This window comes from Pinus tabuliformis, chromosome 3_1 (assembly GCF_031772625.1).
Source record: "Pinus tabuliformis cultivar Carrire ecotype Pingquan chromosome 3_1, CPIR1, whole genome shotgun sequence".
Classification (NCBI taxonomy): Eukaryota; Viridiplantae; Streptophyta; class Pinopsida; order Pinales; family Pinaceae; genus Pinus; species Pinus tabuliformis.
Window position 1 is genome coordinate 920,276,697 of NC_142301.1, and position 288,358 is coordinate 920,565,054.

At 38.3% G+C, this 288,358-nt stretch overlaps 1 protein-coding gene across 2 annotated transcripts; it reads left to right on the top strand.

The window, feature by feature from the left end:
• The first annotated feature begins 70,978 nt into the window (after positions 1-70,978).
• Positions 70,979-228,683, top strand: LOC149190750 (rhomboid-like protein 19). Of its 2 annotated transcripts, XR_016256018.1 has the most exons (9): positions 70,979-71,202; positions 76,800-76,924; positions 98,865-98,925; positions 137,777-137,943; positions 148,696-148,810; positions 148,967-149,169; positions 149,569-149,709; positions 152,071-152,178; positions 228,465-228,683. XR_016256018.1 is itself a non-coding variant. In XM_089412250.1 (8 exons), exons 1-8 carry the CDS (start codon positions 71,194-71,196, stop codon positions 228,568-228,570), a joined length of 927 nt encoding a protein of 308 aa, XP_089268376.1. In that variant the 5' UTR covers positions 70,980-71,193; the 3' UTR covers positions 228,571-228,683. The 2 variants fall into 2 exon arrangements, 1 of the variants encoding a protein (XP_089268376.1); XM_089412250.1 differs by lacking the exon at positions 152,071-152,178 and having other exon boundaries at positions 70,980-71,202.
• Positions 228,684-288,358: the final 59,675 nt, after the last annotated feature.

Sequence of the window (288,358 nt, forward strand, 5' to 3'; positions counted from 1 at the left end):
ATTTAACCATTTTTCAAGTTGTCTTATTCCTCTTCTTGTTTTTAGTCCTATGATGTTTGTTTTTTAAAGGTTTTCCAAACATGTGTTTTTTGTTTTTCTTTGTAATGTTTTTTTATAGCGAAGTTTTTTAAAAAAATTTTGCAAAGTTTAAAAATAATAATAACATTAATATTTTGAGGTTAGGATTTTTTTATATATTTATATATCATTAATTAATATTTCAATACACATAAATTATTTGTTAAAAAAAATAAAAAATAAAAAAATTAACACTTTACAAAAATTACACATTTTGCACAGATATATTTAAAAAAATACAAGACATTTTCGCTAAAAATGACATGTTAAATAAAATATTTTTATGAAAAATTTAATTTTTTTTTTTTTTAAATAACAAATTTTATGAATTTTTTATGAATTTGAATTGTGGTTTATTAGTAAGTCTTTGAATTTGTAAAAGAGAGGTCATGGGTTCAAATCTAATGAAGGCCAAAATTCATTAACTATTTATACAACTTGAGTGGACCTAATGGTTAAGAGCATATGTTTCCTTTTAAGAGGTCATAGGTTCAAGACCAGAGGGGGTTAGGGTATGTATGCCTTCATAGACTTAGCAGTCAAATCGTTGCACAGAGGTGAGAACATTGTCCCACAAACAAGGGGTTCTCATACACCAATTTGGTGTCTAGCTTGGGCGTGACCTTAAAATCGAATAATAATAATAATATTCAAAGATGATGACATTTAAGTTTTTTTTTTCCAAAAAAAATAATTCATATCAAATTTTAAGTAAAAATAACAAAAATAAAAAAATAAAACAAACAAAATCCAAGGGGTTTCAGTTTATCTATATATATATATATATATCACTAATGGGGGTGCCTTAATTGCTGGACAAGTGGTGGAGGAGGCAACGACGAAGCCTGTCCAGCTGCCACACATGCCCCACCCCCATGTTTAATAGACGTGATAGCAAGGGCCAGTGTGCGAGGCTATCACCCACGACAATGGCTATTAAATCCCGTCCTTGGAGCTGGTTACACATTGCTTGGTTGTGGTGGGAGATGGTAGTGTTGTGCAGTGCGGTAAGGGTTGTGGAGCTCCTGCATGCCTCGTCGAGGTCTAGGCCTTGGGGGAGAGGCAAAGAAGCCAACAACTGGTGTGCAGTGCGGGGTGTGTTGGTAGCGTTGGATGATCCTTGGGACCCTAGAACATCCAGGGAGAATGAACTGATTGGCATTCTCGTCGGCCCAGTTCGTTTGCGTGACGCGATGCAGGGGAGAGGAGAAGAGTCAGGGTTGATAGACCTTGGCCAAGCATTGGTGAATTATTCTCTTTCGGTTCGTGAGTTGTGGGGAACTTGTTCGGGAGACTGGTGGTTTGGGATTGATTGGCACCTGCGGTAAGACTTTGGTTTCTCAGGGCCCTCGCGAAGAATTACAGTTGGGAAGGGCTCTGCTAGTTGGAGGAAATATGCAGAGGCAAGTGTAGAAGAGGTGGCAAGACATCGTGTTCAACTTTCGAAGCCCTGTGTTAAGGAATCCTCGTCCCACTTTGCTTGGGTATGGAGAGTTGGTTACATTGATGACCGGTGTAGGATAGCCCCTCAATTCTCTTTGGGGGAAGTGATAGAAGTTAAATTGTTTTCTGTTGTTGTGTGGGGTTGGGAGGGTGTTTGCATCTATCACCATTTCAGGTGTTTTGGGTATGACGAGATGCCTCGCCACCAAGGGAGACCACACCATGGGGGTGGCAATCTGGAGCAAGCAAATCAGCCGAAGCAGGATAATGACGCCTTATCAGGTTCGTCGGACAGCCATGAGACAGAGGAGAGAGATAATGGCTCCTTGAGGCATGTGGTTGCTCCAACGACGTTGGAGTCTATCGCTGCTCAAATCCAGAACATTCAAGTGAACATGGACAACCTCAGGAACCAAAGGTATGATGACCATAACGAGTTGGTAGCTTTCGTCAATGACATTCAATTTGGCCAAAGTGAAATCATGGAATAATTGGATAATCTATGACGCCAACAAAGGCACACCAACGAACGCCTTGACAGTTTGGAACCGAGGGTGGAACATATTGATTTTCATAAGGACGAATATGTTGCCTATTTCGCAACTCCCCCTGTAATCCCCCCCAACCCCCCTCCTTAATATGTTGCTTTCTGTTATGTTTACAGTTTGTATGTCATGACTGCTAAGCCATTCGAAAATAATGCATGAAGTCAGTAACTCATGTTATACTCCAGGTCCCAATCTCAACAAATCTAGTCGAATTGAGAGAAAGGGGCCTGTTGAGATGCATTTTGTACTCTGCACTTTGATGTTAATATAATGATTGAACTTTGACTCACTAATATATATATATATATATATATATATATATATATATATTGATCCCGCTGACTTCGCCTCGTCTCATCCTGTTAGCGCTTGTGCAGAACATGAAGCTTTACCCGGTGGGCAACCGCTTCTTAACAAGAATGATTCCGCTGGCATCGCCTCGTCTCTTGCTGTTAGCGTGTGTGCAGAGCGTGAAGCTGTACCCGGTGGGAAACCGCTATTTGACAGTACCCTGACTGTGGGCAATTCTGGCTCTGATCGGAATGATGGTTTTCCAGGTTTACGTTCCCGTCCAGCGGTAACCGGCTCTCCATTAAAGCTCCCTTGGATATCGACCAAAGAGAACTCCTCGTCCGCATGGCGTGACCGCAGCTTAAAGATGCCCATTCACCTTCGGAGCCCGTCCATGAGTTTTCAATCGTATGTTAATTTGCCTCATAGGAATGCTAGCGTTAATAATGGTGTTAATAAGGTTTTTAATAATAAAAATAATAAGTTATTTAAACATAATAATAATATCTGTAATAATTTATTTAATAATAATAAAAATGATTTTAATAACAATAATAATAATTTATTCAACCATGATAATAATATTAATAATGTTTTGTTTAATAATAATAATTTATCTAATACTTATAATAGTATTATTAATAATAAAAGTAATATTAATCATAGTATTAATATTAATTATGATAATACTCCTTACAATAATGACATTAATATTGGTAATAATTTATTTAACAATCATAACAAGAATAATAATTTATTTAAAGACTTTAATGATAATTTATTTAGTGGCTATAGTATCAATAATGATATTCCTAGTAGTAATATTAATAGTGATAATAGTAATAGTAGTATAATCGGAATTAGTAAGAAGGATAATGATATTATTAAGGGTACTTCAGCAGATAACTCTAATTTGGTAGATAATAAAATATTAAATATTAATAACTATTGTTTAAATCCTTGTTCTAGTAAAATTCCCCCTCCTTCTCTTGGTAATAATAAGGTTATTAACCTTTCTAGTTTCTCTTTCCCCCCTTCAGTTTTTAAAGTGTTGGGTAAAGGATTAAATTTTGCCTTGGCCCCTAAGAAGATTCCTGTTGATGATATCATCTGTGATGTTGAGTTTGGGATCCGAGATTTACCTGATAAGATAAAGGACACTATTAGGCAAGATTGTGCGGTTATCCTGAGAAAGGCTAAACCCCCTCGGAAGAACATCAGCAATGAGGAATTCATTGCCCTTAAATCCTTAAACCAGAACAATGATATCGTCGTTTTGAGAGCTGACAAAGGTGGGGCTACGGTCATCCTTAACAAGGATGATTACCGCAAGAAGATGTTAGATCATCTTCACAATAGTGGCAGTTATAAAAAATTGCCCAAGAACCCTCTTAAGAAGATTTCTAGGACGGTGGCTCTCGCCATCAAGTCCAGCAGCTCTGCGGGTCCCCTTTGCCATAAGCTCATTGAGAGCAGTCCTATTACTCCTAGGATTTATGGGCTGCCTAAGATTCACAAAGAAGGAGCCCCCCTGAGGCCTATCGTCAACACCATTGGTAGTCCGACCTACCTTCTTGCCAAGTTCCTTGCCCTTAAGCTCAAACCCCTAGTTGGCCATACAGGGTCCTTCGTAAAAGACTCTGCTTCCTTCGTTAAGGAGCTTAAGGACATAAAGCTTGACCCTGAGGACATTCTCGTGAGCTTTGATGTGGTCTCCCTTTATACTTGTATCCCTATTAAAGAAGCCATGGAAGTGATCTATCGCCTAACAGATCCTGATACCGCGCATCTGGTTGAGATCTGTCTCACTTCCACTTTCTTCTGTTTCGAGGGTGAGTTCTTTGAACAGACCTGTGGTGTTGCCATGGGCTCACCCCTATCCCCTATTGTTGCGAATCTTTTTATGGAAGATTTCGAAACCAGAGCTTTAGCCTCGGCTCGTCTCCTTCCCAAGCTGTGGAAAAGGTATGTAGATGACACTAATGTCATCTGGGCCCATGGCCTAGAAGAGTTGGATTTTTTCTTCAACCACCTCAACTGTCAGTCCTCTGCCATTAAGTTCACCATGGAAAAAGAGGTCAATGGTTGCCTCCCTTTCTTGGATATTCTTATATCGAAGAATAAGGACGGTTCTCTCTCCCACTCAGTATTCCGAAAGAATACGCATACTGAGCAGTATCTTCATGCCGATTCCCATCATTTCCCTGCTCAAAAGGTGGGTGTGCTTAACACCCTCGCTACTCATGCCTTGAGGATTTCTGATATGGAGAGCTTCGATAAGGAGAAATCCCATCTCCTTAATGTCTTTGTGGAGAATGGCTATAGTAGGCGCCTAGGTCAGAAGGCTTTCCTTAAAGCCTCTAAAAACTCGTTAATCAATAAAGAACCTAAAGAGCGTCGGCCAGGCGTCCATCTTCCCTATGTCCAGGGAACCACAGATAAGATTGCTCGAATTCTCAAGAGGTATGATATTCCCTCAACCTTCAGGCCCCTCAACACTATTCGCAAATCCCTCTGATCGGTGAAAGATCCCATTGATCCTAAAGATATGAAAGGTGTCTACTTGATCCCTTGTTCCTGTGGGACCCCCTATATCGGGGAAACAAGACGCTCCATCCAGCAAAGGATCAGTGAACATGCAGCTGACCTAAGACATGGGAGAACCAAGTCTTCAGCGTTAGCAGAGCATGCGGAAAAGACCAAGCATCAAGTATGTATTGAGGAGGCCAAAGTTATTGCAAAGGTTGCGCAGTACCATCACCGTAAATTCAGGGAAGCCATTGAAATTGAAAGAAGGTCGGGCAATCTCAATAGAGATGACGGCTGGAAGATCAGTAGCTGCTGGATCCCTGCCCTTTCTTCCTAGTCTTGCTTTTTCATTCTTTCGTTGTTTCCCTTATTTTTGAGGATTTCTTCTCTTGGAGCCTTATCTCTTCCTTCCTCCCAGGGCTTCTCCCTTTAGTCGCTCGCTTGATTTTTTTTTTAGTTAACTTGATAGTATGTCCTCGTTATGTATTTATTCATTTTATCATTACTTTTTACTTTTACTTTTATTTTTATTCATTTATTTATTTATTTTTATTTTTATTTTTTTATTTTATTTTTAATTTTTAATTTTAATTTTAATTTTTTATTATTATTAATATTAATATTATTTTTATTTTTATTTTTATTTTTTTATTTTTATTTTATTTTATTTTATTATTATTATTATTATTATTTTTAATTATTATTATTATCATTTTTATTTTTATTTTATATATATATATATATATATATATATATATATATATATATTTTTAACTTTACTTTCCGTTCCAATATTCTTATTAATTCTAACTTACTTCTATGTATATTACTTTTTATTTATATATATATACATTTATTCCCCTTTTAAATACTAATTAACCTATAATTTTTAATACATTTTTAACTAACCATTAACACCTTTAAATTATTTTATATATTTATATATTTTTAATGGTCACCTAATATAACTAATTGCCATTAAATTATAATAATTTTTTACTCTGGTCCTAAGGTCAAAAGTAGCCGTTAATCCAGATAGCCGTTGGAGACTCTGCTCATACTATTTAACATGCTAAGCTAGATCTGTCTCTTCAACTTGTCCTGACGATGAACCACACTAGCTGGTTCGAAACGCGTCGACAAATGATTTATCTTGTGATTTTCGCCGAAGATCTTCTCTTAAACTTGATATGGATCACAGAAGCCTCAATTCAACAATATAGAATTTCTTTTAAATTTTTTATAATGCTTTTTTTAATTGTTTTTATTGTGTTTTTTTTAATATATATATATATATATGAAATTGTTTTAATGTTTTTATTTTTATTATTTTAGTTCTTTTTTAATGTTTAATGTTTTATATTTTTTATATATTTTTTGTATTTTTTTATATATTTTTTATATTTGATTTTTTTGCCATGTTTAAAAAAAATATATGTTTTAATATATATTTGTATTTACTTGTTATTGTTATTGTTATTATTATTATTTTAGTTTTAGTTTTTAGTTTTTTAAATGTTTTAATTTTTGTTTTCCTCTGTATTTGTCATTTTATTTATTTATTATTTTGATTTAGTTTATTTTTCTGGAGGGTCTATCTCAATCATCGATTAGCAACTCGATCTCATTATGTGTCAATTTGATAGTTAATTTTAAAGTTTTCATTATAATGGATCAAGTTTGCCCCCACAATTTGTCAATTTCATGGTTGGTCTTTAAGTTTTCATTACAAGGGGTCAAGTTCGCCTACATTGCGTGTCAATTTGATGGTTGATTTTTAAAGTTTTGTTGTAATGTGTCAAGTTGTCTTAGCTTAAGATTTTAAAATCGCTATACTTTTAGCATTTAAAAAAATAAATTACTCTTGGTATAATGACTCTTTCATTCAGGTGTTCATTTTTAATTATTTTTTTGTCATAAAAATTTTCCATAATGCCATGGTTGAAATATGTTGAAAACTTAAAGTTTTTTGTAGTCATGATCTTTGGTTTTAATTCCATGGTTGTGTTATCACTCCTTCGGATCTCCAAGGCTGAGGAAGAGTCCAGCTGAGGTAACCACAGACCAACCTTTTGACTTGGTATCTAGCCCTACCAAGCCGGAGAGGGCTCTCTCCAAAAAATCATAGCCAAGAGGGTTGGATGGATTAGGGTTTTAGGCTAGGTATAAAGTGCAGAGGGTTTTGTTTGTTTGATTGGGTTGTTGGATGAGGATTAGGTCAAGAACTAGGTCAAGGCAAATGAGATATGATTGCAAACATTCAAAGGGGCAGGGTAGGCAGAAAACCTAACACTTAAGGGTATTTGTGTGGGATGAATTAGACTGATGAGGAGCTAGGAAAAGCATGAAAACACATGAATTTTTCCTAAACTAAAGAAATGATTACAGACTATGAAAGTTTCCCCAAAACAGAGCATGAAAACTCATGAATTTTGTTCATCAACTTGAAAACTATCACAAAATAGACATGAAATGATTGCTGGAATAAACAACACATTCAAACATATGAGACAATAGAAGAAACAATGCTAAATGTTCATACCACAAGTATCCCAAGGAAATAGCTGCAACTCATCTATTAAAACTGGCCAAATTCTGATACAATAGTGTCTCTGATCAATATGCCAACATCCAACTGATTCCCAACCTGTGAAATGACTGAAAAATTACGTGATATAGGCCTCAAACAAACTCCTCCCACCCTCAAGGGTGGAATCCATGATACGAGGATCAGTTCCACCAAAGACTGAGCTAAAAGCTGAAGTGTAGGGAGGCCCAAGTGACTCATCCCTAACTTAAGTGAACTGATTCATTACACTGCATCATGAGTTTTTATCTAATGTATTTACCCTAGGTAACAGTAAAAACATGATAATTACATTTACTTTCATCAATTACATAAGTAAAAACTTGATTTCCCAAGATAAAAGTAAAAAATGCAGTGAAAATTGAAAAATATCAGACATTTTTCAAACGCGCCATTTTTGTGCCAGGCACGCCCTCTCTTTGCCAGGAGTGCCCTCCATGTTGCAACTTGATTTTGAGTGCCTTCCCGGTGTCCAAATTGAGCTCAGGATAGCTCGTTGGAAATATTATCCTGTCTAATTTCTATATATGTCTTTATTTTTCATAATGGAGTTTATTTGACTTGTCAAAAAGTGTTTCTCCCAAGACTGCTCAGCACACAGCCAAGGTGACCTATGTGTAGCGCCTTTTTGCAGACCATTTTTGGAGGCCTTCATCAACTCCAAATTGAGCTCATGATATCTCATTGGAAAGCTATTCTAGTATAGTTGTCATTTGAATTATCAATAAAGTCATTTGGACACTCCAGCTAGGAGAAAAAATGATTTTCCCAAGGTCACTCCAGAAGTGCAGAAAACCTCTTGTAGCACCTGTATGTTTTACATTTCTCAAAAACCATAACACCTGTATAAAAAATGAAGGATTTTTTTGTTACTTGGCCTATTATGGACAAAAACCTCTCTCACTATTGTAAAATTCATCTCTTTTTAGTTGGAAACATACTTTGAAGCAAAATTGGCCCTACGTGTGGCAAATGATTTTGTCCCTTGGAATGTCTTTTTTGAAAAATGATGGAGACATGATGTTTATGAGTTGGAGTGGCCTCATACTTGTTTATATGAGCTCCCTTATGCCTCCTATGCTCAGATGTCTCTGATTCCATAGCAAACCCTAGCTTAATGGGAGAGGAAATTAGGGTTTAATGTAGGCAAAACAGGGGATTTGGGAAATTTATAGGAATGAAGGGAAATAAAAGGGGATAAGCGGCTTCTAAATTCTTAGGAAAATTTTGGGAGGTAGGGAGGGATGTTAGGAAGTAGGGGAAACTGGAATTTCAAGGATTGAGTGAGGGGAATGGGTCCAAAAGGGAAAAACATAGGCCTAGTTTAGAAAAGTGTCAAAAGCATAGCAATAGGCTAGGGTTTGTAGAAAAATGATGATATTGAGGGATATGAGTGATTGGAAGTGTTTAGGAAGGTATATTAAGGATAGGGGAAGGCGTAAGAGCATCAGGATATAAGTTTCGTTGATGATTTAACCATGGAGGTCATGAAACCAAGAAAAATGCTCTCAAAACCCTGGGAGAGGGGAATGAGAGGAATGGGCATGGGAAAAGGTCAAGGGAGGTAGATGGAGTGGGATTTTTCTATAATGCGACTTTTTGGAGTTTCCAGTGTCGGAATCCGGTGAAAATTTTGATGTGAAATCTTGATTTGTGTTATTTAAACTAGTTTTTTTTACTATATATATGGATTCAGCACCATGAAAAACCCCTAGGGCACTTCTATTGTGCAAGGTTTAGCCATCAATATCGTGATTTCAATGAATTCTTGCCAGATTTTAGAGAAATTAAACCGGAAAAGCTTCCAAAAATTTGCACTAAAGACAACTTTGATGGAGTGTAGTTAAGTGAGATATCGATGGATAAGAGTGAAAATGAGCCTTCCCTTGGTCTTTGATGGCCTTTATACCCTGTTTAAATTTTCAAAATTGGTCTTGGGGCCCACTTTTTCTTTCTCAAACTTGACTTGTCTTTTACAATTTACATTTGAACTTGATCTTCTAATTTGATCTTCTTGGTGGATTTGGAAACATAATGACTTTGAAACTCTTCCTTTTGGCTGATGGAACTTTGAACTTACAACACTTGGAACCATGAGAATTATTACATATTAAAACCATAAAATTACATTTTTGCTTGAATATTCAAATTACAAACTATTTTGCTGATGAAATCTTGTTTATTCTTACTCCTTCACTTGCTGGTATTTTATGCAGGAGATGGTGTTTTAGTGGACCTTGGAAACCCTAAGACCTAATGGAGACTTTGAGTGGTTGTGACTATGATGAAAATGATTGTCATGATGAAGACAAGTCATGACTAATGGTATACTTCAGCAAAAGGTGAAATGAGTTAGCAAGGGGTAAATTTCTAAAAGGAGTAAAGGAAACCCTAATTCAACCTTCAATGACCAAATTTTTGCATGATGACCTAGTGGAATGACAAAAATTTCAGAATGGGACCCTAATATGATATGAAAGAGTTAATTTGATCACTGATGGAAGGATGCAAATACTGACACTAACAGGTTGAAAAATTGTCAAAATTTTAAAGTTTTTCCTAGTCATGATATTTTATCTTTAATTTTATGATTGAAAACAATTATAAGTATTTTTTCTTTAACACCATGGCTAAAAATTGTTGGAATTTTAAGGCTTTTTAGAGACGTGATATTTTATCTTTAATGTTATGCCTAAAAATCGTTGGAATTTTAAGGCTTTTCAGACACATGATATTTTAACTTAATGTCATGCCTAAAAATCATTGGAATTTTAAGGCTTTTCAGAGACGTGATTTTTTATCTTTAATGTCATGCCTGAAAATCGTTGGAATTTTAAGGTTTTTCGGAGTCATGATATTTTATCTTTAACACCATTATTAAAAAATGTTGAAAATTTACCCCAAAAAAAGGGCGTTATTCCAACATCAACACTTTTCGTTTTAGGGTGTTTTTTGCACAAAACAAATTGGCTTTTATTGGCTTTAGCTGCCATTTTTTTTAAATGTAGAATTTTTTTTTGTTATTCCATCATCAACACTTCTCGTTTTCAAATTGTTTGTCTAAAGTTCTTGTTTTGAGGTAATAGTTCTCATTTGATCCGTAACTTTGTTCACACTACTTGCTAAAGATGTCAAAAAATCAAAATACTCTTCGAAGAATACTACAATCACCAATTGCATATCATTGTCTAAAAAGCATTCACACATCTCCGACTACTTTGAAACTATAAGAAGAGACATATTTGCAATTATACATCAACTTGGTCCATGAACATTTTTTGTCACATCCACTAGTGTTGAGCATCTTTGGGATCCATTAACAAATGCATTAAAAAAAGAAAAAGAAAAAAGGCTTTACAACCTATGACAATAACACATCCTTTGAATAATCCATTGACACATTGATTATAAGTCATACAGTCATTTGCAGTTGATACTATAGACATAGAATCACATCAATGCATACTCTAATTACAAAAAACAATGAGTTGTTTGGATAGGTGCAAGAATATTTTTTATCATGAGGTTCCAAAGCAGAGGATCAAAACATGATCATGGGTTGCTTTGGATTAAAAATGCACCAATATACCAACACTCTCCTTATACTGATGTCATTGCATTCATTGATCATTATTTGACTTGTGATTCAACATTGCTAGCAAATGAGATGACTGAAATTCAGACACATCATCACACAAAAACTTGTAAAAAGCATAGGCATTTTGCATGTAGATTTGGTTTTCCTTTCCCACCAATTCCTAAAACTTGTATCTTGCAACCTTTGTGCAATGAAAACAATGACAATCAAGAAATGCAAAAAAAAAAAAAATCTTCTCTTCTACAATAGAAAACCTATTAAAAAAACACAACATTTGATTTCCTAATTGATCTTGGAATTACAAAAATGAAATACATATCGCTCTTGTATCACTCGACCTATTGTATTGCTCAAAAGAAATCCTTGTGATGTATGGATAAATGCATTTGCAAAAAATATCTTGTCATTGTGGCAAGAAAACACAAATGCTCAATTTATTTTGGATGCATATGTTGCAACAACATATTGTAGCTCCTATATGACAAAGATGGATTCCAATATGACATCTGCATTCAAGAGAATCTGAGAAAATTTATTATGCAATGAAGATGACAAAGTCGAAACCATTCGGAAACTTGGACATACATTTCTAATCGTGCAACAAATGTTAATCTAACAAGTAGTTCATATTATTCTCTCATTGTCTCTTTCCTCATTATCTAGAAAAACAATTTTCATTAACACTTCCCTAGCTAAAAAATGAACATATGTGCTAAAAAGACATATTTTATTGCAACAAGAACCTAATAACTTTGAAGACATTGTGTGCATGACAGTCATTGATAAATATGTTACATGCCCTACCAAACTTGAAAACATTTGCTTAGCAGATTATGCTTCCTGTTATTCAGCCATAAAAACAACAACCAACAAATAAAAACATCCATGTGTCATATGCTTCATCCCATACAACGAACAAAAGAATCTTGAAAACCATTATAGAGAAAAAATGATGCTCTACATGCCATACAGAGAATCTGAATACAAATTTAAAAGTGTTAATCAAACATGGGTTGAGGCATACTTGTCCCAAAAACACATTATTTCTGCTACTGAAAAACAATTCTTTTATCCAATTTTATCATGGGGTGACATTGAACTTGCTTCTACCACAATTGCAGACAAAAACGATCAAATCCATGTGCTTCATTTGCCATGAAAACATGACACACAAGCTTGTCATGTTAAAGAAAATGATATTCAACATGACCTAGAAAAGATAAAATCTAGAAAAAAACAAATTGGATATACAAAGACAATTGAATTCGTTGAACATCCCTTTGTTATGGACACAATAGCATATCATGACATTAGAAGAAAATTGAATGAAGAGAAACAATCAATAACAAAATAAATAGTACTATGGGAAAAAAACAATCCATTTAGGTCATTTTATTTGTTTATTACCAGAGGTGCAAGAGTGGGAAAAACATTGATTGCACAAACACTTTATCATGCACTAATGTGATACTATAACAAAGACTTGCAAAGTGACCCATTAAAAAGAAGGCCTCATAGTTGCATTTACTAGCAAAGTTGCATACATTGCAAATGATGTCACAATTCATTGCCTTGCATTTACCAATCTCAACATGCAACATGATGTCATTGACTTCTAACACACTTGATATATTGACCAAAGAGTATGAACAACTTAGACTTTTGCTCATAGATGAAGCATCACTAATTGGCTCTCAGCTGCTATACAACATTGACAAAAGACTTTGTGAAATCATGCACACTCTAGCTTCACCATTTGGAAACCTTGACGTAATATTTTGTGGTGACCTATGCCAAGCACAACCTGTACATGACCGTTGGATATTTGAACACCCAATCCTTAAAGGAACTATTGCTCCTTATAGCTTCTAGAAATACAATGTCAAAATCTATGAGCTAAAACAAGTAATGCAATAAGAAAATAAAGTATTTGTGTCCATCCTAAATAGACTTATAACTTGTTCACATATTGATGATGATCTTGCATTTTTGAACAAACATTGTTACAAATGCCCACCAAATGATCCAACATTTCCATATCTCTTCCACTTAAACAAAAATGTACAAGAACATAATGAAAAAATGTTGTCACTCATCAATACAGAAACAATCACACTAAATGCACATGACCAATGAACTGAATTAGTAGATGCAAATTTCCATAGAAACATGAAAATGCAATTGCCAACTACCATTGTGCTCAAATAAAACATGTTTGTTGAATTGATTGGCGATAATTATGACATGCAAGATGGCTTGGTTAATGGTGTTGAAATCATTTTCAAGGCATCCACAATACTTGAAAATGATGCCATCTAGATTGAATTTGCCAATCCAAAAATTGGCAATATACAATGAAAAAAGATGCACCACTTGTTCAAAGATGGAATAATGCCTACTTGGACACCTATTACAAGAGTTTGTAAGCATCATGAGTCAAACAAAAAAAATTGTTTCACAAGACATCAATTCCTTGTTCAATTGGTGTGTGCAAGAACTATATATCGATCACAGGGCTTGACCATGGATAGATTGGCTTTTGACCCAAAAGGATTCAAGCAACATGGACTTGTTTACACTGCACTATCTCATGTCAAGGATATGAGATATTATTATCTATTAAACAAATTACAGCCACCAAACTTCTCTCTTTGTGACAAAGTTGCCTCGAATTACAAAGACTTAAACACACTTTGTCTTATCAATTGAATACAACATGCATTCAACTCAAACAGAGAATTGCTTGAAAATATGCTCATTGAACACACGTAGCTTCTTATTGCATTTTGAAGATATTGTTACTGACTATGATCGATGAAAACTTGCATCCTTTGTTTCCAGGAAACAAAAACAAATTTGTCTCCATCAAATCCAATGTTTGCAAAAAGATATGAATATTTACAACTATTGCATCTGCATAGGATTATAAAAATATCACAATTGACAACCAATTCTCTTATACAACAAACTGCATTGAATCGACAATTGCAACTTTCCATTTTGAAGAAAAAACCATTACATTTGCAAATGTTTATATTACTCCAAATACAAAAGTTGAAGAAATAATTGATTTCATCAAGTTCATTTTAAAACATGCAACAAGAAAATATCCAATTGTGCTTGTTGGTGATTTCAACTTGGAAATGTTGCAGAATAGCCATTAACAAAAAAAAATAGTTCTATTTATGCGAAACAACGGCTTCAATTTCCATACAACAAAAGCAACAACTTATTAAGGCTCTATGCTTGACCACTTTTGATGCCTATTGGACATACCATCACACTATTTGCATCAGTATCACTTCATTGCTCGCTTAGCCCATTTTTCAATGTTCACATGCGTGAATCCAAAATGTTTGAAGCTCATAGAAAATATAATATTTGCAAATATCCAACATAGACATATGCACTTTTTTGCAAAAATATTGGCATTTATATTCACCAAATCTTTGTAGCAGCTTGCCAAAAAAAATGTTTTCATTTATGTATAGAATAATTTTGCAAAATAAACCTATGAAGATTCAAACATCTAGTTACTAGAAAGTGAAATGTAAAAATTCATGCACCATAGCTACAGTTCACATGTCTCTGTCACCACATCACTTTGATTCCCAATAGTTGTTCTAACATCAATCTAATGCATACTTATCTCAAAATATTCAGCATTCAGAACTTCTGAAATGAATGGCTCTTTGTTTGAATTTAGCATTTTGACTCCCTCAGATACTACTATCCAATAAAAATTGTCTCACAATAGCCTAAAAAAAATTGTCACAGAGAGCCATTAAAAAAAAGAGAGCAAGTAAGCAAAACTAGAACTTGTTCTCTAGTAAGCAATGTTTTTGACATTAAGAATTGGTAAATTTTTACTCACGTGCTCATATGATTATGAACAATATGCACAAATAATTTTTTATACAATTATATTAGAATTTAGTTGATTAATCTTTTTCTTTTGACATTAGGTGATTGGCTTCCTTCAAAGCAAGATGCAAAACAACAATACAGATTCTCGGATCCTCCATGAACAAACAACAAAGGATCAAAATACAAAAAGGTAAGATTACTTGCCTAACTTGAAGATTTGTAACTTTGTTAATAATTGTTCTTGTAGATCAATTGCAATTTTATGAAAACCAAATGACTTGATTTCACATATGCACAAACTAAAGACTGTGCAAACAACCCCATGCTCAATTATACAATTGTGCACAAGAGCACAAACAAATGTTTTTGAGGGTGATATACTCATAATATATGGTATAAGTCAAACCATAAATTCCAATTCACTAGTCAAAGCATAGCTTCTACATGCAGACCTTGTTGACAAATATGGACAATTGACCATCACAGTCAACATAAGCAATAGTCTTATAGATAAATTCACAACATTTTCTTCCCTGGAAACAACATCTGTATTAGATAATTTGGAATAAGAAACAAAGGAATCTATGAAAGAGGAGACTCAAAATGTTGCATAGTGTTACATGAAAAAACCATAGTCCAAAAAATACCTCAAGTTTGCAAGAACCGCAGATTGGCACCAAACACAACAATACAAAATCTTGTTGTCAATTGAAGCATATCTAGTTGGTTCTATTGCAGTTGTAATTATATCATGTCACTAAAACAATAGACAATTGAATTGCATATCAAATATGGTGAAACTGCAAATGATACAACAACTATAAGTCTATTGTTATGGTAAATCACTCCTTAGTTTCTATTGCAAATCCATCAACAACTATTGCCATGATTTTCCTTTTGCTAACAACTTACATAGGAAAAAGAATATGCTTTGAAACTTTCCAAATTAATTAATAATCATACTCATGATCTTCTCTAATGCACAATAGTTGCAATTCAATGAATACCACAAAGAACATTTCCTAGCCATAAAGCATTAGTTAGCATCAAAAAACACAGCACTCTATTTATTCAAAAATATTGTCAGGAACAGCCAAAAAGGATGTCAGATGTTGTGATATGCAACAACAACATTCATTGATGTTCTCAATGACAATTGCGCAAAAGCACATTTGTTATCTCTCATCAAATCGAGAACACATGTATTTAGCAACACTTTCTGGTTTCTTTTTTTCCATTTAATGTATACATAATGCTTTATTCAAAACCCTATTATTTTGCTCACTAGAACATGATAGTACTCAATAGTTAGAGTTTCTTTTGAAATAGGTGCAAGGAATACTTAGAGCAAAAAATGTCTTCACACCACCCTATCAACAAATCTATAGTAAGTGTACAGATACCATGCTTCCAAATTCCTCAACTTGCACATTCTGTAAGGAAAGTATAGAATCATGTTATCGTCTCAATGTGGAATGCACATTGGAAACACATGATGGAAAAATAGATTGCATATTGCAAATGCCACAACTACAAGAATATTGTCTAACCATTGTTGAGACAAGTTTTCAACAATATCTCGAGAACATATCATCTACAATCTTTGCCCTCAAAAAGCTTTATTTTCATGGAATTTTCACCTTGACACTTGATAACATCATCACTAAAATCAAGCCACTGTAAACAACCTTTACAACATCACCAATTGTTCTAGTTTCTCTGCTATCAATGTATCTATCTTGGTAAAACACTTTGTCTCATAGTACATTTTATTTTTCTTGTAAAACATTTTGAAACACATTATTCTTGCATTAAGATTATTGTTCGTTCATTACTCATTGTCACAGATTTTGTTCAATTACATATGAGCATATTGTTTCAATTACACTGCAAGTCTATCAATCCAACTTCCAATGTTGTGCATATCTAGTATGCATTTTTGGTTTTGCAAAAATTTGTGGCAAATATGCTTCTGTTTAAAAAAAAAAAAAAAGTTAGTAAAAAAAGTTGTTGGCTTTTGTATAAGTTGAATAGCACATACAATTGACTACTTGGCTTTGCTTATATTTTTTGCTAATCACAATGTCATTTTATTTTAACATACCCAAAGTTTGCACTCTTGTAATACCATGAATTTAAAAAGCAATGTAAAAGAAAACAACTACTTTTTCTATATGTGCTATGGTTTATGTAAGAAAGTTTACTTTTTTCTTGAACTTAGTTTTGCATGTCTAGCCCCTAAGTATATCAAAATGCCAAGTTTATTTATTTATTAGTTTCATTATAATTTTATAATGCAATGATATTCATGTTACAATTTAATCAATAATATATATCAAAATTATATATTTATTAATTACATTGTACTATTTATTACAACAATTGTACAAAAGAAACAAGGGTTGTGACACAGCCACCACATGGCTCTTGTTTTTTTCCATAAATTTGCTTTATATTATTCATAGTTGAAATTATTTAAATTGAAGGTGATCTTATTGTCCTTGTTTGTCTAATTACAAAACTATCTATTTCAAATTACTTTAGTGTTCTTTAATTCACAAGAATCCTTCTTCTTGAAGGATGTCCTTGGTGTTTCTCAATTATGGAGCTACCCTCCTTTGAGCTAAATTTAATCCTCATTCCAAACCTTGTAAAAATATTTTGTTGACAATGTTTAAAGTCAACAATCAATTTGAAAACAAAAGGCCAAAGGCTTCAAAAAAGTGAAATGAATCACCTTGATTTTTGGGATTCCAAGGTAGCTTTATAATAAAGGAAGACTTTGTGTGATGAAGGAAGAGAATTATTGGAGAAAAATATAAATTTATGGGGAGAAGATTAAAAACAACCAACATCAAATCACAAATTATAAACACAATGTTTACCCTAGGAAATCCCCAATCCGAGGGGAAAAAAACCCATTTAACAAAATTATATTAGTCCATTGACCAAAACCTGGCCAAGCCGGTCAAGTGAGCTTACCCTACTCACCTCTCTAGCACATTGCAACGAAGTATTCTCAAAAATTTTAAAGGCTTCATTACATGCAATCCATTGGAACAAAGCCATTGGAAACCAAAATCATGTGCCCGAGGCCATCACTATTTAACTGAGCAAATTTAACTCTTTCACCAAGTCAAGTTTTACCTAACAAAAAGGAAATGGAAAATTCATTAATATTTGATTGATAATGCATAGATCATCCTTTGTAACAATTTACTAAGCATAATAAAACCCTTCCAAATGTTGTTTTCCTCATTTAGATTCCCAAGGTAAAACTCTATTGTTCATGATGTAAGGAAATTCTATTTGGTTGAGTTTTATACATGTTTAATTTTTCCTTGGTTTTAAATATATTGTTTGTAAACTACATGAGCCACAAATCCTATGATAGTGTGGCATTAAATTAATTGATATACTCAATTGGGATATTATACAATATTCACCCATAATTGATTCATTGAGTTGTTAATCCTATGATAGTGTGGCATTAAATTAATTGATATACTCCTTTGGGATATTATACAATATTCACCCATAATTGATTCATTGAGTCGTTAATTGATGCATCATTGTTTTACTCATAGTATCATTAATGTACATCACTACTTGCTTTTGATTTAAATCATTGGTTGTGTCCATGAATATAGGAGATGGGTAAACATAACACCAATTTCTTAATGTCATAGGTGCGAGAACGCAAAACACACACATCAATGAAAGTAAATTGATTCATTAGTTTCATGGATTGTTGGTAATTATTGGTGTTATTTTATTGAAGTCTATGTATTGCTTAGATCAAACACATCCTCCATCCCTGACGTGGTGCCTCACATACAATAATCAAGCACATAATTATTACAATTTTATCCCCGTAACAGCCAAATAATTCACCCATTTAACCTTGAGAGCGTGGACATCTATTGCAATTCCCCATGCAAATATATTCTTATGTATTTACGTTTGTTTTCTAATTGATTATTGTGACCTATAGGAATTATGCACAAAAGCATTTATGTTTTGAAACCTAATATGTAGTGCAAGTTGTATAAAACAAAAATATGTATATAGGTGAATGCTCAAACAACAACATAGCTCCAACCATCCCCTTCATTTTGTGTAAGCGAACAATAGCAAAAGGAATTGTTACCAAAAACCATCGTTATATGAAAACCCATTGTTTGCATTTCACAAATAGGGTGACAAGGGAACAAATTTAGTTGTTACATTGTTATAGCCTCCCAGTAACATAAGCGGGCAATTGTTTGAAGACTTGGAAAATTGGCTGAAATTTTCATCATGTAGAGTTGTTCTATTTCTTGCAAATAAAATAGTGCATGAGATTTTGTAGCTAGAATTGGTCTTAACTTCCATGGCAAGTAGACCAAATAAAGAAATCAAATTTGGAACAAAGCTCATTTATGCATGTCGATCATTTACAACGATTAGAAGTATTGTAATCTATATCATAAATAGAGGATTCCATTATGCACAAATGTTTAACATCAGCCTTGTAAATTGATTATTGATATTCCATAGATTTTTTTTTTGTAAAGATCCATGTTTGTTGAGGTGTGTGGACTATCAATCTCGCATTTATGGATTATCCTCCTTTAAGGAATGTTGTAGATGCTTAGTGTTTGTACTAAATTGATAGTATACTGGGGTCTTGAGCATGTCACTTTGAAGAGACATGCCAAATTGGAACTCAAACACTGAGGGAAGTACCCTTGATCCTTCCTATAATGTATTAGCATTTGAGACATAAAAAATTAATTGAATATGGTTTTTGGCTATAGATTCCAATAATGAGAGCAAATATAAGAATGTTGTTTTCTATATGGGTAGTTTACATAACCAAAACAAGAATATATGTGCAAAGTAATCAAAACACATTTATGATTATTGGAACAACATTGCTTAATCTCTTGGTTTCCGTCAAGTGTAATTGCAACAAAATAAGATAGTCTTCATATTGAATATGAATCAAATAGAAAATATTAGCCAAATAGTTGCACAACCAAGAATTTTGTTTTTTCCTTCACATGAAGAATGTGAGTTTTATGCAAGTTGTCATATCTCGAAAGGAGGCCACCATAATTAGTATACCTAAAGAGAAAAGGCGGCATGGCCATGGAAAGAGGCAATGTTTCCAAATGCTTTCTTCTTGTGTGTGTACCCAATGATACAATTTTACATTCTTCTTTGTGATTAAGTTTATTCTTAGAAGTTCTTTTGTTGAATGGTGTCTAGATACAAATAATCACATACTTGTTTTAATATTTGGTGACAAGGGCATTGCCTCTCTCATAGTTCTACATAGAGACATGTACATATGGCTTCATAAAGAACTAGCCATGGATTGATCTCTTCCCCTTCACTTGAGAAAGTAATTGTTATTTGATTTGATAAAAGGCATTGGATAGAGAACCAAACGTATTGTACACAAGGAAGAGATTTATTGTCTAATACATTGAATCTTTTATGTTGCAATACCAAATGCAATCACTGCCTTACTCTAAGTTGCATCATACTACTTTTTACTCTATACAACATGGTCAATAACCACAATCAAGGCCATTTTTGTCTTCAAATGAGCAATTCCTATTTTTTAGTCTCAAATGTTTATGCCACCTTTGCCATATACTATGAATAGTCCTAAGCAATTATAAATACTTGCAACATATTAAATGTAACAAAAACCATAAGCACTAGAAGAAAATTATATTCACCAGCCAATTCAACCTCCAACCATTTTTTTTGTGTAAGCTTGGTAGATCTCCTTTTCTATTAATATTTCATAAACATATTGTCTTTGGTTTCAAAATTCCGCAAGTGGCCTCAACCTACCCGCTGGAAACCAGGTTTGTTGGCCACTTGTCTGCATCAAACATTGTCCAAAATTTAAACAAAGTAATTCTAATCATCCATGCTACATTGGCTACCTTATCTTCTATATGCTTCATGCTTGAAAAGTAAATGCTAACCATCATAAAAACAAAATTTAACTAACTGGACTGCTTCATTCATCTGAAGAATCAACTGGGGTCGAGGCTTTTGCACTCGACCCCGGTACATCACTTTGCATCATAGTATGAAGTTGTTGTTCGACTCTATTCAGGCAAAGATTTTTATTGTACACCTGCATTTAGACTGACTGTATCTCCTTTTGAAGATCCTTTAGACTTGATTCTATTGGTCTATCCTCTTCTGGTTCCTCTCTTTCCTTGTAGGTGGTCATTTCTTTCGCCAGGATGTTTTTCATAACCCAATATTGTTGGATGGTCTGCCGAAACAATGTTTGGTGGCCTCGGGTATTGCCTGGATCCTTAATTATTGTCTCCCATTCTTCTACGTGAATCTTTTCATTCTCGATGTTATCATTTAGCTCTCTTTCCCATTCAGAAATAATTGCTTTCACCTCGGCTGGGGTTCCTACATAGTAGGCATTGATGAGATTCTGCATACTATCCTTTCCTATTTTCCTTCCTCTTTTCCTTGGAGGTTTGCTTGCAGATGGCTCCAGGCCTTTCATCTTTTTCTTTGTCTTTCCCGTTCTTTTGTTCCCTTTCCTTCCCTATTGGTTGCCTTCCTTCACCATTTGTGTCTTCTCGCTGCTCCTTTCTTTCTTGCCCGAACGGCACGCCTGGACCGGGGCCTGGTAAGCACTGGCGTGGTGCAAGTGTTGTGTCGTCAGAGCCTTTTAAACACTGGCATTTATGCTACCTATAATAGAAACCAAAGTTAAGACATTATAAACCGGAATGAAATTATCCATAGTGTACACATAGTAATTTATGATCTGGGTTTTGGTCTTTGTTTTGTCAAAATTCCTTATGTTCATGCTTTGATTCATGGCCTGAGAATTGGCCTTGTTCCTTCTCGAATTCCCAACATTCTTCCCCATAATTTCAGGTTGAGACTGCTCTGGTGCAGTCTCTTTCATCCACTCCATTCCCTCTTTGTTGCTCTTTCCCCAGACGACTCCCAGGTGCCCCTCTCTTCCCTCAAAGGTTTGCAAGATAGAGGAACCTCCATATTCCAGGTTGTTACCCATGAGCATTTGAATTGCCCCCCTACCCAAATCCCTCAAGACCACCCTGAGCCTCCAACATCCTATGCTACCAACCCTGCCAACGAGACTCCCAGAAGTCTTTCTCTCCTGGTTTTCTCCACCCCAGAGAGCAAGAAATTTCTTTTTCCTTTCCCACCGGTCGACAAAATTGTCACTGGGCTGCAAGATTCCTACCCTTCGCCAGGAAATACCCTCGAAGAAACTTATCCAATTCAAGGTTTGGGCTTTCTCCCCTCCCCAGTCGCAGGGCCAACTGCTGCTCCAGCTTTTTCCAACCCGTTCCAGGTCTTGCTTCGACCCTATACTGAGGGGGTGCACCTAGACCAGCGGGCCAGAGGTTGCACTAGGGTCTGGTTTCACTCCAGGCCTCACATAGTTCTCTTTATTTCCCTCCCCCCCAATCCAAATACCCTTCCTTAACTGCCATAGGAAGTTCTTCTTACAAATACATACAAAAATGCTCATAATGATGCTACTGTCGGAGTCAAATTGGCCTGACATTCTCCTTCTTCCCCAGGGCCTTGCTACCATTAGACGAGGTTTAGATTTCCCTTCCCCCCCTCCCCGGATAGCTGGCAGGTCTATCCCACCCCAGGTTGATAGGCCAATAACCCAAGGGATCCAGAAAGCTTCATTTCTATATTCAACTGGGGAAACCATAATAATTAACCAGTGATCTTCAGCAGGACTCATTATTGTTCCTCTTACAGTTGAAATTCGCCTCAAATTCCAATTCATAATTTCCTTACCGACGCAAAGGGGGGTTGGAGGCACATACCAAGTTTTACAGGCGAAGGCCGAATGTTGGTCAACGTCTCCCAACTCTCGGCACTTGCCAACTCCGACTACACGTTCTACCTTCACTTCCTGCATGCAAATGCCCCTCAACCTTGCCACCTTTTCCTTTAATTTTCTCTCCCACCTACCCAACCTCACTCCCAAGAAACCCGCCACTTACTTTGCTCCGTTGGTCGCCTCCCTTCCCTTCGTGTGTGGGTCTCAGAATGAGCACCCACTTACCTTCCAATTAATGTCCTTCACAATTGCCTTCCTACTTCTAGATGCTCCTGTCGTCCTATATTTCTCGGTTCTCCGCATCCACTTGCCAACTCTTGTGCCATATGTCCAACCTCGCTCCCCTCTGCCCGTCGTGCCATCTGACCAACCTCTTTTCCCTCTACCCACCGTTTCCCCTACCGTCCTATATTGCCAGGTTCTCCGCATCCACTTGCCAGCTCCCGTGCCCTCTGTCCAGCCTCGCTTCCCTCTGCCCGTCGTGACTTCTGTCCAACCTCTCTTCAATCTTCCCACCATTTCCTGCCACACCCCGATCGGGGGCTATTCAACCTCCAACTATTGAAAAACACTTTCAATCACAATAAATATTCCCCCATTGCAACAAAAAAGTGGCAACTCCTATTACAAATGTAGCAACAATTCTCAATGCAATTTCAATATCCCTTACAACAATAACATCTCATGCATGCAATGACATATCCTCAACAAAACAAATTTAAGTGTACACCATGCTACCACAAATAGGTTAGTTTGCATTGTTGACATTTGTTTTTCCATGGTGCATATTTCACAATTTAAAATGAAACTCCAAGATTGAAGAGAAAGTTGTGCAATTCAGTTATTTGTCATACATTTTCTCAAATAATAGTAGTGATCATCATCTTGAAATTTTTGCAGCCTCAAGTCTAACATTTAGATCAACCAAAGATAGTTTCCATGACTATGCCCCCTACCAATATGACATCGCCTATAGTGTCAATGATCATTATGGTTATTGTTGGAGATCCATGTCCTACTTTGACATGTAATTGTACTCAACATATATCTTCAAAAGTTTGAATAATGTATTATTAAAATAATGTTACTAGAGAAAGTTAGGTGAAGAATTGAATATTTTTATTTTTTATTACATGTCTTAATTAACATCAAGCCATATATAATAATGAAACTCGCCTACTTCATGCCTTGATAGGGGGAGAAATGTATAGAATTGGTAACATTTGAACAATAGAAAAAACAACCACCATCATGAGTTTTGCAATCATATGCACAAACAAAACAAGGATATTCATATCCTAAGTTTTTATTTTAGCCTCAAGAACTCCAACAAACACAAATTTTACAACCAACAATAGCAACATTGTGAGTTTCTCCCTCTTATGATTGCATTGGAGAGTTCTCATGGGTTCTTTTGTGGTTCTTTGTATGGTCTATGTGAAGTACTTTGTCACCTTCCACAAAGATGCCCTAACTACAACGTTTATTTAAAATTATGGTCGATTATTATCCATGGGATGTGGAATGGATGAATTCTATCATATCTACAATGGAGGAGGTCAAGCCTAGTACATGTAGGAATGGTAGTTAAAAACGAAACCATGACCTCTCATTCAACGCCTCTTCATAATTCACATCCATTCATTAGACTCCTCCACAGTTAAGTGTAAGTGTTACCACTATATGTAAATGTGAATACATAAGCTTGGATAAGCACTTCTAAACATGGAATATAAACATTCAAATCATCTTAATAATTGACAAGCATAACCATTGAAATATTTTTGAAATCTTTAGGTAGTTGGTATCATGGAGGAAATCATCCTGCAATTGGCATATCTTGAACTATCAAATCTACTTTGAGCATACTACATAAAATTTATTCCATGTATCTTGCCACTATAGAGACTTATTACTTTGTCACTACATCAAATATGACAAATTAAATCTAGAGTTTTGTTGTGATGGGACAAGGACTCTTTCATGTTTCACCAACTCTTCATTTTTTACCAATATTTAAGTCTAACTACATATCTCGCTCAAGCTTTCTCTACTGTCCTAATTTTAGAATTGGTTCATTTTATATTCGATTAAAAAAAGGAACTATGCATTTTGTCCAACAAGCTCTAGTCTCTACAAATTTGCAATGGTCAAGGTTTAAGCAACGATTTTCCTTAATTAGAGATTTCATATTTGTAATTTATGGTTGAAGTTGTAAAATTCACAATGCCCAATACTATCCCTAATATGCATTCTTTCCGTGCGGTGAATAGAACAATTAGATTTAAATATGTTGATGGTATTGGAATTAGAGATAGAACATTTGGATCTCAATCTATATATGTAATAGGAATTGGAATTGTATTAATCACACAAGTATATGGAACCATTAGAATAGCCCTAGCAACGCAAGCCACATAAAAAAAATAGGGAACAACACTATCACGACAACCAATATTATAAGTTTAGATGTATGAAATGTGCAACTTCTTTTTTTTTGCTTAAGCAAGAGTAGTTCCTTCTATTTCCTTAACCCACAAATAAATTTACAGAATGTACAAAAAATAAGACTTCCGAATGGACTCAAGAAAACCAAGGGTGTGCTGCCATAGTGTAGCTCCACCCTTCTACAACAAACATTGTTAATCTCTCAAATCAAACTTTATGTGGAACAAAAAAACCAAAAGCCTAATCCACGGCAACACTAACCACCCACATCTTTATCCCGACAAGCCCGAAAAGACTCGTGTTCCCACAAAAAGTACTTGCAAAACTAACCGTTAGATCAACCCACAAGATTGGACGGCACGGGGTAATATCGCACCACATAAGATGTGTGATACTTAACGCACGATGGAGGGTGGTTTAATTTCCCCTCCCTATCCACGTGTCGAGAGCGTAATGGAATCGCTTCCCAAAAAAGTTAAACCACTTACCATACCAAAGCTATGCGAACACCTGAAAACCACTTGAGTCTTGTTTTCCGACCAGTTAGAGGAAAGAAGGGGAACCACCTGCATCGGGAAACAATAACCCTGTATATGCCATAGGGCTGTCGTTGACTGTGGATAGAACCCTGTAGAGCGATCTGAAGGGACAGGGACCTGGTTGCTTTCCACTAGGGTGTTAAAGGACTACTTTGAGCGTGTCCATCTACCAGGAGCCACCCCGAGAACTGAGAATTAACCTGTTTAGACATCATTAAACCATATCTTTCATTCTGACCCAATGCTTAAAGATTTCTCTATCTTCTGCCGCTTGTTTTTTGCAAATAGCTTTAACTCGGCCCTGAGTCATCTCCTGCCACTTCATTTCAAATCTGCTCTCTGAATTCATCACTCCTTGGTTGGCTAGAGTGTCCGCTAGTTCGTTGGCTTCATGTTTAACATGTCTGAAACTAATAGTTCTGAGACTCAGGAGATGCTTTTGTATTCTTTGATACACATCTATTAGTCTCTAGTGATTTGAGACTTTCTCCGGCGTTTCTCCACAACTTATTCTTTTGACGGCATTTATAGAGATCTATGAGTCTTCCTCTATGATGACGTTTGAGCATTGATTTAGATTAAGTAGTTCTAGGCATTGTTCTAAGGCCATTAATTCGGCCATGTTATTTGTGGCTTTACCTAAGTGGCAGTGGAAGATGAATCTTATACTTCCATTTTCATCTCTTAACACCCCTCCGTATCTGGCTATCCTCGGGTTGCCTTTTGAAGCACCATCAATATTGCATTTCAGGTATCCTTCCGGAGGAGGCTACCAGAAATCCTTGTCCTTTCCCAAATTTCCTTCTCTTCTACTAAGTCCATTGATACTGATCTCTTGCATTTTCAATTGCCTGAGAATTCTCATCTCATTTTTTGTGGGAGGGTTTTTAGGATAATTGCGAACAGTGGTGCTAACTGTCTCCCTAATCTGTTTCAAGATCAGATCCATCAGGCGAAGAGGACTAGTTTTTTCATCCTTGAAAATTCTTTTATTCCGTTCTTTCCAAACATTCCAGATAATGAAGCTTGGCGTAAAGGCCCAGGCCAAATTGAGAATCTCATTCTCCGAAAAGTTCCTTCTCCACTTGCTCAGGGTGTTAGTGATGCTTCCTCTATCTCTGTATGTCTGTTGAAAAAAGGTGGCAAAAGAATCCCACAACCAGGTGGTAAAGGTGCAACTGTTAAGAATATGCTCCATTGTTTCCTCTTGAGCTTCACATAGCTGACATCTAGAAGGCCCAATAACTCCTCTTTTCCTGATGTTGTCCCAAGTTAAGATTTTTTTGTGGTGGACTAACCACATGAATAGCTTGATCTTCATCCACCCTTGGTGGCTCCAAAGTTGTTGCCAAGAATTCATGACATTGCTAGAATCTAGGTTCAGGATAATCCTCTTAGCTTCCTTAAGATTAAAGGAGCCTTCTTTATTGAGGCCCCATCTTAATTGATCCTGCCCCTCTGTTACCAAGATTTTCCTTTGTCTTAGCATGCTCATAATTTCCTCAGCTTTTATTTTTAGGGTGTTGTCATCTCTACAGTCTATGCTCCTCCAATTTCTCCATTTTCCGGAGTTGTGAGGAAGACTCCATAAACCTTTAACTTTGGTTAGTCCATGGGAATCTATTTCCTGCTTGAGGTTTATATAATCCTCTTTTAACAGCATTGGTTCTTGCTGCCATCTATCCTCCCAAAAGAGAGCAAGATCTCCTGCTCTGATTTCCCAGAAACTGTGGTCTTGTACTAGGCTTCTGTTTTCCCAGGCTTTATTCCAGATGTAAGAGCCTTTTATGTTGCCAGTCATTCTAATAAGATCATTGGTTTGCCATGAACTTGCATATTTTTCCTTCCAGGTTTTGGCCCATTGAGCTTCTGGTTCTTTAACCCATCTCCACCAGAGTTTGGCACCTAGTACATTACTTAAAATTTCCTGATCATCTAATCCTAGGCCTCCGTGACTCTTAGGTTTGCAGATTTTGTCCCAAGAAACAAGGGCCCATTTCTTCCTTGTTTCTTCCTTGCCCCAGAGGAAGTCTCTCTGGATATTCCTGAATTGCTGTAAGACCCCTTTGGGAGCTAGGAGAGCTGATAAAAAGAAAACCGGGATTGACTGCAGAATGACTTTTGTCAGTATCAACCTACCCGCCAAGTAGTCCATTTTTTAACTTTGTCTTGCATCTTGTTGAGCACCGGTTCCCAAATACTTTTGTGCAGGGGCCTAGCTGTAAGGGGAATTCCCAAATACTTTGAAGGGAGGGAATCCCTCTGAAAACCCAGAATTCTTGCAACATTTCTTTGAATTGCAATGTTAGTATTTAAGAAAAAAAAATTGATTTGGAGAGATTGACTTCCATACCTGTGGCCAAGGCAAAGTTATTCAGGATTTGTTTGTACGTTGAAGCTTCTTTGACTGTAGGAACTCCGTGCAGCATTGTATCATCCACAAATTGTTGGTGAGTCATAGTCTGACCATTCTCCGTTAATTGAAGGCCCTTAATTTTTCCCAAGGCTTTAGCCTGCTTAATGGCTCTACCCAAACCTTCCATCATGAGGATAAAGAGAAAGGGAGAGAGAGGGTCGCCCTGCCTAAGACCTCTGGAAGGAGTGAAGATATCTGAGGGAGATCCATTCACCAGAATAGAAAAGTTGGAAGATGTAACCAAAGCCATAACCCATATGACCCAGTTGTGATCAAACCCAAAAGCAACAACGATCCTCTTGATATAGATCCAGTTTACCTTGTCATAGGCTTTGGCAATGTCTAACTGAATGATCAAACCGGCCTGTTTTTTGCTGGTTAGCGAGGTGAACTGTCTCGTGGGCTAGAATGATATTGTTAAGGATTTTTGTGCCTTCCACATAACCAGATTGTTCACCTGAAATTTAAGAAGGAAGAAGAGGTTTGAGTCTGCTAGCCAATACCTTGGATATGATCTTGTAAACCACATTGCATAAAGCAATGGGTCTAAACTTGTCAGCAGTCAGGGCTGAATCCTTTTTGGGGATCAGAGAGATGAAGGAGGTGTTGAGGGCTTTCAGAATAGTCCTACTTCTTCTGGAATCCTCCACTACATTCAGGATGTCCTGCTTGAAAATGTTCCAGCAGGCCTTAAAAAAATCCACATTGAAACCATCTGGACCTGGAGCTTTGCCATTCTACATGTCCTTGATAACCTCACTAACTTCCTCTTCGGTAACTGGTTTGTTCAGGTTAAAATTGTCCTCTCTTGACACCAGCTTAGGGATATTTTTGGTAATTTCTTTGATATATTGCTCTCTGTCTGGATTGTTTTCCTTAGTGATACTTCTAAAATGTTGAACCAACACATATTCGATGTTCTTGTGAGAGGTTTGGAGCTGCCCGTTATCATTCAAAATCGAAGAGATTTTGTTGTGAGCTCTATTGGCTATGGTTGATCTATGAAAAAATTTAGTATTACGTTCACCTTCTTTGAGCCATTGAATTCGAGACTTTTGTCTCCAAAAGATTTCCTCTTGTATGCATAATTTCTCCCATTCTTGATGGTATTTATCAGCTTGCTGACTTTTAACTTTATCAAAACCCTTTGTGATCAATGCTTGATTGAGTTCCTGTAGTTTGGCTTCCACTGCCTTTTTATCCACAAAAATGTTGCCAAAAACCTTTTTGTTCCATTCTTTGAGTCTGAATTTAATGTGCTGAAGTCTTTTGTGTAGGGTGAACATATTAGTGCCCTGGATCTGTAGATATTCTACCCACCATTTTTCAATGTTGCTGATGAATTCTGGGTGGGAGAGCCAGATATTCTCAAACCTGAAGGGTCTATTCCTAGGAGAATCAAACCCTTTGAGTTCTAATTGGATCAGCCTGTGGTCAGAACCTCCAAAGGGGAGAACTTTAGCTGTTATTTCTCTATTTGCTAGCATAAGCTCCTCTGAGATCAAAAATCTGTCTAACTTGGAGGCAACTTGAGCCTCACCTCCTCTTTTGTTGTTCCAAGTAAAAAGGCCATTATGCATTGCCGAGTCAACCAGATTCATATCATTTGTAAAGGTTTGGAACAATTATGAGTCTTTATTAAGCAATCTGGTGCCTCCTTTTTTTCCCGAAAGTGATTTAATCATATTAAAATCTCCTCCTAGGACCCAAGGTATTTCTTCATGTCTGCTTCTGAGCTCTGCCAAGGAGTTTAAGAGTCTTAGTTTCTCATCTATTCTTTGTGGCCCATAAACATTTGTAACGAGGAAGGTATCCACAGCTCCCACTGGTTGAAGAATTACAGATAAATAATTTCTTGAAGCCTCCACATCTAATATGCTGATTTTTTGGGGTTTCCATAGAGTGAGGATGCCTCCCGCTGTGTTTTCTTCTTTCACTTCGAGAAACTCAAATATGTCCATCCATTGCTATGGATTTGCTTTAATTTTTGAATTGAACATTTAGTTTCCTGAATAAAGATTATATCTGGTGTTGCTATTTTAATTTTGTTACTTAACATTCTTTGTTTTCTTTTATTACCCAGACCTCTGATATTCCAAGATATGAACTTCATAATTAAAGATTTGTGAAAGAGTAACTGGTTAGGTCTTTCATCTTACCTGAATCTATCATTAGCTTTCCACATTCCATCAAGAGCTCGTTTTGCTTTTTCCTGCCCCTTTTCTTTCTTGGATTTTTAGCTGCTAATCCTGGAGTGGATTTCATAGTTTTCACACCTCTGTGCTCCTACTTGTGGATACTTTTACCTTTATCCGACCCTCTTTCCTGGGTTTTCCACAAAAATAACTGTTATATTCTAGAGCATTCTTCAGGAGGTATTGATTCTATTCCTCCCTTGGTTCCCTGCCTCAGGAATCCTTCCAGATCCAGGTTTTCCTTGTCTAGAATTTCCTGTAATTCATGATCTTCCAAATCTATATTGCTTTGGGTCATTTCCTGGTCCATCTCCATTTCTGTCTCACTCGTAACAGTTTCATTTTGATGACCCATATCTTGAGATTGTTTAATGTTTTCTTCCTTTTCTCTTTCATTAGGATCTTTCCCTGAGAGTTGTCTTCCTTCGTGTTTTCTTCATTCTCTTCCATCACTTGAAACTTGTTCTAACTGGGGTTCTGCCTTTCGTTTTGTTGTTGCTTTATTCCCTTTTTTCCTCCTTTACCTCTGCTTACCACTTTCTGAAAGCTCTCTGTCTCCTTCGAAGTATTAAGGTGCCCTTTGTTGTCTACTTTACTGAGAGGGAAATCTCTGAACAGATGTCCATGCTCATGGCATCTACGGCATCTGAATGGGATGTGCTCGTAGTCCACTGTTTGCACCCACTCCTCATCAAAAACTTCCAAAATAACTTCATCCGGAAGAGCTTCTGAAAGATCCATTTCCACACATATCCTTGCAAATGAAGTATATTTCCCTCTTCTTGTGCCTTCAGAAACTTTGACAAAACGCCCTAGGTTATTACCAATAGCTACTAGCAATTCATTTTGCCAATAATCAAGAGGAAGAGAATACAGCCTTACCCATACTGGAACCGAGGTGAAGGTCTCCCGCTCTGGGATGAAGTTCATCATCTAAGGCCTCATATAGAGACCAGCTACTGCATAAAAGTAGGGTCCTCCTTCGAATATTTTGTCTTTGTCTTCGATGTTTGAGAACACCACTGTGAAGAATCCCTTTGACCCAAGATGTAGGTCAATGCTTCCTTTGGGTTTCCAGTGATACTTGATCCACGTTTGTAAAGCTTTTTCAGTGGGCCATAGTCCCATGAATTTACAGATAATGGCATAGTTCCCCATGTGTTCTCTGTGCGCTTGCAAAGCGAGGTCATTTAATATTACTCTGGGAGTGATTTCAGCTTTAGGCTTGCAAGGTCCCTTTTGTCTATGGTCTCGTGATCCATGATTTTTGTCTTCTTCCTCCTTGTCCTTTGTGCTACTGTTAACCTTGGTCTTAGTTCCCTCTGTCCCCTTATCATTATCACTGTTTTTTTCCCCAGCCACGTCTTTACTGTTTGTCACCGTTGCTTTGCTTTTGTTGGAAATCGTGTCCTTGTAGGAGGGAGTCGAGCTCCCTCCTCTACCGCCCTCCATTGGAGACCATCTCTGCTATTCTCTTCACCATCGTTGCTCCTTCCCGCCATTTTTTCGCCGCCTCCTCGCTCCAACCCCAACTCGGTTTAGGGTTTCAATCTTCTTAAATTCACCTTGTAATGAGATACAACATTTTTCTTCTTCGTATGAAATGTGCAACTTCACATGGACTCTAACAAGTTAATTATTATTAATTGCCTTTAGGTGTGAACTAGTAGCTTAACTTCCATGTATCTTGTTATAACTATGCTAATATGATAAGATGATGATAATATTTGTTCAAACATGGGGTTGGGTTCTATATATATATTCATGTTTAATAATCACATTTTTTTATTATACCTCTGTCTAGTAGAATATATTGGAATTGCTTTGAAGTCAAACTACCTTGACTTCCAATTAATAGTTTTTGGTAAAATAATTTTGTTATAGTTTTATAAAAGTTCTTAAATATATTATATTGAACTAAATACTTGATAATTGTATAATTGTATAATATTTTTCAAATTTTCAAAAAACTATGTTCCAATTTTATGATTGGGTAATGACACTGATATGACTAATTTTATGTAATTTGAGGGCTATTTGTCAGAAATTATAAATAGATCAATAGATCTATGTTTTTGCAAAATTTGCCACAAAATTGTATACAAGTCTATGTTTATGATAATGACCTTCCATTTTTATAAATAAAAATATAATTTTTAATTCCATTGTAAAACATTGATATAACAATTTTTATGTGATTTTGGTACCTTTTACTAGATTAAAATATAAATAAAAACTATAGATAACCATGTTTGGGGTCATTGTACACTCCCTCGTAAAGATTCTTGGTTCACATGTGGCCTTTCCATTTGCATGCATTCACAAGCACATAACAATAAACCACAAAGATATCTGCCTCTTAATTTTGATTCCTATCACTTTATTTTAATTGATAGATTAAGCACATTTGCATAATCCAACTCAAGTTTGCATGCTCACATCCATTTCTATCAAGGTTGTTTTCGAGTGACTTTTCTATTGATACCACTCTCAATCCTCCATTCTTTTATTTAATATTCTTTCTATTTTTAGCTTGTGTTGTTTTTATGACACTATAGAACAAGGCGAGGGGAATGAGAAACTATTTTGTTGAGTCCATATATGCCAATTAAATTCTTGTTAGAATACCCAATAAAAACAAATATTAGTCTTTTAAGGCAAGAACTAGGAAATGTTGCTATTGTAATTTTAACCATGGAATAAATTTGGGAGCCACAAACACATCATATGTGTTCAAATTTTAATCCCAAGATTCCTACTTTATTGAGGCATTGTTTTAGTAAATATTACATCTTGTACTCTTATACTTGGCTGCCAATTATGTTATCAGTTGTAGGATGCCTCTAGTTACCTATATGTTTGCCTAGAATATGTCAACAATAAAATTTGAAAAACTTGCACAAATTTGGTTACATGTTTTTTCCTAGAGAGATAAATATGACATTTTTTATTTTATTTTCTAGACATGTTTGTATCCATAGGAAAATGATAGATTTTAGTTCATGGTGCATATAAAGTGTGTCCTCTATGGTTTTAAATTTATTTTGTTTCCAAATGAAATTCAGTACATCATCTTAAACTTGTATATACTGTGACCCGGATTCGGGTGTATCCCAAGAGCATTAATGGCCACAATTAGAATCGTCGGTGCAAGGACTTGCCAGGCGGTGAAATGCGCTCTGATCCAGGCTCATCTCAGACGAAACCTGGCCAGCGTGCATGTTGCAATAAATGGCCCATCAGGCCGAGAGCTGGAAACAGATGAAATTCGAATGGCGCCTCCAGAACCTTCAGTTCATCCCCCGTTCCTTAGCTACTATCCGTCGCAGGCTGAATTTTCTTGTAGCAGAATAGCTATAGGGAAACGATGTTGGCACCTCTATTGCATTGATCTCGGAAATGGGCACCATTTCTCCCACTCCAAGCACTGTCCTGTAAATCCTGCTCAGGAGCCTTGTCTTCACAACCAGTCATCCCTCCCAACCGCTTATCCAACTAATTTGCCCTCCAACCTCACTGGTATGGTCAGGGACTGCATCAGGAGTCACCGCGGAGGAACTCGAGGTGGCAGCGCTCACCCTCAGGCAGTGCAGAACTCGGCTCCCCCCTCTCTTCCATAGCATCAGGAAAACTCGCCTCCCCCCAGGTCGCCGCATAAACACTATCCCCATATGCGCAGCGGGCGGGGGCAAGGATCGGTTTCAATGGCTCCGCACAGTGATTTTAGGCTCCATTCTGCTATTTCTCAGTTGCGTCCCGGCCCTGTCCCTCATGCTACCCAATTCAGGTTCCAAAGCCATCTGAATAGACCTATAATAACTGCCAATGTGACTATCGTCTTCACTGAAGAAGATGAGCTGAACAGTGAACAAGCGAGAAATTTTGAATAGCACCCACAAGAGGTGAGAATTCCGGAAATGGGAAGGGGTTATGGAAAAATTCGAAGGATGATGGTGAGGGCACAAGTCACAACAGAATGCATGGAGGAGAAGCTCACGAAGGGGACATTCAGCGGGCTAGTGGCAGCTCTGCAGGAGCTTCTCTGACGGTGGGGTTCGCTGGCAGCTCAAGCGGCACCCAGCATGCAGGGGGGCCTCCAGGTGGTGCTGAGAAGAGCGATGTGGCGGAGAAAGATGAAGAATGGGACCAGTATGCCTGCCTCGTGGTCGAGGAGACACCAGACGGGGATGACAACAAATGACGCCATGTGGCATCCGCTGCCACCCACGAGCCAGCTCGACCTTCCACTGTTGACAGGTTGGTCTAGTCATTTGATGTTTTTGCTGCTTGTTTGTCTGTTCAATGGTTTTGTTGTTCTGTTGTCAAGTCCAGTGATGATGAGTTGTACCTTTTTTCTGGGTTCCAAGTCCGAAATATGGGTGTTTGCTGATGACAGTTCAGGGTTATATGTTTACTATTTTTGCAATGTCAAATTGGTTTCCCCAATCTGGGGCAATTTCAACTGTTTTGATGAACTCTAGCAACAGAGGTTGAAGCGGGGCCTCGATGTAATTATATTTTTGTTTTTTTTAATAGAATTAGTCTCACAATAAAAAAAAAAAAAAGGTTTCCATCTATGTCGTGTGCCACAGCAAACTCTATTTTCATGTGAAAGGTCACATTACACCAAAAAAATTGTGTGATGCAACATATTGCACTTGTTTTTTTCATATGATATGTCCCATCATGCCAAAATTTATTTTCATGTGATGCAACATATTACACCAATTTTTTTCTCAAGCAATATGTCTCATTGCACCAAAAATGAATTTCATGCGATATTTGGTGTGATATGTTGCATTGCACAAAATAATAATAATAATAATTGGTGTGGTATGTTGCATCACATAAAAAGGAATTTTGGTGGAAAACAACATATCACATGCAAAAAATTTAGTGCAATATGTCACATCACATGAAAATAATATTTGGTGTGATGTGACATATGGCACAAATTTGTGCCATATGTCACATCACACCAAATATAATTTTCATGTAATGTGATTATCACACCAAAAGAAAATGTGCCAAATGTTGCATGACACAAATTTTCCTGCAATGCAACATATTGCACAAAAAAAGTTAATGTGTTATGTCACATCACATGAAAATACTATTTGGTGTAAAGTGATATATCACATAAAAATAAAAAATAAAAAAATATTGTGCAATATGTCATGTCACACTAAATATTGTTTGTGCGCAATGTGACATGGCCCACCAAAAAATGGTGGGATATGTCACATCACACAAGATATTAAGTCTATGTAACACGTTGCATCACATGAAAAAAATGTTTATTGTAATGTGTGCGCGCACACCACACATAGTGCAATATTTTATGTCATATCACACATTTTTTACTTTCCATTCATTAAAATATAAACACATTTTTTTTTTTACAAATTCGGTTGCTATATTAGTCTCTGAAAAAAGAAGGGAGTTAGGACTCCTGATACAATAGGTGCCGAAGTAAGTCACGATCGAAGGAGTTACAAAGCAAAAAGTTCTCCTTAATCCTACTTAGTCTGGTTTTGAGAAATTCTCGACAAGAGCCGATTCTTACAAATTGGAACAGCAAAAACTGGCATTGGAAAATCATTTCTAATCTATACTATGTGATTGTTATGCCGTGCTATGTATACCTCCGACATTTCTAAACCTTCCATATGCTTGGCGCTTGAAGGACTTGGGATTTCATTGTTAGGAATGTTCTTCATGTGATTCGGAACCGCAGTGGTCTCTTCCGCCTGGCTGCCTCTGATAGACCGATGATTGAGCTGCTGAAGAAGAGGGAGGATCCTGTGCTGAAGAAGGTCGATAGCAATGGAGAGCTGCCTATGAATTCTAATTGATGAGGAGACGGACACATCCCCTCGGCCACCAGAATACTGCGAGAGAGCAAACAGAGGATCTAATGAAGGGAAGGGCGCTGAGTAATACCATGGAGAAAGGCGGGAGGGACGAGAGTCGAACACAGGGAAAGAAGGGGAATCCGGAGAAAAGCAAAGGGAGACATGGAAACTGCACATAAGAGTCAAAGAGTCGAGAGTATGAAGAGAGAAAGCAATGATATTGCTTAATTGGAGCAGAGCTTTGAGGGAATCTGATCTGCGCCAAATCCCTTTGCAAATAATGGTTTTGATGAATATCTGGGAAGTCTGAGACCACTTCTTTCTGTCAGGAAAAACTAAATTGATGCAAGGTAAACAGGATCGGATCATGGCACAGGTTGATGAATCTCCTCAGCGTTGCAACGTAAACTGCCCATTGTCCTTTCGTAAGCCTTGTTGGCGTGCCTGTCAGCGTGCTTATTAAGATCGCGGAGAATGTGATGATACTGCAGGTTGCCCAATGTTTGGTTCAAGAGTTGGCATCTCTGAATGACCTGCTGAAGGAGGATGTTGGGAGACTCTTTTTGTTGAATCATAAGGCTAATAACAACCGAGGAATCTCCAAAAATCTTTGTTGTTCTTATCCCTAGTCTGCTGAGCTGCGTTAATCCCTGGTAGAGAGCCAACGCTTCTGCTCTGTTATTAGATAAATTCCCAAGACCCCATTCGTAATAGAGAACGCATTCCCCATTAGCATTTAGGATCAAGCCTCCTGCTCCAGCAATTCCTGGGTTTGACTTAGATGCTCCGTCAAAGAACAGGTAGTAGCTGTTGCAATTTTGTAACCAGTTAGCAAACTCCTCCTCTCTTAACCTGATTTTCCATGAATGGGTTTCCTGACTGCGCTGATCTTTCCCTGTATTGCCTTTCTGAATGTTGTTGTTTTTATCCAGGATGTAGCTAATGAAACTTCTTTCCTCCACACTGTACTTTGATACATCAATGTTACTTTGGGTTTTGACTGAAATGGTTTCGAGAGCAAGATTCTTTGCCTTATTACTTACAATTCTTGGTACCGAGTTTTTATCCTTAAATATTTTTCGGTTTCTTGCTAGCCAGATACTCCATAGCATGGTGTAGGGGAGAGTATTCCATACTCTCTTCACTAGATTGCTCCTCTTATTTTCCCAAGGACAGCTCTTTTTCCAGGCAAGGATCACTTCCCCTATAGATTGTTGGGCAGTCCATGGAAACTTATCAGTGAGGGATAATTTTTTCCAACAGTCTACAGCAAAGGAGCATTCAACAAAAAGATGGTGCATAGTTTCTTCAGCGCCACAGCAATTGGGGCAGCGAGATGGACCGTTAATACCTCTCTTTTGCAGGTTCTCAGCTGTTAAGATTTTCCCTTTTAGAAGGGCCCATATAAAGAATTTGATTTTAGGTAGCGCCTCTGATTTCCAAACTATTCTCCAGTGGTTCCACAATGTCATGGGGAAGGTGCTGTAGCAGATGTGCTGATGTCCTGCTTGGACAGAGTAATCCAATCCTGAGGGGTCCCAACGAAAGTCGTCCTTCTCATTCTTTTTTATGGGAGCTTTACTGTGGAGGAGAGACTGAAGAGCGGATAGACTAAAATTAAGATCGCTAGGGATAGCAGGAAAGGACCATCCAATCCAGATATGAGACAGAGGATCCCATCTAGATATTTGATCCAGATAAAAGATACCCATGTTGTTGAGAAAAGTTAGAATAGGAATAGCTTCATCATGCCTGTTTATTGGCTGTTGTCCCAGGATTTTATCAGCCCCAATATTTATGCTAGCTCCTCCCCTAGGCACTTTGGAAATATTCTGAGACATGAAGGGAATGGCTTTTTTGCATAATCGCCAGATTTTAGAGGAGTCCCTATTGGGGATTTCAGAATCTAGAAGCTGTTGTCTGGGGGAATTCAAATATTTGGTTTCCAGAACCCGTTTCCACCATGCAGGAGGGCCAGTGATGAGCCTCCAAACGATCTTCCCTCCAAAAGCAAGATTAGAAAAGGTGGGGGACCTAATACCGAGACCTCCTCTGTCCTGGGCCTGAATGACTTGTTTCCAACTGACAAGGTTAAATTTCTTCTTGTCGTTTTTTCCTCCCTGCCAGAGAAAAAGGCAGAGAACAACTTCCATTTTGTGGAGAAAGGAAGCTGGGGCTTGGAAAAGAGAAAAGCGATAGAGAGGAAGAGAAGAGATACCTGATTTAAGAAGGATGAGACGGCCTGCTGGGTTGAGCCACATTGAACCCCATTGCTGAACTTTCCTCTTCATCTTGTCGATGATACTGTCCCAAGTTCCTGCCTTCAAAGGTCCTAGGCTCACTGGCATGCCCAGGTAAGAGAAATGAGTCCAGTCTAAATTGCAAGGGACACCAAAAATATTTGCAATATTGTGAATGACCTGATTTGAAGCGTTCCATCCATATATACAACTTTTTTGCTGATTGATCAAACCTCCAGAGTACCCCATAAATTGATCAAGAAGAATCTTGAACCTCCGTGCTATAGTGATGGAGGCTCCTCCAATGAGCAAGGTATCATCAGCGAACTGTGAATGGTTGATATTCTTGGCTCCATTCCCGAACTTTATACCGGTGATGAGACCCACTCTTCTATTGTGGTTCAGAACTTGACTGAAGGATTCCGCCATGAGAATGAAAAGATAGGGAGAGAGGGGGCAGCCCTGTCTGAGACCCCGGGAGGATTGAAAGGCTTCACCCGGTCTTCCATTAACTAGAGGGGAGATCCATGGCCCAGAGATGCAAGCAGAGATAAGACTAATGAAGGGCGACTCAAACCCCATCTTCTTTAAAACAGCAATAAGGAAGGAGTACCTAACTCTATCAAAGGCATTGGCCAAGTCAAGTTTGAGGATGAATCCTTTCTCTTTCCTGGAGAGACTCGAATGAATGGCTTCTTGCACAAGAATAATAGAGTCAGTAATTTGCCTGTTGGGCAAGAACCCTCCTTGGTTATCAGAAATTAGAGAGGGGAGGAGAGGCTTGAGTCGAGATGCTAAGATTTTGGACAGGATTTTGTAGGAGGAATTGCAGAGGGATATGGGCCTAAACCGAGAGAAAGAGGTGGGTCTATTTTCTTTAGGGATGAGGGCAAGAAAAGTGGCATTGGTGTAACCACCTATCTTACCCTTCCGCTGAATCCACCTGATCATCTTGATCAGATCCTTTTTTATTAAACCCCAGAACGCCCTGTAGAAACATATGGGGAATCCATCAGGCCCGGGAGCCTTATCAGGATTCAGTGTCCAAATCGTTCTTCTTATTTCCTCTTCTTCGATTTCTTTATTCAAGCTGTCATTCATATCCTTGGTGAGACCTTTGGGTAAATATTGAAGAAGGTCAGCATAATCCTCTTCACCTTTAGTTTCAGTTAAAAGATCTCTGTAGTATTCAGTAGCAGCGTTTCTAATGGCCTCTTGGGTGTTTTGTTGGTTTCCCTCATTATCCAAGATTGAACTTACATTGTTCCTGAGTTTTCGAGCTGTGGCCTGCTTATGAAAAAATGCTGTATTTTTATCTCTGCCTTGGAGCCAGAGTTGCCTAGATTTTAACCGCCATTTGGATTCTTCTTCCCTATTTATGTGACTCAGCTGAGAATAGAGGACCCTTTCTTGCTCCATACTCTGCTGGGAGAGGCCATGTTCTTCTATCGATCTCTGGATGTTCTCTAGATCGCTCTTAACTTTCTTTTTGGTCTCCTCGGGTTCCTTATAATTAACTCTTGCCCATTCTTTGATAGCCTGCTTGGTTTTTCTTTGTTTAGTTTCCCAAATGAAGCCTGGTGAACCTTCTACATGCTGAATCCAAGTTCTCTGAACTATTTCTCTAACTGCTGGAACCCAATTCCAGAGGGGGCTGTATTTAAACGGAATGGGCCCAAGGGGACAATGAGCTTCCAGCGTGAGGGTAATAGGATAATGATCAGAGGCTGACGAGGTGAGAATGTTGGCATAACCCACAGAGAAGGAGGAAAGAAACGAAATGTTGATTAGAAACCTGTCCAACCTTTCCATTATATTGCCAATGCCAAGTCTGCGGTTGCTCCAAGTGTACCTGCGATTTTTAGGGGCAACGTCCACAAGGTCGTGATCTTGAATGATTGCCTCCAACCAGCCTCTGAAGGGGTCTGGAGTAAAACTGCCTCCCCGTTTCTCGTTGGCATGAAGGATGAGATTAAAGTCGCCTGCCACTATGATATTGTGCTTAGCTCACCATCGATACTGGCCTTAAGATCGCCCCAACAAATTTCCTTTTCTCTGTAGTGGTTGGGGGCATACACATTATAGATAATTACAGTTTGGTTGTTTGTTCTGTTGTCCAGCGCGATTCTGATCCAATGCTGATGAAGGTTAACTGAGGCGCAGTTCCACTTACTATGATCCCAGAGGGTGGCTATGCCTCCAGAAGCTCCTCTTGCATCGCTGGCGCACCCTTTGTATTGTTTCTGCTGGTCTATAATGCCTCTCATTACTTGCTGATCCTGTTTTTTCTCCTGTATCAATAAGATTTCTGGCTTTTCACTGTGGATTAAATCTCTGAGGGCGAAAATTTTGGAGGGGTGCCCTAACCCCCTACTGTTCCAAGACAGTATTTTCATCATTGGGTATTTGGCGTGCAGAGAGGTGCTCACCTCTCTTGATCTTTGTGATTTATCTCTTTTTCTTGATGCCCCTGAATGAAAGACTCTATTGGGGTTTGAGTTCCCATGGCTATATCTTTCTGAGCGTTCTCGTCCCTATGTTGCTTAGCTGATTTTCTGCCAGGTCCAGGCCTCTTAAAGGTATCGCTGGAAGTTCCATGCTCTTTAGTGCTGCTTCTGGTATGCCTGGAAAGAGGGGGTTCTAGAGAAGCTTGCGATGAGATGTTCAGGGAGGGAGGGGGATCAGAGGGCTCGGAAAGGGTCAAGGGGGGCTGAGGAGGGTCCACGGAAGATGGATCAAGGGAAGATAAGACTAGAAAGGGATTTGAGGAAGAAGGGAGCGGCGGATCTGGGGGGGGTGGATAGATAAAGGGGGGGAGGAAGCAGAGGGTCGAGAAGCAGAGGGAGCTGGAGGATCTGATTCCAGGGGGGGTTTAGATGATGGGGCAGACTTCTTCTTTTTGACCATTTCCCAATGGCCCTCTTGTTTGCCGCTCTCTGCATCAACAAGTTTAGAACATCTATTGGCAAAGTGTCTGTATTCGTGACATACCTTACATTTAAAAGGGATCTGCTCGTAATCCAGCTGCTGGATATGGCTCCATTCGTCCACTTTCAGTTTTATTGCTTCTGGAAGACCTTTGCCAAGATCTACTTCGACACAGATCCTTGCGCAGGCCTGCATGTTATCTTTTGGTTCACTACGATCGATATATTTGCCCACTGCGTTCCCGATGGCACGAACAGACTCATCTCCCCAGCAGTGAAGAGGGAGGTGAGGAAGACGGACCCAAACCGGAACAACACTGGGGACATCCAGTTCAGGATCAAAGTCTGGAGTCCATTTGTTGAGGTAGAGGCCCCTGGAGTCCATGAAATAGGGCCCATTTCTGAAGATTAAATCCTTATCCTCTTTAGATTCAAAGTGGAATGTGAAGTACCCTTTCCCACAAAACTTGATGGAGATTTTCCCTTGAATCTTGTCAGACCAGTTTCTTTCAACCCATCTTTGAACAGTTCTAGGAGAAGGCCAGAGGCCTGTAAATTGACCTATGAGACCTTTTTCAGCGAGAGACAAAGCCGCCATGCGAGGCAGAGCCGGAGGTAACTGAACTTCCTGGAGTACATCCAACTTCTTGACGAATCTTGAAAGAGCAGGCCTGGGGCGTTGCGGAGGTAGGGATTTCACCAAATCAGAGAAGGCTTGCTGAGTATCAACCCCCTCCAGAGGCGGATCCGAGGGGGCCATGGCAGGAGGCCAAAGCACAGGCGGGCGCAGTCAGATCTCAAGGACGCAGAGGAGGGCGCGCGCGCGTGGCAGCCTACATCGAAGTTGAGCCAACTATTACAACTAAAATATAAACACATTTTTTATTCTCAAAACTAGAAAACAAATGTTATCTTTAATTCAGATTTAGTTTGCTGACCCACACTCCTAAGATTTAAGGTTCAAAGCGGGTCTGCACCTACCTATTAGTTAGTTAATTGAAGTTCAGAGTAGACATGGATCAACAAAACCTAAAAGAGTTTCTTGTAGTCTTGATCTAATGTAGTGGGATAGTAGGTAATGAGTTATTAATCATTTAGTCATTAGGAGGGACTTATTTATGTCACCAAAATAAAAAATAATGTTTCCACTTCCACGTTAGTTACATAGCACCAACCAACCTAAATCCTTTTCAAATTTGTAGTTTCCAATAATAAAACATATACTTAGCATCAACTGACCAACATCGTAAAAAGAAATATTTTTGTGTGATATCTTGGATTGCATGAAAATAATATTTGGTGCAATGCAACATATCTCACTTGAATATATTCTTTCATATATGATATATTATGTTGCATCACACCAAATATTTTTTTTTAAAAACTAAAAATGAATATTTGTTTACTCTTCACTCATTAGAATAGAAGCACATTTTTTCATCTCAAAAATTAAAAAGAAATGTTTTCTTCAATTCAATGGTCTATCAAAAAATTATATAGCATCAACCAACCCAAATCTTTTTCAGATTTGTAGTTTTTCGATAACACAATCATTGGGACAACCTTCCACATTCCCTTTCACTTATTTCCATTTATGCTAGTCACTCTTTCATATTAGGTCAGATAACTTCAATTTTAACAAACCAGAAGTATTCATGCAAGGTATGCAAAGTAAGACAAAGAAAACAAGTTGGACCTACAACCAAACAATTAGACACGTGTAATTGCGCAAATAAATCTACACAAGACCGAGATAATCTTAATAAGCAAGAAATATCAAAGTAATGAAGACATGTACAATCAAGGAAATGAAGATTTATAAATCAAAGATTGAGGGGCCCCGTGCTATTTTTCCCTTGTTATATATTAAAATAAAAAATAGTATGGGAATTTGTTGCTAAATGCAAGGTATGCAAGATACAATATTTGAATCATCAAAAGGGTGAGAAAAATCATGCATCTAATTAATGATTGACATCTTATTGAAACGTTGATGGAGTTTCCAAGGTATTACACATAACAAAAATGCTTATCATAAAGCAAGTATAGCTAAAACAATTCTCCTTGATAGGTATCATTCTACATACCTTTAAAGGTTGATTAAGATCCATCATTCACTTCTCTATGGATATGGTATGATATGAAAATATTAAAAAAAAATGAAAAGAGAGCAGTGAAAATGAACTAAAAGGTAAAAGCTTGGGAAAGACATTTCAAATCATGTGGGACATGTACGTATCTTCACTAAGGCTATGGACAATCAATGGAAGCAAAGTAAATCTTGTCATAATTGTAAGTTTTAATCCCGTACATAAATTATCTGCATACGAATTCTAAAAACAAAAAATAAACAATAGCGAGAGCATAAAACATAAAACAAGTATACATAGAGATTTTTCCCTAGATCCCAAGGATGAGACTACCAGATTGATTTTTAATTATGTTCCTTTCAATGTTACAATATATATATATACATGCCAAAGTATCCATAAACCCCAATCCATTAACCCTGGATTAGAACATAATCATAGTTCCCTTGACTGATCTACAAAATACCATGGACTGAAAACCATCATGCCCAAAACCATGTGCGAAATCCATGTAGAAAACCATAGCTAGGTCTGCCCACCTAATATAGGGTCCAAAAAAAAATTCCGGGGCGTTGCCCCGAACCCCATGTAGGGGGACTACCCCCCCTGCCTACCTCCCCACGGATGGGGTAGTCGTGGAAATAATATAACACAACCCAACATTCTCCCACTTGTTGTTTTCTTTCCACTAGAGAGCCTAGTCATTGATCCAAACTAGCAACACCCATTGTTTCTCTACACCAAGAGAACTTCTCAGTGCTCACAGACTTTGTCAATGCATCTGCAATATTCTTCAAAAGTGTCCACCTTTACCAACAACACCTTTTTTTCCTCAACCATATCCCTCACAAAGTGATACTGAATATCAATGTGCTTTGTCTCTGAATGATAAGCATGGTTCTTTGCTAAGAAAATTTCACTTGGGTTGTCACAGTCTATCCTCTTAGCTTGTTGTACTAACCCCATACTTGAACACAATCTCTGCAACCAAACTGCTTCCTTGCTTACATGAGTGGCTGCCATGTATTCTGCCTCTATAGTTGAAAGTTCCACTACAGACTGTCTGTTACTCATCCCACTGAATGCACCTCAAAATAGGTTAAACACATACCCACTTGTAGATCTTCTCTGATCCAGATCTCCAGCCGAGTCTGCATCAACAAAGCCATGAATGTCCAAAAATTTGACCAATCCTAGTCTTCCTTGGTAGTAAAAATCATAATCACTAGTGCCACACAAATACCTGAAAACCTGCTTCACTGTTGTCCAATGATCCTTCCCTCATTTTGACATAAAATGCTCAATACTCCCACTGCATGTGCAATGTTTGGTCTAGTATAGACCATTGCATACATCAGGCTACCGACTGCACTTGCATATGGAACACGGGACATGTCCTCTTCCTCTTCTTGTGTCTTGGGACACTATTCAGCAGATAACTTTACACCTACAGGAATAGGAACCTTCACCGGTTTACTATCCTGCATATTAAACCTCTACAGTATTGTCTCGACATACTTCCTATGGTTTAACCATAGCTTCCTCTTTGCCCAATCTCGTTTAATTTCCATGCCCAAAATATAGTTTACATCACCAAGATCTTTCATGTCGAATTTGGAGGACAATTGGGTCTTCAAATCTTGGATAATTTCTTTATCATTTCCAAACAACAACATATCATCAACATATAGGATCATATAAATAACACGGTCACCAATTAATTTAAAATACACACAATGATATTCTTTGCTTCTGGTGAAGGCAAGTCCCCATATAAATGTATCAAATTTCTGATACCACATCCTTGGTGACTCTTTTAACCCATACAGAGACTTTTTTAACTTGCATACCTGTTCTTTCTTATCCTTCACCGCAAAGCCTTCAGGTTTCTTCATGTAGATCTCTTCTTTCAGATCCTCGTGAAGAAATGTTGTCTTCACATCCATCTGTTCTACCTCAAAACCAAAAGCAGCGACAACAAATAAAAGTAATCTAATAGAAGCTACCTTGGCAATAGGAGAAAAAATATCACCAAAATCAATTCCCAACTCCTAGGAATAACCTTTTTCTACCAACCGAGCTTTGTATTTCTCCACCTTTCCTTTTGCATTCATCTTCTTCTTGAACACCCATTTTATACCAATTGGTTTCCTTCCAGCTAGCAACTCCACCAGATCCCAAGCCTCATTTTTGTGCAAAGATGCCATTTCATCAACCATGGCCTCTTTCCAGAGTTTTCCATCCTATGAATCTACTGCTTCCCTCACAGTTTTGGGATCATCATCAGTAATAGATAAAGCAAAATTTCGACAGAAAGCAAATGGACTATACCTTTTTGGTTGCCTTCTTTCTCGAACTGATCTTCTCATAGTCGGAGTTTGTGGCTCTTCATCTTTTGATTCCTCTTCTGCTGTAGAGTCTGATTCTTCCTCCTTTAGCTCAAACTATATCTTCTCGGGCTCCTTTGGTAGGACTCATGTTTAATAACATCTTTCACCTCTCTAAACACCACATCTCGGTTGTACACAACCTTCCTGGTTTCTGGGTTCCAAAGCTTACAACCTTTTAAACCATCCTTATATCTAATAAAGATGCACTTTTCAAATATACCATCCAACTTTGTTATATTCTCCTTTGGAACATGTACATATGCATCACATCCAAATATCCTAAGATGTGAAAGAGAAGGTTCCTTACCAGTCCATACCTCTTATGGATTCTTATCCTCCAACACTGATGAAGGTGATAAGTTGACTAGGTAACATGCAGTCTTCGTCACCTCTGCCCAAAATTCGTGTCCTAACCCGACACCACTAAGCACGCTTCTTGCCCTTTCCATCAAGTCCAAAATGATCAAATTCCTTCTTGCAAAATTCTCCACCGTTATCTGTCCTCAACACTTTTATCTTCTTCTTTATCTTGTTTTCCACTAGAACCTTAAATTCTTTAAACTTGTCAAAGACTTCATATTTCTTCTTGAGGAAATATATCCATGTATTCCTTGAGAAGTCATTTATAAATGATACATAGTACACAGACTTACCCAGTGATGGAACCGACACAGGTCCAAACACATCATTGTGCACAAGTTCTAATATCTGTTTCACCCTCTTGCCACCAGAGGGGAAACTCACCCGATTCTGCTTCCCATATACACAATTTTCACAAAATTCAAAATCCAGAGATAAATTAGACATACCTTCTACCATACCATTACGATGAAGTATTCAAAGGCCCTTTTCTCCAATATGTCCAAGCCTTTGATGCCATAGCATGGTGTATTCTCCAGAGACCACTAGATTTTCTGCTCCACTTTCAAGAACCACAAAACTATTGCACCCATCAATAACAGTGCTACCCTGAAGCTTGTATAGAGTTTCAATTTGAACTCCCCCCATCAATACCAGTTCTCCCCAAACCATCTTCCAGGTATCTTTCTCGGACATTATTTTTACACCTGCATCATTCAGCTTGCTTACAGAAATTAGATTTCTGGCCAATGCAGGAATATGCAGAACACCTAGAAGTGTTGTAATCCTTCCACCTTGCAACTTCAGCTTGACTTTTCTGCAACCAACGATTCTAGCCTTCCTGTCATCCCCTAAGAAGACATCACCACCATCGTATTTCTCATACTCGCAGAACCACTCTCTATGGGGGTGAAGTGAAAGGATGCACCTGAGTCAATCAATCATGTCTCATGATCTACATGTGTACTTGAAGAAGAGCCAAGTACACATCCCCACCTTCATCTGAGGTGGTTTTCGCCTCTTCAGAAGGAGCATCATCAAATCCCTTTCCTTTCTCAGGAGCTTTAGATTTACAATCCCTTTTAAAGTGCCCTTCCTTTCCGTATTCCCAGCACACCTTTATAGGTTTTCCTAGAGGTTTAGATCTCCCACTCGAGGACTTATTTTTGTTTTTGTTCTGGGATCGTCCTCGTACAAACAAGGCATTACCATTCTGGACCTCCATATTTTTCCATCTCATCTCCTCTGACAACAAGGATGAGACTATTTAATCAAATTGTAAGACAATTGCATTGCTACCTATTGCAACAACCGGACTATCCCACAAATCTGGTAGAGAAGACAACAAACTGATGCACTTATCTTCATCATAAATTTTAATATCAACAAATAATAATTGACTTACCACGGTATTAAATGAGTTCAGATGCTCTGTTACCGAGTCTCCATCTTTCATCCTCAAGTTATACAACTTTTTTTGTAGGAACAGTTTATTCACTAGAGACTTAGATTTGCAGAAAGTCCTTAACTTGTCCCATAAAGCCTTTGTCGAAGCTTCCCCTGATACATTCAGCAATACTGAATCTGAGACACACAAACGTATTATTCTATTTGCCTTCCGATCCAACTTCGTCCAGTATTCAACAAACATTGTTGTTGGTTTAGTACCCTAATCTACCGCGATCCATCGATCTTTATCCACCAGCAGATCCTCCATCTTGAGTTTCCACAACTAAAAAAATATGACCATTAAATTTCTCAATCTCTATATTTCCACTGCTCGCCATCTTATTTCACCACAAGAATCGATCCCGCAGATCTCCCACTGAATATCGTCTACTACAGCCCCGAGCAAAAAACCCCTCAATAGCAAAGGCATCCCCTTGAAGCCAAAATAGCTTTGATACCAAATGTAGGTTTTAACCCCATACAGAAATTATCTGCATACGAATTCTAAAAACAGAAAATAAACAATAGCGAGAGCATAAAACATAAAACATATATACACATAGGTTTTTCCCTGGATCCCAAAGTCGGGACTACCAGATTGATTTTTCATTATGTTCCTTTCAATGTTATAATACATATATATACATGCTGAAGCATCTATAAACCCCAATCCATTAACCCTGGATTAGAACATAATTGTAGTTCCCTTGACCAGATCTACAAAATACCATGGATTGAAAACCATCATGCCCAAAACCATGTGCGAAATCCATGCACAAAACCATAGGTAGGTCCACCCACCTAATATAGCGTTCAAAAAAATTTCCCGAGGCGCTGCCCCAGAATCTATGCAGGGGACTACCGCCCCCCTGCCTACCCCCCGACACGGGGGGGGTAGTCGTGGAAAGAATATAATACAACCCAACAATATTAGTTTGATTATATCAAGGCTATGGACACTTCCTAGAACAGGAGAAACATTAGAGAGTTTTCTTTATCGTGATACACATTGTTTCAAAAATGCATCGTACCTAATTTTCTTTTCCATGTGATACATGAAAGTCTCTAAACATATCGCACAAAATGTAAGTTCAATTGATATATAAAAATTTATGTGGAACCTAAAATGCAAAAGTAGAAAGCTCTTCAAGATGTATGATATTTTGATTCATACAGGTGCAATTAACAACAAAGATGTTTATATCTACCTCTTAGAAATATTTTAGTGCAATAATTGTATTTATTACAAAATGGAAATTTAAAATAATTATTAAACACTTAAAACTTGTAATAATATATTACTTATGCATAACCTAAAAACAAAAGTGAAATGTCATTGGTTATTCCATGCCTTTAAAAGTTGAAGTACAACTACTCAAATGCAAGTGTTAGTGACTATTGATTTTGTCACAAGTGTAAATCGAAGTACTCAAAGGCTTTCAGAAATAATTTGATAAATATAAGATGTGGAATCTTCATGCTATTCATAATATTACACTCCAAAGTATCACTGAGTTAGAACACACATGTTATTCTAAATTTTTATACCAACGTAGATGCATCGTAAAGTCAGATCTATCAAGCATCGAGAGGGATCAAAATTCTTAATGTGTAATTTTTTTTTTTAATTTAATTCCATGTCATGTATTAATTCCTTCATGTTAAATGGTAGCAAAAATCACACCTTATGATACTTGATCCCTCTTGGTGCTTGATAGACTCACCTTTAAGATGGATCTACATTGGTTTGTTTAGATGTTGTCATGTACATACGTAATTTTTTTATTTAATTGTTCATTTTTTTCGTTTAGATATTGTTGTGGCCAGCAACAACCCCCCTTCTTATTTAGTTTTATGTCTAATACTAAATAAGTGGGGACCCTTATCCATAAAATTCAAAAAAATAACATAGGACTTGTATTTCCTTTTTGAATAAATCTTACTATCATAAAACCTAGGAGAATACCCGAAAATCCCAAAAAGACTTGAGTTTTATGATAAGTTCGAACAAAATCGTTCCCTTAATAAAAAACGTTGCATCGCAAAAAGGTAATGGATGCCTTCCTACAAGCGGAATCCTAAGATTGCAAAATCGCGATGCGAAATCACGCATCAAAAGACCCTCATCGCATCGCATGCCTCAAATATCACTTAAAGTTGAAATACCTCAAACCGCCAATATGCGATGGCACATCTCGCAAATCGCATTTCAGAAAAAACACATTGTAACGAATGATTGCCACAGGCAACGAATTTGCAATATTGCGATCTGCGATATTGCAATTTGCGATATTGCGAAGCAAATCGCAAAATCGCCTTATCGCAGATCTACAGGGCTCGTCGTTCGATAAACGTTTTTACATAAACCGATGCCCAGTTATGCACGTTAATGTTAATTAATGAGTTAGTTGGCAATCATTAATGAAATATGGTTTTGATCTGATTGAGGAGCCATTTCACATAGGGTGATATATCTTATATGTTTTCGGCATTTAAAGATTTCCCGTCACCTTTTGTTTCCTTATATTACTCTTGCCTCATTTGGAAACTACAGGAGCGAAAAGCAGAGAAGTGTACATAGCAGTGTTCAGAATATTATGGGAAAGAAGGGTAAAGATCTGAGTTCTGAAGATAAAGAGATGACGCCCTTATACACAGACACCACCTGTAACAAAGATGTCGATATTACTACTTGGGAAGGCATGTACAGTCTACTCGAGGAAGAAAATCCCAGAGTAATGGAGGTTACAGCTACTGTTGGCTCACACGGGTCATCTGAAGCGTCCATTACAAAACTAGCATGTTCTTTCTTGCACTGGATAGCGGCGAGGCCCAAACTTCTTCCATACACGGACATGGTCAAATGGGTACTAGATAGTGCTAATATCACAAATATATAATTTAAGACTCAGGGTCAAAGACTCATTGGCTCGTTCACTCCACGAGATTTGAGGCTCATGTATCATCTACCAGAGCCATAGGCGACTTATAACAAACAGTTCATGGAGAAGTTCGCTAAAGAAAATGAAGATTTGGCAGAATGCATCAAGGACTGGTCAAGAAGGGACGAACCACTAAAAAAAGATAAGCACGGTATGTATAGTACTGGTTCTCTCACCTCACCGTATTGCTTTGTTGCTGCTATGCTCTATAGACTTTTTGGAAAGCTAGACGTTAACAAATTTTCATCTAAATGGCTACCATTATTGGATGCCGCCACTAATGCTACTATTGTGGATTGGGCTAAGATATTGTCCGACAATTTAGCCATAGCCATTTTGAATTACCGATCCAAAAGAACTACCGCTCAGAGGATTTATCCCCCTTTTTACTTATCTGCTTATGTGATGGATGCAATCTGTTATATTTCCAAGTTTCCTCTAATGAGTTGGAAATGGACTACTCAAGACCCCTTACCCATTCAAATTGGTCACAAAGAATTATGGGATTCCAAGTTCATTCCGTATTTCTACAAGATTTGTTATGGAATCATGCTACCTCTGTACACAATGTTGTATGATAAAGACCCTCCAAGATTTTCTCTCGAAGCGGAGGTCGATATGCTCCCTATCGTGAGATGGTTCAGAGAAGAAATTTTCACATATGTCAGGGTATTCGGAAGTCTCGCTTCCCCTCATGTCCTACCTCTATATGTTCCTGATAAACTACTGGCACGAGAGATTGCTTATCAGACTTGCGGAGAAGGAGGTATGAGTAAAGATTTGAAGGACAAGAAAAAGGCCATTTGGTAGCAATATCTTGTGGCCTGTCGGGCCTTCTCGCTATTTGATTTAGGCCATGCATTCAAAGAAGTAAACAACATGTTATGTTTACGATTGTTCAAATTTCCAGGAAGACCGTTCGACCCTTCTGATATCGTTAAGAATTTCACTACTGCAGTCAAAATAAAAGTGTTTTCTAAAGAAGATGATCTTTTTGATGATATGTTTCAACAGAAAAGTACACTTAAAGAAGTTCTGCATTCAGCCCAAATGCGATTTCCTCCAGCAGAATTTCAAGAGTTCAAAATGTACAGAGAAAGAAGGTTAGCTAATATCCCTTTGGATAAATTACGCTTGGAACCCATAAGGGAACCAACTCCCAATATCAGTCTCAGTGGAAGTTCAAGCATAGACAGGTCCAAATCTAAGTCTGGGAAAGAAACGTCAAAACACTCCAAGAATTCTGAAAGTGACCATGATAAAAGCGAAGGGTTAGTAAGAGATACGACCCAGTCTAAGGAGCACCCAGAACAACAAGTTTTGACCTCTCCACAAGTAAATCTTCCCCCTCTCATTGTCCAGCCACCACCAATCAGAACTGAGCTGGATAAATAATGGGAGACATTCAATGACCTAATCAATACTGAAGGACAGAGCACAAAGACACCTGAAAGTAATGTACAGACAGTGAATGATATAGTCACAGAGACAATCAGCAATGTCCCAGAAATGGAACATATTCCCATTACCCCATCTTCTGAACTTATGCTCAAAATAGAGGAAATTCCTCCTCTTGATGTATTTTATAGTCCGCAGCATAAGGCGGTAGTGAGAAGACAAAGAAAGAAGAGGAAATTGGAAAGCGTGCTCTCTCATGATGCAAAGCAATTAGACATCCTTTGGCAAGATCCCACCACTGATCCTACTGAAAATCTCACTAAATTATCTCAAATCGCAGGAGCATATGCTTCTGCGACCATTGATAAAGCATCTGAGGTACAACAAATACTGAAAGAAAAAGAAGATCAAATACAGGTTTTGCAGCAACAACTACAACAAGCCAGTGCCAACAGCGAAGCACAGAAACAACTTGAAAAACTACAGTAGGACTTTCAACAGATGCAGCTAGGATACCAGAACAGTTTGGCCGAAAGAGAAAAACAGTTACAGGTTATGCAAGAGATGCACAAGGATGATCCTAAGATTACAGAATTCATCACAGAATCCATTTCCTTAAATGATCAACTACTGCAGCAGCAAGAAACATTGTGCCAAAGAATATCACAATGGAGCTCTTATTGCGAAATAAGCGATAGAATTACTAATCAAGTCGTGGACTTGCGACATGATTATGATTTAATTGATAAAAGAGTTACTGAATATTTGGCTTGGCAGGAATCAGAAGAAGGAAAAAAGGCAGGTGCACCCATAATCAATGAAACCCACAAAGAAATGCTCTTTAACAAGTGGGATGCACAGATCAGGAAAGCAGAACAATTGGCAAAAGAAGCAGCCACAACAGCAAATAATATCATTGACTGCATCAATGAAAATTTGCACAGGGCAAATCTAATATCAGAGACCACTCCAGGATATCTACCAAATGTACAACATCTATAGACAAGCTGGAGACAGAAGGCTCAAGAAAAAGCAGAGTCCATCAAAAGGTTAACCAAGTTGAATTGGGATTCTTACTGGACGTACTTGGTAAAACCACACAGCCAGTGCATGACTCTCAAATGTATCATTAATTCTGCCGAGAAGATGGTGCCAGCTCTTGCCGATTCCGTTTTCGCAGGACAGCTAAAGTCGGAAGTCGGCCAGCCAACTCTCCTCAAGCAAATGCTGAACGCTTGCGACTACAAGGAACAAATACATAGATAGTTAGTTATTAATTTTAGTTTTAGTTTTGCTTTATTTTTGCCTAAAATGAGGACGGTCATTTAAACTGTATCCTACATTTTTGTAATAAACTATTTTTAGGTTTAGTTAGTAGTATTTAAACCCTTCTCATGCATTTAGAGAAGGGTCCTGAAATTTATCAAAAACTTGTCCTCAGAACATGCACTTTTGCACCCTCCGAGGAGGTTTTGATGAATGAATGGAACATGATTTATTGATATCTGCGTTTAATATCTACTACTGATGTTGCACTTTTGTACTCTTAGTGGATGTTGGATTAAGAAGAGATAAATCATTATTGTTGGAACTCATGAGTAGGACTCGTTATAAATGGTACTTTTATCTCTTAACAAATTCTGCTTATGTGTTATGGTGATATTCATGTTTAGTTATTTATGTATGAATGCTTAAATGCTTGAGTTATCATTTGGCACTTTTGTATGGTGATAGCTATTTATTTATGCTTAATATATGAGTGACTTATTATGCGATATGTTTTTCACAACTGTTCGGCTAACTTTTTATACAAAACAGTTCATATTTATTGAATTCTTTTCTTATATCGATTGAATGATCTTTATTACCAATTGCTGTAGAAACTATTTTAGATCGCATAATTGAAAGATCAAATCCCGGGTTAGTTTTAGAATTAGATATTTCTGTTATTAGAATACAATTGCATGTCGTTAAATTAGACTTAGAATAAAAGCATTTTACTTAGAAGTTATTAGAAATAAAATATCAAATTCTCAACACACACACACACACATAATTGGGAAACTGGTCCCATATCCCTAGTCAAACCCACTACACCAAATGGAAAAGGAGCTGTTAACCAAGGTCCAGACCGGGTGGGTATCCCCCTTGTTGTAGACCCGATTTTCAGGGCTTCAACAGATATGTACATACATACTTATTTATTTTTTTGTTGTCATGTAAGTTTTTTTTTTTTTTTTACTTGCGCAAAAAAATCATAACCTTTTATTAAGATGTATAAAAAGTTACGTGAGCACTTGCATTTAACAATTTCACCATATAGAATCATAACATATCAAAACATATCAAAAACTGGGTTGGGAATGTAAGAGACTTCCAACCCAAATTAGTAAAAAGAAATATGTTGTCCTATCTATTAGCCTATCATAATCCCAACAGTCTATAAATTTTCCCCTCGTCATCTTCCGTCTAAACAACATATATATGGAAATCATGTTGACAACAAAAATAGATAATGTCCATAGAAACATGAAAAGAAATAGTAGCAAAAAAACTTAGTAGAAGTGTTGATATGGACATGCATATATGGCCCTAAAAAATCGAGATAAGAATTGTGTTGATAGTGCTAACTATTCCATATACGGTCTTGCTGATTTTCCAAAAGCCCTGATCCCGTTGAGTACCCTCTTTAGATAAAGATTATGCATCTGTATTGTGTTCCCTGTATATGTGACAACAAGTAATATAATTAAAAGTTTACTTTAACTGTAAGATTTCACCTAGGATAGGCAATAGAAACTAATTGTGGCACCTCTGGACAACATTGAACCAATTTATCACATTGAGAGAGTTGCCAAAAATCTGTATGGAAAGGAAGTCTTTTTCTAGAGCCCAATACATGAGGAGTTTTAAGGTTAAGAGTTCTGCATAATTGTTTGTTCCCTTGCCCAAGCCGATGGATGATTTGAGCATATGTTCTCAATTCATATAGAGCGTTATACCTCTGCCACATCGACCTTGATCATCACTTGCTCCATTGAAGTAAGCCCACGATATTTCAAAATTGATCTCTTCAATGGAGACCACCCTTTGGGTTGCACTTGACTCTTTTGATGGCATCAGAGAGATTGGGGCTGAAATTTGTTCTCTGAAGATCTCTTTGTTTCTAGCTAGTTAGATCCCTCAACACAGTAGTGGGAGTATATTCCTTTGTTGTTTGTCCCTGCCCAAGACCCACCATGACTCCAGAGCCTCCCTAAAATTCTGTCCTCTCTATTCCAAATTTAACCCCATTGTTTGTTTGACTTTTTCTAGGATATTTAACGAAAAAGGGCAAAACAGAAACAAATGGTCCACCAATTCCATTGCATTTTTGCATAAACACACACCACCCTGACCCTTCCTTATTTCTCTTTTGGAGATTGTCCCAGGTTGGGGCCTTGTTATTCATAACACACTAGAGAAAAATCCTTGCCTTTGTAGGGCATTCCAATTTCCACAGTTTCTTCCACCACCATTCAGGGTTTCTCTGTTGTTGTCTTTCGATCATGACCCTATATCCTATCTTAGGCAAGTAGCTACCTGAGGGCGAAAAGATCCATTTCAAGTCATCTTCCTTGTCTCTTAATTTGATATGATATCTCCTTAATGTTGTTGTGTATTCTTACCAAAAACCTGCAAATACACCCTCTAGTTGGAGTTGTTCAACGCTCTGCCATCCTTGGGCCCAAAAGGTTGTTTTGTGAGGTTCTGAGGCCTAATTTAAAAAGGTAACCCCTTGATCATTTAGTTTGTTTATCAACTCTAGAGGCAACCTGTAGTTTTCTTCCCCACGCACCTAGGGAACTAATCTCTTAGTTTTTCTCCTTTTCCTACTTTCCATGCCAATCTTGGGCCTACTATAAAAAAAGCTTCCACTGCTGCCTTCCAGATGGATGAAGAGTTTGCTACCTTTTTATGAGGATTCTAAATCCACTCATTGAGGGTGAAGGAAAAATGTACTTCCTATTCATGATAGTCGTCCACAAGTTGTCCACTGTAATGAGCCTCTATCTAAATTTTTCTGCTAGAGACAAAGAAAAAGTAGAAAAGTATTTAAGGCCCCATTTGCCCCAAGATTTTGGTGAGACAATTTTGTCCCATGCCACCCATCGAATGGTGCTTCCCTCCTTTATTCCTAACCACAAAAACTTCCTGCAAATTTTCCTTATTTCATGAAGGATGCCCTTTGGAAACCAAGTGAGAGTCACCAAATAAACCATAATGGCTTCGACTACTAATTTTATCAACACAAAAGGCCCAACTCTCAATAACCATTTAAGGCTCCAATGTTTGACCCTTTTTTCCACCTTTGTAAGTAGCCATTGCCAGTCCTCCTTCTTATATTTATTTGCTTTGAGGTGAAAACCCAAATATTTAAAATTGTCCCTAAAGGATCTTGCTTCAATGACAGGACTTGTTGGATGCCTCAAATTTCTCTATGGGTGAAACCTTCACATGACAGGGAAGAATTCCTTTCATTAATGGACATCCCTATTGCTTTTTGGAAGAGCACCAGTACATTCTTGATGCGTGCTAAGTCCTGTCAAGAGCTGTTACTAAAAAGAAGAATATCATCCACGAAGAGTATGTGTGTGATGAAAAAGTTAGGGGCAACTTCTATGCCTTGCAAATCCCCTCTCCTCTTTGCCACTAAGAGAAATCTACTTAGAATTTCAGTTGCAAGTAAGAATAAGAGATGGGACAAAGGGTAGCCTTGTCTCAGCCCTCTTTGAGAATGGAAAAAAGGGGAGGTTGATCCATTAATGAGGACTATGAAGGAAACATTAGATATACATCCCATAACCCAGTTGATGAAAGGGATATCAAAACCCAAATGACTAAGTAACATGCATAAATAAATCTAGCTAATCATATCATATACTTTAGATAAATCAATTTTGGTAATGATACCTTTTAGCTTCCTAGTATTGATGTTGTGCATACCTTCTTGGGCTATTCCTATAGCTTCATGGATTTGGTGGCCCTTTAGGAACCCAAATTGTTCTCTAGAAATGTTTTCTGAAAGAATAGGATGGAGTTTGGAAAGAATGATTTTGGAAATAATCTTGCAGATACAATTACAAAGAGAGATTGGCCTATACTCTTCAAAGAATGAGGGTTATCTACCTTAGGGATGAGCACCATGAAAGTAGAGTTAAAAGGTTCATAGATAGCACCCCTTTGATGAGACTCTTCTGCCACTCTTAATAGATCATCCCCAAGAAGATCAAAGAAGCCTTGGTAGAATTCAAATGTCGAGCCACTAGGGCCTGGGCTCTTGTCCTTCTGCATTGTTTCCAGAATATCCTCTAGTTCCCCCTACGTAATCAGAGCCATCAGCATTCGGTTATCCTCCTCCTCCACAAACTGAGGAAAATTTTGTGCAATTATGATTACTTCTGCAATTGAAGCTTCCTGAAGAACTCCTTCCCTAAGGCAACTATCCATTCGAATGGTTTTGTTATGTTTCCATCACCTTTCTGCATCTCCTAAATAGTATTTATATTTTTCATTCCTTTGGCAAAATTGTGGAAGAATTTGGAATTTTCATCTCCACTTTTAAGCCATACTACCCTGCCTTTTTGCTTCCACTGTTCTTCCTGATCTAAAAGAATTTTGCTTTCCCTTTGTTCCAGGGCTATCATTTTTCTTTTAGATTCCTCTGATACATATCCTTCAGGTCTGAGGTTTTGCAAGTTTCCTAGTTCGGCTTCAATGGATTTTAAGTCCTCTTAATCTTTAAGTTTCTTTGCATGGCCCATTGAATGGAGATTCATTTGGCTCTTTTAATATTTTCCATAAATTGATGAGAGGTTGGGCGCAGATCATCCAAAAGGAAGGGAACCAAACTATTTTTTATTAACTGCACATATCTCTCCTCCTTTAGCCATGCCAAATTAAACTTGAAAGGGCTACTTGGCTTTTTGTTCCCACTTCTGAGATTTAGAAAAACAAGGTTGTGACCGGAGTCCCCACCTATCCCAATCCACTGTCGAAAGGATTGAATTTTGTCTATTAGCTCCTCCTTCAGTAGGAATCAATCCAATCTCTTAGCCATAGATGCATTCTCAACTCTTTTGTTCCACCAGACAGGTTTGTTTCTGATGGGGTTTATATCCATGAGCTTGTTATCCATTAATTTCCTACTAAAGAACTTAGACAAGGGATTAGTATGTGCCTAAGGTCCCCATACCTCTTATGCCCCTATCAAGAAGTTCCAGTCGCCCCTAATCATAATATTGCCCGTATTAAAAAATATTTCTCAAAGAGGGAGCTCCAGTATGCTTCCCTGTCTAGACAGGGCCCATACACATTTATGACAGTAAATTCCATGGCTAGGTCAATGGAGTAAACCTGCGCTCCCAGGGTCGAAGCCGAACTCCATAGGTTGGAAATCCTAAATTTAGAAGGATTGAATCCAATGGCCAAGCCACCTGATCTTCATCGTGCTCCCAAAAAAAAAGGTACTAGCCTGGAAACATTCTCATGAGTGTCTCAACAATTTTGTTCCCCAATCTTAAGGTTTCCTAAAGCAGGAGAATATCAGGAGAAGAATTAAACATGAGCCACTTCAATGCTAGATTTTTACGGGTACTAGCTAACCCTCTATAGTTTAGAGAGAGAGTTATCATTGGGAACCACCTACAGGGGACTGCACTCCTCTAAGCACATCTACTAAGGTTTTCTACTTACCATTAGATATGTCCATACATGCCTTCAGCTGGGCCTTTGAAAATTTTGATTTTCTACCTCTGAATTATGGGATATGAAGGATCCTAGAATTTCCCCATGCCCTCTTGCCTGGGAGTTCGCCAAGGCCCCAGGGATCCTAGGGCGAAGGTTGTAGGGGTTTATGGCTTGTATTAGGGTTGACTGGGAAAGAGCCAAGTTTAGGGAATGTCCTAGAGCCGAGACTAGACGAGGGATAGAAGTAACAATATTGTCCAAAGATTCATAAGGGTTTTCAAAGGAAACAATGATAGAAGGTAACAACTTGGAAGGGCTAGGCATTGAAGCAAAATAAAAAACATCATCAGAAAGTGAAAGAGCATAGGGTTTGGGAAGGGGAATACCGGTGTGTGAGAGAGGCAGATCTAAAATCTCTTGGAGCTTAGCCTGATTCGTTGGCTCTACTTGGGGTGCATGGACCTCCGCCACATCATTGTCCATTTATGCTTCTCCAATAACCTGCTCTAGAGGGGCCGCTACCTCTCCTATCAGAGGAGGACCCCACCCATCTTCTATGATTTTGTCACCATCTCTTTCCAGTACAACCCTTGCCCTTCAATATCCCCTAAATCAACCCTAATCGTTCTATTTTCTCTGGATCTCAATATACATTCTCTTATCAAGTGTCCTATCTTATGGCACCGATTACACAAAAACGACAACTCCTCATAATATAATTGTTGAAGGTGCGACCTGTTATCACCCCAAAAAACTCTCCTAGGTTGTAGCTCGGAGAAGCTTGGGAACATTACAAATTCAACTTATTGTTGCAAATGGATGAATGGAAGGAATGATGCTTGTTCAAGCCAGATAACCACTTCTATTATGCTTAACTCCAGACATGTGTGAACACCCCCAGACTACAAGGCTTTAGACCACCAATTACTCATATTTCAGAGATTGGGTGAATATGGAGAATACTGACCACACCAGCAAATGCACAAGACCTTGTGATGGCCGGCTGCAACCAGTAAAGAGGTCTGCAAATCTAATTCCCTAATGTACAGATAGGATGACAACTCTCTATCACTAAGTGAAAAGAAACCTGAATAACACATTCACTGATACATGCAATATTTTAACACAGAGGTAGGATGACAGCTCCTCTAATGCTAAACATCAAGAGTTCAGGAAAACTGCATATCAGGCACAGCCTAGAATAGAATGGAAATGGAAAGTGAGCAATTAACAGCAAAAGAAGCTTGTATTAGCTAAAAATGAAGACGAGACGCTGCAAGTATCAAAGTAGTTACAGTCTCCAGAAGTTGAACCTTGCATCAAAACAACAACCATCCCCTTGATTACATCTTGTTTCTGGGTATATATAGAGTTTCATTACAAAGGCACTCGACCACTCTAAGTATGGAGGGGTCATAATTGACCACCAACCGCTTTACTGCTTGATGGAGTCTGAGTGTGATTGCTTGCTATAGTGGATAAATTTGATCTTTTCGAGTGCTCTGCTGTCCTCTCAAGTGGCTGGAGTGTTATATGGGATGAAGTCCCATAACCGTTAAATGCATTTGCCTGTTCATGCTCTGTCCTTTTCCTTCTTGGGAATACTGTTTGTTGAATGTGGTTGTTGAGGAGGAAATGCACCTGGTACTGGTAGACTGGTCACCTTCATCCTTCGGGAGCACATAACAGTTAAGAGACACAGATTGCACAGCAAGTGGACGAGTAGGAGGAAGTAGAAGGGTCGGTCGTTGGATCAGGGGGATAGACGGTGGAGATGGCTTGGCGAGGGGTATCAGAAAAAGTGGGAGCAGAATGAGTGTGGGCCATTGGATCTTGGTGGAGCTGATAGGATGGCGGAGGGATGATCGGGCGAGTCGCTTTATCGAGCGCGATGGGAGTCATCGAATTGGGTTTTTGGATCTTTGGCCTTTACGTATGGGGACGTGCGATTGCGATCGAATCGCATCGGCGGAAGCGGAGGGGCTCAACCTTTATACATACTTGGATGCAATTTGCGATCAAATCGCATCGACGGAAGCCAGGGGGCGCGGCCTTGATACATACACAGATGCGATTTGCGATAGTGATTAAACTGAACCTGATAAAGGAATTAATCATTTTTGGGACTGATGAAGGGAGAATGAGCAGTGCAAGGGAAGGAGAAGATGACCATTGTGAGCTTCTTTTTAGCGGAACCAAGCGGACCAAGATCATCTCTAAATTTAAAAAAAAATCATCGTCATACAGTAGAGCTAACATTGGCTCCTTCTGGGGATGAGATCCTCCCTGTGAGGTCTCAAGAACTGCAGATTGTTGCCTTCCCTGTGAAAACAAGATTAGCAAAATTTCCTAGTGTTCCATTGGGCATGGAGTCTAATTAAGCTTACACTGAAACTGATAAAACAACATATTTACAACATTAAGGCCTGAAGACCTTAAATAACATAAATCTTCAAAAACTGCCCATTTACTGGGCCATCAAAATTGTTTCTCCTTCCAAACTCTGCAGCATGAGGGTATTGTTTCCCTGGACCTGGGCGATGACGAATGATCCGGTCCATAGAGCATTTATTTTACCAAGACCTCCCTGCCTTTCCTTCAGTGCATCCCTTTGGAGAAAACAGTCATTATATTGAAGATTGACCTCCTTTGCCTTTCTATGAAAGGTCTCCTTCTCTGGGCCAACATGCATGTCAGCCAATTCGTCAAAGATTTGCAAAATCGGGTTGATTTGATCATCTACCTCAAAAAATTTAGGGCATTTGACCTTATCAGGTAGAGATGGTTTATATTTCACCCCCTCTTTGTATGTTCTCATCCTTGGATGTTCTTCGCGTAAGCTTTTGTACACCTGCCGAATAACAATGGCTCTTGTGTACTTGAATATATCCTTTATGGCCTACACAATCAATATAAATGGTGGACCAATGTATTTTTGTGTGGGGGACACAAAGACCTCACCTGCTCCTGTAGCTTTCTTAGAATAAGCCCCATCCAAGGAGGTGTCCCAAATTTGTGCACCTTCTTCCTCTGTGATCTGGCAAACTGCCCTTACAAGCTGTGTGGAGGCCACCTGGGTAGGCTTCGGAATATCAAGACTGAGATTATCAGTATCAGCCTTGGGCATTGAGTTATGGCTGGCCTCAATGCCTAGGGGGCAACTATGAGGGATTGTCTCTTGAACAGACAGAGGAACATAAGATGATGGGGAACTAACTTCACCCTTTTTGATCATTGGGCTGAGGATAACAACAGGTTGGTCAATTTGCAGATTTGCATAGTCATTGGAAGTTGGGCTAGCTTTAGGTTCAGGGTCTTCGAGGGTGGATTTCTTGAAGGACTCATTCTTCACTGGTTCAATCAGAGGCATGGGTATTCTTGGCTTCTGAATTTCTGACTGAAAACTGAAAGAAGAAGGGGAACCTTCAAGGCCTCTTACCTTTATGGTTGGAGCTTTGAGGATGATGGGATCTACTGTTGGTTGCTTCTGCTTATAAGCTTGTTGTTCTGCAGGTACAACAAAATTATGAGCAGGGCCTTTGAATAATGACTTCTCATAGGCAGCTTTGGTTAAGAAAGGGGCACTACCCTTGTCTTCCATACCATGGACCTCATCCTCTTCTTCAAATTGCTCTTCTTCCATGACTATATTCTAAAAAAGGGGCTTCACCCTTTGGTCTTCGTTTACATTTTTGTTTTCTTGCAAAATCTGCAACTGCTCCTTTGCTCCTCTATATGGATTTGGATTTGGAAGAGCAAAGGTATTAGGAGCTCCTGCTTTCCCAAAATGCTGCTCAACTCTTAATTTGGAAACTTCAAAGGCCAATGACTCAATCATCCTGGCCATTTTGTCGATCTTGGGATCTGAGGATGATGAGAGCTCACCCCTCTGTCTTCTTCTATCATCATTACCTTCGAGCATATCTGCAGCCATGATGTTTGATTCTACTTCCAGGGCTGCATCTTGCATATCAGCCAAAGAAGCACATCTTCTCTCCCTTAGTAGTAAACATAAACGAGAATCAAAGGCATTGGCATAAGTAAGCTTAGCAGAAGTAGGGGTGGGTTTCACTTCAGCTGGTATTCTACTGTACATGTTGTTAAATCTCTTATTGAAATCAGACAGTGGCTCACCATTTTCCCTCTGCAAGTTCCCAAATTCAGTATGATAATAGAGCAGGTCTTTCTTATCCCCCCAATGCTTTAGGAACACATCATCTAAGGCCTCAATGTCTGCTATAGACCTAGGGGTTAATTCTCTGAACCATTTTCTAGCCTCTCCATCAAGGCTTTGGACAAACACTCTCGTCCACACATTGTCCTCACGGATATCTAGGTTATCAGCATAACTATAAAAAAACCCAAGGTGTTCTTTAGCTGTTACTCCCTCTGTACCAGTGAACTTAGGCATGTATTTCTAATATTCTCCTGCATGCATGGCATTCAAAGGAATAGGAAAGAACAGGGGTCCATACCTAGCAGCTATGATTCTTTCCATCTTCGTGGGTGCCTGTTGGCCTGCCATGACAGGGATGGGTGGAAGGATACTGGCAGATTGAATGGTAGGAAGCAATGAAATAGATGACAGGGACAAAGGAATATGATGGATTGTATGGGAGACTTTCTTTGGACTGAGATCCAAAGGGGAACTAAATGAACAAGGAGCTTTATGAATCTCTGAAGGTATTTCTTCACTAACAATGCTAGGCTCTAAATCTTCAAACTGTATATCCTCAGCTATAATCTTCTCTTTCAGAGATACATAAGATTTCTTAGGCTTACCTAATCCTGATGCTCCTTTCTGTGATGTTTTCCTTTGCTTAGCAATCTTCTCAGGGTCAGGCACTGGGTCAGCTGGTGATTTCTAAGGATTTCTCCGGGTATGCCTCACAAACTGAGCCAGAACTGTAATGTGGAGTCACCACTAGGTTGGTTCTCCAGTAGAGTCGCCAGATAGATGATTACAACCAGAAATGTGTCCAGACTTTGTCTATCATCAAAGCTGGAACTGTGTCGTTTTCCCAGGGAAGCTGAGCTTCAATCTCCTCTCCTCGGCAATGATGCCAATTAATGTTATCACCCGAAGAAAATCTCCTAGGTTGTAGCTCAGAGATGCTCGGGAACAGTACAAATTCAACTTATTGTTGCAAATGGATGAATGGAAGGAATGATGCTTGTTCAAGCCAGATAACCACTTCTATTATGCTTAACTCCAGACATGCGTGAACACCCCTAGAATACAAGGTTTTAGACCACCAATTACTCATAGTTCAGAGATTGGGTGAATATGGAGAATACTGACCACACCAGCAGATGCACGAGACCTTGTGATGGCCAACTACAACTAGTAAAGAGGTATACAAATCTAATTCCCTAATGTACAGACATGATGACAGTTCTCTGTCACTAAGTGAAAAGAAACCTGAATAACACATTCACTGATACATGCAAGATTTTAACACAGAGGTAGGATGACAGCTCCTCTAATGTTAAACATCAAGAGTTCAGGAAAATTGCATATCAGGCACAACCTAGAACATAATAGAAATGGAAAGTGAGCAATTAACAACAAAAGAAGCTTGTATTAGCTGAAAATGAAGATGAGACGCTGCAAGTATCAAAGTAGTTACAATCTCCAGAAGTTGAACCTTGCATCAAAACAACAACCATCCCCCTGATTACATCTTGTTTCTGGGTATATAGAGTTTCATTACAAAGGCACTCGGCCACTCTAAGTATGGAGGGATCATAATTGACCACCAACCGCTTTACTGCCTGATGGAGTCTGAGTGTGATTGCTTGTTGTAGTGGATAAATTTGATCTTCTTGGGTGCTCTGTTGTCCTCTCAGGTGGCTGGAGTGTCGTATGGGATGAAGTCCCATAACTGTTAAATGCATTTGCCTGTTCGTGCTCTGTCCTTTTCCTTCTTGGCCATACTGTTTGTTGAATGCAGTTGTTGAGGAGGAAATGCACCTGGTACTGGTAGACTGGTCACCTTCGTCCTTCGGGAGCACAGAACAGTTAAGAGACACAGACTGCACAACAGGTGGACGAGTAGGAGGAAGGAGAAGGGTCAGTCGTTGGATCAGGAGGATAGACGGTGGAGATGGCTTGGCGAGGGATATCGGAAGAAGCGGGAGTGGAATGAGTGTGGGCCATTGGATCTTGGCGGAGCTGATCGGACGACGGAGGGATGATCGGGCGAGTCGCTTTATCGGGCGCGACGGGAGTCGTCGAATCGGGTTTTTGGATCTTGGGCCTTTACGTATGGCGACGTGCGATTGCGATCGAATCACATCGGCGGAAGCTGAGGGGCTCAACCTTTATACATACCCGGATGCGATTTGCGATCAGATCGCATCGCAATATCGCATCGGCGGAAGCCAAGGGGCGCGGCCTTGATACATACATGGATGCGATTTGCGATAGCGATTAAACCGAACCTGATAAAGGAATTAATTGTTTTTGGGACTGATGAAGGGAGAATGAGCAGTGCAAGGGAAGGAGAAGATGACCATTGTGAGCTTCTTTTTAGCGGAACCAAGCGGACCAAGATCATCTCTGACTTTAAAAAATCATCGTCATACAGCAGAGCTAACACGACCCATTATCAAAAGAGAATTTTATATTTTCAAATAGCCTCCCTTGGGTTGAGCTTAACTAGAATCTGAGCGACTCTTATATTTCTAGTGTTTTGAAAGGACATATTTGCTTCTAGGAATTCGTCAAGCTCATTGCCAACCACCTTGAAAACATCTTCTATCCACATTTTGGGGGTAGGGCGGGAAGTCTAACCCACATCAACACAACTTCTATATGCTCTCTATGCGTGTCGAACAAAGGAGACCACCTTTTGAATAATAATGGATAATTTGAAATGCTCCAATTTTTCCCAAGCGCCCATGAAAGATCTACAACTGTTTTGAAACGGAGCATGAACCACCCCCTGACGAGAATTGTTACCTTTGCATCTCCTGCCGGTGTATCCACCCATTTATGCTTTACCCACTTTGCTATATCCTCAACCACGAAGAATTTCCCCTTTTCCCTTCCTAACAGATGTGTTCGGCTGCCTCCATTTCCTTATCAAAGCGAATTTCCTTCCCTAGAACCATATTATTATCTTCATCTTTCCTTCTTATACCTTTAGTCTTCTTACGTTTTGTGCCTGCTCTATGGGGTGCTTCTCCTTCTAATACCGAAGCATTACTTATCCCATAATTTCCCTCTTCAACAAATGGGGGCACATTCCCTATACCCTAGAGAGGGTTTCCCAATAACACTTAGAGAGTATCTCTTGTCTCTCCCTCTGTATTTGCTTCCTTGTCATTTTGGCCACTAGATCCAATCCCCAAACATCTGCCATTAGGGTTTCCACCCCCATCGCTTCATGAGAGTATTTCTCTGCTTGGCTGAATGAGATGTGGATAATTTTGCCTCTCACCCACCTCCTTTGGTTGGCATAGCCCCGCCAATTCTTTTTTGCTAGATCTTACAAGGTTTTCTTTCAACCCTCCTAATCCATCCTTCACTCCAACTACCTTCGTAGCAACATTCAGATCCAACCCTTTCCCAAAGAGACGAGTAGTCCCTTCTTATATTTGGTCAAAATCTGTAGATTCAAGTCTTTGGTAAGGCATGCTCCCTACCTTCATACTATCTTAACTGCGTTGTTAACCTCCTTCCCACTCCCAATCCACAATCCACAACTCTTGACCACATCCTCTAGACCTCTGGTGAAAACCGTAACAAGATTATATGAAAGAGAAGGAGACAACGAGAGGGATGTACTTACCAAATCTTCTCCACTGAGATTTCGCTAATTGCACTTTGAAACTGAAAGTGAAACACCTTTCCCTGAGGAATTTCCTTCTTGGGAAAATACCAGATGTTTGCCTGGACCTTTTCTAGGTTTGGAAACCACGATTCCCCTCCCTAGATTTAGGGATCCATTGACTTCTTCCATGTGAGTAGGAATGGGCTTAGTTGGAGGGGCAACCTTTGCGAGATTCTTCTGATTAGGCTCCAAACCCTAGCCTGTTAGGATGTCTAATGAATCTAGGTCCAGCTCAACCTTTCCCAACTCTTTTTCCATATTCCGCCACAGTAAAAACCCAGATTTACCTTGTTCCAAAACCCGCTAAAGGGCCACCTTGTTTACCTCTTTGTCGCTTGAAATATCCTGGATGTTGTTATGCGAGTGCTTTGAATGGGGTTTCCTTGTGGAAGTTAGAGAGTCAGCTCGAAGTTTGATATATTACATGCCGTCAACATGTCCAGCTACCATTCTGACAGGATCTGACTATTTCTTGTTGTATGTTGACCTGCTCAACCGAACCCTAGCTGTAGAGGATGCCCCATCCCATCACTCGTTGTCATGTAATGTTACTTGATAACATCTCCCCCATACTAGGCTATAGATCATTTCGCAGTGCAATTAACTATGAATATAGTATATATATATTTTTTCTAATTTCATCAAAACCCATGAACATAAATAAGTTTTCATTAATTTTGTCACTGCAAACTAATTAAACACACACACATTTTGTTCTTCTATTTCCAAACTAATTCATAATTAAAATTAAATCTTTGTTGTTATTATTATTGTTTACACACATTGAAATTAACAATCTTTTATATTTTAATTCTAACTCAAAAAAAATTAAATGTATTTTAAAGCCAACTCGTGTGTGTGTGTGTATGAGAATATAAGTAAATCTTGTTAATATTACTAGCAGGGGGTATATTTGACGGGTATTTAACCATCAAATACTAACCATTTTAAAATAGGCACATCATTGGCGATGATTAACTAAGTTTTCAAACCGTCAATTTGATGGGTGACTTGAAAAATTCTCTCTCTCTCTCTCTCTCTCTCTCTCTGTATATATATATATATATATATATATATATATATATATATATAAGCAGTTTCAATAAACTTATATAAAACAAAAGAAGTTAGTGATTCTATTGGTTGAGACTCCAATATAAGTATCACACAATGCAATGCCCACAACACTAAGACATTAAGATGATACTTCGAGATAAGCATAAACTCATCCATAGTGTATCTTTGGACTTGTTAGAAAAAACTCATCTTTGTCTTCGCTTACACCATGTGATCCTACATTGTACACACTTATGCATAACGCATGTACATTGAATCCTAAAACTAAAGTGTTGAAACTCACATGACATGTCCACACCCATGGACCATTGATATTCTATATAAAACACAAACTAACTTTTCTTGTTTATGTAGGTGAAACAATTATTTTTCGTTTAATTTCGAGAATTTATGTAGTTTCTTTGGCGTTGGCACATTTTGGTGATATATATAAATTTTTGTAAAAATAGTCTATTTATTAGTTTGATTAGAAAACAAATATATTTTGTGGTTAGATATGGAAATCTCAAATGTGTAGTTTCGAAGGCTATTATGTTTTCTATACATTCACACTTGAATCTAAACACAACTGGATTTATGCCTTTTAGGTGTTAATGTGGTTAGAAGATGATGAATTTCTTCAAAATCCACGCCCGCATGTTATTAATATTTAAAATGTTGGAAATTTCCCAATTTCTTATTTAAAAGTGGCCTAAAACTTGTATCATTATTTATAAGGTCCTCCTTAAGTCCAATTCATCATTAATTCATCAAATTGAATGCTAAGATTGATTATTCCTCTTCAAAATACATTATAATTAATGGGTTTGACCAAGCTACTTGAAAACTTTTCAAGAATGGTTTAGCATAATTTGTAAAACCTTTGAAATTACATAAATAGTGACTATACATAATTGCACCAAATCATTGTCTAGTTTGGCATTAGGAATGAACATGGTTGAATATGTTTGATTCCTTTAAGTAATATAAAACATATACATCTACAATATTACTCGATTGAAACTTATTTTATGGTCAAGCCAGAATAAAGAAAATTACTAACTCAAAACACAAAACTTATATTAACAAAAAAAAAGTTTTTACATCCACAAAAAAAGTTAACAACAATACAATACATGATATTTAAATGATGGGTAAAAATAAAAACCAAACATCATGTGAATGGCAATTTTAAAAGGAAACCTGTCATAAGAAATTTGCTTGACGGGTAAGAGTGCCCGCCAAATTTGTACCAGGATCACTAATGATATATGATAAAATTAACAATCTTTTCTAATTCTAGTTCCAATTCAAAAACATAAATTTAAATTTACTTTAAAGCTAACTTGAATTTTTCTTACTCTAAACCTTGCTTTCATTATTTATTTTTAATGTAAGTATTTTTTTTGATCTAATGCTATGTGACAAAATCTCCTTCATATTGGGCTGCAAAACACCCCTAACGCAACAAGTTTGTAAAAAATTGCATGTTTTTTCATAGAAAGATAAATATGATGTTTGATTTTCTTATTCTAGACTTGTCTATGTCCATAAGAAAATGACAGATTTTAGTTCATGGTGTATATAAAGTGATTTGTATAGTTTTCAATCTAATTTGTTTCCAAATGAAATTCATTGCATCATCTTTTATTTGTCTCTATCATGACAAATAAAATTTACTCATTCTACATATCACATCTCCCAAAAGTTTCCATTTATATGGTGTGTTACACCAAAGTTTATTTTCATGTGAAATGTTATATCATACCAACAAAATTATATGATGTGACATATTGCACCTAATCTTTTTTTGTGTGTTATATCACATCCCATCAAAGTTCATTTCGTGCAATGTGACATAAGGCATGAAAATAGTTTTTTGTGTGATGCGACATATCATGCCAATTAGCCCCAAGGGGTAGCTTAGTTGGTCAAGTTCCTGTTGCTAAGTACCTTGCCTATCAGGAGGTCACGGGGTCAAATCTCCTCGATGCCCTTGGGGTTAGGCCCATCTAGTTTGGCTGTTGCGTAGATCCCTCTAGGTTGATCTCCTTGGATTTTTCCATGGATGTACCGGCTACTCAGTGTCCATGAACCACCCTAAAAAAAAGACATATCACACCAATTTTTTTCATGTGATATGTATGCCACATCACACCAACAATCATATGATGTTTAGTGCAACATGTCGTATTGCACAAAATGAAATTGATGTGATATGCCACATTATAGGAAAAAGAATTTAGACGTGATGTGACATATCGACATATCGTAAAAAAAATTAGTGCAATATGTTACATCAATTTTTTTTAGTATGACGTGACATATTGCACCAAAAATGATGTGACATATCGTAAAAAAAATTGTGCAATATGTTACATCAATTTTTTTGTGACATATTGCACCAAAATACTTTTAGTGAATGCAAAATTGATATTTTTATCCCCTAGAAATTTTTGTAACACTAAAAAAAATAAATGTATCTTTAAATAAATAAAATTTTTACATGGGACAATAAAAAAAATGCAAAACTTTTCAAGAAAACAATTCTATCTTTATAAGTTTTTAAAACACTTTAAATAGTAAATTTAAAAAGTAAAAACACTGCAAGGAAAACAATTCTACCTTAATAAGTTTTTAAAACACTTTAGTAAATTAATATATTTTTGAAACACTTTAAATAATAAATTAAAAAAATGTCAACATTGTATAAAAAGTAAATTAAAAAGTAAAGAAAGATCAAAGTGACTACAAAAAGTAATTGAGAAAAATAAACAATAAAGTAATAGAGAAAAATAAACAATATAAAACAATTTTATTTATTTTGATCTCTAGGTTAGTATGGTCATTAACAAAATAATTGCCACTATATTATATATTGATACCCATGTATAAAATACATAATAACTTTTAAAATTATAAAAAATACTTTAAAATATTTATCAATTAATTAATTATTATTCATATATATCAACCTTCCCGAATAAAATAAAATAAAACAGTTATAAATCAACCATTAAATTATAAATAAATTAATAAGTGATTGTTTAACCTACAAAGAGTCCATTGACATACATAAAGATTATTGCAGAATGAACTCTCATCTGAGGATACGCCTTTGGTTAAGTATATTGTAACGCATTACAGAAACACCAACCACTAACGATAAAAGGCCCACACGATGGCGCCTAATGTAGAGCCATGGTGGGCCAATGTTGACTTGAAATCACGACTTATCCGCGAGACATAATTTTAGATTTAACTATGTTAGGCGTAAACCATGTAATTGAAGATTTTATAACAGTAGGCATTAGACCTATTTTATAGTTCATTTAAATATCACAGTTCAATGCCATGGTTTGTTTTAAGCTCCACTACGCCCTGTGGACGGTCCCAACAGATAAAGCTGTAGCTCCTTGATATCAAATGAATTAGCGAGGCGGTGCTGTTGAGACCACTGAGCGAGGAGGATCAGATCTGGTGCTTTACCCACTAATTATTTCTGCTTCAATGGAAGGGGTAAGCGAAATGTTCTGTGTCTCAAAGATATACTGCTGTACAATCAATTTGGTGTTCAATGGGAAGAAAATGTTTTCTAGTTAATAAATGTTAGATGCAATGAGTATCCAAGCTCAATCCCGCAGTAGTGACATATGTTCCCAAATTAAAAATTTGTCTCTGGATTCTGACACCATAACCTCCTGGTATTGTAAAGCTTTGAAGTGATGCTGCTTTTTAATGAGTACGCGGAATAACTCAACGGGATTTGAGACCATGACCTTTAGTCTGCAATTACATCTTTCAAACCCTTCGATCAACCTTGTCTATCTGCTGATATTTATGTAATAACTCAAATTCGGCAACAATACTCCAATAATTTGTATTTTATGTGATCTGGTTTTGCGTAATCTGAGTTGCGGCTCGAACACCCATATTTTTAAATGAAACTTTGTTTGCTTTCATGTATTTCCCAGGTCATTTGCAGGGTCGAGAAGTAAGCAGAAATGTAAACTTTTTTTATTTGAATTAATGCTGCATCTAACCTCTCGAACTTGGCTAACTTATAATCAAGGGCTTAATACTCTCCAGTGTTTGAACCCGGGTCGTTAAGGTAGCGGTCGTCTGCCTCGATAGCTACCACAGACCGACGGACCAGAGAAGCATAATTTTGTTCCTTATTTCCATCCTTTTTGATTTGTGAATTGTTTGGCTGCACTTTTCTTGTTGCTGTTACTTGATTCAAGTTTGTTACCTGTTATATATATTGTCTAAGTTTCAGCACTTTGTATTTTGCGTGCGTGGTGTTAAAATTCACAAGACTCACAGATTACATGCGGCAAAGATATTGGCCCGCAACACTTTATTTTGCATATATTATTATCCCGCATCTACACATCAAACATTGCGCGCGCTTTGCCTATCTATGCTCATGCGGATCCAATCATCCATGTGGATTCTTATCACAGACAAAAACATGGCCAAGAAAACAAATGAAGGCACCCTTGAAACGTAAATATTTTAGTTTGAATTACTTAACACTCCCACTCAGTCAAACATTTACCTGAACTCAGGCAATGTTGTAGTTCAATCCGAAGCCACCTTTGCAATATTGCAATTTGTCCTTCTGAAAAGCTTTCTCTCATGCATTATCTAAAATTGACCCAATCTCACAAAATTCCACCTGTGCATTTTGCTTCTTCACTTGGTGAACTAAGTGGATTGTCATGGCAATGCAGCTCTGGCTGTCACATCTCAAAACTGTGGGACTCAACTGCCCCGTTTCAAAATCTGCAATCAACTCTCTTGACCAGACTAGCTGCTTGATTTCATAAAAAGCTGCTAGGTACTCTGCTTCCGCACTCAAAAGAGAAATATTGGACTGCTTCCTACTGGCCTATGAGACGATTCCACCCTTCTATTTGAAGCAGTAATCTCATGTAGGCCCACGACATCAAAATCTCTTGCCCATCCACATCACAATATCTGATTAGCGGCAATGCATCGTCCAAACTCCCACTGATGTGATGCTGAAGTCCGTTGGACATAAAATACTTGAAAATCTGCTAAACTGCTGTTGACTATTGTGAATTAGGACCTCTCAAGAACTTTAACTATATTGCTGATAGCATATGTGATATCAGGTCTCACACCTGAAAAATTGCTTAATTGCAGCCCAATATTACAATCTATAACTACTCAAGATTTGACTAACATTGCCGAAGACATATTGCAATGTCAAGGCTCGTTGTTATGTTCCAAAACTTTTAATCTGATCCTTTTGTAATTTTAAAATTGTTTTGAAATAAAAATCTGGAAACTGAAAGTGCCAACAGCAGCATCAACAGAAATAAAACAACAGTAATGATTTTACCAGCAACAGTAGATTGAGTACTAACAGCAGACAATTCTTGCAATTTGCCAACTGTAAATCTTATAGCAGATTCCAGCAGCACTAACAGAAGGATAAAATCAACAGTAATGATCAGTAACAACACTTGAATTCTCGCAAATCCTCAGCATGATCATACTATGACAAGCACATCATAATGGCAGTTAATGTATGGTAAACTAATGGTCTTTCATTATTGTGTTTGAACTGTGTATGTAAAAAGGTGTCTATTGGATCCCTTATTTTTGTGGGAAAACTTCTGTTGGTGAAACAGGGAGGTCTGTTAAGGTTAGGGTGATAAAGCATAGTGCTGTCATTCTCCATAGCTGATTTGATTCATCGCCATCGACAGGGCATTCTAGCAAGACTAAACACTAGATTTGCATTGAGAAAACTAAGGTCTGTAAGATTCTAGGGAAAATTTTGCCCTAGGTTTTCGTTAGGCAACTAGGGTTTTAAATTTTTTTCTTCTTGTACAGGAATGACACAACAGTTGATCCAATAAATAACATAGATCTTCAGTAAACAGTTCCTTTTTAAATTCTGTCCAGAGAAAATTCGTCTGCCTCTGATGTTCTTCAGAGGTCTGTCCCAACCTTCAATTCAGTCCAGGTAAATCAAGGTCTTTTCAGCTCTATACTAAGCCTCTGCACTGCTGCAGATAATCCCTCGAGCTTGGTTACAGGAGTGCGAATCTTTCTCCCAAATTTTGAGTCTGTCAAAGCAGAGGTAGCCCCAGCTCACCTGTCTGCACTTGCCTCAGAATAGTATAGGCGACTTCGGTCTACTACTGATCATGATTAGAGCTTGAAAAGGTGATATCCAACCACATAGGTACCTTGGCTCACCACGTGATTATGTATTTAGCCTCAGAGGATGTCGATCTATTCCAGATTTTGGCTTCTGTTCGCATTAGATACTTCGTCCATAAGGGTTGTGGATGCCCTTACCTGTGGATGCCTTATAATTTGATCTGCTGGCTACAATAGACTTAACTGTCTCAGGAATTTTGATTCTCTGCCTCAGATTGACTTTACTTTGCTTCAGGAGGATTCCGCTAGCCTCATATCCACTTTGATCTGCTTCAGAAGGATTCCGCTAGCTTCAGTTGGTTTCGCCTTCTGCCACAGGGTGATCTTACAAGGGTTTGGCCTAAGAAAATTCGATCTATTCCAGAAATTTATCCTCAGTCCGTCCAGCTTCAAGGTGGTATGTTTTGCTTTTCCACAGACTCTCCCACAAAATGCTTCGCTGCTGCTTCAGATAGTTAAATCCCTGTTGCCAGAACAAAAGACAAGTGACTAGGTAGGGTGGGATCACCTCCATTGAAACTAGTCTAAGAAGAAATGGGGTATTAAAACCCTTAGAGCATCAGGCTCAAACAAAACGGAAACAAATAATCCAATCCAATTGATGCCTCAAGTGATTCTCATCCTCTTGTATTTATAGATTTCCTTGAGGGGGGTTTTATCCTTAATTAATTGAGTGAGGTTCACACCAAGCCCCAACTTTGGGCTTTTTTGCCCTGCTGCCCCAAAACTTGCCCTCCGCTGCCCAAACATTGGGTATTTTGGGGTTTTCCCCTTTATCGAGGACTATAGCCTTTGGGCATCGATAGACTACTTCATTCCTTGGGCCAATTAATCCCTCGGGACATTACAGTCCCCCCTTCCTGACATTGCTTGTTCCCACGCAATGACAAATCTGGGTGCTGCAGCATTTTCTCATCAACCCTTGAACATGAAAAATTGCCTTCAAACTTCACAGTTATCATTCTGAACATACCAGCACTGCGAGATGTCATTTCGTTCATTAGAGGTTGCATTCTACTGCCTGCACCCATATCTTCATTAGGTACTTGAAAGTGGTGATCCTTATATGCTTCAAATTCTGCACTCCCATGAGGCACAAACTTCACTGGTTCCAATCTGCGAAATTGATGCTGCCAATATACAATCCAATCAATTTTTCCATCAGAGATTTCAGCAATGTGCAGGCTGCATCTTTCTCCCTGTTTTGTAGCAGTCAAATGACCCATTATGTCTTCAGTTAGACTTCCACCTTGCTCCACCATTTTCCAAGAAAATCTTCCAACAGAATTTCCATGAGGTTTCCGCCAAACCATCTCCCAAAGTGGTCCAGGATGCAGAAAAACAAGGAACAGTGAGGCAGAATATAGATAGCAGCCATTATTTTCAGCCTCATACATCATATCGCTGTTGGAATTTGGTGGAGCTGCCAATTTCGTAATGTCACGTGTAGTATATTATTTTCCTGTCAGACTTATTAGCTGCTAATTTCCAAGCTGTCATGTCACATATTTCTGCTACCAATTCTTGTATCCCTCTCTTAATTTTAGTTTTCATATGTTTAATTAATTATAAGTTCTGAACTTTAGGATATATTAAACTTTATTAAGCTTCCAATTTTATTTATTATTTAGTCTTTACTAATAAAAGATGTATATGTTGACATCTATTATGCTTCTCTTTTTCATGGAGTGCCTCTACCTTTTTAATTAGTTTTACCATTGGTATTTCAATCTCCTGTATGCTTCTGTGCTGTTTTCCGTGTGATTTATTGCATCACACTCCAATTCACTTTTTCTAATTGTCTGGCAAACTTTCTGGTTCCATTCCTGTGATTATGTGCCCATGATGTTTCTGTCCTCATCATATCTCCCAGATGCCAATGTTGTACCTTGGATCCAATACCATATAGAGTTGCTCATCCATGTATGCAGAAATATCTGCAAAGAGAGGAAATAATTGATATTTCATTCAACACGCGGTAATGAGATATGAGTACATGATATGTCTCACCATGACTCCCAGATGCCATATATTGGTTCTTGGATCCGATACCATATAACATTGCTTGTAAAGTTACATATACATGCAAAACTATTTGCAAAGAAAGGATATTAGATGTTTCATTCAATATGTAATAATGAATGAAAGTACAATGATATGTCTTGTGACAGACAATCACCAGTACATAATCATAAAAAGACATGTGACTAAATTATTATGATAAGTTCCTAGACTCTATTAAATGCTCCGAATTAAAAAGTACTGAGTATGATACTTAATAATTTGGCCATTATTAAATATAAACTCTAATAACATTTTCTATGTCATTTAGTATTGTGAGGATGGCATTGGTTCATGGAGGAAATACTGTCACATCAATAATATGTTTTAGAATGATGGAATGATATAGATGTTTAAGGTTTGATGTAATATGGAGAAATTTATTAGTTACAATTAATTTCCACACAAAATCATAGACATCAAAATGCCTTTGCAAGCTTGTATGAGCTAGGATGAAGACTACATGTAATGTGAATGATAAGTAAGAGATATTGAACTCTATACAACTTCCATGTTTACAAGCAGTAGATCCATTCATAAAAACATGACACCCCTTTGATGTTTGTGTGTTACATACAATTATCATGAAGCTTAGCTTTGCTATTTGTACTCGATATTGATACATCATGTGGGTTGACATCCATATATGAGATCCTAGTACCTAATGAATTGGTTACATTGTGCTTGGAATTATGGCTTATAATTTGTTGATATTTCTTCCAATTTAAGTGATTGATTCTCCTCATCTTCTTTTCATTAATTGCACATACATGTCAATGAAGGCTTAAGTCCTTGATTTGCAAATATTGTTGTTTTTTATAACATGTTAATATGTTATTTTTTTTCTGTTTCAGGGTACTATCCTATTCTCTGGCTTCACACGATTATGCAAAGGTCTTGCAGCTGTACTTGTGATTGTATATGTCATTTCACAGCTTGTCCCCCCAACAATTGACTATTTAGCATTGATTCCGGGGAAGTATGATCCGTTCCTTTCCATCTCAGATTTTCACAGTTCTTTTCATGTTTTGAATTAAATGCCTAATTCTTTGCTTGTGCTTAGTATCTGACTGACACGATGTTATATGCAATCACTTTCTGCTTTTCAACGTGTTGATGGGAATTTCACATCAAAGGGTCAACTAATTTAAATTCTAGTGGCATAAAGTCTTTCTGTAGTAGACAACCTTTTAAATGCCAGATTTTGTTGTGATATATAAAATATGGAGCACATGTATATTCTCTACTGCATGAGAAACTTGTGGGAATCTACATGAGATTTTTTGGTTGACTAATTTGTGTGTGTTCTCTCCCTGTCTCTCCATACACAAAAATGCATATAAATAGATATAGCTTGTTTTATGTGCAACAATATGTGAATATTTCCTATTTCTCTGTGATTGACTAGTTGAAGGAAGCATTATGTTTTCCAAAAGTCGATCTAAAGCAGGTACATGAGGATATGTACATTGGAAGAGTTCAACCTATGATTACATTAGAAGTCACAAGTTCATCCAGAGTGTTTTGTCTGAGTTATAAACTATGCATCCATATTTGAAACTATGATAAGTTTTGTCTCATAACTTCTTGACAATTCCATATAGCTCTTGCGACACAGGTAGAGTTTATTTACAAAACAAAACTTAAGGATTTCTGCACGCTAGAAAATGTAAACATTACTAGTGAATTTTGATTTCGACTATGATAATTTGAAACATATGCCTTATTCAACGGAACATCAACGTCTTCTATCTAGAGTTCTTTTATTGTTATGCAACCTTGATCGCTCAATAGGGGTAATTTTGTTGATGGTTCTATTTATGTAATGGTCATTATACACAGTAGATACATGTAGAATAATTAAGTCAACCTTCATAGTGACCTAATTAAGCAGTCAATGGATTCTTGGTCTTCTCTCTCCCTTATGGGATTTGAGATGTATTCATTTTTTTCGAATAATGGAGTGACTATTCTCTCATATACAAATATTACTTTTGTTTATGCTTTGGGTGTGTAAATTTGATATGATATTAGAGCCATGGCAACAAAGAGTTGAGGAGAAAGTGGGTGATGACCTAGGGACTGCAGTGACCAAATACAGATTAAGGGAGTGCTCACATATGCATTGGACAAAATAGAGCAAGTGAACTTTGAGATACAGCGTGTCTGGAAATTAAAGCCAACTTGGAGGTATTCTATCTTTTTGGTTTATTATTTTAGGTCGACCTTGATCTATTCGACTACTCGTGTTTTTAGTCATTACTTATGGCACTCTTGGGAAGCAATATTGGTTTTGGTGGATAGTTTATAGTGTATTTTTTTTTAGGGAAGCCGCATATTTCTGAGCCTTGATCTTAAGGAAATCACCGTAATAATTTTGATAAAATTTAAATAAAATTTTGATTAAATTTCTGAGTAGGCCGTGAGGTTTGAGGGCCTTCCTCCATCTTGGCCATGGGATTTGATTGACTGGTGTCATTTCTTGTTGAAAGCCGAGTGCCCTTTGAGGGTTAGATCAACTTGTTTGAGGAGTTTAGAGTCATAATTGGTGTTTGGTCTGATTAATTTTTGCATCTTGAGGAGATTGTTTTGTGAAGTTCTTCTATCATCGTAATCCTCCTTGAGTTGAAGAGTCCTTTCCCTTTGTCAGAAGGGCTTCTTCCCTTGTAATATAACAATAAAAAAACTTGTTCTTGAGGGAGCTTGGGATCTCAATCCTATGGTATCCCGACTCATTTAAGAGGGAGGCTCTTTCTCTTTTCTTCTCTCTTACTCTTTAGATCTAGCTTACTAACTTGTTACTCTTGCATTGCTAGTTTCATTGTTATCATAGTTTACATATGATCTCTTTAGTTGCATTCATTAATTGACTATTTGATCTATTGCATTTAAAATAGTCTCTTGTATTTTGTTTCATATGTAATCAAAGATTTAAAGTAGTCTTTCTAATATCTTGTTAACAATCTCATTTGCCATCTCTATCTTGTGTTTTCATCATATATCTTCACTTGTTTCTATTGTCTAACATAAGCGAAGAACATCTTAATAAGCACTATAACTAAAGGCATTTGGGCTATTGTTTCTAACACCTAATCTAATTGAATCTCTATTGTTTCATTGAGTAACATTCTAATTGCTTCATTAATCATTATTGCAAGCTAATCATCTTGTGCTCATAAGTGAATCTTGATTATATGTGAATTGGCTCTCTTTCCTATTGAAGCATTGTTGTAATCGAATCTCATTGAAACATTTGCATTTGCATCCTAAATCTAATTTGCATTTTAAAATTTACCTCCAAGTGCTTGGTTGATAGAGAGATAGGACAACCTTTTTCATATCCAATTTGAGAAGCTTGACCCTTGAGCAACGATTAAAACAAGTGACCTTGCAGTTCTCTTGTGGCCGAGTCCCTTGTAGGAACGGAGGCACTTGGGTTGCTAGAACTCCTGGGTAGGTATCGTTAATGAGGCCTTAGCCTCCTTCCCTAGCAGTTCTCCCAACAACCTTGTTCTAAGACTTGCTTCGATAATTGAGGAGAAGGCTTTCACCTTAGAATAGGCATATAATTAAAATTTACCAAGATCTTGCATTACACATAGTTAGATCTTGCATCATCATCTTGCATTTCAATTGGTTATTGTAATCGGAATTGTGGGCTCATTTCATTTACTTGTGAATTTTACATTGTTGTACTTATCATTTCCAAGTTTATCATTTCTTGAAGTACATGTCATATTTATATTGCAAGCTCATCTCTTATTGCTCATATATCCAATTATTGTAATCTTTTGATCTCTCATACTAACTTTGTCTTGCAGCATTGCCTGTCTTATATCTTGAGATATATTTTATATTGTGCAAGTACTTTAATTCATGTTTTGAGCATTGTAATTAAGGCACCGGTTTCTCACTTTTAAAATCTCATTAAGTGTCTTATCAATCTAATTGAATCTATCCTTTACCATTCACCTTGCTCAATAATAATAATCTTACTTGCAATTAACTTTAAATCAAGTTGTCTAGAGAAGTAATTGCCTTGCCCTTAGTCTCCTAGAACTTGTGTTTCAACAAGTTTTCCTTTTCCTTCATCTTTAGGGACTACCCCCCCATAGCTTGCTTAGGAGAGAGCTTAAACAGAGTGAGTAGGGGATAGGTGACAACCTCTACTCTGAGTGTTGCGCCTTAGGTGTACACTGTACACTTTGGGCGAGACATGTTCTTGACTGTAGGTGATTTTAGAGCCTTTTACTGATTATGCTTGTCTATTGTTTTTATTTTATGGCTACTTGCTAGGTTTCATGGACTTAACTCGGAATGCAACATATATCATATGCTTGTGAAAATATTTATTTGCTTATTCATTACGTATACTTCAAATGCCAAAACAAAATACAATATCAAGTTCTGGCAAGTTGATCAAAGTCTAACTTGGATTGTAAGATTGTAAAAACCATGTTAAAACTGAAAACTATAGTTTGTTTTCCATATTCATTCCCTTCAATCATATTTTGGAGTAATTTCTAATTTCTCACATGTTGGACGTGCATGCAAAATTTCATATGCTCTAGGTTTTGAAAATTGTAGCGAGAATGGGTTCCTTGATTTGTGCATTAATTCAAGGAGCCTCAACGAGTTTCTCCTTGAGCATGCAAAAATTCTTATCAGTTGGGAGCTAATTCCTAAAAATTAGGACGAGTTCCTAAAATTTAGGGCGAATTCCTAAAATTTAGGAAGTGTTCATGAAGCAGTTAACTGGTGTGTCAAAGTGGAAGGCTGAGTTATTAGTCTTCTAGTGCGAGTTAATTGAGGAAAAGAACTTGTGGTTGAGTATCAAGAGATAGGACAAGTTGCATGAGTAGTTAACTCACGCTAACTCAAACAATCACAAAAGCAAACTTTTTAATTAAAAACTCACCAAATTTGGCCATTCGAATTTGCTTTAAAAGGAGCGAAGACACATTGTTACTTATTTTTTTGTGAGCACGGGCTGGTGAGACAAAGCAATAGGAGTATGCACAAGGTTGTGTATGAGCTTGTGAGGAAGAGTGTGCAAGAGAAACTTGTGCATGGAATTATTGTGAGGAAGAGTTCCCTTGGGTGGTGCACATAGAAACAGGAGGAAATTCCTATTTAATAGGAGCACCTATTGCGCAAGGATTTAGGGAGTTGATCAGGCTACAACAAGCGTGTTTTTCGAGCCTAGGCAAGGCAGGGAAAAGGGTGTATTCTCTATTGAAAACAAAGTTGTATTGTAAGAGATCTATTGCTCAATATTTTATCAACAATATTCTCATACAAGCAGAGGGTTTTCTGAGTTGGTTTCCCTAGAAAAAATGTTGTTGAATTGTGTATTTATTTATGTTCCTATTCCGTTGAAAATAAGTAGGGAAATTCTGTGTCTATATGAAAAGAAATTAGATTTCAGATTGTTCATATAAGCAGTTGCAGAATTTTGTGGATTTTCTACACTAGGTTTTGAATATAAAAATAATTTGGATTACATGAAAATACTACAAAGGCACCCGGTGAAACCATTTATTATGAAACACAATATCTTTTTATTTGAAGAGGGCAATATGAAGTCATCATTGCCAGACATGGTCGTTTTAGGGGCATTCTTACCTAGCAAGCTTGGATTCAAACTTAACAATAGGAACCATTGTGGGAATTGGAGTTTACTAAATTCTTATTATAAAAAAGGCACAAATGTATTATCAATGATAACACAACAATTTGCTTCTGTTCTTTAGAGTTATTTTCATTGAGATTCATGAGTGTCACGACAGTTTCTTCTAGAGGCTTTTTAAGGCTCCCCAGCTCATTCATGATAAATTTAAAATTAGTAACATGGTATATGTTGAACATCACACATATTAACATTAGTGTAATTCTGAAATAAGTACACTCAATTACATATGTGAATTTTTAACTTTTAACATGTACTCATATGCATTAGGCACTACGAACTATATTTGGGAATTTGTAGGACAAAATGTGGCATCCCAAAAGTGTAATGTCCTAAGCACAATGTGTTAGCTTTGTGTAACTCAGGAAGGCTACTTATTGTCACCTCAGTAGCTCTCCCTCTCTCTTTTGGTCGGCTCTTCTCCAGCATAAAGGGGTATCCCTAAGTACAATTGCTAAGGTTATGGAGTGGAGGCTTTATGTGACGTTTGAAGAGAGTCTTCAAAACACAATTGGTTGTAGTGTAGCTGAAAAATTGAATGGTATGCCAACAAAAAGGTGATGGAAAACCCCAAGACTAGTGCCTACCAAATCTTGGGCAAAATGCAGTCAAGGAGGCATGGATCTAAGAGATCGAATGCATGAATATCTAAGGCAAATAAGGGCTGCATTTGGAGAGCTAGGGGTGTTACTTTTAAACAAAGCTATGAAGGTGATGTTATATTACTATAGCAACAACCTCATTTGTTAGATGCAAGCTTAATTTAACAACAATGAATGTAAGAGGGATTAAAACGTCATGTTATGCTCCATTACAAGGCCTTCATGAAGTTACTAGGGTTTCCTACAACAAAACAAATGTGAAAGAATTGCAAACATAAAGCCTCACATAAAATAGATGAAATATCTCCAATCTTCCATTAAGTTCGCTAGGATGATGGACAATGTAGCCCAAGGGATTCCCAAGAACTTCTACAAATGGAGAGAAAGCTCCTCTTTATAGAAGGAATTTATTCTCTCTTACAATGAATATGATATTTTCCAAATACGTTCATGACAAGTCAAAGAAATTATACAGTAATGGAATAATTAGATCTATCCTCAATCAATGGTTGACCATGTCAAGTGAATGTGCGACCTCCATCCTCTCCAAGAGAAGTCACTCTGTCCAAAAATAGAAAGAAGTATGAAAGATATCGTCAAAGAGAGAGATAGTGCAACACTAAAATAGGCATATTACCATGTCAAGATGTCAAGTGGTCCACACACAATATGCCCTCTAAGGTGCTAGACCAACAAACTACATAAAATAATCCTTGACATGGGAGGATGTACTCTAAGGTCCACCTAGAAAGTCTCACTAGGTGTGCCCTCCCAGATGCATGAGTGAGAAAATAATAAAATAACCCTCCTGGGAGAATGATCTAGATTCAGCTCCATGTGATAACTTGCAACGATAAATTAATGGAGTGGTTATAACCTCTAACAAGATAAGCTCAAGATGAGAGGGATGAATTAGGGTTTTGACCATGCCAACACTTCAAGAAATAATATAAAATCCTCCTTAATATGTGCACTCTACAAGAAAGGAATACAATAATCAAAGGGGTGCACTCTTCCAAGACAAACCCTAAAAGATTAACAAGAATAAACTCTCCACATGTGGGCCCTCCAAGTTAATGATCCAAATATAAAAGTAAGACCAAGTAAGTGCATGCGCAAGCCACATGTGTGGCCCTCCAAGTGTAACATGCCCTTTAAGGAAAGTTCTCCTTAAAAACCTCCAAATAAGATAATATTAATAGCAGGTCAAAGAGGTGAGGGCACTCTACAATTTAGTTGAAATAATGCCAAGTGTAGCTGAGATAATGATTTTGACCATGTAACCTTGAGGAATGAGCATTTAGGGGAGGTGTGCGCTATGATAATGTGCCAATGGAGCACTTTTACCGAACAACAAATATAAAATATCTTTCATAACAAGTGCACCCTCGAAAGTTATGCCAACATAGTTACACTCCATCAATATATGTGACAAAACCATGTGTTGTTTTCCAAAATCATCAATTAATTTTCCCCAATTCATGTGCACAAGAGTAAGTTGACCTACAAAAGTGGGCTAAGGTAGTTACCCTCGTTATCAATGTTAAAATATTCCTCCATAAGATTCTTCATAATGATGCTCAGCCAACCCAAGGAGGTGTGCCTAAAAAAGTGTGCCACCCTGTCCAAAATAGTAATATTATACATGTATGCTTCAAATTTGTGCCAATGAAAGGAGCACTCTACATAAAAGCCTCAATCAACCTCCCAATAACCCCTCCAAGTGTGAAAAGATGCCAAATGATGTAGGGCACCCAAGTAACCTTCTCCAAGAATAAAATAATATTTTTAACCATTAAATGGTAAGTCAACCTCAAAATATGTGCACAATTATTAAAATCCTAGTAAGCCTATAATACGTCTCTAAATAGTTACTAGATGATTAATCACCATGAATATGTGTGCCAATGAGGGGTGCACTCCCTCAAAGTGTTGTACCATGCAAATAAAAGATGTCCTCCTAAGAAAGTCCCCGCATGATAACAACAAAATAAAAGCTCCACCTAGGCTTGATACTAGAGTGCACCACTACCAATGGACTAATATGTCATATACATCATCCAACCGTAGGAAAACAACTAAATCATCAAGGAAACATATGTTGTACTCCCCTTTTATAATTTAAACTTAAGTGAAGGTACTTCAACAAGGGTACTAACATGATCAACACATTTACCCTAGGTTATGTCCAGTGTTATCAAAATTGGACTGTACTGGATTGAATTGGCTGGTCCGACCATTTTCGAGGGAAAACTGATTTGAACTAGTGTCACGGAACAGAAAAGGCCAGTTTAATACCAAACTGAACATTTTGTACAATGCTACTAAGGACCCTTTGAATGCAAGTTTTTTTGAGCAATAATTTGTGATTGGGGAAGCCTAGTATTTGACTATATTGCCCTAGCAATGCTATGAAATTAATGGTAATGTTAAATTCTTCAAGTAAAAGTGAAAATGTCACTTTTACTTAAATTTTTAACATTACCATTAATTGACTCAAGATGTTTGGGACTAGTTCTGGCCTCATTGAATTTCATATGGAGAAGTAGAATTTAGATCCCACTCAAAATCCAACAGACCTAACAGTTTTTCAGGACTTCAAAATTGGTGGAATTGCAACATTTCCATTGGATATGGAACTAGCATTTAATCAAGAGCTCCAAGCCCTCTACGTACCTTGATGTTAGTGGCACTAATTGTTGAACTTCTCTATCATGACTCTACTAAAAATGTACCCATCACTCAAACAAAATCTTTACTTGACATGATAAGCTTTTTCTATCTTATCTTAATGCTTAGAGAGTGATATTGATGACTAAGATCCCAATATAGGCAATGGTTTTGATGATATGTAGGTATTTGTTGTAGCGTGATTTTTTTGGGGCCATCTAGGGCCTATTTGTTATGTATTTTTAGTTCAAAGATGGATTGCACTTGGTGCTATTTTGGTTATGTGCATCCTTACATGCTATGTAAATGAGAACTTTTGCTTTTGTGTATAAATGGTTTGGATTCATATGGATGCGCATGAATATATATGTTTTTCTTTAAAATTTGAATATTTTGTGTGTTTTTGGTTGACCCTTTTTTTGGACTGGTTTTTTTTATCAATTCTTGTTTGGTTATCGGTTTGTGGGGTCTACTAGTTTGATCAATGGTTCGGTTCTGATAACATTGGTTATGGCTAGTATCATAGTGTTATATCACCTAGGAGAATCACACCAAGTAACATGCATTACCCCATCACATCAACATGATAAGAGGAAGGGACATAATAAAATGCTAACCTCATACAACCATGAAATATGCCCTCATCATGCATCCAAAACATGAGGACCATGTAGCACACCCCCTCCTAGTGACATATGAACAATATAACACCATCATGCATAGTCACTAGGATGTTTCAAGAAGAAGATAACACATGAAATATCAATCATCCATATGTCAAGCGTGTTGATTTTTTGTAGCATCAAGAGGTATTCCTGCATGCCAAAGACGTCTCCAAGTCGACCTAAGAAAATTATAACAATTTTTATTTTTATTTTTATTTTTGGAGTGCAAGTCGGCCCAACCAAGTGAAGGGGTATGTCCCTTGGCTTATTTTAGCCCATTCAACGAGTATAAATACATGATGTGACATTTCATTTTTATCACCAAGCGAGTTTTTCTTCATCTTTCTGTGGGCAACGAGGAGTCGTAGCCAAGCGTAAGGAGGCCGAGTTAGAGGGAAGCAAGTGAGAGGGCTGCAACAAGAGAGGAGGTTGCAACAAGAGAGATGACCATAGGCCACAGGGTTGCAGGGTGTAGGGATCGCACACCTGTTGACTAGAACGTTGACCAACATTGATTTCTGATTTGTTTGACTGGTTTGACCAACATCTGACTAGTGTTGGCTAGTTGAAGTTTGAGCAGGTTTGACTAATAGTTTGACTTGGATATTGGCACAAATTTCTAGACAAAATTGTTGATTTGTAAGCCTTTGCTGAAGAATGATTTCTCCTAAACAAAAGTTGTTTGGTTTTCTCCCAAGGTTGGGTTTCTCAGGGTAAAAATATTGTCTCTATTGTGCATGGTTACCTTTCTATGATCTTTACTATTTATGTTGCATTTACTATTGATATTTTCTGTGTATAATTGCTCAATAATATCAGTGGCATGAGGTAAATTGATTGAAGATCATTAGGTACTAATTATTAGATTAGAAAATTGTTTTTTCTTATGAATAAAAAATATATAAATAATATAAATAATGATGATAATTGTAATAATGATTAGTTAATTAGTAATTAGTAATTAGTACTGAAGTGGTATGTCTAAATGGGACATGACCTGTTGAAATTTCTGTTTTCCCACCCCGGTTTTCAGTTTCTCCTTATTTCTCCCATGTAGTTAAATGCCCATTCCCATAACCATACATTTAACAGACTGAAAAAATAAATATTGCTGAAAACACAAATTCTGGAAATTTTTCAGAATGCTGGAAATTGCAGAATTAAAAATCAGCAATAAAAAACAGCCATTAAAACACATTAAAACACTGATATTTTTGGTCAACTTGACCCTGGAAAAACCCCCTACAACTCTTGGGGAAAACTAGTTTGAGAGCTCTTCTTTATTTCTGAAAATTGTCTTTTTACAGTGAGAATTATTCAGCAAAAAATCAGCAAGCAAATTTACAACTTATCTCCTTTCCCGTGCCTCACAGCAATCTGGAAATTACAACAAACAGGACAGCAATAAATGCTGTACGGCCTCCGTTTTGTGTGCAGAAAAATCAGCAAACTGCTCCTCGATTTTTGTGCAAAAATCTGTCTTTCACTATGTGTTGAATCAGCTGTACAAATCTGTTCAACTGTTGCCTTGGAATGTGTGCCAAGCTGCTGTCTCCTTCTCCTCCCTGCTCAGAAATCTCTCTTGCTCTCTTGCTCTCCTTCTCCCAATCTGCTCATGAAAGAATGAATGACCTTTTCCTCCTTTTCCTCCTTTAATATAACTCCAAGTGACTTTTGGGTGATCTCTAAATCCAATGGCTGAAATAGATTTAGATCAATGGTTGAGATTAAATGCTCATTTAAATCTCACTTTTTATTTTTTAATTCACCCCACTTTAATAAAGACCCACTTAGTCATTTATTTCCAAAGTCACTTTTCCTTTCTAATTTTTCATTGACTTTATAAAAGTCACTTTAAAATTAGACTTAATAACTTTATCACTTAAAGTCACTTTTAAATTAGATTTAACTTTATAAAATTATAAAGTCACTTTAGGAGAAAAATTAAATTCTTTTGGACACTTTTCCCTAGGCCAAAGATCAAAGCCTAAAGGAACCACCTGTCCTCCGGTACCAAATTTCAACATGACCTTCCATGAAGAGGCACCTGCCTACGGTATATAAGCGTGCCCTCATTCTCATTTGTACATTGTTACATTTTAATATATATTCTTGTATCCTCAATGGAGATCTACATATTCCAAGTCTTTTGGAGTGTTTAACCTGTTATAAAGAACCTTGTTCATACCATTTTTCTATTGCTCACCTTGTAGAAAATTCAACATGGTATCAGAGCCTTGTTGAAAGAGTAATCACATGAAGTTAGCTTAAGAGACAAGTGTCCAAAAGCCTAATTGGATTTTTGATCTTTTATCAAAATGGTGCCAAGTCTTAGAATAGAAGATAGGTTGGATGAGCTTTAGGAACATGTGAAGGAAGTCATTACAGAGCCAGAGGGAGCTGAGGAGAAAGCCAAGCATAAGAAGTCAAAGGAATATCTTTTTGTCTCCGCTCTTTTAGGCACTATTGACAATGATGTTTGGTTGGTGGACAATGGTGCTTCTAGGCACATAACAAATTTTCAGGATTCTCTCTGATTTGATAAAGAGGGAAGACTATACAGATTGATGTGACAACTAGCCCAGGCATTGGTGCCCAAGAAGCAAAAGAAGAAGGATATGTCCAACATTAAGTACTTCATTTGTCAAAATTTTGGACATTATGCCTCCCAGTGTCCTAAGAAGAAAAGGAAGGAAAAACAACATGCATTAACAACCAATGTTAATGATGATGATGATGAGCATCCACCTTAGAAGAAGTCAAAGGAATTCTTCCTTTAGGATCTACTTTCAGTAATGTTTGTAGATAAGGCATATGACAAGTTTCTGAGACTCTCTTATAGATTCCTCATACAGGAAGCTAACAACTCTTTACAATCCTTAGATCAAGAGATAAGTACTTTATATTTTTCTCCCTTGATTATTATTATTATTATTTTTATTTTTTAGGTTAGCTTCTTGTCCTTGTATTTTTTGCTTGGTTATAATTTTTTCTTCCATGGCCTCCTGAGTGGAGTTTTGTAGAAAGGAAAAATTGTGGAGACTGCCAATGTAATGATTCATGTAGTAGATGGTAGCATCGAGAAGTACAAAGCAAAGTTTGTGGCAAGAGGGTTCTCCTAGAAAGAGGGAGTGGACTATGAGGATTTCTTTGCTCCATTTGCTAGATGGTCAGGTTCTTGTATGGCCTAAGGGCTCGAGCATAGACTCAGCAGGAGTGATTAATGTTCGAGAGGGAGGATTGCATAGATGGTTAGGAAATCCAGACCATGCCAGATGACCAAAAGAGCTTCCAGTTCCAAGGAAGCAGAGAGTCAAGCACAGTGGAAGGAGCAATCTTCACAGAGGATAACATGGGTTGAGATTGTCAGACTAGATGCTTAGAGATGAGAGGTCTCTAGGAGCAGTGTGGCTTCTATGAGGGGACCATGTTTGTCAAATATCGTCTTTATCAACACTGTATCTAATTGATAGTCTGGGTCCTTTGTTGATTAGTCATTGTAAGACTTTCTTTTGGCTGTTATATGACATTGCATGTTGTATCATTGAAAGTCTATCAAACTTTAACTTATAAGAACCCTCTAATTTGCTTAAGTGGTCTAGAGACAGAGTGATTGTACTTTGGTAAAGATTATCTCAGCCTTCAGGCTCTGTTGGTTCCCCATCCCAATCATTAGACCTCATCAATCACCTCGAACCCTCCTTATTGAATATCCTTTAGGTCATTTTTAGGGAATTGTCCCTTGTGGTTTAAACACCACAATAACTGGAGAAAGGCTGCTGAGGTTACAATGGTAACCAATCTCTTGTTGTTCCAAGGTTTGGATTTGCCTAGTGAGGTTTTGTGCTGGACCTGCTAGATTTTACTGTAACAAGACCCATTTGGTGCAGTTGACTTTCCTAGCCTACAAGGGTTGTCTTCTTGACTTGGCTTATTTGGGACAAACCATAGTAGGCTTTGCCACAGGGTTGGATGACAAGTTCAAGAGTGGCGGATGTGCGCATATAGTCTATTTGCCGGGTCTTCGAGTCATCCCTCTCGGACACTTGCTATCTCAAGAAATTCCAGGCCCGTGGAGCCACCTACTGATAGATGGGACACCATGGTTCCTATTGATGCTGATCATCCAACAACCTGATGGTGCAAGGGCTCAAATGACCATGACCAACTTCTTATGGTTGGTTGGGTCATAGATTAGCTATTTGTATAGGGAAGGGTCCCTTTGTTTTTTTATTATGATTATGATTGATGCTTCATGATGAGGGGTGTTTTGGATTAAGGGAGCTCTAATTTTTGAGAATTGGGATCTGCTATTGGATGTTATGGTGGCAACTCACCCTTTTCTGTATTAAATGATGTACAATCTTTTGTCCATTAGTAGAGTTTAAAGGAAGCTTTGTTGTTCCTTACAAGTTAATAAGGGTTGAATAATTGCTTTAGAACTAAGAGAGGTTTATTGAGAATTTGTTAAGGGCTGTAAACTTGCTGACCTTAGGACTTTCTTTGAAGTTAGATAAAAAGGTGTGTTTGCGTATGATTTTGTGTCTTCCCAAGTACAATGCCTATGTGTAGCTATGAAGGTTGCTGTAAATATATTAGCGAAAAACAATGTCCATTCGTTAAGAGGATACATGCTTTTTTATTAAATATTTAGTGATTGTTATTATTTATATTTAGTAATCAAATATAGTACCATCTATAGTACATAATCCTCTTGAGATGCTTCCACCTCAAAGTAGCATGCTAATTGCTTTTGTTAATCTTTAGTGCTTGATAGGGCATATGATATTTCGACAACTCTTGATGCACCATTCAAAAAAATATGTTGCACATTTTGTTTAGAACATTGCTTTGATAGATTAAGTTGTTTCTAATTTTGGCAAATGAGTCTTTTCATGAGGTTTTATTCCTTGAGTTTTAAATCATATCCTTTAGGATTGAAGAAGGAATTTTGCATTTGAGTTCAAACTAGAAGTGCTAAGAGTCTTGCATTGTTGATCACCTAGTATAATGCCATGTTTTGTTGAGGGCAATGGACATAGTGAGAAGGGGACAAGTTTAGGGGACACATGGAGAGGACCCCAAGTTTTATGGGACATATGGATGATAGGGTATGAGGCATTGGGACGTCTAAAATAAGATTAAAAATATAAAATTACTATTTTTTTCACCCTTTAATCATGATTACAATGGAATATATATTGGGGCATGATGGATTGGACTCTCTCCACTTTGTACATTGTGCTCGTTGTTGGAGCCCATTGCTGTACACAGTGATAATTCAAGTTGCATCATGTTTTGTATGGATCTGTTATTTCATGATCACTCCAAGCATGTTAATATGGTACCATTTCCCGAGAGATAGAGTACAAAAGGGATCTGTTGTCTTGATTATGTTTTGACTGACTTGTAGGTTGCTGACATCCTAACCAAACCCCTTGCAAAGGGCAAGTTCAAATTCCCAAAGAGAAGCTTGGCTTGGCAGAAAACCCTTTCAAATTCTTCTTTTATTAGATTGTCATCAAATGTTTAGAGAGATACAATGATTCAATTCATCAACAAAAGAGTCAAAGTCAATTCTTTGACTATCCAAGAGATCAACCAACCAATATCCAATAGATGAGCCTCAAAGTCAAATCTGGTCAACAAGTCAAAGTATGCAATTCTGCCACAGTCCCTGACCAGACCTCAAGTCAATGGTCAAACTCCTCCAAACAACTCGGTCAATGTAGCATCAAACTTGGCCTTCAAAGATCAGTCAAACCCATAAAAAACAGTGAGCAAGAAATCGTCAAAGGAGAGAGAAAGCCCATGTTCAAACTTTAGATTCCTTGCGGTCAACTGAAGTCAAACTCCCCATAAAACCTCGATCTCTATGCTAAAGAATGTGGCCTCCAAAAACAAATCCAAATTAGGTCAAGCATGTCAAAATAAGAAGTCAAAGTTGGTCAATGAGTTGGTCAAACTGTCCCAAACAGAAGTCAAACTTCGGCCAACATAAAGAGACCTCCTCCTCTTCTCACGTGTGAAAGGAACCTGCAATTTTTAGAGTTGTACGAACCATAAAAGAGAAGAAATGAATGTGTTGGGGATGCTCCAAAGTGATGTGCCTTGAGGTGTATTTATATGGGTTTTAGAAGACCCAATTTGTCTTCTAGGTTGACCTGAACTTCTGTGCACATGTGGGTTTTCACATTAAAAATATATTTTTCCTTGACCAAATTAAATTCTTCCAAGGGCAAAGAGGGTCTTCTCTGGATGAGGAAGGCTGGCCAAAGGAGGGAATTTATCCTTAAGCTGCGAAATTAACACTCCCTCTCAGTTAGGGAGAAATTTTTGACTGCATCATAAGGCCCATCTCAAATGTCTCGTCATCAACAAGTCAAATGTTGTCTCTGCTTATTTGTTGAACACTCTCGGATTTAAAGAAGAAGAATTTGATATCATAGGGGAGCTTAAGCTACCACCCTCTATCCAAGGACAATAGGCAGAATACTACTTACTGTGAGGTAAGGATCACACTCTATCATATTGACCCGTGACAATAGGCAGGATACCACTTACTGTAAAGGTAAGGATCGCAGACTATCCTATTGTCTCTTGATCTTCCCAACTTGACCCTCAAGAGTCAGTGGTAGAACACCTGCATCCCATCACTTGAGCAGGATACCACTTACCATAAATGGTAAGGATCACAAACTATCTCAAGTATGCTCACCCATTGGCCAGATGGGGAGAAACAATCCCAACAAGCCCAGCTTGTGGGTAGGATGCCAACTAGGGTATACTCTGTCAAGTCCCAAAGATGACAATAGGCAGGATACAACTTACCGTGGAAGGCAAGGATCATAGACTATCTTATTATCAGACAATAGGCAGGATACGACTTACCATGGAGGGTAAGGATCACAGATTATCTTATTTTACAGAGTTCTCTCAACCCCAATAACTCTCAGGCTCAATTCCTTTCCCTGTGATCTCAAGCAGGGGGAAGAGCATAACTCAATGTTCTTGATCAGCTGGGACCTTTACCTGGGAGAGTGACATCCATCAGTCCAAGCTGCTCTCTGAAGACCAAGAAATTCCCTTTCGACAAAGCCTTAGTGAGTATATCCACTATCTGCTCATCAGTCGAAATATGATGAAGTCCTGCTGCTCCTCTCTGCACCATATCTTGAATATAGTGATACCTGATCTCAATATGCTTGGACATGTCGTGGAACATAGGATTCTTTGCTAATCGGATCGCACTCTTGTTGTTGTAATATATGTCGTATCTAGGACCTTCTCAAGCAACTCTTTAAAGAGCTTTCTCAACCATGCTGCCTCATAGCTAGCCATGCTAGCAGCAATATACTCTGCCTCAGTTGTGCTCAAAGCTACAGACTTCTGCTTCCTACTCATCCAAGATATCATGGCAAACCCTAAGCTAAAGCAACACCTTGATGTGCTCTTCCTGTCAATAACATTTCCAACCCAGTCAACATCAGTGTATCCATGAAGTCTCACATCTCCGACAGTATATCTCAGAACAAGATTAATCGTCCCATGCAAATATCTCAGCACATGCTTGGAAGCAACCTAGTGTGCATGAAGAGGCTCAATCATGAATTGACTCAAAGTGTTGACTGCAAAACATATGTTTGGACGGGTGTTCACTAGGAACATCAATGCTCCAATGAATTGTTGATACTCAGAGTGGTTCGCTAAGTCAAGTACGACAACATCTCCACATAACTTCTTGAACCTCATTCCCATTCACAACATATTTTCCTTGAGAAATGAAAATCCCTTCGGGCTTTTGCCACACTTATAATCCCAGGAAATAGTGCATCAAACCGAGATCTTTCATTTCAAACTCAGAGGCCAACTTCCTCTTACACATGAGCATCAGAGGCTCATTACCTATCACGAATAAATCATCAACATATAAAACCAAAATCAAAGGCATACCTTGGACCACTTTAAAGTAGAGGTTTAGGTCAACATTGCTTCTCGTGAATCTAAGCTTCACCAGGTAACTATCAATGCGGGCATACCAGGCTTTGGGGGCTTGCTTCAAACCATAGAGTGCTTTCTTCAACCTGCAAACATGATTCTTTCTATCCTTCACTTCAAATCCCTGAGGCTGCTCAACATATACTTCTTCCTGGAGTATGCCATGAAGAAATGTAGTCTTCACATCCATCTGGTGAAGGGTCCATCCTTGACTTGCAGCAAGGGAAACAATAGAACAAATAGTAGTGTATCGGGCAACTGGTGCAAAGATGTCATCATAATCTTCTCCCTCTTTCTGGGAGAAACCTCTAGCCATGAACCTTGCTTTATATTTCTCAATGCTTCCATTAGCTCCATGCTTGATCTTGTATAGCCATTTCGAGGTCATGACAAACTTTCCTTTAGGTCTCGGTACAACATCCCATACATCATTCTTCATAATAGACTCATACTCTTCGGTCATGGAATCCTTCCAAACTTGCTCTTTCACTGCTTCTTCAAAAGTGGGAGGCTCAGCCTGAATGATAGTACTCATAGCTACAACGTATCCCTGGTACTGGCATGGCTTCTTGCTTTCTCTAAAGGTTCCTCTGGCAGCGACATGTCTCTCAGCATCTTGTAATGTATCACGAAGCCAAAGGGGTCTCTTCTTGGCAAGGGGATCACATGGAGGAGGATCCAAGGGGTCCATAGGCTCCATGGGATCATCAACAATATCCTTCTCAGATTTCGGCACAGAAGGACCTTCTAGTAGGTCCATGTCATCATCCTTCTTCTCAATAGGAGGCGGAGGAAGGTCCCTTGCTTTTCCAAGGGCAACATCTTCATCAAAAGTTACATCCCTGCTAAACTTGATTTTCCTTTGACCAAATATATATATTTTAAAAGCTTTAGAATTATCACAATACCCAAAAAACTTTCCTTTCTTTGGGAGTCTGGTTAACCAGGGCAGTCAAATATCCTTAGATGACTAACATCGGGCTTCACACCTGTAAACACTTCTTTGGGAGTCTTGTTACCCAGGGCTTGATGAGGAACCTTGTTTTGAACATAGACCGTTGTATTTATGGCTTCTCCCCAAAGGAACTTTGGCAACTTTTGATCATGTAACATGGCTTAGGCAACTTCCATGATAAACTCATTCTTTCTTTCAGTCACGCGATTCTGCTCAAGAGTATTTGGTACATTAGTCTCTTTCTTGATTCTAGCCTCTTTGCAAAGTCAATGAACTCATTTGAGGTATATTATCCACCATTGTCGGACCTAAAAACTTTGATTCTCTATCAACGCAACATGCCAATTTCTTCGTCCTTATGCTTCAAACAAAATATCCATGTTTTCTTTATATTATATTTATATCAATAAAGATAATATAATAGAGGTAGCCACCAAGGGAGTGCATAGGCATGGGTCCACATAGGTCAGAGTGGATGAGTTGTAGAATATCATTAGTCCTGCTTTTGCTAGAGGGGAATGGTCCCCTTGTCTTCTTTCCACTAGCACACTCCAGACATACACCATCATGACTAAATTGAACATTAGGTATCCCAGAAACCAATCTTCTAACTTTAGGCAGGGCTTCATAATGTAGATGTGCCAACGTTTGGTGCCATAGCTCACTTTGATGATTGATATCGTGGACCATTGCTTGCAATGGACTTCCATTGACTCTATAGAGTCCTTCAATTTGAGATCCCTGCTTAAAGCATCTCTCATGTGAGATTCCATAGGCCAGGTGAGGACCTTTCCTTTTATGAAGGCTACTCTCATCCTTTTTTCTTCCAAGGTAGATATAGATACCACGTTCTTCTTTAATCTCGAAACATACATAACATCATGAAGAAGAACGAATTCCCCAGAGTCTAAATGAAATTTGACAGAACCAAAACCCTTTTCAACTAGATTTGAAAGGACTTCTCGATACCCAGAGAAATGTCTAGAAGCCTTGCTATCTACCAACCAACTATCACAAGAATCTGGAGGAAAAGAACTGGAAATAATAGAAATAAGAATATATTCAGATTGAGTAGCAACTGCATTATTTTCATACCTTGAGTTCCTTGATATCTTTTGAGGACGACGACCTTCTTCTCGATCATCAAGAGCATCTCTTCTTCTTCTGTCATCTCCTCTTCTTCTATCATTGAACCTGTTGTTGGTGAACGTATGATTGTTCTTGTAATTGGACCTTGGAGCATTTCTCTTCTTTGGACAGTCTCGAGCATAGTGACCATGCTTGTGACAATTGTAGCATTCAATATTCCTTAATCTTCTATTTGAGTCCTTTGATTTAGGGGCAAGTTTTCTTGGATCAGATGGTCTCCCTCTTCCTTTACTCTTCTTGTCTTGAGCAGTAAATGTAGAGGGCTCTCCTTCTTCATGCTTTTGAATCCTCCCTCTGGAGATCATCCTGGTTTCTTCTTGAGTACACTTGCCAACGAGCTCATCAAATGTCGAGAACTTGTCATTATTGCTAATAATAGTAATGAAGGTTTCCTAGATCAGAGGAAGACCTTGAATTGTGACCAACACCAACTCTCTGTCAGATATAGGCTCACCAACAGTTTGCAATTGATCCCTTAGTTGGGATATCCTCATGACATAGGATTGCACATATTCCCCCTTGTTCATCTTAATGTCCTTGAGTTGATTCTTCAAGGAGAGGATGTGATTCAAATTGTTGACCTCATACATCCCAACCAACTTATCAAAGATATCCTTAGACTTCTTCAATTTTCCAACATAAGTAAGCAAATGATCTTTCAAAGAATCAATAAGAATTTTCTTGGCTTTGAGCTCACCTTTCTTGTATTTGGACTTGGCAGCAGTGAGAGCATTTTCCGATGGCTCAGGTACTTTTCCTTCCACATATTCCATAACATCATTGTCATCTAGAATGACTTCCAACCTGATCTTCCAAGCAGCAAATTTGATGAGTCATCCAATTTCTCTGTATCCTTGAAGTAGGAGGTAGACATCTTGACTAAGTCAAATAGGCTCCTTTAGCTTCTTCCAAAGATGATTGCTCTTTTCTCTTGATTCCTTGGGCTTGTCTTCACGTTAGCTCTGATCCCACGTTCATTTTCCACTGTTCTATGCTATTACAATCACTTAGTCCAGGGAAAAACCCCACAAGGGGGAAAACCCTTTCAAATTCTTCTTCTATTAGATTGTCATCAAATGTTCAACAGAGAGATACAATGATTCAATTCATCAACAAAAGAGTCAAACTCAACTCTTTGACTATCCAAGAGACCAATCAACCAACATCCAATAGACGAGCCTCAAAGTCAAATCTGGTCAACAAGTCGAAGTCTGCAATTCTGCCACAGTCAACAGAAGTCAAAGATGCCCTAATCAGACCTCAAGTCAACATTCAAACTCCTCCAAACAGCTCGGTCAAGGCAGCATCAAACTTGGCCTTCAAAGATCAGGCAAACCCATCAAAAACAGTAAGCAAGAAATTGGTCAAAAGAGAGAGAAAGTCCACGGTCAAACTTCAGATTCCCTGCAGTCAAAGTTTGCAGTCAAAAGTCAAACTGCCCATAAAACCTCAATCTCTATGCCAAAGACTGCGGCCTCCAAAAACAAATCCAAATCAGGTCAAAACAAGTCAAAATGACAAGTCAAAGTTGGTCAATGAGCTGGTCAAACTGTCCCAAACAGAAGTCAAACTTCGGCTAACAGAAAGAGACCTCCTCCTCTTCGCACGTGTGAAAAGAACCTGCAATTTTCAGAGCTGTACGAACCATAGAAGAGAAGAAATGAATGTGTTGAGGATGCTCCAAAGTGATGTACCTTGAGGTGTATTTATATGGGATTTAGGAGACCCAATTTGTTTTCTAGGCCGACCTGAACTTTTGTGCACATGTGGGTTTGTACATTAAAAATGTATTTTTCCTTGACCAAATTAAATTCTTCCAAGGGCAAATAGGGTCTTCTCTGGATGAGGAAGACTGTCCAAAGGAGGGAATTTGTGCCTGAGCTGCCAAATCAACACTTATGATGCTGCATTTTCTATTTTTGGTCTGTGTAAGCTTATGGCAGATTCTATGATAGCTATGACAGATTTCCTTACACATTATGGCACATTTATGATGGGAGCTACACATGCTAAGTAAGGTGCATCCTTTGAGGTGAGATTACTTGTAACATGTGGTAGATGATTCCTTTGATGATGTTATTAGACATTATTTTGTAACTGCTCCTCTCTTGTCGAGTTTAACTTAGTAAGGCGGGGCACACTACATAGGCTTATATATAGTGAGCTTGAGTAGATTGTTTCTACCAAGAAGTTTGTAAGGCTTGTGAGAAGCCATTATAGTCTGTTGAGGACAGTATTGTAACGTTAGTATTGTGTGAATAAGAAGATAGTGGTTCCCGTTCCAAATTTCTGTCTGCTTCCCACGATATTCATGCTGGCAATTTATTAGATTTAGTCTCTATCTGTTTTCAGGGCTGATCTAATCTTCTGATTTCTGGTGTCTAGACTCTTGAGTTCTCCATTCTGCAGTTGTGTTTATGCAGATCAGAAATTTTGATTGGCATTTTCTATCTTATCTGCAGGTTAATTGTATGAATGCATATCTGTGTATCATGTGGATATAAAGTCAGTTTTTATTGGACTGGCAACAAAATTGGCCAGAGGGTAGCAAATAAATTGCTCTTACACCATTTGTCAGAGAGCTTGCAGTACTGATGGGGGCTGTCAATAATCATAAGAAAAAGGCATGAAACCATATAATCCAAATTGATAGAAATATGTTTATTAAGATGAGAGTGACGATTACAATTGAACAATGTGATCTCTTTATATAATGCTGGAGAGATGAGTTTCGATGAATGGTTGTGACCTGAAGGGTCCTAATTAATAATAAATAATAATAATTATATATCTTATAACTGGATTTTATCATATTAGATGTTGTATTAAGTCATATTATTATAGATTATACTATATTAGTACTATACTTTGGGTATACTACAAACAACCTATTTGTCCCCTCACATTTTGTTGACTATTGTAAACTCTAGAGTCTATACACTTAAGGAAACATAGTAGATTAAGCCTAAGATAGATATCAAACAAGTTTATAGGAGGTTGACCCAGACTCCAGAGTACTTCTATCTAAAATTAATGATATCTAAAACAAACAAATGCTTATAAAAAATATTGTGGTACAAATGAATGAAAATTTTGGTTGTACCAGGCTAATTACTGTATGGTGTCATTATATTCTAAAGAATTTCTTTAATATGAATTACAGACTTCTTACTTTTATGATGATTCTGCAGGACTGTACCTTTTGCATGGAATCTTCTAACTGCAGGCTATTTGGAACAATCAATATTTGGGGTAACTTATTGACAAAATCTTTACTCCACTTGAACATATAGAATATCTTTCTTTCTACACTAGTTTGCATTTTTTAAAATCCCTTGTGGAGCAACAGTAATCCATGGTAAAGATCAAAGTTTCTCATTTTCAATATACACACACTTCGAAATTAAAGAGTTGCCGTGTATTTAAATATATCATTGTACTTTATCAGCCTAAATAGATGTTGCTATCTTGTGATATAGAAAATACATGCAACAACCAAGGTGTCCAGATATCTTAAAGTTATTGGATATGGTCTGTTATATCAAAGTACATCTCGGTTCATTCTTTCAAAAATTGTTTAGAGGATAGCATTAAATGTGAAGTAGGCAATATGAAAGGTACACTTGCTATGAAAATTTTCGTTATAGAGGTGTGGAGATGGATTCCCAAAATCATTGAATATGGTTTTGCACAGATAGTTGTTTAGATCTTATGCATTTTTACATATGTTCTTTGGAGTGTTGCATCAAATGTTATATAAACAAAAAAAGATACAGAATAGAATAAAATGAAATAGAATTTTATTGAAACATTCTGGGGCCAATTGACCTTTGGGCTGAAACCAATTACATCACTGTAGCATTCCTTCACAGAAGCAAGGAAATGAAATTTATGTTAATGTCCACTAAATACCAAACTAGGTCAATCAGACTAGTGATTACACCAATGACAAAGGGTCGTACAATAATACGGGGGCACAAGAGTTCCCCCGATATAGAAAAGGACAAAGTTCAAACATGTACAACAAAATAGAATGGAATAGCATAATTTGTGTGTACAAGTAGGTTATTGTTGAGAATTATAGCTGGAACAGGAACCTCTGCACATGTTTAATATGAACGTGCCAGAAGTATCTCGAGATCTTTCAAAAAGTATTTTCTAAAAGTAATTCTATATTTGGAAAAAATATTATATTTTGTAATTTGCTTTAGTAAAAAAGTGAAAGTCTAATATTTAGTAGTTGAGTTTAAAATTGTATGTCATGCATGACTTAGACTAAGAGTAATCTTAAAAATAGAGTCTCCACTAAAACTATAAAGGCAGGGGAAGGTAGAGGCTTTCAATATACTTGAGTAGTTGAGCAACAGAGAGGGAGAGAGAGTGGGAAGTGTTACCTCTCATGTCAGCAGGGGTACACAATAACTTTTGCAGCACTTATCAGTGATCACCACCATTGTAATGCCAAGGTCACAAGTCAAAGCATTGTAACAACCATGTGAGTTTTTGTAATAGCTATCACAGGCCCGTGTCTTGTTCTCATTATTTGTATTTTGTTGTCTTGGTCAGACCATAGTCTGTATTTTGTTGTCTTGCTTGGACCATGGTTGGTCCCTTGCAGTTCATTTCGGGTTCCTTCCGTCTTGTATAGGATGGGGGGTCTTCGGTGAGCCTACTTGAGGACTCGTGGTTTTATGGGAGCTTGCTTTTGTAGAGGTGACCACCGGTGTATGGCCCAATCCGGCTCGCTTCAAGGGGCACCTATGCCTTAACACACAACTAAAGTCTATAGAGTTTGTTGGTGGCCTTGACTTTTGTGCAATGCCTCTTAGACAACTCTCATGCTTTGCAGTCACATATTGACAACTTTTCACATTTCCCGAGGCAGTTCACGATTCTCACTGCAAAGTGGTCACAGTGCTCAAAACGTCACCTTGGTCTCAGATTGTTTAGTTTGATGAGAAGAATCCATGCCATGTTGAATTTTACCAACCAGAGGAAGTTGTGGCAAGTTACAACTCGTTCAAACTTGGTCAATAGATCAAATGGGTGTCCAGGTGGCAGAATAGGGGCAGCGTTGGGCAGAATGATGCATGCATTACATCGTAAACAATTACTCGAACGAGAGGAACAATATCCAAGTGTCAGGCTTCCAAAATTCTTCAAGGCATTATTGAACTGGCACATGTGGCAAATGATGTGGGAGGCACAGGATGGTGTGGCAACTATAGGCAAGATATGAAGATTCTGAGAGAGACCCGGTTGAGATAATGTTTGGTTTAGTCTTCCCCATGTGTCGGAATAGTCGAAAGGTCAAGGACATTGGAGATCTAGTGAGTAGGTGGCCGAATCAAGTTAGTAAAGGGAAAAAGTAAAGTCAAGCTAGTTGTTGGTGAAGTCAACTAGCCATTGGGTGTTTCATCTAGCCATTGGAGACTTCATGGACCAAGAAATTATGTTATGGACCAAGAAAGTAGCTGTTGCAAATTCAATTATTCTCCCCTAGAACCAAGTTGATTTCCTTTCATTAAGTTGAGTCTTCCATGGAGCAAGTCAAATTCTTCTAAGGACAAATTAGTGGGATGCTGAGCTACTATTGTTTACTATTCTTGATGGTTGACCATACTGGGCTATTAGTAAAGGAAATTGTGGACTAAATTAGATAATGTGAGCCAAGTCGACCCCCTAGTGGTGAAATTGTACCTGGTAGTGAAACATTGTTAAATTTGGCGACTAGGGCCAAACATGACTTTGGACAACTCTTATGAGGCAACTAATATTTTTTTTGGATTCCTCTTTCCGAGAGGTGTAGGATTGATCTAAAGATCATCCCATTCTGACATGTACAAATGAAGTTATGAATTTATTTTGATTATGGACAAATTGTCAAGGTCGGCCAACCATCAAATTAGCCTCCTTCAGTGTTCAACGTTGCACATAAATACAAGGTGCCTCCTCCTCATTTTGGCATCTCATATCATTCATCTTTCTCTCTCTCATCTTGATTGCGTACGGATTTTTGGGCCTCTTTCCCTCCACGCGTGTGAAAGGAAGACTGTCTTTTCTAGCTGCTGTGTTGACCAGATTTGACTGAAATTTCAGGAGGCTGACTTTGACCAACGTTGACCCTGTTTGACTTTAGTTTTGTGAGGGAGACTTCTGTTTGGGCAGGCCACTGTTTTGGGCACAAAAACCAAGGCAGTTTGACCCTTGCGTTGACCAGCATTGACTGCCCTAATTCAGGTTGCTGCATTGACTTTTGTTGACCAGATTTGACTGGTTATTTTCGGACTGTTTTGGGCTGCATTATCTTGTTGTTGGAGGCCGAGTTGACCAAGGTTGACTGAGCTGTTTTGGAGGTCAATTTCAGCCATGTTGACCAACGTTGAATTTCTGGTTAGGGCTTTCTATTTCTATTGTTTTCACTGATCAATTTGGGCAAGTGAATATTGTAAATTGTACTCTCTCTCTTTGCTGAACTTTTGCAAAATTATAAGAAGAATTGATCGAGGGTTCCCCACATTGGGGTTTGTCCCTAGCGAGTGCCATATCTTGTGTCCTCTTGTGTTGGCTTGTCTTCTACTGTTATTGTTTATGTTCTATTTGCATTTTACTATCATGTTGATGTGATTGCTATACTGGATATGATATTGGGCTAATAAAAAAAATTGAAGTAAAATTGCTCTAAGCATAGAACATACCATTGTTATCCTAAAATTAACATGGAATCAGAGTTGAGGTGAAGACAAAGCCCAAGCAAGAGTGAAGAGCAATCACTAAGAGGAGCAATCACTGATCAAGAACAAGTCTCAATGGCCTCCACATCCTACTTCAAGTCTGATGATAAGCTTCATGATACGTCTGATTATCATGCATGGAAGATGTCCCTTGATTTGATTTTAGAAGAGCAAGATATCATGGATTATGTGCAAGGAAAGATTCCAGAACCTCCTTCAAATGCACCGGCTGCTACGAAGACAAAGTACAAGAAGGGTGAAGTCAAAGCCTAGAAGATCATCAGGGATTTTATTCATAAGCACTTAGTTGCTTACATCTCCGATTTGAATACATCAAAGGATGTATTACAGGTTGGTTGGCATGTTCAAATCTAGCAATGCAAATCAAATTCTTTTGCTCAAGAACAAGCTGAAGGATATAAAGAAGGGAAAAGGTGAGGATATTCAATCCTACTTCATGAGGATTACCGAGATAAAAAATGATCTTCTTTTGATTGGTGAAGCTATTGCTGATAGGGAGCTCACTCTCATGGCCCTTGGAGGTCTTCCTCCCGAACGGCATGTGTTCAACACTACTATTCTCAATAATGACAAAATTCCAGGTTTTGAAGAATTGCTGACTAGATGTTCTCAAGAAGAAACAAGGATGATGGAATTGGAGATGCCTTCAAATAGGAATAATCCTACTGCATTCTCCGCTCATGCCAAGAGGAAGAACAATGCAGGTTCAAAGAAGAAAAGTCAAGGAAGACCGGGATTCAAAAATGGAAGGAAGGGAAGATGCTTCATTTGCAACAAGTTTGGTCACTATGCCAGGGAGTGTCCAAATAGAAGGGACACATCTCATGATGATGATCACAATCATTCCAAGGGCAACAACAACAATCAAAGGAATGGCAGGTTCAACAACAAAGGGAAAAGGAATGCTTCCGCTACTCAACTTGGAAATGATCGAGCTTTTAAAAGAATAAGAAACTCCAGGTATGATGAGTCTAATGTTGTAAATTCTAAGCAAAATGAATTTTATCTTATATCTGCCCTCTCTACTGCCTCTCCTTCGGATACTTTGGGAAATTGGTTGATTGATAGTGGTGCCTCAAGGCACTTCACCGGGTACAAGGAAGCTCTTTCAAATCTGATAGAGAAGGATACAAATTTGGAAATTATCCTTGGAGACAATGCCACCTATCCCGTGAAGGGAGTTGGGAATGTTACCCTTCAATTGAATCAAGGTAACACCGTTCATCTTCAAGAAGTACTATATGTACTTGATCTAAAGAAGAATCTAGTGTCTATCTCGACGATGGAAGACAAAGGATTCAAGGTGGCATTCATCGATGGAAAGGTACGTGTGTGGAAAAGAAATTTCAAAGAAGCATTTACTCTTGGATTTAGGGTTGACAGTTTATATCAAGTTGGAGGAAGTCCACTGGGAGCCATGTCTTGCGACACATCTCTTCAATCCGAACTATGGCACCAGAGGTTTGCTCATCTTCACTATAAGGCTCTACCCGATGCAAGGAAGATGGTTACAGGTATGCTCAAATTCAAAATAGAGCATGAAGGTGTATGTCAGGGATGTGCCGAGGGAAAACATACAAGGGGACCATTCCCCTCAAGTGATAGCAAGACCACAGACATTTTGCAATTGGTTCATTCTGATCTATCTGGTATGTTGCCTGTGACATCATTAGGAGGATATTTATATTATGTTGTCTTTGTGGATGACTTCTCTCGCAAAACTTGGATATATTTCTTGAAGAAGAAGGACGAAATATTCTCATGGTTCCGTGCCTTCAAATCCTTGGTGGAAAACCAAACAGGGAAGAAGATCATGATATCGAGGAGACCCTCATGGCTGAGGGAAACTCTCAAAGATGCCGAGAGACATGTTGCACCGAGGGGGAAGTTTCGCGAAAGCAAGAAGCCTAATAGGTACCAAGGGTACTTAACTGCTATGAGCACTATTATTCAGTCTGAATCTGCTCATTCGAAGAAGATGTGAAGCAACAAGTATGGAAGGATGTTATGAACGAAGAGTACGAGTTAATTATGAAGAATGATGTCTGGGATGTGGTCCCCGGACCTCTAAATGGCTCTACAAGATCAAGCATGGTGCTGATGGAAGTGTTGAGAAGTTCAAGGCCAGATTTGTTGCTCGAGGCTCCTCTCGAAAGGAAGATGTAGATTATGATGAGATATTTGCACCCATTGCTTGCTACACCACCATCCGTTCGATTATAGCCCTTGCTGCCTCGCAAGGATGGAATCTACACCAGATGGATGTCAAGACTGCCTTCTTGCATGGTTCACTTAAGGAGGAAGTCTATGTGGAACAACCTGAGGGGTTTGAAGTTCAAGATCGTCAGACACATGTATGTAGGTTGAAGAAAGCCCTCTATGGGTTGAAGCAAGCACCCCGGGCTTGGTATGAGAGGATTGATAGCTATTTGATGAAGCTGGGATTTACAAGAAGTGAAGTTGATCTAAACCTTTACTTTAAGGTTGAGAATGATAAACCTCTCATCTTGGTACTCTATGTGGACGATCTCTTTCTGACAGGTGCAGACCCTCTTATTCATCAATGTAAGAGAGATTTGGCTTCCGAATTTGATATGAAGGACCTAGGACTGATGCATTACTTCCTAGGGTTGGAGGTCTAGCAAAAGCTAGGGGAGATTTTCCTTTCTCAAGGAAAATATGTTGTGAAGCTACTTGAAAGATTTGGGATGTTGGATTGCAAGTTCGTGACTACTCCGATGGAACTTAACTTCAAGAAGTTATGCGGAAGTGCTGCGGGGCTTGATTTGGGAAATCATTCTGAGTATCGTCAACTCATAGAGGCCGTGATGTTCTTGGTGGACTCCCGTCCGGACATATGTTTTGCAGTGAACACATTGAGTCAGTTTATGGTAGAGCCTCATCATATACATTGGATTGCTGCTAAGAGTCTCTTGAGATATCTCTGGGGCACAATCACTTGTGGATTGAGTTACACTGCCAGGAATGTGAGGCTCCATGGTTATTCTGATGTTGACTGGGTTGGCAGTGTGGTGGATCGTAAAGGCACATTTGGATGTTTCTTCTCTCTAGGTTTTGCTTCAATATCTTGGATGAGCAGGAAGTAGAAGTCGGTTGCTTTGAGCGCCGCTGAGGCCGAATACATTATTGCTAGTATGGCCTCCTGTGAAGCTGTTTGGTTGAGGAAGCTCTTTAGTGAGCTGTTTGGACATGTGCTGGATACCACCGTGATCTATTGCGACAACTAGAGTGGGATTCGTCTTTCTGAGAATCCCGTGTTTCATGACCGCTCTAAGCATATTGATATCAGGTACCACTTTATCCGGGATATGGTACAATGGGGAGCAATAAGGCTCTGTCATATTGGGACTGATGATCAGGTCATAGATATTCTTACGAAGCCCCTTGGGGAAGGTCAAATTCTTAACCTTTCGTGAACGACTTGGAGTCGTGGAGAGACCCTCTTATGAGGGTCTCGTATGAGATTGATGTTGAGCTCTGGAAGCTTCGAGGGGCTTGGGGTACTTCTTGGAGCAATGAGTGACCATAGGGTGACTCACCCTCCCCTAGTGGTGCGTTGTGTATAGGGTGAATGGTTCACCTTCACTTGTGATACACCATGGTGGCATATGCATAGGCTGAGTGGTTCACCCTCCCCTATATGAGTAGGATGAATGGTTCACCTTCTCCTGCCGGCAGATCCTACCCATGTAGTCCGAGACTAATGGGAAGTACCTCTCATCTGGCCAATGAGTAGGGAAATGAGGATAGGGACCTTAGTACTATCGATGGACGCATCATATACTACCCTACTCCCTATGATAGGATGTTGATATTGATCTGGGATCGATGAAAATTGACTAGGGGTCAGTTAAGAGTGGTATTACACACTCTCTGTTGTTGGAGGCTGACTCAGGGTCAGTGGGGAACGGTATGATATATTCTCGATCATTTCTTCTTTGAGTAGTGCAGTGACAGGGATGGTACAAATTATTAGACAGTTTGGCAGGTGATGTTCTCCCTAGTTGAGAGGGAGTGTTAAATTTGGCAATTAGGGCCAAACATCACTTTAGACAGCTCTTATGAGGTAGCTAATATTTTTCTTGAATTCCTCTTTCCGAAAGGTGTAGGATTGATCTAAAGATCATCCCATTTTGACATGTACAAATGAAGTTATGAATTTATTTTGATTATGGACAAATTGTCAAGGTAGGCCAGCCATCAAATTAGCCTCCTCTAGCCTTCAACGTTGCATATAAATACAAGGTGCCTCCTCCTCATTTTGGCATCTCGTATCATTCATCTTTCTCTCTCTCATCTTGACCGGGTACAGATTTTTGGGCCTCTCTCTCTCCACACGTTCGAAAGGAAGACTGTCTTTTCTAGCTGCCGCGTTAACCATATTTGATCGAAATTTCAAGAGGTTGAAATTTTAGGAGACCAAAATTTCAGGAGGCTGACTTTGACCAGTGTTGACCCTGTTTGACTTCAGTTTTGTGAGGTAGACTTTTGTTTGGCAAGTCACTGTTATGGGCACAAAAACTGAGGCAGTTTGGCCTCTGTGTTGACCAACATTGACTGCCCTAATTCAAGTTGTTGTGTTGACTTTTGTTGACCATATTTGACTGGTTATTTTCGGACTGTTTTGGGCTGCATTATCTTGTTGTTGGAGGCCGAGTTGACCAAAGTTGACCGAGCTGTTTTTGGAGGTCACTTTCATCCCTGTTGACCAATGCTTACTTTCTGGTTAGAGCTTTCTGTTTCTGCTGTTTTGACTGATCAGTTTGGGCAAGTGAATATTGTAAATTTTACTCTATCTCTCTGCTGAACTTTTGAAGAATTATAAGAAGAATTGATCAACGGTTTCCCCACATTGGGGTTTGTCCCTGGCTAGTGCCCTATCTTGTGTCCTCTTGTGTTGGCTTGTCTTCTACTGTTATTGTTTATGTTATGTCTGCATTTTACTATCATGTTGATGTGATTGCTATACTAGATATGATATTGGGCTAACAAAGAAAATTGAAGTAAAATTGCTCTAAGCATAGAACATACCATTGTTATCCTAAAATTAACAAACATTTTATGAAAAATTACTAAGTCTATGTTACCACAAAATCTAGTAGGCCTTGGAGAGGGAAACCCTACAAGACAAAGAGCTAGACTAAGTGCTAACAATGGGACGATGACCCATTGTCACCACAACCAAGGTCCTCAACACTTTATGTACTTTCCCCAATGGGAGGAATCCCGGTAGGAAGGAGATCACTTAGAATATATATGCTAGGTATAGGGTACGAAGTGATCAAGTTAGAGTTCATTCGAAAGAGAGGCTCAATGAAGGTACAAAGCTTCAAAGAAGCAAATCGCTCTTTAAGAAACTTCCTAGAAAAGAAGGCACAAGAGCTAAGTTTTTGAGGTTTTTCAATGGTAATAGGTATTCATAAGGTCAGGGCCCGAGAGAAGAGGCTTTTTGTGATTTACTTCAACAAGTACTAAGCTCACAACCTTTAAGAAAGTCCTCAAGTTGAGGGGAAAAGAACTAGGGTTTCCCTCTTAGAGCAACACCTAGGGCAAGAGATTTTATGGATGAAATTTGAGTGGATGCCCACCAAACTTGGAGAATAGGTAGCCTAGACCCTAAGCTTGATGTTTAGGCTCTCAAATCACCAAAAAGTCTCCTCCCTAAAAGTTCTTTGCAACCCCTAGATTTTCGGCCTAGCCTTAAAAGGATCCGTTTTAAAAAAGAAAATTATGGAGAAAATTTAGGATTGATCACCAATGACTTGGAGTAGTGCCTTGTCCTTTAGGCATATGGAGTCAAGGATGAAATAGATAAGCTAGATCTTTTCTAAGAAAGTTAAAAAATTGATACCCTAGGTATCAACTTTTAGCATTTACCCACTTCAAAATAAAATTGAGTTTGATAGAGAGAGTAAAGATTCCTTCCACTAGGAACAATCATTACATGTTGTACGATGAATAACATATGCAATACTCAACTAGTTAGCCTTTCAAAATTAATTTTCAACAATTAGGGCACAAAATAACATAACCTAGAAGTAGCAATTCCATACATTAGGCAATTTCAAGATAGCAGATCTTCAATAATAAGCACTTGCAAGACAACATGTAGTATATCCATCTATTATCCAAAGAAGTAGCTCCAAAGACAATAAAAAATAACTTCTGAATATCGAAATGCATCCAATAGATCTCCAATAGCCAAAAGAAACAAGTTGAGTTCTTCTTAAGAAGTCCAATGCCAAGTGTGATGATGATGAGAGCTTCAAATTAGGTCTCTTCTATTTATATATGTTGTATCAAGTCTAATTTTAGCCTAAATCCCATCTCAGTTGTCAAATGGAGAGAAAAACTAATTGTGGTTACAAGCCAACCATATAGCCAATGTATAATCATAACGATAAACCCACAAGTGGGCTGAAATGTTGATGTCATCAATACGTAGGCCTCTTAGAGGCATGCGTTGAGCTTTGTTGGTGTCAAACTGAAGGAAGAGGGTTGCAAAAATCATCCTCTAGGGGTTGGCCCCTAGGTGTTCATGCAAATCATCACGTTGACGGATAGCCTGAATCTACGCCATTGTTGAGGGCTTGAAGAATGGTGCTATACCTCCCATGTCTCAAAGGTTGAGACAAACCTCATCTGGGCCTCGGATCAACCGCCAAACCATGTGTTCACTGCTAAGCCGATTGGGGCATGCTGGTCCAAATGCATCATCTCATGAATAATATGGGGCAAAGTGCAAACTGTTGTGGTGTTGTAGGTGCCCATGGCATGTATAATGATGCTCTTCGAGTAACATGAGTCCCATGGCTCTCAATGCTTCACCTAGAGGGTGTCATATGCTCCTCTAGTGGACTTAGGCCCTAGTTAAGTTGCCTAGCCCATGATGAAACCATTTGCCAATCACACATAATGTCTAGTGTGTTGGAAAATGTAACTATGTTCGGTCTTTCAATAATGTACTTGTTAAAAGAATAAAGAAAATAATTTTTATTTTATTATTGTGACTTATTAAAGCACGGGTTTCATGCTTGGGTCACCATGTTTTAGGTGAAAGTCCCCATTGAGGACTTCTAGGATTTATTTTGAGTCTATAGAGTTATTGTACATTTAAAGAGACCCTTCTTGGGCTTTTGAATCATGTAAAAAGGTTAAGTATTAAGTCAAATATGAATTATGTAACCTCCACACCATGTCGGCCTAAGGACCCTATTCAACCCCACAAGAAGCCTATAAAAGGAAGCTCATCGAATTCATTTGGAGCATCATTCACACACAAGTTTGAATTCTCTTGTAGCTGGAAGAAGTGCGAAAATATCTTGTTGCTGGGCAAAAGTGTGAAGTTCTCTTGTAGCTGGGAAAAGGTGCGAAGTCTGTTGTCGGGAAGCCAAAGTGAATGCGAGTTTGGGGAAGTCTAAGGAGACAAGAAAAATCGAAATTTTGGTGTGTCTCTCTCTTTGTTTCGTGTCCTGGATTGGGAGATCGAAGTCTTCCAAGTTTCACTGTTGCTGGAAGCTGCCAGTTGCCGTAAGTTGTTGCCTAGTCAAAGTTGTTGGAAAGAGGTCGAAATTTTGGGAGGTTGACTTGGTGTGGAGGAAAGGTTTGGTCTTGGTCTAGGGTGAAGAGTCTCAAATAATACTATTGAAAGGAAGAATTATCTTGACTGGGTTTTCCCCTCGAAGGGGGTTTTTCCCTGGCATGTGCCTACATTTGGTGTCTATTGTTTTATGTGCTGCTGCTTTTGGTAATTGCTTGATGAACTAAAGAAAGAAGATATAAAGAATCGTAATAATAAGAAACATCACAAGTAATTATCAAGAACAAGAAAATCTTTACTGCCTTTTTGATTTTCTAACATAGGGCTGCATTCTCACCATCATTTACAATAATTCCTTAATGCATCTAAGTGAGCCAAGCTTGTTAATCAAGGGCATATTGATATTTCATATGGGGCTTCTCTTCCAAATTCGGGGTTTTAATCTCGAAGTAGTGTTACTTCCCTAGGTAGGAGTGGTTAATAAACAATCCTATTAGGTGTTCCTAGCCGTAAGGGGAAAGACATGTCCCTGGTACATCCTTCAGTTAATAGGTGGCATATGAATAATGATGAATGGATGCGGACAAAGTGGTCTTAGCGCCAAATGCCATGGGTACAAGGATAGCAATGATGAGGGAAGTCCACATATTAACCATACAAATGTGAGGAGGGAGCAACTGTGGTTATATGAGTTACCCCAACCTTTGTTTTCCCACCCTTCTTTATTTGCCTTTTTCTTTTTCTTGGTTTTCTTTGTATTATTGCTCGAAGCTTTAGGAAATTAGAGCATGCTATGAATGATGTAAAGCAATGATTACCCTGTTAAGGTGGGGTAGTTCATCGCCCACTAGGGGTTCCTTTAATGATGCGAGGGGCACTCATGGGCCCTAGGAACTAGGATGATGGCCATAATGATAAGGGGTAGAACCCATGTTTGGCTTTTGCCCACATGCTATATTAAATGTCTGAACCATCTTTTGTATTTTATGATCTTCTTTTTCTATTGTTTCTTGCTTGTGGCCATGATATGCTTTTAACTTTCTTTTAGTTGCATCAACCTTCAGGGCAACATTTCTAGGCTCGACCCAGATATGTGGACGAGGGGAGGGGGAGTGCCATTGCCTTGTGGACCCATCGGTCATGTGGACCTAGAGCAGAAAAATGATGAAATATGGCTTGTAATGTGCAGAGGGAAGTGGAAAATGTGGATTGGGAAAACGGGACCATGCTACCAAAATCAGGGTTTCCCAAGTGGTGCCCTTCCTAAAACCATAAGTTAATAGGGGAGATCCCATTGGACTAGGATTGAGGATTAACCCCCCATTTAAGGTGAGGGAACAAAACCACGGTCAAAACTATGCCTTCTTCCAAGTCGCCTAATAATCCACGCCCAAAATGTTGAGAAATCAAGGGCATTATATAGATTAGGTTCTTTAGGAAGATTTCTCTTAGACTTTGACATTTTCGTGTGATTGCTCTTTTCTTCTTCTTATTATTTCTTTCAATTTATTATGTTCCTTTCATCAAGACAAAATCCAATCAAAGAAGATCACAATAGGGGACACAAGATGTAGGCTCTTAGCCAGGGCAAAACCCATATCTAGGGGAAAACCCTGTCCAACTCTTCCACTAGTAAATCAAGATGAGACAATCCAAGACCCTTTAGACCTAGACAAAGATCCCTCAAATCACCAAGTCAGCACTTCCTCCTTGTAGATGACACCTGCCAAAGTTTCCAAGTGTCATCTTCCTAGTTGTAGCTTCAATCCAGAATTTCAGCCCCTAGCTACAAAATTTTGGTCCTGCGGTATATTCAAAATTTTGGCCCCAGCTACAACCCAAAAACTTCGCAAGTGTGAGAGATAAATTGCCCAAGAACTCGATTTAGGCCTTCCCAACTTCTTTCTTCCTTCTTTAGCTACTTCACTCTTCTTTTCTGCTTCCTTCTCTTGTAGATCAAACTTTTTGAGTGAGTGCTCCAAATAGGTCGAGTTGCCTCTCTATATATAGCCTTTTTGTTGGGTCGAATAGCCCTAATCCAGGCCGACTTCATGAGGACAACGCTGACTTGGTGTGAAGGTGACAAATGACCTTTTTGACTAAAAAATGGTTCTTTTTACATGATACAAAGGCCCAAGAAGGGTTTAATAAAAATGATAATTACTCTATTGACTCAAGACAAAACCTAGAAGCCTTCAATTGAGGCTTTGACCTAGAAAACATTGACCCAAGCATGAAACTCATGCTTTAATAATAAAATTTCTTTTGACAAATACAATTATGAAGACTGACACTAGTTACATTTTTCAACACTCCCTCTTAACTAGGGAGGTATTCATAATTACATACATATAGAGGTACATGGAAGATTTCAAAATGATATACTCTATGAAGAGTCACAACACATGTAGTGCTACAGATTAGATACCTGACCAGGGTATTCTAATTGGGTGGGACTAAGGTGTACTCAAGCTTTAGCCACTTTAGGTACCATCAAGATTTTAAGCTTTAACACCAACCCAGGGATCTAGGTGCGTATCCAAGGTCGGAGCTCCATGACCAACGCCACCCTCCCTACTTCGGGATCTAGACATCAACACATAGGCCGACCAGATGTCCTCCTAAGCATCTTGTTGCCACAAGATGCTTCATCTCTCCTTATCAACTAAATCAGATATATATCCACCACTCCAAGCATGCTTCAAACGTTCAACCTTTTTATGGAGAGATCCTGCACAATCACAACCCCAATCAGTAATAAACCTTCAAATAAATATATATACCAGTAAAGACAAACCTTCGGGATCCATAATCATTCTGATGCTACTTATATCAAGTTATCCAAATACAACTTGTCGAAAGCTTTCTTCTTCTTTCACTTTTTTAGTAGCACCAAATACAGCCTCAGCACTTTTGTTTGCAAATCCATCTGTAGTACTTTCATTTATTCTTCCTTCATGGTATTCACTATGGTTGTCATAATATGCCCTCCCTCTTAACTGGGAAAATATACCTTTTCTTCTATCCAAGCTCCCTCTCAAGTTAGGGAGATCAACAACTACCTACTTTTATAACATCGAAGAAACTTCAACCTTTCAAGGCTTCATTCTTCCTCATGGCATCAAGATCATCTTGATCATTGTCATTCTTATAGCTCCCTTCATTATGCTCATCATTATTATTATCTTCAATTACGAAAATCTTCAACATCATGAAGATTATGTACCTACAAAAGTCTAATAGCAAGTACAACCAAATACAAATATACAGGAGCATGAAGTTAACAATGGAAGCATCAATACATTCAAAATTTAGACATCAAATACCTAAAACGTGTTAGGTTCATAATCAATAATGGTCACATCATTTATATACTGGACTTCAACAACTTGCTAGGGTTTTGTCATAAACCCTAGACTTCATCATTAAGACTAAAAGTCTTAGATATCACCAACTCAATCATGATATCAATCCAATCATAGCATTATACATCTAGGGCTTTGATATTATTTCCTATAATAGATTCTACTACGGTTTTTGTTATATACCCAGATTTTATTAATAAAACTAAATCATCAATAATCGAGATACCATACTCGCATATACATATGTAGGGTTTCATTATCATTTCATATCAATATCTACTAGGTAAACCCAAGATACAAACATCAATACATCAAAGTACAACAATTTTGACCAGGCTAGGGTTTCGATCATATGAAAGGATATATACCTAGGGTTTCATTCCTAGGATCTTACTTACAAGGGTTTTGTTTATAAACTCGAATTCATCAAACCCTAAAAATCTAGGGTTTCATTATATAACCTAGACATTAACAACAAACCCTAAAGGACTAGGGTTTCATAATCAATATTGACATACCCCTAGCATCAAGAGGCTAGGGTTTTATAGTAAACCCTAAGGGTTAGGGTTTGACAAGGATGATCAAATGACAAGAGATAGTATAACAATAGTAGATTCAATCTAATGATTAATCACCCTAGCAAGAATCTCTATGATTCAAAATCCTGGACATGAAAGAGTTAGTGATATAGAACAATTTCGAAATGACTATTCCTTATAATATGAAGAAGATTTACCATAAGTCTTTATGCATACCTTGAATTACTCCTTTTACAAACTTGGTAAGTTTTCTTAATGAAGGATTTCCTCTGAAATATGATAGCATCTTCATTACCATTCTCAATATATACCTGCAATATTTCTTGACAAGCATAATCAAAATATAAAAGTATACTAGCATGGAGATTAGGATTTCTATTACCTCAATGATTGATATATATCTTGGACTAAATCCTAAACATTTGTTAGATGGAGACCAATTCAATGAGTGAGGTTTTATCTCAAACATTAGCAATCTTTAATCATACAATCAACTAACCTTAAGATATCAAACTTAGCAAATGAGCAGGTCATACATACCTTAAGACATACATACCTTTGTTTGATACTCCATTGAGCTTATTGCTCCTATTGCAAACTGCAGACATAATGTTAGATGTATGAGACAAAATAAAAACAAAGCTTACCTGATCTTGATGGAATCTTCAAGGATTCTTTCATGAACTGGTGCATGACTTATTTACTGTTTGAAGACTTCTTCCTTCAAGATTGAGATTCTTTTAGTGTTTAAGAGAGAAGGTTCCATGGGCCGGCTTACTGTCTCCTTGGACTGTGTATTTATATATGCTCACTGTATCTATGAATGCAAAGATTCTCCATACATTCATGGATCTTATATTGCAAAATATTATACTACTTCCATAAGTCAGTGAATGACCGTAGCTAGATAAATACACTTTCAAGGTAGGCCTAATATGCCTACGATTTCGGTCTCCTTTATACGCAGAGACAAAATAGGAGTCTCGATTCCCCTTTTCTTGATTACTATAGCCTTTAGTTCGGATGAGCTTTAAGATTATAAGGTGACCCTTCAAACAAGAAATGTGCTCGGGACTTCATTTTGTACAACTTTTACTTTGAATGCATAGAAGAAGGGTATGGATTTCGTTTTCCAAGAGACCTTGCTTCAGAACTTTGGCACTAATTGTCTACAAATAGAATTTATAGTCCTCCAACGAATTTGATCTCGGATCTCCTTTAGAGCACAGAAATATCGGGAATTTGGATGGAGGTTGTAGACCTTGTGAGGTCTCTTTTGACCTTTGCTCCTATACCAAGAAGTGCGGCCTCCCTTGGGCTGGTAGATAAATTTTTCGTCCTTTCAAAAATAAAGTGCATTATACCTTCGCTCTCCTAGGATAGATCTGCGACTTTGTAACAAAGATTAGGGTTCGGTAACAATGTCCAAGAGCTTCGATCCTTTTGTCAATGAATGTGGTCTATAGAGGGCCATTATATTAACCCTTGGGTCTCCTTGAATAGGGCTTGAATGCCCTCCAAATGCTCTCGCTAGCCTTGGCCTTATCTCTGTAACAGAAATTCGTTCTTCTTGCCTTCACTGATTTGGTCTAAGGTAATTGTACTCTTTGAGATGGTATAGATCTAAATTGATCTTCTTTTCTGCCCTCTTTACAAAGCCCTAGCTCTGATACCATGTTGAGAAATTAAGGGCATTATACAGATTAGGTTCTTTAGGAAGATTTCTCTTAGACTTTTACATTTTCTTGTGATTGTTCTTTTCTTCTTATTATTTCTTCTTTCAATTTATTATGTTCCTTTCATCAAGAAAAATGCCAAACAAAGAAGATCACAACAGGGGACACAAGATGTAGGCACTCAGCCAGGGGAAAACCCCTATCTAGGGGAAAACACAGTCCAACTCTTCCACTAGTAAATCAAGATGAGACAATCCAAGACCCTTTAGACCTAGACAAAGACCTCCTCCAATCACCAAGTCAAACCTTCCTCCTTGTAGATGACCCCTGCCAAAGTCTCCAAGTGTCAGCTTGCCAGTTGCAGCTTCAATCCAGAATATCACCAAGTCAGACCTTCTTCCTTGTAGATGATCCCTGCCAAAGTCTTCAAGTGTCAACGTGCCAGTTGCAGCTTCAATCCAAAATTTCGGCCCTCAACTATAGATTTTCGGCCCCCAGCTACAGAATTTCGGACCTGTAGTAGATTCAAAATTTTGGCCCCAGCGATAGCCCAGAAACTTTGCACGTGTGAGAGATAGATTGCCCAAGAACTCGATTTAGGTCTTCCCAACTTCTTTCTTCCTTCTCCAACGACTTCTCTCTTCTTTTCTGCTTCTTTCTCTTGTAGATTGAATTTTTTGAGTGAGTGATCCAAATAGCTTGAGTTGCCTCTCTATAAATAACCTTTTTGTTGGGTCAAATAGCCCTAATCCAGACTGACTTAATGAGGACAGGGCTGACTTGGAGTGGAGCTGTCAAATTATAATGACTCTATTGATTCAAGACAAAACCTAGAAGCCTTCAATGCAGGCTTTGACCTAGAAAATATTGACCCAAGCATGAAACCCATGCTTTAATAAGTCAATTTCTTTAATAATAAAATTTCTTTTGACAAATATAATTATGACAACCAACACTAGTTACATTCTTCAACACAAAATATCCAAATGAAAAACAAGCATAAACACTCAATTACACAATGAAAAACATACCTTTTGGGTTGGATTGCCCACCTTCTAACATATGTTCTCGACAAATGGGTGAGGAAACATACAGTTGACATAGGGAGTGGAGATAGAGTGGCACATCACATCGGCTATAAGGTGGCTCTCAGGGGCTTCTGACTAGAGAAGATGAATAGGAGAAAAGCTCTCCTAGGGGTACCCACTTTTGGTGGGAAATAGTCTCCAAATTGTGGTTGATTACTCAAAAAAATTTGAAGAGTGTAATAGCTAGTCGTTATCTAGTTAAAAATGTCCTATAAAAGGCTACCCTCCCCTCTTGGAATAGTGGCTATTGTCATATGAAATATGTGTCATCAAATAATAAAATTCTTTATTTTTCGGAACCGTTGTTCATCTTTTATTGTTCATTGTATGGGATGGCTTTTATTTGTATTTCTTTTCTTTATTAACTGTATTATTGTGGATATCATCTGGTAGTCTCTTTTAATAAGTAAAATTACACAAAGTTAACAGGTTGAGCCATTGAGGGGCTACAAGTCATGTGGAGAGGGCAAACTAGGGGGCAACCCCACTTTGTTTTCTTCAAACAATTAAACCATTCCGAAGGGGAGCTTCAATTTGGGAAGGAGTTGGTATTCATATGTCATTCAATTTGAAGACTAGAGAACGCCACTAAAAGGGACTTCTCCTTGCTAGATTTGAAAGTTAACGAGGTTGCTAAGTCAATAGTGGGGGTGAATTATCTTCAAGAGACCAAACTCACTCCCTTAACCATATACAAGATCAATTTAAGGAAGTGCAAGTTTCACACCCCTTCAAGGTGAAGTAACCTTGGTATAAGGTATAATCTAACAATCATTTTTATTTATAAAAATTTAATTTTTTATTTTTTTATTTTCAGCATTAGATTAGGATTTTTCCTTGCTGTTTTTTCATTAATTTCATCATATTTAACAAGCTTTACCTTGGAGAACTTGATTTAAATGCTAGATCTAAACCAAAGACAGATACAATATTTTATTTAGCACATCTTACACGTATCTAGTCAAATTGACTTGCAGAACCATGTTTCTATTGGCTATAGCATACAAGATCTGCACCAAATTCAGAGATTTCTGGCACTTAACAAGTGTGTCATACTCAAGAAATCTCTCTAGTAATTCTATTTTTCTTATAATTGCCGATTTTACTGTTTGTAGTTAATATTATTCAATTTCCAGCCTTACGTAAAGCATAGTTTTAGATTTGGAAATTTCTGGGCACTTTGCCCAGGAGGGTTTCATTCCATTTCCATAAAAAGTAATTTCCATCTTGCTATAAATTGTCTGTTTCAACTGTTATAGGTTAAGGAGAGGTCTCACAAGCCTCACATTTTATCCTCCAACCTTGCAAACCTAGATCTAACATTTAGGAGTGCTTTAACACGCATTGGGTGGCTGATTTGAGCTTAATAGGTTGTTGTCCCTATGGTTTTATGTAGACTTTACAGTTTGATTTTATAGGACATCAAGCTGTTTTGACTCATAAGTTCATAAGCAACAATCCAATCTGAAAAGTAAGACTATAGGTGGTTAAGATGTTTTTTGTACATCAAGTTTGACTTGTTACTCAACATATTTTCTGTCATTTGGTGCTATTGTAATTGATGTTTAGTTTTTTAAATCATATTCAGAAACAACTCGACAACCCCATATAGCAACTCTTCCACTCCCTGACTCCATTTAAGTCACTAGTCTTACTTGGAGTTAGTTTGGGCTACCTTTGGGAATCCTCCCTTAACCATTCAGGAGGTAGTTAGGCTTAAAGTGTGGGCTTGGGCCGAGGTGACAGTGTGTCCCTGCCCTGTGTGTGCCCGTCCAACATGGTTACTAGCACCTCAACAACCTTGCTAATTGGATCAGTAACAGCAAGCAAGGAAAGAGACCTTTCCAATGTCACATGGTCTCGCATAGCAGTTCCGTATAGTCATATAAAAGTTCATACAACATTCCGTACAATGTCGTATGGATCAACACAATTGTACAGACTATTGTACAGATCTTATAGTAGTACGGACAAATACATAGAGTCATATAGATAGAGCGTACTTGCTATCCTACAGGTTTTACAGCGATTTTCTACTGTTTTTGGTTTTTTCAGCAAGCTGTACAAGGTTAGTTTAGCGTGTTTTTATTATTTGTGTAGTGTTGTTTTTTTGGGTAGCATGCACATGTTTCCTTGTAAGTTTTTCGAAAGAATGGAAAGTTGATTTGAAGGAGTAATTACTTATGTATGTGTGAAACTAATTTTCATGCTTCCATTGTTCCATTTCTAGCTTGTGTGATTGATGCTATGGTCTAAAATTTAATTTCAACATTAATTGAATTTGACAATTTATTCGTTTGATTGAGATCATAAGTACATTAATAACCTAGGGCTTGAAATTTTCACAATTATCCTAGTGGGGAACCCTATAAAATGGGAGAATCAGTGAAGAAACATTGTGTTAACAAATGATACGAACAATGTTTGTTATCACACAAATATTTAGAATATATGGAATATGAGAATATCAATCATAGGACAAATAATGTTTATATATAAATGCTTGAGTACAAAAGTGATATTATTTGATAGTACAATAAGGGCCTCGTTTATATATAGGCAATAGTGCCCTTTGATAATGGTCATGTCCTTTCATAATTATTATGTATTATTTTTATTACTATTAGTTATTATTTGTATTATTCTACATTTATGTTCATAGAATTGCCTTCCCCTTTAGAAATGCTTTGTCCTAAAAGCATATGGATGAAGAGGCGTGTTTATCTTTGTCTTTGTCTTGTAATCTATTTATAACTTTTGAATTCTTGAAACTATCTTCTTCGATGATAAAAGATGGTATGAACTCCTGAGTGTTGAGCAAAATTGTCGAACTAAAAAATGATTTAAGCATCCCAATTCGATCTTTTGTGGAACCCTCCACTTACTTTATACACACCATGAATTGTTATCATAAGGCTTAACTGTGCTGACATCAACATTCTTCAGAAAATAAGTTTATTTTTTTCATCCTAAGTGGTCTGGATAAGCTGATTTGTTGAAATGCCTTCTCTTATGATTTGGGTGTTGATAAATGGTTTGTCGAAGCTTGTGGTAGCTTTAGAACGTCTTCTGCATAGGCTCAGTGTCTCAGCGTGTAGAAGATGATTTATTGCCTCTTGAGGTGCTTGCTAGGAGGAGTAAGTGATTTATGTCTTCTTTCCTAAGTTTAACTTAGGAAAAGTATAACAATTAAAGTCAGTTAATTATTGTGGACTATTAAGTCAATTTCTAAGGACAAATAATGAAATTATTTAGGTGATTTTGAAATGATCTCAACCATTGATCTCCTAGATATTCTAGAAGGGAGATTAAGGTTACAAATTTGGGCTTAATGAAGATTATGAAAGCCTAAGGGAGAGGTGAAGACACACAAGGGAAAAATCGATTTTTCTCTAGAGCGAGAGGCTTAGCCAGATTGTAGAGTAGAGGAGGAAGAATGCAGGTTGATTCGAGAGCGTTTTTGGGAGACCAAATCACTGGAGATTGCAGGGATAAATTGTTGAAGCGAGGAGGAGGTCGATTTGCTGGAGAGGTTGATTTTCCAAGGCCAATTTTCCTGAGGCGCAGAGACTATGCAAGGGGAAGGCACAGGGCCAAGCATGTAGAAGATGATTTATTGCCTCTTTAGGTGCTTGCTTGGAGGAGTAAGTGATTTGTGTCTTCTTTCGTAAGTTTAACTTAGGAAAAGTACAATAATTAAAGTCAATTAATTATTGTGGATTATTACGTCAATTTTCTAAGGATAAATAATGAAATTAGCTAGGTGACTTAGAAATTATCTCAACCATTGATCTCCTAGATATTCTGGAAGGGAGATTAAGGTTAGGAATTTGGGCTTAATGAAGATTATAAAATAACCTAGAGGGAGAGGTGAAGGCACACAAGGGAGAGAAAGTGATTTTTCTCTAGAGCAAACGGCTTAGCCATATTGTAGCGCATAGGAAGAGTGCAAGTCGATTTGAGAGCGTTTTTAGGAAGCTGAATTGCTGGAGATTGCAAAGCCGGATTTTTGAAGTGAGGAGGAGGTTGATTTGTTGGAGATGTTGATTGGTGAGTGCTAAATTTCTTAAGGCGAAGAGGCTGTGCGAGGGGAAGTTGCAGGCCCGAGTTGTTGGTAAAGAAGTGGGCCGAATTCTTTAGGTCGAATTTCTGTAGAGGTTGATTTCCTGTGGGCCAAAATTCCTAGGGCCGAATTCTTTTAGTGGGGTCGATTTGCAGGTTCTAGTCAATGCATATTTCCTAGTAGTTCTTTTGTGGGTCAAGACTCAAAACCCAGGTTTTCCTGATATTAATTAATGAAGGAGAATTGTTGTGGGTGTTTATTGATTGTAATGCGTGATTGATCTCTCTCTATTTTTATTTCTATTGCATATAAATTTCTAGAAGTTAAAATGCCAATGATTTTATTTTCAACAATTTATTTGGATAAAAAAATAAATTGTTGGGAATAAATAATTGTTATGAGAAAATAAATATAGGTTGGTATTCATAGATTTAACATGGTATCAGAGAACGAGAAAACTCTGAAAGAGAGATTCGAGATCACTAGGGTTTGCAACAGCGAATTTCTTCTTTTTACGACAACAGATCTATTTTTAATTTTGCAACTGAGGTTTTTGTGGCTAAGTTAGTAAGTGTAATGTCCCAAGGGAATTTTTTCCCTCAAGGTTAAAAAGCAGATAACAAGATTTTCTCCATAATCACAATAACCTTTCAATTCAACTATTTGATAAGGAAAATATAGTGATGTAAATAATGAACATTGCTCAACAGTACATTCAATTTATTGGATTCACCTTGGGCTGTTGCAAAAATGAGGACAACTCTGATAACATGAAACAATACACTAATTAAATCCAGTTCTGTTATTATTAACAAATCATTGTTTATAGCACTGTTAAACATCTAGGCGCCCTAGCAATTCCCAGTTGGGACTTCGCCGTTACTAAAGATCTGCTTCATTATCAGGTAAAGGTTGTAACAAACTTTTCATTGTCCTGTATAATTGTCTAACCACTACCACACTGGTTGCATTACTACCTAGCCTGTCTAGGATGAACTCGCTATTTGCTCCGTTGACTAGTTGTTGCCTCAAGATTGCGACTAGCTATGTTGATGCCTAACTTGGTTTGGACCATTGAAGACGAGGTCGAAATTGATGTATAGAGATGGTCACTGCTCTAGAATAGACCTAATTGCTAATCTGCTGTCCTGAAGTTGCCATTAGGCAAGTAAACTGGTCGTTGATGTGCACTAAGTATCCTTCGCTGCCCTACTGAGCTATGATGCTCCTTCGTTGCATGGACGTAGCCTCAAAATTTTGGCCAAGAGATAGAACCACAACGAATACTTCTTTCAATCTGCTCACAGTAAATCTCTGCTTTTAATATGCCAAATAAACAACTGAAAGATTTATCTATTAGAAGAATTATGCCAGACAATTGAGAAGGAGTGAAGGCTGACGAGGGTGGAATCTTCACCACAAAAATCAGTTAGAGAGAAAGGGGTCTTAAAACCCTTAAAGCCTTAGCTCACAAAATAGAGATGTGCAATTCAACCTTGATGAGTAAATGATTTCTCCTCTCTTATTTATAGACTAATTATGGGGTCTCTTCTCCTTATTTTGATTTGAGGGGTTACAAGTTTAGTCTCCGATTCTGGCTTTTTGCCCCTACTACTACAAATTTACCTAATGTTGCCCCAAAAACATTGGATAACGGGTTTCCCCCTTTATTGTTGACTATATAGCCTGTGGGGTTGGATAGGCTATTTCGTCCTCCTCTGATAATTAATTGGAAGAGGAAATTACAGTAAGTCGATTTGTGAGATGGCATCACTAATAGTTTGCGATATGAAGATAGGTTGAATGGAGCTGTTAACTTTAGTCCCCGGAAGGAGCAAATGGATAGTTTTAAAAATGAATGGTTTGTGGAATTTTGTGAACATAGATATGCAGGTTCATTTAGATCCAAACCGAGCAGCTGAGCACAATTAGAAGGATGTGAAAGCAAAGGGTATATTTTGAATGCTGTGAGGGATCACATAATTCCTCGCATATCAGGGAAGGACATGACATGTCAGATAAGGGTAGCCCTAACTGGTCTTTATTAGAGGACAAAACGAAGAAAGGAAAATGATGTTGCGGGAAAAATTAAACAACATCAGGAGGAACAAATCAGAGTTTGTAACATCTTAGCTCACAAGGATCCAACAGGCTTGTGATGAGATTTCAACTCTTGGGGAGGTTGTGAATGATTTAGAGATTGTAAAAGTGGCACTGAAAGGATGCACCAAGCATTGGACCACCTTTGTGGATGTGATCTTGTCTAGGCTACAACTTCTTGATTGGAGCTGGTTGTGGGTTGATTTCATCTAGAAAGAGACCTGGGATAATTCATTAACCAAACGACAACGAAGGAGTGGTGATCGAAAAAAGGAGTTTGTTGTTGTTGCACAAGCGAGAAAGTTCAAATGGAAGGCCAAGCAGGATCAAAGTGGAGGTGGAACTTCATAGGGTGAAAAGGAGAAGGACATTAGCAAAGTCAAATTGTTTGCATGTCATAAGTTTGGGCATTTGCCAGTTAGCGTCCAAATAGGAAGAAGGACAACAGAAAGAAAGGCATGACAACCACTGCATAGTTGGACGATTTGGCTGAAAAGTTCGAGAAGAACTTTGCGTTGGTGTCATGCCTTTCTGAAACTGTCATGAGGGGATTTTGGTTTGTGGATAGTGGAGCATTTCGTCACATGACGGGATCTCAAGACATTTTCACCAACTTGGCCAAGGAGCCTGAGATATACATGTAGCTTTTGGTGATATTATCAAGTATGCAGTAAAGGGTATTGGTAGCATTGAGTTTTAGATGGATTAGGAGTTATCATGGAGGTGAAATAAGTGTTGTTTATATTGGGTTTGGAGAAGAACCCCCTATCAGTTTCGACCATGGAAGACCGAGGGCTAGAGGTCAACTTCATGGGAGGTGAAGTAGTTGTTGGGTCGAAAGGAGTTGATCCCAACAAGAGACAAGTAATTGGGAGAAGGGAGAAGAATATCTATCTGTGGAGAGGACAGTTAGTGAAGGATCTTGTGCATGAGAGTGAGTGATAGGCACAGGAGGATGGGACGCCTACACTTCATGGCTCTTCCTATGTTATGGAGAATGATTACAGGTTTTCCAAAGATCAAGTTGGAGCATGATGAGTGTGTAAGGGGCGTGCGCTTGGCAGGTAGACAAAGTCTATGTTCCTCACAACAAGACCATGTCCAAGGGTGTGTTGAACTTGGTGCATTTAGACATTTTTGGTCCTATGATTTTTCCAAGAAAACTTGGATCTACTTCTTGAAGACCAAGGGTGAGGCCTTTGGTTGGTTTCAGGAGTTCAAAGCTCTTTTGGAGAACTAGACTGAGAAGATGATTAAGGTTTTGAGATTAGATAATGGGGGCGAGTATACCTCTAATGAGTACTATGATTTTTGTAGGGTAGCAGAGATTAAGAAGGAGCTCACGGTACCTTACAACCCTCAAGAATGCAGTTGCTGAGAGGAAAGGCATGACCATAATGGAGGCAATGAGGGTAGTGGTTTATCATCAAGAATTGCTTATGTTTTTGCAGGTGGAGGCCTATAATACAACTGTGTATTTGCAGAATAGGAGTCCTCATAGTATTGGAGGATGCAACTCTTGAGGAGATGTTCACAGGAGTAAAGCCAGAGGTAAGTCATCAGCGTATCTTTGGTAGTCTAGTTTATGTTCACACTCATATGGAGAAAAGGACTAAGCTCGAGCCCTTGTCAGGAAGGGGCATATTTGTGGGTTACAGTTTAGTCTCAAAGGCCTATTGAGTGTACATTCTAGGACAGGGGAAAGTTATCATCAATCGAGATGTTAGGCTCAATGAGGGCAGGTCTTGGAGGTCTCATGATAAGGAGCCAATAGGGGTAGAAAATTGGAAGCAAGAGGCTCCTAGAGTTGAGCATGGACCAGTAGCACCGACAATAGGGACACAACCTGTAGATCTAGAGGCGGAGCGAGATGTTCCTTGAAGCTCTTCTGGGAGGAAGCCAAGATGGACCAAACAAACCTTGAGGGACGTTGAGGAGCATGTGCAGGCTCCTAATAACACTTTCAAGCAGAGTATGCCACCAACGATATTTTCCAGTTATTTGGCTTTGTCAAGCAACGTCAATGAGTTTGAGCCTTCTACTTTTGATGGGGCTGTAGATGTGTAGGTTTGGAGGGATGCCATGGTGGAGGAGTATAGCTCCATCATGAGGAATGATGTGTGGGACATAGTGCTGAGGCCTGAGGGAAAATCAATGGTTGCTTCTCGAAGGATATACAAGATCAAACATGTAGCTGATCGTAGTGTTGAGAAGTACAAAGTGAGGTTCATAGTGAGAGGGTTCTCCTAGCAGGAGAGAGTGGGGTACGAGGAGACATTTACATGTCGCTGTATATGCATCTGTTAAAGTAGTCGTGTCCATTGCTTCAGAGATGGGGTGAAGGATACATCAGATGGATGTGAAGACTGCCTTCCTTAATGGGGTGATTGAGGAGGTGTATATTGAGCAGACATAGGGCTTTGTTATGGATGGGGAGAGTCTTATGTATGTAGGTTGAAGAAGGCCCTTTATGGGTTGAAGTAGGCTCCACGGTCACGGTACACCAAAATCGATGGATATCTTCTTGGTTTGGGCTTCACTAAGAGTGAGCTGGACTCCAACTTGTACTATGTACTTGTTGAAGAGTGGGTTGCGAGGGAGGGTCCTCCCCCCTTGAATCCGCTCTCGAAGCGCACTCCCTTCGGGAGTGCATTAGGAGTGACCCTGGGAGCGCGCTCTTGAAATTCATTCCAATAGGGAGTGAATTCCGGGAGTGCGCTCCCTAATTTTTTTTCTGTCCCTAGTTTTTTCCGCAAATATGTTTTTGCAAACATGTTCCAAACACAATTTTTTTCAAAGAAACAAGAATTTTTTAGAGGGGGAGCCTAATGATCAAGCCTATGGCCCTAGTATTGACATGCAATTCATGGTAATGTTAAATTCTTAAAGTAAAAGTGACATTCTCCTTTATCATTCATTTTCATCCTTTTACTTAAATTTTTAACTTTACCATGAAATGAGATGTTTGAGAGTGGTTACAACCTCATTGGATTTCGTATGGAGAAAGTAAAATTATAGATCTCACTCAAAATCCAGCAGACTTATCAGTTTTTTAGAATTTCAGGATTGGGGGGATTGCAATGTTTCCATTGGATTTTGCAATGTACTAGGTATGGAACTTGTATATAATCAAGAGCACCAATCCCTCTATGTACCTTGATGTTAGTGACATTGGTTATTGAACTCCTCTATCATGACCCTACTAAAAATGTACCCATCACTCAAACAAAATCTTGATCTGACATGCTACGTTTTTTCTATCTTTTGTTAATGCTTAGAGGGTGATATCAATGACAAAGATCCCAAAATAGGCAATGATTTTGATGATATGCAGGTATTTGTTGTAGCATGAATTTTTTGGATGCTAAAGGCCATATAGAGCCTGTTTGTTGATGTATTTTCGGTTCAGAGATGGATTGCACTTGATGCTATTTTGGTTATGTGCACCCTTACATGCTATAGAAATCAAAACTTGTAACTTGTAGACCTGTGGTTGATGAAGATTTTAACTACTAGATGATTGATGTTATATGGTTTAATCCATGTTTTTATGCTTTTTATAACTAATTCATCATTCTACATGCTTTTTCAGAAATTAGACATTTCTCATGGCGGCAAGAGGACCAAGCATTAGCAATAGATAATAGATTTACTTGTCCTTTCTAGTTTCTAGTAGTTTTTATAACTATTGACTCTTTCATATTTATTATGATATTTTTTGTAAACAATATATGACAATTTAAGATTGAAGTTTGAAGTTGGCAATTATAACTCGTTGGTAATAAATTATGAATATGTTGCTTCGTGAAAGTTGAAAGTTAAAACATTTCATTTTATGTTAGATATCTTTGTTATTGTTTGGTTATGGTAATGGTTACAAGTACAAGTTACGACTTTAGTGATCAATGATGATAAATGTTATATATCGAATTTTGAAAGCTTGAAACTTTAAGATTGATGAATCATGAGACTCGATATGTTGTATGTTACTAACTCTTGGACGTGGTTGATGAAGATTATAACTTCTAGATGATTGATGTTATATGGTTCAATCCATGTTTTTATGGTTTTTATATCTAATTCATCATTCTACATGCTTTTGTTGACATATATGCATCAAAATATATAAAAATATATTATATAAAAATTTTCTCCCGATTCTCTCCCGAACCGGGAGCTTTTGAAAATGTCGCTCCCCGCTCTCGTCCCCGCTCCCAAGCAACCTTGGTTGAAGGTGAGCAATTCATCTTGGCACTTTATGTTAACGAATATTTCTTGATGGGATCAAAGCAGCTCATAGGGATGTGCAAGGAGGATCTTGCTTCGACTTTTGAGATGAGGGACATTTACTTGATACACTACTTTTTGGGATTGGAGGTGTGGTAGCAGTGGGGAGAGATTTTCCTTAGGTAGGGAATTTATGCAGTTGATATCACGAGGAGATTCAGGATGAAGGATTGTAGGTCTATGTTTACACCGATGATCACTAACTAGAAGTAGTTGAGTGCTTTGAGGGCGAGTTGGTATATCCCACACTGTATAGATATCTAATAGGTTCTTAGATGTATCTGGTCAACTCCAGGCGAGATATGTGTTTTGCTGTGAACACACTCAGACAATTCATGTTGGAGTCAAGACAGGTTCATTGGGTGGCAACGAAGCTTGTGCTGAGGTACCTGCGAGGTACAGTGGAATTTGGGAGCGGATATGTTGGAGTTGGTGGAGTGGAGTTACAGGGCTACACAGATTTTGATTGGGTTAGGATTGTTGTGGATAGAAAATCCACGTTTACATGTTCTTTCAGCTTGGGATTTGTTGAGAATTCAATAGGGCAATGTATATGTTAATTCTCTTAACTTGATAACTGTTTGTGTTACCTTTTTACTTATTAGCTTTGGTATTTATTATTCCAATGTGCAATACATCAAACAGCTACCAAAATAGTAAGAACAGTGACACAATATATAGGCTGCAAGCTAGGGCCAAAACCCCTCCTCTTGAGGGGAAAACTCGAAAATCTCTTCTTATCTTTCAGATCTTTCAATTGACGAATACCATGACCTAGACTCAGACAAATACCCTCCAAGATCAAGTCTTCCTCGACCTCCAGCTGCAATATCTTCAACTTCCTAGTAAATCCGAAATTCTGCTGCCCAACAACTACTGCTTCTTCTCTAGGAGACTTCGATCTCCCTCTAACTTCTCTTCCCTTGACTTCACTTGCCTTTATTCGAGTCCTAGGGCTAGTAGGAAACCCTAAGGGACCTTCGCTTGCCTTCTTGCTCTTCTTGCTTCCAAAATCGAACCTTAGACTTCCCATTGCTCAGACTTTGCACTGTGCCAGAAGATTCTACTGCCCAAAAGAAATTGTTGCCCAGATTTCGTATGAGAGATGAGTGAATGAATGATCCAAATGGAAGACGAGTTCTTCTTATATATAGGCTTCCTAACTTCCCCTTTCATATACTTGGCAAGAGCTTGAGCATCTTCCTCTCTTGATTTTGTGATAGATCCTTTGACATGTTCCATCACCTCATTTTCAATGAGATTCAGATCTGTCCTTTTCTTCCATGCAAGATAGTTTGAATCCGCAACCAATTTGTTGCTTTCCTTGCAAAAAGACATTTTGACAAATTTAGATGTGGACATAAATATACTTGATAGGATGCTCGTTCTTCTTGCTACTTTCTTGATGTTGATGATGATATAGGGATAGAAAACTTCTCCTTGATGAAGGTAGTTTTCTTCAAGAATGATCCTTGATCCCATAGAGAGTGAGATGACACCGTCTTTTGATCTAGCTTCCTTTGGATAAATAGTCTTCAAAACACTTTGACTTGAGTAGATGTATGGTTTTGGCCTTCTCCCTTTTGATGATGATCCCAATACTTCTTTGATCTAGGGTTTTGACTTCAAGATGATCTTCGCTTTGATGCCTTCCTTGAGATTTGATCCTTGAGTGTCCCTTGATAAGATGCCCTTCCTTGACTTAGTCACCTTAGCTCTGATACCATGTTGAGAAATCTAGGGCATAGTAATTATGTGATTTCTCTTCTATTAGTAACTGCTTGTGAGTGCTTTTTACTTCTTTAGATTAGGATCTTCTTTTACTTAGGTTATTAGTGTTCTTCTTCATCAAACAACTACCAATGCATAAACCATAAAGAGACAAGAGACACAAAATATAGGCTATCAACCAGGGCCAAAACCTCTCACTCTTTGAGAGGAAAACCCAAACAAATTCTTCTTCTTATAGAGATTCCAATTGACGAATACCAAGACCAAGACCCTTGACCTATCTGCCACTCCAAGACCAAGACACAAGATCCTTAGTCAACGATAGTCAACCTTCTGCTCCTTCCTCCTTCTCGACTTCTTCTTCAATTTTGGCTTTCTTTTGCCTTAGACTTTCGACCTTCTTCCACTTCAGCTCCCAAGGAGGACTGCACCACTGCTGCAATAGACTTCTCCTCTCCTCAGCCTCACTGCTGCAATAAATTTCTTTTTGTGCCTTACTGCTGTAACAAACTTCTAGTACGTATAGGTGTTTTCTGCCCTTAAAACAGTCCCATAAAGTATCCTAAGAACCTCGCTCTTCTTGCCCTTCACTTCGTTGGTTATGAGACTACTCCTTATCCTCTTTGCACTTCCTTTTCTGATTCAAACTTCAACCGAATTGCAGAAGATGAGATGTCAAAATTCTGTGTCAAATATGAAATCTGAGTTGCTTATTTATAGTAGTTTTCCTCTGTATATGAGTCGACATGAGTGCATGTGAGCTGACATGTCCTTTGGGGAATTTACATTATTCTTTTTGAAGCCGACTTGAGGAGGAGACTTTGCTTGGTCTTGGAGGGCTATTTATACTTATCTAATGACTCATATAAAATGTAGTATGCCCAAGAAGGGTCCTTCATACATGACATAGACTCAAATTGACTTTTATGACTAGATGACATCATAAAGGCTCTCAATGGGAGCCATCACTAAAAATAAAATTCATTGCTCATGAAACCCATGAGACAAGCATAATAATTATTTTACTCTTTCTTCTTTTCATCAATTACATAAAATCACAATTACACGTCATTATGAAGACCGTACCTAATTACACATGTCTTTAGCATTCTTCAATTTGTCCTTGTTTTTCTCCATATTCACCCTTATGGTGTAGTATTGAACAATTTTGTAGGATCAATTATGTCTTTATCTCCAATTAATAAGGTATGCCAATCAATTCTAGAGCAAGATCTTGGGGTCTTGTCTAAACCCTTAGCTTCTGTTGATTTGGGGTAGCATCGGATGTGCTCTAGCCACGAAAATTGGTGGAGAGGCTAAGGCACATGAGATATCCAATAGCCAGAAAGAGTTTGGGTAGATTCTAAACAGTTTGGGAGATATTAAAATAATTAATATTTTTAGTGGAGTCCCTAAGTCTTAACTTACGGAAAATAAAATGTTAATGTGAATTAATATAAAATTGTGTTAGAATGGTCCAAAAGTCATGGATCGAGCCAGATCTAATCTTAGCCGTTGACTAGGGACTTAATCTCGGCTGTTGATTTGTCAACGAGAAAAGTATAAGAGGAGGCTTGAGGGTCACTTGGAGAAAAGACCAAGAGATCAAGATTTCGACTTTTTGGGCTGGGTTTGCTGAGAAAGTTGAGAGAGTGATCAGAGTTGCAGCTGAGGGGCAGTGAATACAGAAGCAGAGAGGCAGAGATAGCATCGGGAGGATCAGTGCAGTAGCCGAGAGTGAGGGACGCAGAACCAACTAGGGGTTCACACAGAGCCAGCCAGGAGCTGCGCAGTGCCTTAGACGGCCAGTGTGGGTGACGCAGAGGGCCAAAGGGTTGACGTAGTGCCTCCAGAGGCTGACGCAGGCCAAGCCAGAGTGACACTGGGCAAACGCTGGGCCAGAAAGGGCTGACGCTGTCCCTAGAGGCTGATGCTGGGGTTTCGTGGGGCAGATTGGAGCTGTGAAGCTGCCGGAGTGATTATCTGAGGTTTTAGCCGGAACATTTGTCTCCGACTGAGAGGTACTACTGCTAAGATTATTCTCTGTTGGGTGAGCCGGTTTTGGCACCCAGATTGTATTCAGAAACTGCATAATAATAAAACCCTCAGATAGCTGCACCAGTTTTCCCGCATTGGGTTTTTTCGGGGACATTGGTCCAAAAACAACGGTGTCACTTGTGTGCTTGTTTTGTTTCCTTCAGTTGATGATCTGTAATGTGTTGAGCATGTACTTGTATTTATTTCCAGTATTTACATGGTAAATAACTTGTTAATTAACAGAACAAGTAGGTAGGAATAAATCAGTAAAGTACATGAAGGGTTTCTAATAGTTAGACTTAGAAATTCCAACAACTTCCAATATAATAAATTCATTACGGTTATTGTCAAATAGTTCCAAATTTTTTACTGATGTATTCTCATGTCCTTTCTCTTTTAAATTCCTTTTGAATCACCTCAAATAAACCAAAGGTCATGACATTTTTAATTTGATATATCTTTTGAAGCCATTCTATGAAGATTCCACTACAATCTTATGCTAAACTTGTTATATCTTTGACATTTCTTGTTAAATGCCTCTAAAATTTTGGCTTGTTGCAACTTTAAATGCCTGCTCTTGAATGTCACTAGTCTCACTCAATTTCAACTTTTCAAGAGGGAGTTATGGCTGAATTACCAAACGTTGTTGTTTTCAGACGTTCTTTCGAGATTGATGTTGTAGGACAATATCTCCCCAAACTTTGCCTAACAATTTTGGATTTTGGACATGTAATATCTTATTTTGTCTTCTTTTATGCTAGCAGTGTCACTACAATTGGACCTCACAATCTTCTTATATTTTTGATATAGTAAGATTAATAGTTTTAGCAGGGTTTTGGTATTGAATAAAAGTCACAAGTTGTACAGACAATATCTCCAAATTTTTGATAATTTTGTTGTTGTTGTCAATTTGATCAAAGATAATAATAGGATGTGTTTTTTTCCAAGCTTCATCTTTCACTGATTCTAGAGATACCTAGCCAAAGTTATGCATGAAACTATGTAGGGTGTAGTTTGAAGTTGCCAAACCGAGAATCATTTGTGCTAATTTCACTTGTAATGAATATATACTAGAATAAAGCATGATAAGCCTACATACACACAAGGCACAACCAATATTGACATGGAACTCAACTCCCAAAAGTATTATTATGATAGTTACATAATATCTCCTTAGATATTAGGAGAACTCCAAATAACTCAATTACTTTCAAGTATAATGATCATAATTCAATGAGGGCACTAATGATTTTAGACTTGTTATATATTATGGTTCTCAATCATTTCCACATGCCCATTGCTAGGTTGGCCCACTATTTACATTTACATCTGACCCTTGTTTACCCCATTAGGGTCGTTACATAAGTAATAGAATACCATAAATTCCACCACAGTATCTTGTTCGGTTTGTCACCTACTGAACACTGAGACATGAGATGAGCTTATCTTTTAGTGTAGGGTATACCATAAGGATAGGGGAGGTTCGATTGCCTCTACATAATGTCAAAGGAACTTTTAACTACTTTCTTTAGAAGCTCAGGTCAAAGGTGTTTGGTTCTATTCCTCAAGGAGATAGTAGATCTTAGGACATAGATTTTACAATATACGCCTAGTACAAACCCTAGTAGATTGGTCATTTATTTCTTCCCCCTTGGTCTTGATGACAAATAAACTTAAGCACAATGCAAAATTTGATGTAGCATTGGCTTCTGGATTGGTGAGAGCTCACTTATCCTCTATACTTGCAACAAACATATTGGTTCCCACTAGGGCTTCTACGAGTCTTTGCTCAAAATGCAACTCTCGACTCAGATACTACTTGGTTGACATACATTCGATATCTATAAAACCTTAGAACTAAACTCACCACACACAAAGTACTTCCCATTTATGTTCCATTGCTAGATTCTTTCTGTTGGCCATGAGTGTTAAGGGACTTTAAGTAGATGGCCAATGTCCACCTAAAATCTCATAGCCTGACGCCCTAGGTCCCCTTTTGATTCTTTAACTGACATTGTCAGACTTTACATTTTTCCCTTCTCAACCACTTGTTGTGATAGGGGTTTCCCTTCTCCCCACTCGACCCCTACTTGTATTTCTATCTATGATATTAACATTAACATAGGGCCTTGTTGTTATGTATGCTTTCAATTCTTTTCTTGCTTTCTTTCAACATTACTTGACCATGTTCTTTTGTGCATTTCTCATATATTCCTTAGTTTAGTTTACTTTATGATTTGGGAGTAGCCTTAGTTATTCTTGCATGTGCTTATCACTTATTGTATGTTTTCTTTAGTACTGTTACCACTCAAGTTGTACATTAAAGTGATGAAAGCTCCATCCGACAAGATACAGCCTGAGTGGAACCTCAATAGGTCACGCATTGTCACCTTAGTGCCCTACCTTGGCTCTTTAGGTTGACTTTACTTTGACTTCAAGAGGGGCTCCTTAAAAACTCACTAGGGCATAAACAATAAGGAGCAACATGAAATCACTAGTAACCCCAATGAATGAATTAGTTTTTTGAAAGAAAAGGAAAATAGTGGCGATGGAGGGGATGTGAAAACCAATGACAATGTTTAAGGGTATTGAAGTCAAGGGAATGCTAGGATGAGAGGATGTCAAGAGAATGACCCTCCTTAGGTCATTTTTCTTGGAATAATGGATTGGGTAAGGGAAACTAGTATCTGGAGATGGGTAGTTTCTTGGTGAATTTGGATAAATTGCAAGGTCAAGAGCCCCTAGAGAGGATTCTTGAATGGGATTGTCCTCAGCCCAAGGATCGACTATGGCATGAAATAAGCCAAGCATTTTCCAAGGGAACCACCTTGAGGGTTTGCCTAACAAAGAGCTCAACAACTATTTCAAACCATCAAAGTGGACATGAAGATCGATGTGTTTGAATCCCCTTTTCATGCGACCATTGTCTCTGAATGGACTGATCACACTCGTCCTTGTGATGATCTTGAATCACCCACAACTTTAACACTTTAAAATACTCCAAACAGAACTAAAAGAAGAAAGACTTCTAAATCAAAACATGCATCACGTAACAAATTTGAAGAACCATGGCACCAAACGAACTTTCATTAAGTCCCTTCGGAGCGGAATACTCTCTAGTCTCACTATCCAACCATGTTTACAAATGAGGAAACCCTTCTTTTATATAGATGGGGAAAGAAATTTCCTTTGCAATAAAATAGTATTTTTGTGAAGTCCTTGGACCTAGTCTAACTTCTAGAACTAACTAGTTAAATAAATAAATGATTCAATCCTCATGCAAAATATTTGATGAACCCAACATTCCTTTGCACGGGTCCCCTATATGACTTGATCTGAAATTGAATAATGCTTAAATAATTGATTTTTGAAAATGATTCCCAATGTGCCTTTGAAGAGGTCTTATGAGAAATTAAAATAATATAATGCTTGTCCTCACGCTAATTTGGCTGGGGCCCAAAAACAATGTAGCCATATTTTCCCCATTTTAACGATGGATTTAATATATTCATTGTTGTGTGATAAAACCCTCCATGGATTGAACTGAAGTCACAACCCTCGACTTCAGACACGTGGACCTTGACTCCAGTTCATGGGCATTATTGGAATACTGAGAAGGGGGGGGGTGAATCAATGTTTCTTGCTTTTATTAACACAAACAGTGCAATGAAATAAATACAATATATAGCTGGTTGCAATCAGTTGCCAAGCACCAACTTGGACTTTTGTGAGGCTCCAACCTCCAGAGCACCAACTATGTTCTTCCAAGGCAATAGTTCTGGACTTAGGAGCACCAACTCCCAAGGATTCCAGTCCTTTTAGTTCTGAGGCTCCAACCTCGTGGGCTCCAACCCAAACCTGGTATAAATTGTTTTGCTGTAGTTCTCTGCTCCTAAACCTGCTGAGCTTCTGCTTCACTCTTGTTCTCTTGCTTCTCCTGCCTCTACCTGATCTTCGACTTCCTCTCAGACTAATTATTCGCACACACTTCCTTGTTTTTTTCCTGTTCTTATATTCCTATTGCCTTTGACTGTTCGTTTTCGCTTCCCACTGACTCTTCAGCTTCTTCAGCGCTCGCTTCAACTTCCTCTCTGCTGGCTTGTCCTTTGGCTTCCCTCTTCTTCATTGATTTGGCTTTTCGGTTTCCTCTGCACTGGCTTTCCATTCGGCTTCCTGGCTTTTCGGTCGCTGTATGTTAAAAACTGTGATAGAGCCCCGTTTTTTCAATGATAATAGGCATACATGGAAGCTGTATTGTTTAACGGACATGCCACGTCCCAATCGCAATTGCAATTGGCTTTAGTTCAGCCTCCTGAACTATCGGGACTGTTATCATAAGCCTTTTGGCCTAAATCACCCCGCGCAATACAATTATTCTTATACCACAAGTGGTATTTCGGAAGGGCCTTAAGCGGGAACTGGTATTCAGCGGATGGCTTTCGATTCCACTCGGCAGGTGACACGTAGCAGCGAGAAGGAAGAGGATACCGCTTTTTCGGGCGGGTATTCCTCGAGCTATATGTCCACTCGAAATATATGTAGACCGTTGGATCTACAAAGGGATGATCAACGATGGAGGGTCGGATGCTCATGTAATGCGGGCTCGCCTTTTTATGGTCGCAAATGTAATACATGGGAACATATGAAAAAATGACCAAAACGCTTAAACGGGCGGACTTCAAATTTATTTCGCTCACATTTATAACTGCATCGGGTCCGCAGTGTAATCGCAATTGGCAATCGCAGCATATCGCGCCATCCCTTTATAACTTGCAATGGTCACTTCTGACATGGCGGACGTGATATAGCATTAAGTCAATTGTAATGTTGCATCGGGTCCGCAACATTCATTGCAATCGGCGCTTGCCCTTGGCGGAGGTCTGATGCGATATTGCTAATCGCTATTGGCGATTGCAATGGGCCACTTAACACTTTATAACTCCCGCTCCCGAAGTGTTGATGCGATATATGTCGGAAATCACAAATCGCAAAGGTTCAGGTCTAGATCTTAACGTAGACCACTCACTTATAGCGATGTGATAATATGTGCCAGACCCGATAAGACTCAACACTCCCGTGCATAAAATTTCAAGTCCACTTTCCCGAATCCGCTAAGTGTTTAGCGTGATTTCTTTGTGTAAAAGGCATTCGGCGATAAACAAGTAAATACACAGGGGTGATGCTATATGGGTTCTACGGGCCCGATAGCGTTAAAACTTCCGCCTCCGATAGTGTATTTGCAATACACCCAAGTCTTCTGCCTCCGATAGAGTATTCTTTGGCATTCTTGCTTCGATAGCTCTGTTTTCTTCCTCCGATGGCTCCTGTTTGCTCTTTGCTCTGTTTGCTCCTCTGGTGGCTCTGTCTGCTCCTCTTGGCTCCTCCGATAGCTCTGTTTGCTCCTCTGATGGCTCTGTTTGCTCCTCTTGGCTCCTTCGATAGCTCTGTTTGCTCCTCTGATGACTCTGTTTGCTCCTCTTGGCTCCTCGAATATTGCCATATTGACATCAATGACAATCTATGTCAACAGTCAGTGCTGTCCTATAGCTTGGTAACTAATTTCGAGCTCGCAATTGAGCCAACACCATTCTTTCCTGCATTGTTGACTGAAATCTAGATCCAAATGGTCTGTTCTGTTACATTTTTTGTGATTAAGCTTTTGTTGTGTCTCTTAAAGCAAAATGTCTATTGTTATGTGAGGAGTCTGAAGGAATTCTATTAGTTTTGCAGCTTTCAAAAAGTGAAGATCAAGAACGTCATACAGATTAGCTAGGTTTTCCTTGAGAAATTTCTAGAATCTAGGGGGCCATTGTTCACATTCTTTTGTATTCGATATCTTTCCTATATAAATTATGATGCCCTATCGGACCACATTGATGCTTGTGAGGAATATGTCTTCCTTGAAGCAGATGCCAGCTAAGGTCCTGCTACTCATGTCTTGGTCGACTTCCTTGGTACAAGGTTGTTTGTTGTTATAGAGTCTCAATCGCTATGGCATGGTCTAGGGTTAACTCATTTAGGTTAACCTCCAACTAGGTTTTGATTTTGAACTTTCTTTGTTTTCTTCTTTGTGGTGGATGATGATGGCTCCGTTTCATATTCAGATGCTAGCCAAGCCATTGCTCTCCCTTGGTGACTCTTTGGTCCTTTTAGAGTACAGCATTGTCACTATGAGGCTTTCCTGTTGTGGTATATTATATACTTATATTTTTTAGGGTTACTCCTCTAGGATCCCCCCTCTTATTTTATTGCCTACACTTTCTTTCTTTCCTCAACTGTAGATTAGAACAGTCTAGTAAATGCCTCATGCCATTGACCTATTTTGATCATTTGTGGATGTTAATATAATTTCGTTTTGTTTCTTTTCAAGACATTCCTTTCTTGCTGTTATAACTTTTACTTTAGAGTCCCATTTACCTACTTGGTTAGTTGTTTCATTCTATTTCTAAGTTGTTTCATTTAAATTTCACATGGTGTGTCAATTTGCTGGAACTATATTCTGATCATGTTATTCAACCGCATACAAAAAATCATCATCAATGCTGATATGTAACTTTTTTCTGTCCTTCAAAATATTCTGACCACTATAGCTACTTTCTGCAATTAGTTTAGGGGAAATGCAGCTATTGTTCTGTATTTCAAAGGTTATAAGTTTATAACATGATAGTGAGATTTGAATTACAATTCTATTTATTTTAGAATTTTGTCAACAGTTCTGTTCCTACTAATTTAATTGATTTTTCTGGATCTTGTCTGTTATTTCTTACTGATATTTTACAATCATTTATCTGCACTTTTCAGAAGATATATTTTGGACATAGGTATGAATGACTTATTTAAGTAGGGTCTGGTTCAATCATTCGTTTAATGTGCACTCTAACTTTGATGTTGTATGTTTCAGCTGATTCTGAATATAGCCGGCCTCCTTTTTAGTGGGAAATTGCTTGAACCAGTATGGGGTTCAAGGGAGTTTCTGAAGTTTATTGCTGCTGTGAACTTTTCAACCTCAGTCAGCATATTTATCACTGCAATCCTTTTGTTTTACATAACAGGCAGAGATGACTTTCTGTAAGTATTCATTCTTTTCCTAGATTCTGCTAGTCTTTAACTGAATATTCTGTTCACAGGTTTGAATGTGCACTCTATAAAGGTTTGTTATGGGTCACGAAAAATGTTCAAATGCAGTTCAACTGTGTGCATGGAAAAGTAGATTCATGTAATATTTCACAACTTTGTGTCCTTTCTATGAAGCCTAGATAACTTTCAATGGGCAGATTTATCATTAAGGTTGTAATTTGCAAAGCTTAAACTCTGAAGTGAGTAGAATTGGAAAACATGGAGAAATGATCATGTATAGCATATGGTTGTAAGCAGTGTTGCAGCAACCGTCCCCTCCAGCTTGGAGGTCAGAATCATGCACCACATGGATCTTTGCCCAAACCTCCCTTGGAACTGTGTCTCATTTTTCTGGAACAACACTTCTGGTCAAGAAAAATGTTCTTGCCTTTGTGGGAACTGTGACGGTTCTGTGCACAGTTCCGCAGGTGGAACCATGGTTTCGCCATGGTTCTGTGATGGTTCACAAGCAGTTCTAGAGGAACACACAAGGTTCCACGAGACAGTTTTTTTTTTTTTTTTAAATCTTTAAATATGGTTTAAGGGTGGGTCTAGGGAGAGGTGTTGGAGCACCTACAGTGTAAAAAAACAGTTTGAATGTAAATCAGGCAGAGAGCTTGGTTTATGTTCATTACAACTTGCGATTGTTGTCCCATTATTGTGAGGAGACAAAGACAAATAAAGACTTGATCGTTTGGTACAAAAATCCAGAGGATAATTTGGAGGATGTGATGTTTTACATAGAGAAATTGGAGGATGCTCTTATCCAGGATGGTGATGATTGTGTTGAGATGCCACCCCCATCCAGTGCCATGGTCCCCAAGTCCAAGATTTTAACAGCAACAGTGGGGACTTCATCTTCAGTTCCATGGCCACCATCTACTTCACTAACCATGTCGAGGCCCATGTAGCAATCATGGTGGTGTGAGGAGGAGGGATTGGTAGATAGATTCACTACTTTATTTGTCATAGCCTATAGATGGTCTTTTGGTTAGGTCTAAGGTCTTGGTCTATTTCAATTTGATTAGTGGAAGAGTTTGACTGGGTTGGCAACAAACAATATGAAATAATGTTTTACAAGTAATAATTGACCATTATGAATACATCTCTCAATTCTGTGTTGTAACTATGTTTCTTAGAAACATTGACATACTTCTGGGTAAACCTTGGTTTAAGGAATTTGGTACGTTCATGCTAAAGATAGAGAAACAATTTTTGATGTTTCCTTATAAGGGGAAGATGGTCACAAATCGAGACATAACAAGCAAGACAAAATCAATGACACCTTCATTAGAAGACTTTAAAGATATTTTGGAATTGATGTTTCAAGTTAAACAAGAAACAATATCAAAGAAACAAAAGGCGCTTGAAGAAGTCATATCCAATAAAAGTGAAGAAATTCATCGACTTAAAAACCACAATGAAAAATTAATTTCACAGGTCAAGAAATCTAAGGTTAAGAAACAGAGACTAAAACAAGAAAAAGAAAGTTCCGACCAGAAGCTCAACGAAAGTCTATCAGAGAAGGAAGAGGAAAATTTACGCTTAAAGAACTTTAATAAAAAATTACTAAAACAAATCAAAAGTATAAAAGATAAAGAGAAGGATACTAAGGACAGTCAACGATTCAGAAAACAAAGAGCTTTTACGCTTAAGGAATCATAACCAAAGCCTTCTTATGCAAATAAAGAAACTAAAAATTGACAAAAAGTCATTAAATGACAAGTTAGAACAACTTACTCAAGAAGAAGTATTGAAGTCTCTAGTCGTAAAAGTCCAAGTTGAAGATAAAGTAACAAATACTGATCTAGTCAATATCACAACTCAAGAAGATGAGAAACCAATAGAAGTTAAAACATATTCAGAAGTTGCAATTCAAACAATGGAATTTCCAAGTGATGATTCAGTAGTAAACTCAACAACAACAGTACCTGAAGTAAATTAGGACACTGCCACACACATGATAAGGGAAAGTCCAACCATAAGAACTCCTTATCGACATCCGAATCACAAGAGTAGACAACTAGGCCAGTCTACATATTTGAACCACTCAGAACGAAAACAACAGATTTATGTTCCAAGGAATATTGAAGTTTGTAGAATCCAATCTGATGATAACATGTCATTACAAATTTCCAGTGATCGAAAGGTTCCACAGAATATTAATCCAGGATGGGTAGATCCTTTCTTAGTCTGACAATTTTGTTTATCACTCAGAGGAGCATATCGTCTTGTATCAATGAAGATGAAAGTTTTGAGACGAGAAGATATACGAAATAGAAAAAGAGACCCGACCCTTTGTCAGTAAGCAGTGAGGACAAAGTTTTTTGAAGAGAGGGGCAATGTTATGAATATAATTCATATAAAAATAATAAATGTAAACTTAAATATAATAATAATAAATAATAATTAATTAACTAATAATTAGTTAGTTAGTAATGAAGGGGCATGTCTTAGAGACATGACCATTTTTGAAAGGGCACCTACCTAGGTATATAAGCGGGCTTTCATTGTAATCATTTCAGACATCTTTTATACATTCAAAAATTCTTATATACAATTACTACTTGTCCTACGATGGATACTTACATATTTTAGTTCTTCTGAATTATTCTGCTGCGTATATGAACCATGTTCGTTACATTGGTATCAGAGCATTCCTATGAGTATATGAACTTTGTTCGTTACAATGTTTTTCATGCTTCTAGGATTTATTGAGTCAAAAGATATTTGTCATGGGTCAATCTATTGTACTTAATTCAATTCCCATTTGAGCTTTTGAAAGAAAGAGGAAAAATAATTTTATTTAAGTCGAAATAGTCAATTTGTCCCCACAAGACTAAGTTGGCCCAGTGTGGACAAGTTGGCCCTGGAAGGGACCTATTCAACCTCCTGGATGTGTATAAATACAGTGCAACTCGACCTCATTTGGATCATCATCAACAACTTTGATTTCTATGCCAAGAAGAGAGAGAAAACCAACAAAAGACAAGAGAAGAAGAGTTAAAGTTAAAGGAGAGAGAGAGAGAAGGTCAAAGGAGAGAGAATTGAGCCACACGTGCGAAACTTATGCCTTAATTTCTGTCACACGTACGGAATTTCAAAGAGTTGCAATGGCCAAAAATCGCCAACTTGTTGCAGGGGCTCAAAATCACTGTTTGACCATATTTGAAGAGCTTTGACTATCGTTGACTTGGTTGGATTTGACTTGATTGAGGAAGTTTTGAAAGAGGGTTGACTTAGGCCTTGGATTTCTCACTTTGATATAATTCTATAAGAAGAGACGTTGATTGGATTTTCACTTTTCCGGGGTTTTGCGTTCGCTTGTAGCCTATATCTTGTGTTCATTGTCTTTTGTGATCTTCATGTTTATGTTTTTGGTAATTGTTTGATGAAGAGAACATTATAAAAGTAAAAAGAAGCCAACATATATTCAGAAGCAATTATCAAGTAAGCGAAATCAACCCTAAATTGATGCCCTATTGATTTCTTGACATGGTATTAGATCTAAGGTGAGGAGAAGGCAATTTGAAGATCATTTTTGTTGGCATAAGTGGAAACCATTTCTACAACAATCATCCGAGCTACTTTGGAGGTTTGCAAAGGGCATAAGCAAGAAGACTCAAGGACCATCATTCATCTTGAAGAAAGAATACTACATTAGCTTGTTGATTTCTAGTAGCATCGGATGTGCTCTAAGCCTCAAAATTTGCAGGGAGGCTAGGACACATGTATTCCAGAATACCCAAAAATTGTTTTGGGAAATTCCACCTGGAGAAGGTTTTATTAAAATAATTAATTATTTTTAATGGATGCCTAAGTCTAAACTTAGGAAATTAAAATAATTAAAGGGTATTAATTAAATTGAGGGTGAAACTTCTAGAAGAAGACGAGGATCAAGCCAAAATGATCTGAGCCATTGATTAGAATCTAATCTGGGCCGTTGGTTACTCAACGAGAAGATTATAAGAAGAGGCTTGATGGGCATTTGGAAGACAGATCGAGTTAGAGATCAAGAACTCGATTTTTGAAAAGTGTAGCACAACAGTTGCGGGAGAAGTGATCGAAGTGATTTCTTGCAGTGGGGGGCAGAGATAGTTTTCTGGTTGGAAAGGTTTCTTTGATTCGGGATACATTGTAGAGGAGGCAGAGAGAGATCCAGAAGAGGCAGTGCAGAGCCACGTTGGGCAACGTAGAGCCAAGCTAAGGTAGTGCAGAGCTTGAGAGGAGATTCAAAATTTGTTGGAGAGTTGAGTTCTAGAGCCAAAAGTCAGGGTGTGATATCGGGAGGGCAGAAAGTCGAAGTTCTAGAGGCAAATCGATCAGCCAAAGGAGTGATGCAGTCTCCAGAAGCTGTGACGCAAAGCGGCGCAGTGATTGCACAAAAACTGCGCGAGGTAGCTAGGGGCTAGCCATTCAGTGGCTGGATCGGTATTGGATCGTCAGTGATAGTGTGAGGTATAACTCACTCAACTCTCTGTTAGTTAGATTCTCTGTATCGGATAGCCAGTAAGGCATACAAAGATTGTATTAAGAAATTACTACTTAATAATACAAACCCTCAGCTGCTGCATCGATTTTCCCACATTGGGTTTTTCCGGGGACATAGGTCCAAAAACAATGGTGTCAATTGTGTATGTTATTTCCTTCTTGCTCGGATTCTTGTTTCCGCATATTATTTAAAGTTGTGAAGGTTGCAAATGTATTTACTTCGATATTTACAGTAGAACACAGTAAATAACTTGCATGTATTAACAAGTAGAAGTAATATCAGTTTGCTGTAGTAGTGATTCAGGGCTTCTCGGATTTTCACACAGCTATCCATCTCTCTCTCTATCATTGAAGGCTCTTGGTGACTCATCATCATTTTGAAGAAGATCATCATCTTACCAATCTCTCTCTTTTGAAAACTCTTTGATCATCACTCATATTGGAAGACATCTCTACAAAAGTCATCACTGATTCACTCAAGAAGCATCAAGATTCTTGGAAACATCTTCCAGACTCTTTGAAAGTATCATTATTCATCATTGAAGCAACTTGAAGGTACTATTGTGACAACCATCTTAGAAGTCATCATTTAAGGATATCTTTGAAGACTCTTGGAATCATCAAAATTCTTGGGAGCATCAAGATATTTGAAGGCATCATCTTCATTCAAGCATCTCACTCTTTTGCCAAGTACTTTATTACACTCCATGTCTCAATCTTCAAATCAAATGACTTCATTTTGTAAGGAATGCAACAAACTCGATGGGTCATTAAATTTCCAAGCACGAAAAAGAGAATTGATTTGATTCTGACTGAAAATGAAGTCATGGATCACGTTCTATGCAAAGTTTCAGTACCAGATAAAGACAAGACTCAAGATTTGGTCAAGTACAATAAAGGACAAGTTAGGGCTCAAAGAATTCTCATTGAGTCCATCAAAGATCATTTTATCCCCTTTGTTGCAGGTTTGGGCACATCTAAGGGAATTTATGACAAACTGGTAAAACTATATGCTGTCAGTACTACAAGCCAAAAAATATATTTGAGAAATCAACTTTACAAAACAAGGTTGTCAAAAGACGAAGACTTGGCCTCATACCTTGTGAAAATATCACAATTGAAAGATCAATTGCAAGGGCTTGGAGAAGTCATATATGATTCCAAATTAACTACTTGTGTACTCAATGCTCTACCTTTAGATTGGAGTAGTTTTGTGACCAACATCTATTCAAGAAAGGACACTCCAAACATCAATGAGCTATGGGCTTTGTGTATTCTAGAAGAAACAAGATTGAAAGCCAAGGTTGACATCGAGGCCAACAATGAAACGTCTTAAACTTTTGTTGTTAGATCAAAGAAGAATTTTGGAAAATTTGGAAGATTTGAACCTTGTCGAAAATACAATAACAACAACAATCAACCACATGGGGGTCGAGACATGTCCAAAGTACAATGCTTTGGATGCAATGAATATGGACACTTTAAAAGGGATTGTCCCAAGAATCCTCAAAACAGGGAGAACAATAAGAGGAAGGAGAGAAGTGGAGCTCACATTGCTGAAGAAAATGAAGAACTTGAAAAGAAACCGAAGACTAAAGGTCATATGGATCTCTATTACTGAAGAAATTTACCACTACCAGGTATACAAGCAGTTTGTTTTCTCTTTTATTTGGAGATGGTAGTTAGAGTAGCATATGCAGTTATATTTGTACAAAAGTCTTGGATTTTGCAAATTATGACATCATAAAAAAAGCATATGGCATTGGAAGAATTAGAGTCTACATAGTCATTTTGAAAGCAGTCATCTAAACATCTAGCAAGGCAAGGGTAGAAGGATGTGGACCATCTAGCATCTCACAATTCATGCAACAACTACATGGTATCATGTTGATCTAGAAGCAACCATTTAGCAGAAAAGGGTCACAAGGATCCTCTACATGAACAAAACCATTGTTATAAGAAGGTTCTTCAGTATATGACAGAATCATAGGGACATGGCGGGAGTATATACCACTATAAGATTATGGAAGCAACATCAAAAGCAATCTAGAAGTATGAAGGAATGAAAATAGTCAAGAAGCAACATGAAGGCATATTTGGAACATTTCTCATCTTAGGTAAGGAATCTCATCTTAGACATCGTCTTCAAAGAAAGTTAAAAGGTAGTTTGTTCAAAAGGATGTTAACTAGATGGTAATATGAGAGGAAGAGGTATGCATATCTTTAGAAAAGGAGCTCTTCATTAGAAAATAGGTTCATATCTTCAAAGAATATTGAAGGAAGAGCTGGTTGAAGCATGAGCATGATATGTATTGATTAGATTGGGAAGTCAAGACTCTTCCATATGGTTATTCAATATATAGTAGCATGACAAATGGGCAGAACACATGGTGATATCGATCAACATCCGATATGGTCTCTTGAAGAATGTAAGGAAGATAGTAATGACAACTTCAAAGGGAGCTAGAAGCACGAAGTGGCTTGAAGGAACCTGCAGTTTGAAATTTGAAGTAGCTTCACTTGTTTTGGCAATTCTGATGATGAGAAAATATTTTTGGAATATGATATGACTTCCAGAAAGAATCTATAGTAGAAGTACATTATAAAGGTAGGAAAGGCAACAATTTGATATAAAAAGTCATGAGATAGTTTGTTGATCACTTGATGGTATGATAGATTCAACACTGATCTAGAAGAAGTTCACTTTCCCAGATAGATAGAGGGAGCTATAATTGGCTCTACATTGATTGGTTTGACAATATATTTTTTGGTGGTTAATGGAAAGTGATATAAAAGGATGATGGCAAAACCCTATCACGAAGATAGATTGTGAAAGAGTTTGGCTCTGTAAAATGTTTGACATCCAAGAAGGTTGAAGCTCAGGTATGATGTGATGCATGATAGGAGCCTTGCAACTACAACTAGATCTCCACAGAAGAATATGTAGCTGATGATTGAAACAAGTTGAGGCTTGTAGTTATGTCTTTTTCGCTGAGAGGGAGTAAGGATCTCCTCCCTGGATGAGAGGGAGTGATGATGGACACCGTATTTTCCATGTGTCATGCACTAGGCAAGGACTAACAACTGTAAGTCTAGTGAAGGCACTAGTAGGGAGAATGGAGGATTGGATAAGCATCTGGGACTAATACTTCTTGAGGATTTGGAATCAAAGATAAGAGTAGTTCCATGGACCGATACTCTTTGAGGATAGGACAGGGTATCCAAGATAAGAGTAGTTGAAGAGGACCGATATTCTTTGAGGATTGGGAATCCAAGATAAGAATAGTCCTATAAGGACATACCTGGTGAACATCCAGATGGGGTATGTGCCTTGAGAGGCGGTGGTGGTGGTGTCCAAATGTATGCCTCCCAACATTGTGCTCTAATCTAGTGGAGAGTTAGAGCTTGTTATTCAAGGCCTTTCTATATTGCAAATTGACAATGTTGGTTATAATGTTGATGCTTGATGATGGCTTATCAATCCAAACTCTTTTTATGAGAATATTTCAATTTGAGAGTATCCTTGTATCCTGGTATGTAATTATGAATACCTCCCTAGTTAAGAGGGAGTGTTGGAAAATGTAACTAGGTTCAGTCTTCATAATTATTATTGTACTTGTATCATCTTGTATTTCATGAAAAAGCAAAAGAAGACAAATAATTTATTATTATTATTATTTCATTAGTCAAGCATGTTCTTCATGCTTATAGGATTTATTGAATCAAAATATATTTGTCATGAGTCAATCTATCGTACTTAAGTCAAATCCCATTTGGCTTTTGAAAAAAGAGGAGAAAGAGTTCTATTTGAGTCAAAATAGTCAATTTTTTCCCCACAAGACCTATTCAACCTCCTGGATCATCATCAACAACTTTGATTTTTGTGCGACCAATGAAAGACAAGAGAAGAAAAGTTAAAGTCAAAGGAGAGAGAATTTTGCCACACGTGTGAAGTTTCTGCCCTAATTTCCGTCACATTTACGAAATTTCAGAGAGTTGCAGGGGCCAAAAATTACAGTTTGATCAGATTTGAAAAGCTTTGACTATTGTTGACTTGGTTGGATTTGATTTGGTTGAGGAAGGTTTGAAGGAGGGTTGACTTGGGTCTTGTGGGAGGTCTTGGTCTTGGTTTTTGGGTCTTGGATTTCTCACTTTGATCTAATTCTATAAGAAGAGAAGTTGATTGGGTTTTCCCCCTTGTGGGGTTTTGCCCTGGCTTGGAGCCTATATCTTGTGTTCATTGTCTTTTGTGATCTTCATGTTTATGTTTTTGGTAATTGTTTGATGAAGAGAACATAATAAAAGTAATAAGAAGCCAACATATATTCACAAGCAATTATCAAGTAAGAGAAATCAACTCTAAATTGTTGCCCTATTGATTTCTCAACACCTATGGCAACCCATTCTTTTGGGGGATCTAATTAGTTCCTCACCTTCATGGATGATTTTTCCCACTTTGTAAATACATTGTTAAATCTAAGGATGAAATGTATGAGAAATTCAATAGTTTAAATCTTTAGTGGAACATCAAAGCAAGAAAACGATTAAATGTATCAGGACTATTGCCAGAGGAAAATATATCGGAAACAATTTCTCATTTCTCATGGCATCTCTTGGTGGCACAACTTTCCCTACTCTACACGATAGAATGGAATGGTTGAGTGAAAGACTAATCTATTATGGAGACGGCCTGATGCTTTAATTCAATGCAAACAAATGGCACTTAAGTTTTGGGGAGAAGTAGTTATTTGTGCAACTCACATGATCAATTGGACACCTAATCTTGTTCATGGTATTATGATTATCCCATATAAAAAATGGTACAAACACAAACCATTAGTTTCACATTTCAAATTTTGGATCAATTGCATGGGCCCATACTCCTAATGACATGTGAAACATCTCAAAATCAACAATTCATCCCATGCTCTAGTTGGATATAGTGAAATTTTAAAGGAATTCATCTTCATTTTCCTTTCGCTCACAAGGTGATTAAGTGTAGTGGTCCCATTTTTGACAAATTTCCTTCTCATAGACCATGGTCCAACAAGATCTTTTCTTTTTCTACTTACAAACAATCATTCTATGGGTGATTCCTTGCATGTTATAATGGATTTTCTCCTTGACATTTTGATATTGTACCTCCTTGTGCCTTTCTAAGAGCTTCCTCAAGCACTCCTCCTACCATAACAGGGCAAATAGTTGTGGCTAATGAAGAGCTTATTGATGATTCTTGTGGCCCCAATATTACAAAAGAATATTCACTTATCACAGGTTACTCCTTCTAGCTCTCATCTTTTAGTGGATGAGCATATTAGTGATGCTAATGACAACTTCTTGATAGATCCATCTGATCTACTTACACTTTCTCCAGCTAGGTGGAGGCCTATACCCAAGTGGGCCATATGCACATTAGTATATGCGATCAGTTTTCTTGTAGGTCCATCAAAACATCATGAAAAGTCTCTTCCACCACAAGCACTTCTCACCATGGTTGATGATACATCGGCTGAACTAAAGTTTTGCCCACCTCTATTAGTCTATATCCTGGTTTCTGCTAGCAACGACCCCAATAGATAACCAAGTTAGCGTTATGACATTAATGGGGGATGATATGTAATGAATTATCTATGTGGTCTTTGTTCAACATTAAGGGGGGACGTGTGATCTTGTGATGTAAGGTCTTTCCTTTGTGGCTGCTTGTTTAGATTATGGGGAGATATTGAAATTAAGGGTGTAATTATGTCTAAGGCCAACTTGTATAGGTAGGTTCGTCACACTCCTTGAGTTGTGTATGTATATGCCGACTCTTCTTTGTACTACTCATTTAAGTGGTTCATTCATTGTTTATAAAAGAGATTTAAGCTATGGGCACCAAAACTATTGCACTCTCTTGTGCTTGGGTGCTATCCTCTTTAGTGCATCTCTTGTGCTCGGCTATATTTGATCTCTTGTGTGCACTTGCACTCCCTCATCCACACTTGAGCTTGGCATTTTTTTCTCTATCGTACACATTTGTGCTTGGCGATTATTGCAGAATTTATGTTTGTTATTGGGTTCCATTCAATTCTCTCTTACTTGTGAATCCCAACACATTTTACAAGTTAACTTTTTTTTTTCAAATAGTTGGAGTATTATTGTTATTTTTTCTGAGAACCAAACTTAGTTTTATTTGACAAGTGATCTAATGAATTTTCTTGTTTTTGCTAACAGGTACACGCCACTTTCGGGATTTCATGGGGTCTTGTCGGGTTTCCTTGTAGGTGTGAAACAAATTATGCCTGAGCAAGAAATTACCGCATTCCATGTTTTCAAGTTGCAAGCCAAGGTACCACCCATAGGCATTCCTTCAAGCTATGATGTTAAATGTGGTCCATCAAGAAAAGTGATTCCATTTGTTTGCCATTTACTTATCTCTTGAAGTGATCTTATATGAGTTTGGATGAACTAATAAGGTTTTATGCATGGAACACACTCTATCCAGTGGCTACCTTCCCTTATGGTTATGGTATCCATTGTTGTAAGCCTTTTAACAACAGAATCAATGCTCTACCTCCCCTTTGTAATATTTGGAACTTATTGGAGCTGGCTATACCTGCGGTATTTTCAACGGAATCCAGAGACAAATTTGAAGGGGCATCTAAGTGATGATTTTGCTTTCTCTACATTTTTCCCTGCCTTTTTGAGGTAAATAAGTATGTTTGCTTCCTTTCCAGACATTTTTTGTATTGTTATTGTAAACCAAATGTCCTAACCAATTTAATTATGTTTTGACATCCATCTATTCGGGTTTCTATGTTTTCCCTTTGTTTTATGTGTATTTTCTATCTTCTAGAGAAGACAGACTAAATGTACCTTCTATGCAACCAGGTTGGCTAGCTTTTCATAGATTGCTAATTAGCATAAATTTGTGTGTGTTGAGAAAAATATTTTAGCTCAGAAAACGATTAGATTAACTGAAATGATGTTAATAGAGCTTACTGGATGTGTGTAATCTGTGGAAGTGTATCCTTGGATAACATAGCCACTTTTCACCTTATTCATTTTCTGTTTTTTATAACTAACTGTGGTTTACCTATAATGCAGAACAATAGTAGATGCATTTGCTTCAATATGCCAAAAAATATTTTGTGGAAATTCTCGGAGTAGCAGCGATGAGCAAGACAGCTATGTATCAGGTGGCATATCTTTGCCAGCATCTGACCCTATGGAGGAATCTAGGAGGAGGTATATATGTCCTTTCAGTTTACTGCTTTTATAATGAGAATAGTATGACCGAATTTCAACAAGTTGGACTTTCTTTTCTTGTGAACATGATAATTCACATTTTATTGGTTCCAGGGTATTTCAACCAACATTTGTATGTTGGATATTATTATTATTTTTGTAGAAATAATTGTTTGTATGTACAGATAATTATTTACATCAGCTGAAAACAGAAAAGTGAAAAGATGGAAGGGTATATAAAATGATTGTCATATCCTCTTCCCTAAAGCAACCAAAATTGCTATAAAAAACAGAGTAAGAGACCTGGTCCAACATTGTGGCATCTTTGATCAGGAATGGTCGTTTTGCCAGCAATTGCATACGTACCTCATCTATCCATAACTGACCAAAAGCAACCAAAGAATTGAACTCATTATCAAATACATACTTGCGGCAGAGTTTCTTGAATCCAGAGAACATACACTGCAGGAACTCTCAAACAGTGCCAAGTACCAGCTAGAGAACCCTGAATCTCAGGTCTGGAATCTCCCAACAAAGCTTCCCTCCAATGCAGTCGTTCCTGAAGATTGTTCTCCAACTAAGAATACACCCATGCCCATCGAGACCTTGAAAAAAGGAAGTCCCATAAAATAGGCTTCACTGTTTCTACCTTTGAAGAAGAGAGGCAGAGACCATCAGAAAGGCCACTCTTGGCCATGTTATCACACTATCCCAACACTTCTTGAGATAAATTCCTAAACTTCAAGTGTGCCCGTGGTTAAACTAAGAGGGAGGCCACTGTCACATCGCCAACCCTCTTCCACACTTTTGGCCAGCTCTGCATTGGCTCAAGGGGGAATTCCATAGGGTATGATTGCTGGGATTTCAGGACAAGGAATTCCAAGGTAATTTTGAAGAGTAAATCCCGCAAAACAGTTTTAAAAGAGTTAAGGAAATAAAGTTGATGAAAGGACTGGAAACTGGTGCCTTTTCATTGGGCATGTTTCGCACCAAAAGTGGGAAACTCCTAGGAGAAAAGTTTTCTCCCATTTGTCAGCCAGCCAGCTAGCATCCCTATGATGATCCACAGATAGCTTTACTTCAAAGCTCTCCACCTATGCTCTGGTCAATGCTATCTCTCATCTAGCATATTTCTTGAAGGAAGGTGGGTCATCTATCACAAGGTAAATCCATTTTTGTAATCATGTGCTTTCATTTAATATTTGGGCCATTACCAATATGGATCACAGACCAAGCTGGATGATTGACTGCTTCTGATTGTACTCTTGTTCCCATATTTCACCTAGGAGATTATCCTTTGCCCCTAGTCTAGTGTGACCTTTCCTAAGGCCCTTTCCTTCCATTGTAAGGAGAGGCACTAATAGGAGGCATTGATTGATATAGCATGCCTAAGGTAATTCATACATACCACCTTTCAAGTTTCCCTATGCACTTCCATTCTTTGGGTTGATTATCATTGGTCATTGGGACTAGCAACCTATATTCTCATCTTTGAGTCAGGGCCAATAAATTTTCCCTTAGAGGTTAATCCAGCTGAAAGAAATATAAAAACATATGAAGCCACAATTGAAAGAAAATGAAAAATGCAAAAGATGGCTCGGACATGTAATGAGCATGTGGGAAAAAGGCTGGGGTGAGCTCTATCCCCCTCATTAGCCATCACCTAGTTTTAGGCATTTTATGCTCTATCTAAATAAAGGAACTTATGAATGTCCCAACCTCGATGAGTGATAAACTACTATATATAAGGGGTATTGGAAAAGCATAAAGTGAGCTAGTTCACTTAAGCTATGCAAGAAAGAATGGAAAATCTTTAAAAGAAAAAGGTGCATTAGAGGGGTGGAAAAAGAAAGTCGAGAAAAGGGGCAACTCATGCCTCCAGAATTGTGTTAATTTGGCAGCTTAGGGATAAACTCATGCCTCCAGAATTGTGTTAATTTGGCAGCTTAGGGATAAATTACCTTCATTGGACAAAATTCCTCATTTTAGATAGACCCAAAATTGCCCTTGGAAGCACTCAATTTGGTTAAGGAAAAATATATTTTTGATGCAAAAACCCACAATGGCACAATTGTCCAAGTTGGCCTAGAAGCAAAATTGGCACCCCTCCAACGCATATAAATACAAGTTAAGGCACACCTCATTTGGTATCATCATCAACACATCATTCTTCTCTCTCCTCTTCTCATTGGTTCATACAAATCTGAAGATTGCAAGATGACTTCACACGTGCCAGGGTCTTTGAGGCAGCTTTGAAATTTTTCTGTTGAATTTCTGTTTAAGATACTTTGACCAGCGTTGACCTTGATGTTTTGGGCATGTTTTGACTTTGATCTTTTGGGAGAAATTCTGTTTTGCTAGGCTGCATTATTTGGCACAAGAGCCGAGGGATTCTGGGCACTTTGACCTGCGTTGACTGCAGGCTTGATTGTGGACTTTGACTGCAGGAAATCTATCTCCGTTGACCAGGTTTGATCGCTTGGATTGGGACTGTTTTGACCTCTGTTTGACCAGCAAAGGAGGCCGAGTTTGATGACCTTTGACCGAGCTTCATTATGGGGCTTTTGACTGTTGGCTTGTTGACTGGTTAGGGCACACTTTGATTACTGTTGACTTGGACAGAATTGCAGACTTTGACAATTGAAAAAAAATTGAGTTTTTGAAGCTTATTATTGGTTTGTCTATTTGGATAGTCAAAGATTGACTTTGACTTATTGTTGGATTGAATTATTGTACTCTCTCTTTGTTGAATATTTTATGACAATCTAATAAGAAGAAGAATTTCAAAGGTTTTTCCCCGTTGTGGGTTTTCCCTAGTCTTTGATGAAATATTGTGTCTCTTGCCATTGCTTCCTATTGTACATTGCATTCACTGTTCTATCTACAATCGCTGTTGATTACTGCAAGATTAAATTGATTGCTAAATGAAGTTAAGAATTGGGCTAAAGTAATTGTAACAACATAAAACAGTGGAAAATTAACATGGTATTAGAGCTAAGGTGAAGGAAAAAGCCCCAAGAGACAAGAGAGAAGAGCAATCATATTTGAAGAAGCTGAAGGAGCCTGTTTGATTTGGACAAGATGACTACCTTTTTTTTTCAAGGACAATGAGAAGCTAGGAGACTCAACAAACATTGCTGCATGGAAGATCAGGCTAGAAGCTATATTGGATGACAATGATGTTTTGGAATATGCGCAAGGAAAGATTCCTGAGCCTCCAGAGAATGTTCTCGCTGCCACCAAGTCCAAGTATAAGAAAGGTGAGATCAAGGCAAGGTTGCACGAAACGGGGAAACGGGTACGAGTTTCCGAAACGGGAAGCGATACGAAACGCGACCTCCCCAAATTTTGGAAACGGGGAAACGCGAATATATATATATATATATATATATATATATATATTAGGAATTTAAGAAATATGTGCAATCATAAAGCATATATGATACATTCTAATTTATTACATCATGATAAAATTGTCAATTGTCAATGCATAGACTATAAGTATCTAAATTTACATCACATTTACTCATGAATAATCACATAATGAAAATAGAAATATCCAAAATCAGCCACGAGAAATTTCTAATTTTTTGTATCGTGATTGATTGGGAGTCTCCTCCTACATAGTCGAATGACCTTAGTGCTCTTGATTAAATACAAGTTTCATACCCTAGTACCCTACATTCTCTTGATTATTGGGAGTCTCCCCTGCATAGAGGGCTTTGTTCTCTCGATTAAATACAAGTTCCATACCCTAGTACATGATAAAATCCAATGGAAACATTGAAATCCCCCCAATCCTGAAATCCTGAAAAACAGATAAGTCTGCTGGATTTTGAGTAAGATCTAAAATTCTACTTTCTCCATATGAAATCCAATGACGACGAAACCACTCTCAAACATCCTGAGTCATTTCATGGTAATGTTAAAAATTTAAGTAAAAGGATGAAAATGAAAAATAAAGGAGAATATCACTTTTACTTTAAGAATTTAACATTACCATGAACTGCATATCAACACTAGGGCAAACAAATGTAAGAGATCTACATTAGAAAAAAAAATTTAAAAAACAAATGTTTTTTTTGGGGAAACGTGGCCCGTACGGCTTGGAAACGCGTTTCCGGCCGTACGGCCACGTTTCTGTTTCGGGAAACGTGGCCGTACGGCCGGAAACGCGTTTCCAGGCCGTACGGTACGGGGAAACGCATTTCGTTTCGTTTCCCCTGGCGAAACGCCCCCTAGGGCCACGTTTCCTGCAACTTAGGATCAAGGCTAAGAAAATTATTATTGATGGTTTGCAAGATCATTTACTTGTTTATGTAAGTAACTTGAGAAGTCCAAGGATATGCATGATAAGCTAGTAGGGATGTATCAAGTCACCAACTTGAACCACATCCTCTCCTTGAAGAGTAAACTCAAAGAAATGAAGATGAAGAAGGGGGAATCTGTACAATCCTACATCACGAGGGTATCTCAACTAAGGAACTCCAGGTATGAAAGTAATGCAATTGCTAATCAATATGAATATATTCTTATTTCTGCCCTTTCTAGTTCTTCCCCTCCAGATTTGTATGATAGTTGGCTGGCAGATAGTGGGGCTTCTAGACACTTCTCCGGGTATAAGGAAGTCCTCTCAAATATGGTTGAGAGGGAGGCAAGTTTGGAGATCATTCTTGGGGCAACTCTACATATCCAATGAAGCGCTTTGGTTCTGTCAAATTTGATGTGGACTTTGGGGAATCTGTAAGAACTGGGAATTATTTTAACAACTATTCCTTATGAACAGAATAAGAAATAATAAATGCAGAGACAGTAAAGGCTTCTGAAATTACACATCATGATCCTGTAATAAAAATTTCCTAAATTTTATAAATTTAATTGACAGAACCAATGAAAGTACTTACCTGTAATCTTACGGTCGATGATGCCTCAACTGCTCCTGCTTCGGTTACCAAAAGACCGAAACCACCCAGCCAAACTGAGCAGAACCTTGCTACTCAGTCCAGTAAACTTCTCAGTCGAAGCAGACTGTTCCCCTGTGCCCAGAAACCTCAGAACAAGTAAGGCCCAACTCTTCCTGATCATAAACAGACTCTGTGTATAAGTTTTTCTCCTCCTTTCTCCTCCCCCTGCCTCCAACCGTCCCTTCCTTCTTATAAATTTCCATTACCGACATCCTCCATCACCGTGTCTAAATTATGATACGTGTCGATTTTTATAAACCAAATTTGATTTGATTTTATCTGCATATCTTAATTTGAAATAAAGTTTATTTATTATTTTTAATTTAACTTATAATTTATAATTTAATTAATTTTATTTAATTCCATAAATAATACTTTACTATAAGTGGGTCATTACATACATCCCTCATTCCAGAAACTTCGTCCCGAAGTTAGGGTTTATAAAATATATTAATGATTATTATGAGTATATAGGTCTTTATATTACAAAGTTGAATTTGTTTTCTTTATTATTTTTAATATTTTACAATTATAATATCCATGTTCTGTCTCAGTTGATTTTCAGCTATTCTATAATCATCCTATCCTTCTTAATCTCTTCCGCTCCCATCCTATCCATCCTCTACATATCTTCAAGTACTTGATTTACCCTTTCTGTTTGCCCATCAGTTTCAGGATGATAAGCCGTGCTCAAATTTAGTTGAGTTCTTAAGGCTAACTGCATGCAAGTCCAGAATCTTGAAGTGAATCGTGAATCTCTATCTGATATAATTTTCTTAGGTACTCCATGAAATCTGATAATTTCATTTATGAATACTCGAGCGACGTCAGCAACTTCATAAGTATCTCTTACGGGAATGAAATGGGCGCTTTTTGTTAATTTATCCACTACTACCAGAATGGCATTGTGTCTTTGAGAAGTAAAAGGTACCCTAGTGATAAAATCCATAGAAATAATCTCCCATTTGGTCATCGGAATGTCATGAGGTTGTAATAGACTTGCTGAATGACAATGATCTGCTTTTACTTGTTGACATTCCAAACATCTTGCAACGAATTGAATGATATCACGCTTCATGCCCGACCAGAAGAAGAGTTTCTTGGTATCCGCATACATTTTCTTTACTCCAGGATGTGCACAATACATTGTTCTGTGGGCTTCCTTAAGGATAGTGTCTCGTAGATCCCTATTATCAGGAATATACATCCTTCCATGGAAACGTAAGATTCCATCATCTTCTAGTTCATATCCTTCAAACTTAGATTCTTTTGACTTTTTACCTTCAAGATTAGATCTCACTTTTAAATACTAACTATCTTTTATGAGATATTCTAGTACTCGTTGCCTTAAGTCTACTTTGATAGGTATGAGAGAAAATATCCGCGGTCTTCTGCTTAGAGCATCTGCTACTACATTTTCTTTTCCCTTAATATATGATATTCCAAAGTTATATTCACTTAGGAATTCACTCCATCGTCTTTGTCTAGCATTTAAGTCTCTTTGGGTGAACAAATATTGTAGACTCTGATGGTCTCTTTTAAGTGTAAAACTTCGCCCCACCAGATAATGTCTCCAAATCTTTAAAGCTAGCACTACAGCGGCTAACTCTAAATCATGAGTAGCATAGAGTTCTTCATGAGACTTTAACTTTCTAGAGACATACGCTATTACTTCTCTATCCTGTATCAATACTGCACCTAGCCATTGTTTGGATGCATCAGTACATACCGTAAAATCTTTGTCCATATCAAGGACTCTTAAGATTGGTGCACTGGTTAGTAGTCTTTTGAGTTCAGAGAATGCTTTATTACATTCCTCAGTCCATTCATACTTAACACCTTTACGCTGAAGGGTTGTAATCGGCTTTGCAATTTTGGAGAATCCCTCCACAAATCTTCGGTAGTAACTGGCTAAACCCATAAAGCTTCGTACTTCATGTGCGTTTTTTGGTATTGGCCATTCCATGATTGCTTTTACCTTCTCAGGGTCTACTGAAATCCCTTCACCTGATATGATATGACCTAAGTAATGAATCTTTTCCTGAAAGAACGAACATTTGGATAATTTTCCATATAACTGATGTTTTCTAAGGCAGGACAACACTATCCGTAAATGATCTTCATGCTCTTTCTCATTCTTGGAATAGATGAGTATATCATCTAAAAAGACTTGTACAAATTGATCAAGATATTTGCGGAAAACACTGTTCATAAGATTCATTAACACTGCTGGTGCATTTGTTAATCCAAATGATACCACTGTAAATTCATATGTCCAAAACGTGTCCGGAATGCAGTCTTAGAAATATCGCTTTCAGAAATCCTTAGTTGATGATAGCTTGATCGAAGATCAATTTTTTAAAAGACAGCAGCTCCTTTCATTTGATCGAAAAGATCATCAATTCGAGGCATAGGATATCGATTATTTACTGTAGATCGATTCAAGTTTCGATAATCTATGCATAATCTTAAGGATCCATCTTTCTTCTTAACAAAAATTACAGGAGCACGCCAAGGTGATATACTGGGTCGAATATGTCCTATATCCAATAGTTCCTTCAATTAAATTTACAATTCTTGAAGTTCTGGAGCTGTCATTCTATAAGGTGTTTTAGAGATTGGTTGAGTACCAGGTTTCAATTCTTTTGTGAGATCTAGCTCTCTTTCAGGAGGTAATCCTGGTAGTTCCTTTGGAAATACATCCGGAAATTCGGCTAACACCGGATTTTGTTTTAAGGATGGTCCTTTTTCTTTACTTACTTCCTGAATTACATATGCCTGACAACCTTTTTTTAAGCAACACTTCATTTTCATTGCTAATATGTAGCATAAAGATACTTTTCTCTTTATTCCTTGAATTTGGATCGCTTCTCCTTCATCATTTATACTTAGAATTCTTTTCCCATAACAGTCTACCCAAGCTTGATGAGTTTTTAGCCAATCCATACCTATGACAAGATCATAAGTTCCTAAGGCTGCAACATAAACTTTCAATTTAGTCGAACAAACCCCTAGGTCAATTTTGCATTGATCCACACTTAAGTCTACGGATTGGAGGTCTCTTGAGGCCATTTCTACCTGTCTGAAATCATTTTGTCTGTGAGCTGCCAACCCACATTTGTTTAATGCATATGACGAAATGAAACTATCTCTGGCACCAGTATCAAATAAGATTTTGAGTTTTATACCATTAATAATACCTGAAGATTCCACTATAGTGGATTGATGTGCTGCTTGATCGTTGTTGACTAATGCATGAATTCTATGATTGCCTTGGTTATTTGATATTGGTTCCTTTCCAGTCCTATGCAATATATATGCTTAAGCTTCTGGACAATCACATTGAAAATGCGGTCCTATAGATCCCCAACAATTAACCTGTGTTGGTCCTCCTGAATCAGGACATGAATTTCTAGATAAAGCGCTTCGTCCTCGCATGTTGTTTCCTCTCGAATTTCTTTCTCTATTAGCAGTTCCACGAGATTTCCATGGACTGGTGTTTGATGATTCAACGGCTATAGTATTAACTGCCATGGGAGCTCTTGTTCCTACATTTCTTGGGATAAATCTATTACCATAAGGTGGTCTTGAGCTACCTCCCTTGAAGAAATTTCGAGGAGTCTTTCTTGAAAATCCTGATTGTAAAGTTTTTGCTGGCCTTACATCCTTTTTGATTCCTAGATGTTCTTTTGCATAATGACCACATTCTACCGCCTCAGCTACTGATGATGGTTTCCACATGCTCACCAAGGCCTTGATGCGAGGATTTAACCCAAATATGAAACGTTCAGCCTGATGTTCATCAGAATCTAGGTAGTGAATGTATTTTACAAGCTCCATAGACCTTATCTCGTATTCCTCCACTGTTTTATTACCTTGAACTAATGTATGAAAGGTTGCGGCTTATTGTTGTTGAAACTATGGAGGTAAATACTTCGCGCGGAATCTTTCCTCGAACAATTCCCAAGGGACATTATCCGTTGTGAGGTGTAGTTGTTTTTCCAGATTTCCCCACCAAATCAAGGCACTTTCTTTTAATTGAAATACAACAATTTTTGTTTTTGCAGAAGAAGAGTATTCTCTTAATTTAAAACATTTGTTTATTCCTTAAAACCATGCCTTAGCACGTTTTCCAGCTCGACCTCCTGAAAATTCTTGGAGTTTAATTTTTTGAAGTTCCCTAGAAATATCTTCCTTTGATCTTTTATACTCAAAATTCTTTGGTTCTGCTGAATTGGTTGCTAAGGGTTGAATTTCTTCTTTGGTCTTAGCCCTAGTTGACCCTTTTAATGATTCCAATAAGGCTTCCAAGGAGTTCATTATCACAGTGAACTTCGGTGCTGGAGCGATTGGTGTTGATGATGGTCTCGATGGAGACGATGATGATGGTGATGGAGATGGTGATAACGACGGTGGTGGCATTAATGACGGTGATGCTGCTCGATCACGTCGTCGTCGCTCATATGATTTTACCATTGTAATGTTTCCTGTATACACAATAAAATTTTATAAAAATTTGAGGTATACATTCGGATTTAACATATAGTTTTTTGCCATTTTACATTTATAAACGGGTATAGTTTTTTTTTGCTATTTTTATCTACTAGGCAGATCTTACTGGTACCGAGGTCAAGGAGGGTGTTCTCGCGACCTCCTTGTCCTTAATGCAAGGTATTCTATCCTAATACGTAACAATACTTATTTTAATGCTTGGGTCTTAAAATATATATATATATATATATATATATATATATATATATATATATATATACATTTTTTTTATTATTATTTTTTTTTTACTCTTACAGTCAAATTAATTGAATGTCTAAATTAAAAGCCACTACATAAAGTATAGCTGAATTTACTTCTTTAGACACATATTTAAAAAAAGAAAAGAAAATGTTAATATAACACCACTCTACTTTAGAGATGATTTTTTTTTTGTTCGTTTAATATAAATGAAATATCAACATGGTACGAGTATATTTTATTTATTTTTATAAATACAAATATGGATGTCGTACCAAAATTTAATATATTTTATTTCATAAAATCAAATTTTAATAAATAAAATATTTATAAAACTATTATTAAGATCTAATATTTTAAATATGAAAAGAAATATGGTATATAAATCAAGGATTATCTATAGTAGCAACTATATTGATATATTAGAAAAATTAGCAGTGCGACAAAGCTAATCATAAAAAAAAAATACCTCTGAACTTAATAGTCACTGAGCTTGCTTAGACGTACCTTTGTATTTTACAGTTCACAGGTGGAGAAATTTAGTGGAGAAGTTTCGGTGGACGATTTTTTATTTTTTTTTATATTTTTAATACGCCTTACAGATGGAAGTTAGTAGTCATAGTATAAAGTAAATATTCTTTAGTATGATAAATAAATATAATATAATATAATTAAATTAATAATTAAATAAAAGTAATTTCATTATATCATATATCTCATTTTCCATTCTTGTTTTCGAGATCGAAAGACGGCGAAACTAAAGGCGTGTTGGTAGTGGAAACTTCGTAGGCAGTTTTATCTTTACCGTCTATCAATTATTAATGATTTCTTTTAATATTCAAGATTGAGAAGGCGGTAATCATAACGAATGGTTCATTGTTTCAATTACACGATGGCTTACACTTACGATGACTTACCCTTATGATACTTGTCCACAGAGTATGCATACCTTGACGCGTCAATAAACTATACAACTCACGCCATATCCTAGCACGCAGTTGATTAACTGAGCGGGTGTTGGGTATAGGCCTGTCCTCGTGTTTACCTTTAAGCTTTAGAATCCATCAATTTCTGATTTTTAACACATTTTAGTCATATCTTTTGCAGTCAATATGTATACTAGCGACATGCAGGAACCCCATGAGAAGCTGCTATGATGGGCGTAATCCGGGAGCTCTTTATTTTTCCTATCATTTTATCCCTATGCCATAATCAAAATATTCTAACACTAGATTTGGTGTTATTCGAAGGGTAGAAAGCATAGTAGCCTAGATAGTCTATTCGCACCGGAGACCCAGGCTGGAAGTTTAGAGCCATTCCGGGCCGCATTTTATTGCTATTGTTCATGGTTTAATCTATCTAAAGAGATATATCTAGAGTATCGGTATTTAGATGTATATCTTTCTATCGATATTGAGATTTGTCTCACGAATGCCCCAAGGAATGGAAAATGAAACTTCCTTGGTCGTAAATGTGAGCCTTTTGATCGATTTCTCTCAAGTCGAGAGCTAAAGCGCCGCAGGCATGCAAGATCTAAAGGGTTGATTTTATTTTTTGACGTCTTCCTCCTAGACTGTAAGCAAACCTCATCACCTTGGACGGCTAGGGTTTCATTTCAAATTGATACAAACCTCTCTCAAGAAGCTAGGTAGCCAGGGTTTGACAGTAAATTTTTTTTGAAGAAGTATTTCTCTAAAGCTTGGAATAATTAAGATCGGAATTTTATGGGAGCCGTATTCATTCTTTGGAGCCTTTCTCTCCCTGCCGCAGGCATAGGAGAAGATCTTTTCCTTTGAACTTATAGCAGGAGAACGAATAATTTTTTTTTTTAGACGCAAGTCGAATTTCTTGGATGTTGTCTACATTTTGTTTTGAGTCGTCCTTCTTGGCCACACGCTGTAGAGAAAGCAAGTAATTTATTTATTTTTTATGAAAGAGAATCGATTAAGTTTGAAGTCTAACATTTAATTTTTTTTTTGCCGTAAGCTTTATCTCTTAAGAAAGAATTACAGGAGCTCTTCATAGGACGACGAAGGGAGCCAGAGGCGTATCTACTTCATTAATTTGGATTGATTTGTCATTAAAAGCATACAGTTCTGGTTGCCTAAAGCTTGCAGATGCTAGCTTTCTGCAAAACGTTTGAAATCAATCGATCCGACAAGCGATCAATTAAGAAGGATCAATATTCGATGCAAGTATTAATCTTATTGGCAATGACTTCTTCTTCAATGGAAACACAAGCATTTCCACCGGTGAACGTTTTACTTTCAGGGCTAATCAGTGGGTCATCAGTAGCATTATTCTTCGCTTTCTATCTCAGAAGCTGACGTAATGAAATGAAGGCGGCGGTGGCTCAATTGCCTCCAGAGAACACCAATAATTAGATTTTCTCACTTCAAGCCTCATACTTCTGCTGTTGACAAGGAACATGGTGATGCAGTTACATGGCTCTATTTCAGATCAGGGGGTTGAAGAGCTACCAAAACTGAAGCTAAAACAGAAAGAGGCTGAAGGAGTTGCAGAGAAAAGGAAAGGGAAACGAGGGCCAAGCATCATCTCGCTGAAGTCTTAAACAGACAATGAGTACTGTCAGATTTATTACTGGGTGCATGATTTAAATGACTTTAGCACCACCTTATTTCGATAAATTTAAATCCTTAACAAACTTAACAGGTCCGAAAGTTGAACCTGCTCTGATACCAGATGTAAGAACTGGGAATTATTTTAACAACTATTCCTTATGAACAGAATGAGAAATAATAAACGCAGAGACAGTAAAGGCTTCTGAAATTACACATCATGATCCTGTAATAAAAATTTCCTAAATTTTATAAATTTAATTGACAAAACCAATGAAAGTACTTACTTGTAATCTTATGGTCGATGATGCCTCAACTGCTCCTGCTTCGGTTACCAATAGACCAAAACCACCTAGCCAAACCGAGCAGAACCTTGCTACTCAGTCCAGTAAACTTCTCAATCGAAGTAGACTGTTCCCCTGTGCCCAGAAACCTTAGAACAAGTAAGGCCCAACTCTTCCTGATCATAAACAGACTCTGTGTATAAGTTTTTCTCCTCCTTTCTCCTCCCCTTGCCTCCAACCGTCCCTTCCTTCTTATAAATTTCCATTACCAACATCCTCCATCACCGTGTCTAAATTATGATACGTGTCGATTTTTATAAACCAAATCTGATTTGATTTTATCTGCATATATTAATTTGAAATAAAGTTTATTTATTAATTTTAATTTATTTAATTTATAGTTTTAAATTTAATTAATTTTATTTAATTCCATAAATATTACTTTACTATAAGTGGGTCATTACAGAATCCATTCTTCTTCATGAAGTAATTTATGTTCCGGAACTAAAGAAGAACTTGGTATCTATTTCTACCTTTGAAGACAAAAGGATGAGAGTAGCCTTCATAAAAGGAAAAGTCCTCACCTGGTTGATGGAATCCCGAATGAGGGATGCCTTTACTTTGGGGTCTAGAGTTGAAGGAATCTATAGAGTCACTAGAAGACCTATGCTAGCAATGGTCCACGACACCAATCTTCAAGCTCAAATTGATAAGCTACAATCATCTGAAAAGGATAAGGAACTTGATGAAGCCAAGAAGGAAGTGGAGCATCTCAAAAGCAAACTACTAGGGGCGATCAATAGGGAAAGAACCTTGACAAGCCAACTCAAGGAAAAGGAAAAAGAAAAGCCAAGAAAATGGAACAAGCAGGATAAAGAAAAACATATCACCTCCTTGAAGAGGGAACTTGAAGAAGACAAAAGGATTAAAGATGTTGTGAGCTCTCAGATGAAGCAAAAGGAAGAAGATTGCATGAACCATGAGCATGAGATTGTCACTTTGAGAACAGAAGTTGACAACCTGAAGCAACAATTGAGTTCACAGGTCCTGGATGACATCATAAATTGCCAAAGGTCACTCCTTATCAAGACTAGTATAGGGTTTGTTGGTGAGTCCTCAAGCAACAAGGATGAAAGCTCCAAGGTTGATGAGAAAATTCATCATGAAGAGAAATCTCATCCCAAGGATGAAGAGCAGCGACATGTCAAGGAAGAGAAGAAGTCTCATGAGAGGAGCCTCATGCCAAAAATGGAGAGAAGCCTAAAGTCAAAGTGTTGCACAAATCAAGCAACACAGAAACCTGGAGGACCAATGCCCCAAGAAACCAACATGATGCATTCAAGACACCATAATAGAGTATTCAAAAGTGGAGATCAACAAAGGCACTCTCAAGGGCAAAATACCTTCAACAGATCTTCACCCTATACACCCAGGTATACAGACACATTTCATGGTTATTGTTACACATGTCCTAACTATGGACATAGAGCTTGAGATTGGAGGAGTATGGATAGAGGGTTTTATAAAAGCCCTTGGATCATATTTTTTGGAAGACAAGACAGAGTCCTAGACACCTATGACAGCGAGAACTACAACTCTTTAGCTCCATTATTGAGTTCAAATGTAGAGAGCTATTTGTGCCATAATCCTTGCCACTTTGCCAGAGATTGCAAAAGTGACTTGACATGAACCCTACAAAACCAGAAAGGAATTCAGAATGTTATCTATGTCACAACACCGGTCATTTTGGCACAAGATTGTAGAAGAGACTTAACATGGACCCCACAGAATCAGGAAAGTCATTCACCAGGTAGGAAGACAAGACGACCAAGATCTGGCAGAGAAAGCAGGTTTCTCCATGATATCTCACACGATTGGTAGATGCATAGAGACAAGGGGAATTTGTAGGAGAAGCATATTGTTCAGGAGGAGCATCAACGCATGATTTGAAGTAGCAGAAAATCATGTTGACAGGGGGAGTCTATCAAGAAGAGTTAGATCACAGGTTTGCAGGATCAGGTAGATTATCATGGGGAGCCTAGATGATGCATCATTATGTCAAGGGGAGCTTGCAGAGATGATATAGAGAGCATGTTGTCAGGGGGAGCCATATCACTTGATGCGCCAGTCAGCCTTTGCCATTGATGTCAAAGGTGGAGAGAAACTGGGAAGAATCAAGGGAGAGAGAGATACAGGGTGAAAGATACCTTGTCTTGCAAGGTTTGTTGACATCAATGACAAAGGGGGAGATTGTTGAGTATGTGTTTAGTCAATTTAGTGTCCTAAATTGCTTGCATAAATTATCAACCGAGGTTTGTAAGCTGATGAAGTGTGGTGCACTATATGTGCTTAGTTAACCTTTTTCTTACTTCGTTGTTTTGTATTTTATGTTTTTTTTGGGGGGTTTCTGTTCTTTGATGTCTAAGAATGTACAACCTGAAACTATGAGAAAATTTAAGTGAATCTAATGAATTTTAAAGGAAAGGAAATGTTCCTAAGTTAATCTAATTTCCTAAAAATGGACCAAGAACTGTTGGCTAGTTAGAACCTAATAAAAAACAGAGCATCTATCTTATCTTATCATTAGTCTTAATCCATGGATCTAATTCTTAAAGCCAAGAATGGAATTGATGTAGAAGGTAACTTAGTAATTGCATTCATTAAACATTCAACCATTCAATTTTGGAATATGATTAAATCAATCTCCTTGAAATGATTATTGGGAATATCAGTGATGCAACTAAGTGAGGATCTGAAAGCAAAAAGGTAAAAGCATGTAAAACTAACTATAAACAACTAATGTATTTTTGACTTTCTCCAACATTCAAATGTGAAGCATTACCCTCTTGAAGTGCTGTGCAAGAAATCAATTATACCTTAGTTCCTAAGTTCCTAGGAAAATAACAATGTACTGAGTAAATTCAATCACTGTATGAATTAGACATTTAACCATTTAGTTTAGGATCATCATCATCTTGAAATGGCTTTTGAAAACATCCATTAACACAGTTAATTGACAATTCTGTTCTAAGAAAATGAATGACAAAACAATAAGAAGACTAAGTAACTGTGTATTCTTATTACTTCAATCTTAATTTAGTTTGGAAACAGAGTTGTTTTTCTCCACGAAATATCTTAGAAGAACAAGGCTGTATAGTTGTGATTTATCATTATGCTATTGATTAAAAATTGAAATGAAATATCATCCTAATTTAGAAAACAGATTTGCTGAAAACAGAGTAATGGAAATTGAGCTAAAAATAACAAATGAAAAACCTCCTTCAATGTAGGGCCCTCTGCAACTGACGTGGCTGGTATACTAGCTAGCTAGTTAAGGATGCACTTTAAACGATCATTGGCAACACGAAGTTTGTATTATAGAAAAAACGAAGTCTGAATACAAAGTATCAGTAAAAAGCCTGAACTTAACGTAATTCCTTCTAACTTCTCTCGGTTACATGCAACCGATATTTAAAGGAAAATAACATAACTGTTTATGAGATAAACTTGCTACAAGTGGCTAATTCGAATTAAATGTAACATGACTGTTTATGAGATAAACTTGCTACAGGTGGCTAATTTGAATTAGATTTGCAATAGAACTATTAGACTCTTGATTAGCTACGAAAGAGCAAATCAAGAGTCCTACTGCTTTCGGATAACGTACTTTGACTCCATCTTTGACCATGACTTTAGGCTTGCTTTTCTGTCGATCTAGACTGAGTGAATAGGATAGAATCCATGTGGAGATGATTCTAGAAATGCCCATGTGGCCCAATTCTTCATTTGACACCTGGAACCTGCCAAACCATGAGAGTAGCTACGGAATCCACAGTTAGCTGCAGAATAGGTTGCGTTCTGTAGCTAATTTGCAAAAATCTATTCAAATAGCAAGAACATGAAAATATAATATGGCGATCATTTTAATGCTTTCCTTAAGACAAAACCTAACATTTATCATTGATTGGGTCTGTAATCTTATGAGAAAGTGAGGGAAAAAGGTGAGAAAAAATGTCAAGGAGAGGGTAATTCTGAGGTTCAACATACCCCCACTGCAAAATCATTGCATGTCCTCATGCAATTTGCCAAAAATGTGAGTTCTTCCTCCCTAATGCATTTGCTCAGATACCTTTACTAGTACATCCAATTTCCTTCTTTTGTTCTTCTTTGAAGTGACTGTCATTCTGGGCTTTCTCATAAGAAGCTTGTACTTAAGGTTAATGATTGCTCTGTTCAAAATCTTATTCTTTCTTTTCAATTTCCTGTTTTTCTTATACCACAGTCCTAGATGCAGAATGGTATTATCGTGAATTGCCTTGTCCAATTTATTTTGTTCTTTCAAGGTCTCATTCTCCTGTTTGATATGTCTATTCAATATCTCTAATTCATAAATTTCCTGTTTGAGAGCATCAATTAGAGGTTCTTGTGGATTGACAAAAGGTTTTGGGTTCATTGAGGCACTTCTCTTCTCCAGTGATTCTATATAGTCATATATTTGTTGCTGCACTAGGTCTATGCCTGGAGATCTTCTGCTTGGGCTACCTTCAAAATGATGAACATGAGAATTTTGAGGACTGTGTGCAGAAGAGATGTTAACAGGAGATGGTTCTGGGGTTCCTTCGTCTAAATTTAAAACTGTCCCTTTTGATGATGTTTTCTTTACCAAACCTCGGAGTCTAGAGCTCCTTCTAAGTTGTGGAGGACTTACATTCTCCTCATTTGTGACCTTTTTCTCCTTTCTTATCTTCCCTCTTGCCTTGATTTGCTTCTTGATTTCTGTCAGTTCTTCAGAGATTAACTTTTCATCATCTTTCTGCAATGAAGACTCAGGTCTGTTTTCAATAGTTATACCAGTCTTCTTTCTTCTATTTCTTCTGACATTATCTTCTTTAGGTGACTCTGGTGCTTCTTGGAAATGGTTTCTAATAAGGAAATTCTCCCAAGTATCTCCTATGCTTTTTAAATGAAACTCAATCAATATCTTTATCAACCCATGATGATACATGGTTGTATCTATGAACTGTATTCTCTTTTGCACATTTGAGGCCATCCTTCTTAAACTATTTAGCAGGAAGAAAGGAAGATTGATTTCTCCATTTTCTAAGAAATTCATCAGTAAACGGATATGGTAGACATACATGCAACCAAACCTCCCCTCACAAGTGATAAATTTCTGTAAAACCAAGAGCATGTTCCTCCACTTACTTTTAAGAGCTAAAATGGGAATACCTTTTCTAAAAACAGAGACATCCATACCTGGGTTTTTGAGTATTACTTTCCATGATTCATTGTGGAACTCCTTGTTCTTGAACCATCTTTCACCATGCCTTGGAAGTTCTGTAGCCTCGGTCATGAATGACTCAGTCACTGCAAACTTGATATCTCCAATTTCTACCTCTGTGCCATCAAAAGATCGAGCAAAGGATTTTGTAATCTCCTTATGAAAACCATCAAATTTCTTGATGAATTTAAGCCATCCAGCTTTCTGCAACATTTCTTTGAGCTATGGGTATCCTTCCATGTACTTTGCTCCTACTGGTTCTGATCTGACAATTAGCCCCATGCCTTCTACTACGCAGAGTTCTCAACCTTCAGAATTACCCTTCCCGGTTTTATGAAATGAATTGGCTGCGAATATGGTGAAAGGAACTGTAGGTTTGTATGAAATGAATAGATGGTAGGGGTTTTGGAGACACGTAGACAAGTATGTCATGTCATAGTCATGACTGTTAATAATCAATGTGGGAGTTAATTATGGACCGTTATGTGACAAAATATGGAGGATGTGGCAGATATGTAGTATGATGGAGATTGCAATCAAATCAAATGATGATTCGTCAAGGAAACATATGAATATCCATATTATATATACTTTATGTTTTAACCTTGCTATTTAAAATAAATTTTTGCACTTTACCTTTTAGAACTTAACCTTTTCGTTTGCTGTTTTCTTTGGTGTTGATCTGTAGGTACCCTTTTAGCATATTGGTCTTCAAAACAAGATTCTTCAATTTCCTGCAATCATCATTTGTTTGTAAGCTGTATAATTATGCCAGAGCTGCTGAATGAGATATGGCTACAGAATCAAATTAGCTGTAGAATGGAATCAGCTGCGGAACATGATAAAAAATGAAGTATGGCTATGGAACATGAATGTGAAATGAAATGGAAATGGAATATGACAGTGAAATGGAATGAAAGTGGAGTGAGATGGAATGAAACTGTAAAATAAAATGAAAATGGGGTGAGATGGAATGAGACTGTAAAATGAAATGAATTTGCAGATTATGAACTGCAAATGAATGTAGCTTTATGTCACTACTTATTACAGAAAGGAAATGGAAAATATAGGATGTCAGAAATCTTTGATTTTCACCCTGTATTTTCTGTATAAGTATGCCAATTAATGATTGGTTTTCATACTTATACATTTTATTATTATTTTTTTATGTTTTTTTTTATGATTTTTTTTATATTTTATATATATATATATATATACATATATATATATACAAGAAAAATAAAAGCTAAGTTAGTGGAGAAGAAGAATTCTTCTTCACCAACTTTATTATAGTGTTATCTTTAAAAATCTTGATAAAATCCTCTCTTGAAATTGGTTTATGATATATCTTCAACCGATGACCATTCACAAGAAGAGGTACCTTTCTTTCATCTATTGTCCTTATTCTCACTGCTCCATTATTAAAGACTTCTTCAATCTCATATGGCCCAAGCCAATGAGTCTGAAACTTTCCTTGAAAATATTTGAATTTTGAATCGAACAAAAGTGCCCAATCCCTTGCTTGAAACTTCTTCTCCTTGATATACTTATCATGCCATTTAGCCCTTTGCTGCTAGACTATACTAGTTCTTTGAACTGTATCTTGCCTGATTTCATCAAGCTCATTGAGTTGCTCCAATCTATGTTTCTGTGCTTCTGATAAATCCAGTCCCAATTGGACTGCCATTGTGAAGGTTCTAATTTGAAACTCTATGGGGAACAGGATTTGCTTCCCATAAACAAGCTCATAGGGAGTATGTCTTGTTGTGTTCCTCCATGTAGTTCTGTAGGCCCATAAGGCTTCAGGAAGCCTTTCTGCCTAATCTCTTCTGTGTAGATGTGCAGTCTTCCACCATATAAGTTGGAAATTGTTGTCCTTCCACCATATAGGTATTCTGAGGATTTTTATTGTTGGGGTTTGGTAATGGTTGGGCAGGTAACTGATTTGGTCTTTGTGGGAATGGCAGTGAAAGTTGAGGATTTTGGTTTTGAAGTTGGGGCTGTTGATTTTGTTGAGGAATTTGTTGGGGAGGATAGTTTGGATATGATGGAGGATATTGATAGTATTGAGAGAATCTTCCATAGGGATTTTGCATTCCTTGAGCCCAAGGTTGAGATTGAGATTGAGATTGAGGCCAAGGTTGCTGCCAAGAATTCCAATTTGGTGGGGGTTGAATATACATTTGGTTGTTAAAACCCTGGTTTTGTGGCCCCTGCCAAGGTCTTCTAGAGACAAAGCAAAGAGATTCTGTTGGATTTGAAATTGTTTCCTCTTGAAAAACAACCTTAAGACCAGGAATTGAAGGACAACTCTTGGTCTCATGGTTTTCTGAACAAATCACACAAGTCTCTATGATTTTTGCATCCAAAGGGCATTCTCTTAAAGCATGCTTCTTTCTGCATTTGGGACAAAAAATAGCTAAAGCATCAGTCTCAGCTTTCTGCTTGTTTTGTAACTTAAGGGTGTCTATCTGTTCACTAAGGCTCCCTAGAATATCTGTTTTAAATTCATCAAGCATGTTTCCAATTTTTGCCCTACTCACTGATCCAGTTGCAGATTTATTCACTCTAGCAAGAGAAGGATCTCTTGGACCTTTCCCAGTTTTGGATTTTCCTCTTGAGAGATGAACACATAATTCTCCAATGTCACTTAATGGGAGTTGAGAGATATCTCCCTTCCCCATCATGTTAATGATGTCTATCCACTCATCTCTAATGGCTTTTAATAAAAGAGCTTTTAAAGTATCTTGATCTAAGTTTTCCATTTTTGCTCTTTTTAAGTTATAGTTGAATCTTTCAATTAAATCCTCCAAATTTTCATCCTCTCTTTGCATCATTTTAAACACTTCATCTTTGTGATTGATAGGCATGCAATAATCCAAATACCTATCCAAAAATGCTTTCTTCATGTCATTCCATGTTCTAATAGACTGAGTGACCAATCCCATGAACCATTTTAAAGCAACTCCTTTCAATGTTGAAGGAAACAATTTGAGTTTTTGAGAGTCTTGTAAATAATCATAAGTTCTGCACAAGACTTCAAATTCAAATAAAAAGGTTTTAGGATCTTCACTTTTTAATCCATGAAAATTTGGGAGGACAGAATGTGAAATATTTTTCATTGTGGAATTTGTTTCTTCATCAACTATAGGGAATCCAAAGGAATTATCAACTTCCCTATTTCTTCTACCTTCTCCATCATTTCCTCTACCTCTTCCTCCTCCAAATAGTGTAAATTCTCCATTCAGAACTCCCTCTCCCTCTTCTTCTCTTCCTGCCATTATAGATTCTTCAGGGTTAATATAAGATTCAACTTGCAAGGTTAATTGCTCTTCCTCTGGTTCCTCTATCAATGGTATGTGGAAGAAAGGTTCTACTTCTCCCTCTCCTCTAGGAATTTCTAATTCTTCAGCTAAAATATGTTCCCCTGTAGAGGTGAAAAAGGCTATTCCTTTTGTTGGAGATCAAAGATTTTCTTCCTTTAGGACTGCCTTAGTAGATGAAGTAGGAAATCCTCTTAATTCGATTTCTGCCCTTAGAACTTCAGGAAGTCTATGGCTAGTGAAATGTGGAAATGAGTTTGAGATGGAGGTGTATCTCTTCTTAGTTTTGGTGGAGTAAGTGGTGTTGTAGGAATTAAACTCCTGCCTCTAGCTATGAATCTACCCCTAGAGTCTCCTTCTCTACGCATATCGATTTTTAGATGTAAGAGATGAGGTTACCTAATTACACTTCCCCGACAGTGGCGCCAAAATGTTTAGTCAATTTAGTGTCCTAAACTGCTTGCATAAATTATCAACCGAGGTTTGTAAGATGATGAAGTGTGGTGCATTATATGTGCTTAGTTAACCTTTTTCTTACTTCGTTGTTTTGTATTTTATGTTGTTTTTGGGGGATTTCTGTTCTTTGATGTCTAAGAATGTACAACCTGAAACAATGAAAAAATTTAAGTGAATCTAATGAATTTTAAAGGAAAGGAAATGTTCCTAAGTTAATCTAATTTCCTAAAAATGGACCAAGCACTGTTGGCTAGTTAGAACCTAATAAAAAACAGAGCATCTATCTTATCTTATCATTAGTCCTAATCCATGGATCTAATTTTAAAAACCAAGAATGAAATTGATGCAGAAGGTAACTCAGTAATTGCATTCATTAAACATTCAAATTTCAACCATTCAATTTTTGAATATGATTAAATCAATCTCCTTGAAATGATTATTGGGAATATCAGTGATGCAACTAAGTGAGGATTTGAAAGCCAAAAGGTAAAAGCATGTAAAACTCACTGTAAACAACTAATGTATTTTTGAATTTCTCCAACATTCAAATGTGAAGCATTACCCTCTTGAAGTGCTGTGTAAGAAATCAATTATACCTTAGTTCTTAAGTTCTTAGGAAAATAACAATGTACTGAGTAAATTCAATCACTGTATGAATTAGAAATTTAACCATTTAGTTTAGGATCATCATCATCTTGAAATGGCTTTTGAAAACATCCATTAACACAATTAATTGACAATTCTGTTCTAAGAAAATGAATGACAAAACAGTAAGAAGACTAAGCAACTGTGTATTCTTATTACTTCAATCTTAATTCAGTTTGGAAATAGAGTAGTTTTTTTCCACGAAATATCTTAGAAGAACAACGCTGCATGGTTGTGATTTATCATTATGCTATTGATTAAAAACTGAAATGAAATATCATCCTAATTTAGAAAACAGATTTGCTGAAAACAGAGTAATGGAAATTGAACTAAAAACAACAAATGAAAAACCTCCTTTAGTGCAGGGGTTCTTTGCAATTGACGTGGCTGCAATGCTAGCTAGTTAAGGATGCACTTTAAATGATCATTGGCAACACGAAGTTTGTATTATAAAAGAAACGAAGTCTGAATACGAAGTATCAGCAAAAAGCCTGAACTTAATGTAATTCCTTCTAACTTCTCTCGGTTACATGCAACCGATATTTAAAGGAAAATAACATAACTGTTTATGAAATAAACTTGCTACAGGTGGCTAATTCAAATTAAATGTAACATGACTGTTTATGAGATAAACTTGCTACAGGTGGCTAATTCAAATTGCAATAGGATTGTTTAAACTTTTGATTAGCTATAGGTGGCTAATTCGAATTAGATTTGCAACAACTCTGTTAGACTCTTGATTAGCTACAAAAGAGCAAATCAAGAGTCATACTGCTTTCAGATAATGTACTTTGACTCCATCTTTGACCATGACTTTTCCGTCGATCTAGACCGAGTGAATAGGATGGAATCCATGTGGAGATGATTCTATAAATGCCCATGTGGCCTAATTTTTCATTTGACACCTGGAACCTGCCAAATCATGAGAGTAGCTACGGAATCCACAGTTAGCTGCAGAATAGGCTACGTTCTGTAGCGAATTTGCAAAAATCTATTCAAATAGCAAGAACATGAAAATATAATATGGCGATCATTTTAATGCTTTCCTTAAGACAAAACCTAGCACTTATCATTGATTGGGTCTGTAATCTTATGAGAACGTGAGGGAAAAATGTGAGAAAAAATGTCAAGGAGAGGGTAATTCTGAGGTTCAACAGTATGTTGTCATTGATGTTAAAGCAGGAGCAAGTGTAGTAGCGAAGGTTGATGCAAGACGCAGAATACGTGTAGGTATCGTCACTGATGTCAGGTTTGGAGGCCATTGATGTGATGAGTTCACAAAGATGATGCAACGTAACCATGAAACACTAATTGACAAACATAAACCCTAAACCTAGGGTTTGAAACCATGTGCAGATAATGGTGATGCAGGTGATGTTTTGAAGTCATGGGTATTATTGGTTATGTAGTTGGATGACGCAGGTTGTTGACACCTTATCCATTCGATGAAAACCTAGATTTAGTGTTTGGGTTCCTGGACGATGAGCCCACCCTGCTGTGTTGGTGTTTTTCGAGCAACAAAACAATGAACTTGTCTTGAAAACCCTTGCCAATGGATTCTTCTCGTCCTACTGATTTTGGTCGTATGTTGAGCGTCTCGTGGGCCCTCACAGTTTGTGAGATATCCCCAGTGAAAGGTAGTGACCCCATTGGTGGGTGAAAACCCCAAGAGCTTGGTGACGTGGCAATAAGGTGTGCTGATGTGGCAGTACAATATATATTGAAGGTCAATGAATCTATTTAAAAGGAAATCAAGATAATTCGTTAAGCCAAGTAGGGGTAAAAGAAAGAAAGAAAGAAAATTATTTTAACGTCCACGAGGATAAAGATAGCCTACGGGACAGATTGCTTTTTCATTTGGTTGATGTATTCAACCCTTTTCTTGTGAAACCTCGCAATAAACGCTCCGAGCTTCTCGACAAACCCCTCGCTAAATAAATTATCCCAAGAGCTAGCTACCAGAATATCTGCATAACTTTCCTTGTTGTCTTTGAAGGCCTCACATTTTAAAATGAAATGCTTTTCTGTTTCCACTTTTTTGGAAGAACAAAAAATACATACTCTTTCCTTCCACACTTCTTTTGGCCTTTTTCAGCGCCTTGTTTCACAATGGAGTTGATGAGAATGAGTCCTTAACTGAGCAATAAGAGTTTTGGCTCTCCAAGAAATATTGGCCTCTGTGTACGCTTTTTGTTGATGATTATGAGTGGGATTAAACACTTCAATATAGTATTATTTCTTCCTCCCTAGCTCCTTATCCCAAGTACGCTTGTGGAACTTATCCATAACAAAAGCTTTTATCTCTTTACTGTTTATGGGAAACACGTTGAAGCAAATACCCCATTTACTAAACCATTTGTTATTTTGCTGCATCCAAGTCTTTTTTCTTTTGCACAATGTCATTAAAGACAACCTTAGGCCATTTTCCCTCTTTCATTTGCTCAATTTTTTTTTAAATAGCTTATGACTCGCACCATAGCAATTGCTTCAATAGGAGCAACCCCTGTTTCACTTAACAAGATAGTGTAAGGAACTTCACTTTTAATTTTGAATTTGTTTGTAATCAAATGCTTCTGAATTTTCTCAATTTGTTTCCACTGCATGTCGAATGTACTGCTAGCCCACAGTTCACAACCATAGAGAATCACCGGAATCACTAGAAGCCCAAAAAGAGTTTGAGTGGTTTTCTAGTCCCATAACTAAGCATCTACACCTATTTTGAAAAACATAAAATGCTTTCCAACCCCCAAAGTTCTTTTCTTTCTATAGCCATCCTAGCTTAGATTTTTGTTGAAGTCAATTATGAGGTATTTGTAATCCGCAATTTCTTCCAGAATGGTGCCTTCAAAGTAGAACTTATGCTGGTTATGTTTTTTTTTAGAGAAAACCACTACTTTCGTTTTGCTAATATTGACTTGCATCCCCATCTTTTTACAAAAATGCTCAAGGGATAGTAAGTGCTCTTGCAAACTAAGAGAAGATTTAGCAATCATAATAAGGTCATTTGCAAAAAAGAAGCCTTGTAACAAACTTGCACCAATAGATACTATCACCCCCTTGCGAATTTAACCACTCCTCAAGCTTGTCGATATATAAACCAAAAGGGTAGGAGACAATGGGCAACCTCGGTTAACCCTGATATCGCTTCTAAAACTTTTAGAAATCCCTGTTGAAGTTCTAATTTTGACTTTCACCTCTTCATACAGCCTATGCACAACTACTCTCAAATGTTTAGTAACCCCAAGTTCCTCCATTCTGTGCCAAAGGTTATCTCTAGGAACCGTGTCAAACGCTTTTCTGAAATCAACAAAGCAGCCAAAGACTTTCTTTTTCTCCCAAACATTTTCAATGATGTGCCTTAAAGTTATACAATGATCAACTGTGGAATGTTTAGGTCTAAAACCTGCTTGCCCTTTAGCACGCTTATCTCTTTCTTCTACCCACTTGCTGATTTTATTTTCTAGCATGCTTCCAAATAACTTTGCAAACAAAGGGTTTATCATTATGGTCCTATAATTGGAGGGATTATTGACGTCACCACTCTTGAAAAGAGGTATTGCCAGACTAGTTGTCCAATCTGTGGGGAACCCCTGTTGTATGATGTTGTTGAAAATTTTTGTAATGTGAGGTGCAAGAATCTTTGAGCCCCACTTTAGATACTCTGCTTGGAGTTCAGCTAAGTCTTTTGCTTTTCCAACACCCAACTTCTTGATACCCATCTCTACCTCTTGCACCGTGAAGAGTTTAGTATCAGTGTTGACCAAGGGGGGAGGGTCAACCTTGGGATCCTTCTCATAGAGTTGTCTTGCATAGTCAAACCATTTAGAAGCTATAATACTATTTTCAGTTTGCATCTTTCTCGGTTGGAGCTAATTCCAAAATAATTTGGGATTATTTTTTCCAAGGAAGATTAGTTCTTCCCTTGTTGAAACCATGAAATTGACCTTTTTCTTTATTAATATTTGCTTGTAAGCTTTGAGGTTTATGTTATCCTTGTTTGACTCTTTCCACATTCTCCTTGCCTTTTTGCATTCCTCGTCAAACCAAGCATTAACCGGAAAGCAATTTGTTTCAGACTTCTTAAATTTTGCTCTTTTGCACTCTGCAAGTGCGCTTTGAATTAAATGTGTTAATTCGTGACTATGAACGTTGTGAATTGGGATTTTCTCCTTCTTGAAGAGCCTCTTTAGCGTCATTTTGAAGGTATTACAATTTTCTGGAGTTAAGAATTCTGCCCTTTTGAAGTTTTTGTTGAACACATTGAGTTTTGGACTCTAATTTCTTTTTCCCAGTCCAAGAGAAATTTAAATAAATTGGCTTGTGATCTGATTTTAAGTCCCAAAGCTGATCTCCAATCAAAACTTCCTCCGTTTTCTAACAAAAACCATGCGAGCAAATTACATAATCTACTACACTTGCTCCACTGTAAGTATTGCAAGTCAAATTACTGGACTTTTCCTATCTAGTCAAGCTATTACGAATGACTAAATCGAAGGTACCACATAGAGTAAGCAATTGTTCACCAAAGAGATTGCAACCCTTTTCCTCTGAAATTCTTTATCACTGATGATTACTCTCTTCTGTAAGCCAAATATGGTTGCAGTCTTCTTTACAACAAAGAATGCTATCTTGCTCACTTGCAGTCCTAGCATTGAAATCACCCACTATAAGGACTTCACCTAGCCGGGAATATATTGCAATATCTGCTTTTAAGGCTACAAAGGGATCTTTGTGGTCAAGCCCTCTACTTTTGTAGATTTTTGAAACTTGCGGCACAAAATAGCATGCTGCAATTCTGATGTGATTTCAAATTTTTGATATTTTAAACTAAATGAATTGTTTATTTGAGTCTTCTTTTTCTAACTGAATGAGATGACTTTCTTTTTCACTCACTAATACCATGATACCCACGTTTCCTTCGCCATTCCCTGCTGCCTTGTTCCACACTGCCATATTCCAGTATCCTTCAAACAAAGGTGTCTTGCACCCTTCATGCTCATGTGTTTATATCAGGCAAATTATGTCTCTATCTTCCGCAATAGGCCCTAACCCAGGTCCTCGTCTCCATGGGTAACCTCTGCAGTTCCAACAAACTAATCTTAAAGAAACTTGGGTATGCCTTGATTGCTATTTATTTTGACATTAAAAACAACAAAAATGAGTAAAAAATCGAAGGCAATAAAATTATTTTAAATTATAAAGGTGGGCCCGAATATTTGGTTTGGTTACTCTTAAAATTTTTGGTTTGGTTTCATATAAAATTTATTTCTTCTTAAAGATAACGAACTCAAGGTTAAAAAAGTGAAATTTCAAATATCGGCCTCATTATAGTTTTGGCTCCAATTTAATTTCGAATTTAAAATAATATTTCCCTCTATCCAGGAAGTCGGTTAGCCTATCTTACACTTCTCATTATCTATAAAAGGGGGATCTAATTTTATCTCCAAGGCATGAAGAAAATCATATATCTTTGGCACGACTTGAAATATGCAGCCTCGTGGACGATAACAAATCAGTGAAGATGGCATAAGACATTTGTCTGCTAAATATCTGAGATATCTTTGACTTACGGCCTCAAGGATCATTTTTCTTTGAAATGCATTTTGACGTGAAGACTATCTGAGGAGAGTTTATGGGCTTGCGGTTTTCTTCTTTTTGAAGGAGGGTTTCGCTTATTTCATTTCTGGGCATAGGGATTTTGTTGGGGTTTGGATTTTGCTCTTGTTTATTGCAGGAAAAGGAAAATCGCATCATCTGCTCTTATCTGTGGCTTTTGTGGAATCTTCAAAGGAGATCGAAATTTTGCGGTCTAAGGGTTTTCGTTGGGCTATTGTTGCAGGAGGATCAGATCAAATCTGAAGCTACCCAATGTTAGCGCTTGAAATTTCACCTCAGGCTGAGAAAGGTAAACCTCAAGGCTACATCAAACCATTTAGCCTCGTAGCTAGCCCTACGGGGCAGGAGAAGGCTCTCTCCGGTCAATCTCGACAGATCTTCAATGGGATGAGATGACCAACTAGGTAACACTGATTTTAGGCTAGTAAACTGATTAGAAAGGTTGATTTGGGGTTTTTTGGGGTTTTGGTGGCAAATTGAGGAATTGCAATTTTGGGTGCAGGGATTTGACACAGTTTTTGCAGGGGGTTCTTTGGGGCGAGGTAGGAGACCGTATTGATGCTTATGACTGAGGTGAGTGAATGGAAAAGACCGGTGAGGAGCTAAGGAGAGCAAATAATACTTTGAATTCTCCTTAAACAGTAGAAAACATAGAAATTAAACAAATTTAAAAGCAGAGCATGGCTAGCATGAATTCATACTTTAACACTTCATTTGTTTAATATGCAGAAGGAAAGAAAGGAGATGAATCACATAAACACACTTACAAGTACATTAAGAAACACACCATCAACACATGAGTCCACAAGAATCCCAAAGATGACTGCAAAACCCTGGTCTTCCTTAGCCAAAAATTGCAGAGATACAAGTGATAATACAATGATAGCTTCTCCCTCAAGAGTCCAACCTCTCCAACCCTGAAAATGATTGAGAAAATACATAATATAGGCAAGCCAACCTCTTCCCTTGCCTCTAGGGGTCGAGCTCATCCTTCTAGGAGCTGTTTCAACCAATTCTAAACTGAGCCCTAAAACCTAGGCAGTCAAAACAACTTGCCTCTATAAGCTAGGAAACCAGTTCATACATTCAATTTTTACCCTTTACATGGATGAATCTTCTAGAAGTGTTAAACAAGAGTAAAAGTGTCTTAGAGTTACCAAAATTACATCAAAGATAATCATCTTCAACCCCAAAAAGTCAAACTCAGTCAAATCTGCGTTTTCTGAGCTGTACACTGAAATCTGGCAAAGTTTCCTCAACGGGTCGCGCACCCCTGCTCAACGGGTCGCGCACCTTTGGAGCTCTGTTTGGAGGCCTTCCCGGTGTCAGAATTGGGTGCAGGATAGCTCGTTGGAAAGGTCTGCGAGTCTACTTTCCAACCCAACTGGAATTTTTGAATTTGGAGTTGATTTGCCCAGTCAAAACTCAATTCTCCCAAGACTGCTTTCTGCAACTCAAAAAAGGGGCAGAAAGTCAAATTTTGCATGTATTTTGACCTTCTGGAGGCCCAAAACCCCATAAAAACTCAAGTCCATCCATGGGCATATGTAACTTTGCATAACAAATCAGGAAATGCTGAGTTTTTGTGAAAAGGAGTTGCCATGACAAAGGGTCTCACCGGGGGTGAGACCCGTTGAGGAGCCAAAACCTGTAAATTACCAAAAAATGCCAAAATTACCCAAAATTCTCAAAAAATTTTGGGATTTGAGCTGTGGCTAGGCTATTGAGTGCCTTGATCCTTCAGTGAGGCCTCAGCCAAGATATGGAGGGGATCGGGCCTCTTTCTCCTTTTTTGTGCCTTGGCCAACCGCCTTGGATCCGGCGATTGTAATTTTGACATTTCTCTAAAACCATGACACCTGTGCAAAAAGTGAAGGAGGTTTTTCTTCTTTGGCATGTTGTGGACAAAAACCTCTCTCAGTTTTCCAAAATTCATCTTTTATTGCTCTGGAACATCATTTGAGTGCGACTTGTCCCGATGTGTGAAACAAGGAATTTTGTCGAAATGGAGCGAAATGAAGGGGATAGGGGGCTTCTAAATTCTTGGGGAAATTTTTTGAAGTAGGGAGGGATGTTAGGAAGCAGGGGAAAGTGGAATCTCAGAGATTGAGTGAGGGGAAGGGGTCCAAAAGGGCAAAACACAGGCCCAACCTAGAAAATTGCCAAGTTGTAGCTAGAAACTAGGGTTTGTGCAAAAATGAGGATTTTGGGGGATCTCAGTGATGGGAAGCATCTGATAGGGTATTTTAAGGATAGGGGAAGGTGTATGAACATCTGGATACAAGTTTTGCCGATAACTTGACCGTCCAAGAGAAATTGGCTTTAAAACCCTAGGAGAGGGAAATGACCTTGCCTAGGCACAACTGAAGCATGAATAAGGTGTAAAATGACTCATTCGACACTGACATGATAATGAAAACCCTCTGAATGATGATAGGCTCAGCTGAATGATGACATGGACTGACATTTGGGCAACTTTGAAAAGTGTGAAAGCAAACCCTAGACCTAATGCCTAGTGACCAAATTTTGCTTGAAAACTCTTTGAAATGACAAAATTTGACCTTGACACTCTGAGACCACTTTGTAAGAGCATATTTGATCACTGGAGGAAGGCTGGGAAGACTGACACTAACACCCAACACAATAATTCACGCATATCTTCTGAGATTACTGAGGCTGTGCTTTTTCATATGTAACTGGAGAAATCTATTCATCTGTGCGTTCAGGTTATTTCCACTTGTAATGATCTCGAGTTCAAACTTGGGGAGGCACACACGAAACCAACAGAGGTTTGGGTTTAAACCTTTCTGAGTTTTGATATACATACATATACACTGCAAAGAAGACACAACACAAAAGTATTGATAACACTATGCTTTCCACTATGAGCCTGTAAAGCCTGTTGAAATTAGTTTGCATATGCAATATGTATTTGATCGAGACACTCTTTTAATCGATGAATAGAACATGGGCATAATTATTGTGCAAAACGCTCTTCTGAATTGGATCCAATGAATACACCCATAGTTCTATGTAAAATTTGATCTGGTACACCCTCGAATTTTGATGCACAAATCGTGTCTTGATCTGATCTGGAATGCGATTTCAAGTATATATGGATTGGTCATTTATATAATGAAGACCAAAGTGCGTGCAGACAATCTGAAGTGCACACATGCCAGTGTGAAAGTGATTTCAGTAGTGATCTTGGATCTGTGCGTATTAAACTCTGCACATGACTAGAAACAACGATTGAATTCTAATGAAATTTCTATAAGTAATGGTTTGCAATATCACTTCAATGTATGATTGGTTACAAAGTTAACTGACAAAGATTGTTGTTGGACGATTGATCCATATTAAAATGGCCCAAAGCCTTAAGTGAATATACGTTTTGGAAGTTGCACAAGAATGCACATCTGAGTGCATCTGCAATGCATACTGACTGTTGATGTGGGACACGATGCAAACAGGAAGTTTTCATATGTTGGGTCCAAGACAATTAGTAACATCCTTGATACATGACTGCTTGAGAGGAGATCTCATCAAGTTCAATCTAAGTTTTGATTTGGAGACAGTTCTGGAAGGTTCCTTTTGCATCTAAGTTCTGAGATCTACCAAGGATCAACGCTTTATGTTGGGTGGTGTTGTCATTAATGTCAACCCTGGGGTTTGACTGGGTTTGACTTTGACTGAAAACACTTGTCATTGATGTCAAATGAACAATGAATGCTTCTTCAAATTGTCTAGATTACAACAAGTTGAAGGGAACAATGAATGCTTCTTCAAATTGTTTGGATTACAACAAGTTGAAGGCTACAATGTTGGATGGTTAAAAATCGAAGTCCTAGGGTTTGGGTTCTGTGGATTGAGGATGCACCCTGACTTTCTCGAGGGTTTTTGAATGATCAAAATATTGAGTTTGACTTGGAGTTTGCGAGATATTCACTGTTGAAGTTGATAACCCCAGTTGGTGGGCTAAAACCCCAACCCCAAGGGATGATGACTTGGCATGATCCTATTGATTAAGGGCATCTAATAACAAGCATGTAGGTTTCCTATGGAAAAATCACCTTAGGAAGGGCATCCAAAACACCTTACCTAAGCTTAATTCCTCATCATAAAGTGTATATGGACTTTGCTTAGGATCTAAGTTGCCATATTAATAAAGGTAATTGAATAAATTAATATTATTAATAAGATCTAGTCTCCTTCAACATTAGGAAGCCCTTACTAATATATAATTTTACAAGCCTAAAATACTTTACAAAAAGGGTAAGTGTTTTACTTAGGGCTTATGCAATAATTAAATTATCTTAATTAAAGTAGTTAACAATTTCAAGGTCTTAAAAAGCTTTCCAACGTACATCTTGAAGCCCTTAATTAAACTCTCCAAGACACTATAAAGACAAGCCTAACCTCACCTCTCAAAACATAACATATACACCACTTAGTTCTGAAATTTTGGTGGAAGTGTCTTTGTGATATTATGCCTTGTTTAAGGATTTTTGGGCAGAGAAAAGTTCATACTCTTATGAGGTTTGTGGACAATGTCTAGGGTATATCCCACCTTTCTCTACTCGGATCTTTGATGTAAGTTTTCTTTTGTTCTTGTGTGAATTTTGTAAGTCCTTTTGAGTGTGTTAGTTGGGAAATTTACCTTGGAACAGTCCCTATGGTTAGGGCTTGCTCACTTGAAATTTGTGACATCGCTCAAACCACTGTTTAAGGCTCGAATCCATGTCTCAGACCCTCAATTAATATCGACCTCCTCTTAGGGTATTACCTTCTGGTTAGTCTTGTAGTAGACCCTCATTTGGGCTTGTAATAGTGAAAGGTTTTAAGGAACAACAAAGTGTTTAAGGCTTTCTTTTCAATAGAGCTATATTTTAGGTTTGTTCTGTGTTTGAAATATCAACGAAGTTAGGAGTTCTATCCTAAAACTTTTCAGACCTGTGGTACATGGCATCTCTTTTTATTGGGTGCAAGTCCAGTGTATTGTAGTTCTCGTGTTTAGGTCTATTTAACGCTGTGTAAGGGCGAAATATGTCTCGTAGGCATAATCTTGTTCACCGACAATTGTCAATATATGACAATATTTCTCACTATAAGACAATGATTGTAAGGGGTTTATCGTTTGAATATCAATATCATGCACTAAGTTGATAAACCTCTCATTGCAGTGCTAGTACAGTGACATGAATAGTGACTTTTCTTCTCGAACAATGATTCTTGGTTTTTGATGACTAGACCTTAAACAACTCTTGTAACTATCCTAACAGTGATGTGAAGTTTGATAACATTGACTTGGTGACGACATCCTTGGACAATCTTGGCAGTGACCTGTTAATGATAGTGACTTGACATAATTGAGACAAGATTTAATGAGCAATAGTGTAATTTTATGGGACTATAAGACTTCTCAGAAAATTTGTAACATTGATCAAATTGGCATTTAAGAATGATCTTAGATGGCATAGTGTAACAATTGATAAATTGAGAGTTGTCACTGTAGTTGAACTTAACATAGTGACCTAATTTATACAATGACTATGTACCTAATGATTTGACTTGACTTTAGACAAGGTTTGTTCAACACTCTTGACAATGAGCTGATTTAAGCCTATTAGAATTTGATCCTTGACTTCACAATGACTTAGAACTTAAATAATATGATAATATGACTGTGTTAATGTGTAGTTATAATAACCTTAATATGATTCATTAGCAGTGAATTAAATTGACGTGATTTGATTAACTAGTATAACATCTAGGCATAACACATAAATCTACCATCTAGAATGATGGCCAAGATTAAAACTTAATCAAGGGCCCAGATTATTTCCGAGCCAATCTGAGTGAGTTTCTAGACGATTCACACCTTATCTCAATTAATTCTGATTAATTAACCCCTTTTCCTAAGTTTAGACTTAGGAAATACTTAAAAATAGACTAATAATTTAAAAAAGATACTTCTAGGTGGAATTTTCAAAAATGATTTTTGGGTTATGGAAAACTCTTGTGTTTTAGCCTCTCCACAAAGTTTTGAGACTAGAACACCTCCGATGCTACAAAAACTAACACTACCTTTTAGCGAGGAAGGTGTTCGAGTGTTGCACCACTGTTGCTACAACACCCTATCTCTGTATCACCCTTTGTCACACTGTTGATGTTTGGCCACTGTGACTGTCTGCCACTGCTCACCAACCACTGAACAACTCTGATGTTGCGTCTATGCTGTTACTAACAACTGTTATATTGCTGCGAACTCTGCACTGCACTGCAACTCCCTCTCATTTGTTGTTGCTGCAATGACAACAACTACAACTGAGAAGCATCCTAAACACTGAATCAACTGTGTCTGCTGCATCTGTCTCTTGAGTTTTGACTGCTACTAGCCACTGCACTGTCGACTGAAGAAATTGCGTTGTTGCTGAATCCAAAATGTGCCACTTTGCACTGCTGCCAACACTACATTGTGCTCCTCAACACCTGATTGCTACTAGTGTGCAACTTTCACTCTAGAATTTGACAGCAAAACTGACACTAATCCATCCTGCTACTGAATACTGTGGGCCCCTGTAGCAAGGCAATGATCCATGAGGAGGACACCTGAATGGATCCTTCCCAACTCTGCAACTATGGGACTATAACTCCATATCACCCCACCTCACTCCTAAAGGTATAGCTGCAAACATAGCGAAGTCTTCCTCTAGCCTGGAGGACGACTTATCGATCTCAGCGGATGTTGCTGCTTGGTTCTACTTGTCCCTCTTCTTGAGAGGACACTGAGTATTGTAGTGACCAAACTCACCACATCTGAGGCACTTGACCTTTGACAACTCCTTCATCTTCTTTTCCCCCTGTCCTTGACTGGGACCCTTCGATGCTAGGGCCACATTCTCCTCTTCCTTCTCATCCTTCACGCCCTTGTTCTGTTGTAGCTGACGGTACTCTTTACAAGAGCCCGCCTCAACTCCTCCTTCTGTAAATCGAACCACATCTTGTCCCATTTAGGCAATGTGTCTTTGCCCAAGATATTTTGGACAAACCCCTGTTAGTCATCTGTGACATTATTTAGTGCCAATTGTACAAGCTCTGTGGGTTGGGGTGCCTCCCCAATAGTTGCAAGCTGATCTCGAACTTCTTGAATCCTAGTAAGGAAGCCATCTATGCTTTCGCCCTTTTGCATCCTTATGCTCCTAAGCTTCTCTTGTAGAAACATCTTCTGCTGCTTGGAAGAACTCTGAAATAGTTCAGAGAGAGCATCCTACATTTCCTTGGTCGTACCTTTGTTTGCCACATGTGAGACTAGATGATCTTAGACTTCATCCAAAACCATCTACTTCACTTTCGCCATTTCTTTTCTGTACTCCTTGAGCTGATTGACATCTTGGGGTACTGCTACCATGTTCTCCACATAGGCTTTCAGGCCATATTCATCCAGAAGGAAGGACATCATAGCCTTCCAGATGACATAGTTGGAGGCTCCCTCCAACCTCTCCTGATCTCTAAGCCTATTTATGGCCGCCTCTAAATTTGGTCGAAAATCTCCCTCTTTCCCTTTGCTCGGCTACTGGAGCTGCTATACGCACTCCCTTCTTCAGTGAGGAAATATGCTCACAACTATTGCGAATCTGCTCCCTCTATGTGTGTTATTTCTCTTCCACTGCTGATTCTACTACTACAAACTACTGCAAAACCCTTCGGTGCCCAAACAAGAAATCTGCTCAGCGAAAATCAGATCTGTTGTTGGTCCTTTTACCTACTGGAATCAGTCTTTCTAGCAAGATGAATTTTTCTATGAACCTGCACTGAAATATCGAATTGCCCAACAATTCGCACAACCTGGCTTAGGCTCTGAGCAACCTCTAGAAATTTGTCCTACTGCTCCCTCTAAACAACGAATTTTTGCTTCTGCTTTTGAGCTTCCCCGTCTGATCAAAATCGCTTTGATACCATATGAAAATTTCAAGACTGAAATCCTATTGCAACAATTGGAATTAATTCTTCTAACTGTTAATTAATTTAACAATTTATTTGCTACAACAAATATTGAATAAATCACACTGCAACCTTCACAAATAAAATTGCAGAAAATAATAGCGCAAGAAACTGAGAAATATTCTAGCATGCACACATAAAAATTGACGCACTTATTTTTGGACTAAAGTCCCCGGAAAAACCCAACTTGGGAAAACTAGTGTAGCGGCTAAGGGTTTTTATTATTATGCAGTGAAATAATCTGAGTACAATTTGGATGCCGAAAACTGGCAATCCGCAGAGAAAATATTGGCAAAAATTTCTTGAGGGAAATCACCCTCACTTCGAGCAATCTTGACACTGTTTGAGCTCTTAAAGGCTAGTCGTCCAACTCGGTCTGCGTAGGCTCTAAGTTACACTGAAGTTGCTTGTCACACATGCTGCCTGAATCCACTGCGAATCTAGCCGTCCTGCTTGTAGCTGACTAGGAAAATGCTTCTCACACACTCTGGGACCCCTTTCCGGCCTTTGGAATTGAAGACGTCTTCCCCTCGGGAAAAAAATAAAATCAAACTTCTCTTTGAGGGTTGCGCTGCCTCTACATAGCATCCTCGAGAAAATCTTGGCCTCTCTGCAAAGTACTCACTGGATTTGAAAAATCTGCCTCCGGCTTCACTATCCCTGCCCCTCTCTGTCTCTTCTTCTCTTCTAAAGCTCGAACTCTTCTAGTTACTGCCTCTGGAAAATCAAACTCTCCATGGAAATTGATTTGTGTGTGTGTCACAAGTGTGTTCTCCATCTACCCATTGACTCTTCTTATAATCTTCTGTTGGACCTCCAACGTCCAAGATTAAAACTTAATCAAGGGCCTAGATTAATTTCCAGCCAATCTGAGTGAGTTTCTAGATGATTAAGATATTATCTCAATTAATTCTGATTAATTAACCCCTTTTCCTAAGTTTAGACTTGGGAAATATTTAAAAATAGGCTAATAATGTAATTGAGACACTTCTAGGTGGAATTTCCATAATCGATTTTTGGGTTATGGAGAACTTGTGTTTTAGCCTCTCTACAAAGTTTCGAGACTAAAACACTTGCGATGCTATAAAAAATAACATGAAGACTCCTTCAGACTAGGTCTGCAAATGTCTTCAGAACTTGAGGAGCATTAGCTTCTCTAGGGAGTGTTTTTACTTCCTTCCATCTTCACTGATAAAGTGTTATATGTACATCATGTTATATTTACATCATACATAACAAAGCTTATTGTTGAGTCAAATTTTGTGTATTGTCCATTGATGTGATGTTGGTTTAGTGCTCTAAATATTTTAATAAAATAACTTTGTAAGCGAAATACCGATTCACCCCCCTCTTAATGTTTCCAACAATTGGTATTAGAGTAGGTTCTTGAGTAAAAACTTAACATCTTGAAGGCAGATCCATAACATTCAGTATTTATTGACAAGTTGGCTGCTAATTTTGAAGAAGATGTCAAAACCCTCAAAGACAAGGTTCAAGTACTAATACACGACTAAGATATGTGACGAACCTTGTGTGGCGTTCTTCACAACGAACATGAAAACTTGAAGGATGAAAAGAAGAGGATCGAGGAAAGTATTCATTTTACCGTTGCTGACATTATTCGTCTTTGAGCTCAAATCGTTAAGCTACAATAATTTGAAAAGGATAAGGAACTTGGTGAAGCCAAGAAGGAAATGGAGCATCTCAAAAGCAAACTGCTAGAGGCAAATGATAGGGAAAGAACCTTGACAAGCTAGCTCAAGGAAAAGGAAAAAGAAAAGCCAAACAAATGGTACAAGCAAGATAAATAAAAGTAGATCACCTCCTTGAAGAGGGAACTTGAAGAAGCCAAAAGGATTGAAGACGTTTTGAGGTCTCAGATGAAGCAGAAGGAAGAAGATTGCATGAACTGTGAGCAGGAGATTGTCACTTTGAGAATAGAAGTTGACAAGCTGAAGCAACAATTGAGGAGTTCATAGGTCCTGGATGACATCATAAATTGCCAAATGTCACTCCTTATCAAGATTGGTCTAGGGTTTGTTGGTGAGTCCTCAAGCGACGAGGATGAAAGCTCCAAGGTTGATGAGAAGCCTCATAATGACGAGAAATCTCATGCCAAGGATGGAGAGCAGCCACATGTCAAGGAAGAGAAGAAGTCTCATGAGAGGAGGCCTCATACCAAAAATGGAGAGAAGCCTAAATTCAAAGTGTTGCACAAATCAACCAACACAAAAAGTTGGAACACCAATGCCTCAAGAAACCAGGATTATGCATTCAAGACACCAATGCATAATAGTGTTTAGAAGTGGAGAGCAGCAAAGACACTCTTAAGGGCGAGATACCTTCAACAGATCTTCACCCTATACACCCACGTATATAGGCACATTTCATGGTTATTGTTACACATGTTCTAACTATGGACATAGAGCTCGAGATTGGAGGAGTATGGATAGAGGGTTTTATCAGAGCCCTTGGAGCATATTTTATGGAAGGCAAGACAGAGTCCCAAACACTTATTACAACAGGAACTACAACTCTTTGGCTCCATTATTGAGATAAGATGTAGAGTGCTATTTGTGCCATAATCTTGGCCACTTTGCCCAAGATTGCAAAAGTGGCTTGACATATGGACCTTGCAAAACTAGGAAGGAATGCAAAATGCTATCTATGTCACAACACTGGTCATTTTGCACGAGATTGTAGAAGTGGTTTGACATGGACCCCACAAAATCAGGAAGGAAGGTCATTCACTAGGCAAGAAGACAAGACCACCAGGGTCTGGCAGAGAAAACAGGTTTCTCCATGATCTCTCACACGATTGGTAGATGCACAGAGACAGGGGGAGTTTGTAGGAGAAGCATATTGTTCAGGGGGAGCATCAACACAGGATCTGTAGTAGCAGAAAGGCATGTTGATAAGGGGAGCCTATCAGGAGGAGTTAGATCACAAGTCTGTAGGATTAGGGAGATTATCAAGGGGAGCCTAGATGATGCAACATTTTGTTAGGGGGAGGTTGCAGAGATGATATATAGAGGATGTTGTCAGGGGGAGCCATATCACTTGATGTGCCAGTCATCCTTTGCCATTGATGCAAAGCGGGAGAGAAACTGGGAAGAATCAAGGGAGAGAGAGAGCTGTAGGATGCAACAGACCTTGTCTCGTTAGGTGTGTCTACATCAATGACAAAGGGGGAGATTGATGTCAAAGCAGGAGCAGGTGCAGTAGTGCAGGCTGATGCAAGATGCAAAATACGTGCAGGCATCGTCATTGATGTCAGGTTTGGAGGCTATTGATGTGATGAGTTCACAAGGTGATGTAACGCACCCATGAAACCCTATTTGACAGATTGAAACCCTAACCATAGGGTTTGAAACCTTGTGTAGATAATGGTGATGCAGGTGATGTTCTGAGGTCATGGATATTGTTGGTTTTGCAGTTGGATGATACAAGGTCTTGAAACCCTAGCCATTGGATGAAACCCTAGCTTTGGTGTTTGGTTTCCAAGATGATGAGTGCATCTTGCAATTGTTAGTGTTTTTCGAGCAGCAAATCGATGAACTTGTCTTGAAAACCCTCACTAATGGATTACTCTCATCGTGCTTATTCCAGTGGTATGTGGAGTGTCACGTGGGCCCTCACAGTTTGTGAGATATGCCCAGTCAAAGGTAGTGATCCCTTTTGTGGGTCAAAACCGCAAGAGCTTGGTGACGTGGCAACAAGGTGTGATGTGATTATGTGGCAGTATAATATATGTTGAAGGTCAAGGAATCTATTCAAAAGGAAATCAAGATAATGCGTTAATCCAAGTAGGGATCAAAGAGTTAAAAATAAAAAAGGGAGACAAAGAATATCATCAAAAACAAAAAAAAGGAGTCAAAAATCATAGGCAATAAAATTGTTTTAAATTGTAAAGGTGGGCCAAAATATTTGGTTTGTTACTCTTAAGTGTTTCGGTTTGGCTTCATATAAAATTTATTTCTTCTTAAAGATAACGAACTCAAGGTTAAAAGAATGAAATTTCAAATGTCGGCCTCATTATAGTTTTGGCTCCAATTTAATTTCGAATTTAAAATATTATTTCCCTCTATCCATGAAGTTAGCTAGCCTATCTTACGCTTTTCCTTATCTGTAATAGGGGATCTTATTTTATCTCCAAGGCATGAAGAAAATCATATATTTTTGACATGACTTAAAGTATGTAGCCCTGCGGAGGATAGCAAATTAGTGAAGATGGCATAAGACATTTGTCTGTTGAGTATCTGAGATATCTTTGACCTATGGCCTCAAGGAGCATTTTTCTTTGAAATGCATTTCGACGTGAAGACTATCTAAGGAGAGTTTCTAGGCTTGCGGTTTTCTTCTTTTTGAAGGAGGGTTTCACTTATTTCATTTCTAGGCATAGGGATTTCATTGGGGTTTGGATTTCACTTGTCTATTGCAGGAAAAGGATTGCGGTCCTCATTAAGACACCAAAATTCAGTAAAAAGAAACTTGCATCATCTACTCTTATCTGCGCCCTGTGTGGAATCTTGAAAGGAGGTTGAAATTCTGCGGTCTGAGGGTTTTTGTTGGGCTATTATTGCAAGAGGATCAGATCAAATATGAAGCTACCCAACACAAGAAATCACACATATCTTCTGAGATTACTAAGGCTGTGCTTTGTCATATGTAACTGGAGAAATCTATTCATTTGTGCATTCAGGTTATTTCCGCTCAAAATGATCCCGAGTTCAAACTTGGTGAGGCACATGTGAAACCAACAAAGGCTTGGGTTCAAACCTCTCTGAGTTCTTATATATATTCATATATACTACAAAGAAGACATGACACAAAAGTATTGATAACACTTGAGCCTGTAACTCCTATTGATATTAGTCTGCATCTGCAATATGTATTTGATCAAGACACTCTTTTAATCGATGAACAAAACAAAGGTATAATTACTGTGCAAAACGCTCATTTGAATTGGAGCAAATGAATACACCCATAGTTCTACGTAAAATTTGATCTGGCACACCCTTGAATTCTGAAGTGTAAATCATGTCTTGATTTGATTTGGAATGTGATTTAAAGTATATATGGACTAGTCATTTGTATAATGAAGACTATAGTGCGTGCAAACAATCTGAAGTGCACATATGCTAGTGCAAAAGTGTTTTCATTAGTAATCTTGGATTTATGCGTATTAAAGTCTGCACATGACCAGACACAACGGTTGACTTTTAATGCAATTCCTATTAAGTAATGGTTTGCAATATCAATTTGATGTATGATTGGTTACAAAGTTAACTGGCAATGGTATATCCAGTTAGGTTTTTTTGCTTTGCTTTTCAAGCGCTACATTATTTTGCAAGCAACTCTCTCTAGATTAGAAAGCAGTCTTTCAATACTTGGTTTCCAATTTTTGTAATAACTGATTTAGCTCCATCTTTTGTTGGTTGAAGTAGCAACTTAGGGATCCTTCTCCCCCTATTGATTCCTTATTTTGAGATCGAGATTCGACAAGGATAAGGTCCGAGGAAGAAGTTCATTTGAAACTTGCTCTAGATTTTACAACTAACCAAGCTAACTTAATCTAAAATAAGCCAAAAGCATTCCATTACATACATCTTGCAATCTTAATGCTTAAGCTTTATTTCATTTGCTTTCCTTGGGTTGGCCAGGTTTATCTATCTATTGAAGCAATTTTGATTTATTTCAAATACACTTATCTATTTTGAAGCAGTCACATTGTGGGGGTTTGAGGATTTACTTTCCAAGTCTTGCTTTACTTTCAAAGTTATTTTATCTCACTTGGATTTTTTTATTCTTTATAAGTATCATACACATTGGCACTGGTCTACTTGTTCCTTTATTGCAATATCTTACTTATGGATGGTCATTATCATGCTCATGAGATTTATGCTTTGAGTCTATTGGTTGCACTTAATGTTGTGGATATATCTCAGTCTTATATTTTTTACTCCTAGAACTTAGCTCATCTAACATAGATTAGTTAAGCCATATACATTTTATATGGTCCAATTCCCTTGGCTTCGCTAGGAGTTTGCCTAGATGGAGGAGTTGAAAATTGTGTGATATCCTCAACTCGAGACTTGCCCATAAGGCCACACCAAGTGGAGTTAAAGATTTTTTCCACGAGAATCCCAGGTGTGGATTTAGGCGCCAACAACAACCACTACAACATATCCCTAGTGCACCTCACGGTGCAATAATAATCAATATAATACATTAGTTTTTTTATATAAGTTAAATTATAAAACATTAAATTTTATACTCTATTGTAATTATATAAAATTACTGTCATGCCAACGTGTCGTTCAATGCTCTTATATCTCTTCCTATTCCCAACTACAAGGCACCATCAATTTCAAGCAAACTACAAATGATAGGGTTGCACCACCAATGCACACTGAGGAGATTGTATCACTGCTTGGGAGAATTGCTAACAAGCCCATAGAGAAGGAGAATGGATCACTAATTTCAAAGTTTGCCCAACTATTCGGGTACATTTCATGTGTGAGGGATCTGTTTCATGGTGTATCCTATGTAGTTCCAGGCAGTTTTGGATCTAAATTTATGTTTGATCTATGGATCCATGGATCCATCTCCCTAGGGATCTCCATGGATCCATCTCCTTAGCCATACATATACATTATGATACATATGAATGGATCATGGCCATATGCGTAGATTACACTAGTAATCCCACAAAATTGCACCCGAAATACTATCATTCTAAAAATTTGCCATGACTAGGAAGAATTGTGACAAACAAAGATTCTAAAGTGGCACAAGGATTTAAGACAACCTCAAGGAAAATCCACATATAACATATAATTGCAATTAATGTATGCATGGGGTTTGAAGCACTTGTACAATTGATTAATATCTTTTCATATCCGCAAACCATGGACGATTGGGGCATTTTGATCCTATTACATGGTGGGAACAAGATTCGCCTCTTATATTGTAGGTGTCCAATTATTATCTTTTGAGAGGAATTGGAGTACATATGGCTTCATCTTTTTTGCAAAGAGAAACGGATTAGAAGTAGCAACAACTGAGGATCTTGACTGAAGTGGGATGTGGGATGTGAAGCTTGAGATCACTTGGATGAAGTTGCTTTTGCAAGTTGACATTTTGTCATTATCTAATAGGAATTGGAGTACATATGGCTTCATCCATTTAGTAAAGTGGAGCAAATTGTGAATAATGAAGGATGGGGATCTTTTGTATGGCCATTCCAACATCTGCCTTCCCTCACATTCTAATCCAAGTATAAGAAGGGTCCTAGCAGGATGTGGGATGTGGAGCATAAGATCTCTAACTGAAGCATGTCACTCAATGCCATGATTCATCTCAACCCACCTGAGGATGTTACACTACCAATCTAACCTCTTGTTGATGTTAAATATTGTAGTTGGGATAGGTGTTCTAGCCTTGATAGATGTCATTAAGGCTAGGAACACAAAGGAATTTGTTAATTTGGCAACTCAATGACAAATTCCAATCATTGGACTAGTCTCCTCATTCTGAGAGGACCAAATTTGACCTTTGAAGCAATAGATTCGGATAAGGGAAAGTGTATTTTTGAAGTGAAGCCCACAATGTCACATTTGATCAAGTCAGCCTAGAGGCTAATTAACCCTCCTCTAACACCTATAAATTAAGGTCACCTCAAGCTCACTTGGATATCCATCATCACACATCTCTCTTCTGTATTTAGTTTGATACATTTGAAATTGCAGGTCATTTTCTTCACACATGCAAGCAAGAGGAAAGGAAAATTCCAAGAGGCCAAATTTTGTTTTGACCAACAATTAGACTTTTGTTGACTTTTGGGGATTGGGCATGGTTTGATTGATTTTGACTTGGGTACTTGGACTGTTTTGGAGAGCCGAATTTTTAGGCACACAAATTGAGAATTTCTAGGCACTTTGATTGTGGTTGACTTTAGACCTGCAAATAGGGTTTTGGTTGCCCTTGACTTTGATTTTGACCAAGTTTGAAGGAGAGTTTTGGGATTGTTTTTGAGGCATTTTGACCAGCTGATCAGGCCACACTTTTTGAATGTTGATCGAGTTCATTTGGAGGACTATTGACTGTTGACCGTTGGTCATGTGCTTATGTTGTTGTCGTTGACATTGTCCAACTTGACTTTGACCATATTTGATTATTGGCTCGTATTTTGGAGTTTGGTTGCTTGTATTGTTGGATAAGTCAATCTTTGACTTTCATTCTTATTTATGGACTTGGGCTCATTGTACTCTCTGCTGAACATTTGAAGACAATCTAATAGAAGAAGAATTTCAAAGGGTTTTCCCCCTTATGGGGTTTTTCCCTGGTCTTTGACCAAATCAGTGTCTCTTGTTGATGTGTTGATTGTCTCCTATTGTCATTGCATTTACTATTCTATCTTCAGTTATTATTGTTTATTGGAAGAATTAATTATTGTTGAAAAGATTGCTAATTGAAGAAGTGAATTGGGCTAAAGTAATTGAAATAGCATAGACTAGTGGAAAACTTCACAAAATTATTTATCTCCAAGCCCATGTAATTTTTCTTAAGTTTCACCTAGGGAAAATGTCTTAACTAAGTCAATTAGTGTTTTTTTAAATATTTCCGAAGTGAAAATTTAGGGAAAGTAGTTAATTAATTGAGATTAGTTGAGATAAGATTGATTCACCTCTAGAAGCTTCCTGAAAGTTTCTATGATATTAGCCATCGATTGGGACAAGATAACTTCTAATCTTGGCCATTCATTTGTGAATGAGAGATTATAAGGGAGATCGATGGGCAACATTGGAGACAGATAAAACATTGAGTTGGGTGAGTTTTTAGTAAGATGGCAGGAGGGTTTCAACAACAGTGATTAAGAAGGACATTTCCAAGGTTATTCTTCATCCAAGAGACTTCCAGTTTCTGAGTTTGAGAGGTAGTTTTGCTAGCCAAATTATTTTCTGCAGGTGGTCGAGATTTTCTAGTGGAGGTTATGAGTTTCAGGAGGTCAAGTTGCTTAGTAAATTCGCGCGTGGAGGTTGAGATTATCTCTAGGAAGTAGTGTGAGTTTCAAAAGGGCTGTGCAAATTGGTAAGAGTTCGTGCAAGTGCTAGAAAGGGCAGTGCAAATTGGTGGAGAACCAGTGCGAGTTAGGCAGTGTGGTTTGTAGAAGAGGATCGTGTGGTTTTTTCCCTAATATATTTGATCAGTAGAGGAGAAAGTAAATTTTGTCGGAGCTTTGCTAGTGTGAGGAAAGCAGTTGTTGTAATTTCTCATTAGTAGATTGCTGAAGATTAATAATAAAACCCTTAGGCTAAAGATTGGTTTTCCCCTCATTGGGATTTTTCTAGGGACGTTTGTCCAAAAATATGTGTTATTTGTGTGATTGGTTTCTCATATATTCGGCTACAAATAATATTTGTGAATGGTGTTGTTCAGGGTTTTATTCATTACTTTCAACTGATAAATTGATTTTTCTATGTATAAGTAATTATAATAATTAACTGGGTTCATAGAACCTTCTAGGTAGCAAAAATTTCACATGGTATCAAAGCGATTTATAGCATTGGCGTGTTTCTTTATCTAAGCACGAGGATTTTGAAGGAGAAATCAAAGGTTTCATCACACAAGTTGATTCTCATAAAATCTCTTCAGATTTTTTGGGGTTTATTGTTCAAGGGTTTTAGAAATGGCTTCAACAAGTTTGAGGGATGGAGATAGACTTGATGGTGCATCAAACTTTGATATTTGGAAATCCAGGGTATTTTTGTTGTTGGAGGAGAACGGATTGAAGGAATATGCAACCACTGTTGTTGTCGTATCAATAGATCTAATGCAGTTAGCGACCTGCCACAAGGAGGATGCCAAAGCTAGGCGTATCATCTAAGATGGAGTAAAAGATCATATCGTTCCCCATATTGCTGAGCTGGATAAGTGTAAGAAGATGTGGGATGCCATCTTGAGTCTCTTCCAAAGTGCAAATGTGAACAAGAAGTTGATCCTCAGAGAGAAGCTGTGAACACTAGATAGAACAAGGGAGAAGCGTTGTTAGCTACCTTACTAGGGTCAGACAAGTTATCAACTGTCAGAGAGAAAGTGGATGATGATGAGCAATGTTCCACCAAGACTCCGGTGCAGGGAAACGCGGGTGCGGGGAGACGCACAAGGGGGACGTGTGGGAGTACCATCAAATTTTAGGGAAATTTTGGGGGTGCGGGGAGACGTCGAGGTGTGTATATATATATATATATATAATTCAAGTTCATATTCATTGTTCACTGTTCAATAATGAAAGCATAAAAATATTAAATAGACAATTGAATCATTGATCCATCTTCATCATTCATTTTGATACATACATCATTCATGAATCATATGACATACTCAAGTCTCATTATTGAATTATTCATACATACCATGAGATTCGATAAAAATAAATAAAAATCAATAATGAAATATTCAAATACATTGATTTGATTTTTGATTTTTTAATTTGGGTCTTATTAGACAAATTTAAAGGGGGACGCCCAGAAGCACCCTTTTTGAAGGGGGACGCCCAGACACACCCTTTTTGGGGAGTCTAGACTCCCACATTGGGGAAACACACCCCCTTGCGTCTCCCCGAGACTCCCCAAAAAGGGTGCGTGGGGAAACGCACCCCCAAGAGACTCCCCGTCTCGGGTGCGAGGGGTGCGTGCACCCGACCCTGGGAGACGCGTCCCCGTGGAACACTGATGATGAGCTCGTGAGAATTGCGCTGAATGAGTTCTCAAAGAAGTGGGATGTCTCTGTCCAAGTGATTTTTGGATGGGAAGACCTTTTTCACTGGGATTGTCTTTGGAGCGATTTACCTAAGAAGTGCTTAAGTTAAGCCTTGCTAGTGGAGGCATCCAAAAGGGTGAGGATGACGAGAACATTGCTCTTGCATGAAAGGACAAACCCATGAAAGGCTCAAGTAAAGGGTCTAACACCAAGGGAGAGAAGAAAAAGAAAGAATTGAGTAAAATCAAGTGTCTCAACTGTCATCAACTGAGATACTATGTCAGTCAATGTCTGAATAGAAAGAAGGGTGAGAAGCAACAAACAACAACTTTAGCAAACATTGATGAATTGTCTTCAAGACTTGAGGATGAGTTCGCTCTTATAGCTTGCCTATCTAGCTTGACCACCACAGGAGTTTGGTATATTGATATTGGGGCATCATGTCACATGACAGGAGTTAGAGAGTATTTCTCTAGCTACAAAGCAAAGGAGATAGGCTTCCAAATACAAATGGGAAACAAGTCCAAGTGTACTTCAATTGCAAGAGGAATAGTCACATATCAGAGGGAGCTAGGAAAAAAATATCCATGTTACAAATGTGTTGCACATGCCAGGTATGGGAATGAATCTAATTTCAATATTTGCTCTTCAGGATAAGGGGTATGATGTATACTTTCGAGGACAAAAGGTGTATCTGAAACACCAGGATTGTAAGTTAGTAAGGAGATTGGGGTAAGAAGCAACAAGTTGTACAGGTTGCAGTTTGATACTCTAAAGGCACCGGTTAGCAACAATAGTAGTAGAGATATGGGAGAGTTGTGGCATAGGAGGATGTGTCATATCCATCATGGAGCACTTAAGATGCTCATAGAAACAATGATAGGTATTCCAGAGGTGAGTACAGAGCATGATGACATATGCAGAGGGTGCATATTTGGAAAGCTTTCAGAAGCAACATTTCCAAGGAGTGACAATAGAACCAAGGGTGTTTTAGAGTTTATAAATTCTGATATTTGTGGTCGATTGTCGACAAAGTCTCTCAAGGGTTATGAATTTCCATGTTACAAATGTGTTGCATGTGCCACGTATGGGAATGAATCCAATTTCAATATCTGCTCTTCAGGATAAGGGGTATGCTGTATACTTTCAAGGACAAAAGATGTATCTAAAGCACCAGGATTGGAAGTTAGCAAGGAGATTGGGGTAAGAAGCAACAAGTTTCACAGGTTGCAGTTTGATACTCCAAAGGCACTAGTTAGTAGCAACAGTAGAAGAGATATGGGAGAGTTGTGGCATAGGAGGATGGGTCATATCCATCATGGAGCACTTAAGATGCTTAGAGAAACGATGATAGGCATTCCAAAGGTGAGTACAGAACATGATGACGTATGCAGAGAGTGCGTACTTGGAAAGTTTTCAAAAGCAACATTTCCAAGGAGTGACAGTGAAACCAAGGGTGTTTTAGAGTTGATACATGTTGATATTTGTGGTCCGTTGTCAACAAAGTCTCTCAGGGGTTATGAATATTTCGTGTCCTTCATTAATGATTCTTCCAAGACGACTTCATTGATTGAGGACAAGAGATGAAGTCTCTAGTTGCTTCCAAGAGTTTAAAGCTCTGGTGGAGAACTCGACAAGAAAAAAGATAAAGGTACTTCAAATAGACAATCGAGGTGAGTATATCGATAAATCCTTCAAGGAGTTCTATGCCCAGGAGGGAATCAAGAAGAAATGGACAACTCCATACAACCCTCAACAGAATGAAAGAATAGAACAATAGTTGGAGTAGTGAGGGCCATGCTATATGATTAGGATATGCCTAGATATCTTTTGGCAGAAACATGTAGCATAACAGTTACATTCAGAATAGGGTCCCACATAGGGTGTTGGGAAAGATGACACCAAAGGACGCATTTAGAGGGAAGAAGCCAAAAGTCAGTCATTTGGGGATTGTTGGCGCACCAAGTTGGATTCAACTGTAAGAAAGGGTATTTCGTTGGTTACAACAAAACATCCAAGGCATACATGATCTATATTCCAAGGACTCGGAAGATCATCGTGAGACAAGATGTTAAGTTTTAGGAGGAGAAAGCCTTCAGGAGATCTAGCAAGTTGCCAATAGTTGATCAGAGTTAGCAAGCAGAAGCTCCAAGGGTGGAACAACAATCTCAGGTGTAGGGCACACGTATAAGTATAGTGACCAGTACATGTATAGGTACAAAGGAGTGTTTGCAGAATAAGGAGTAGAAGCATGATGAGGAGTTTGAAGCTCCACCCACTTTAGTTGGCAAGAGGAACCACGAGGTGCTTAAGACATTGAAAGAGGCATAGGAGTTTGTAGGAGCTCCTGGATCGAGCACCAGGGAGAAGAGACCACCAGAGAAATATTTAGGTTACAAGGCGTTGATGAGTATATTCATTAACAGTGAGCCTTCCAGCGATGAAGAGGTTGCATAGCACTAGGTGTCGTAAGATGCCATGGTGGAGGAGTACAACTCCATCAGGTTGAATGATGTTTGGGAGGTGGTGCCTAGATCGTTGGATAAGACAATGGTTAGTTCTCGTTGTATCTTTAAGATCAAGCATGTTGTAAATGGAAGCATTGAAAAATTCAAAGCCAGGTTCGTGACCAAGGGTTTCTCTCAGAAAGAGGGAATAGATTATGAGGAGACGTTTTCTACTTGCAGGAGACATGCTTTGTGAAGAGTGAGGTAGATTCAAACCTCTACTATCTTATGGTTGGAGGTGAATCACTCATTCTTGTTTTATATGTGGATGATCTATTTTTTATTGGGTCATCAGGGCTCAGAAGATTGCAAGAGGTACTTAGCAATAGAGTTCGAGGTGAAGGACTTAGGGTTGATGCACTATTTTCTAAGACTCGAGGTGTGGTAGATAGATGGGGAAATGTTCCTTGGCCAAGGGAGATATACATTGGAGATCTTGAAGAAAATCAGGCTGTTGTAATATAGACCCATGTCTCCACCTATGATAATCAATTGGAGGAAGATTGATGCAGCAAAGCACGAGGCATTAGACCCCACCTTATATAGACAACTTATTGGCTACACTCATGTATCTCGTCAACACAAGGTTGTACATTTGCTTTGCAGTCAACACTCTTAAGCAGTTCATGGTGGAACCAAAGAGAGTGCATTGCACAACAATAAAGCATGTGTTGCAATATCTATGAGGTACAATTGAGTTTGGGTTGAAATATACTCAGGGTGATGGTGTCAGGTTGATTGGCTACACTGATGCATTTTTGGCAAGTAATGCAATGGACTAGAAAAGCACTTCAGGGTGTTGCTTCAACATAGGATCATGGGTTGTCTCTTGGTATAATAGGAAGCAGATGTCTATTGCATTAATATTTGTAGAAGAAAAGTACATGGCAATGAGCATGGCAACATGTGGGGCCATATGGCTTCAGAAGTTGCTAATGGAATTGTTTGGTCAAAGGATAGAGTCGACCATCATTCACTGTGATAATCAGAGTTGCATCAAGCTATTTGAGAATATAGTATTTCATGATTGGTCGAAACATATCGACATACAATACCATTTCATCAGGGATTGTGTACAACATGGAATGGTTCGACTACAGTAGGTGCCTATAAATTAGCAAGTGGTAGACATTCCGATGAAGGCCTTGAATAAAGGAAAGTTTGTTTTCTTCAGGGACAAGTTGGATGTTGTGGAGAATACCTTCCTCGCTAAGAACATAGAGGAATTAATTATCTCCAAGCCCATGTAATTTTTCCTAAGTTTCACCTAAGGAAAATGTCTTAATTAAGTCAATTACTGTTTTTTTAATATTTCCTATGTTAAAACTTAGTGAAAGTGGTCAAATAATTGATCATTAGTTGAGATAAGATCGATTCACCTCTAGAAGCTTCTTGAAAGTTTGGAGACAAATTAAACATTGAGTCGGGTGAGTTTTCAGTGAGACACCAGGAGGGTTTCAGTGACAGTAATTGAGAAGGATATCTATGGGGTTATTTTTCATCCAAGAAACTTCTAGTTTCTGAGTTTCAAAGAGAGTTTTGTTGTTCGATTTTTTTCTTTTGCAGGAGGCCAAGATTTTCTAGTGGATACCATGAGCTTCAGGAGGAGTCTGAGTTGCTCAATGAATTCACACTTGTGGAGGCCGGATTATCTATAGGAGGCAAAACAAGTTTCCAAAGGGTAGTGCAAATTACCTAGAGGTTGTGCCAATACCAAAAAAGGCAATGTGAAATGCCAAAGAGCTGATGCAAGTTAGGCTGTGCGATTTGAGGAAGAGGGAAGTGAGGTTTTTTCCCTAGTTGATTTGATCAGCAAAGGAGAAGAGAAATTTTGCTAGAGCTTTGCTAGTGTGAGGCAAGCAGTTGTTGTAATTTCTCATTAGCAGATCACTGAAGATTAATAAGAAGACTCTCAGACTAGTTTTCCCCACGTTGGGGTTTTTCCAGGGACATTTGTTTTAATGTCTCATGTGGATTAATTGCCCACGGGATGATGAAATAGCCTATTCAATCTTGTAGGCTATAATGTTGATAAAGGGGAAAAAACCCAATTAATGTTGGGGCAATATTAGGTCAATGTTTGGTTGGCTGGGGCAAAAAAGCCCAAATTTGGGGTTTGCATTCACAACCCCTCACATTTGGGAGACCATGAAGAAACCTATAAATAGAGGAGAGTTGGAATCAATTCGGTTTGGAATATCTTTGATTTTCTTGAGCCTGAGGCTTTGAGCGTTTTAAAACCCTTCTCAATTAGTTTCAATGGAGGTGATCCCACCCTAGCTAGTCCCTTTTGATTTCGGTGGTGAAAGATTTTACCCTAGTCAGAAATTTCTCTATATCTATCATCTTGATTAAGTGCATTAAAGAAGCTCTTTGTTTAGCCAAAAGATTCAGTCTGGTCTTGGACAAAAGGGATATGCTCTGTGGTTGGTTGGAGGGAAAAATCTAAGGACAACAAAGCACAATTGAGGTATGTTTCCCATCATAAACTTAGCAACGAAGATCCAAGCCATATCTGACGTTCTAGCCTATATTCGACCCTCCTAAGGTTTCTAATACCGGGCCGCAGGGTCGAAATATTATTTTTGTTGGCAGATCATAATGATAATTTTTCCACTGAGTGAAGGAATACATTGATTAGAACTCATACAAGAAGAGGAGAAGACGACACTGTAGGCAGGTAGCAGCCAGCGAGGTCCCTTTTTCTATAGAGCAAGTCAGATTGTGGTCTAATAAATTGTTGTACAGTGGTATCTGATCTGAGACAACCACAACACCGCCAGTCTTAAATCAACCATTAATTCCATTTGTGAGTTGATAGAAGTAGAGTAGAGTTGTTATTGTTGTTCATTAGATTTGTTGCTATTGTAAATGGGATTATACCGTTGGATCATGTGGAATTGGATAATCATACGGTTCATTGATCATTTCGCCCTAATTTATTGTGTGATCTCCCCACCTTCAACAATTGAAACGACCCTCTTTCCGACACTGGCACTGGAGTTTATGACTGCTCGCACTAGCTACTCGACTTCTCTGCAGAATAATTTCAGCCTCCCTTTTCTTGCCTCTCCTCCTCTAGAAAACTTTCCGAAATTCTTCTCTACTGCTCCCTCAATCATTGATGCTCTCCTTCTCTGGCTCGAACTCTCTTACTTGCTGAATCACTGCAGTTGGATAGCTCGTTCTGCCAAGGTAACTCGCACCCTTGTGTCTCTCTCCATCCCATCGACTTGCTCTTATGATCTCTTGTTGGAGCTTCAACGACCATGATTGGATCCTTATCGATGGATAAGATCATCTTAGACTTGATCCAAGTCATGTTCTGGAAGTCTCTAGAGCATAAGCTGATCTCCTTAATTAATTGACTTTAATAAACCACTTTTCCTAAGTTAGACTTAGGAAACTTTTAAATGATGCAATTAATTTAATTAAGGCATTTCACAAGCTTATCTCGTGAAATCTTTTCTGGGTTTTGGAGATCTCATGTTCCTTAGCCTCATAGACACAAATCAAGACTATAACACTTGTCTGATGCTACAAAATCAGTCAAAAACTAATAGTCCCTAAAGGTAAAGTTACCCTAGGACATTACATTTGTCCAAAAATATTTGTGCTATTTGTGTGATTGGTTTCTCGTGTATTCCGTTGCAAGTAATATTTGGTGAATGGTGTTGATCATGTTTTTGTTCATTACTTTCAACTGATAAATTAATTTTGTTGTGTATAAGTGATCATAATAATTAATTGGGTTAATAACATCTTCTGGGTAGCAAAAATTTCACACTTTAAGCTTTCGTCATTCTAGTCCCCCCAACATCCATTCATGATGTAGAGCTGTAATTTGCAGATGATGAGGATGCAGATCCATTTGAATGTATGTAGTTAGATATGATGGAAAAAGTAACTAGGTTTGGTCTTCATTAATGTATTTGAGTCATCATGTAATGTACTTGTCAAAAGAATAAAGAAAAGAAATTTTATTATTGTGTCAATGACTTATTAAAGCATGGGTTTCATGCTTGGGTCATCATTATATTAGTCAAAGTCTACATTGTGGACTCCTAGGATTAATATTGAGTCTATAGAGTCATTGTACATTTGAAGAGACCCTTCTTGGGCTTTTGAATCATGTAAAAAGGTTTACTATTGAGTCAAATGTAATTTATGTAACCTCCACACCAAATCGGCCTAGAAGAGATCAAGTCGGCCTAAGGACATCAATTCGATCTCACTTGGAGCCTATAAATAGAAGGAAGTCGAATTAAGTTGGAGCATCTCATCTCAAGCTAGTTCGATATCTCTAAGGAAGCTGGAGAAGTGCAAAGTGGGTAAAAGGAAGCAAAAGGAAGTGCAAGTTGGGTCAAGTCTAAGGAGAAGAAGAAAATCAAAATTTTGGAGCTACTCTCTCTCTGTTTCGTGCCCTAGTTTGGGAGATCGAAGTCTTCCAAGTATTGTTGCTGCTAGTTGCTTCCTGATGCTAGAAGTTGCTGCATAGTCAAAGTTGCTGGGAAGGAAGTGTTGTTGGAAAGGGGTCAAATATCTGGAAGGCTGACTTGGTGTGGAGGGAAGGTTTGGTCTTTGTCTAGGGTGAAGAGTCTCAAAGAATACCATTGAAGGAAGAGAATTTTTGACTGGGTTTTCCCCTCGAGGGGGTTTTGCCTTGGCATAGTGCCTACATCTTGTGTCTCTTGTTTTGTGATCTTGATCTTCATACACACATAATATGGTAATTGCTTGACGAAAGATAAGATAATAAAGAAGTAAAAGCAGCCAACATAACTCACAAGTAATTATCAAGAAAGAGGAATCAAATCGTAATCTACTTGCATTGATTTCTCAACATGGTTTCAGAGCTAAGGTTAGGAAAAGTTGAAGATCACTTTGTTGGCATGGATTCTCCCTCTTTGATAAACTACATGAAGATGGGTATCAACACTGCTGGAAGCTGGATCAAGAAGGTCATCTACTACTTATTCAACAAGGTCAAAAGTCAAGGATTCTTGGCTGCTCTTACAGGTTTTCTTAGTGATGACAATGCATGGATCATTGATAGTGGAGCATCAAGACACATGACAGGAGAAAGTAAACAACTTCATACACTATCAAAGGAGCCATCTTTTCATGTAGTGGAATTGGGTGACAACAATAACAAACAGGTACCAAACATACTAACAAAGGCTCTTCCTAATAAGAAGTTTTAATATCTAAGGAACTTGCTTGGTTTAGTAGATATTGTTGATTGTATTGATGATAAGAGATTGGAAGAGATTTGTTGAGGCTTTGCGAGTGAAGCATTGCCTTGGAGGACGTCTGGCCGACACTTTGTGTTGATGTCCAGGGCCCAAAGTAGGGAGGGTTGCGTGGGTCGTAGAGCTCTGACCATGGATATGCACCTAGGTCCCTAGGTTGGTGGTTAGCAAGTAAACCTAATGGTACCTAGAGAGGCTGAAAGCTTGAGTCCACCTTATACCCACTTGGATAGATTGCCTTGGTCAGGAATTTAGTCCGTGGCATTACGGTGCCTAAATTGATGAGAGACCAATGGATAGATTACCTTGGTTAGGAATCTAGTCCACGACATTGCGGTGCCTAATGTTCTTCATTGTTCATATAGTTTGGGATCTTCCATTGTATTTGTATATTATGAATACCTCCCTAGTTAAGAGGGAGTGTTGGAAAATGTAACTAGGTTCAATCTTCATTAATTTATTTGAGTCATCATGTAATGTACTTGTCAAAAGAATAAAGAAAATAATTTTTATTATTGTGTTAATGACTTATTAAAGCATGGGTTTCATGCTTGGGTCATCATTATATTAGTCAAAGTCCCCATTGTGAACTCCTAGGATTAATATTGAGTCTATAGAGTCATTGTACATTTAAAGAGACCCTTTTTGGGCTTTTGAATCATGTAAAAAGGTTTACTATTGAGTCAAATGTAATTTATGTAACCTCCACACCAAGTTGTGATTCTCTGTGTGGGGTTTGGTCTGATGGGAGGCTAAAGAATATGCACTTGGAACCTAAGAGCCTCCTGCATATATAGGGCCAAACATCTTTGATTGGGGTACCTGAAAAAGTCGGCGAGGGTCCAAGAATCTCTGACAAAGTAATGAAACCTTCCTCTGATTTTGTAGTAGACAGGGCATCCAAGGATGAAGTGCACCTCGGTCTCCACTTCCTGTAAATGACATAAATGACATACTTGGTAGAGTCTGTCTAGTTTATCCACCTGGTGGTCTGTCTCTACCCGAAATCTATGAGAACCTACTCTGAACTGGCCTAGAGGAATGCGAAGATCATGCATCCAGTGGTGAAATGTATACCGGGGTCGAACAATGAGCCCGTCTCTCAATTCCAAGAAGTGCTCTGTGTAGAAGGCCATCTTTGGGCGCAACCCTCCTGGAGCATTGACCCAGGTGACTTGGACGAACTACCTGTAGATGTCCTCCCTGATGATCTTGTTTAGCTCAGTCTAGTAGGTAAATGGTGACCAGGAGCATCTAAGGAATATCGGAAAGGAGGGAAACGATCCAACTGAATTCCCACTGACTCTAAGAGGTTTGAAACTCTTGTAAACCAACATTTGGCTCGGCCTGAGGGAGTAGAACGGGCAATAGTCTCAGAAGAGCAATATGCCAAGTAAGGATAACAGTCCCTACTCTTTATCGAGTCTGCCAAGCCCTGGACACGATGCAAGAATGAAACCAATCTAAAGACCGTCTCAAGCCGAAAGGGCTGAGCTCCAAACTCTGCAAGGATGATGTGCTGCGACATTGTCAGTTTGCACCTAATGATGCGGCGGAGAAGAAGAATCTGGACTCTCTCAGTTGAAGCCCAGTCTGACTCAAGTAAAGACGGTCCCCAAATCTCTGAGCCATATAGAACAGTGGGACGAATCAAGGTGTCCATGAGGCTCATCTTGGACGAGATGTCCTGGAAGTGATGTCGTCTCGAGAAGGGCTAAGGATCCATATCCTTTGTTGATCCGAGGCTGAAGCGCTGGTCGCAAACTGAAGCGGGGACCTGAGAATTGCACCCCCAAGTAAGTATACGTGTTGGTGATCTCAATCTCCTCCCCTCTAAATAGAAAGTGAAGGTCTGAGGTTTTCTTCACCCCATTGAAGATCATAACCTTGGTTTTACCCAGGTTGACCGTCAACTGTCGATGGTCACAAAACAAAGCTAAGGCATCCAGCTGCCTCTGTAATCCTTCTGGGGATGAGGAGAGGAGGACCACGTCGTCAACAAAGAGTAGAATAGATATCAGAACCTGGTGAAGAAGGCAACCATCAGTGTCTTGGATATGCTCGTGTAGAAATGCTTCCAACTCATCAATATAGATCCCAAACAGGGTAGGGGACAGTGGACAACCCTATTTAACCCCAATAGTGCTTCGAATGAAATTAGACATCCCATGGGCTGCGTGAAGACGACCAAGAACGAACTCATATAGGCGCATAATAGCGGTCAATAAGGTTGCAGAGATGCCAATATCTCTGAGTCTCTGGAGCAAGGCCTCCCTCGGAACAAAGTCAAAAGCTTTCCAAAAATCTACGAAACAACAATAGACTTTCGAAGAGCGGTGTCGTGCCTCCTCAATCACGACGCGAAGGGTGAAGATGTGGTCAATGGTCTGATGATCCGGTCGAAAACTTGCCTGTCCCCTAGCTCTGAGTTGTCTCTGCTCAAGGTCACTGGAGAGCTTCCTATGTAGAACAGTAGCATACAACTTCAAGAACGTGTGACCCACCATGATCGTTTTGTAGTTATTGGGATTTGAGCTGGAACTTGATTTGTGGATCGAATGGATGCTGTGGTGTGCCCATGTCAATGGAAAACCTTCACGGACTACATGGTTAAAGAGATCAGCGAAGTAGCTAACCAAAGCACCGAAACCGTGCTTAAAGAACTTTGCTTGGTAGCCTTCCTCATCGGTTGCTTTGCTGCTGTTCATCACCCAAATGGCCTCTTTAATATCTTTGTCTGAGAATAGATGATAGTAAGAGGGTGGGGAGGTAACATGAATTTGGGCTTGCTCGTGAATATCATAAAGGTTGGAAGTGTGAGAGAACATGGATGTAGGGTTGAGGTTAGGTGGAAGAGGGGAGCGTCGGGGAAGGATGGTATGCCAGAATTGTTTAGGGGAGTGGGCAAGGAGAGCAGAAAGTTCTCGTCTTCTATGGGAGACAGAGTCGTTTCTTGTGACGAAGGAGACGACGATAAGAAGCTTTGAGGTCGGAGTAGAAGGGTTGAGAGTGGGTGAAAGCATATCGAAGTTCTTGATGTAGAGTCTTGCATTCATCATCATACCATTTGTTCATGGGGCAAGATCCAACTTTAGGGGAGATGGAAGTGGAACGAGTGGAGTGGGGGAAGGATTTGAGTGCTGCTTCCCAAATGGCAGCTGAAAGACAGGTGTATTTAGTAGAAGCATAATCAAGCAAGGAGAACTGGGTTTTTGATGGGAGCATCTTGCGTAGGGTAGAGGAGAAAATGTCAGGGTCTCCTTCGTCAAATTGGAAGGTAGTTCAAGGTGGGCCCCGAGGGGAGGGATGGGGTGGAAGGGGAGGGTCAAACCGAAGAGAGAAGGAAAGAAGTGCATGATCAGCAAGGGGGATGGGGAAGACTGAGAAATGGCGAATAAAAGGGAGCAAGTTATGGCTAGCAAGTACATAATCAACTACACTCGCACCCCTGCCATATATATCAGATTTAGCTTTCAAATTAGTGAAGTAGGTTTAGCTGATTTGAATAGATTTTTCAGTCCTTCTTCGCTGATATCAAAGTTTGTAAAGGTACCTCCTCAAATGCAGAAATATTAAAATTATGCATCAATGCAGAGTAGTGTGTATCCACACATGATTATATGGTCCTTCATGTTACTGAGTTCGATCTTATTATGGATCTGGTATCATTGTATTGCAACATCCTCCAGTTGTGCATGATATAATGTTGGTTTCATGCTATTTCAAGTGCAGCTAAGAGTGCAAATAGTCGAACTCTTTCTCATTGCTTTCAAATTAGTATTTTGTGCACAACAATTTAATAGGACAATAGTTTTCTTGAAAGCTTCAAATCCATTTCTTTGATGTTTCTGAAGCTATATTTGTAAGGAAAATGTCCTTTATGATTGATCATACTAGACATCAGGCAACTGGACAATTTTGGATAAATTGCACCTGTATACTATCATTTATGACGGTTCTGGTCACTTACTAACAATCCACCTATCCTATTGCAAGCCTCGGAGGAACACACTTAAGTTTGGAGTTTCTTTTGAAGTAGCATCAAGCAACTCACTAAGAAACTTACAGGGAATATGTGATCAGATTATCTTTCTGTCCTTGCAGTTTCTTTCCAAAGGTTATTAATATCTCACCACTTTGAACAGGCCCAGCCTAGACCCTATGCCTTTACTATCTTTTGTAGTTAACTATGAGCTGCAGTCTCTAATAGAGCTAATTTATTACCATCATGACCCACACAGTTATTGATTGTTTCCACCTAAGTTGCACGGGAACAGATACGGATACGGGGTTTGAAATTGATACGACAAAATTTCAAAAAATCTGGATATGATACAATAGGAAAGGACACACACACACACACATATAACAAAATAAGAATTTCATATTACCATTCATCTTTTAGAATCTAGATTCTATATCTAAAAATATATAATCAATTATCATCTATCATCATCATCAATTTAACATAAACATTGTTATCATCATTAATGGTTATTATAACATTCATGATTCAACATATCATCAATTTTTTGTTTCAAATTTCAATCCTCATCATGACAAGTTACAGCATCATCACCAAAATTAATAATGCACACTACATAGTACAAAGTACACCATGAACTATGACTAGCAGTCTACTATCATTATTCATAATTCATATGGTTCAAAAGTTTAAAAGTTAAAACACCATCATAAATTACTGTTGAAATTTGGTACCGGAGGACAGGTGGTTCCCTTAGGCTTTCATCTTTGGCCTAGGGAAAAGTGTCCAAAAGAATTTAATTTTTTCTCCTAAAGTGACTTTATAATTTTATAAAGTTAAATCTAATTTAAAAGTGACTTTAAGTGATAAAGTTACTAAGTCTAATTTTAAAGTGACTTTTATAAAGTCAATGAAAAATTAGAAAGGAAAAGTGACTTTGGAAATAAATGAGTAAGTGGGTCTTTATTAAAGTGGGGTGAATTAAAAAATAAAAAGTGAGATTTAAATGAGCATTTAATCTCAGCCTTAGATCTCAATCTATTTCAGCCATTGGATTTAGGGATCACCCAAAAGTCACTTGGGGTTAGATTAAAGGAGGAAAAGGTCATTCATTCTTTCATGAGCGGATTGGGAGAAGGAGAGCAAGAGAGATTTCTGAGCAAGGAGGAGAAGGAGACAACAGCTTGGCACACATTCCAAGGCAGCAATTGAGCAGATTTGTACAGCTGGTTCAGCACACAGTGAAAGACAGATTTTGGCACGATTTTTTAGGAGTGGTTTGCACAAAAATCGAGGAGCAGTTTGCTGATTTTTCTGCACGCAAAACGAGGGCCGTACAATGCATTTATTGCAGGCCGTACAACGCATTTATTGCAGTCCGTACAACGCATTTAATGCTGGCTGTACAACAACATTTAATGCTAAAAGTGGGCACGAAAATTGAGGAGGCCGTACAACATTTATCGCTGTCCTGTTTGCTGTAATTTCCAGTTTGCTGTGAGGCATGGGAAAAGAGATAAGCTGTAAATTTGCTTGCTGATTTTTTTTGCTGAATATTTCTCACTGTGAAAAAGGCATTTTCAGAAATAAAGAAGAGCTCTCGAACTGGTTTTCCCCAAGAGTTGTAGGGGGTTTTTCCAGGGTTACATTGACCAAAAATCTCAGTGTTTAAATGTGTTTTAATGGCTGTTTATTACTGCTGATTTTTATTTCTGCAATTTCTAGCATTTTGTAAAATTTCCAGAATTTGTGTTTTCAACAAATTTATTTTTTCCAGCTTGTTAAATGTATGGTTATGGGAAAGGGCATTTAACTATATGGAAGAAATAAGGAGAAACTGAAAACCGGGGTAGGAAAACAGAAATTTCTACATGATATCAGAGCTTGAGTGCTGAAGGACAGTTTGAGACAACAAAAGGAAAAATTACAGTTGCTGATTTTTCACTCAGAAAATTTCAGCAAGCTGATTTTTTCATAAACAACAGTTTTATCTTTACTACAGCAGTGCTATTTTTCAGTTTTAGGACAGGAGGATGTCATTGGGATTGAGGGTGGAGGATAGGTTAGATGGGCATACAAATTACAATGTTTGGAAGGAGAGAATGCAGAGTATCTTTGAAGAGGCAGAAGTCTGGGATATCATGGTGCATACCACACAGAACCCTGTTGTTGTGTCTACTGATGCTACTCAGTTGACAGCTTATAATAAAAAGAACAACAAGGGTAAGAGGCTGATTTTAGACGGAATCAAATACCATTGCATTCCTCATGTGAGAGGAAAGAGCAATGTCCATGAGATGTGGACAGCATTGTCCAATCTCTACCAGAGTACCAATGAGAACCGGAAGATGGTCCTGAAGGAGAAGCTGAAGAACATTAAGATGGGTAATGATAGTGCAGCTGGATATCTCACAAAGATTACTAATGTGAGAGATGAGTTGGCAGCGATTGGAGAGGCCATTCCACCCACTGAGTTGGTGCGGATTGCAGTGAATGGCCTCCCCCGTTCATGGTTGAACTTTGCTGATGGGGTTTGTGCACGTGAGACCCTTCCCACATGGGAGAGGTTTTGGGATGATTGCATTCAGACAGAGATCAGGATAGGTCAGCTTGGGGCAGCTAAGCCAGTTGAGCAGGATGAGGATGTAGCACTGGTGGCAGGAGGCAAGAAAGACAAAGGGAAGAAGCAGGCTTCCACAAGCAGTGGTGGGGGCAAAGGCAAAGGTAAAGGTAAACAGGGTAACACACAGAAGGACTATTCCAAGGTGAAGTGTTGGAATTGTCAAAAGATGGGACACTATGCAGTTGTGTGTCCGGAGAAGAAGAAGAAGAAGAAGAAGAAGAAGGGGAAGAACCAGGACGTGGCAGCTTCAGCAGAGATTGAAGACTTTGCAGGTCATTTTGACCGGAAGTTTGCGTTCACTACGTGTGAGTCCTCTAGTGCAGGATCACCTGCCACACAGATTCAGAGGGAGCATGCTTTTCCCTCGATTAGCGGAGCATCTTCAGGTATCTGGTATGTGGACAGTGGGGCTTCACGTCACATGACAAGAGTCCGTGAGTACTTCTCAGAGCTTTCAGAGAGTGGCACTGATATAGAGGTAGTACTCGGTGATGACAGAGTTGTTAGAGCAGTCGGGGTGGGGACACTGACATTTTAGAGGGAGTCCAAACCTCCTTTGAAAGTGTCAGATGTTCTTTATGTGCCAGGGATGAGGAAGAACCTCATATCCGTCTCAGCTTTGGAGGACAGAGGATATGAGGTACTGTTGAGGGGAGGACAGGTGTTGATGTATCCCAGGGGCACTCCAGCTGATTCAGCTAGAGTGATAGGTGTACGCCATGCAAAGGTGTACAAGTTTGCATTCCAGCCCCTTTTGGCATTGAGCAGTAGTACCGACAGCAGAGCTAGCAGTTCTGAGCTGTGTGAGATTTGGCACCGCAGGATGGGACATATGTATCATGGAGCCTTGAGGACATTGCGGGAGATCACTACAGGTGTGCCAGATTTCAGTACTGATCACTTTGATACTTGCAGAGGTTGTGTGATGGGCAAGTTTGCCAAATCCCCTTTTCCCAGCAGTGACAGCAGAGCGACTGGGATACTTGATTTGATTCATTCTGATGTGAGCGGTCGGATGTCTCATGTTTCCTTGAGTGGATATGAGTACTATGTTTTATTCATTGATGATCATTCCAGGAGGACCTGGATTTATTTCTTGAAGACCAAGAGTGAGGTCTTCAAGCGGTTTCAGGAGTTCAGAGCTCTTGTGGAGACACAGACAGGTCGAAAGATCAAGTCCCTGAGGTCGGACAATGGAGGAGTACACCCTTGGAGAGTTTGTTGACTATTGTGCGGAGGCAGGCATTAGGAGGGAGTTCACTGTTCCTTACAACCCCCAGCAAAACAGGGTTGCAGAGAGGAAGAACAGATCCATCATAGGGGCTGCCAAAGCCATGATACATGATCAGGGGTTGCCATTGTTCTTGTGGGCAGAGGCCTGCAACACAGCTGTTTACTTGCAGAACAGGAGTCTGCATCGTGCCTTGGGGCACATGACTCCGGAGGAGGCTTTCTCTGGGAAGAAGCCTGATATTGGTCATCTTCATATCTTTGGATGCATTACATACTCCTATATACCCAAGGAGAAAAGGACCAAACTAGAGCCCACCGTAGAGAAGGGTATCTTTGTGGGCTACAGTGAGACCTCAAAGGCCTTTCGGATTTACATTCCTGCATAAAGGAGAGTTGTTGTCAGACGGGATGTGAAGTTCGAGGAGGACAGGGCCTTTAGGAGGTCACGGGAGTTAGAGTATCTGGATCAGCCAGACCCTCAGCAGCAGTTGAGTCAGTCGCAGGGATCCAGTGGGCAGAGATCAGGAGGATCAGGAGGTACATCTATGAGGATGTCAGGTCCATCAGTGAGCAGTGGCTCACCGAGCCAGAGGGGTGGTGCTCCGGGCAGCATGCAGAGCAGTTCACTAGGGAGTCCACTGATGGACAGTTCACACGGTACCTCAGCTTCTACAGGTTCAGGTGCAGGCAGGAGGACAGCAGACAGACAGTCGGGAGTTCAGGCTCCTGATGATGATGAGGAGGAGGAGTTTCATTCTCCGGTGGGAGAAGTGCGCTCAGGGAAGAGGAAGCCCAAGTGGCTTCAGGACACCTTGAGAGATGCCACATCTGTTGCTGAGCCGAAGAGGCCGGTCAGAGAGAGTAGACCACCTGAGAGGTTTTGTAGCTATATGGCGATGGTTACCAACATCCTTGACTTTGAGCCTTCTAGCTATGAGGAGGCAGCTAGCCAACAGGTCTGGAGAGAGGCCATGCAGGAGGAGTATTCTTCTATCATGAAGAATGATGTTTGGGAGGTGGTGCCGAGGCCTGAGGGCAAATCCGTGGTTACTTCCAGATGGCTTTACAAGGTAAAGCATGTTGCAGATGGCAGCATTGAGAAATTCAAAGCAAGGTTTGTGGCTAGAGGGTTCTCTCAGGTAGACGGAGTTGATTATGAGGAGACCTTCGCTCCCGTGGCTCGATATACTTCGATCCGCCCCATTATATCGATAGCAGCAGAGATGGGTTGGAAGATCCACCAGATGGATGTGAAGACTGCATTTCTCAATGGCTTCATACAGGAGGAGGTGTACATTGAGCAGCCACAGGGCTTTGAGGTGCATGGGAAGGAGTCCCATGTGTGCAGACTGAAGAAGGCCCTTTATGGCCTGAAGCAAGCTCCCAGAGCTTGGTACTCCAGGATAGATACATACTTGCAGGGGATGGGTTTCACAAAGAGTGAGGCAGATCTGAACCTTTACTTTATTGTGATAGGTGAGGAGCCTCTCATTCTGGTGTTGTATGTGGATGACTTGGTCATTACAATTGCAGAGAGACTCATAGAGCACTGCAAGAGAGATCTTGCGATGGAGTTTGAGATGAAGGGCATCGGCTTGATGCATTACTTTTTGGGCTTGGAGGTGTGGTAGGAGGAGGGACATTTCTTCCTAGGGCAGGGGAAGTATATTGTGGACATCCTTAGCAGATTCCACATGGAGGATTGTAGACCCATGTCAACACCGATGATCACCAACTGGAAGAAGCTTCATGCTTCGGATTCCGAGTTGGTGGATCCCATATTGTACAGGCAGCTGATTGGTTCCTTGATGTATTTGGTCAACACTAGACCAGATATCTGTTTTGCAGTCAACACGATGAGTCAGTTTATGTGTGAGCCTAGGAAGGTTCACTGGGTGGCTGCAAAACACATTTTGCGGTACTTGCAGGGGACAGTGGATTATGGTCTGGACTACAGGCAAGGAGATGGAGTGAGATTGGTAGGATACACTGATTCTGATTGGGCAGGTTGTGCTTCTGATAGGAAGAGCACTTCAGGGTGCTGTTTTGGGTTGGGTTCAGCAGTAGTGTCATGGTTCAGCCGGAAGCAGCAGTCAGTAGCACTGAGTTCAGCGGAAGCAGAGTATATGGCAGCCAGTCTAGCTAGTTGTGAGGCCATCTGGCTTCGCAAGATGTTGTTTGGCTTATTTGGTCAGCCGTTGAGACCTTCAGTGATTTACTGTGATAATCAGAGTTGCATTAAACTCACGGAGAATCCAGTATTTCATGACAGGTCAAAGCATATCGGGATCAGATTCATTTCATGAGAGACTATGTTCAGAAGGGAGCTATGAAGCTTGAGTATATTTCCACTGGTGAGCAGGTTGCAGATATTCTTACCAAAGCCTTACCACGGGGCAAGCATGTCTACTTCAGAGACAAGATGGGTGTGGTGAGGAACACCTTCCTCGGTAAGAGGGAGTGTTGAAATTTGGTACTGGAGGACAGGTGGTTTCCTTAGGCTTTGATCTTTGGTCTAGGGAAAAGTGTCCAAAAGAATTTAATTTTTTCTCCTAAAGTGACTTTATAATTTTATAAAGTTAAATATAATTTAAAAGTGACTTTAAGTGATAAAGTTACTAAGTCTAATTTTAAAGTGACTTTTATATAGTCAATGAAAAATTAGAAATGAAAAGTGACTTTGGAAATAAATGACTAAGTGGGTCTTTATTAAAGTGGGGTGAATTAAAAAATAAAAATTGAGATTTAAATGAGCATTTAATCTCAGCCTTAGATCTCAATTTATTTCAGCCATTGGATTTAGGGATCACCCAAAAGTCACTTGGTGTTAGATTAAAGGAAGAAAAGGTCATTCATTCTTTCATGAGCAGATTGGGAGAAGGAGAGCAAGAGAGCAAGAGAGATTTCTGAGCAGGGAGGAGAAGGAGACAGCAACTTGGCACACATTCCAAGGCAGCAGTTGAGCAGATTTGTACAGTTGATTCAGCACAGTGAAAGGCAGATTTTGGCACGATTTTCGAGGAGTGGTTTGCACAAAAATCGAGGAGCAGTTTGCTGATTTTTCTGCATTCAAAACGAGGGTCGTACAACGCATTTATTGCAGGCCGCACAATGCATTTATTGCAGCCCGTACAACGCATTTAATGATGGCAGTACAACATCATTTAATGCTGAAAGTGGGCACGAAAATCGAGGAGGTCGTACAACGTTTATCGTTGTCCTGTTTGCTGTAATTTCCAGTTTATTGTGAGGCATGGGAAAATAGATAAGTTGTAAATTTGCTTGCTGATTTTTTTGCTGAATATTTCTCACTGTGAAAAAGGCATTTTCAGAAATAAAGAAGAGCTCTCGAATTGGTTTTCCCCAAGAGTTGTAGGGGGTTTTCCCAGGGTCACATTGACCAAAAATCTCAGTGTTTAAATGTGTTTTAATCGCTGTTTATTACTGCTGATTTTTATTTCTGCAATTTCTAGCATTTTGTAAAATTTCCAGAATTTGTGTTTTCAGAAAATTTATTTTTTCCAGCTTGTTAAATGTATGGTTATGGGAAAGGGCATTTAACTATATGGGAGAAATAAGGAGAAACTGAAAACCGGGGTGGGAAAACATAAATTTCTACAATTACATTTACATATCATCAAATAACTTTTCATTCCTGTCACTAAGAAGTTCCACATCCTCTCCAGAAGTGGGAACATTGTTGCCATGTCCACTTGAAGATCCACCTATTGGTGACTCCACATCAAACAAAGTCATATGAGATGTGGCAGTCACTAAGAAGTTCCACATCCTCTCCAGAAGTGGGAACATTGCTGCCATGTCCGCTTGAAGATCCACCTATTGGTGACTCCACATCAAACAAAGTCATATGGGACCTGGCAGTCACTAAGAAGTTCCACATCCTCTCCAGAAGTGGGAACATTGCTGCCATGTCCGCTTGAAGATCCACCTATTGGTGACTCCACATCAAACAAAGTCATATGGGACCTGGCAGTCACTAAGAAGTTCCACATCCTCTCCAGAAGTGGGAACATTGCTGCCATGTCCGCTTGAAGATCCACCTATTGGTGATTCCACATCAAACAAAGTCATATGGGACCTGACAGTCACTAAGAAGTTCCACATCCTCTCCAGAAGTGGGAACATTGCTGCCATGTCCACTTGAGGATTCACCTATTGGTGACTCCACATCAAACAAAGTCATATGAGACCTGACATTCAACGTCATATCCAAGTCAGGCAACTCTGGTTCCACATCCCATAATTCGGCGGCCCCAAATTTGTATTCGTCTCTCTTGTGTGACAGAAGGCAAAGGTTTGAATGAACATACACTAGTTCCTCAGACTTGTTAGAGCCCAATTTGTTTCGTTTTACTGAATGGATGAAGCCATATGTACTCCAATACCTTTCTGCTGAAGAGGAACTAGCAACCTGTGACAAGATCTTGATGGCCAATTTTTGGATATGTGGAAGTTCCCCACCATAGTAGTTCCACCATTCAATTGGACTCATTGCCCTCTTGTCCTGCATACAATCAATATCAGAACCCCAACCCTCTGATCTCACAAAATGAGCAAACTCTGCATGAATCCGAAGCCCAATTTCAGGATCTACAAAAAGCTTTCTAAAAGTCTTTTTAAAGCCTTGTGAGACTTCTGGGTCTTTGCTTAGTGCGGTTCTTTCGAGATCACTTAGCAACTTTGCAACATAATATTTTGGATTCATTGCATAGGTCAAAAGGTGCAATTGGGTTGTCATCTTGTTCCACCTTTTGGTCAATATATCTTTTACTTCTCTATAAAATAATTCATTGGGTCATTCTCCTTGGAATTTATAACCACCCTTATTTTTTCTATCATTGGAATCAATGCCCTCATACACCTCTTCCAAATTAGGCATATCTGTGTCAAACATATGGAGCAAATCCACAATTGGCTTAGTAAATGCCAAGAGGTACTCCACCTTATCCCACCATTCATCATCAACAACCAACCTTTTCATTGCTTGTGCTCTATTAGATTGGGATTGCCTCCATTGATTCCAAAGAGAACTGCAAACCATTGATTGTAATGCATCTTTCACCTACATAAGCCTTGTTAAGACTATGATGTAGGTAGCAAAACGAGTTTCGGCAACCTACAGGTGCCAAATTGGTAATGTTTCAATAAATTAAAAATCATAATTTGATTGAATAACTATTATGATTCACGGATCATGACATTTGAGAATCCAATTTACATATTTGAATTTAGAGTCATAGAAATTAGAAATTATGAAATAAACTTTAAAGTTTAGGTATCTTAAGGAGCTCCAACTTCACAAATTCCCTATAGATGCCTTGGTACATGTGGTGGTTTGTGATAAAGGCTTGAATTTCTTTTGCTTCTTCAAAAATAACTCAAATCCACTCAATTTGCTTTCCCATCTTGCTCAACATGAGGTTCAATGAATGTACAACACAAGGGGTTCAAAAGATGTGCTGATATTTGGCTTCAATAATTAGGCCTACTGCTCTACACACTATTGTATTGTCAGTTATTACCCGGACAACATTTCCTGGCCCCACCAATTCAATTGTTTCAATCAAGATGTAAGCAATGAATTGAGAATCTTTCATCTGTCCCTCACAATCCACTGCCTTCAAAAACATTGCTCCTTTTGGGTTCTGAGCAATAACATTGATCAAAGGCCTATTCCTTTGATCTTTCGATCCATAAAAAATGATGGACACCCTTGAAATGTACCATGAATTACGAATGGGGCTTAATTTAGCCTCCAAATCTAACTTTTCAGCACTCAACATTGTGGTGTGGACCTTCTCATATCCAGGGCTCTTGAACCCTTTTGGGGCTTCATTCACTGTTTTTATGTTAATTTTAGATAACAATGGTATGTTTTATGCTCAAGAAAAATTTACTTCAATTTTTTTATTAGCCCAATATCAATTTCTAGATTAGCAATCACGTTAACATGACAGTAAATGCAGATAGAACATAAATAGAAACAGTAGAAGACAAGCCAAGACAAGAGGACACGAGATGTGGCGCATGCCAGGGACAAATCCCAATGCGGGGAAACCCTTTGATCAAGTCTTCTTATTAGTCTTCAAAAGTTCAGTAGAGAGAGAGAGTACAATATCCAAAATTCACTTGCCCAATCAAAGCCAAATCTGTCTAGTCAAATAACAGCCACAAGAAGCCCTAACCAGAAAATCAATGTTGGTCGATGGAGCAGAATTTCTCCTTCAAATCAGCTCGGTCAAACCTAGTGAACTCGGCCTCCAACAATCATTCGAATCAACCCAAAACAATCTCGAAAATGACAGTCAAACTTGGTCAACACAGAGGTCAAACCTGTGGTCAACGCTGGTCAAACAACTATGTTTGCCTCGATTTTTGTGCCCAAAAATGTGGCCTGCCCAAATAGAAAATTGCCCAATAAAAACGCAGTCAAATTCGGTCAACTGCAGCTCGATCAAACCCTTACAATTCAGTCAAAGCCCAAAACAGAAAACACAGTCTATCCTTCGTATGCGTGGAGAGAGAGAAGGCTGCCCTAAAGTTGTAGCTGCCAATCAGACGAGGAGAGAGAGATATGTGTGAGAATGAATGATGTCCAAATGAGGTAGATGCACCTTCTATTTATATGCAACATTGAGGATGAATAGACACGTCTTTTGGGCTTTTGAGCCTACATTAGATTGCTGGTCGACCTTGACAATTTGTCCATAAACAAAATAAATTCATAATTCCATTTGTACATGTCAGAGTGAGATGATCTTTAGATCAATCCTACGCCTCCAAGGTGGAGTTTGGCCCTAGTTGCCAAAGTCAACACTCTCTCTCAACTAGGAAGAACTCCACCTGCCAAACCATCTGACAATCTGTACCATCCCTATCATCCCTGCTCTGCTCTGTTGAACCATGAAGAAATAATGAAGAAGAAATGATCGAGAATGTATCATACCATTCTCCACTGACCCAAAGTCAGTCTCCAATAATCGAGAGTGTATCATACTACTCTCCACTGACCTAAAGTTAGTCTCCATTGATCCCAGATCAATATCAAACATCCTAGCATAGGGAGTACGGTAGTACACGATGCATCCATCGGTAGTACTATGGTCCCTATCCTCATTTCCCTACTCATTGGCCAGATGAGAGGTACTTCCCATGAGTCCCGGATTGCATGGGTAGGATGTACCGGTAGGAGAAGGTGAACCACTCATCCTGCTCATATGCCATAGGAGAAGGTGAACCACTCATCTTATGCATATATCAACATGGGGTATCACTGGGGAAGGTGAACCACTCACCTTGTACATAGTGCACCACTAAGGGAAGGTGAACCACTCACCCTGTGGTCCCTCATCGCTCCAAGAAGTACCGCAAGCCCCCCAAAGCTCCTAGAGCTCAATATCCAAATCAAATAGGACCCTCATAAGAGGTTCTCTCCATGACTCCAAGTCGTTCACGAAAGGTTAAGAATTTGACCTTCCCCAAGGGCTTCGTAAGAATATCTGCGACCTGATCATCAGTCCCAATATGATGGAGCCTTATTGCTCCTCGTTGTACCATATCTCGAATAAAGTGGTACCTGATATCAATATGCTTGGAGCGGTCATGAAACACGAGATTCTCTAAAAGATGAAATCCACTTTGGTTGTTATAGATCACGGTGGTATCCAACACATGTCCAAACAACTCACTAAAGAGCTTCCTCAACCAAACAACTTCACAGGAGGCCATACTAACAGCAATGTATTCAGCCTCAACGGTGCTCAAAGCAACCGACTTCTACTTCCTGCTCATCCAGGATATCGAAGCAGAACCTAGAGAGAAGCAACATCCAGATGTGCTCTTACGATCCACCACACTATTAGCCCAGTCAGCATTAGAATAACCATGAAACCTCACATTCTCGGCAGTGTATCTCAGTCCATAGGTGATTGTGCCTTGGAGATATCTCAAGAGATTCTTGGCAGCAATCCAGTGTATGTGATGAGGCTTGACCATAAACTAACTCAATGTATTCACTGCAAAACATATGTCCGGATGGGAGTTCACCAAGAACATCTGGGCCCCCATGAGTTTACGATACTTAGAAGGATTTCCCAAATCAGGCCCAGCAACACTTCCACATAACTTCTTGAAGTTAAGTTCCATCGGAGTAGTCACGGACTTGCAATCCACCATCCCAAATCTTTCAAGTAGCTTCACAATGTATTTTCCTTGAGAAAGGAAAATCTCACCTGGCTTTTGCCAGACCTCCAACCCTAGGAAATAATGCATCAGTCCTAGGTCCTTCATCTCGAATTCGGAAGCCAACTCCCTCTTACATTGATGAATAAGAGGGTCTGCACCTGTCAGAAAGAGATCGTCCACATAAAGTACCAAGATGAGAGGTCTATCATTCTCAACCTTAAAGTAAAGGTTCGGATCAACTTCACTTCTTGTAAATCCCAGCTTCATCAGATAGTTGTCGATCCTCTCATACCAAGCTCGAGGAGCTTGCTTCAACCCATAGAGGGCTTTCTTCAACCTGCATACATGTGTCTGACGATCTTGAACTTCAAACCCCTCGGGTTGTTCTACATAGACTTCCTCCTTAATTGAACCATGTAAGAAGGTGGTCTTGACATCCATCTAGTGTAGATTCCATCCTTGCGAGGCAGCAAGGGCTATAATAGAACGGATGGTGGTATATCGAGTAACAGGTGCAAATATCTTATCGTAGTCCACACCTTCCTTTTGAGAGAAACCTTGAGCAACAAATTTGGCCTTGAACTTTTCAACACTTCCATCAACTCCATGCTTGATCTTGTAGAGCCATTTCGAGGTGACAACGGATTTGTCCTTGGGTCTAGGGACCACATCCCAAACATCATTCTTCATAATCGACTCATACTCTTCATTCATAGCATCCTTCCAAACTTGGTGCTTCACAACTTCTTCGAATGTGCAAGGCTCAAATTGAACAATGGTGCTCATGGCAGTTAAGTACCCTTGGTACCTATTCAGCTTCCTACTTTCATGAAATGTCCCCCTTGGTGCAACATTTCTCTCGACATCTTTGAGAGTTTCCCCAAGCCATGAGGGTCTCCTTTTTGAGGAGGGCTCATGAGGAGGTGGATCAATGGGATCCATTGGTCCTTCAACTTCGGGCATCGGCTCATCTTGCGGTTCTCCTTGCTTTCCTGAATCTACTTCTTTGTCCTTCCTTGGAATAGGAAGGTTACTAATCTTCCCAAGGGCAGCATCTTCATCGAAGGTGACATCATGACTTATCTCCACTTCTCTTTGACCAGGCACATAGATTCTATATGCCTTAGAAGTTTCACTGTAGCCCACAAATGTTCCTTTCTTCCCAGATGCATCCAATTTGCTTCTCTTTTCTTTCGGCACATGAAAATATATGGGACTACCAAAAATTCTAAAGTGAGAAACATTAGGTTTCTTATCGGTGAAAACTTCTTTGGGAGTTTTGGAGTCCAATGCTTGATGAGGGCATCTATTTTGAACATACATGGCAATGTTGGCAGCTTTCGCCCATAAGAACTTTAGAAGGCTTTGATCATGAAGCATGGCACAAGTGGCTTCTATAATATAACGATTCTTCCTTTTAGCAACAACATTTTTCTCAGGAGTATATGCGGTAGTAGTCTCCCTCTTAATGCCAACTTCTCTACAATAGTCATTGAACTCATTTGATTCATATTTGGTTCCATTATCGGTCCTCAAGATTTTGATCTTCTTCCCAGTTTGATTTTCGACCAAGGCTTTGAAAGAATGGAACCATGAGAATACTTTGTCCTTCTTCTTTAAGAAATATATCCAAGTTTTGCGAGAGAAATCATCCACAAAGATAGCATAATATAAATATCCTCCCAAAGAGTTCACGGGCATCATACCAGATAGATCAGAATGAATCAATTGCAATATGTCGGTAGTCTTGCTATCACTTGAGGGGAATGGTCCCCTTGTATGTTTTCCTTCGGCACATCCCTGACAAACACCTTCATGTTCTACTTTAAATTCGGGCATACCTGTTACCATCTTCCTCGCATCGGGTAGGGCTTTATAATGAAGATGAGCAAACCTTCGGTGCCATAATTCGGATTGAAGAGATGTATCGCAAGACATAGCTCCTAGTGGACTTCCTCCAACTTGATATAGGTTGTCAACCCTAAATCCAAGAGTAAATGCTTCTTTGAAATTTCTTTTCCAAACACGTACCTTTCCATCAATGAATGCCACCTTGAATCCTTTGTCTTCCATCGCCGAGATAGATACCGGGTTCTTCTTTAGATCGGGTACATATAGTACTTCTTGTAGATGGACAATGTTACCTTGATTCAATTGAAGAGTAACATTCCCAACTCCCTTCACAGGATAGGTGGCATTGTCTCCAAGGATAATTTCCAAATTTGTATCCTTTTCAATTAGATTTGAAAGAGCTTCCTTATACCCAGTGAAGTGCCTTGATGCACCACTATCAATCAACAAATTTCCTAAAGTATCTGGAGGAGAGGCAGTAGGGAGGGTAGATATAAGATAAAATTCTTTTTGCTTGTTATCAACAACATTAGATTCATCATACCTGGAGTTTCTTGATCTTTTGGGAGGGCGACCATTTCCATGTTGAGTAGTGGGACCATTACTTTTTCCTTTGTTGTTGAACCCGCCATTCCTTTGATTGTTGTTGCCTTTGAAATTGTTGTTGTTGTGATTGTCATCATCATGAGGTGTATCCCTTCTATTAGGACACTCCCTAGCATAGTGGCCAAACTTGTTACAAATGAAGCATCTTCCTTTTCTTCAATTTTTGAATCTCGGCCTTCCTTGACATTGCTTCTTTGAACCTGCATTGTTCTTCTTTTCAGCATGAGCAGAGAATGCAATAGGATCATTCCTATTTGAAGGCATATCCATTTCCATCATCCTCGTCTCTTCTTGAGAACATCTAGTCAGCAATTCTTCAAAACTTGGAATCCGGTCATTGTTGATAATAGTAGTGTTGAACACATGACATTCACGAGAGAGTCCTCCAAGGGCAATGAGAGTGAGCTCTTTATTAGTGATAGCTTCTCCAATCGAAAGAAGATCATTTTTGATCTCGGTAATCCTCATGAAGTAGGATTGAATATCTTCACTTCTTCCCTTCTTTATGTCCTTCAATTTGTTCTTGAGAAAGAGAACTTGGTTTGCATTGCTAGCTTTGAACATGCCAACCAACCTATCATACATTTCCTTAGATGTGTTCAAATTGGAGATGTATGCAACCAAATGCTTGCTAATAGAATCCCTGATAATCTTCTTTGCTTTGACTTCACCCTTCTTGTACTTTGTCTTCATGGCAGCTGGTGCATTTGAAGGAGGTTCATAAATCTTTCCCTGCACATAGTCCATAACATCCTGCTCTTCCAAAGTCAAATCAAGAGACATCTTCCATGCATGGTAATTAGACTTATCATTGAGCTTGTCATCAGGCTTGAAGTAAGATGCGGAGGCCATTGACTCTTGTCCTTGTCCAACAAATCTCGGTGATTGCTCTTCTCAGTGATTGCTCTTTTCACTCTTGCTTGGGCTTTGTCTTCAACTCAGCTCTGATTCCATGTTAATTTTAGATAATGGCGGTATGTTCTATGCTTAAGAGCAATTTACTTCAATTTTCTTATTAGCCCAATATCAATTTCCAGATTAGCAATCACATTAACATGACAGTAAATGCAGATAGAACATAAATAAAAACAGTAGAAGACAAGCCAAGACAAGAGGACACAAGATGTGGCGCATGCCAGGGACAAACCCCAATGTGGGGAAACCCTTTGATCAAGTCTTCTTATTATTCTTCAAAAGTTCAGCAGAGAGAGAGAGTACAATATGCAAAATTCACTTGCCCAATCAAAGTCAAATCTGTCCAGTCAAACAGCAGCCACAGGAAGCCCTAACCAAAAAGTCAACGCTGGTCAATGGGGCAGAATTTCTCCTTCAAATCAGCTCGGTCAAACCCAGTCAACTTGGCCTCCAACAGTCATCCGAATCAGCCCAAAACAGTCCCGAAAATGACAGTCAAACTTGGTCAATGCAAAGGTCAAACCTGCGGTCAATGCTGGTCAAACAGCTCTGTTTGCCTCGATTTCTGTGCCCAAAAATGCGGCCTGCCCAAACAGAAAATTCCCCAAGAAAAATGCAATCAAACTCGGTCAACACTGGTCAAACCCTTCCTGCAATTCGGTCAACACCCAAAAAAAACGCAGTCTGTCCTTCGCACGTGGAGAGAGAGAAGGCCTCCCTGAAGTTGTACGACCCAATCAGATGAGGAGAGAGTGATATGTGTGAGAATGAATGATGTCCAAATGAGGTAGATGCACCTTCTATTTATATGCGACATTGAGGATGAATAGACGTGTCTTTTGGGGTTCTAAGCCTACATTAGATTGTTGTCTGACCTTGACAATTTGTCCATAAAAAAAATAAATTCATAATTTCATTTTTACATGTCAGAATGAAATGATCTTTAGATCAATCCTATACCTCTCAGAAAGAGGAATCCAATAAAAATATCAGCTGCGTCATATGAGCTGTCCAAGGTGGAGTATGGCCCTAGTTGCCAAATTTAACATTTTATCATTTTTGCCCAGTAAGGAGATCACACAAGGTTAAAGGGAAGGCCATTTGCATAAATGCATTGACCTATAGCTACAATTGCCGTCTCTCGAGCATCATTATTAAAATTCCTTTCAAGCGGTCCCAAATTAGACCGCTTTGAACCAACAATTCCATGAGAATGAAGTGGAGGCTTTGATGAAGATGCTCCCAACCTTGTTGGGTGTTTTAATTGAGAGGTAGGATTTGTCTCATTTGCTTTATCATATGCGTCGTCTTGTTCTTTCCAATATTTTGCAAGTTTTGCCTTGCCTAAACCATTTCCATCTGTCCCATTCTCTTTAAGGTGGGACATTGCATATTCGAATCCCATTGTCTTTTAACCCAAGTTAATGTGCTTTAACCCAAGTGTATGATTCCTTATACTCCTTTTTACACGAACTGCAAACCCATGCCAATGATCTCCCTCCTTGGATCTTCCCAACAATAGTTACATATTTCCAAAGTGGTGACTTTGGATCAACTTTAGAGACAGATTCAATTTCATGTTCCACTTCCTCTGCCTCACGAATGGCTGAACTTGAAGTTGCCATGATGATGATGTAAATGAAACTGCAAAATAAAATTGATGGGTCACAATGCAATCTCAACAAAGAAAAGCCTCTCAACAAAAAAAATCTTTGCAGAATATTATGTGAATCTGTGTGCTAATGAAACATCAAGGGTCACGTGTCCCTTCACCTCATGAACAGTCAATATAAATTTCTACACCGACATGAGGCTCATTGTGAACATCATTCATAAATCATTCATTATTCAATATTGTATTATACTATTATTTATTTGCAGAATTATGGGTGTCTGTAAAACACTTCCTTCAAGGGGTTGAAAATGTAACAAACATAACAATAATAATAGTAGTAGTTAGGTTATTGAAACATGAAGGGTCACACTCCCCTTCACCTCGTGACCAGTCAATGTATATTTAATATTTATACACCATCGGGAGGGTTATTATCAGCATCATTCATCCATCATACATTATTCAATATTTTGATTTATATTTGCAGAATTACTCTGTCAGTCTCATGATAAACAGAAACTATTTATTCCATTGGCCAGGATCGACTTTTAGAGAGGATGTAGTCTCTTTTGAGATTGGGGCCTAAGGTGGATATTCTGGTGCACCTTTCCTGTGTATGTTAAGGTTGCTTGTATAATCATAGCTTGTACCAAACTATGTATACTTACGTATTTATCGTTCAGCGAATCAGCAGTGAAATGCAAAGTACATTTTCCAGAAGAGAGAATGGTATAGGGGCTCAAGGTAGATATTCCTGTATACCTGTTCCTATATAGGAAGAGGTAGTTTGTATATGCTATAGTCATAGCTTGGCCCAAATGTCGTATACTTGTGTATTTAATATTTATTGGTCAGCAATGAATTGGAAGATGGATTTTCCAAAGCGAGAATGTTATAATGCTGATTTAACTTTATATCAGCTAAGAAACAAAAGATGTTTCAGGTTTTTGAAACTTATGTAAACCCCAGTAAGGTACATTGGGATCTCAGATATTGCTGTGGGAAATATGATTTGCCATTTTGTGGTCTCTTCTTAACTTCATTATGGCTCTGTTTTGGTTGAAATGTCTTGCTATGTATGGATATCCAGAATCCAGATAAACACGGTAGCCTGTAGGTGCTATTGATCTCTTGAAAGATGTTATTTATACTCTAGGCCTTGAGTAAAATAATAATTTATCTTGCTATGGTCAGAGCATTGTATTATGGTGGTGTACTGTATATGACACCTCATTGCAACATAATCTCTTCCCTGACTAGCTTTTTGCCAATTAAAACTCACATATATGACTGGATTGATGTGTGGCCCGGAGCTTCTACATCTCCCTATTGCTGTTTACTATGTTACTGGATCCAACTATGGTAATCAGTTACTGGATACTGATTCACGGTTGAGAGGGCAAGTAAACAGGTTTGGAAGTTCCACAGTCCACTGACCAAAGTTTAAACAAGTAAAATTATAACGTTTGTAAATACTAACCCTGTCCAGACTGTGAGGCCGCGGGTTCCAAATTGACACTCGTCACTAGAGTCTCGACTGTTCAACAAACCAGGCTCCAATGGAAACTGAGAATGGGAAGTCACGGGTTAGCCTTTAGATTTTTTTACTTTTAAGTTTTGTCAGTTCACATTAAACACTTTCCACCAGCGATTTGCCTATTCCCTGCGCCAAAACTAATTATCATTTCCAGCTAGAAGGAATCCAAAAGGCAATTCATTTCCGGAAAATTGTGATCCATACCACAATTTCCATGATACGGATCTGGAAATCGTGATACGGATCTGAAATTTCCAAAACGTTTTAAAAAAATATAAAAACGCCATGGATCTGGCTCCCCAAAAAAACGCATTTCCAAAAACCTGAAACGGGACTGATACGGATCCTTTCTGTTTCCATCGCGGATCATACACATTTCTGGATCTGAAACCGGGATCGGTGTTTGGGAGGGTTAGGGCCAGCGTTTACGGCACCTTAGGTTTCCACCATGATTGTGTAGAGGGTTACAATCCGCCTCATATCATGCTCAGGTCAAGGAATGTCCCATCTGCCTCATTTCCAATAGTGACTGCCATCCTCCAGAGAGCAACAATACTTTGCTAGAGGATATCCCTCATAGTTCTATCATAAGGTAATGCGACGATTGTGGATTGACATCTTGAAGAACTGAAGGAACTCACAAAAGGATTTTACGTATTGTCTTTGGATAATCATTTTGTTCACATGGTAAATACAAGCATGGTTATAATACAGTGATGTGTGGTGAGGCGGTTGGGTTCGTTGGGTGAAACCCACGAGGTCAGGGTTCAAATCACATTGAGTATATTGTCCTGCTATGGTGTGCGGCTCAAGGAGTAGACTCCCCACTAGCTGGAGTCTCGGCTCTTGCCAAAATCATAAGAAATTAGTATATCTGCTTGCAGGTTGTTGGATGTACTCTTGGTGTTATAGTGGCAGCTACGAGAATTGATCCTGGGTCTTCCTTAGATTAGGTCTGGCAGTTACTGATTCACCACGTTGTTAAAAAAAATAAAAAAAATACAAGCATGGTTATAACTTACAAGGTTTGGTACGACCTGTTAGAAGTTCAACCAAACATCCTTTTTTCAATGCGAGGTGTCATTACATTTAGGAGGTAAAAAACAAAAAATTTAGATGTATTGTACATAAAACCTTAAAACTATATAGGGGTTTTTAGGATACAACTTTTTTGTTGATTATGCTAAAATCATGGCAACTTTAAGGATCACAATCTTTGCAGTTTAACAGTTTTCTGGGTTTAAAATCATCAAGAAATTTGTATGGTCTCAATGGCAACTCTTGGTTGGTGCTTTGAGAATCACTGATTATTTTTAGCCATTTTCATGCAAATTCTAGCCCTATGAAGAATTCTGTGGACATCAATTTGTTTACTTTTCTGGCATTTTCACATCTTCGAGCTTTTGAATAAGCTACTGTCAAAATGATAATATCTTGGACTTTTTAAATGTAAGATATCTTGATATATGTTATGGATACTTTCAGCATTTTTAATATCTGTACTGCAGAAAATGCTTAAATTTGCACTTTGCATGTATTTTTGAAACTTTGACAAAAATCTTTTCTGAAATATGCTTGGTTCACAAACCTGTGAAACTTTCCAAACATAGTAAACTATGGATATGAGAAAGATTGTTACTTTCATGCATGCACAGTTGCACACAGATGGTGAAAAAAATTAATATAACGAATATTTTCCATTCTGGGAAGAAATCAAATAAGCAAGAAGATAACTTATTACCATAACTGATATTTATGCAGGCAACGAGGGGCGCGTGCCCTGGAGGAAAGGTTAGGTAATACAAAGGATGAAGAAGATGTCATTGTTGGAGATCGATCTCATGAAGATGCATCTGACATTGTATAATTATTTTTCAAGGGAGTTGTTTTATAAATTTATTCCCCCAATATTAACATGGTATATACAAGGACCAGATGTTGAGCCATATTAATAGAGAGAAAGTTTCCTTGAAGAACCCATCTCAAGCATGTTTTGATAAATAATTTTTAGTGTGTTCTCCAATGTTTGTTTCAGGTCTTTGGATGTATTTTACCATATTGAAACTAATTATAGAGTATAGCTATTGAACATCCTCTACATGTCATTCATATGTTTATTCATCCAAGTACCTTTTACAGGTCCAAAGGAAGTGGGGCTTTTCAAAGTGCTTTTTCTTTCTAGTTCAAATGTTCAGAGCCTGGTGAAGACTTACGAACTTTACCACATTATTTAGATTGTGATATATTCTACAGTTTGTTCTCTATCTGAAGTGGATGTTTAATATTGTATGTCAATGACTGTCCCCAAGCAACCAAATGGGTTGTAAAATGAAATTACCTGTGAAAGAAACAGAAAGGTTCTTCCAGTAGATTCTAGGTCCTTTTGTTTGTTGTCGAAGAATCTGCTTCCTATTTCAAATTTTAGATGTTAAACATTTGTTTATGGTTCTGGTTAATAAACATTTAAAGATAAATGTAGCTTGCACTTTAGATCTATTTGAGAATATGTGCATTCATCAGTTGGAATAGAGCCATCAATTATTTTGATCTGTTTTTGTGGCAATTATTAGTTCCCTTCTCCAGTGGAAACTGTTCAATATTTTTATAGTGAAGTCATGGATACCTAATTATAAAACCTTTTAATAGATTCTCCATCAATATCTAAGATGTTGTTGAATACACTTTTCTGCAAGCTTCTCTTGAAGTTAACATTTTTTTTTAAAGAAGCAGTGCAAAAAAACCCGGCTTTCAGTCTAGTAAATTTGAACTGTTGCAAGGAAACCAAAAGATAAACCCCCGTAGTCTGATAAGCTGCTTATACCCAGCTACTGTAGCAAGCTACTAAGACAAATCATGAAGATAAACATAGGCAAACAGGTTGACCAAGGACCTTCTCAGATGATCTGTGGCCAAAGAATCGAACTGTGCCTTGCAGTGTTGGCAGTTGGATCTGCACATCTTGTGTGGACACGGGTGTTATTATCTTACAGCTGGATCTGTAGACCATGTAATCTTAAAACCTTTTTTTATTTTAGGTTCCTTCTGCAAATTTGCCATATTCTTTTTTTCAATCAATGGGCTTAAAGCACCTTCATTATATTTTATAAAGGACTCTATTGTATCCTCAGTTGCAGGTATCTTGTATTGCAATACATTTTTCTGTAACTCCAATGTTTAGATTAACACTGCCATATAGAGAACTATATTTGTTATCTAAAGTGTTATTCATGAGAATATCACCAAATCTATAATGGATCAATTAATGCAAAATGAAACATCAGTTATATCTATAGATTGATGTGCGAACATAAGAGGGTTACAGGAATCAATATTCTTCTACTTACAAAAGAGATTAGGTTTTTGGTGTAGTTGTTTTAGATGTATGGGAATCTTCCACAGAAAATTATAGATGATAATAATATTGGAAAAAGGAACAGTGGATGAATATCGGGGAATCTTCCAGGTTGTTATCGTGATCTTTTGTTCCGGAACAAAACTACGTATTTGTGATAATAATATAAAATTAAGAAACACATAGTCAGCAAGATCAAGTTCAAATTTGGACTCAATGTGGATAAGGCACGGAAAAAATTCAAAAATGGACAAACTAGTTTGATAAAAATTCATTGAAAATTTGGATGGAAATAGTTACAGAGCGGTTTTCCAATTCCAACACTAAATAGTTACTGATTGGCTTACAGTGACTAGTTACTGGCTCATTGGCGTCTAGTGTTTCTCACAACGATATTTACTGCTGCAGCTTCATCGAAGCCTACCTAGCAAGGAACCAATCCATTATTTCTTCACATAGGAACGAATTGATCATTTCTTCACCATGCCATTAGGGTTTCCCTTCAAACAAATTGTGAAACATTGAATGACAATGGCAAGCCAGTCAGTGTTTCTTTCCCACGCATCTATCAACTGATAACTCTTGAAGAAAATTGAATCAAACCAAATCATTCATCCATCGAATCAAATTTCCAAACTTCCGTATTGTTTAGCCCAATTTGGACGAATTTGTTGACTATGAAGGAGCAGATACCTTAGCTTGGATCAGTGATTCTCAGGACTTTGGGAGTGGGTGAAGTTCCTGTCAGATGTTGGCTTAAATTTACCCTTAGTTGTAGTGCCCCACCTTTCTCAACCTCGAGTCTGTTCAGTCAAACCTCATGTTGACTGAACCCTTTAAAAATATATATGTTGCTTTAACAATAAATATAGTGCAGACATATAATAGACTTATTTAAAGCACTGTCATTCTGATATAAACTATCGATAGCTGTACAAGTTATTATAGTATGTATGTGATTCTTCATATTCAGGTTTAAGGGTGGAATCAATGAAATTTCAAGGGCAAGAATGGTATTTTCATATTTATCCTTGTGAAAATCTTAAGAGTTTATGAAGGATTATTATCGGAAAGAGCACTGATGTTTCTGTCATGTGTGCAGGTACACTGATTATTAAAGTGGGAGAAAAGGGCCTTTTCTACTGAGATTGCCATGAAGACCTTGACCTTGCTTCGTCATTATATGGTTGCGCGAGGGAAATATTACCTTCTCCTCGTTATATGGTTGTGCAAGGGCACCATATGGTGCCCTCCATGTCCCCTCAAGCTTAGTCTATATGTGCTATACGTTTAGCCATTTTAGCCATAACCTACACCACAACAAACTAATGTTGTGACATAGGTATAAAGCACCTTCTAACCTAATCGACCCCTACTTTATTTTTATGCACCTAAGAGACGGAGTGCCCACATGAACCAAATGGTAAGGTGTAAATTGTTATAACGTAGTGCATAGGAAATGGAAAAGGTTATATAAAAGCTAATAATGATATAGGGTTGATTGTAGCATGACTTAGTATTGGAAACAAAATGAAAGAGGGTGAAATAAAGTATTAGTATTGAAGCATCCACTGGGAGCTTCCAAGTGGTGTTGTCAGAGGGTGGTTGAAGAAGTCACAAAGGAAGATCAGTATAAGGATAAAAAGATTTATGAATGTGCATTAAGATGACATAGAAGGTAGGTAGGAGAAAGGGATAAGTATTTGTTAGAGGAGGATGCAATTGATGAAAAGGTGGAAAACAAACTTTGCGTAATGATAAAAAGAAAGGAAAAAAGTGAAGAAGAAGAAAACTAAACTAGGAAAACCAAAGATGAATGGAGGAGAAAATTGTGGAGAGCTTGGACTTAGAAGGCCTTACACTTTTTAATCTTGGGTAATGGTGGAGGATAAATTGGCATTCCCTAACTAAGCTTTGAAGAAGATTGAGCATGCATCAATAATCAAGCATAACTAATTATTGGGTTTCTTCTTTCTTTGTTTTATCGATAATTTTTTGAACTTTGAGATATTTTAGAGTGGTACTCATGGTTAAAAATCACTGAAACATAGTTAAAATACATTTATAAAGGTATACTTCATTTTTCTACTTAGGTAGGTCATTAGAGGCGAGCCCTACTTTTAGAGAGCTTGGAATTAGAAGGCCTTATACTCTTTAAGTGCACAACACACAACATGGTGACCCGTAGGGGATGGAAAATACCTTGGGTAATGGGTGGAAGGTAAATTAGCATCCCCAACTATGCTTGGAAGAAGATTGAACATATCATCAATAATCAAGCATAACTAATTATTGGGTTTCTTCTTTCCTTGTTTTATTGATAATTTGTTGAACTTAGATATATTTAAAAATACATTATAAAGGTGTTCTTCTTTTTTCTACTTAGGTGATTAGAGGTGAGCTCTACATCTTGGTATTAAAGCTTCACCACACCTCATGGGCGCATGTGAAGGGAATACGATTGTTAAACTAACTAGCCTAGATCCATCTTAACTCTAGATCTAGCAAGTACTAAGAGGCATCAAATCTCTTTGCATATTACGATATTTGTATCTCAAGAGAGTTGATCCCTCTCGGTGCTTGGTAGATTTCTATTTTTATTTTATTTTATTTTGACAGAGTCAAAATGTTTATAGGATAAGACATTACACTATATCTTGCATATTGGGCTAGAGTGTGCCTTTCGGCGCAATAACTAGTTGGATAAGCTCCTTGCAATTTCTAATGACTATCTAGTTTAAATCATGATAATGTTTATGTAGATTATATGGTAAATTTAATATCCAATGAATTTTAAAAGTAAAACATTAGAAAAGTTCCTTCTTCCATGCCTATTGATATGAAAATTATGTTCAAGGTGTTTCAATTAAAAATTTTACAAACCCAAAGAATTAAAAGTTGCCTTTTAAATGTTCCATGGATTCACTACATGGACATGTGGATAACAAGAAAGAATGGAAGGGGACAATGTATAGGCACTTATTTTACTATTTTATTTTAATTTGAATAAATACAGTCTGACTTTTATATACATGTATGATCAACATTTTGATAATGTAACACTAGCCCAAATTGATGGGCATGCCTTCTTTAGGATTACAAAAACTACTGTATACCATCATAATAAGGAAAAAAGATCAAATAATTTACAAGCTAGTTCATGATATTATTAAAATATAATCAACACCAACCATGAAAATGATTCATTTTGAAAGAATAGAATTTTAATCCCTATGGAATGTCTATGATTTTTATTTCATGTATGAACAACATTGTGGTAAACTTACACTTGCCCAAATTGATGGGCATGTGTTTTTTAGGATAATAAAAACTTTTGCATACCATAATCATAATACAAAATGCGGAGAAAAGATTAAATAATTTACATATTATTTTGTATTGTTATTAGAATATATACCAACAATGACAATGGTAACATCTAGACTGGTTGAACTTTAATGTTTGTTGTTGTCATTCAAAGAAGGCAACAAAGTATAATCTTGAATGCTTGTGTGCTTACAACATCTAATTCTTATCATTAAAATCCAAATTTAATAGATGAGGTGGTTGTGAATATCACATAATAGTGTGGCGATAGTAGAAGCAATGTGTTTTATTTGTGATACTCCTAGCCTAGAAATCATCATTCCATAAAGCAATGACACTTGGATGTATACCTCTTGTTACCAAGTAAATTCAACTTCCTCATCAATCTCTCTAGGAACCTACATGAATAATGATATAATCCCAACATTGACCATGATAAATAGATGCCATGATCCATAAATAAATGAATTGTGAACTTTCAAAAAGAAAGTAATACTATGTTAATTAGATAAATTTTAGTTTTGGTAAGCCCACAAAACATTAATGAAAAGCCAAATTGATATGAATGAATTTATTAAGTATCCCGTACTTGCATCAACAAGTGAATCTACATTCATAGGTTCAAAATTATAGAAACCATTGAGTTCATGACTATATGCATATGTGAATGTAATGGCTAGTCCATTGGACATACTGTAATATGGAAAAAAATCACTCAAGCATTAAAATACAGATGAGTCTAAAGTAAAACTTCAATAAACAAAGTGAAATTGATACCAAATTTGAAGTTATTATCGTATCCAAGAGAGAGTAATGTTCATTAGTTAAGAACACATTCAACGCTATTTGTTTCACCTATAATAGTTGTTGGTGCATGTTTAGTTTTAGTTTTTGTTGATGGAAGTCTAACATGGCCATGGTTTTCTTTATCATGTGTTGATCTGGCTTCAAATTGTATGATTTCCATGTCCATTTTCTCTGTTTTGAGGTCTTGTTTTATATCAACTTCCATGATTCAAGGGATAAATGGTTGAAATGTGGATTGAAGATGAATGTTTTATATGGTTGTCTTTTATTTACTTTATTAGGTTAGATTGTTAAGACAATTAATTTTGTACAATTGAAAAGCTTTGAGAGAATGATAATTGGAAGAATGTAATATTAGGACAACGATGTAAGCTTCTTAATATTTTGATTAGAGAAGGGGGCTCAAAAAGAAATTTCCTTGAAATGGATAAGGAACATGTTATGAATATTTTGATTTCTACTTGAAATAAGAATTTATGTTTATCTTTTTTGAAAATAATAATAAAAGGGCATGTGCTCAAAAGTGGCAAAACGCCAAAGTCACAGCGAGTAGATCCCATGTAGGGAAAGAGCATGTTTGCTAGGATTTTAACCTATTTGTCTTCACATCAATTACTCCAAGTTGTTGCTAGACCAAGCTTGATGGATGTACACATGCATGTGTTTGTGTGTGTGTCATTTAATTAGTAAAAAAAAACGCATCTTAAACATGTTGACTCATCAACTTTTCAAGCTTTATGACATTATCAAAAATGCAAACCATTGACCTTTGATAAAAGTTAAACCTTGCATATCCATTTTAAATAAGTTAACCCTGCTAACCAATACATAATGAACCCTTTTAAGCATGTCACTTGGAAAATTCAACCTTTAATACTCTATATCTTTATTAAAAGCACGGGATCAAGTGATTGGTCGGAATCCCCATCCTCCTCGTTCAAGATGCTATTTAATATATATTTGAATGATATATCAATGGGGAAAATACTAAACCACATAAGTCGACAATCATCCATGAATTTCTAATATATCAAGATATGAAACCTTAAAGCATCATATAGGGGTAAAGTAATGTTGAAGGATGTCAACACACATTATATAAATCCTCAATTAAGTTGTGGAAAAAATAATTTATTTGATTTGGCCTTGAAAGGTGTATGCTAAGGTATAAATAATAAAACAATGCTAATTCCTTTCTCATGTGAAATTAAAAAGTTTGTCTTAATTTGCAAAGGAGCAATGTCACAATGATAACTTTAAATGTCTAAGTAATATAGTAAATAGTAACAATAAGTGGCACAATAATAAAAAAAATCAGCAATAAATGCACATGGATATTAATAAGAGAAATACTCTTGCGATGGCAATTGTCATTTCTTCCATATAGCACATTGTGCCACTACTCTAAATGTATTTCTATAACCCTTGCTATAGTAAGTAGCTTAAGAAGGATATTACCTTATTTCAAAGTGTTTACGAAAGCACAACATGGCAAGGATACTTGTTGTATCATCTACAATGACCTTAGTTGAGAATTGCAAAGAAGAAGATGATTACTCCCAAATTCATGCACACTAGTTATTTCATCTCATGCAGTTTATTTCTAGAATGTTTGTACATTATCATGCATACTAGTCAATCTTGGTTGGTACTTGGTTACACCACCTTGCATGCCTCAACTCATGGATAGGGGTTGAGCATGGGAAATGTAGGTGATGTGTTGGGTGTTGTATCTAAAACCCAATATATTTAACAACCCTATAGAAGTGGTTGTAGTAAAAAAAGTAAAGTTATATAAGATTTAAAAACAACCATGAAGGCAATAACACTTGTGTGTTATGGCGTTTGTTGTAATCTACGAGGGATTTGTTATGGAAAAGCCATAACTAATCTATTAAAAAAATTATTGGTCTTCCACATACAAGTAAGGTGTTGAAGGTGATGCCTACGATTGAAAAACCTAGTGCATCCTTGTTAGTTTTTTTATGGTTGGGTAGCATCGGACATGTGTTTTAGTCTTGACTTTGGTCAGAGAAGCTTAGAAATACAAAAACTCTAGAACCCAGAAAAAGTTACAGGGGAAAAGACTTAGAGATGGCTCAATTAAGTTAATTAGTCAGTGATTAAATTTTTCCTAAGTCTGACTTAGGGAAATGATTATTGAACAAGAATTAATTGAGAAGGTGAGATTTCTCTAGAAACTCACATGCATCGACTTAGAGACTGCCTTAGTCGTTGATGAGGATTTAATCATGGCCATTGGTGAGCCAACGAGAGATTATAAGAGGAGGTCGATGGGTTACACATAGGAAGAGCGAGTTTCCTTGGCAAATCGATTTTCTAGAGAGCAACATTTAGCCGGAAGAATTCAAGCCAAAAGGAAGCATGAGCAAGAGGGAGATTAGTAGCAGATTTATGGAGGAGGATTCCAAATCTGGAAGAGTGAGTTAAGAGAGGGATGAGTTTTCCTCAGGAAGTTGTGCAAGCACTGCACAAGAGACTTTAGAGGAGAGTTTGATTCAGCCAGAGGAGAGTTTGATTCAATTGTTGGGGCTAGGATAAATTCCAAGCTGCCAAGCAAGTCACTCCCAGGGATAGAGATAGGCAGAGTTGCAGGGTTCAACATGTTCTGGAGGCAGTGTGAATTAGCCTGCGTAGAGGCTCACATAGGGGCATTTCGTGTGGCTTAGATCGACCAGATTTTGGAGCAGAATCAGTTGTGGTGTTGAGGTATTGGCCTCACAGATATTTTTCCAGTATTTCTCTTAGATTGGATTGCTAGATTAAGCATCCAAATTGTACTTAGAATTTCTGCTTTTTCATAATAACAAAACCCTCATTTGCTACATCGGTTTTCCCGCATTGGGTTTTTCTGAGGACATTTGTCCAAAACTAACTGTGTCATAGTTTTATGTGTGTGCTCTATATTTCTCAATTCCCGCATTTTATTTTCCGCATTGTTTTATTTGTGAAGAAATTGTAGTGTGATTAATTCGTTATTTTTCCATAACAAAATAAACTACATAATTTAATCAGTTAGAAGAATTAATTACAATTGTTTGCATTTCAAGGAAAATTTCACATGGTATCAAAGCAAGTTTGATACATCAGAGGCTCAGAGCCAGAGGGAAAAATTTGCAGTTCAGAGGGACAATGCAATTTCTCCAAATTTGCGCACAGCCAACCAGTCAGTTCGAACAGTTGGGCAGAGGGATTGATTTTCTAGTGCAGGTGGAAGGAAAATCCGCAGAGCCCATAGCAGTTCCAACAAGCAATGGTGAAGTCGAGAAGCATTTACGACGAAGCAAATCAGTGAATTCGTAGAGCAGATCTAGGCGCAGTTGATTAGTAGTAGTTTTGTAGTAGCATAATCAACATCAGGAGGAAGAGAAATAACACAAAATTACACTCAAGATGTCTCCAGTTAATTCTCCAGTATGACCATGGACAAATTTGATATTTAGGGGACTACAGAAAAATTTGTTTGCTTAACTAGCTCATCTTCATAAAGAGTCTGGTATATAGATAGTGGAGCGTCAACTCACATGACAAGAGTTAGAGAATATTTCTCCAACTATAATGAGGAGAAAATGAACTTCCAGGTAACAATGGGAAACATGACAAAATGCACTCCAGTTGGGAGAGGTACCATTGACATAGAGAGGGAGTCAGGAGAAAGCACCAGTGTTACAGATGTACTGCATGTGCCAAGATTGGGTATGAACCTATTTCAATATCCCAGTTACAAGATGGGGGATATGATGTCCACTTTGTAGGGAAGAAGGTGTTCATCAAACACTAGAACTGGGAGAGAGTAAAACAGATTGGGGTGCGAAGAAATAGACTATACAAGTTGCAGTTTGACTCTCCAATGGCACTAGTTAGTAGTGGCAGTGATAGTGTTAATGACCTAAATGAACTATGGCGTAGGAGGATGGGACATTTACATCATGGAGCACTTAGAATGCTCGGGCAGACAGTAATAGGTGTTTTAGAAATAGGCACAGAACATGATGATATATGCAAGGGGTGTGTGCTTGGGAAATACGCTGAGGCATCGTTCCCAAGAAGTGACAACAAATCAGATGGTGTGTTACAACTTATACACTTATACATTTGTGGTCCTATGTCCACTAGATCTCTCAGAGGGTACGAGTACTTCGTCACCTTTATTGATGATCATTCCAGGAAAACTTGGATCTATTTTCTGAAGACCAAGGATGAGGTCTTCGATCGCTTCAATGAGTTTAAGGCTCTGATGGAGAATGTGAGAGGGAAAAGGATAAGGGTGCTTCGCTTAGATAACTGAGGTGAGTACACAGATAGAGATTTCACAAGTTTTTGACTCCATACAACCCACAACAGAATAGGGTAGTGGAGCGGAAGAACAACTCTATAGTTGGGGTTTTGAAGGCAATGTTATATGGCTAGGATTAACCCGGGTTCTTATGGGCAGAGGCATGTAACACGACAATGTATATTCAAAACATGGTTTCTCACAGGGTTTTGGGGAAGATAACAATAGAAGAAGTCTTCATATGGAAGAAGGCATGAGTAAGTCACTTCAGGATCTTTCATAACATAACTTATTGCCATGTACCAGATGAGAAGCATACCAATTTGGATCAGACTGTAGAGAGAGGATATCATTGGGTATAGCAAGACCTTTAAGGCATACATGATCTACATTCCTAGCAACAGGAAGATTATTGTGAGATGGGACGTGAAGTTTATGGAGGACAAAGCCTTTAAGAAATCTCGCAAAATACCAGCAGGTAATTAGAATGAGCCAACAAAAGCTCCATTGGTTCGGCAATGGGGGCAGCCACAAGTGAAGCAGCTAGGACCGCTGCAAGGACAATCACAGGGATCTAGTACTGTTACTAGTACTAGCATATCCTCAGGTGCAAAGGATCTATTGAGTTCGCAGTAGAGGCAGGGTGAGGAGCTAGTCGTCCTCCCACCACTAGTGGTCGAACTAGCAGGGAAATTCGCTAGACATTGAGAGATGCATATGTGTTTATTACAGCTCCTAGGATGAACAAAAGAGAACGTAAAAAGCCAAACATGTACCAAGCTTTGGTGGCACAAGTTGAAGAACCTTCAACTATCAGGAGGCTACACAACATTAGGTGTGGATAGATGCCATGGTAAAAAAATATAGCTCTAACATGACAAATGATGTTTAGGAGGTAGTGTCGAGGCCTGAGGGCAGGTCAGTTGTGGGCTCTCGATGGATCTACAAGATCAAGTACAATGCAGATGACAACGTGGATAAATACAAGTCTAGGTTCGTGCCAAAGGGATATGTGCAGAAAGAAGGGATAGACTATGAGGAGACCTTTGCCCTAGTTTTCAAATATACTTCTATCTGGTCAGTTATATCCCTAGCAGCACTGATGGGATGACAGATTCACCAGATGGATGTCAAGGCAACTTCTTGAATGGGGTGATAGAGGAGGAGGTATATATAGAACGACCAGAGGGCTTTGAGACACATGAGAGGTGCACACGTGTGTGGAGGTTGAAGAAATCTCTATATGGGCTCAAGCAGGCTCCCAAGGCATGGTATGATCAGATTGACAACTACTTGCAGCATATAGGGTATGTCAAGAGTGACACATATCCCAACCTTTACTATTTGATGGTAGAGTTCATTAGGGCTCATAGAGGATTGCAAGAGAAACTTGGAAGCTGAGTTTGACATGAAGGACTTGGGGCTGATGCATTACTTCCTAGGCTTGGAAGTGTGGCAGAAGGACGGGGATATCTTCCTTGGTCAAGGGAGATATGCTACAAAGATTCTAAAGAGATTCAAGATGTAGGATTGCAAACCCATGTCTATGCCTATGATTACGAAATGGAGGAAGATCAATGTATCAGAGGACAAGGACATTGACCCCACCTTGTATAGACAACTTATCGGTGCCCTCATGTATTTGGTCAACACGAGGCCAGATATGTACTTCACGATCAACACCCTCAGTCAGTTTATGGTGGGACCAAAGAGCGCGCATTAGACAATAGTGAGGCATATTCTAAGGTATTTGCACGACACAATCCAGTATGGATTGAGATATACTCGAGGTAATAATGTCAGATTATGTGGATTTACAAATGTGGATTGGGAAGGCAGTTTAGTGGATAGGAAAAAAACCTTAGAGTCTTGCTTCAACATTGGGCTAGGGATGGTTTCTTGGTGCAGCAGGAAGTAGAAGTCAATAGCACTGAGCTCTATAGAAGAAAAGTATATGGCAACTAGCATAGCCACGTGTGAAGCTATATGGCTTTGGAAGCTATTGGTGAGTCTCTTTAGTCAGAGGTTGGAGGCGACCAATATCTACTGTGATAATCAGAGTTGTATCAGGCTCTCTGAGAATCTAGTGTTTCACGATAGGTCGAAACACATAGACATTTGATACCATTTCATCAGATATTGTGTGCAGTGTGGAGAAATCCAGCTACAACATGTTCCCATAGAAGAGCAGTTTGCAAATATACTTATGAAAGCTCTAGGAAGAGCTAAGTTCATCTATTTTAGGGAACATATGGGTATAGTGGAGAACCCTTTTCAATAGCAGGGATGGGAGTTTTATTTCTCAGTTGCCGTAGGTGCATCAACAACAACATGAGATCAATTGCAACATAGATGTTGAGTTGGCAACAATACAAGGTGTAAAGTGCAATGTCAGCAGTGACGCAGATATAGGGTTGGTTTAGCTCAGAATAGCAAATGAATCAGGGTTGTGTAGTAGTTGGTGGGCAGTGGCAGGTTGTCACAGTTGTCAGACATCAACGACGTGTATGGGAGGATGTTATGAGATTGTTTACAACACATTCCTCGCTAAGAGGGAGTGTTAGTTTTTTATGGTTGGATAGCAACAAACATGTGTTCTAATCTTGAATTTGGTCAAAGAGGCTTAGAAACACAAGAACTCCAAATCCTAGAAAAAGTTTCAGGAGAAAACACTTAGAGATGGCTCAATTAAGTTAATTAGTCAGTAATTGAATTTTTCCTAAATCTAACTTAGGGAAATTGATTAATCAACAAGAATTATTTGCGAAAGGTGAGATTTCTCTAGAAACTCAGTTGGATCGACTTAGAGATGATCTTAGTTGTTTATGATGATTTAATCATGGTATTTGGTGAGCCAATGAGTGATTATAAGAGGAGTTCTATGGGGTTGGAGTTATACACATATGAAGAGCGAGTTTCCTTGGTACATTGATTTTCTAGAGAGAAAAATTCAACTGGAAGAATTCGAACCAGAAGGAAGTAGGAGCAAGTGGGAGATCAATGGCAGATTTCTGGAGGAGGATTCTAGATCCAGAAATCAGTTGAAAGAAGGACTAGTTTTCCTCGAGAAGTTGTGCAAGGCATGCACATGGGGCTTCAGATGAGAGTTTGATTCAACTAGAGGAGTCAATTCAGTTGTTGGGGTCCAGGATAAATTCCAAGAGGCCAAGCAAGTCACTTCCAAGGGCAGAGACAGTCATAGTTGTAGGATTCAACATGTTTTAGAGGTAGTGTGAATTACCCTGTGTAGATGCTCACGCAAGGGCATTTCGTGTGGCCCAGATTTCAATTCAACTAGAGGATTTGATTCAGTTGTTGGGGTCCAGAATAAATTCCAGGAGGCTAAGCGAGTCACTTCCAAGGGCAGAGACAGGTAAAGTTATAGGATTCAACATGCTTTATAGGTAGTGAAAATTAGCCTACGCAAAGGCTCACACAAGGGCTTTTTGTGTAGCCCAGATTGGCAAAATTTCAGAGCAAAATTAGTTTTGGTGCTGAGATATTGGCCTCATAGATATTTTGCCAATATTTCTCTTAGATTGGATTGCTAGATTAAGCATCCAAATTGTACTCAGAATTTCTGTTGTTGCATAATAATAAAACCCTCATCTGTTGCATTTTTTTTCCCACATTGGTTTTTTTCTGTAGAAATTTTGAATAATATGACACTTATTCACAGAGATTATCCTAATTATACACTATTGCGGAATGCATGCATAATACATAACCTCCTCTATGTTGATTATTAATTTCACGGAATTAAAAAAACAATGAAACATCAATCACATGCGCACATTAACATAATATGTAACTGGGGAAAGCATACAGCTGAAAACCCCCAACTATCTGTATATTATATTGATTGAGAACATAAAACAATACATAATACAATACTCCTCACAAGTACTCAGTACTATCTCCACCTGCTACACACAAACTAGCTCAGATCTGAATCAATCACAGGTTCAAATCTCCTCTGCTGCTTGCCTGCCTCCACTGCGCAATCCTGCATGAGAATAGATGAGAATGGCTGATCCAAACTCGTATTTCCCTTGGCTGAACCACACAATCCTCATTGGCAATACTCAATCCATTGATTGTGCAAATCTCATGCACAACTATAGTCACAACTGACAGCTGTCTTGCCCTTTCACTCACCTCTAACACCTGTCTCCACTGAACTGTCCATGCACTGAGTTAACTGATGTATTCTTTAGTTGATTTATGAGTTAATAATTAGTGAATTAGTTAATAATTAATTCGCATCACTCATCACTAGTGTATTATGCAGTTAGACTAAATACAATTAGTTCAACCAAGTCAAACTGAACACAACTCCATCAACTCCTCAATCAACTCCACCAAACTCAACCACTTGAGTTCTAACTGAAGTCCATCATGCAATAGCTCAACTGACCCATAAGAAAAACGTATTTCCTTCTGGCAGCTGCATGTGCCACATCCGTAGCTCGAACTGAAGTGCTCCAAGAGGATAAGATAATGTTTATAGTTCAAATATTATTAAGAGCTAATAATATTCGACTGTTCTATTTTTAGCCTGACAGTCTAAAAATAGACTCCGCCCATATGTCTAAAAATAGAAGTCCATCTATTTTTACGAACATGACCAATCATCCACAAATAGCATCCTGCAACTCATAGACCATGATCCATATGTCTAAAAATAGACTTTGCGCCAAAAATAGCCTGCGGGCCCACTTAGTGAAGGCGACTCCTTTCCACTAAGCTCCATCATCTTGTTGCATTTTCAACACTCCCTCTCAACAAGATATGGATTATCTGCAACCCCTATCCTGCCTCGGTGGTATTCAAATTTTCTCCTGGTGAGCGCCTTCGTCAAGATATCAGCATCCTGATCCTCCATTGGAATGTATGAAAGTAACATGATTCTCCGCTACACAAAATCTTTGATATGATGGTACCTGATGTCAATGTGCTTAGATCTATCATGAAATACTGGATTAGCCGAGAGTTTAATGCAACTCTGGTTATCACAATAAATCACAGTAGGCTCCAAGTATGAACCGAACAACCCGACCAGGATCTTCCTCATCCATATAGCCTCGCATGCAGCCAAACTTGCTGCCATATACTCGGCCTCTACTGAACTGAGTGCCACGGATCTCTGCTTCCTGCTGTACCAAGAAACTGCTGTCGACCTGGTACTGAAGATCCCTCGAGATGTGCTCTTTCTGTCCGTTGGGCTCCCTGCCCAATCTGCATCTGTGAAGCCACATAACTTCACCTCATCCTCCTGTCTGTACCACAATCCATATTCTGATGTGCCTCTGAGATAACGCAATACATGCTTGCCTGCCTTCCAGAAGAGCTTGGTTGGCTTAACCATAGCTTGTGAAAGCTGGTTAACAGCATAGCATATATCGTGTCGTGTATTGACCAGATACATAAGCGACTCTACCAACTGTCGATAAACAGTGGCATCCACTACCTCCGCTGAAGTAGTATCCTCCTTCCTCCAACCTCCAGGAAGAGGAGTATCAACAGGCTTGCAGCCATGCATGTTGAACTTATCCAGTATCTCTTGAGCATACTTACCCTAAGAAACAAATAGTCCATCACTGCGTTGCCAAATTTCCAATCCCAGGAAATAATGAAGGAGGCCCAAGTCCTTCATCTCAAACTCCCTAGCAAGATCCTCCTTGCATAAAAGTATCAACAGCTCATCACCTTTCAAAATCAAATCATCTACATAAAGTACAATGATAAGCAACTTACCCTCCATCACAATCTAGTATAGGTTAGGATCCGCCTCACTCTTGGAGAATCCAAGTCCGGTGAAATAACCGTCTATCCGTGTGTACCAAGCATGTGGTGCTTGTTTCAACCCATACAACGCTCTCTTGAACCTGCACACATGCGACTCGCTGTTGAAGATCTCGAAACCTTTGGGTTGCTCTATGTACACCTCCTCCTCAATGACTCCATTAAGGAACGCAATCTTCACATCCATCTGATGAATGTGCCACCCCATCTGCGTTGAGAGAGCAAGAATTGTCCATATGGAAGAATACCTTGCGACAGGTGAAAAGGTCTCCTCATAATCGATCCCCTTTATCTGTGAAAAGCCTCGGGCAACAAATCTTGCCTTGTACTTCTCCACGCTCCCGTCAGCTACCTGCTTCACTTTGTAGATCCATCTCGAACCCACCATTGATTTCCCTTCCGGTCTTGGGACAATCTCCCATGCACTGTTTCTGACAATCGAATCATACTCTTCCACCATGGCATCTACCCATGCGGGATCCTCCACAGCTTCCTCGAAAGAGGATGGCTCAGTCACAACACATTTGCTCACAAGAGCCATGTATCCAGTGTACCGATCAGGTGACTGTCTCTATCTGCATTGAGCTGTAGGTGGTCCTACAACCTTCTCTGCATCTTGAGCCAGTCGCTCAGCTTCTGTAATGCGCTTTTGCCCTCTGATGGTTGGCGCTGCATGAGTGGTCTCTTCCACTCCATGAATTTCGTCCTGTGGCTGATCCATGTCCTGAAGCTCATCCTTAGGAACTAATAGCTCCTCATCTGCATGCAAGTGTGGCTCCCTCTCAAGCGAACACTTCATGGCTTTCTCCTCCTAAAATTTTATATCTCGTCGCACAACAGTCTTGCGACTGTCAGGCAAATACACATGATAGTTATGGGGCGTATCAGTGTACCCCACAAATATCCCAACCTCTGCGTTCGGCTCCAGCTTCTTCCTGGCATCCTTCGTCACATGCATGTAAACGTTAGAACCAAAAATTGTCAAATGAGAAATATCAGGCCTCTTACCAGAATAAGCCTCCTCGGGTGTACTCATGCCAAGTATCCTGTGAGGACAACGGTTCTGCACATATACTGCAGTATTGCATGCTTCTACCCACAAGTGAAGGGGTAGGCCCTGATCATGCAACATCGCCCGTGCAACACCCACGATCGTTCTGTTCTTCCGCTTAGCAACTTCGTTCTGCTATGGGTTATGGGGAGCTATGAGCTCTCTTCGAATCCCTTTTGCACTGCAGAAGTCCTTGAACTCGCCAGAGATGAATTCACCACCATTGTTGCTCCTAAGAGCCTTCACCTTCTTCCCCGATTCCTTCTCGACCAGTGCTTTGAACTCACAAAACTTTGATTATGTCTCGCTCTCCTTCTGCATGAAGAAGATCCAGCACTTCCGAGAGAAATCATCAACAAAGATCACATAGTACATGTGCTTTGCTGTCGAAGCAACTGAGAAAGGTCCACACACGTCTGTGTGAATTCTCTCAAGGATCGTCGTGGCGCGACTATCCTTCTCGTGAAAGGTGGCTTTCACAAATTTTCCCAAAGTACACCCCTTCCACTGATCTGACTGTGCAAGAGTGCCTTTAGGAAGCCCAGTAGTAATCTGTTGTAGTATCTTCAAGGCTCCATGGTGAATGTGGCCCAATCTCCTGTGCCACAGCTCTCCATCATCCTGGCTCACCAATCCTTCTGCCTTGCATGCCATTGTTGTGCAACCATCTACATGCAACTGATAAAGGTTCCTGACTCAAACCCCTATCTTCCGGGTTTCTCCAGTTGTCTTACTGCGCAGGAAAGCCTTTCCCTCGCTGAAAACAACATCATATCCCTTGTCTTCTAACATCGCCACAGAGATAAGATTCTTCTTCAGTCCTGGAACATGCATCACTTCCTTCAATACGAAGGGTTTACCAGACTCCCTCTCAAAGGAAATGGTACCGATATCGGTCGCACTATATCTACCATCATCGCCCATCTCGATGTGCACTCCAAGATCTTTCTCCTCCAGATCAGAGAACAAATCTCGATCTCCTGTCATGTGAAAAGACGCACCACTGTCCAAGAAGCATACCGATCCCATCACACTTGATACCAAGCATGCGATCAACGAAAAATCCAGCTCAAATTGCGAGGCTAAGGCCTCTCCCGCTGTAGATCCAACAACTTGCTTATTTTTCTTCTTCTGCGGACAATTTGTGGCATAATGTCCGTGCTGGTGACAATGAAAGCACTTCACCTTGGACATGTCCTACTTCTTGCCTTTCGCACTGGAATGAGAAGCTTTCTTGTTCTTCCCCTTCTTTGCTTTGGCAGTCAAAGCGCAATTTTCTTCATCAGTTGCCTTTGATGAAGATCCGTCCCTGGTATTCCGCCTGATCTCCTCCTGCACAAGATTTGACCAAAGTCTCTCCCATCCTGGCAATTTCTCTCGACCATTGACTGAGAGGAATGCCAACTCTTCGGAAGACCAAGGAGAGCCAAGCTCACCAATTCCTCATCATCGACAGTCACCCCCACACTTCCCAGCTCATCCCGGCATTGAGTGAACTTCGTGAGATACTTGGGCATACTATCTCCCTTCTCACACTTAATGTTTCTGAGTTTATCCTTGAGCGCCAACTTCCTCTAGTCGCTCTTGCTTTGGAATAAATCTGTCAACGCTTTCCACATCAAGTATGGAGAAGCCTTTCCATGCAGGCTGGACACAATGTGATCCTTCATGCCCTCCAACAGAATCCTTCGACACTTTGTTGTCTTCTTTTGCCAAGCCTCAACTTGAGCAGTATCAGTAGGCTTTGGGACCTCAGCCTCTATGAACTCCTTCAACCCATTGTCATCTAACACCGCCTCCATCCTGTCCTTCCATGCAATATAATTTGAGCTGCCTTCAAGAGCATACTCCAATCGCAATCCGTTGAAAGACATTTCAACTTTGACACCAAGAAAACACTGCTGCAAATTCGAATTTCACCAGCTCAAAACTCAACCGGTTCTGATCTAAAATTCGTGAGAACAAGGTATTTCTCGTACAGAGATTGATTGTATGGGCTTTTACCAGATATCTCACCTTCCAAAGGAAGGATGAATCCAGAGGCTACCTAGCCCAATTACAGACTCTGCCTGAAGAAATAAAATGTAAACACTTTCTGAATAATAGATCTGATGATCAACTCTGCTCTGATACCATGTAGAAATTTTGAATAATATGACACTTATTCACAGAGATTATCCTGATTATACACTATTGCGGAATGCATGCATAATACATAACCTCCTCTACGTTGATCATCAATTTTGCGGAATTAAAAACAATGAAACATCAATCGCATGCGCACATTAACACAGTATGTAACCAGGGAAAGCATACAGCTGAAAACCCCCAATTATCTGTATATTATATTGATTGAGAACATGTAACAATACATAGTACAATACTCCTCACAAGTACTCAGTACTATCTCCACCTGCTACACACAAACTAGCTCAGATCTAAATCAATCACAGGTTCAAATCTCCTCTGCTGCTTGCCTGCCTCCACTGCGCAATCCTGCATGAGAATAGATGAGAATGGCTGATCCAAACTCATATTTCCCTTGGTTGAACCACGCAATCCTCATTAGCAATACTCAATCCATTGATTGTGCAAATCTCATGCACAACTATAGTCACCACTGACAGTTGTCTTGCCCTTTCACTCACCTCTAACACCTGTCTCCACTGAACTGTCCATGCACTGAGTTAACTGATGTATTCTTTAGTTGATTTATGAGTTAATAATTAGTGAATTAATTAATAATTAATTCACATCACTCATCACTAGTGTATTCTGCAGTTAGACTAAATACAACTAGTTCAACCAAGTCAAACTGAACACAACTCCATCAACTCCACCAAACTCAACCACTTGAGTTCTAACTAAAGTCCATCATGCAATAGCTCAACTGACCCATAAGAAAAGCGTATTTCCTTCTGGCAGCTGCATGTGCCACATCCGTAGCTCGAACTGAAGTGCTCCAAGAGGATAAGATAATGTTTATAGTCCAAATATTATTAAGAGCTAATAATATTCCACTGTTCTATTTTTAGCCTGGCAGTCTAAAAATAGACTCCGCCCATATGTCTAAAAATAGAAGTCCATCTATTTTTACCAACATGACCAATCATCCACAAATAGCATCTTGCAACTCATAGACCATGATCCATATGTATAAAAATAGACTTTGCGCCAAAAATAGCCTGCAGGCCCACTTAGTGAAGGTGACTCCTTTCCACTAAGCTCCATCATCTTTTTGCATTTTCAACATTTTCCAGGGATATTTGTCCAAAAATAACAGTGTCATATTTTTGTGTGTGTGCTCTATATTCCTGAATTCCAACATTTTATTTGTGAAGAAATTGTAGTGGATTAATTTGTTATTTTTCCATAACAAGATAAACTGCATAATTTAATTTGTTAGAAGCATTAATTCCAGTTGCTGCATTTCAAGGAAAATTTCACAATCCTTTATCCAGATAATTACTTCTTATGATATTTATTAGTTTAATCTTCTTCTTGATATATTTTCCATCATGAAGTAATTACACATAGGAGCTCAACAGTAACAAAAATATCATAAGGATCATAAAGAGACAACCACACAAGAGCACAACATTTTACCCTTGGAAAACCCAAAAGGGGGAAAAACCTAGATATTATTTCCTTATAGAATCAGTTCAACAGAAGAGACATCAAAGTCAAAGTCAAAGTCAAATACAACTAGCTAGCATGGATGACAAGCACAACCTCTCATCAAGGAACCAAGTGAGCCCTCACAAAATTGATTGCAACCACAAAGATAACGCAAAGAATTTGGCCCTCTTCCTCATAAATAAACAATAGAACTTCAGCCCTTTTCCTCAGAGATGAATCACACAAATTTCGTATCTTGCTTAGGGAGCAAATTTCAGAACCTCTACCATAGGAACAAATCTTAGACTCTCTGCCTCAGGAACGAATTTCAAAACCTCTACCTCAGGAGCGAGTTTCAGAACCTCTACCTTAGGAACAAATCCCAAAACATTCGGACCCTTCCTTAGAAAGATATAGAAACTCGTCTCTTGAACTTGCTTGAGCGAGGGAAGATAGAGAACTTGATATACATATGTTTTCAGCCTCCTTTACTCCTTAAATTCCTTCAAAGATCACAATAATGTATTGCTTGATGTGAGATGTGTGAAGTGCCTTGAGGGATGATGAGTTACTTGAATTTGTAGCCTTTCTTGAGGGTTGAATGGGTGCCATGAGGAGCTGAGATGACTTGTATGTGAGGGTTGACTTGGTCATCTTTTGGAGGGAAAATCATAAATTTCAAATTTCAAATTTCTTTCTTTTTCCAAAGGACATGAAGAACATGCCTTTATAAATTTTCTTTTGATAAATCAAATAATAAATAAGCATGAAGCACATGCTAAATATAATTTATAATTTTACAAGTATAAATTGTTCATAATGAAGACTGACCATAGCTACATTCTTCAACATTCCCTCTTAGCTAGGGAGGTATTCATAATGACTATCAAGATGTTCTCAAGTTGACAATTCTATAAGGAAGGATCATCAAGATTAAGATAAGCATCATCATCAATATTATAATCACTAACATCAACCACACTACCATAACCTAGTCAGTACCCCTGACATATAGCACACCCACATCATTTGGAATCTAGAGCATGATACCAAAACAAGCTCACTCTAGAAAGAGATCAGAGCATGATGCCAAAACAAGCTCACTCTAGAAAGAGATCAGAGCATGATGTTGGGAGGCTACAACCTCTAGGACCATTCTCCCTAATCCAAGTCAAAGTGACACAGGGACAACATCCCTAATCAGGTCACTATACAATGACACAGGGAGAATGATTTTCCTCTGCTAGAACCTTTTCCTATACAAGTCAAAGTGACACATGGGCTCCAACCCTAGTCAGGCCACTATACAATAACACAAGAAAATGTTAGTCCATTGGACCATTCTTCCTAATTCAGGTCAATGTACTTGCTACAAAGATAACATCCCTAATTTTGATCAGAGTACATGATACAAAAAGAATGTCAGTCCATGATGCTATCTAATCTATCAAACCATTCTCCCTAATTCCAGTCAATGTACTTGACATAGGGATAACATCCCTAATTCTGGTCAAAGTACATGACACAAGGAGAAACCATATCCATGATGCAATCATCACTCCCTCTCAACCAGAGAGGCATTCTCCACATGCCCAAGCTTGTCTCGAAAGTACACAAACTTCCCTTAAGAAATATGCATTGTCAACATATCGGTTATCTCCTCATCAATAGATATATACTTGAGCTTCATTGCTCCCTTCTGCACCATATCTTTCATCATGATCATCACCTGCACTTGATCAAAACCTACAAGTAGCCTCATAAGTCATACAACTTCTTAACTAGTTTATGGGGACGAGATTTTGGGGGTATACCAAAATCCCATTTCCCCAATAAATTGTTCTTGAGGCCTGTGGGTTATGGGCCCACGAAGCCTATCAGAAACGCTACTCACGGTCTCACTTGCCTTATGGGCCAATGAGTCATTCATCTTTTCAAGAACTGTGCTTTGTTCTTGGAATACTGAAGGCTTTCGCTAGAACAAACCAGGTGACAATGCATGATGACGTTCTCGTCGTTCTTCATCCACACACGTGCTTTCTTTTCGGGGTTCTTTGCTGCTGTTGCTTCTGCAGATTCTTGCTGCCGCTCCTTCTTGAAAAAGGCTACGCATAGGTTCAATAAAATCCACACAGGTCACAAAAATATGTGAGCATGTTAATTTATTATCCACGGAGGGGAAAGAAAATACACACTCTCTAATTTCTTATTACAGTGCCACACAAGTCTTCAAAGCAACATGTTTAGTCCATGAGGTCCTTTGCGCAATATCTCACATTGATTTCGCTCGGAGCTCCACACTTGCTGCTCCACATTGATTTGGTTGTTCACACACCATTCTGCTCTTTCTGCTAACATGGAGTACAATGTTCACGATGTCTGATTTCTCCAACGTTCACACAATCTCCATTCTTCTGAATCGGAGTCGCTGCGGCTGTGCCCTGAGTGAGAGGCTTTGCTTTGGCCATTTGACAAAAACACCATGGCTTCAAAAAATCCAAATCGCTGGCAAACAATTCAAACAAAAAAATACACAGACACAAATTCTCATAAGACGCATTTCATTATATACAGACTCGATTACAATTTAAGGCATCTCAGCCTTAATCCCGTATTCTCCTACAACTACATTGTATCTCCTCACTTACACTCCTCACACGCCCAGGTTTTTCTCTGTTTCTTGATGCCCGAATGAATTCTTAATATCTCGTTATACATACATGGCAATTTTAACTGAATTTTTAACTGAAATTTGTTCACTAACTGAATTTTGTTCACGGTTGGCCTGGTTGTCCACGTGTCTTCTTCCTCTAGTTTTTTTTTCATTAAGGTGCTCGGATGCTCCTGCATCACTAGCCAATCCAACTGCAATATACTCGACCCCTGTCATACTGAGTGCAACAAATGACTTGCTTCATGCTTCCCCAAGAAATTATAATGGAGCCCAAATTGAAGCAACAAATTCTTTGTCTTCAAAACTTTCTGCTTAAACCTGCAACTATACTTCTCACATTATCCATGACCAATTGTACCATGTTGGTACTTCAACACATGTTGAGCAACATATCTTGGCTCAACCATAAACTATTATGCTCCCTTTACTCAATCATAGAAGCTATTAGGTCACCCAAACTGGGTGCTCCCACTCAAATTGAGACATGCCTTGCTACGATATTTCAAACTACTCCTTCTATCACTATTATCTTTTAGTATATCAGTTATCAATGACAGTCCATCATCTCAAACATAGAGGTCAACTCTCTCTGAAGCTAAAACAATGTTCGTGAGGAAGTCTTGACTACTCCCTCTAACAAATGACTTGTCAAGGAACTTCTATTCAATTCTTGCTTTGCTACTATTTGTTCCTCGCATACTTCAAACTTGTTGATCTGCAAGCTCCCTCTGAAATAAAATTTCATATAGTATCTATCAACTTAACTCATGATTTAAGAAGATTCTTCTTGTCACTCGTTTTGATTTGTTCTTCCACTTCTTCCAACCGCTGCCAATGCCTTGGAAGCTTTTACTATGTACCTGCAATCCTCACTAGGAGGGGATCGAAGAATAATTACAGCCAAGCACATGATATAATGATAAAATACTAACTAATAGTAAAAACAACAATAGTGACAATTAAAAGAGAGATACAAAATACTCATCTTTTGAGAAGAAAGCCAACTCCCTCTTGATCTTTGTATCCATAAATCATAAAATAGATACCACTCTTACTTATGTGACTATGTCTTGATTTTGAGCTACAACTCAAATAGTTCCTTGAAGACTACTCATCAAAGATTAAAGGTATCTTGTTGATGCACTACAATATTGATGAGATTTTCAAACTTTGAAATATAAATATCCAACCTTTTATACAAGTCATGCTAGACTTTTACTAGGTCTTTACAAAGCTTCTTTTGAGATCTAAGAACAAAAATGATAATACATACCTCATACTTCAAGTGACAAGATTTATTCTTATAAATTTTATATGTCTTTGTTTCCAGACCTCATATTCAATTTTGATCATCACTTAATTGACTCAGTTTCTTTAACTTACTCTTTCTGAACTAAGGTCGTATTCAGAAATTTTGGACTTCTGAGATTCCTTGATGACAAAATTGCAAGATTCAAGACTTCAAGCAGATTTATTTTTCTTCCTTTGGTTCATATAGAAACTTCAAAGGAAAAATTATAAGACAACTAGACATTTTCTACATCCTTAATATGATTCACATGCAAAACTTTAATCTAATGTCATCTTCAGATTGCTACACAGATATGGTGCATTACCTAAAATAGAGAAAAGACTTTCTACAAGCCCTAAGGAAAGACTTATAAAAGCTCGGCGTGATTAGTAGGTGACTGGTTTGACATGAGAGGTTTTTTCTTTAAACAAAGGAGGCTTGAACAAGCGCTGCTCTTTCACCATAGCTCTAATACCATGTTGAAAAACCTAGTGCATCCTCTATCTAGATAATTACTTCTATGATATTTATTAGTTTAATCTTCTTCTTGATATATTTTCCATCATGAAGCAATTACACAGAGGAGCTCAAAGGTAAAAAAGTATATCATAAGGATCATAAAGAGACAACCACACAATAACGCAATATTTTACCCTAGGAAAACCCACATGGGGGAAAAACCTAGCAATCCTTTCCTTATAGAATCAATTCAACAAGAGAGAAATCAAATACAAAGTAAAAGACAACTAACCAACATAGATGACAAGCACAACTTGTCATCAAGGAACCAAGTCAACCCTCACAAAATTGATTGCAACCACAAAGATAACATAGATAATTTGGCCCTCTTCCTCATAGATAAACCATAGAAATTTGGCTCTTTTGCTCAGAGAAGAATCACAAAACTTTTGGACCTTGCTTCAGGAGCAAATTTCAGAACCTTTGCCTCAAGAACAAATCTCAGACCCTCTGTCTCAAGAACGAATTTTAGAACCTATGCCTCAAGAGTGAATTTTAGAACCTCTACCTCAAGAACAAATCTCAGAACTTTTGGACCTTGTCGTAGAAAGATACAAAAACTCGTCTCCTGAACTTGCTTGAGTAAGGGCAGATGGAGCACTTGATAACAAATGTTTTTAGCCTCCTTTACTCCTTAAAATTCCTTCGAAGATTTCTGAGATGTATTGCTTGATGTGAGATGTGCAAAGTGCCTTGAGAGAGGATGAGTCACTTGAATTTATAGCCTTTCTTGAGGGTCAAATGGGTGCCATAAGGGGTTGAGCTTACTTGTGCATGAGGAGGGTTGATTTAATCTTCTTGTGGAGGTAAAATCATAATTTCAAAATTCATTTTTTTTTTCTTTTTCCAAAGGACATGAGGAACATGCCTTTATAAATTTTCTTTTGATAAATCAAATAATAAATAAGCATGAAGCACATGCTAAATATAACTTATAATTTACAAGTACAAATTGTTCATAATGAAGATCGACCATAGCTACATTCTTCAACACATACGTCTTGGTGCCTTATAAAAGCATTTATGGTGCCTTAGTTGTGGTGGTTGGGAAAGAATATAGGCCCTTTTCTAAGGGTGGATGTGATTGAACCATAAAATGCTTGTCGCAATTGGACAACCCAGACTTGTATTGTCCAGTTCATATTGGTAATTTCAAATGAGTACATAATTGGTTAGGTTAATAGTAACCTTGAACATTTCCACGATAACTAAAACAAAATTTTGGAATATTCAGCGATATTAGGGGATTAATCAATATTAACAATTTTTAACTTCAAAAACTTGTAAAGGCATCCACAGGTATAAAGCTATTTAACGGCATTGTCAATGATGCCTCGTAACTCCTCACAATTGAGGAAATATACCTTCTCAAAGATTGAAGCCCCAGTTTTGGCTAAGAAACCCCAAAGGATATGCTACAAATATTTTTTCATTATCCAAGGAGATTAAAACAAAAAGGGCCTACACTGTTCTAGTTAATAGTCAAATAAAAGGGACTTTATTAAGGATCCAAAATTAAATTAAAGTTTGTGCTCATTATCTATGGAGTTTTTGGCTCCAAAACATTAAATTTGAAATTTAAATTTTCCTTACTTTGTCAACTCAGTTGGCCCTCCTCCAGAAGCATGTATAAATATAGCTCATCTAGACTCATTTGATCGATCTTGCATAGAAAATATTGATATATCTTTGTGGCCTACGGTAGTCATGAATATTTGAAGAAGAAGGTCAAATTGTAGAAGGGTTTTCTGGCTTTCATTTTTATCTTTTTGTTATGGTCTCTCGCTGGGATTTTTTAGAATTTCTAAGGAATTCAGCCTTGTTCTGAAGTTGATCTAGGCATACTATCTGAGGTTTTTCGTGGGTATGTTACCCCTGAGGCAGATCTGAAGCGACTTTTGCGGGTGATTTTGCATGAGATCTGAAATTGCTCGTTGATACTACTGAGGAGTTTTTTCAAATTTTTATAATCCCTAATTTGGTCCTTCCTTTGAGACTGTTTAGGGGCATTTTAGGTGCTAATCTTATGTGAATTTATCTATGGTTTTTGAGGCCTTGAATAGTAATGGAAAACTGAAGGAACAAGCCGAATTTGAAGATTGTTTTGGCACTTAAAAGTCTACATCTGATTACTGTTGTTTCATTAGGCTAGAGCGTATGTCCTGCGGCTATTTTGTTTGTTGAACCTGAGACTATTCTTGGAGCTATCTGCAGTGGTCAATGGTTATTTTTTAAGACTTTTTCATGGCGACTAATACCTTTTTGTGGACTCTTCTAAGGCAAAATTTCAGTCCGGGTTTTGGAAACGAGTCTAGGCATTTATTTTTTAATTCGCTGAGGTTCTAAGCAGCTTATGAGGTCACTCTACCCCGAGGTAGGAGTATTTTTATTCTTCTGCAGCATTGCTCTGAGGCTTTTCTTTTGGCAGAACTTACTAGGGCATCATCATTTATGTTTTGTTGATGTCTTTTCAATGTTATAATGGAGATTTTGGGCAAGGGTTTGCTGGAATTTTTTTGTTTTTTATTTTTTGCTGGAAACATTCACTGTGTTTTCTAAGCAACATTTTTTGCGACTTTCTGAGCATATCCAAGCAAATCCAAGGAGGTTTCGTCGACCCTTTTTGAGGCTAAATATGATTGGTTTTAAGACAACATTCAAAGGTCTAATCTGAGTTCTGAGGATAACAATATCTTGGTGCCTTCATATTCTAAGGTCGAGTCAACAAGAGTTGGAAACGAATCATTCCAAGGCTGATGTATACATTGCACTTATTTCATCCCTATATTAGGATAGTTGTGCATAGATTAATGATTGTGTTGTAACATAGTCAAGGGCCTTCTGAGCATTCAAGGTTGATCTCCATTGTATTACTTTCGTGTTGGATAAAGGCAGTTCCAAAGTTACCATTTCATTGGTTAGTATTTTCTAAAGCGGCGTTGATTATGGCCTAAACGCACACTAAGGATACCATTGTGTCATCTTTTGTAGAAGATTACAAAGAACTAGGTCTGTTGATATAAGATAGAATTGTGAATTCTCTTGGGTCTAATTTGGAATCTCCCAGAAGTGAAGTCAGAGATATCTTCATTATTGCATCAAAATTAAGGAAATGTTTTGTTTGAAGTACTAGCAAGTCTGAAGCAGAGGTGTAGCTTGTTGAAGACTTTGTGACCTCTTCAGAGATTGTAATCAGAGATACATCAGTAATAGAAGAAAATATAGAGACATATCTCAATTAGTGACACAGAGATCATCCTCAAGGGTAGAGCATTTGATTGATCATTGGCACACTTCACTCCATCCAACCTGAGGTATGATACATACACAAACCTAAGGTATTATAGTTCAGTTGTGTTTGTGTTACTGTTGAAATTTGTGAGCATACACTGACCAGTTTTGAAGTTTTGGACATCATCTAAAGTATATACATCAGCAGAAACCATGTATCTATGATATATCTGAATGAATATACATGTATAGAGCATATGTTGCTGGACCAAATTATGCCTTTGAAGTTTGAGAAAATATACTACTAGGGTTTCATCACAGTGTGAAGTACAAGGCGGAATATGTATGTTGCAGGAAATTCAAATTGATGCCATGCCTTAGTTGTTGCAGTAAGAAAAGCTTATTGTTGAACTATAGTTTGCTTGGTTGAGCCTTATAGCATTATTTATGTACCTTGAAAGTACTAAAGGATACATTGTTGAACTAGATGATATTGCAGTTGTGGTTAAATCTAAGTCCAAGTTGTGATATATTTGGCAGAGTTTTTGTTCAATCAGGGTTATATTGCTAGATGTTTAATGATAGGTTGATGCAACTTGAGCAAAAGATAACTAAGATTTATGACGCTAGGTTTTGATGTACATATCAAGCAGATGCATATTTGATTGAGCAAAGATTGTATTGCAGTTTATTTTTGTATTGATTTTGAGCACATGTGGATTTCGTCTGAAAATTGTGAAACATGATCCACTAGGATGAATTAAAGATTGGAGCCTTCTGGGCGAGTGGTAGCTTGTTGTTTAGGGTGGTAGTGTGGTGCAAGGTAGGAGAGTGGAGTCTCTTTCAAGTCGGAGCCTAAGAACAATTTAGAGTGACAGGGTCGTGCTAGGGCAGGTTGGAGCCTGTGTAAGGTGTTGAAGCATCCTTTCAGTCAAAGCTGATAAAGCTAGGGCATTGCAATGTCCTTCCAGTTGGAGTTGGTAAACCAGGGCATTGAAGCTTCTTTTTAGTTGGAGCAAGTAAACTAGGGTGTTGGAGAGTCCTTTTAGTTGGAGTTGATAAATTAGGAGGTTGGAGCCTCCTTCCAGTTGTAGTTGGAGAATCTTGGAATTCGGAGATTCCTATTGATGTAAACTTTAAAGGCCTATATTAAGAAGTGTTTGATGGTTTTTTTCCTGGAAGGGTTTTAGCCTAAAAATCTTGTGTCTACTGACTTTGATCGTGCATTGTTGAATGGTGTTGTTGTTCTATGTTATTATCTTATGGTAATGCTAATTAATGCTCTGAAAATTAAAACAATTAACTAATTGAATTGAAATATTGATTTTCCCCCTCAGTATTTCCAATAATTAGTACTAGAGTAGGTTCTTTCAGTTACAACTTAACAGTTGGAAGGCAGATCTCAAAAGTGCAAACATGGGAAATTCAAAGAAGCATGCATCCAAATGATCAAAGGAAGTTTTTGGTATCGCTGTAGTCTCCAAATCTGTTATAGCTAATGAAGACAATCAAGTTGGTTATCCAACTCCTAAGTTTGATGAAGCCAAATATGAAATATGGGAATCTAGAATGGAATCCTATTTGAAAGTTCATGTAAGTGGTGTTTGGCACTCTATTATTTCTAGACACACATCAATCAATGAATCTAGAAGGTATAGTACAAAAGCAATGAATTTCATTCTAGGAGCTATGCCAGCCCTTGTAAAAGCCAAAGTAGATCAGTGCTCATCAACTAAAAATCTTTGGAAGAAGCTCCATGATCTCTACTCAAAGAAGCAAGTAAGTCAAGATGAAGAAGATGATGATGATTGTGATTCAGATGAACTAGATGAAGAATAAGAAGTAGTTGACATGGATGGAGAATTGATCAACACCTTATGCGATCTTAACAAAGGAAGGAAGTGAAGTCAGATACTTGAAGAAGAAGTTTCCCTTCTAAAACTTCAAGTGCAGGAAGCTGAAAAGAAAGAGAAAACATTGATAAGCCAACTAGAGTAATTTGTTCAGAAGTGCGTATGAGAAGTTAGTCAAAAGTAAAAGGAACTTGATGCATCTCTAGCAGAAATAAACAAGCTCAGAAAGGAAAGTGAAAGGCAGAAGGAACAAATGCAAGATTTTAACAAAGCAATAGAAAATGTCACCCTTCTAAAACTACAAGTAGAGGAGGCAGAAGAAAGAAGAAAAGTTTTGAAAAGCTAGTTTTAGGAAGATATTGCTCAAAAGCAAAGAGAACTTGACGCTTCCCTAATTGAAATAGACAAGATCAGGAAATGGCAAAAGGAGAAATTGTTGGATGACCAAAAGAAGAATAATGCCATTTATTGATTGAAGATGAAGGTGAAAGAAGCAAATGAAACCCCATGCAATGAAGGTACAAGTTCCAAACCCCTGCAAAGCAAAATTGACGAGAAGCTTGATAACAATATCCTTTAAAGGCCAAGTCAAGGTCAAAAGAAGATTAAGAGCAATGCTACTTCAAGAATTAATATTGAAGTAATCAAGGACAAGGATCAACAAAGGGTTATTCCTCCTCCAAGAAAGAATGTTTACAGAAGATCGTCAAAGATGATGCATTCCTCAATGTGTGGTTTGTTAAGCTAGGATCTTACTTAATTGGACATGTAATTAATTAAAATAGACAATTTGTTGCAGTAGTCGTAGTTTTTGTTCAATTTTCCCTCAATGAGTCTTTAGATCCTATCTTCAAGGATCTAAACCGAATAATGTAATTCTTATATATTTCCTATGATTATTGAAAGTGGAGGGGAGAGGAGAGAGTTTTATACGTGGAAATTTTGGCTTAAGAGCTTTGAGCTCATTCAACTAGTCCATCTGTAATTCGTTTTTATTCTTATAGTTCTTTAAACATTGTATTCAATTAAACATGCCTGAGAGTCTGCGTACGTATATGTATCATGGTCAGAGTGTTGCAAGAGGAGCATAAAAGGGTGAGAGTTGTGTAAGTGAGGAGTAGAGTCGAAGGAGGGAATCAAGAGGAAAGGCCAGAAGAACACCGAAGCTCAAAGGAATCAGAAGATTAAATTTGAGTTTAAGTCGAGAGAAGCTAACACTTAGCCAATTTTTTTTCTTTTTAGAAAGTTTGTCAAGTGTTGCGGCCAAGATTGTATATTTATAGATCTCGTAACAGAGAACCAAAACCCAGACATTAGAATCTCATAACCTCATAATATTGCAATTCTTTAAAAGTTTTGAGATCGTCATGGGACAGTGATGGAAAATATTTCCGTTCCGTGGACCTACCAAATGTTGTGGCATAATTCCTTATAACTGTGAGTGGGCCATATCAAAGGTCAAAGCCTTGGAGGATCATTCAAATTTAATTTAAAAAAAATTGTCGAGACTCGAGATCCTGAAGGCACGAAGTCCTGAGACTGTGAGAAGTGAAGGTTCTGAGATAGCTAAGAGTTGAGATTCGAGATCAGAAAGCACTGAGAATTCATTTGATCCGAGACCTGAGATCTGAGAAGCGCTAACAATGTTTTTGCCCTATTTTATTAAATTTTTCCACTACTCTTAAGTTTGTCATCGTGTTTTTAACATGGATTTTGATTAGGGAATTGAAGGGAGCACCTAGTAAAGGTAACCAATTCAGAAAGGGACCTATTCTAAGCAAATATTAGTTAGATTTGCATCAAGTGGTATCATAGCAAACCCTGCGTCTGCTTCAAGAACATAAATCATGTCGCCTAGAGCTCTTAGAGGCACTGGAAGAGGCATAAGAGGAGGAAGAGGAAAAATACATGTTGCCAATAGAGAGGTATTAAGGGCAATGCAAAAATTAGAAGAACGAATAGTAGCAATGGAGATTGGTCAACATCGAGAACCAGAAGCTAAAAATGTGAGTTCTGAGGAGGAAGAAGCTTAAGAAGAAGAAGAAGCAACAAAAGAACCAATAGAGGCTAAGATATTCAAAGCAATTTTGGGATTTGTTATGAAACCCAAACCAGATTTGTCTTCTTACATAGGTAGCATGAATCCATAAGAGCTTATCAACTGGATCACAGAAATGGATAAATTCTTTGAATGAAGAAATGGATGAGGTGAAAAAGGTCAAGTTTGCAGTAATAAGGTTAAAGGGACATTCAACTCTCTGGTGGGATGGTGTGCAAACAAAGAGAAGAAGAAAGAATAAGCAAAAGATCAAGAGTTGGGATAGGATGTTAACAAAGATGAGAGGGAAGTTTTTACCAAAGGATTACCAACTGTCTTTGTTCAGAAATATGCAAAACCTGAGGCGGAGAGGTACGATAGTCAAATAATATACATAATAGTTCTATAAGGCGAATATTAGAGCTGGATATGTGGAAGAGTCTGCAGAGAAGACTGCAAGGTACATAAATGGACTTAGATTGGATATACAAGATGAAATTAATGTATTGTCACCAAGGATAGTAGAGGAGGCATACCAAATTGCTTTGAAAGCAGAGGAGAAGCTTACAAGGAAACAAGTTGGCAGAGGTAAATGTGTTGTTAGAGGTAGAGGACAACAACACAACATAGGAAGATTTACTTCACCAAAAGATGGGGCTAGTAGTTCTAGTCCACAACGACAATAGGAACGAGAGTCTAGAGGTCGGGGATCCTTTTCCATAGGATGAGGAAGAGGTAGGAGAGAGGTTCATTGATACAGGTGTGGAAATCTCAGACATATGACTTATGAATGTCCAGATAATAGAGAACCAGGTCAAAGGAACATTGTTGCAACTCTAGTAGAAGAGGTGGAGGCAAAGGTGCAAGAAGCAGAAAATGTGCTAGAGACGAGAGAAGCCCTAATGATTAAGAACATGTTGATCAAATAGGAGAAGGAAGCGGTAGAACCAGACCAGAGGAAAGCATTATATCAAACTATTTGTAAAATCCAGGGTAAGTGTTATAAAGTAGTGATTGACAACGGTAGTACATACAACCTAGTGTCTACAGAGGTTGTAGAAAAGTTGAAGTTGAAGAAGTAGAAGCATCCAACACCCTATAAAGTGTCTTGGCTGTAGAAGGGACATCAGATTTTGATGAATGATCAGTGTGAGATAAAACTACATATAGTTACAAAGACAAATTTTTGTGTGATGTGATGTCGATGGATGTATGTCACATTTTGTTGGGAAGACCATGGCAGTTTGACAAAAGTGTGGTGCATGATGGTAAGAAAATACTTATAAGTTCCGGAAGGATGGCATCAACCATACTTTGTTGCCATCACAAGAAGAAGGGGCTTCTGGAGGTAGTGATTCAAAGGCGTTGTTAATGAGTGGCAAGGAAATTTTGCAGCAGTTGGAACTAGAAGACATAATTTTTCTATTGCTTGCAAGCCTAGAGTAATATTTGTAGTATTATTATTGATTTACCTGTAGAAATTCAAGAAATGATAGAAGAATATGATGACATTGTGGTGGATGATCTACCAAGTGAGTTACCACCAATGAGGAGTATCAGTCGTCATATTGACTTGATACCAGGTGAAAGTCTTCCAAAAGAAGTTGCCTACTGTATGACACCTAAAGAGAATGAAGAAATCAGGAAGCAAGTGCAGGAGATATTAGATAAGGGACTGATCAAATAAAGTCTTAGTCCATGTGTTGTACCCACAATGTCGACTCCAAAGAAGGATGGCGGATGGTGCATGTGTATAGACTCCAAAGCTTTAAATAAATTCACCATCAGGTATCGTTTTCCCCTACCGTGTATTGATGATTTAGTGGATTGCTTAAGTTGTTCCAATTGGTTTTCTAAAATTGATTTGAAGAGTGGATACCATCGAATCAGAATTAGAGAGGGAGATGAGTGGAAAACTTCTTTTAAAACTAGTGAGGGTTTGTATGAATGGAAGGTAATGTCCCTTGGTTTGTCCAATGCACCTAGTACTTTCATGAGGTTGATAAATGAAGTACTAAAGGAGTTTATAGGGAAGTTTGTGATTGTTTACTTGGATGAAATTTTAGTGTACAATCAGTCTAAGGAAGAGCATCTAAGACATTTGAGATATGTACTAAAGAAATTACAACAAGAGAAGTTGCTTGTGAATTTGAAGAAATGTTCCTTTTTGAAGTTAGAGCTTGTATATCTAGGATTTGTGATTTCCAGAGAAGGATTGAAGATGGATCCAGGTAAGGTGAAAGCTATCCTTGAATGGCCCTCTCCCAAAAGTGTTTTTGAAGTTAGAATTTTTCATGGTTTGGTGAGTTTTTACAGGAAGCTTATTAGAAAATTCAGCAAGATGAGCACACCAATTGTAGAGACAGTGAAGAAAAATCAACAACCATTTCGGTGGACCGATGAAGCTAAAAGAGGATTTCAAATGTTGATGAAGATTACAGAACAACCAATACTTGTTCCAAATTTTAATAAACCTTTTCAAGTGAAGATTGAGGCCAACAATGATGCAATCAAAGCATTACTTAGCCAGGAGGACAACCCGATAGCTTATTACAGTGAGAAGTTGAATGAGGCTAGAAGAAAGCACACAACCTATGATAAGGAGTTTTATGCAGTGATTCAAGCTCTTAAAAAGTGGAGGCATTATTTATGGTCTAGGGAATTTATTTTGTATACAGATAATCATGTTCTTCAATATATAATGCAACACCCTAAATTGAACTAGAAACATATTAAATGGTTTGAGTACCTACAAAGCTTCACATTTGTTTTGGAGCATATCTGTGGTCAATCTAACAAAATTGTTGATGCTTTGAGCAACATATGACTTTTGTTGCAGGAAAGTCAAATTCAAGTGTAGGGATTTGATTTTGTCAAGGAGTTGTATGAGGAGGATACATAATTCAAGGAAGCCTTTGAAGCTTGTAAACATCCAGCTACTCAAGATAGGAGTCCATGGCTTGCTTAGATGATTCAAGATGGTCTACTTTTTAAAAATAACCAACTATGCATTATGATCTATTCCATGAGGGAGAACCTGATCAAAGAAAAGCATAGCGAAGGCCTTGGAGGACATTTTGGATGGGACAAGACTTATGACTTGTTGAAGAGACATTATTATTTGTCGAAGCTGAGATCGAATGTGTAGAAGTTTGTAAAGAGATGTAGAACCTGTTAGTATGCCAAGGGAAGAAGTCATAACACTGGATTGTATACCCCATTGCCAATTCCAGAGAGGCCTTGAGATTCAGTAAGTGTGGACTTTGTTATGGGATTGCCTAAAACTCAAAAAGGTAATGATTCTGTTTTTGTGGTGGTAGATATATTTTCAAAAATGGCTCATTTTATTCCTTGTGCTAAGACTAGTGATGTTATCCATATTACTAATATGTTATTTAAAGAGGTAGTAAGACTACATGGAATTACTAAGAACATTGCTTCAGATCGAGATACCAAATTCTTGGGACATTTCTGGAGGACATTATGGAAGGATTTTGGCACATAATTGCAGTACAGTTCAACATATCACCTGTAGACCAATAGTCAGACTGAAGTTGTGAACACAAGTCTTGGAAACATTCTGTGTAGTTTGACTCGAAATCACCCTAAGCAGTGGGACCAGATTCTAGCACAAGCCGAGTATGCTTACAATGACACTCCAAACAGAAGTACCGGAAAAAGCCCTTTCTAGATTGTGTATGGAATGAGCCCAAGGGGAGTACATGAACTTAGAAATTTGGGACAAACAGAGCAAAGGAGCCAATAGGAGAAGATTTTGCTACAACAATACAAGAAATCCATAACCAGGTCAAACAAAAATTGTATGGCATTAGTATGAAATATAAAGACAAAGCATATCTTTGTAGAAGGGAGAAAATTTTTGAAGTTGGAGATTTGGTACTCGCACAGTTGAGGAAAGAGAGATTCTCCAAGAGCAAGTATAACAAATTAAAGTTTAAAAAGATATGACCTTGCAAAATTTTGAAGAAATTTTGTGCCAATGCTTATGAACTTAAACTACCTCTTAGAGTTGGAATTCCACCTATTTTCAATGTAGCAAATCTATATAAGTATGAACCTTACATAGAACAACCAAACAATGATCAAAAGCAACAACTAGTACAATGGGAGAAATAATTGCCAGTCACTGAACCTTTTCAACCAGAGAAGATCTTGGACAAATGATTGATCAAGAATACTAGGGACAAAGAATACTTTGAGTACTTGGTTAAGTGAAAGAATATGCTAGTGACAAATGTAACCTGATGATTTCCACACTCCCACGAAAAAATGGAAAATCTATTGAAGAACTCATGGACAAGAGCCCATTAAATCTTTGTTCCTTGGGAGTATGATGCAGTGACACCTGTAATTTCTCTTTGACCGAGAGGTCAGAAACTTTTACCAAAGGAGTTGGTTCCTCATTGTGTGGTTTGTTAAGCTAGGATTTTATTTAATTGGACATGTAATTAGTTAAAATAGACAATTTGTTGCAATAGTTGTAGTTTTAGTTCAATTTTCCCCAAATGAGTCTTTAGATCCCATCTTCAAGTATCTAAACCAAATAATGTAATTATGATATATTTCCTTTGATTAATGAAAGTGGAGGGGATAAGAGAGAGTTTTATGCCCGGAAATTTTGGCTTGAGAGCTTCGAGCTCATTCAACCAATCCTTCTGTAAGATGATTTTATTCTTACAATTCTTTAAACCCTGTATTTAATTAAACAGACCCGAGAGTCCGCGTACATATATGTATCGTCGTCAGGGTGTTGTCGAAGGAGCAGAAAAGGGCGAGAGTTGTTTAAGTGAGGAGTAGAGCTGAAGGAGGGAGCTGAGAGGAAAGGCTGAAAGAACACTGAAGCTCAGAGGAATCAAAAGATCAAATTTGAGTTTAAGCCAAGAGAAGCTAAAACTTAGCCATTTTTTTTTTCAAATTATGTCAAGTGTCGGCACCGAGATCGTCTATTGATAGATCTCGTAACAGAGAACCATAACTCAGACATCGGAATCTCGGAACCTCATAATATTGCAATTATTTAAAATTTCTGAGACCTGAGACTGTCACGTGACGGTGATGAAATTTTTTTCCGTTCCGCGGACCTGTCAAATGTTGTGGCACAATTCCTTATAATGGTGAGTGGGCCATATCAGAGGTCGGAACCTCGAAGGATTGTTTAAATTGAATTTAACAAAACTGCTGAGACCCGAGATCCTAAAGGTGCGAAGTCCTGAGACTGCAAGAAGTGAAGGTCCTGAGATCGTTAAGAGTCGATATCTGAGATCCAAGATCAAAAAGCGCCGACAAGTCATTTGATCTAAGACTCGAGAAGCACCAACAATGTTTTTGCCCTATTTTATTAAATTTTTCCACTGCACTTAATTTTTTCGCCGTGTTTTTAACAGGGATTTTGATCGGGGAATTGGTCGAAGCACTTACTAAAGGGAACCAACTCAGTGAGGGATCGATTCTAAGCAAATCTTAGTTAGATCTGCATCACAAGACAACTCATCGAGGCACCTTAGTATGTTTAATGGTTATTGTTTTGCGCATATGGCTAAGGATTGTAGATTTTATGACATGGCTGATTATCAAGGACATTATCAAAACCCTAGAAGTGAGATATAGGATCACAAGAGATATGTCCAAATGGCTTCTTTGGGTTCAACATTGAATCCTTCAAATTCCATTACTATGGACATATAGCTCATGTTTGCGTATTCATAAAGAAAAACTCTAATATCGGGTACAATAAGGTTTGGAGAAGAAAGTAAAAAAAAGAAGATCAAGTGAATGAAAAAATGTCAGCGATCACGCTCTCAGGGTTTTTAAAGTCTCAAAATCATGATGAATCTACAATGGAAGATGTTAATGATGATTTGGCTACAGAGTCGGGTCACGCATTATTTTGAAGGATCCATCTTGATGACTTCATGTCCTGTGGATGTTGAAGAGGGGGAGTCTAAAGAGCAGTGGTTGCAAATTTGAAGATAGATCCTTCAACAGTTTGACAGATGGCGGATATAAAGAAGTTGTTCCATTAGTAATCAACATTATGGAAATATTGGTCAACTTTGTGTTCAACAGAGTAGTAGGTTTGGAAAGCAAAGTCATGGACATAATTGCAAAAGGACTCTTTGTAATACAAATAGAATCAGTGGTGGAAAGACATGTGAAGCATCGCAGGTCAAGGGGAGAAAAGCATTAGAGGAAGATATTTCGTCAAGGGGAGTAACCCTTTTCCATTGATGTCAAAGGGGGAGAGAAATCAGGAAAGGAAGATCAGAGCATGGAATCAGGGGGAGCATAAATCGCAGGGGGAGTATGTGTGTTTCCATCAATGACAAAAGGGGGTGGTTGTTGAATGGTGTTGTCATTGATGCCAATGTTGGTCCTTGAACACTCTTAATATTTGTCTAGTTTACATTGATTAGAACCTCCAAATGACAAAAAACCCTAAATGCCCCACACTTGTTGAGGAAAATGGTTCTAAAGGAAAGTGATTCCGATCACATGACCATCACCATTTGATTCTCCTCATCGTTTTGATTTCAACGATATGTAGCACATCTCATAACTCCTCATGGTTGAGGAGATATTCCTCGTCAAAGATTGAAGCCCCATTTTTGGTTTAGAAGCCCCAAAGGATATGCAACAAACATTTTTTTATTATCCAAGGAGACTAAAACAAGAAGGGCCTAAGGTTATTCTAGTCAAAAGTAAAATAAAATAAACTTGATTAAGGATCTAAAATTAAAAAGGGCCTATACTATTCTAGTCAAAAGTAAAATAAAATAAACTTTATTAAGGATCCAAAATTAAATTAAAGTCAACCTCATTATCTATGGGGTATTTCGCTCCAAAATATTAAATTTGAAATTTGGAATTTTCCTTCCTTTGTCAAGTCAACCAACCCTCCTCCAGAAGAATATTCAACAAGTATAAATATAGCTCATATTCAACAAGTATAAATATAACTCGTCTAGCCTCATTCAATCCATGTTTCACAAAAAATATTGATATATCTCTGCGGCCTAGGGTAGTCATGCATATTTGGATTTTGAGCATTTCTAAGGCATTCGACCTTGTTTTGAAGCTAATCTAGGCATAGTGTTAGGCATAGTGTCTTAGTTTTTCATGGGTATATTACCCCTTTTCTAAGGCAGATTTGAAACAATTTTTGTGGGTGATTTTACATGAGATTTGAGGCTACCCATTGACACTTTTGAGGAGTTTAGCAACTTTTTCTAAGCCCTAATTCGGTCCTTCCTTTGAGACCGTTTAGGGGCATTTTGAACTCTAATCTTATGTGAATTTCTCTACAATTTCTGAGGCCTTGAATAGTAATGGAAAACTGAAGGAACAAATTGAATTTGAAGAATGTTTTACACTTAAAAGTATACATCTAATTATTGGCATTTCATTGGCCTAGAGCATGTCCTAAGGCTATTTTTTTCGTTGCACCTGAGGCTATCTTGGATTTGTCTGCGGTGATATTTGGTTATTTTTATGAGGATTTTTCGTGGAGACTAAGACCTTTTTGTGAACTATTCTAAGGAAAAAAAATTGGACGAGTTTTGTAAACAAGTCTAGGCATTTATTTGTTAATTCGCCGAGATTTGAAGCAACTTATGAGGTCACTCAACTTCGAGATAGGAATATTTTTATTCTTCTATGACATTTATCTAAGGTTTTTATTGTGCCAAAACTCGCTAGGTCATCATAATTCATCTTGTGTTGGTGTCTTTTCACTGTTATAATGGAGATTTTGGGCAAGGGTTTACGACCCCTCTAAGGCCCAAGTCTGAGGTAGCTTGTCATTGATTCCGTGGCATTTTGGAGACATTCAAAATGTTTTCTAAGCAACATTTGTTGTGACTTTGTTAGCGTATCCATACAAATACAAGGAGGTTTTGTTGACCCTTTTTAGGCTAAATCTGATTGGTTTTAAGACAACATTCAAAGGTCTAATATGAGTTCTGAGGCATAACAATATCTTGGTACCTTCCTGTTCTAAGGTTGAGTCAACAAGAACTAGAAACGAATCATTCCAAGGATGATGTATATGTTGTACTTATTTCATCCCTATATTAGGATAGTTATGCATAGATTAAGGACTGTGTTGTAGCATAGTCAAGGGCCTTCTAAGCAGTCAAGGTTGATCTTCATTGTATTACTGCCTTGCTGGATAATGGTAGATCTGAAGTTACCATTATACTAGTTAGGATTTTTTGAAGTGGCGTTAATTATTGCCCAAACTCATAGTAAGGATGTTACTATGTGAATTCTATCAAGTCTGATTTGGAATATTCCAAAAATGCAGTCATATAGTATTGCATCATGATTAAGGAAATGTTTTGTTTCAAGAGCTAGCAAATTTGAAGTAGAGGTGTAGCTTGTTGAAGACTTTGTGAACTCTTCAGAGATTGTAATCAAAGATACATCTGTAACGGGAGAGTAAATGCATCTCTTAATGAGTGACACAAAGATCATCCTCAAGGGCAGAGCATTTGATTGATCAGTGGCACACTTCACTCCAGCTAAACTGAGGTATGATACATACACAAAACTGAGGTACGACAGTTCAGTTGTGCTTGTGTTACTATTGAAATTGTTATCATAGAAAGACCAGTTTTGAAGTTTGGGACACCATCTGAAGTATATACATCAACTAAGGGTCATTTCAGAAATCATATATCTATGATATATCTGAATGAATATACATATATAGAGCATATGTTGTTGGACCAGATTATGCCTTTGAAGTCTGACAAAATATACTACTAGGGTTTCATCACAATGTGAAGTATGAGGCAGAATATGTGTGTTGTAGTAAATTCAAATTGATGCCATGCCTTACATGTTGCAGTAAGAAGAGTTGATTTTTGAACTATAATTTTCTTGGTTGAGGCTTATCGCATTATTGTTGTACCTTGAAGGCGTTGAAGGATGTATTGTTGAACTAGATGATATTGCAGTTGTGGTTAAAGATAAGTCTAAGTTGTGATATATTTTGCAGAAGTTTTGTTGAACCGAGGTTATATGGATAGATGTTTGATGACAAGTTTATGAAACTTGAGCATAAGATAACTAATTTTTATGAAGTTAGGGTTTGATGTACATATCAAGTAAATGTAGATTTGTTTGAGTAGAGATTGTATTGTAGTTTATTTTTGTATTGATCTTGAGCATAAGTGGATTTAGTTTGAAAATTGTGAAACATGGTCCACTGGGATGAATTGAAGGTTGGAGCTTTCTGGGAAAGTGGTAGCTTGTTGTTTAGGATGGCAGGGTGGTGCTAGGCAAGAGATTGGAGTCTCCTTTAGGTTGGAGCCTAAGAACACTTCAGGGTGGCAGGGTGGTTCTAGGGTAGGTTAGAGCCTGCATAGGGTGTTGGATCATCCTTTCAGCCAGAGATGATAAATCCAGGGTATTGGAGCGTCCTTGCAATTGGATCTGGTAAACCATGGTATTGAATTGTCATTCCAATTTGAGCTAATAAACCAAGGCATTGGAGTGTCCTTTTAGTTGGAGCTAATAAATCAGGAGGTTGGAACCTCCTTCCAGTTGTCGTTGGAGAATGCTGGAAGTTGGAGCTTCTTATTGATGTAAACTTTAAAGACCTATATTAAGAAGCATTAAAAGGTTTTTCTCTTGGAAGGGTTTCCACCTAAAAATATCGTCTATTTTCTTTGCTATTGTGCATTGTTGAATGATGTTGTAGATTTATGTTTTAAGTTGATGCTAATCCTAATTAATGATCTGAAAATTAAAATAGTTAACTATTTGAAGTGAAATATTGATTCACCCCCCTCTCATTATTTCCATCAAAAGCAAATCACCATCAAAAGCAAATCACATAAATATACATATCACAAATATTTTTACATGAAATCCATGGAATGCTTTTCTTAATATATATAAAGAGTACACTCAAATTTATCAACACCAATTAAAAGGAAGCACCAACTCCCTGGTTTATCAACACCAACTACCTAATTTATCAGCACTAAAGCTTGTACAAGATTCATTATTAGTCAAAGAGAGTCTTCCCTTCTAGTAGTTGCTCCTTTGTTCTTCGCACAGACACTCAGTTTCATAAACATTGCCTTCTTAGCAACAAAACTTCCCTCAACAAATGATCCTTGAACTCAACCTCCTTATCAGGAGAAATTGACCTATAGAACTCTTCATCCTCCATATGGTTTGTCCTCCTCAACAGAGGACAATGTTAAATCTTCAAAATAGACCTAGAGCTCACCTTAAAATACATTTGGATTTAGCTCTCAAAATAGGTCTAAGTTCGGCCTTCCTTGTACCGGAACTTTGGTCCTTATATTTGGCCTCAATAGGGATTGGTCATTGCTCTCAGGACAGGCCTGAAATTAGGCCCTTTACATAGATCTAAAATTTGGCCTTCGAAGGGGATAGAATTCGGTCCTCAAGAACAAGTTTGCAATCAACCTTCTAACCAAGACCAAAAAAATTCAAAAGGTGTGCCAAAAATCATTTCAAAAGAAGCCAAAAAAAAAATGAAACAAAAAAACTTCCAAAATAAGCTAAAAACCGTTCAAAAATGTGCCAAAAATCCTTCCCAGAAAGCCTCTCCAAATCAACTCCTCTTCACTTCTAGTTCATGAGGCATGAACCTCAGAACTCATTTTCTTCGCTTGTTTGAAGAGATCTAAACTTGCGAGAGTGAATGAGTTGAAATTCTCCTTCTTGCACCTATTTATAGTGCATTCAGGGTATGGATTTGGCTAGCTTCTCCATTGGATGGGCCAACTTGTCCACTAGCTGGACTAGCTTGTGAAATTGGCAGAATGGATGGTGAATATTCGAAGAAAAATTTCTCCTCAATTGTGAGGAGTTAGAGGGAGTGTCATATACCATTGAAGGTCTCAGAATAAGCTTTCTAAACATATATGTTATGCTTCCATTTGAGCTAGATAAATTGAGTAAAAATGCATTCAAAGATAGCGTATCCAAATGGGGCATCACAAATCTAAAAACAATATCTTGAAATATGTCATTCAAAAATGTAACTTTCTCTTTCATTTGGGCAACCTTTGACATCAATGACAACTTATTTCAACACAAAACGCATGATCAAATATTTCCAGTTATACCTCAAATATTTCTATTTATACTTCCATTATTCCTTGTTATTAAAAAACAACTCTAAAAATAAGTGTAGTAAAATACTTTGCCATCTATACCTATGAAATATTACCCGTTCATCTAGGGATACACAATTTAAGGAGGGCCTTGTTTTGAGAGGTAGTGAACATAACATTGCCAAGAGGGCATAACACCACCCCAGGCATGAAGTGATTCATGTTATAGTCACTATTTATTCTTTTCTGCTCATACACAAATGTAGTAGAAAGAATCATGAGAGATTTAACCTTCTGATAAAAAATTTCATACTAGCAAGTAGAATTTGAACCTTACTACTAAGTGTTAATTGTGTGTAATATATATTATGAATGTGAGTATACAAAATCATGTAACATTTTTAGTTATATCATGAACAAGGTAACCATGATCTTTTAAAAACGGTGAAATGTTGAAAAAAAATATCAACAACTCATTGCTTCTAGTTATTAAGATGCATGTTGTTGTGAAAGTGAATATTTAAAGTCCTTTTTAATTGCTCCAAACTAATAATAGAAATGACAAGCTAGTGGGAAAGATTTGGTAAATAGAGCGATACATCAAAATCTACTCCTTGATTAGTCATTGTCGAATGGTTTTTGAATGATAGAAAGGACAAATATGAATCTTATGTTTGACCTTTTCCTAAAACACACTAAAGTAGAATGACTTAGAGAACTACAGTTATGTATTTTTTTTTGTGAATTCTATAATTTAATAGGTTTCTAATGACGTGTTTATGAGTAAACAAAACTTGAATTGGTTTACCAAATAATGTTTGATGCGATAAACAATCACTATTATATTTTTTTTTTCCCAAAAAATCGTGTTTCTTACCGTGCTAATTTTGATAAAAAAATACTTTCTTTTTTTTAATCTTTAAATTGGTTGTAACTCAAAAAACAAAGTTTGCTAATGTCAATATATTGGTGCCCGTAAATGTTGTATAATTGTGATAGATTTTGTGATCTAACTTTATCATTACATTTGTTGTTGTTATAATTGTGATAGATTTTGTGATCTAATTTTATCATTACATTTGTTGTTAGAATTTTTTCGAAATAAATTAATATATCTATGTTTAGCAACATTTAAACGTCACTTCAATTATTAGTCCATATACTTGCTTAGGTTCCATTTATCAAGTGAAGGTTAATAAAACAACATTTTCTATGGATGCAAAGACATAATTAGCACAACATTATAAATAAAAGAATGAAATGATGTTCAAAATCACTTTTATAAGCGTAACATATAAACCTACCTACCTTAATGTGACCCAACCTACCCAAATAAGATGCCCCTTTATAATAAAAGAAACAAACAAAATACATTTTTCTCACAATATTGTTGATATGGTAATGTTTGAACATTAAGGTTTGTTGGTTTTTCATTCAGTGCATATTAAGTTTTGAAGAGAAATAGGGTTTTGTTGGTTTGTTCATTTAAGGTGCACGAGGTCAATTTGTTATAAATCCAATGGAGTAAATACAATGAATTTTCTCACAATATTGTTGACATGATGAATGTTTGAACATTAGGGATTGTTGGTTTGTTCATTCAATGTGTATTAAGGTATGAAGAGAAATATGATTTTGTTGGTTTGTTCACTCAAAGGGTATCAAGTCCATTTGTTGGTTTGTTCCATTCAATCCCTTCTTTCTATTATGGATTTCGGTAGTTGAATGGGTAATTTTGATGGAGAAATGACATCTACCATAATGATTACAACCACATGGAATACACCTAACCAAATAGATGTAATGTATTTTGAAATATTTGCAAATATTTAGAAAGTACTCATTATTTGAAAAGAAATCAATTTGTGAAGAAACCAAGAATGGATTTCCACCAAATTCCTATCATATAGAAATGCCTCCTTTTGATTTTTTCAATCTCGTCATTGTCATCATCAACCATGGTTGATATGAATGCAATACTAAAATAATTGCAGACATGCTTTTGAATGACTAAAGCACAAGTGCATTTATTATTGGTGGTTTTGTTAAGTCCACCAATGTACTAACTTGCCTACTTGACGTCGATTTTCTAGGCAAAAATTCGAAGAGCATGCTTGGAAAATAAATGCTCACAGCTAAGTGAATCACATGTACCCCATGCCATCATGTCAACCCAATTGTTTGACCCAATGATACTTATTTATTGAATATAACCCAATAATCACATTCCATTAGTAAAATATTAAGCCATGACTCATCAAATTTCATCCTAACCAACTATTGTGAATAACTAATTTAGATTTGGAAGATTATAAGATTATGAGGATTGACTTGGAATATGAACTATAAAAAACACCCAAATGCACTTGTGGGGGAGTTGATTGTATATGTTTCAATAATGATGTGTAGGAATATAATAAATTCCTTTTATAAAAATGCATTATCTCTAGGTAGATATTGCCCATATTTGAGGAACCCTTAGAGAAATGATTTATAAGCTGGTTTGTTTGGTGTTAGATGCATTTGCTTACATGCAATACATAATGATCTAGAAACATTATTATTGGTTTGCAGTTTCTATATCAAAATGTTAATAATATGATGGTATATTTGATGGGGATATTAGGCCTTTGCTCCACCATTTATCACTCAGAGACTGGACCAAGCAATATGGGATAACCCCAACACGAATCTATTGGAATTTGGAAAGATCTGAGAAGATAGAGATGTATTCACATTGCATCTACTTGATAATACTCTTAGTGACATGGCCCAAGAGTTAGCTCTATTTCTAATCCCCAACTTCAACATTAGTTTTGTTATATGTATGTGTGTGCGTTTTGATGTAATACACACAAATAAAAACTAACACATTACCACTATCCATATATCTTTTATCTAAAATATATGCAATAATAGCATAAAAAAAAGAATTTAGAGATATCAAGTAGTGCATATAGATAAAAAAAAAAATAGAATGGGGGCACCTACAAACCCAATGGTGGGTTACATCTACATTTCTAGATTATTGGACGAAGATTGTGATTTCTCTTTTCTATTTTGCAACAGACATTGAATACAATATTCTCATAAGGTTTCTTCTAGAAAAATTTCATGTCATAGAGATGGATGAGTCCACACAATGGATATGGACGGACATTGATATATAATGCAATAAGATGAATGAACCTACATAGATAATCTAGAATGACCAAGTTCAATTTGCCAACTCCTTTTTTCTTTTGAAATTTCGAGAATCTAGGTCTACTTAAAATGGGCTAAAACCCCCTAAGGACAAAGATCCATGGTCAAAATTCCCATCAATCAAGTGAAACTATGACCTTTGATAATATTTCCATTAGATTTATGAAAGAATTTGACAAAAAATTGGTTGAGTTCGTCACTTGTGAATTTATTTATATATAAATAATAATAATATAATCTAATTAATTAATAATATAAAAATTATAGAATGTATATTATAACATTTGTTACATGTCACAAACACAGATGTTGACTAATCCGTGAGGCTCATGACCTCAACTATTGACTAAAATTGTGACCATATTGCTAGTTGAATGCACACACTAATGAAAGAGACCATTGAAGTGAGGAGAGCGAATTGTTTCAAACATAGGCAAGATGTGTGTCAGGACCCCGAGTTGGCACCAAGGCCAACGGACACCCATGACCGCCCACGTACCCTTGGAGTGACAAAAAACCGAGATGGAACTGAGTTAGGAAGTTCACATGATGAGGCACGACTGCACAAGGCAGGGCTCCCTCACATGTGTCAAGGAACGACTTTGTGAAAACTTGGAGGCATGAAAAGCACACCTATGCGGCGAACGCTCCCACATGGTGTTGGTTTGTGTTATATTCTTTCCACAACTAGCCCATGTAGTTAACCAGGGGGTTAGAAGGGGTGCGGAGCCCCCATTCATTACGACGATTGCATAGCGGGGGGAGTCACAGGGGGTTTGAGGGGTGCAAGTTTGGTTTTGGACCCTATGTTAGGTTGGGCGGACCTACCTATGGTTTTGTGCATGATTTTCGCACATGGTTTTGGACGCGATGGTTTTCGGTCCATGGTTTTGGACGTGATGGTTTTCAGTCCATGGTATTGGATGCTTCGGCATGTATAAATATGTATTGTAACATTGAAAGGAACATAATGAAAAATCAAGCTGGTAGTCCCGGTTTTGGGATCTAGGGGAAAATCTCTGTGTATATGTGTTTTATGTGTTATGCTCTCGCATTGTTTATTTTCTGCGATTTAGAATTCGTATGTAGGTAATTTCTGTACAGGGTTAAAACCTACTTTTGGTATCAGAGCTATTTTGGCTTCAAGGGGACGCCTTTGTTGTTGAGGGGTTTCGCTCGGGCCTGTGGTAGAACATGTTCAGTGGGAGATATGCGAGATCGATTCTGGTGGTGAAAGAAGATGGCGAGCAGTGGAAAGATAGAGATCGAGAAATTTAATGGTCACATTTTTGAGTTATGGAAACTCAAGATGGAGGATCTGTTGGTGGATAAAGATCAGTAGATCGCGGTAGATCCGGGTACTAAACCAACGGGAGTGTCTGATGAAGAATGGAAGAAGTTGGATCAGAAGGCTAAGAGCACAATATGATTGTGTGTCTCAGATTCAGTATTGCTGAATGTATCAGGGGAAGCTACGTCGAAGGATTTGTGGGACAAGTTAGGGAATTTTTACCAATCTAAGTCTCTGGTGAATAAATTGTTCCTATGGAAAAAGTTGTATAACCTGAGGATGAAAGATGGAGACTTAGTGATAGAACATCTGAACGCATTTAATATTGTGGTAAGTCAGTTATTATCTGTTGATATTAAAATTTCAGATGAAGATAAGTGCATCAGTTTGTTGTGTTCTTTACCAAATTCGTGGGATAGTCTGGTTATTGCAATAGGTAGCAATGCAACTGCCTTGCAGTTTGATGAAATAGTCTCATCCTTGCTGACGGAGGAGATGAGACGGAAAAATATGGAGAGTCAGAATGGTGATGCCTTGTCTGTACGAGGACGGTCCCAGAACATAAACAAAAATAAGTCATCGAGTGGGAGATCTAAATCTAGAGGTAGATCTAAATCTTTAGGAAAACCTATAAAGGTGGTGTGCTGGAAATGTGGAAAGGAAGGGTACTATAAAAGGGAATGTAAATCTAAAGCTCCTGATAAAGGAAAGGGATTTGATGATGCTCCTTCTGCAGAGGCGAAAACTACCTCAGATGAAGGTGGGGATGTGTACTTGGCTTCTTCAAGTACACATGTAGATCATGAGGCATGGTTGATTGACTCAGGTGCATCCTTTCACTTCACTCCCCATAGAGAGTGGTTCTGCGAGTATGAGAAATATGATGGTGGTGATGTCTTCTTGGGGGATGACAGGAAGGCTAGAATCATTGGTCTAGGAAAAGTAAAGTTGAAGTTGCAAGGTGGAAGGGTTAGAACACTTTTGGGTGTTCTGTATATTCCTGCATTAGCCAGAAATCTGATTTCTGTAAGCAAGATGGATGATGCAGGTGTAAAAACAATGTTCGAGAAGGATACCTGCAAGATGGTTCAGAGTGCACTGGTATTGATGCGGGGAGTTCGAATTGGAACTCTGTACAAGGTGCAAGGTAGCACTGTTGTTGATGGGTGTAACAATTTTGTGGTTCCTGAAAGTGGAGCAGAAAATCCAGTGGTCTCTGGAGAGAAGACCATGTTGTGGCATCAAAGGCTTGGACATATTGGAGAGAAGGGCCTTCGAATACTTCATGGTAAAGGTATGGTAGAAGGTATGAGTAATAACTCTCTGGATTTTGATTTCTGTGAAAATTGTGTATGTGGGAAGCAGAATCGAGTGAGTTTCCCCTCTAGTGGTAAGAGGGCCAAACAGATATTAGAGCTTGTGCACAGTGATGTGTTTGGAACTGTGAAGGTTCCATCACTGGGTAAGTCTGTGTACTATGTATCCTTTATAGGTGACTTCTCAAGGAATACATGGATATATTTCCTCAAGAAGAAATCTGAAGTGTTTGACATGTTTAAAGAATTTAAGGCTCTGGTGGAAAACGAGATAGAGAAAAAGATAAAGATGCTGAGGGCAGATAACAGTGGAGAGTTTTGCAGTAAGGAATTTGAAGAATTCTGTAAGAAGTGTGGTAAGCACAACAGAAGACTACTCCATACACACCTGAGTAAAATGGAGTTGCAGAAAGAATGAACAAGACATTGATGGAAAGGGCAAGAAGCATGCTCAATGGTGCCGGGTTAGGATAGGAATTTTGGGCAGAGGCGGTGGAGACAACATGTTACCTAGTCAATAGATCACCTTCATCAGCATTGGAGGATAAGACTCCACAAGAGATATGGATTGGTAAGAAACCCTCTCTTTCACATCTGAGGGTATTTGGATGTGATGCATATGTACATGTTCCAAAGGAGAAATGAACCAAGTTGGATAGTAAAGCTGAAAAGTGCATCTTTATTGGGTATAAGGATGGTTTAAAGGGTTATAAGCTTTGGAACCCAGTAACAGGGAAGGTTGTGTACAACTGAGATGTGGTGTTCAGAGAGGTAAAATATGTTATTAAACATGAAGTCCAACCAAAGGAATCTGAGAAGATAGAGTTTGAGCTAAAGGAGGAAGAATCAAACTCTACAACAGAGGAATAAGAAGATGAAGAGCCACAAACTACGGGTGTGAGAAGATCAGTTTGAGAAAGAAGGCAGCCAGAAAGGTATAGTCCATTTTCTTTCTGTTCAAATTTCGTTTTATCTATTACTGATGATGATCCCAGAACTGCGAAGGAAGCAGTAGATTCAGAGGATGGAAAACTCTAGAAAGAGGCCATGGCTGATGAAATGGAATCTTTGCACAAAAATGAGGCTTGGGATCTGGTGGAGTTACCAGCTGGAAGGAAACCCATTGGCAGCAAATGGGTGTTCAAGAAGAAGACAAATGCATAAGGTGTTAGGCCCCTATACTACTAGTGTAACCCCTTATTGTTATTAGTACAACCCCCTTATTATATTGTTGTACCCATGTAGTCCCCATATTATTACTATTGTGCCCCATAGAAGCCCACTATTGTTATTATTGTGCCCTTACATTATTATTGTTATGTCGGCTCTGATTATATTATGACTCCTTAGACTCCTATATATAGAAAGGAGGTCTTGTCATTTGTATCATCGAAGAATTGTTCCTTTGTGTAATGTAAAGGAGGTTGCCCCCTCGAAGAGGCTGAATTCTAAGGAATTGATCTATCTTTTCTATCTTTTTGGTGAGCTGGTTTCATAATATTTGGTATCAAATCCCTTTTATTCTTTTCAATTGTTGTGGTGTTGCTCTTTGTATCCTCATAATGTGCTATCATTTACTCCGTGAAAATTGACCATGTAACAAGTTGTTTACGAGAACAAAGCCCTTCATACCATAAAAATTGATTTGGTTCTAAATATGAAGATGCAATACATACATTTTCTATTATCCAACCAGATTGGATAAACGAAGCAAGGGATGAATGGAAGAAGGACGAAGAAGTGTGGCCACTTATTCAAAAGTTGCAAAAGATCCCAATTCAAACAATATTGCCAAAACTTGAAGAGGAAAGAAAAATCATATTGGAACCTGGAGCAGTCATAGAAACAAGAACCTGACAGCTACGAAATCGATCAATTTTAGAGTATCTCATCAAGTGGAAGAACTTACCCACTGAAGATTCCACGTGGGAGGACAAGAATATTCTACAGAAGCATCAAGAACTACTCAAGCGTTGAGGACAACACTTTTTGAAGGAGAGGGGCATGTTAGGCCCTTATACTACTAGTGTAACCCCTTATTGTTATTAGTATAGCCCCCTTATTATATTGTTGTACCCATGTAGTCCCCATATTGTTACTATTGTGCCCCATAGAATCCCACTATTGTTATTATTGTGCCCTTACATTATTATTGTTATGTCAGCTCTGATTATATTATGACTCCTTAGACTCCTATATATAGAAAGGAGGTCTTGTCATTTTTATCATCGAAGAATTGTTCATTTGTGTAATGTAAAGGAGGTTGCCCCCTCGAAGAGGTTGAATTCTAAGGCGTTGATCTATCTTTTCTATCTTTTTGGTGAGCTGGTTTCATAACAGAAGGAAAGGTGGAGAAATACAAAGCTCGGTTGGTAGCAAAAGGTTATTCCCAGGTGCCGGTGATATTTTTTCTCCTGTTGCCAAGGTAACTTCTATTAGATTACTTTTATTTGTTGTTGTTGCTTTTGATTTTGAGGTAGAACAGATGGATGTGAAGACAACATTTCTTCACGAGGATCTGGAAGAGGAGATCTACATGAAGAAACCTGAAGGCTTTGCAGTGAAGGGTAAGAAAGAACTGGTATGCAAGTTAAAGAAGTCTTTGTATGGGTTAAAACAGTCACCAAGGATGTGGTATCAGAAATTTGATACATTTATACGGGGACTTGGCTTCACCAGAAGCAAAGCAGATCACTGTGTGTATTTTAAATTAATTGGTGACCGTGTTATTTATCTGGTCTTGTATGTGGATGATATGTTGCTGGTTGGAAATGACAAAGAAATTATATAGGATTTGAAGACCCATTTGTCCTCCAAATTTGACATGAAAGATCTTGGTGCTGCAAACTATATTTTGGGCATGGAAATTAAAAGAGATCGGACAAAGAGAAAGCTCTAGTTAAACCAGAGGAAGTATGTCGAGACAATATTGCATAGGTTTAATATGTAGGATAGTAAACTGGTGAAGTTTCCTATTCCTGTAGGTGTAAAGTTATCTGCTGAAAAGTGTCCCAAGACACAAGAAGAGGAAGATGACATATCCCGTGTTCCATATGCAAGTGCAGTCGGTAGCCTGATGTATGAGATGGTCTGTACTAGACCAGACATTGCACATGCAGTGGGAGTATTGAGCAGGTTTATGTTAAAACCAGGGAAGGAGCACTGGACAACAATGAAGCGGGTTTTCAGGTATTTGCGTGGCACTAGTGATTATGGTTTGTGGTATCAAGGAAGACCAGGATTGGACAGAGTGTTGGATATTCGTGGCTTTGTTGATGCAGACTGGGCTGGAGATCTGGATCAGAGAAGATCTACAAGTGGGTATGTGTTTAACCTATTTGGAGGTGTAGTCAGTTGGATAAGTAAGAAACAATCTGTAGTGGCGCTATCAACTACAGAGGCAGAATACATGACAGCCACTCATGCAAGCAAGGAAGCAGTTTGGTTGCAGAGATTGTGTTCAAGTATGGGGTTAGTACAGGGAGCTATAAGGATAGACTGTGACAGCCAAAGTGCAATTTTCTTGGAAAAGAACCCTGCATATCATTTAAAGACAAAGAAAATTGATGTTCAGTATCACTTTGTGAAGGATACGATAGAAGACAAAAAGGTGTTTCTGGTAAAGGTGGACACTTTGAAGAATACTGCAGATGCATTGACAAAATTTGTGAGCTCTGAGAAGTTCTCTTGGTGTAGAGAAACAATGTGCATTGTAGGGCTAGATAAATGACTAAGCTCTCTTGTGGCCCCCTGTGGAAAGAAAACAACAAGTGGGAGAATATTGGGTTGTGTTATATTCTTTCCATGACTAGCCCACGTAGTTAACTGGGGGGTCGTTGCGCCAATTGCGTAGCGGGGGGAGTCACAGGGGTTTTGAGGGGTGTAGGTAACCCCACTCTATGGGGTCTGGGGCAGTGCCCCAGAAAATTTTGGTTTTGGACCCTATGTTAGGTTGGGCGGACCTACCTATGGTTTTGTGGATGATTTTCACACAAGGTTTTGGACGCGATGGTTTTCGGTCCATGGTTTTGGATGCTTTGGCATGTATAAATATGTATTGTAAAATTGAAAGGAACATAATGAAAAATCAAGCTGGTAGTCCCGATTTTGGGATCCAGGGGAAAATCTCTGTGTATATGTGTTTTATGTGTTATGCCCTCACATTGTTTATTTTTTGTGTTTTAGAATTCGTATGTAGGTAATTTCTATACGGGGTTAAAACCTACACATGGAGGATGGGAAACCAAGTCCACGTAGGGGTATCATGCATCAGTTGAAGGGGCATGCACCTTGGGCACGCCCGCATGATGGTTGGACGTCGGGCATTGCGCTCATAAGATGTAGCGCGAACGTCATGAAAGACGTGCTCGCCCACACAACATGGCATAACAGAGGGCACGTGATGGAGATCGCACGCACAAACACGACAAAAACTCAACTTGGTAGACCGTGCCCAAGGGCACGCTCACACCCAAGGTGGGGCGCTTAGGCACCATGACGAGCAGGACGTAGTGGGCAAAGAAAGCGAGCGACTACGATGGGAAAGATGTAGCAAGCGGGGGCACGCAGGTGAGTTGAGGGGTAGCGCGACATGGAGTGAATGACATGGGAGTGATGACGAGCGATAGTGTGGAGCGCACAATAGGTGGAGCGACAGGCATGGGTGCGCCTGCCTAACGAAGGGGCGCCTGTAAACCCATAAGCAAGTCGGGCTCGAGGGGCACGCTCACCCAACAAGGGGCACCCATGAAAATTGAAGGGTTGACTTGTTGAAGGAAGGGGCATCGACCCACATAAAAGGGAAAAGGCAAGGACATGTATATATTGGAGAGAAGGAGTTCAACCAAGGGCAGAACCAAGAAATTTCAACCAAGAAAAGGAAGATCGCAAAACAGGTCACACAAGAAGGGGCGATTCAATGATATCACAGAAACTCGGGACATGTCATACAAAGCAAGGAGAACACAAAAAATGAGTATCAAGCAAGGTGAGGCTCGCCCAGCGAGTCACACGACTTGGGAATTTTGTTGGGGTTCTATTTGGGGTGAAAATTTTGGGGTTTCTAGGTAGGGCGAGAGTGCAGGGCATGACTGCATGTTTTGAAGAATTGAGTGGACGAGTTCGTTGGTCTAGGACAGGAAACTACCATGCCGTTGTACTTGTAAAACATTGTTATATATTATTTGAAGAAATTTAGTAAAATTAGGGACGAACTATTAGAGGAATATCACTTTCATGTTGAAGTTGATGTATAATTGAATGAAGTTAATTATTGCTGCATAATTGAACATAAGAACACTTGAATGAAAAGTTGGATAAGTGTTGAAGTATTAGGAGTAGTCTAAGTGAAACTAGTTTAACTCAAAAAAAAATCTCATCAATGTTGCACAATGCCCACGGTGGCCTTAAGGCATCACAACCTGGGGCCGTGATAGTTGGTATCAAAGCCAAGTTTGCGAAGGTGGGTACTTGATCGATTGATTGGTTGGGTGAAGTAAGAAGTTTGGTTTAGTAGAAGCAAAGACAAACCAAGGTTTGAGCCAAGCTAAACAAAGTACTATAGTAGGTTGCAGAACTTGTTGAAGACAGAAGCAAGGGTTGCTCAATAGACCATAAAGATGGCAAATTTCTGGGAATTTAGAAGGCAACAACACTATGAGGAACTTACACAAGTCTTAGAATAATTGAATTGCATCAAAGTGGAGATAATGGGTTTGCGAAGGGCTATGAATGCTTTCCATGAGAATTTTGTCTCACTTGAAGAATAACTGTGACAAGGTAATTGTAGTTTCCAAGAGCTCATGGATGAACGAGCTCGCATAAGGGAGAAACGAGCTAAGTTGTAGGGAGAAGTTGAAGAACTTAAAGAAGATATCAAGAGGGACTTTCTCGATCATAAAGATTCTCGCATAACTATAAAAGAGCATGAGATTGAACGTATTGACAAGATTGGCGCTTGGTTTAGAGCGATGGAGAATGAAGGGCAAGCGATTGCAACTCTTCAAGTTAAGGGGGTCGATGAATGTCGAGTAGGTGCAATAGGGTAACAGACTAAGAAAGATGAGTCTAGTGGAACGAATTGCACTTAAGATAAACTAGGTTCAAGTTGCTCAAGTGTGCTGAAAGAGGATGTAGCATATCCCAAGAGAACAATCAAATCGAAGCATGAGTCAAGAGGCAGTTCAGGTGAGGAAACAATGAAGAAGGTCATAGAGGTAAGACACAAGACAAGACCATCAATGAATGTAGGTGCGTTGGGGTTAAGTTTTGTGCAGGTGACCGTATGTGGAAGGAAGTTTGCTACATTGGTTGATACATGGGCTATGAACAACTTCCTTAGCAAGAAGGCAACGAAATCCTTGAAGTTGAAGACTTAAATGTAAAGGGACTTAAGTGCTTTCAAAGTTATTAACTTGGGCATGAAGGTTTGGATGGGTATTCTAAGGGATACGCAGGTGAAGGTTGGTTCATGGTTCAAAAAGTTGAATCTAAGGGTGGTCAAGATGGATGATCATGTTATGGTGTTGGGACATGATTTCTTGGTAGAAGTTCAAGGCATACCCATGATGGAACGAGACATACTTTTGATTATAGCTGATGCGAAGTCCATGATTGTGTCGATGACAAGGAAGAGTCTCTTGGGGTATCTCCCAAGGATTGCTTCAATGTTATTGTATGAGAAGGACCCGAATGTGAAGCATGAACATGTGGAACAACAAGAATTGGGAAGTTCGATACAAGTAACAAAAGAAAATAAATTGATGGGATTTGTTGCACAAGCCACGGAGAAGAAGAAAGGTGAAGGTGGAGGAGTGGCTCCTCCTATCACAAGGAAAGAAGAAGTGAATTATACTATAAGTCTTCATCGAGAAACTGTTGAAGAGGGAGGAGGCCCAAGTGCTTCTTCCAAGCTAAGCAAAGGAAGCATTAGGGGGATTTTGAGGTCTAAAATGGGCCTACTAAGAAAAATGTACAACCAAAATAAAATTTATAAGAACCAATAGGATTCAAGACGATGATGTCAACCATGGGGATGATTCACCATTTTTGGAGCAAAAAAGTAAAAAGATTAAAAAATAGTAAAATAATAAAACTACTTTTTCAACTCGTATTTTCAACTTATTTACCCAAGGTTTTACTCAAATTTCGATTAGGAATGCTCATTGGATGCAAAATTTAATTCCTCATCCAAGGAGTACCCATGTTGCATACTTTTGATGGACCCTGCTACACGAAAAATGAGAAATACATGCAATCATATTTTTCATGTATTTCTCATTTTTTGTGTAGTGGGGTCCATCGAAAATATGCAACATGGATACTCCTTGGATGAGGAATCAAATTATGCATCCAACAAATATTTCCACTCGAAATTTGAGTAAACCCGTAGGGAGATAAGTTGAAAACACGAGTTGAAAAATTTGTTTTTTCTTTCTTCCCTATAAAATTTGATGATGTAATCTAATCTTATTTTATTATTTCCACTATTATTTTATAATTTCCTTAGAAGCCCCATTAAAAAACCTCAAATTTGTAGAAATTTTGAATAATAAACACATATTCAATGGAGATTATCCTGATCATGTACTATTTCGGAATACATACACAATACATAAGCTCCTCTACGTTGATCATCAATTTACAGAAGCAGAAACATTCACAGGCGCACATAGAAGCATCAATCAAACTCATTAACACATTATGTATCCCGGGGAAAGCATCTCGCTAAAAACCCCAACTATCTGTATATTATATTGATTTAATCATGTAACATTACAAAGTACAATTCTTATCACAAGCAATCCAGTACCAGATCCACCTGTTACACACAAGACAGCTCAGATCTGATCTCCAAATCTATTCCACTGCTTGCCTGCCTCCACAGCTCAATACCTGCTCAAGAATGAATGAGAATGGTTTACCAAACTCGTATTTAACCTCCAAAGAATCACTCACACTGGGAAAGACGTGAGCAGAGGCTATAATACTTGGTATTGGCAAATTCATTGGCATACTCAATCCCTTTGATTGTGCAAATCATCATGCACAACTATAGTCACAACTGATAGCAATCTGATCCTCTAACACCTGTCCCTGCTGAACTGAACATGCACTGACATGCAACTGAGTTAACTGATGTATTCTATAGTTGCATTATGAGTTAATAATTAGTTTAACAACTCATCATTAGTCTATTTGCAGTTAGACTAATTACAACTAGTTTAACCAAGTCAAACTGAACACAACTCCATCAACTCTACAATCAACTCCACCAAACTCAACTGATTGAGTTCTAACTGAAGTCATGCATGCAACAACTCAACTGACCCACCAAGAAAGCTTACTTCCTTCTGACAGCTGCATGTGCCACCTCCATAGCTCAAGCTGAAGTGCTCCAAGAGAATAAGATCAAGTTTATAGTCCAAATATTATTATGAGAAAATAATATTTGACTTTTCTATTTTTGACAGCCAGTCTAAAAATAGACTTTGATCTCTCCTGCTGTGATCACTCTTGTTGTGATCACTCCTTCTGTGGTCACTCCTACTGTGATCATCCCTGTTGTGGTCACTCCTGCTGTGATCACCCTGCTGGGATCCAAAAATAGAACTTGCGCCATAATTTTCCTGCGGGCCCACTTAGTGAAGGCGACTCCTTTTCACTAAGCTCCATCATCGTGTTGCAATCTCAACAAGCATTTCTTGTTGCACACTTTTCAACAAAAATTTCCCTAATGTAAGGAAGAAGGTAGAGATACAACATACATAGTGGCTTTTGCAGATGTGCTATGGGCATCTATGACTTTAAGTTGACTAAGGAGAAACTTGTGGAGATAGGATGCATGAAAGTAGAGGTTGATGGTGTGCATAATTGCTTAAGGAAACAACATCAATCAGATACATGTGTGGCCGAGAGTTAGGGGGGAAACTTCCTGACCCTTGTCATACACTAGAACCTTTGAAGATGGGTGTTTGTAGTGCCTTGCTGAAGTAAGAGGTGTCGCACCACCACAACAAAGGGGACTTGAAGGAAGAGGCCTCACAGCATGAAGAGGTGGTTCTTGGAGAAGCATCGCATGGGAAGGTTTATTGAAGGCAAAGACTTGAAAAAGTGTTGAAGAAACAACTGAAAAAGGCATGATGAGGTGTAATCTCATGGATCGAATGTGATGTTGGACTGATCACCCGACGACTAGTTTGATTAATGGGGTCTAAAAGTGTACTGAGATGTGTTGGAGTGAGTTGTAGTATGGCAACAAGAGTTCACATGGAGATGTGATGGGTTGGCACAATATGAGTTTGGATCGAAGTATGAAGACAAGTTGGAAGGAGGAAACCTTCCATGAGATGGGGCAATATGGAGGACTGTTATTAGTTGTGACTGATGAGCATGAGATTCAAGAGAATTTCCCACATGGATTCATGAGCTTTGAAGAAGGTTCGTATGAAGGAGGCAAAGATTTCATGTAGTAGGGATGATGGGAGATGGATGGTTCTTCTTAGACGTTGGAGCTAATGGCACTTTGTGACATTTGGACTAGGCGATGGAGTTTTTCGAGATGGTGTTGTCGAGGGCGACAACCTTTTTAAAGTGGGGGAGGATGTCAGGACCCCGAGTTGGAACCAAGGCCAATGGTCGCCCATGACCACCCATGAACACTTGGAGTTTTGAAAAACCAATATGGAAACGAGTTGGGGAGATCACACAATGAGGTGCAACCACACAAGGCAGGGTAACCACCCATGTGACGAGGAGTAACTTGGTGAAAAATTGGAGGCACGATGAGCGTGCCTATGTAACGAATGCACCCATGCGACCAATGCAGCCACATGGAGGAGGGTCACTTAGATCCACATAGTGGTAGTGTGCACAATTTGAAGGGGTGTGCACCCTAGGTGTGCCCGCACGATTGCGAGGCACCAGGAAAGATGTAGCGGGCACGTCACAACGGGTGCCCCCACCCACATAACACGGCATAGCGAAGGGCGTATGAGGGGGAGCACGCGCACAAATAAGACACTCGGAAAACCATGCCCATGGGTGCATTCGCACTCAAGGTGGGGTGCCCAAGCACTACGATGGGCAGGACATAGCAGGCAAGGCAAGCGAGTCACTGTGACAGGCAAGACGTTGCGAGCAAGGGAGTGAGGGTAAGTTGAGGGGCACTGTGACATGGAGTGAATGACACATCAAAAATGTGAGCGGTAGCATGGAGCACATGGTAGGAAGAGTGCCAGGAAGGGGTGTGCCCACCAAAAGAAAGGTGGTCCACACACCCACAGGCAAGTCAGTCTGAGGACCGCACATGAAAATTGAAGGGTCGAATTGTAACTGCCCTGGTGAAAATTTCATGTATTAAAAGTAAAGGAAAAATAATAACCACTATTGATGGGACACTTATTCCAAGCTTAATGTTGGGCAAAACATCCTAGTGGGTGTTGATTTGGTTTATTATGGCTAAGAAAATTGGCAAAGGCAATGGCTAAGGCTTTGGAAAGGGAAAACAACATTTTTGGCACATTTATTTATGAAAATAATGAAAATTTGGAGAAAAGGAAGGTGAAAGGTCATAGATTGCATGTGAGGAGGAAAACGAAGGAAAATAATGGAAAAGGAAGAAAATAGAGGCCTAATTGATAAAACAACTTCTAAGGATCAGTTTGTAACATTTTTGTCAGTTCAATTTTGGAGCTCTCTCATTATTCTCTCTCTCTCTCACACACACACACTCTTAGACACTTAGAGTATTCTTGGAGCACTTTGGCATTGGATCAAGAAAGGAAAATAAGGCAATAGGAAGGAAGGATCAAGCAAGCAAGAGCAGGATCAAGCAGCTACAACAATATTCTTTGTAGGTATCGAT

What these genes read in the sequence shown, in the direction of transcription:
- LOC149190750 (XM_089412250.1), top strand. An exon ending in TGGAACAATCAATATTTGGG is followed by an intron (nt 98,926 to 137,776) that starts GTAACTTATTGA and finishes TGTATGTTTCAG; the next exon opens with CTGATTCTGAATATAGCCGG. An exon ending in ACAGGCAGAGATGACTTTCT is followed by an intron (nt 137,944 to 148,695) that starts GTAAGTATTCAT and finishes TTTTGCTAACAG; the next exon opens with GTACACGCCACTTTCGGGAT.